Source organism: Pseudorca crassidens, chromosome 4, assembly GCF_039906515.1.
Source record: "Pseudorca crassidens isolate mPseCra1 chromosome 4, mPseCra1.hap1, whole genome shotgun sequence".
Lineage (NCBI taxonomy): Eukaryota > Metazoa > Chordata > Mammalia > Artiodactyla > Delphinidae > Pseudorca > Pseudorca crassidens.
In genome coordinates, this window is record NC_090299.1 from 31871418 (window position 1) to 32159775 (window position 288358).

Consider the following 288358-nt stretch of genomic DNA (forward strand, 5'->3'; position numbering starts at 1 on the left):
AGTTCCTCCTGTCCTTCCACTGGCCCTACCCAGGACTGTACTCTGCAGTAAATCACTTCTCTTGTCGTCAAGGGCTTTGAAGTTAATAGATATTGTTTAATAATCATTAGGACCAGTGGCTTCTATGCTATCTTAGTCCCCAGACAATGATGAAGACCTTTGTTGACATATTCCCAGTGCCCAGGAGACTACTTACCCATCCATAAACCTTGACTTAGGAATGCACTTCCTGTTTCTAAGCACTACTCCAATACCCTAGGTTAGCTATACAACTGTCCCAATGTCCCCTCAGCAGTGCGGATGCAGCTGTAAATGCTTCTGGATCACAGTCCTCCATGATCTCACCCTGTAAGTTACTGTATAATAAACAGATCCATTGATTACATGGAGCCACCTGCTTCATTTTCTCAGTCTCGAGATACCTTCTTAGTTTGGTGGGCATTTTTCATTCCCTCTTGTCCTCCAGCAAAGAGGCAGTAATGTCAGGTCTTTGGGATTGGTGTGTATTTGTAGGGTAGGGCTTTGGGTTATGGAGGAGAAGCACTTCAAACAACTATCTTGGTGCCAGGGACAAGCTATGGAAAGTCCCTTAGGGTACTGGGGGTGGAAGGGGAGATAACTCCTAGAGCAGGCTCCCCTCCATCCCCAGCCCATCCTCCCGTGAAGTAGCTGTGGTATACTTCGGTGAATTTGAAAATGTCCTTCACACATGGACATTCTACTCTGTGGTAACCAAGGGCCCTCCTGCAGCCTGGATTTCATTCCTCTAAGGATTTCCTGAGAAGCTAATAAAATAGAGGTCTTTTTCTGGCTTACCGGGTGAGAAGTATCCGACAGAAATCTCCTGAAGAGACATCTGCAAGTGGGGAAGGAGGCACCTTGCAGATAACCACTAAAACCTGAGAGATATTAATTACTGATGTCCCGGGATGGGGTACTGACTTTTTTTTTTTTTGAAACTGTGCGTTGAGCAGAATTTTAAAGCTAAGTGGAACGTGTGGAGAATGAGCTGTTTAGCACATCTTCCCTCCGCGAAGCTGGAAAATTCCTTTTTAAATGTGGCCAGGGAGAGGAGGGCACAGATATGGAGGATAGGAAACTGGTGGACGGGTTTACGGAGTAAAAACCAGAGGGCCGGGAGACCACCTCAATGTCTTCTGCCATCTAGTAAACAGCAGCACACACCCAAACCCGCAAAGAGGTGGGGAGCTAGTATCTTCCTTGTCCTTCCAAGCCGAGGCCTGGGACGCGTTTCCAGCCTCTGCGCATGCGCAGCGCAAGGCGGCGAGCGGGGGAGGGACCCTGGAAGTTCCACGACTACCTTCTCAGGCCCCGCCCCTACTTCAGAATCAAGAGGGAGGAGCGTCGTGCGCGCTCGCGTCGGTGCGCGCCCTGAAGGCCCGCTCCCACCCCCTGCGTCCAGTTCTCGTCCGGTGCTTCGCCCCACCCCACACACCTCTGTCCCGGACCCATTTAGGAGGCGGGGCCGAGGCGCCGCTCAGTCGGAGCCGCGAGCACGAGCGCGTGCCTACGACAGCGCGTGCCAGCCCGGTCGCGAGGAGACCCCGCCCTCCCGTCCCGCCCACGCCGGCCTCCAGTCCTCCGACTACTCACTGGGCGCTGAGAACGCGGGCACCCGCGCGCTGAGCAGCCATGGAGGTTCCCGGTAGCCTGTGCAAGAAAGTCAAGCTGAGCAATAACGCGCAGAACTGGGTGAGTCGGAGTAGAGGTGCGGAGGAGGCTCTGGGAGGCTCCGGCTGCAGCTTATTTCGTAGCCGCTACCTCCCTTCCGTCTCCTCTGTATCCTCCCTGGAGAATTGGGGGTGGTACCCGAGGCCGCGGCGCCTTCCACCTGGGGCGGTGGGTTGTGCCGGGTGGAGTGGCGCGGCGGGGGCGGGGGTCCGATCCAGGGTCCGTGGGAAGAACTCCCCCTTCTCCAGCTCCTCGCCTCAGAGGAGACCTTGAGGACGCTCTTTCGGCAGTGAGCTGGCGGCTGCTGAAACCTGCATCCCTCGAGGGGGAGCTGCCCGCATCCCCCTCCAGTTGCCTGAAGGTCTGCGGAGGAGGCAGAGGCAGGCGTCTTTGGTACGTTTCCTGGTTTTTCTTGGCTTTGCCAGTGCAGTGAGCCCAGGTTTGGGTCCATCTCCACGTCTTTCCATTTCTGACTTTCAGCGTGAAGGGAGAGTACTCAACAATGCGGCCATTCATGAGCTGAGACTGCCCTGAACTGAGGTTCTTTGTGATTCGGTGCTAAATCGGAATATCCAGCAAATAACATGGAAACAGTGAAGTGTGGGGAAACTAATGGTTTATAACGTTTAGCAAGGACTGCCAGTTTGCTTTGATGGTTAAGCAACCTCGGAAGGTTGCTTGCTTCCTTAATTATTCTTGGTAAGAAACAGCCTTAAGCTAAGATTTTGTAAGTGTAGAGGGGGTGGGGTGGAGCAGGTGATGTCCAGCTCTGGAGGCCGGAAAGATACTGGTTTTAAGTTTGGGTGGAAATTTTTATTTCACAGTACAGCAAGATCATGAGGTTTAAATGCAGCCTTGTAAATCGTCATTACCCTTGGTGAGTCAAAGAAAAAAAAAGCCATTTCAGACAAATGTTCAAGTCATTAATTTACCACATCTGTTGTTACCAAGTATTCTCACCCGATTCCTTTCCCCTCTTAGTTATTTAACTCTTCCTTAGGTGATAAGGACGGAGAAGAGATAAAAGGGGAATTAGACCATTGGAAAGAGCGCTGGACTAGCGGCCTGGTCTCTGGTTCCAGCTTTGCCGTATAGTAGTTGTGTGATCCTGAGTAAAAACCCTCGACTTCTTTAAACCTCAGCTGACTTAAAGGTATAGTAGTGGTACTTCACTGGAGAGTTTTGAGGAGTAAAGATGATAATGACTTGGAGGGTGCAGTGATAACACTGCTCTGAAACTATTGATACTGCTCCTGTTACCTTGAGGTGTTTCCTGGTTAGGGAAATACGGTTGGCTGAATTAGGGTATTTACATGTCATTTCAGCTACACTGTAACTCATTTACTGTTCCATTTGCCACATAAGTGCGTGTTCTTTGTAGAGGCATGTGCTACTCACGGGGAAGGTGAGAAATGAGGGACTCAGTGCTTGCCTTCCAGTTGCTCAGGGCCTGGTTGGGGTTGTGATTGGCATTTGCCGGATGATGAATATATCATTATAGACCCCAGTGAGTGGGGTAAGACAGCTGTTTTATCACAGTTTAGAGGGGAGATTAGTTTAGTCTGGGCGTGATGGAGGTGAAGTGTGCTCAGATTTTTGAGGCAGAGGGGAACTGTATGAATAAGGTCTAATATTAATAATAATTTATATTATTTATAATAATATATAATATTATTATTATAAATAATATAAATAATAATAATAATAATTACCATTATTTACTCCAGGAACAATGAAGAGACCTGTTTAACCACTCTGGAGGGCTTTTGTTGACTGGAGATAAGATTGAATGAGCGGGATGGGGCTAGGTTGTATAGTTGTTAATGTTTGGTTGCTGAGTTGAGACTAGATTCTGTGAGAGATTTTGGATGAGGCTAGAATTTTTAATTTTCAGGGCCTTGTAAATCTTTCTTTGCCCCAGTAGGGAACACCCATCATCTTTTCCTCTCACATACATCAACTGATAGGGACACATGTAGCGAATCCAGACACCTTTAAAGTTCCCATCATATGATGAAATTGGTATTCCAGGAAGACAGGTCTGCTAAAGAAATTAGACACTGTTAGAGCCCAGGTATAGAAGTCCTGGAGAACAAACAGGGTTATAGTAAGGTTTAAATGAATTAATAGACTTGAGGAATGCCTGGTACGTGAGCACCAGTTAAGGTCTTTGTCTTGTTACTGCTATTAATTCATACAGTTGTGAGGGTGCAGAGTACTGGGCTAAGGTGGTAGTGGAAAAGCAGCATAGATCCGTTAAGAGCGTTCAAGGTTGAGTAAGAAGGACCTGACAAGAGTTAGGGAATGAAAGAGGGAGACGTATTAAAAGAGGATCCTGAGGTTTTAATCCTGGGAAATGAGGAGAAAAGTCGCGGCATGCAGGGAATTTGGGAAGTAGGTTGAGGGCTGGAGTGATGGTGATAATAGTTAAACACTGAAGGAAAGTTTACTATGTGCTGGAGACAGTTTGAAATTTTTTACCTAAATTAACTTATTGAATTTCTGTACCATTTTTGAGGTGGGTATCATGAGAGACAGTGGTTTAAAGCAAGGACCCTGGAACTGACTGCCTGGACTCGAACCTGGGCTTCACTATTTACTAACCGTGTAACCTTTAGGTAGTCACTTAATTTCTCTGTGCCAGTTTGCTCATCTGTAAAATGGGGGTGATGGCCTCACAGGGATATTGTGAAGATTAAAGGAGTTAATATATGAAAAATGCTTAGAACAGTGTCTGGCATATTGTAAGTGTTGTGTGTGTGTTAGCTGTTACAGTCTGAGTATTATGTGTGTTAGCTGTTATTGTTAGTTATCCTCTTTATTCCAATTAGTATCTCCATTTTATTGATGAAGAAGCTGAGGCACAGAGATGTCATAGAGCTTGTAAAAGGTGGACCCGATATTAAGTATGCTGCACGTAAGGGACAGATGGCCTTAGTAGAGATAGTCTGTAGAAGAAGGCTATCCAGTAGAAATATAACGTGAGCCACATAATGCAATTTAAATTTTTCTAGAGGTCATAGTAAAAAAAAAAGTAAAAGGAACAGGTTGAAATAAATTTTAGTATTTATTTAACCCAGTATAGCTAAAGTACTGTCATCTCAATATAAAAATGAGTTTAATACTATCATAATCAATATCAAATTATTAAAAGATATACATAAGTATATATTTTAACTTAGCACACGTCTCACTTCAGACTAACCACATTTTATTTATTTTTAATTAACAACTTTATTGTAGTATAATTGCTTTAAATGTTGTGTTTCTGCTGTATAACAGTGAATCAGCTGTATGTATACATATATCCCCATGTCCCCTCCCTCTTGCGTCTCCCTCCCACCCTCCCTATCCCACCCCTCTAGGTGGTCACAAAGCACCGAGCTGATCTCCTTGTGCTATGCAGCTGCTTCCCACTAGCTATCTATTTTACATTTACTAACCACATTTTAAAAACTCAGTCGGGACCTGTGGACAGCACAACTATAGGGATTGAGTTAGGTTAAGGTCGAAAATAAAGATTTGATGGTTAAATTCGAGTTAGAGAATATACTAGAGAGAAGGGAGGTGTCTCCATGTACCTACAAGAATAGTAAAGAAAATCAAGAATGAGCATGCCCCTTTAGCCTCCTCTTGTCTCAGTCTGACGAAGTATTAGGTGTAATGAGTATCATTTAACATCTGATTGAACCTTTCTCTATTGGGACCGGTTTTCATCTGCCTTCCATAAAACATTTCAAACTGTGTGTTAGCTGGCCCTCAGTTCAGACCCAGGTGTCACTCCCTATTTTGTAGACTCAGGTTGGGCCAAATCCCTTGCTTGGACCCGCTTTACAGTGGAGCTGGACCCTACTACCCACAGAGTAGTCTGAGATCTAGCATTGCCGTTTGGAAGCACATACGACAATCTCGTTCTGGTTTGCCGTTCCATTCCCCTCTCTCCTCCATGCCCTAAATTCCCATAGCTCCATATCTCCAGCACCAACTCTCTTTCTTTCTTTCTTTTTTTTTTTTTTTTGCGGTACGCGGGCCTCTCACTGTTGTGGCCTCTCCCGTTGCGGAGCACAGGCTCCGGACGCACAGGCTCAGCGGCCATGGCTCACGAGCCTAGCCACTCCGCGGCATGTATGTGGGATCTTCCCGGACTGGGGCACGAACCCGTGTCCCCTGCATCGGCAGGCGGACTCTCAACCACTGCGCCACCAGGGAAGCCCCAACTCTCTTTCTATACCTTGCATCCTCAGGGTTTTACACAAGCCTTTCCTTCTGCCCTGATGCGTGTTGACCTTTATCACTTGTGGAAATCTTAAGAGCCTCGGGCTCCTGTACTGAAACTGTGGCCTCCTGTGTCCACACACTGTTGCACATAGGCTGAATTCTTTGTGCACCTCTGTGTTATGTTGCAGTCTGCTATTATCGTGTATCATGTAATCATATTTCGTTATAGAGGTTTTGCGTCTACACGGAGCTTTTCCTTATATAACAGGATGGGGATAAGGGTTAGGGTGCCGAGTAGGCCTCGGTACTTCTGTTATTAAAAGTCTTAGATAACTTACTAGTAACTTAGCACAGCTTAAGTAAGAGAATAAGCTCCATACGTGGTAGAATTAAAATTATAGCTTTGTCACTTACTACCCGTGTGATCTTGGGCATGTTGCCTAACTCCTCTGTGCCTCAATGTCTTCAAATGTAATAATGTGGATAATGAAACACAGCTTGTAGTGGAGCTAATAGGGCATATCTCATAGGGTTATAATGAGGTTTCAGTTATTTAATACATTTAGAGCACTCTAGTGCTGGCACATGGGCACTGTTTAAGGTGTTCTTATTTATTAAGTCATCGAATATTTGACACCTGCTTTGTGTGTGCCTGTGTTCCAGGTGCTGGGGCTGCAGTGGTAAAAAGACAGTCAACGGTCCTGCTCTCATGGATATTACATTCTACCTGGGAGAGGGTTAATCGAAAAGCAAATAAATGAATAAGATATTTTTCCTTTTTATCAGTTCTACCTTTTCTGAACAATGTGTCCCTCATACTGTTCGATGCCTTTCATAGAAGGCCAGCAGCCCGTTCTGGATTTGGGGGAAGACTGAGGTGGTCCAAAAATGAAGCAAGCATGGAAATGGAACACACAGCATACGGAAAGCCATATATTCCTCCTTCAGAGCATTGGCCTGGCTGTGTGCAGGGGCAGCTACTGAGTTTCCTTCCCTGGAAGTAGGGAGATACTGCTGGAAGAGTTGCCTAAAGGAGAAGGAGAACTGGACTTTACCAAGAATGCCCTCCGTGTTGACTGAAAACAAGAACGGGAAGAATGACAGCAGGGTCTGGATCCGCATGGTCCAATCTGGTAGCCACTAGCCACCTGTGGCAACTTAAATTTAGTTAAACTAAGATGAAACGTTCCATGTTTCAAGTGCTACATTTCCATAGGAAGCTCGTGGCCACTGTATTGGACTGTGCCGTGTAGAGCATTTTCATCATCTCAGAAAGTTATACTGGACAGTTCTAGATCGTAACTTTGGGATGGCTGCTAACATTTTTTCCTACTTATGTGTGTATTTCTGTACTCGTGTATTTGTTCTTACTTTCTTCCCTGGGGAAGGAAATTTCGAGAGATGGTAGCAACTTTGGAATCACGGTTTTGGGCAATTCTGTAGTCCTGGCTGCAGCAGGGTACCCAGCTGTCAGTTAGCCTCCCCTTTAGCATAGTGGCTTCTCTAAAGTTGAAATATGAAATAAGCTTCCCCAGCTTGGCTCTATTACATTGACCTTTGAGGAGTAGTTTTCTTCTCCAGTGATTTTCAACCAGGTAAAAATTTACTTCCCCCCAGGGGGTGTGTTTGGAAAATATCTGGAGACATTTTTGGTTGTTATATTTGTGTGTGTGTGTAGGGGGGTGTTGCTTCTGACATCTGTTGGGTAGAGGCCAGGGATGCTGCTACAAACCCTGCAGTGCACAGGACAGTCCCCACAGCAAAGCATTATCATTAATGCTGAGGCCCAAAAGTCACTAATGCTGAGGTTGAGAAACCCTGTTCTATTCTTCGCTTTGAGTAAGAAAAAGGGGAAATAAATTAGGTAACTCTGAAATGCAAAACTAGTAATTTAAAATAAAATCCAATACTAGCATTTTCTCCTCCACCAGCTAGGATGTTACCATCTTTTGCTCTGAGATGGATCAATTACTCATAGCATACCAACAGCAAAACAGTAAAATCCAGCCCTGAATTGTTTTGAAAGCGAATTACTAAGTAATTAGTTCAAATGAAGAGACTGGGTTTTTTTTTGGTTTTGTTTTTGCTTGTTGTTTTTATTTTGGTATTTACCTAAGTGGTAATTATTTCCGTGAAATATCCTTTCCTAAGGACACAGTTCTCTACCAAGTAAGTTTTAGCTGAGTAAACAGTGGAAAAATTGGACAGTACATATAGAAATCCCGTTAGATGACTGCAGCCATTGTTCTTATTCTTCTCTGTAGTTTCTTTGATGGTTGCATCCCTTCCCTCTGTCTTTATCTCTCATATGTTTAAGTGTTCAGTTCATTGTTTTTTTAGTATATTTACAGTTTTATAACCATCACCAATATCTACTTTTAACATTTTCATCACCCCAAAAAGAAACCCTGTACCCATTAGCAATCATTCCCTATCCTTCCCCTTTCCCTCTCTGTAGCACCTGCCAACCAATAATCTACTTTTTGTCTCTGGATTTCTTTATGCTAGACTCTCCTATGAATGTAATGATATAATATATGGCCTTTAGTGTCTAACTTCTTTAACTTAGAATAATGTTTTCAAGGTTCATCCATGTTGTAGCATGTATCAATACTTCATTCCTTTACATGCTTGAATAATATTATGTTTTATGGATGTATCACATTTTGCTTTTCCTTTCATTAGTTGATGAACATTTGAGTTGTTTCTCCTCTTCAGTTGCTATGAATAAGGCTGCTGTGAACATTCATGTACAGTAAGTCTCCTACATATGAATGAGTTCCGTTCCGAGAGAGAATTTATAAGTCCAATTTGTTCGTAAGTCCAACAAAGTTAGCCTAGGTACCCAACTAACACAGCCGGCTATATGGTACTGTACCGTAATAGGTTTATACACTTTTCACAAAAATAATAAATAAAAAACAAACAAACACAAAAAATAAAACATTTTCAATCTTACAATACATACCTTGAAAAGTACAGTGCGGTACTGGCTACATCACTGCTGCTTTTATGCTTGCTTCTGGACATCCTGGGCTTGAAATAAAGATACTGTACTACTGTACTCTATACAGTATTGTGCAGTAAAGTACACGAAAGCACAACCACCTGTAGAGGACACATCCCCATCATGTATGTAGGGAAAGCCCCGCTGTCACCGTAGTGGGAGGCAGGGGCCTGTCATAGTGTAAAGGTGTCTTTCTCTCTTTATTGTTTGTCTCCTCCCCTGAAATGTTTTTGATCCGTTTTACTCCCCGTATCTAGGAGGGATCCATCAACAAATGATGAATGAACAGGTCGTCTCAGGCTCATTTCTGACTTCTAAGAATCTCTTCTGGCTGGACTTCCCACCTGGAGGCCATTCAGGGCCCCTTCCATTAAAAGTATTGACAGTTTAAAATATCCATTAAGTAAATATTTAAGTGTTCTTTAATCTTTAAAACAGAATAGTCGGAGAGCCATAATGGATATGCGGAGTGTATGCGTGACAATCGGTGATCGAATAGGCATGCCAGTATCTTAGCTCTGATTCGGGAGATCTGGGGTAGGGCCTGAGATTCACTTTCTGAGAAGCAACTGGGTCATTGCCAGTGTTGCTGTGCCCCGTGCTTTGTAGCAGCAGGGTTTTAAGTGTAGCCTTTTCAAGTTGTTTTCTTAACCTCCAGGAATGCATGAGCCTCGGTTTTGCTGTTTGTCTTTGGCTTGTTAACGTTAATGTTCAAAAGATTAACTTCAGTTATCAATAACTCAGTGAACGAAAGCTTTCTTCTCACTGTATTCTTTTCAATTTTATCCACATGGTACTCTACCATCTCTCCAGTTTACTCACAGTATGTCTTGGGTTATAAAAGACACATCCGTGTTACCATTTCAGGTATTCTCTTTGGAAGAATATACTGTTTGGCAGTCAGTTTAAGATGGGTGGTGGGGTGAGTGATCGATGTTGAAGTCCAGAATTATGCTTCATATTGGGTATATTTTCTGTGCCTTTACAAATTTCACTGAAAAATGCAGAGTTCTTCATAAAATCATCATAAACTCACAGACCATGAAATTCTCTAAGTAGCATCATAGGAGAAGTTAATTTGTCCCATACGGAAGCGGATAAAATAACAAAACAGCCCATGTGGAAGTTAAGGTGGGTCAGAAAGGGACACAGGGCCACTCGTGTGGGTGCTGAGGACAGCAGTTTGTAGAATGTGTAGGAAATGTACACCACACATAATGAGAGGCCACCTGGCGTTAGCTTAGTAGCAGGACTGGTAGTCATTTAGTCCCAATCGTAGAAAGAGAAGGAATTCTTTTGAAATGAATTGTCCCAGTTCCGCTATTCTTAAGACTTCTGAATGTCAATCATCATTTCATTTGCAGGTTATACAGAGAACACAAATCACGCTTTAAAATAAATGCCTTATATCTAACTTTTACTGAGCACTGACAAGGCACAAGAAAAGAGGTTGGGTGTTGTGAAAAACACAAAGAACTATAACTCATAGTGCTTGACCTATTCTCCCAAGGAAGTAAAAATTATACACAAAAAGACACCGTATGAAACGGTCCATAAATAACAGACAAATCCTATGGGCAGTAAATGTTACAGGGACTGCCTTGGGTATATGTACAACAAGCCAAATATTACTATCAACCACCCAGACTCTTAGAAAAGAATAAGCCTGATTTCATTGTTCTGTGAATAGAAACTAGGGCATTGAAGACTCTGAGAACAGGAATGGAGAGTTGGAAGGAAATAACTCACTGATGCACCCACTAATGTCATGTTTTCCTGGCGGGATTATAGGAAGGCTTTGGCTAGAGTGGGTGGAAAAGGAAAAGAGGGGAAGGGGAACTAGAAGATTACGTATGGAAGTGAGCTTTAGATTTTTAGTAAAGTTCGGGCATACACCCACCACCTTGCAATTCTAAGAGTTTTAAAAAGTGCTCTTTGATTTATTCTGAAAAACCAGGAGGTAGGAGATTGTGGCAGATCTTTTTTTAAGTTTGTGTTTTAATATGGAAAATATCAAGCATACATAAACAGTAAGCCTCCTTGTACCCAGGCTGCCATATTTACTGCCAGAATTCTTTTAAATGTAGGAGGCAGGAAGCCCGGAGGGAGCATACTTTTCTAGTGATTAAAACAATCTCTTATCCTATATTTGCTCTCAACCACAGCCTCAGCATTTTGTAGCTTCTCAGTTTTTATACATTCTACTCAGTTTAAAAAGAAAAGCGGAAGATATTTTATGGTGCCAAAATGAATTAAAACTCATTAAATACATGTTTCTTCTTGCCCCAAAGCAAAGTAACTTGGAAAAAAATCGCGAAACAAAATGACGAAGTCAAACAGGTTCTGCCAGTGTAGGCAGCTAATGTGTATAGCACCCTCCTTGTCCCCCTATCCCTGTCCTGTCCCCTTCCAGCAGACCCAGCTCCTGTCTCCTCTCCTCCCAGGCTGCTTGCCTGGGAGCTAAAACTGGATACCTCAGGAAAGAGGGGCCGCTGCTTCCCAGGAGACACAGATGTCTGGGTCAGACACCCCAGGTTTTGTTTAAAATCCTGAAAATGCAGAGCTGGAAAGTTATGTTTGCTTCATCAGTTTAATTGAAAGGAAATGGTTTGGGAGACCCATAGGAGAATTCTTTGTGATTATTGGAACTATGGATACATCTGCTAATGAGATGGTTAGTGGGGGAGGGGTGCAGCTTTTGTGGTGGGCCTATTAAAAGAATTGTCCAATTGTCCCTTTGGCTCCCGAGGACACCCCCAGGGCAGTGAGTGAGAGTAAGATGCAGATGGGCAGAGATGCTTTCTCCTGTACACTAGGGGAATTGTGCAGGGAGAGGGGGAAAGAGATCCTGAACCTCAGGCACCTTCTCAGGCCAACCAGTTTTAGAAAAGAACACATCTGGAAGTTGAAGATCTGGATAGAAATGGTCCCTTGACAAAGTCCATGTTCATGTACCTAGCAGGGTGTTTGTTCCCCATTTTGAAGACCTCTGGGTCAAGGGTGAATCAGTCTATTTCGTGCCTCAACCTGAGCCATGCACGTGGCTGCAGAAAACATGGTCATGGCCACTGCTCTTGTTTTAGATGTACGACTGTTGCCTCCAGACGGCTTCTTTGGACTGCCCAGGAATCATTCTGAATTTCCCCAGTTACTTTTTCACTTTTCTTTGCACTTGCTGTTCCCTGTCTGGAAGGTGCTTCCCTCAGAGGTCATCAGAGATCTTAAATATCCTCTTTTTGCTGAAGCCTTCTCTGGCCACCCTGTCTAAATATCATACTTTGTATGATATTTCTTCACTTTTTTTGCTTTATTTACTTTTTCCCCCTCTTTGATACTTATTTCTAACTTACATAATTTCCTTCTTTATCTTGGTGTTTTCTTTTCTCGCCTCTATTTTTCCTCTTAGTCCAGTGGTTCTCAAACTTGAACTGGCATCCGAGTCACTTGGAGGCTTTGAAATGCAGATTGTCAGGCCCCACGCCAGAGTTTCTGACTTAGTCTGTTTGGGGCAGGTCCTGATAATTTGCATTTCTAGCAGTTCCCAGGAGATGCCAAAGCTGCTGGTTAGGGACCACGCTTTGAGAACCGCTTCCCTGGGAGGGAAGACTAGAGAAGCCCCAGGAGGATGGTGATTTTATTAGTATTGTGCACTTCTGTTTCATCAGCAGCTAGAAGAATGTCAAGCATGTAGTGTGCATTCAGTAGATATCTTTGAGTGAATGATGAATAAAACTGTCTTAAAAAAAATAAGAGCTATACGCAGTATGAAATACAGACACCTTATTAAAAGAATGCTGACACTTACCTATTTTATAAAGGCATAACTTGTTGAAAAGAATCTAAATTATGTTTTTGCTCCATAGGAGGAGAAAATAGAGGCTGTGTGATTCATTTTTTTAATTTTAGAAAACAGCTTTATTGAGATAATTTGCCTACCGTTCAATTTACCCACTTAAAAATGTACAATTTGATAGTTTTGATTATATTTACACAGTTTTGCAACCATCAGCACAGTCAATTTTAGAGCATTTTAATTACCCCAGAAAAGAACCCCATATCCATCGGAAGTCACTCCACATTCCTCTCCCAACATCCCAGCCTGAGGTAACTGCTAATCTGCTTTCTGTCTCTTTAGATTTTCCTATTCTGGATGGTTCATATAAATGGAATTATGCAATATGTGGTCTTTGTGACTGGCATCTTTCACTTAGCATAATTTTTTTTGTTTGTTTTGTTTTGTTTGTTTGTTTTTGTGGTACGCGGGCCTCTCACTGTTGTGGCCTCTCCCGTTGCGGAGCACAGGCTCCGGACGCGCAGGCCCAGCGGCCATGGCTCACGGGCCCAGCCGCTCCACGGCATGTGGGATCTTCCCGGACGGGGTCACGAACCCGTGTCCCCTGCATCGGCAGGCGGACTCTCAACCACTGCGCCACCAGGGAAGCCCAGCATAATGTTTTTGAGGTTTGTCTGTATTGTAGGTTGTATTAGTACTTCATTCCTTTTTATTACCAAATAATATTCCACTGTATGTATATACCATACAATTAAACAGTTTTGTTTATCTGATTATTAATTGATGGACAGATGGGATGTTTTCACCTTTTGGCTTTTATGAATCATGCTGCTAGAACATATGTGTACAGGTTTTGTGTGGACATGTTTTCATTTCTTGTGAGCATCAATGAGCATGAATCTAGGAGGGGGAATCATTTGGACACATGATAATTATAATTAATGTTTTGTAGAACTTCTCTTTTCCAGAGTGACTGTACACTCCCATCAGCAAATGTATGAGGATTCTAATTTCTCCATATCCTCACTAGCACTTGTTATTTCCTGTCTTTTTGATTATAGCCGTCGAGTGAGTGTGCAGTGGTATCTCGTGGTTTTGATTTGCATTTCTTGGATGGCTAATGATGTCGAGCATCTTTTAATGTGCTTATTCACCATTTGTATTGTTTTCTTTGGAGAAACGTCTATTAAGAGCCTTTGAGAACTATGTAATTTTATGCCCTTTTTGTTTAAGGAGAAGAAAATTTGAGAGAACAACAATTACCTTCCAATTTTTTCATCATGCATTTCATGATACCTGCAGACATCCCTTCCACACTTCATTCAGGAATCTGCTCAGATGCCACCTTCTCAGAGGTTTTTCCTGATCATCCTGCCTAAAGAGGCACTCATCCCCTATCTCTCTTTCCATTCTTACCCTGTTTTATTTTCAGAGTGCACTTGTCACTCTCTGATTTAATAATTGTTATTGGTCTGTCTCCTGCCAGTGGAATGAGCTCAGTGAGAGTAGGGACCCTGTTTTGTTCACTTGGTGTACTAATAGGACCTCAGGAAACAATGGTTGAACGAATGAATGAGTGAGAAGACTGGGCTCTGGAGTCTGCCACTTACCAGTTAGGGGAACTGGGGCAAGTTATTTAACTTTTCTCAGGTTTAACACCTTCATCTGGAAAACCACAGTAGTAGGAGTTTGTGCATCCTTGAGGGGCTTTGCAGACTAATTAATTGGTGTTTGTAAGGAACTGAACACCGTGCCAGGTACTCTAAAGAAAGAAAAAGCTGTTAGTTTTCCTCTTTTTCCTTTCTTTTGGCATGTTACATAGGGCAGTTACTGTATGTTTGCAAGGAATATATGTTTACCTTTTAAGGGACTCAGGTAAACCAGAATTCTTTCTTTTTTTTCTTTTTTCCAGGGGATGCAGAGGGCCACTAATGTCACCTATCAAGCTCACCACGTCAGCAGGAACAAGAGAGGTCAGGTGGTGGGGACCAGAGGTGGCTTTCGTGGTTGCACGGTTTGGCTAACAGGTATGGTCTGGAGAGACAAGCCAGTCTGTTTCGAAAGCAGTGGTATAGACAGCCTTGAGCCAGGAGTAAGGATACTTACATTTTGAGCTCTGTTCTTGTATCTGGAGCACCGTAATATGTAACTGACAAAGCTGCTTAATAATAACATATTTTCTTTTGGTGATTCCTTTTGTTCTTTACAAAATTGCTGTTAAAGAGGAAAAATCAGAATGCAGCTTAAAACTACTTTCTAGTTGGTAACTACCGTACATTCTATAAAATTCTGCATGCAAATAGGACCTGGATTCTGCCTTCAAGATGCTAATAATGTAGACCATATGAAGAGAAAGAATGAGTGGTAAAGCATTTCACACAATCAGTTTCTAATGATTCTTCTTTTGCTTTGGCTTCTGATTGATTCTTGTGTTGATTTTCCCAGAATCTCTCTTTGAGAGGGTAAATTGATCCAGGTTTTGGAGGTGGTTTTAAAAATGATGGATCTTTTTTCACTTCTAGGAGTTTTAAATAAAATTTTGTTGCATCTCGCCAATTTACCCATGCTGGAGGACAGAGGGAATGAAAAGTGCCCACTGAATTGAGAAGGAATCTTGAGACTGAAAAGCAAGGCAGGCAGCTCCGTATAATCAGTGAATCAGTTTATGTTACAGGGTAACTTATTCACAGGGTGGGATCTGGCAAACAGTGATCTGGAAACACTCACAGCTGCACTCTGCGCTGCTGAGGGGCCACTGGGACAATTTCATAGTTAACCTAGGGTACGGGGGTACGTGCTCGGAAACAGGAAGTGTATTCCCAAGTGAGGATTTATGAATGGGTAACTAGTCTTCTGGGCACCAGGAATATATTAGCAAAGGTCTTCATCATTGTTTGGGGACTAACAGAGCATAGAGGCCACCTGGACCTAACGAACATTAATCTGTTAACTACAAAGCCTTGATGACAGAGAAGCGCCAAGTTGGCATCAGTTATGCCGACAGCCATACAACCCACTAAAATTTATACCTATTTATTTTCCAAAGGTGGATGAGGGTCCATTTTCCAATGTCTTTGTCAACATGGATATTACCCATCCTTAAAACTTTTGCTGATTGCCAAAAAAACAGCATTCCCATTTTCTGTTTTTATAAATTGAAAATTTCAACTGTAGATAGGTCTGTGTGTTTCTGTATGAAAGAAGAGAGCATTTTTGAGTTCTTCCCATCTCCTCATTCTTAAGTCTAGATTGATGTTAAATTGTTACATTTATATTGTCTAGGCTTGTGACACATTCTGTTCCAAATCTTAAATTTCCATAGGTGTTTGTATTTGAGTTCTGTAAGTCAATTGATTCAACCTTATCACCTTCCCATCAGTTCTTTTATTATGGCATGCCCACTCATGAGCTCTTCCTTTGAGTCAAGTTTTTATGGTCTGTATTTTTTTGTTCAGTGGTTTTTATAAGATGGCTTTCCGTTGGATTCTGAATTCCCTGGGTTTTTATGTTGGAGTAATGTTTTAAGAATTCCAGGACAAAGAAAGTATGAACGAAATATATATTTTACCCAGCCAAGTTGTCATAAGAGGCAGACATTTCTCCTATTAAATGTTGTGACTAATCCAATTTTTTTTTCTTCTTCTAAGGAGCTTTCCTTTTTTCATCTGCATGCCTGAAGAATTACTTCTTTTCGTATATTTTCTTTCGGAAGTTTTGCTTTTCTCATTTAGGCCCTTTTCCTTCTGCAGTTGATTTTTGTGTGTAGTGTGAGGGGCGGATCCATTTTCTTTTCTTTCCATATGGATAATCAGTTGTCCCAAGATGAGGGTATCCTTTTTCTCTGATCTGCTGTGCCAGCTGTCATAGATCAGGTTTCCACTTATGTGTGGATTTGTTTCTGGGAGCTCTGATCTATTCCACTGGTGTACTTGTCTATTGCTCTATTACTGCCACACTGTCTTAATTACTATATATTTGTAGAGTCTTGAAATCTAGTGGAGTAAACCCTCTTACCTTCTTCATTAGGAATGTCTTGAGTGTTTTTTTTTTTTTTTTTTTTTTTTTTGGCTCTTTGTATTGTATAAATTTTGTGATAGGTTTAACTAATTCCACCAAAATCCAATTGGGATTTGATTTGGGATTACATTGTATCTAAAGGTCAATTTGGGAGGAAATTGATCTTTAGAATATTGGGTACTCCTTTTCTTAAACATGGTATATTCCATTTATTTTACCACTAATGATGCTTATAAATACTTTTATCAGATTTTTTTGGTACTTGCTTTACAGTGTAGGATGTAATCAGTTTCATAAATGTGTATTTGTGAAGAAAATGTGTTCCCCTGATGTGGGCAATATTCTATATACGTTCATCAGATCAAGGTTGTTAATTATGTTGTCAAATTTATAGCCTTCACTTTTTTTTTTTGGATATTGTTGGAAACGGAAGTCATGATTTCTTTCTTTTTCTTGCAATTCAGTAGCTTAACCAGATCTGTCCAGGTATGGAGTGGTTTGTATGTCATTTTCTTGGGACACTGTTTTTTCTTACATCTTATTTCGGATAAACTTTCTGGTTTTGTATTTTTACATTGATTGGTATATGAGTTTCCCAGGGCCACTGTAACAAATCACTACAAACCGAGTGGCTTCAAACAACAGAAGTTTATTCTCTCACAGTTTGGGAACCTGAAATCAAGGATGGTTCCTTGTGTCAGCTCTGGGGAAGAGTCTGTTCCATGCCTCTCTCCTAGCGTCTGGTTCTGCTGGCAATCCTTAGCGTTCCTTGGCTTGTATGGGTACCACTCCAGTCTCTGCTTTCGCCTTCAGATGGCCTTGTTATAAAGATATCAGTCACTGGATTTAGTGCCCACCGGAGTCCTGTGTGACCTCATTTTAATTGAACTAATTACATGCACAGAGACCCTGTTTCCAAATAAGGTCACATTCTGAGGTTCCAGCTGTATGTGAATTTTGGGGAGGACGCTCTTCAACCTAGTACATTTGGTTTCTCTTTGGTATACCAGTTTTCTTTATCTTAGTTTTGGATTTTCTGTCTTGCGTTATCTATTAATTTTCTCTAACCACTTTGATATCCTAGCCTTTTTGTCTACGTTCACTATAATCATCTCAGTGAAATTTTCTGTGTCATTAGTTCAGTTTTCAGCAGTGTCTGTTCTTTGTTTCAAATTAAATATATACATAAAATACGTACATGTACACACGTATGTATAAACAGACACTTTAATTGTAGTTTAGGTTATCTTTGTGATGTTTTCAGTTTTTTTTCCCCCTGATTCCTAGTGTTCAACTGGTAGTTAAAAACAACAATAACAAAGAACAGAAAAACCTGGTCCCCCCAACATCCATCTCTTTGTTCAGTCATTGTTGCTATGTAACAAATTACCCAAACCCTAGTGGTGTGAAACAGCCATTTTAACTTGCTCACTGTTTTGTGGGTAAGGAATTCAGGAGTGCTCTGCTGGGCGGTTCCCCCCTGGGTCTTGCTTGGTTGCAGTCATGCTGGCTTGGGCTCCAGTCATCTAAAGCCACAACTGGCTGGGTGTCCGCAATGACTCCCCAGTGGACGCTGCTGGTCAGCTGGGAGCTTAGCTGGCTAAGGCTATCGACAGGAACACCTACTTGTGATTTCTCTAGCACGGTGGTCTCAGAGTATTTGACAGCTGGCTTCTCCCCAATTAGATATCCAAAGAGAAGCTGAATAGCCTTTTCTGACAGTCTTGGAAGTCATGTTCATCATTTTCACTATATTGTTTTGGCTACAGGCGACTCCTAAGTCCAGCCCAGATTCAAGGGCTGAGAAATACTCTGCCTCTGGGTGTGACAGTGGCAGTGTCACATTGTAAACAAGCTTTCAGTCAATCTTTGGAAAATACTACCTGCTGTACTCATGTTAATATACATTTTTAATGTAGAAACCATATAACACTATATTGATCCTCTTAACATATCATCCTTTTTAAAATTGATTTTTCAGTTAGCCCTCTATACTAGCATGTCAAAGTATCAGTACATTAGATTTCAGTGTTTTATCTCTTGTCTCATAACTATCTTAATTTTTTTTTTGAAATACCTATCTGTGTATTTATATATCTGGCTGCGTTGGGTCTTAGTTGCGGCACGCGGGATCTTCGTCGTGGCATGTGGGATCTTTAGTTGCGGCATGCGAACTCTTAGTTGTGGCATGTGGGATCTAGTTCCCTGACCAGGGATTGAACCTGGGCCCCCTGCATTGGGAGTGCAGAGTTTTAGCCACTGGACCACCAGGGAAGTACCTGTCTTAGTTGTGAATTCTGATACACTCACCAAGGTGGCAAGTATTAGTGCATAAATGTACTCTTTCCTTTTCCTTTATTCCTCATCGTTTAGTGACTAAACATTGGTAGAGGAAGGTGAAATGAGGATATTCTTTTAAGGTTAATTATATTATAAATTGGATTCCCAGGTGCTTTTATCATGGTTGCCTTTGGGAGGTGTTGATCCTGGGATATAGAGGTAACTTTCTAGTATTTATTTCACTTACTTTTGTCCTTTCTTTTTCTTCCCTCACCAGAAATAATTTGGTCATACAACTTTCTTTTAAAATTGGCATGCAGCTTTAGAATAGTGGTAACAAGAGGACAAAGTGAATATCTACCCAACCATGTGTAATATTAAAATTGGTTAAGCCTTTGTAGCTCGGTGATTTCTAGGATACCTTTGGGGTTAGACAGAAGTTACTAAAAAGATAAATGCTTATTATATTTAAACTACAGATGTTTTTTCTAGCTAAGATGTAGTAAAATTTTACAGAGAAATATTAGACAAGAATGTTGCTAAGAGACTGCTCTGAATAACGAATATAATTAAGCCTGTGGTTAAAATTCTTTATTATTTATCCCCCTAACTTTATGTATGGAATCTGTTTGGACTGTTCACTTCTAGGCTTATCGGGAGCAGGAAAGACCACAGTAAGCATGGCTTTGGAGGAGTACTTGGTTTGCCATGGTATTCCATGCTACACTTTGGATGGTGACAACATTCGTCAAGGTCTCAATAAAAATCTTGGCTTTAGTCCTGAAGACAGAGAAGAGAATGTTCGACGCATCGCAGAAGTTGCTAAGTTGTTTGCAGATGCTGGCTTAGTATGCATCACAAGTTTTATATCACCTTATACTCAGGTATGTGGCTTTTGCGCCATTGCTGTTCTAATTACATGTATTGAGAGTATGGTGTCAGGCAAAGTGAATAATTTAAACACTGACATGTACTTTGAGGCTAAGTCCAAATTAAAACAATTAACCTACAACATTTTTGTGCCGCAACTTCCTGAGTAAATTCATTTTTGAAAAGCTTGCTATAACCCACACACCCACCGCCCCCCTCAAAAGTATAATCAAAGTTGTTGAACAAGTCAATGGCCAAATTATTTCAAGTTTGACTTTTCAGTTCAAAAATCCTATAATAAATACTCAACATGTGTCAAACACCAGGGAGAATCTTAGGTTTCTTAACACGTGTCCTGTCGTGGCTTCTTTGCTCACAATCCTTGAGTTTCATCTTTCATCACACTCTTTCTTATTTTAGAGACCATAGAGCACTAATTCACTTTTTTGTATTTCTCTGAAAAAAATCACATTGTTTCTTACCACGAGAATTTTGTTTCCCTCTGCCTCGAAGGCCCTCTTCTCCTTCCTCTTAGCCTCCCCTCAGCATCAGTTGACACCTGTTCATGCTCTGAGACTCAGGTTGGGTATTTCTTCCTCCTAAGTCTCTCAGGCTTTGTTGGGTACCTGTCTTTGGTGCCCTTGTTATTGTACCATAGCACATTGTTTTATTATAAATACCGGTTCTTTGGTTGGTGGTGCTGATAGCAGCAGTAATAATAATAATAATGATAATAATAGCAGCTAACGTTGATTGAACACTTTACTGTGTACTGGTAACGGTTTTAAAGTGCTTTTATGTGAATTAGCTCACTTAGTTCTCATCACCCAGTGAGGAGGGTGGAGGTGAGGAAACAGGTGTCAATCACCCCACCTCACACACTCTACGTGGCAGAGCAAGGATTTGCACCCAGACAGTGTCAGTGGAACCTGTGCTCTTGCCCACTGTGCTCTGCTGTCTCTAAACCCCACTGGCTCTTTGAAGGCTGGGACTACCTCTGATTTATCCTTATAATCTTGATACCAAGCCCAGATCCTGGAACACGGTAGATATTTAGTGTTTGTTAAATGGTAGCATAGCCCTTAGGAAGCCCAGATATGAAAGAACAGGTGAGTTAGTGTAGTAGTTAAACACAGCGGCTTTGAAGCCAGAAACAGGAGACTGAAATCTCGGCTCTGCCAGTTACTGTTAGGACCTTGGCCGATTTGCTTAACCTTCCAAGCTCAGATAATACCTACCTCGTAGGGTTGCTCTGAGGATTAGGTAAATCGTGCATTCACAGCTTTCAGCATAGTGCCTGATGTGTAATAAATATTCAGTAAGTGTAGTAAATAATAGTGCAATTCTAGTACTGTATCATAAATCTGTCTGGTTACTTAGACTTTTTTTTAAAACAAAAACTAAATTTGAGCGGTAAGGGTTATAGTTAAGTGTGAGACTGACTGTTAATCATACAGGTTCACTCATGGCAGGAGTCCTAAAAGTTTCTTTGAGGACTAGGTACTTTTCATTTTCCTGAAACCCTGGGATCGGTGTCAATATGTCAGTTTAAGGTATCCTGAATAATGAAGTGTATGAGAGTTGTTAGAGTTCCTGAATTCTAGGATATAAACAGTTTTCATAGTAATATAGTAACAGTGATTTTCTTGCACTTTCTGGGAAGCTCTGCAACTCTTGGAAAAAGAGAAAGTTAGTAACACCTAATTTGGAGAGCGACCAGCTGAGACCTGGGTATCGAAAAGTATACGCTGATCTGTTTTTTTGGCTCCCTTGTTTCCATAACACGGAGCAACACTTTTCTTGATCTCACCCCCAAAAGCACTAAGAATGAAAATGAGGTTCGGACTATGCTTAGGTCATGTCAAAATTCATGATAGGGCTTCCCTGCTGGCGCAGTGGTTGAGAGTCTGCCTGCTGATGCAGGGGACACAGGTTCGTGCCCCAGTCTGGGAAGATCCCACATGCCGCAGAGTGGCTGGACCCATGAGCCATGGCCGCTGAGCCTGCGCTTCCGGAGCCTGTGCTCCGCAACGGGAGAGGCCACAACAGTGAGAGGCCTGCGTACCGCAAAAAAAAAAAAAAAAAAAAAAAAAATGCATGATAATATTTGGACCAAATCATATATTATAGGATATGTGTATTCTCTGTCACCACTAACCTTGGGCATCTTGGTTGTAAAAATAAACCTGATAGTTCTTATCCTTGAGGAGTCAGTAGGTAGTGGGAGCATAGAGATGCGAACAGTTGCAGTATCGTGAGGCAAGTGATTAGGTACATGTATATAAAGGTGCTGTGGAAGATTCGCAGAGGAAGTGCTGCTTGAAATGCGTCATGAAAGATGAGTCAGTTTTCTCGCAGGAGAAAACTGTTTCACAGAGGAGATGCTACAGGATTTGCAAAAGCATGGAAATGTGAGGGACTTAGGTCTTTGGGGAACTGTAGGTTGTTTTGGCTGCTCTGCCGGATGAACGTGAGGGGAGATGAAGCTCGAGCGATTAGCAGAGGTCTGACGGTGAACTCCGGACTGCTCGGGACTTTGCCCCACAGGTGGTCGAGAGTTTGAGATTGCACTGGGGAATAGTGTCTCTGGTGCCTTTGTATTTTAGTGAGGTCACCCTTAAGGCCTGGAATGGGGAGGGTCTGGAGGTAGGAGACTAGTCAGGAGGCTTTTGGAGTGAATTGAGGTATCGGCCATGGGAATAGAAAAGATGGGGCATATTTGAGGGCTCTTGAGCCTGTAGCATCAGTGGAACGTGGTGTCCGGGTTGATTGCTGAATTTGGGGGTGAACATGAAGGATGGTGCTTTCAGAAGAGAAGATGGTATGATTGAGTTAGAAAATATAGGGTAGGAAGGGAGAAGATGACTGTTTGATTTTAGCTGGGTTAGGTTTGAAATGCTGGTGGCATATCTAGGTGAAGATGACCACTGGGTCATTGGGAAATTGGTTCTGGAGCTCAGGAACGTTGTGTAGAATTAAGATAAAGATTTGGGAATCAAGGGCTTCCCTGCTGGTGCAGTGGTTAAAGAATCCGCCTGCCAGTGCAGAGGACACGGGTTCGAACCCTGGTCGGGGAAGATCCCACATGCGGCGGAGCAACTAAGCCCATGCGCCACAACTACTGAGCCTGTGCTCTAGAGCCTGCAAGCCACAACTACTGAGCCCATGTGCCACAACTGCTGAAGCCTGTGCACCTAGAGCCCATGCTCCGCAACAAGAGAAGCTACCACAATGACAAGCCCGCGCACCGCAACGAAGAGTAGCCCTCGCTCGCCCCAGCTAGAGAAAGCCCACGCACAGCAACAAAGACCCAGTGCAGCCAAAAATAAATTTAAAAAAAAAATTGGGGAATCATTAACTTTATTGTTGAAACCTTGATGAAGTTGAGTGTACAAAAGAGTATATAGAATGAGAAGCGAGTCACAGATGGAAACTTGGGGAACACCTTCATTTAAAAGGACAGTTGGAATAGTAGGATCACGACTTAATCACTCTGCCAGATACTAAGGCTATAAAGCTACTGAAATTATTTCAGTATATTGGGATGAGATCTGTGACAGAGGTATATGGTGGGTACTCTGAGAACCCAGCAGAAGTGAGGCCTCAGTCAGCCTGGACATGAGGGTAGGCTTCCTGGAGGACTTAGCATGGAGCTGTGCTGTGAGGGGACACATTGCTGTAGCCAGAGGAGAGAGGTGGAGTGTTTTTGGCAGGGGGGATGGCAAAGGCATTAGGCCCAAACAGCCTGGTAGACCAGGCAGGTGTTAATTATCAATAGAACATCAGGTGCAAGACTGAGAATGGTGGGGCCAGGTGGAGAAGGCCTGACGATTCACACTGAGAAGCTTGGGTTTTACCCTGATGGTGCTGGGCAGTCTCTGAAGAGTTTAGTGACGTGGTTGAATTTGCATCCTCTGTCATCCTGGGGACAGTGTAGAGTGTGGCTTTGAGCAGGTCAAAGCTGGAAGCCAGCAGACGTATTAAAAGGGTGTTGTCCAGGCAGGAAAAATGAGGTTGAACCAGGAGCTAGGGAAGAAGTGCAGACTGGGTTAGTGTAATGTCTAGAGGTAAAATCTGAAGGACTTTGTGACAAAATGCAGGGGGTGGGACGGCAAAGGGAAGAAACCAGAACAACTCTGGGGATTCTGGGTGAGTAGTGTCGTCATCCCTTGATTTGGGCAGTATAGGTGGGAATGCAAGCTTGGGAGAAAAGAGAGTGGGTTCAGTTTTGGACGTGTTAAGTTTGAGGTACCTGGGAGATCTCCAGGTGGGTGTATTTTGGAGGAAGTTGGAAAGGTGTGTTTAATTTCGGGAGAGGTCAGAGTTCAGACTTGAGTGTTGGTTTATATGCTGTAGTTTACACAGTGAAAGCAGTTGAGAAAAGTGCTCAAGGACTGTGCAGTGTGAGCAGTGGTCTCCTGGTAGAATGTGGGCAACACCAGTGCCGCAGGGGAGCATAGGAACGACTGGGGAGTAGCATGACTGCAGTACACAGGGTTAGTAGTATGACATGTGGCAGAATGGCTTGGAAAGTGCCAGGATTGAGGGAATTTTTGTATGATTTGTTAGCTCATCTCTTTTTAATGGAAGAGAGTGACTTTTACTTGTTTGTTGCCAGTGGAGAAGGAGGAGGTTGAAAATTCCAGATGCAGCAGCAATAATGGATTGAGCAAGGTTCATTAGCAGGAAGGGGATTTTTTTTTCTTATGTACAATTTTTAAAAGTTACTTTCCATTTACAGTTATTACAAAATATTGGCTCTACTCGCCATGTTGTACACTACATCCTTTAGCTCATCTTACACCTAATAGTTTGTACCTCTGACTCCCCACCCCTATGTTGCCCCTTCCCCCCTCCTACTGGTAACCACTAGTTTGTTCTCCATCTCTGTGAGTCTGCTTCTTTTTTGTTATATTCACTAGTTTGTTGTATTTTTTTAAAATTTATTTATTTATTATTTTTGGCTGCATTGGGTCTTCATGGCTGCGTGTGGGCTTTCTCTAGTTGCAGCGAGCAGGGGCTACTCTTCGTTGCTGTGTGCGGGCTTCTCATTGCAGAGGCTTCTCTTGTTGCAGAGCACAGGCTCTAGGCTCGCGGGCTCTAGAGCGCAGGCTCAGTAGTAGTGGCGCACAGGCTTAGTTGCTCCACGGCATGTGGGATCTTCCCGGACCAGGGCTCGAACACGTGTCCCCTACATTGGCAGGCGGATTCTTAACCACTGCACCACCAGGGAAGTCCTGTTGTATTTGTTTAGATTCCACATACAAGTGATATCATACAGTATTTGCCTTTCTCTGTCAAACTTATTTCACTTAGTATAATGCCCTCCAAGCCCATCCGTGTTACTACAAATGGCAAAAATCTCATTCTTTTTTATGGCTGAATAGTATTCCATTGCAGAGTAGGGGATTTTGAATCCGTGAAGGGAGGAGCGGTAGGAGGGAAGGAGATAAAGGTGGGGGATATAGGTAAATTATATGGCAGAGGGGAGATTGAGAGCGTTCGTGTCTGGGGATTTCCTTTTCTTTTCTTTCTTTCTTTTTTTTGGCCATGCTACACGGCATGTGGGATCTTAGTTCCCTGACCAGGGATTGAACCCACGCCCCCTGCATTGGAAGCACGGAGTCCTAACCACTGGACGGTCAGGGAAGTCCCTGGGGATTTTCTTTTTGAAATTAGAAGTGTGGCCATCTGATAAGAGTGGAAGTAGGCATGGGTTGAGGGGCCGTAAGAAAGGTGGTAAATGGTAACATGAGCCATGTGGGGATAGGATGGAGGAAGGTGCAGGGGCTGGCTTTGAAAATGGTGGCGCTGCCTTGTCTATAGAATATGAACGTGGAGCCTGCGTTTGAGAACAGGAAGATGAGTGAATCCTCAAGGGAGAACTTGGTTTCAGTTAAGACCAGAAAGAAGAAGAGTTTCACTTACAAAGGAAGCAGTGTTCCAGAGAGAGTTGAGGCCGAGCAGTGAAGGTGTTAGCAGAGTTGGGGGTTAGGAGCCATGCAGAAAAATGAAGTTTTGGGAATGCTAGAGATGTGTAGCGCCTGCAGGGGTTTGTGTTTGGCAAGTGAATAAACTAGCCTCGGGGTTCTGAATGGATCCCTTGTGAAGTTACTTTCACGCTAGCTCAGGCTGAGGTGGAGCCTGTTGTTAAGAGAGAGGCCTGATGACTGACATCTGCATTTAAGCTGGACTTTGGCTCAGCTTCCTCGTAAAATTTAGGTGAAAGTTTTAATGGGGCATCCATTGTTCTCCTTCCTGGAACTTGCCAGTATCTCAGAATAGCAGGCCTTTTGAGGATCCGGGGAGGGGGAAGGGTAAGCTGGGACAAAGCGAGAGAGTGGCATGGACATATATACACTACCAAACGTAAAGTAGATAGCTAGTGGGAAGCAGCCGCATAGCACAGGGAGATCAGCTCGGTGCTTTGTGACCCCCTAGAGGGGTGGGATAGGGAGGGTGGGAGGGAGGGAGACGCAAGAGGGAGGGGATATGGGTACATATGTATATGTATAACTGATTCACTTTGTTATAAAGCAGAAACTAACACACCATTGTAAAGCAATTATACTCCAATAAAGATGTAAAAAAAATAAATTAAAAAAATCCTTAATGAAGAATGGGTGTGTTAATCTAATAATTTCTTGGGTTTACTTTTTTTCAGTTTATATTTTCAAAATATAAATTAAACTTTGTCTGTTTTCCACTAACACAGCTGAAAAGCACTTTTACTTGTCCTTGACATTAATACAGTACCCTTGATTCACATGAGCACTCTTCATTACGTTTCTGTATGTGCCTTTTTTCTAAGGATCGCAACAATGCAAGGCAAATTCATGAGGGTGCAAGTTTACCTTTTTTTGAAGTGTTTGTTGATGCTCCCCTGCATGTTTGTGAACAGAGGGATGTCAAAGGACTCTACAAAAAAGCACGGGCTGGAGAAATTAAAGGTAAGCAATATTGTTTTCCCAGTTTGTCTTTCCTTAGATGTTTCATCTTACCGTATCTGAGACTGGTAATCTTTTCTAAGAGATGGAAGTTTTCAAACAACTTGGAGCTACTTGAGAAGAGAAAGCAGGTCTTGTTACACTGTTGTATCTCTCAGGCCTACCAGTAGTACCTGGCACCGTGTACCCTCAGTATCATCGATCAGGTTGAAATCCTACTCACAAGGCAGTTTTAGAGGATTGGGACTTTGGGAAGCCTATTTGGTATAATTAGGTACCTAGCATTAGATTGGCTATTAGTCGGATAGTTGCTGCCACTTCTGTTCTCTTTGTTCCAGTGAAGATGTAGGACATTCCATAGCTGCTGGGAAAAATGCCTGAATTACAAGCATCTTGAGAGCAAGGAAAATGTCTCATTCTTATTTACATCATAGTGCCTGGAATGGTCTGAAATTCATTCTATGTATGATTGTTGCAGTAGATTAAATTAACATGTCTGTGATTTTATCAAAGTACATACAGCTTGTATTTTCGATTTTATGGTCTGCTCCCAGAGTTTCAACTATGATGAAAATTTGGACATAGAAAGAGACATTTAGAACCCGTTCTGCTGTCGCCCTTGATACCAGTCATTCTGTTTATCTTTTAGACATCCTTTGACATTAGCCCTGGTCTGTTACCGGTATTATTATTAACAGTAACAGAGGGCACGTAGGTTCAGCATTGTTTGGGATCAATTCATGCCCCTAACTTTTGTTTGCCTTCCCAGCAGGGAGTGTGATAGCCTCGGACTCCAGGAGCTCCCAGGAGCTCTAGGAAGTGTAGATTTTAGCACCAGCTTCTGGCCCTAGAAAGGAAAAGGTGGAACAGGAAGGAAAATGCTTGTTATTCTGGGCTCTTCTGTTTGGACCTGGGAGCCCATTAGCAGTTGGGGCAAGTTCCACTGGCCGTGATGAATCTGGTTCCTTGGGCAGGGCTCGTATCCAGTCTTGCCATCATGGAGACTCAAGTTTCACCCATTAAGCCTGTACTTTCTTGACTCAGTGAGAATAGGCTGCCTGACCTGAATAATATATGACAACAGGAGGGAAAACAGTTTATCCATTTAATTTCTAGGTCACCCTCTCTCTGTTGACGGCCAGTGTGCACTTCTGCAAAGAGAAGCAGAACAGTGTGTCCAGGATCCTGAAGTCTGAATCTTTTACTTATTTTAACTGTAGTTGCTTTTGTTGTTTTTGCAAGGATGGATTGGTGAGGGAGGTAGATTTGTTTGCTCAGCTGGAGTAAGCACCCTGTGAGCCAGGACAACATCTTTACCATTTTTGTATTTTTAGAATTTAGCACAGAGCGTGGCCCAAAGCATAATACTTGGTACACACACACAGTAAATGCTTCTCGAATGGATTAGAAGGTGGAGTGGAAATTGGATGTTCAACACTTTGATCAATGCTTTCTATTTGCAAGGTTTATATCTGGTGCTGGGGATGCAAAGATGAATAATAAGACTGAATCCAAAATACCTTGAGTCACTTACAGTTTGCATTCTGTATCTGGGAATGTGCTTGTATTAGTTCAGTTTTCTATGTTTTACTTGTTTACCAGGTGTTTCGTAACTCCTTTGAATAGACATTGTTAAAATGTTCTTAGGTTAATGTATACTTGTGTGCATGTGTGTACACACGTTTATTTATTTTAGGTTTGCCATGGTTCTAGAGTTCCTGACTGGACAGTTTTCAAAATCATTTACTCATTGTAAGAATGGTGCTTAAAAAGTTTCCTACCAATGCTATTTCAGAGCCTTGATGGTAAACATTTCAGGGACAGGTGAGATTGCATACATTCAGCAGACTTCAGGCTTTTATAGGCCTTTATATGACATTTACTAAACTGTAAATATATGCCTGTGTCAGCTACTCTTAAATACCTAGATTATTTTCATGAGTAACGCTCAAGTAGTTATTATTTACTTAAATATAAACGTTTTTCTCACAGTATACATTTACTGTAATCACTTATGGGCTAAATTAACTAGGAAGAGACTTCCTGGGCTTTTAAAATGTTAAACCAAGTCTTCTAACACAGTGATCCTCAAAGCTTTGCTGCGCATAAGCATTATCTGGTGGGACTTAAAAAATCTAGTGCCAAGGCTGTACCGCAGACCATTGAAATCAGAATCTCTTAAGGGTGGGACCCAGTGATTCCAGCGTGTAGCCACATTTGAGAATCAGAGCTTAAGAACTTGTGTTTTAACCAGGTTTGTTTTTTCCCCACGTATTTTACTGTGACTCACCACTAATACTGTTGGGAACATTGGTAATGCAAAAATTTCTTCTTGGGTTCAGAACTTCATGTGATACTTAAAAGTATGAAATAGAAAAAAAAAAAAGAAATAGATGGGCTATAGACTGGTAGTGTTTATTTTAAAGCTTTTTAGTAATGATTTTAAGTTCATGTTGACCATTCTAACCCAAGAATGACTTGGCATTCCAAGGCAGACAGATCTCGAATGACTTAGGTATGGAATAATATGAAAGATAGGAATAGCATATCTTCAGCTCAGCCAGCCCATTCTGTGGTTAACATCATGTGTTCTTTCTCTTCTAGGCAGTTACACGGTAGCACATGTACAGATAGGGAAAATCTAAATAGTGGTTAATATCTAAATGGGTTACATTTGATTGTGGAACATTTTTGGTGATATAACAGGATTCCTTACTTATGTTCTGCTTAAGCTAATAGTAGTTAATCTGTCTTGCCTGAACACTTCATGTGATGGCAGAAGAACCCTGCAGAGCTTCAATTCGGCTGTAGATAATCCTGGTGAATATAATGGACAGATTGGCTTGGCGTTGGTTTTTGCACTGAGAGGGAAAAAAATCTTGTCGAGTTTGGTTTTCTGCCCAGGGTTTCGGCACTATATCCTGTGTTCCCGTGGAGAAATGGGATGCTCTGGATTACTTGGTATTCATTCCTGTTTTCTTCACAGGCAATGTAGGCATTTACTTAACAGAAAAAAGGAAGGGTGATAGAAATATCATCAATCTTCATTATTGGAAGATTCCAGATTTGCAAGTGTGCCTACTCACTAAAATTTGTTACCCCACATCCATATACCCACAGTACTTTGGCTGTCACTTGTAGACACACACAGAGCAGCAGAATTTTAGTCACCCGGAATATACATTCCCAGCTGAAGTTGAACAAAGCTTTTGTGTATCAGCTCTCATACTGTAAAGAAGTGTCCTTTTCTGTTTTGTTTTTTTGGTACGCAGGCCTCTCACTGTTGTGGCCTCTCCCGTTGCGGAGCACATGCTCCGGACGCGCAGGCTCAGCGGCCATGGCTTACGGGCCCAGCCGCTCTGCGGCATGTGGGATCTTCCCGGACCGGGGCATGAACCCATGTCCCCTGCATGGGCAGGCGGACTCTCAACAACTGCGCCACGAGGGAAGCCCAAGAAGTGTCCTTTTGATGGCCTGTTTAGTGCCATGTGTTTTACTTTTTTTTTTTTTCTTTTTGTTGGTGATTTTGCTGTTTAAAATGACCCCCTGGCACAATGCTGAAGTACTGTCCAGTGTTCCCAAGGGCAGGAAGACTGACCTGCCTTGTGGAGAAAATACATGTGTTAGATAAGCTTTGTTCAGACATGAGTTCTGGTGCTGTTGGCCATGAGTTCGGTGTTAATGAATCAGCACTATATATGAAATAAGGTGTCTTTAAGCAGAAACACTCATAAAACAAATATATTAATTGGTTGACAAAAATTTGGTGACTAGAGGCCCACAGGAAACCAAACCCACATTTCTCCTAGAAGCAGTGGTTCAGTATTCACTAATTTTGTGTGTGTGGCAACTTATTGAAGAGAACTACTGCGAATAAGAAGGATCGACTGTTTGTGTTCAAAGAAGAAACAAAAGTTTAATTAGAAATCTTCTCCCAGGGAAGAAGTTTCAATATTATAACCCCGTAACTTAGAAGGGGCAGCATAAATATGAACTTCAGCATAGCAGAGACTTGCACTGAGGAAACAAACCTATTTTAATTTCCACTCCCTCTATTATCTTTTACCTTTTATAGGTTTCACTGGGATTGATTCTGAATATGAAAAACCAGAGGCCCCGGAATTGGTGCTGAAAACAGACTCCTGTGATGTAAATGACTGTGTCCAGCAGGTTGTGGAACTTCTACAGGAACGGGTAAGAGGAGGTCCAAGAGGGAATCCCTAGAGAATAATTATATCCATCTCATAACATTCCCCCTCCAAAAAAAGGGTGCTGGTAATGTGGAGTAACATTTGTATTTTATATTCTTTTTTTCTTCCAATTTTATTGAGATATAATTGACATACAGCATTGTATAAGTTTACAGTGTACAGCATAATGATTTGACTTATGTACATCACGAAATGATAATCACAATAAGTTTAGTGAACATCCATCATCTCACATAGGTACAGAATTTAAGAAATAGAAAAAATTTTTTTGTGTGTGTGATAAGAACTCTTAGGATTTACTTTCTTAGAAACTTTCATATATGGCATACAGCACTGTTAATTATATTTATAATGTTGTACCTTACATCCCTAGTACTTATTTACCTTATAACTGGAAGATTGTACCTTTTGACTGCCTTCATCCAGTTCCCTCTCCCCCCACCCCCTGCCTCTGGTAACTACAAATCTGATCTCTTTTTTTGTGAGTTTGTTTGTATGTTCATTTGTTTTTGAAGTATAATTTATAACACTGTGTTAGTTTCTGTTACACAACATACTGATGTTTTATATACATTTCAAAATGATTACCATAATAAGTCTAGTTACGTTGCCACAAAGATATTACTTAGTTATTAACTGTATTTCCCACACTATATATTTCATACTCATGACTCATTTATTTTGCAACTGTAAGGTTGTACCTCTTAATCACCCTCACCTATTTCTTTCTTCCTCCCCCAGTCCCCTCTCTTCTGGTAATCTTTTTGCTCTCTATCAATAACTCTGTTTCTGTTTTGTTAAGTTTGTTCATTTGTTTTGTTCTTTAGATTCCACATAAAAGTGAAATCACACAATATTTGTCTTTCTCTGTCTGACTTATTTCACTTAGTATAGTATCCTGTGGGTCCATCCATATTGTCATAAATGGCAAGATTTCATTCTCTTTTATGGCTGAGTAATATTTCATTATATACATGTACCACAACTTTATCCATTCATCTATTGATGGGTACTTGGGTTGCATCCATTTCTTGGCTGTTGTAAATAATGCTGCATAGGGGTGTGTATAGCTTTTCTAATTAGTGTTTTCTAATACCTAGGAGAGGTATTGCTGGATCATATGATAGTTCTATTTGTAATTTTTTGAGGAATCTCCATACTGTTTTCCATAGTGGCTGCACCAATTTATATTTCCACCAATAGTGTATGAGGGTTCCCTTTTCCACACATCGTCGACGATACTTGTTATTTGTTGTGACAGATGTGAGGTGTTATCTCTATAGTGGTTTTGATTTGTATTTCCCTGATCATTAGTGATGTTGAGCATCTTTTCATGTGCTTGTTCACCAATTGCATGTCTTCTTTAGAAAAACAGATCCTCAGATCCTCTGCTCATTTTTTAATCAGATTGTTTGGTTTTTGTTTTTTTTTTTTCGGTACGCAGGCCTCTCACTGCTGTGGCCTCTCCCATTGTCGAGCACAGGCTCTGGACGTGCAGGCTCAGCAGCCATGGCTCACGGGCCTAGCCGCTCCGCGGCATGTGGGATCCTCCCTGACCGGGGCATGAACCCGTGTCCCCTGCATCGGCAGGCAGACTCTCAACCACTGTGCCACCAGGGAAGCCCTGTTTGGTTTTTTTGATCTTGGTTGTGTGAGTTCTTTGTATATTTTGGATATAAACCCCTTACCAGCTATATCATTTGCGAATATCTTCTCCCATTCAGTAGGTGGCCTTTTTGTTTTGTTGATAGTTTCCTTTGCTGTGCAAAAGCTTTTTAGTTTGATGTAGTCCCATTTGTTTACTTTTGCATTTGTTTCCCTTGCCTGAGGAGACATAGCCAAAAAAAAAATACTATTAAGACCAAAGAGCATACTGCCCATGTTTTCTTGTAGAAGTTTTATGGTTTCAGGCCTTACATTTAAGTCTTTAACCCATTTTGAATTTATTTTTGTGTATGGCGTGAGAAAGTAGTCCCAGTGTGATTCTTTTTTTAAAATAATTATTTTTTCACCCCCACACACACCCACACACAGACACACACACGATGTATTTTATTTTTACAAGAGATAGACTGACACCAAGCATTGTAAATGGATGACCACAACAAAAGCAACAATGAATGTAATTACCAAACACGAAACACACTCATACTATGTCATAATATTGACATTCAGTCCAGTAATCCTCCACTGTAACAGCTCCTTTACTTTGCAGTGAAAATTGATTTGTATATTTTTTGCCTCTGAGTCCTTGTGGGATTTTTTTTTTTTAATTCAGACAGAAAGTCACAAAAACTATAATCATCCTCATCAGTTCACTCAGTCCCATGTAATTAATTTTTTTTTCATGTTGATCTTTTGTTAGCACTTTTATGAGTTCATCAGTTTTCCATTAGAGTTCTGAAAATGCTTATTCATTGTTCAGCAGTATAGTCAGTTACCAGAAACCTGTACTTGTCAGAGTCTTTTCCATGAATTCCTTGAAGATGAAACCCTTTTATAGGAACATTTTTGCAAAAGCCTCAGAGTACACCCAGAACTGTCTGTGAATGACAAAAGACTTAAGAATGACCATGGTTAAAGATTTGATGAAAGTTCATAATAATGCAAGTGACAAGGAAATTTAGTTATTTTTGAGATATACATTTTAAAGTAATAACTAGAATTATGGCTTATAACATTATACCAGAACATACAAGATTTTTAGAAATTTCATGTAATGTCTGAAACATTTATATTAACATATTTCCATACAAATAACCCAATGAAAGTTTAGTATTAGTTGTTTTGTTTGTTTTTTTATACTGCAGGTTCTTATTAATCATCAATTTTATACACATCAGTGTATACATGTCAATCCCAATTCAACACACCACCATCCCCACCCCAATGCAGTTTTCCCCCATTGGTGTCCATATGTCTGTTCTCTATATCTGTGTCTCAACTTCTGCCCTGCAAACCGGCTCATCTGTACCATTTTTCTAGGTTCCACCTACATGCGTTAATATATGATATTTGTTTTTCTCTTCCTGACTTACTTCACTCTGTATGACAGTCTGTAGATCCATCCACGTCTCAACAAATGACTCAATTTCGTTCCTTTTTATGTCTGAGTAATATCCCATTGTATATATATATATACCACAACTTTTTTATCCATTCGTCTGTCATTGGGCATTTAGGTTGCTTCCATGACCTGGCTATTGTAAATAGTGCTGCCATGAACATTGGGGTGCATGTGTCTTTTTGAAATATGGTTTTCTCTGGGTATATGCCCAGTAGTGGGATGCTGGATCATATGGTAAATCTGTTTTTAGTTTTTTAAGGAACCTCCCTACTGTTCTCCATAGTGGCCATATCAGTTTACATTCCCATCAACAGTGCAAGAGGTTTCCCTTTTCTCTGCACCCTCTCCAGCATTCGTTGTTTGTACATTTTCTGATGATGCTCATTCTAACTGGTGTGAGGTGATACCCCATTGTAGTTTTTTTTTTTTTTTTCTGTGGTACGCGGGCCTCTCACTGTCGTGGCCTCTCCTGCTGCGGAGCACAGGCTCCGGACGCACAGGCTCAGCGGCCATGGTTCATGGGCCTGGCTGCACCATGGCATGTGGGATCTTCCCGGACCAGGGCACGAACCCACGTCCCCTGCATCGGCAGGTGGACTCTCAACCACTGCGCCACCGGGGAAGCCCCTCATTGTAGTTTTGATTTGCATTTCTCTAATAATTAGTGATGTTGAGCAGCTTTTCATGTGCTTCTTTGCCATCTGTATTTCTTCTTCTTCTTTCTTCTTTGGTCTTCTGCCCATTTTTGGATTGGGTTGTTTGTTTCTTTAATATTGAGCTGCATGAGCTGTTTATATATTTTGGAGATTAATCCTTTGTCCGTTGATTCGTTTGCAAATATTTTCTCCCATTCTGAGGGTTGTCTTTTCATCTTGTTTGTGGTTTCCTTTGCTGTGCAAAAGCTTTGAAGTTTCATTAGGTCCCATTTGTTTATTTTTGTTTTTATTTCCATTACTCTAGGAGGTGGATCAAAAAAGATCTTCCTGTAATTTATGTCAAAGAGTGTTCTTGCTATGTTTTCCTCTAAGAGTTTTATAGTGTCTGGTCTTACATTTAGGTCTCGAATCCATTTTGACTTTATTTTTGTGTATGGTGTTAGGGAGTGTTCTAATTTCATTCTTTTACATGTAGCTGTCCAGTTTTCCCAGCACCACTTACTGAACAGACTGTCTTTTCTCCATTGTATATCTTTGCCTCCTTTGTCATAGATTCGTTGACCATAGGTGTGTGGGTTTATCTCTGGGCTTTCTTTCTTGTTCCATTGATCTCTGTTTCTGTTTTTGTGCCAGTACCATATTGTCTTGATTACTGTAGCTTTGTAGTATAGTCTGAAGTCAGGGAGTCTGATTCCTCCAGCTCCGTTGTTTTCCCTCAAGACTGCTTTGGCTACTTGGGGTCTTCTGTGTCTCCATACAAATTTTAAGATGATTTGTTCTAGTTCCATAAAAAATGCCATTGGTAATTTGATAGGGATTGCATTGAATCTGTAGATTGCTTTGGGTAGTACAGTCATTGTCACAATATTGATTCTTCCAATCCAATAGCATGGTATATCTCTCCATCTGTTGGTATCATCTTTAATTTCTTTCATCAGTGTCTTATAGTTTTCTGCATACAGATCTTTTGTCTCCCTAGGTAGGTTTATTCCTAGGTATTTTATTCTTTTTGTTGCAATGGTAAATGGGAGTGTTTCCATAATTTCTCTTTCAGATTTTTCATCATTAGTGTATAGGAATGCAAGAGATTTCTGTGCATTTTGTATCCTGCAAGTTTACCAAATTCATTGATTAGCTCTAGTAGTTTTCTGGTGGCATATATAGGATTCTCTATGTATACTAACATGTCATCTGCAAACAGTGACAGTTTTACTTATTCTTTTCCAATTTGTATTCCTTTTATTTCTTTTTCTTCTCTGATTGCTGTGGCTAGGACTTCCAAAACTGTGTTGAATAATAGTGGTGAGAGTGGACATCCTTGTCTCATTCCTGATCTTAGAGAAAATGCTTTCAGTTTTTCACCGTTGAGAATGATGTTTGCTGTGGGTTTGTCATATATGGCCTTTATTATGTTGAGGTAGCTTCCCTGTATGCCCACTTTCTGGAGAGTTTTTATCATAAATGGGTGTTGAATTTTGTCAGAACCTTTTTCTGCATCTATTGAGATGATCATGTGGTTTTTATTCTTCAATTTGTTAATATGGTGTATCACATTGATTGATTTGCATATATTGAAGAATCCTTGCATCCCTGGGATAATTCCCACTTGATCATGGTGTATGATCCTTTTAATGTGTTGTTGGATTCTGTTTGCTAGTATTTTGTCGAGGATTTTTGCATCTATGTTCATCAGTGATATTGGTCTGTAATTTTCTTTTTTTGTAGTATCTTTGTCTGGTTTTGGTATCAGGGTGATGGTGACCTCATCAAATGAGTTCGGGAGTGTTCCTTCCTCTGAAACTTTTTGGAAGAGTTTGAGAAGGATGGGTGTTAGCTCTTCTCTAAATGTTCTATAGAATTCACCTGTGAAGCCATCTGGTCCTGGACTTTTGTTTGTTGGAAGATTTTTTTTTTTTGGTACACGGGCCTCTCACTGTTGTGGCCTCTCCCGTTGCAGAGCACAGTCTCCAGATGCGCAGGCTCAGTGACCATGACTCACGGGCCCAGCTGCTCCGTGGCATGTGGGATCTTCCTGAACCGGGGCACGATCCCGTGTCCGCTGCATCGGCAGGCGTACTCTCAACCACTGCGCCACCAGGGAAGCCCTGTTGGAAGATTTTTAATCACAGTCTCAATTTCATTACTTGTGATTGGTCTGTTCATATTTTCTGTTTCTTCCTGGTTCAGTCTTCGAAGGTTATACCTTTCTAAGAATTTGTCCATTTCTTCCAGGTTGTCCATTTTATTGGCATAGAGTTGCTTGTAGTAGTCTCTTAGGATGCTTTGTATTTCTGTGGTGTCTGTTGTAACTTCTTTTTCATTTCTAATTTTATTGATTTGAGTCCTCTCCCTCTTTTTCTTGATGATTCTGGCTAATGGTTTATCAATTTTGTTTGTCTTCTCAAAGAACCAGCTTTTAGTTTTATTGAACTTTGCTATTGTTTTCTTTGTTTCTATTTCATTTATTTCTACTCTGATCTTTATGATTTCTTTCCTTCTGCTAACTTTGGGTTTTGTTTGTTCTTCTTTCTCTAGTTGCTTTAGGTGTAATGTTAGATTGTTTACTTGAGATTTTTCTTGTTTCTTGAGGTAGGCTTGTATAGCTATAAACTTCCCTCTTAGAACTGCTTTTGCTGCATCCCATAGGTTTGAGATCGTTGTGTTTTCATTGTCATTTGTCTCTAGGTATTTTTTGATTTCCTCTTTGATTTCTTTAGTGATCTTTTGGTTAGTTAGTAACGTATTGTTTAGCCTCCATGTCTTTGTGTTTTTTACATTTTTTTCCCTGTAATTCATTTCTAATCTCATAGCGTTGTGGTCCAAAAAGATGCTTGATATGATTCCAATTTTCTTAAATTTACTGAGGCTTGATTTGTGACCCAAGATGTGATCTATCCTGGAGAATAATCCGTGCACACTTGAGAAGAAAATGTAATCTGCTGTTTTTGGATGGAATGTCCTATAAATATCAGTTAAATCTATCTGGTCTATTGTGTCATTTAAAGCTTATGTTTACTTATTTATTTTCATTTTGGATGATCTGTCCATTGGTGTAAGTGAGGTGTTAAAGTCCCTCACTATTATTGTGTTACTGTCGATTTCATCTTTTATAGCTGTTAGCAGTTGCCTTATGTATTGAGGTGCTCCTATGTTGGGTGCACATATATTTATAATTGTTATATCTTCTTCTTGGATTGATCCCTTGATCATTATGTAGTGTCCTTCCTTGTCTCTTGTAACATTCTTTATTTTAAAGTCTATTTTATCTTATATGAGTATTGCTACTCCAGCTTTCTTTTGATTTCCATTTGCATGGAATATCTTTTTTCATCCCCTCACTTTCAGTCTGTATGTGTCCCTAGGTCTGAAGTGGGTCTCTTGTAGACAGCATATATATGGGTCTTGTTTTTGTATGCATTCATCAAGCCTGTGTCTTTTGGTTTGAGCATTTAATCCATTCATGTTTAAGGTAATTATTGATATGTATGTTCCTATGACCATTTTCTTAATTGTTTTGGGTTTGTTTTTGTAGGTTGTTTTATTCTTTTGTGTTTCCCACTTAGAGAAGTTCCTTTAGCATTTGTTTTAGAGCTGGTGTGGTGGTGCTGAGTTCTCTTAGCGTTAGCTTGTCTGTAAAGCTTTTGATTTCTCCATTGAATCTGAACGAGATCCTTGCTGGGTAGCGTAATCTTGGTTGTAGGTTCTTCCCTTTCATCACTTTAAGTATATCATGCCACTCCCTTCTGGCTTATACAGTTTCTGCTGAGAAATCAGCTGTTAACCTTATGGGAGTTCCCTTGTGTATTATTTGTCTTTTTTCCCTTGCTGCTTTCAATAATTTTTCTTTAATTTTTGCCCATTTGATTACTGTGTGTCTCGGCGTGTTTCTCCTTGGGTTTATCCTGTATGGGACTCGCTGCGCTTCCTGGACTTGGGTGGCTATTTTTCCCATGTTAGGGAAGTTTTCGACTATAATCTCTTCAAATATTTTCTGGGGTCCTTTCTCTCTCTTCTCCTTCTGGGACCCCTATAATGCGAATGTTGTGTTTAACCTTGTCCCAGAGGTCTCTTAGGCTGTCTTCATTTGTTTTTATTCTTTTTTCTTTAGTCTGTTCCGCAGCAGTGGATTCTACCATTCTGTCTTCCAGGTCACTTATCCGTTCTTCTGCCTCAGTTATTCTGCTATTGATTCCTTCTGGTGTAGTTTTTATTTCAGTTATTGTTCATCTCTGTTTGTTTGTTCTTTAATTCTTCTAGTTCTTCGTTAAACATTTATTGCATCTTCTTGATCTTTGCCTTCATTCTTTTTCCGAGGTCCTGGATCATCACTATCATTATTCTGAATTCTTTTTCTGGAAGGTTCCCTCTCTCCACTTCATTTAGTTGTTTTTCTGGGGTTTTATCTTGTTCCTTCATCTGGTATATAGCCCTCTGCCTTTTCATCTTGTCTGTCTTTCTGTGAATGTGGTTTTTGTTCCACAGGCTGCAGGATTGTAGTTCTTCTTGCTTCTGCTCCGGTTTGATGCTTTTGCAAGTAGCTGTCCACTTTTCCCAAAATCATTTATTGAAGAGGCTGTCTTTTTTCCCATTGTATATTCTTGGCTCCTTTGTCATTGATTAATTGCCCATATAAGTGTGGGTTCATTTCTGGGCTGTCTGTTCTGTTCCTTTGATCTATGTCTGTTTTTGTACCAGTACCATACTGTTTAGATGACAGTAGCTTTATAGTGTAGTTTGAAATCAGGGAGCATGATACCTCCAGCTTTGTTCTTCTTTCTCAAGATTGTTTTGGGTGTTTGGGGTCTTTTGTGTTTCCATACAAATTTTACAATTATTTTTTCCAGTTCTGTAAAAAATGCCATTAGTATTTTGTTAGGAATTGAAGTGAATTTGTAGATTGCCTTGGGTAGTGTGGTCATTTTAACACTATTAATTCTTCTAGTCCATGACCAAGGTATATCTTTGCATGTTTGTGTCATCTTCAGTTTCTTTCATCAGTGTCTTATAGTTTTCTGAGAAGAAGTCTTTTACTTCCTTAGTTAGATTTATTCCTATTTTATTCTTTTTGATGTGATTGTAAATGGAATTATCTTCTTAATTTCTCTTTCTTATAGCTCATTTTTACTGTATAGAAATGCAACAGATTTCTATATATTAATTTTGTGTCCTCCACCTTTACGAGATTCGTTGATTAGCTATAGTAGTTTTTGGTAGTGTCTTGAGGATTTTCTGTGTAAAGTATCATGTTACCTGCAATGACAGTGTTACTTCTTCCTTTCCAGTTTGGTTGCCTTTTATATATTTTTCTTGTCTGATTGCTGTGACTAAGACTTCCATTACTATGTTGAATAAAAATGGTGAGAGTAGACAACTTTGTCTTGTTCCTGATCTTAGAGGAAATGCTTTAACCATTGAGTATGCTGTTAGCTGTGGGCTTATCATATATGGCCTTTATCATATTGAGGTGTGTTCTCTCTATAACCACTTTGTTGAGAGTTTTTACCGTAAATGGATGTTGAACTTTGTCAGAAGCTTTTTCTGCCTCTATCCAGATGATCATATAATTTTTATTGTTCATCTTGGTAATGTGGCATATCACATCGATTGATTTGTGGATATCGAACCATCCTTGCATCCTGGGATTAATCCCACTTGATCAAGGTTTATGATCCTTTTAATGTGTTGTTGAATACATTAAGTGCTGAATACGTGCATTTTAAATTCTTTATAGCACTGACGGTTTTCTGTGCATGTGTGTCACTGTGTTAGGTGCTGTGGGGGGCACCATATATGTATCACATGTGAAATATTCCAGTCAGTCTAAACCACAGGAGGCTTGAGAGACAAACAATCTTTTATTTTACCTGTAATTTTAACACACAAATGCCTTATAGAGGAAATTCAGCCTTGGTTATTCAGCTCTACAACTTGGCATCAGTATATTTTTAAGTTGAGTTACATAATGTATTTAAGTTTTCCTAAACATTTAGAGAGTCCAGATTTCCCCTGTGATAACTTGATGACATCTTATGGTTGAATTTTAGGTAGGTGAAGGTTCCAGGACGTAACGACCTTTGTCTCGTTCCTGAACATATGGAAACGTAAAGAGGTTTGATGTTATCAGGCCCACTAGGTGCGTGATTCTCTGAGTTTAGTTTAATCTCAGTTTTTAGAAGTTATTTTTCTTCCCTTCTCTGCTCCTTTCTCCATACTTCCCCTTTCCTAGTGGAGGGTCACAGTTCATTTAGCTGAAGAGGATCCGGCCTTCATGTGGGCGTCAGTAGTTCCTTTCTCCCCAGTCATGGGGTTCCTGCCTTTGCTGTTCAGTGCTGCACAGGAACTCCTGATAATGGTGGTACACAGTCGGCGTTGTATCATTGCTCCTCATTCTGTCCTAACTGTGGCTTGTGATTTCTCAACCCACTGTTGACTTTTAAAATCCTATTACCATAAAACTCTTTCATCTAGTATTTCTTACTGGATATACTAGGCATACAACTTTTAAATAAAAATTACCTATATCTGAATATACTATGAATGTTTAGCCTTTGAATTTTTCCATATTATAAAATGTTTACCAGATGATTAGTCTGGGACTTGCTTTCCTAATTTATTTCCCTTACATAAGCATTTTAGCTGAATAGATAGAAATAAAATGAATTGCTAACTGCCCTGCTCTGATGTTTTTCTTCATATGTATTGGTGTACTCTCTGCAGGTCAATGAGACCTAATCCCAGAAGGTTTCGTACTTCATCTTTCTGCTCTTCTTCATTTTTCTGTTGGTTAACCAACTTCTGAGCTCTTGAGCTAGTCCTGTTGCTCTGCTTCTGGCTTCCCTCTCATCCCTTCATTATTCATTCTTTCATTATCCATCATCAATCCGATATCTGTTAAAAGCCCGCTACTGTAGTTAGTCACATTCTAGGGCACTGGCACTACAGAGCTTAACCAGCTGTGTTTCTGTCCTTGAGGAATTTACATTGTAGGTGATAGAAATTAGAGTATATAACTCCTAGAAAGTGTCCTAGAAACCATAGTTTCAATGTATACATAGCATACTGGGAGGCACAGATGACTGCGTTTGGAAAGGCTTTATATCAGATCTTTCTCATCTGTTTGTTCATTTTAAAAAGATGTTTGGGGGAGGGCATAGGATACATTTTAAAAAATTTTATTGAAGTATAGTTGATTTACAATGTTGTGTTTAATTTCTGCTCTGCAGCAAAGTGACTCAGTTATACATATATATGTTCTTTTTCATATTCTTTTCCATTGTGGTTTATCACAGGATATTGAATATAGTTCCCTGTGCTATACAATAGGACCTTGTTATTTATCCATCCTATATATAATAGTTTGCATTTGCTAATCCCAAACTCCCAGTCCTTTCCTCCCCCACCCCCCTCCCCCTTGGCAACCACAAGTCTGTTCTCTATATCTGTAAATCTGTTTTTGTTTCATAGATATGTTCATTTGTGTCGTATTTTAGATTCCACATATAAGTGATGTAAGGTGGTATTTGTCTTTCTCTTTCGGACTTAACTTTGCTTAGTATGATAATCTCTAGGTCCATCCATGTTGCTGCAAATGGCATTATTCCATTCCTTTTTATGGCTGAGTAATATTCCATTGTATGTATATACCATATCTTGTTTATCCATTCATCTGTCGATGGACATTTAGGTTGTTTCCATGTCTTGGCTATTGCAGATAGTGGTGCTGTGAACATTGGGCTGCGTATATCTTTTTGAATTATAGTTTTGTCTGGGTGTATGCCCAGGAGTGGGATTGCTGGATCGTATGGCAACTCTATTTTTAGTTTTTGGAGGAACCTCTATACTATTTTCCATAGTGGTTGCACCAGTTTACATTCCCACCAACAGCATAAGAGGGTTCCTTTTCCTCCACATCCTCTCCAGCGTTTTATTATTTGTAGACTTTTTAATAAAGGGCATTCCATCTGGTGTGAGGTGGTACCTCACTGTAGTTTTGATTTGTATTTTTCTAATAATTAGTGATGATGAACATCTTTTCATGTGTTTGTTGGGCAGAGTTCTGGGTTGACAGGTGTTTTTCTTTTAGTACTTTAAAGATGTTGTTCCATGGTCCTCTTGTTTGCATTGTTTCTGATGAAAGTCTGATGTGATTCTTTTCTTTTTTCCCCCTCTCTTTATAATGTTTCTGTTTTTTTCTGCCTAAATTCAACATTTGCTCTTAATCTTTTTGGTTTTCAGCAGTTTTAGTATGAGGTTTATAGGTCTTTCAGTATATTTAGGTCGATTTCTCTCAGTTCAGAGTTCTTTTACTTTCTTGGGTTGGTAGTTTATTCTTTTATTGGTTTTTGAAAACTCTTGACCATTATGTCTTCAAATATTTCTCTTGCCCTATTCTCTCTCCTCCTTCTGGGACTCCAGTTACGCATATGTTGGACAATATAATATTTTCCCGCAGCCTAAAGATGCTCTGTTCTTTCACCCTTTTTTGTCTTAACTTTTCAGCTTTATTAATTTCTATTCACTTATTTTCAAGGTTACTGATTCCTTAGCTGTATCCAATATATTGATTTGCCCATAGGAGGAATTTTTAAACTCTGATTATTAAAAAATCCTATCATCATTTGGTTATCTTTTTTGTTTTTAGTATAGTGTACATCTCTCTGTTGAAATCCTTTATCTTTTTAGGCATGCTGTCCGCTTTTGCACTAGATCTTTTAACATAGTAATTTTAATTATTTTAAAGTCCTGCCTGGTGGTTCTAACCTCTGGGTCATTTCTGGATCTTGCTGTATTTCTTAACAGTGGGTGTTTTTTCTTGCTCTTTTTGATGTGTCCTAATTTTTTATTGAATGCTGGGCGTTGTGTCTGGAAGAACCGTAGAGATTGAGGTAAGTGGTATTTATGCTTTGGGCATTTATGCTTCTTCTGTCACACTGTTAGTGTAGTGAGTTGAGTTAGTTTAATAAGTAGTTCAGCTGGGTTAGGGTTTCCTTATTCTATAGTTATTCTTCATGCAGCACCCGCTTCACATTTCTCCAGGGGTGAGCTGTTTTCCTTGTGCTTAGTGTGGGATCTGGCCTGCTGGAGGGTTTTCCCCAGTGTTTCTGCTCCGTCCTCAGCTTTTAGCATTCCCTATATGCCTGTACCACAGAAGGGGTCCCCTTCCAGGCTCTTGCTCCTCTCTCACAGCAGTAAACTACTCTTGCTTATTACTTAGTGCTAAGCTCATGGTGGAGGAGCAGTGGTGGTTTTCAGTTCTGCTGGTCCAGATTCAGCTTTAAGCAGGACCTCTGCTTCTGGATCTTGGAGTGGGTCTTCCTCAGTGTTGCTTCCCCTCTCTGCATGGTAGCCAGCCTCTCTTTGAACCTGGGAGGTCTTGGAGGGTGAGTTTTCTGCTCTCACGTGCAGATCCCTGGTTTGTATCGGTTCAGGATCCTGGGCCAAGAGAGTTTCTTCCACCTCCTTTTGGCAGACCATACTTGCTTCTACCCCTCCCCCAAAACAGCAGACCCTGGGAGGCAAGGGATCGGGTGGGGAGCGGTTTCCTGCCCTCCCCCATCAGCCTGAGGCTTTTGTCTTGGATGAGACAGTGCTGCAGGTAGTGGGCAGAGCTTTGTGCTGCGCGCCACCGAGGGAGCGCGCTCTGGTCTCCAGACCTGCTCTTCGCGTTCCTTCTGCATACCTCCCGTAGGCCTGCTTGTGAGTGAGCGCAGAGCTCCTCACGTCTGGATTCCCAGGGATACTCACCTGTCACACTAGTCCACACTCAGCCTTGAAGAATTTTCAAAACTTTAAAGCTGTTTTCTTCTTCCTGCTTTTCTTGCAGCCATCTCTTCCTCCCAGGCTTTACTAAAGGGAGATAATTCACGGGTCTTGACTTTTCTTGGTGGGACTTGTCACTCTTTGGAAGCAGCTCATGTTACTGCTTTAGGACCTCAGCTCTGTGATGAACTCAAGAAAGTTTGATTTTATAGATTAGCTGGCCTTTCTGCTTGTTCGGTGGTGGTCTATTGTGTAATCTCTGTTTCGTTTTCAGTGAATTGTCTATCCTTACTCTACTTTTACTCTGTTGGGGTTGTTTATAGTTTTCTTATAAATTTGTATGAAATCAATAAATATTAATTCTGTGCCATTTTCATTGAAACTATGTTTTCAGTATTTTTCCTTTATATTTAGATTGTAGTTTTGCTTGCATTTTTTATATGTTGAACCTATCTTTTTTTTTAACTTGAGATTTGTCATATCAATGTTAGAAAGTTATACTTAGTTCCATTTTCTTTTTTATTTTTCTACTTTTGGCCACGCCATGCGGCTTGCAGGATCTTAGTTCCCTGACCAGGGATCAAACCCTGGCCCATGGCAGTGAAAGTGCAGAGTCCCAACCACTGGACTGCCAGGGAATTCCCGATAGTTCTATTTTCTGTTAGTTTGGATTGTCTGTTTTTTATATCTAATTACTGATTCTTAAGTGTTTTACAAAACTTCAGAAAAATACACATAGATATTCTCATAAAATTTTAGGGGGCTCATGCATCTCAGAAGCCATTTTATGGGCTATAGATAATTCCAGATAGTTCAGACACTTAAGGGATTATTAAACTTAGAGTGTGATGGCTACCCTCCTTCCATTCTTTCCTTCCTTCAATTCCTGAATACTTCTTTGGGGCCCTACTCAGAGTTGTGTCCTTTGAGTTTGACACTTTTACCTACATAGAGGCTTTTTTCTTTCTTTCTTTTTTTGTAGTGGGAAGATGATTTGCTGTTTTTCAAGAAAAATTTATCTTGAGAAAATTTGGCAATTCTTCTGTAAAAAGAAAAACTCTAAAAATATTACAGAGTGTTCTTGTATATCCTTCACCCAGCTTCCTCTTAGGTTAATAACTTACATGATCATAGACCATTTCTCAAAACTGAGAAATTAAGCTTGGTACTTTGTACTAAAGCACAAACTTATTTGGATTTCACAAGCTTTTCCACTATTATCCTTTCCTATCCTTGGATTCAATCCAAGATCCCTCACTGTATTTAGACTTAAATTATTTTTAACCATGATTCTGTAAAATGAAAATGCAGGCTCATGTGGTGTCTGTTATGCACAGGACTTTGCCTTTTTTTTCCACCTGTAACGGTAAAAAATTGAGTGTTGACTGCCACTGTACAATTGGTCACCCCACCTCCAGTCCTGTCTGCCTTTTATTCCATTTTATATTGTTGGCAGAATCATCTTTCTAAAGTGTGGTCTAATCCCTTCCGTTTTTTACTCTAAAATATATATTGATTTTTTTCCCCATTGTTTATAGAATTAAGATAATTTGTGTTCAAGCTTCTCCATAGTTTGGTTCCAAGCTGCTTTTTTAAAAATTATTGTCCTTATGCCTTTCACCACAGTGTTTACTTTTTTTCTTTTTTTGATGCCATTGCTTGCCTTAGTCTCTGTGGCCTTAATGCCTTGCTCCCAATGTGTTTGTTCCTAATTAATGATTATACCTATTATTCTTCCTTTTATACAGATATTAGTCTATATTATTCTTGCTAGACAATCTGATAATTGGACAGTTTCACTCAAGGTTTTGAAAAAGAGGGATAGATAAACTAACATCTAGTGAATACTTATTGTAAGGGACATGTATGTCGGGCTTTGTGTCTTTTAAAATATTTGCTTTGATTGTTAGAATCTCAGGGGAAGTGGTCTTTTGTCCTACTTTAGCTTCTAACCACCTCTCCCTTGAATTACTTTGGTGGTTTCCTACTTGGTCTTTGCACTGAGTACTTTGTGTATGTTGTCTAATTTTATTCACAGAGTAAACCTATGAAGTATTTCAGAGATATTAATTAACTTGTTCATGAACTTATTAGACTCCATACCTAGGATTCCAGGTACATGAATTCCTAGAATTCATTTTCATATGCCTCTGGCTTTTACTTTCAAGAGTGTTCTTATTACAACTCAAGTACAATATAATTAAATTTATGGCCAGAAAGGTATTCTGGTTATATTAGTTTAAGACAGGGAAATTTTCTTTTGAAAATTACTCATTTTTATTCTAAAGCTGGGTGGTGACAAAAGAATAAATGTAAATGCCTCCTTAATGCAATTGCTTTTTTGGGAACCACCTTCTTTTGGGGAAAAGATTTCAGTTGTGTGCTTTCCTAAGTAAATGACTTCACTTCCCGTTGAAAGTATGTATTTCTGTTTGTACTGGTTGATCCTGTGAGTTAATTTAACAAATACCTAGTGCCATACATGCTAGGCACTGTTGTAAACCACTGTGGATGTGGCAGTGAATTAGACAGTACAGATTCCTGCCCCATGGACCTTAATTTTTGGTCCTTGCTACCATTATTTATAAACTAGAATGACTATATAAATTCTTTTTTTTCTTTTATACCATGATATAGAATTTAAAAGTACAATTGAAGGAAGAAATATGCACACATACCAACTACTTCTGTTCTGGCATATTCTCCTTTGATTTTCTCACAAAGTTGAATCTCAGATGAACATTAGGATACATGGAGAAACCGGTTCATACCTGACGTTCAGCTCAGACTTTATGGTCAGTTGGTGATACAAGGAGTTTCTTTGCCTGCTGCACCCTTATCGCAAGGTGACTTAGCGTAATGTGCTTTTCCTAACAAGCTCCTTCTCCCGGGTGGTCCAGGGGTAGCCAGTGCAATTCAACTTCATTGTCATCACAAAGACATTAAAAAAATATTTTATTTATTTATTTATTTTGGTTGTGGCGGCTCTTAGTTGTGGCAGGCAGGCTCGTTTAGTTGCGGCTCGTAGGCTCCTTAGTTGCGGCATGCGAACTCTTGGTTGTGGCATGCATGGGGCATCTAGCTCCCTGAGCAGGGATTGAACCCGGGCCCCCTGCATTGGGAGCTTGGAGTCCTAACCACTGCACCACCAGGGAAGTTCCTCAAAGATATCTGTTAGGTTTTCCAAGGGTGGGTTATGTGAGCTCACATGGTAGAGCTAATATCACAAATACAGATTGCGGGTGGAGGGGATGAAGATGTCAAGTGCAATGGTGTTTTCAGGGAATAGTAACTAAATCTCCATAGCTTTCTAGTGTGTGCTTTGAATGGGGATGTGAAGATTAGAGGTTCTTCATTGACTAGCATTATAAGAATATAATTGTGAGTGCTGGCAGGGAATGGCACAGGTAGAGATGGAAGAGCAGAACTCTTAGCATGTGCAAAGCCTTTGGTAGTCCCTTCAGTAGCATTATTGCATTTAATTTTTGTTAAAACTCTGAGAAGTAGTTATAATTTTCCTCATTTTACTGATGAGGAAACAGATTCAAGGAGGTGAAGTTGTTTGTCTCAGGATAGTTCAGGTGTTTGACAAGTGCTGCCTCCTCTGGTGATAAGTGGAATTTTTTCTGTCTGATGCTCCGTATTACTTTGGAGAGACTCTTCTGAAATGAATTCTACCAGGTATTGTTTCTTTAACATTCTTTACCGTCGAGAAAAAATTAATCCATCTAAGAAAGAAATGGAAGGCTTTATTCGAGTCAAATAGAGGATTTTAACCCAGGAACAGGCCCTCAGCAAGCTGAGGACTGTTCTGCCCTTAAAGGTCAAAGCACAGTTATACAGGTTTTTGAGACAGAGGGCTGTACATTAAATGACGTAGATAGTTTGCACAATCCAGATCTGTGAGTACAAAGTGGGGGTCATTGTGGCCCCTTACAAGATCATGAAGGAATGTTATCTTCTTTTTTAAATTAATTAATATATTTATTTTTGGCTGCATTGGGTCTTCGTTGCTGCGCGTGGGCTTTCTCTCTTTGCGGCGAGTGGGGGCTACTCTTCGTTGTGATGCACAGACTTCTCATTGTGGTGGCTTTTCTTGTTGCGGAGCACAGGCTATAGGCGCGCGGGCTTCAGCAGTTGTGGCTCGCGGGCTCTAGAGCGCAGGCTCAGTAGTTGTGGCACATGGGCTTAGTTGCTCAGTGGCATGTGGGATCTTCCCAGACCAGGGCTCGAACCCGTGTCCCCTGCATTGCAGGCGGATTCTTAACCACTGCGCCAACCAGGGAAGTCCCCAAGAAGGAATATTATCTTTTAAGGAGTTGTCTTGTTGGTGCTAGGAGAACATTGCTCTTTATGAGTGAACATGAATTTCTGCCAGTGGGGTAGGTTAGGCCAATGCATAATGCGGATACACAATGCACAGTAGAGGGGAGCGAGGTCAAAGGGCAGTGAAAAATTTTCATGTTTAAATTTTCCTTGATTTGCCTTAGAATATGAAATTTTATCATTATTAAGATATGGAATTGATTTTCACTGTCCAAGAAAAAAATTTTTTTTTTTTGCGGTACACGAGCCTGTCACTGCTGTGGCCTCTCCCGTTGCGGAGCACAGGCTCCGGACACGCAGGCTCAGCGGCCATGGCTCACGGGCCCAGCCGCTCCGCAACATGTGGGATCTTCCCGGACTGGAGCACGAACCCGTGTCCCGTGCATCGGCAGGCGGACTCTCAACCACTGCGCCACCAGGGAAGCCCAAGAAAAAATATTTTTAGTGTGGTCTACAGTGGGTATTTTAGGATGGTGGGTATTTTGGTTCTGTCCTCTCTGGATTGTCTTATTTCTCTTTTGATCTGGCTTACGTAGTATAATTGGTATAGGCAGTGTGGTCATTTAAATAAATACCTAATTTCTCAGTATTTTGTCAGAGCATCTTTATTTCCTCAGTATGCTTCAGTTGGCACATTTTTATCCAAGAAGTTAGAAGACACTGGAAAATACTGAGGGTTTTTTATTTAAGTTTTTTCCTAACCCTTGAATGGTCACTAGATGGCCTGCTGGTATTGCATTTTAACTTGGCGGGTTATGACATAAAGAAGTAGGCTTCTTGCTGATGGTTTTAATCTAAAGTGATATTTTAAATACTGTTTTTAAATCTACTAGGAACTCTAGATTTAGTAGTGCTATAAATTATTTAAGGGTTTATCTTCCTATGAAATGGTGGTTTAGTGCTCTAAATGGGTTTTATACTGCATGTAAAACCAGACTTTGCAGCTCAGTTTTAAAGTGATGCCAGTATGCCGTTGGTGTTCATGCTTTGGAGGCATGTAGCTTAGATAATAGAAATTTAATAGTTTCATAAAAAGATGATTGAGCTCTCGTGTTCAAATCTGTTGAGATTTGGCTCAAGAAAAAGTTCAGAAAGTACCTAAAGGAAAAATTTTAAATGTGAAGTCACTGTCTTTATTAACTTATTCACAGTTCTTTAGGAAGATTAAAAAGAGAAGGCAAGAACTACTCTTTTCAGGTAGTGAATGTTGTTTGTTCTGCTGGCCAGTGTCCAGGAAAAAAACAATTTTCTCTTTGAACAAAGATACGGATACAACATATGTTAGGTCTTAGATTGTATTTAGTCAGTCAAGCAAAAAAAAAAAAAAAGAAAAAATTTTGAGTATCCATGTTACATTTTAAAATTAAATTTTAAAGTATTTCTAGACCTCCCTCATTAACGGTAGCATGTGAATTGTTTACTGACCCCCTACTCAGGAGAACTCCTAGGAGCACCCCTGTTTCCTCTCTACCCTTAAATACTTGGCGACTCTGGCGCTCTTAAAACTGGAAGTAAGGGGTTAGGTACATGAACACTTGTTCCTGACCTGGCTTGTGATCTATTTCTGTTTTAAAGGAAATTTCCTGAAATAAAGGGTTTCATTTGTACAGGTGTCAGAAGAACACATGATTTTCTAACAGCTGACTGTTTCTCTGGGAATCCGAATGAATCCCAACTAAAATGGGTAGCTCATGTGGCAGGGACTTCATGTTCTGTTGTCCAGATCTCTTGTCTCACTTTGAGGTGGTTTTGACTCTTTTAGATGTTCAGTAGTGGTTTTGGAAACGAAAACTATTTGTCAGTAGAATGTGCTAGGAACTGACTGTGTCTGCATTTTAAAACCTTTTTGTCTTCCTGATAGTTGTCCAGTCCACAGAGAACTCGCTTCCTCTGAGTATGTGTTCCATGTTCCTGTTGGCTCCTGCTATGTTTGTGTTAATTCCAAAAGTGCTCACTTTATGTACCTTTTTAGAAGAGAAAAACAGTAGCAACCTCTTGAACCTTTATTTTGCCATTGGTTAGATATCAGAAGAATTTTCTAAGTTGTGAGGTTAAAATTCAGTTTAAAATAATTGCAGGGTGTGAATTTTGAAAATGGAAGAATTTTGTGACATGCTTGTAATGAAAACAGTTTTATACTTAAATTTTTTTTTTTTTTTGCGGTACGCGGGCTTCTCACTGTTGTGGCCTCTCCCGTTGCGGAGCACAGGCTCCAAACGCGCAGGCTCAGCGGCCATGGCTCACGGGCCCAGCCGCTCCGCGGCATGTGGGATCTTCCCGGACCGGGGCACGAACCCGTGTCCCCTGCATCGGCAGGCGGACTCTCAACCACTGTGCCACCAGGGAAGCCCTTTAAATAATTTTAATTATAAATATTAAGCAATAAAATTTTATGTAATTTAAAATTATTTTCTCGAACGACTTCCCTCCTTTTTGAAAAGCAAGTGATTATAGGGGAATTCCCTGGTGGTCCAGTTGTTTGGACTCCACACTTCCACTGCAGGGGGCACGGGTTTGAACCCTGGTTGGGGAACAAAGATCCTGCAAGCCATGTGGCATGGCCAATAAAAATTAAAAAAAAAAAAGTGATTATAGCCTCTAAGTTCATGCCTACAAAGCAGCACATTACTAACATGCATTACTAAAGCTGTGGCATTGTTAGCGTACAGAACGTAAAAAAATAATTTGGTAGGATTTATAATATAGATACCACTCTTTCGTGTTCAAACTAGTTCTCTTGGATTTGCTCACAAACTGTAATTTGTTTTTTAACTTAGGGTGTGGTTGGAAGGAAATAGACACGACATATAGAAAGAAACATTTGTTGGTTCTCAGTTCTTACTTTGAACAGAGTCTCTTCAGAGGGAGCAGATTCACATACCTGAGTGTACACTCCAGTGTCCTGGCGTTCTACAGAAGGGGGGATTCCAGGGTGGAGGCAAGGCGGAGACACACCCAGCCTCGTGCTGGGAGCATTACAGTGGGCAGTGTGCACTGCTGCTATTCATTAGTATTTGTGAGCTGACTCTGGTGATGATGGCTTAGGAAACCAGCTAAAAATGCCCTGTTGCGTCCAACAGAGATGAAAAGATTTAGTCTATTGGATGCGCTCCTCTGACCCTCCAAGATTGTTGACAGCTATTAGTGGTAAATGGGGGGTGGGGGAGAGTAGTCAACACACATCGCAAAAAAGGCATCTCATCCTTACAAAATAATATAGGCTTCAGAGATGGCAAAGAAAGCTTTACGTAGAGTTGTTTGTATCAGTGAAATTCTTCTCTTCCCTGGAGTTCCTGTGTCATTTATTCCCAGACTGTGATTCTGGTTTTCAAAGTTCTAAGGGGTCTCAAGTGGTGGAAGTGGAGGTTTTCAATTTATTCACAGTGATGGAGTTTGAGAAAGTTGGTTGAACATCGTTCACTTGTTATTAATAGAAATGTTTAGATGTAACTGAAATGTTGAATATCTTTACTTTTTGTCTAGGACTTTATTAACACAGAAAGATCACACACTGACCAGAAACCCTGGGAACTGTAAATGTTTAATAAAATCATGAAAGTAAACTAAGAACAATTTATGTGGCAAAATGTTTCATAACTTAGTTTTATGGGAAAAACAGTAAAGGTTTTTCTTTTAATTTTTATTTTTTAAAATTTGTTTTCTTATCTGGAGGAGAATAGTGTTGGGACCTGAGTTGGAATCCCAGTTCCAACACTTATCAATTAACTGTACGACCTTGGAAAAAATAACCTGATTTCTCTGGCTTCAATTCTCTCATCTGTGAAATGGGAAATAAAAATAGTACCTGTCTCAGAATTGTACTGAGGATTCTATTAATAAATGTAGAGTGCTTAGGACAGTTCCTGGCATGTAGCAAGCACACTATAACTATTATTTATTGAGTATTTATTTGTGTGGTAAGCACGTTGGAACACAGTACAACAGGGATTTGGGGCACGTTAATAAACGTCTCCTGAGCCTTAATTTCCTCATCTGTAAAAGGAGGATAGCAATAGCTTCTTCTATTTTCATAGGTAGGATTGCATGAAAATTAAATGAATTAGTTCACGTGAAGCCCTTAGAACATTGCTGGTATTGTTGTTAGCATCCAGTAAATGTGAGCCCCGCAGTTTACATACTTTAAGTCATTTGTCACAGCAGCCCTGTAACTACACACACACACACACACACACACACACACACACACACAGTTTTTGGTGGCAGTGTTGTTAAACAGCTGAGACGGAGACAAGGTGAGAAATGTTAGATAACCTGCTCAAGGTTGCACTGTTAGAATCTGAACTCAGGTCTTAAGTACAAAAATCAGAAATAACTGACCTATAGACCTGTGTTGCGTTCTTGTAGCTCTTTTTGGTTTTGAAAATGTGGTGTGTCTAATGTTTTGTGATTAATGCAGATATTTAATTTCAAGTGTGTTTTGTGAAACTACCATACTCTTTCTCACAAAAGCCCTAATGAATGCCTGACTTTTTGTGTAATTTAATTTAGCATTTGTTCCTAGTGTGGAGGACTTAAATTCTTTATTTTACAAAAATGTGTGTTCCTCAAGGTACCTTTCAGAGCTTTACATGTCCAAGAAGCTAATTGAACATATAGGGAGTGTGTGCAGTTCCCTTAATGCACATCATACTGTTCTGGGAAAAGTTGATTCTGAATTTTTGTTTTCTGGTTGAGGGAGTAATAGCCTTTGTAGAAAATGCTGAAACTACCAGTTGCCCTGTAATGCCCATGGGTGAAAAACGCTTGGCGGGGAACATATATAGGGTGATGGGTTTTTCTCCTTTCCACATTCTCTTTATTGCTGTTTTATAATTTAAAATAAATGTATTAAAAATAATTCCTGGAGTTAGAAGGTACAGAATGGACTACCTTAAGCTATTTCTCTCGCTAGATTTAAAAAAGAGTCTTTACAAGGTTGTACGGTATTTACATCTACAAAGAGAAAATTGAGGCTGTCTCTCTTCTTCATCATTATTCTTTGATGCCCTCATGTCGTGTTTACCTTTAGTAAATACAATAAGTAGCCGTCTGCTGTGGGTACCTGCTGCAGGCTTAATTGCAGAAGGCGGTCTGGAAGGTTTATGAAGTGCCCTGTGCTGTGCGGAGTTTGTGCTTAACACACACTTTCTACTTTGCCGTGAGTGGTGGGATGCTCAAAGGACACAGGGCTTCCAGAGACCTAGCTGAACGTGGTGTGGTAGTAAGCAGTGCTTCTTTATTTATGTCTTTTAATTTTATTCTTTCTTTCTTTTTTCCTTCATGTTTACTCTTCTTATTCATTCTTGGGTTTTTCATGAGAAAGATCAGAGGCCTTGAATTTACTGGTAGGAGGAGCTTGATTTTGGTACATGATTTAGCCAGTGCTCTTCCATCTTTGAGGGAACAGAATATCAGAAAAATGTAGTAGAATAATTCTTTCTAGATTCTCAGAACCCATACGGACTGCTTGAGTGGTAGCACTCAGGCTTTCATGAGATCGTCTATCTGACTCTGCTTTTTTCTACTACTGAAGATATTAATGAAAGTCCAAATGTAAGTTGAAGTTTCTTCCCAAACATTTTCTTTCTAAAAGTAGTAGGTATTGTCCTTAAACACCTGGTTCTTCCATTAATATTCATTTTGAATTACTTTTTCTGTTGTTATGCATTTTTTAAAATGGGTTTTATTTTTTAGAGCAGTTTCAGGTTCACAGCAGAACTTGAGTGGAAAGTATAGAGAATGAACTCCCATGGCTCCCCTCCCTGCCACACACAGCTTATCCTGCTACCAGTATCCCTCACCAGAGTGGTACCTTTGTTATAATTGAAGAACCTACATTGACACATTGTTATCATCCATAGTTCATAGTTTACATTAGCATTGAACCTTCTGTGGGTTTTGACAAATGTGTAATGACATTTATACACCATTGTAGTATCATAGAGAATAGTTGCACTGCCCTAGAAAATCCCCTGTGTTCTTCCTATTCGTCCCTTCTCCCCTCCCCTGTAACCCTGGGCAACCACTGATGTTTTTACTCTCTCCATAGTTTTGCCTTTTCAGAATGTCACATAGTTGAAATCATACAATATGTAGCCTTTTCAGACGGGCTTCTTTCACTTAATAGTCTGCATTTAAGTTTTCTCCATGTCTTTTCATGGCTTGATAGCTCATTTCTTCTTAGTGCTGAATAATTAATATTCCATTGTCTGGATGTACCACAGTTTATCCATTCATCTACCAAAGGACTTCTTGGTTGTTTTCAAGTTTTGGCAAATATGAGTAAGGCTGCTATAAACATCTGTGTGCAGGTGGATGTAAGTTTTCACCTCATTTGGATAAATACCAGGGGGCATGATGGCTGGATTATTTGGTGAGAGTATGTTTAGCTTTGTAAGAAGTCACCAGATTGTCTTCTAAAGCAGCTGTACCATTTTGCATTCACACCACCAGGGAATGAGTGTTCCTGTTGCTCCGCATCCTTGTCAGCATTCGATGTGGTCAGTGTTTTGGATTTTGGTCATTCTGATAAGTATATTCTAATGGTGGTATCTCATTGTTGTTTTAAATTGCATTTCCTTGATGATATATGATGTAGAGTATCGTTTCATATACTTATTTGTCATCTGTATATCTTTTCTGTGAGTTGTCTGTTCAGGTCTCTGGCCCATTTTCTAATAGGATTCTTTTCTTACTGTTGAGTTTTAAGAGTTCTTTGTATATTTTGGGTAACAGTCCTTTTTCAGATATGCCTTTTCCAGCTATTTTGTCTCAGTCTGTGGCTTGTCTTCTCATTCTCTTGAGAATTAATTTATTTTGCATAAGAAATTATTGCTTGGATACATATGGAAAACCCTTAGTCAGTGCCAGTTTTGGATGCTTATAGAGATTACTTGATTGATTTGACTGGAAAGTTTTAAAGTAATTAAACACATTTGGTAGGATTTCCCAGGTGGTCCAGTGGTTAAGACTCTGCCCTTCATATGTATAGCTGCTTCACTTTGTTATACAGCAGAAACTAACACACCATTGTAAAGCAATTATATCCCAATAAAGATGTTAAAAAAAGAAGAAAAAAGAAAAGACTCTGCTCTTCCCTGCAGGGGGCGCCGCTTTGATTCCTGGTCAGGGAACTAAGATCCTGCATGCTGTGCAGTGTGGCCAAAAAAGAAAAAAGGGAAAAAAAGGAAAACCCCCCAAAACACATTTACTAATTATTCCTAGGTATATGACAAGTGTGAATAGGCCTTGTAAAGGTCACTGGATGAGCCGTGTATAAGAGCAGTATATAAGTTTGTGGTAATTACAGACAGGAACTTGTGGGACAGATGAGATAGAGCACTGTCCCAATGTGATATAAATGAATACTAGGACGTTTTGTTAAAATTTCCGGACTACATTTCGTAAGACATCAGAGACTGCTGTTTCTCAAACTGCAGTGGTGGGAGTAGAGCTGACGTGCTCTGGAATACTGTGTTACATGACTAAGAAGGTGGCTTTAGTGACAATGGTGACAAAGATGCATGTGGAAGCTGGAATGAAATGGTTTTATAATATGTTACAGAAAATAATGATTATGTTTAGAGTGCTTTTTTTGTTTATTTCTTTGTTTCCAAATTATTTTTATCATTACCCCTTACTTGAGGTTACCTCTTCTTTGCCGTTGCATGATCTTGACTTATATGGCATATTCCAGGAATTTCTGTCTCACTAGATAGTGGGAGATTAGATTAATGAAGTCTTGCATGTGGGATGTTACCGGCTTGCAAGTAGACCAGCTGTCACTAGGAAAATTGATTGGGAGGTACAGCATTAAATCCCTGTCTTACACGTCGTTTTTTAAGTCTCATTTTGAAATGTTAATTTTCTTCATTAAGATACCCTTTGGGGAAAGCTAAATTGTTGAATCAAACATTTAACTGTACTTTTGTGTATGTATAGGATATTGTACCTGTGGATGCCTCTTATGAAGTGAAAGAACTCTATGTGCCAGAAAATAAACTTCATTTGGCAAAAACAGATGCAGAAACATTACCAGCATTGAAAATTAATAAAGTGAGTGCTTTGTTCCTTTTCCTACTGAGTGATTTAACCTTATGTATAGTGGTTAGTCTATAGAATTTGTGATTTTATTTTTGTGTTTGAGGGTGTGAGTGATAGTGGTAGTTGTGTATATCACAATTCCCCAGGGATGGGAAATATGTTTAATTTGTAAAACCATATTTCTAAATTACCATGGCTTTGATTTCATTTTAGTCATAACATTTATTTATTATGAAATATCAAAAAACAAAGATTATGTAAGATTTTTAGGCTTATCAGAAGGAATGGGTTCTAAAAGTTTAAAAACCTTTAATAATTAAATAATTAAAATGAACATTTTTTCCCTTTAAACATGTTTCCTAATCCCTTGTCAAAACCCTGACTTTCCCTTTCTTATATCGTGAAGAATAATTCTGTTGTGTATGTTAGCTCTAATAATAGCATTAGGTGTTTTTCCCAATAGAAAACTGCTTAGTTAAACTAGATATGACAATGGTGACTATAATTTATCACTTTCAAATCTTAGGGAATTTTAAATTGTGTCATTCAGATATACTTTAAAAATGGAGAGATTTAGGAATAAGAACGTAGACCGGGACTAGAATTTCCCTGCCTTTCTTTTAATATAGTTAAAATCCCGGACACCCAGGGAGGTGCCAAATGTGCAAGTAGGAGAAAGAAAAATAACCCCCAAGCCTTCTGAGGTCGGAGGAAGACTCTTCAAAGACTTACTCTCATTCTTGATAGGAGTATATTATCTAGGTGATTTGTGTGATTGGGTTTCTGACCAGAAGCTAAGACATGCTGCAGGGGAGCAGAGAGAGGGAGAGTTGGAGAGCAGAGGCACTCAAAGCTGACTTTGCAAAGGCACAATAGATTTTGTCACTGACAGACTGTGCATCAAATGAACGAACACACACACACACACACACACACACACACACACACACACACAGGGCAGGGAGGAGGGAAGAGGAGAGAGAGAGAGAACAAAACTGAGAATGAATGCATATGAATCCAGGTCAGTTAGACTCAATAACCCAGAAAAACAGCTGCCTTTTCTAAATGTGATCTTTTTTTCAATACGGTAGTTTGTTCTTTGCACAGCAGTATGCAAAGTAATTAATTAAAAAAATTAGGTTGCATCATATAATGTATGCTAGGCTGCCATAACAAATACCATACCCTGGATGGCTTAAACAACAGAAATTTATTTTCCCATAGTTCAGTAAGTTAGAAAGTCCAAGATCCAGGTGCTGGCTGATTTGTTTCCTGGCGAGGCTCCCTTGCTGACTTGCTGTCAGACGCCTTCTCACCTTATCCTCACAGTGTGTCCGTGGGAGCTCTGGTGTCTCTTTCTCTTATGAGGGCACCAGACCTGTTGGGTTGGGACCCACCCTTTAGACCTCATTTATTCTTTATCACCTCTTCAGGGCCCTATCTTCAAATACATTCACATTGGGGGTTAGGGCTTCAACATATTTTCAGGGGGACATAAACATTCAGTCCATAATAGATACCATCTAGAATTAGATTCCAATAGAGAAGAATAGTGGCCATTGTCAAAGGTTTAGGAAAAATTAGTAAGAGGAGAACTTGAAAGTGAAACAATTTGGTGCACGAATACAATTTTTTCCTGTGAATTGAAGGAGGGGAATGCTTTACCATTATTTGATTTTTCAGTGGAACATGCCAACCTAATACTTTGGGTATACATGGTAAGTCACATCATAATGCACACCTCTTGGCCAGGTGCTTTATCTTTTCTCATATGAGAATCACTGCTCCGTGTGTATATATATACACACACACACAGTTAAAAAATGAGCATATCCAGCTTGCGTTAATTCATCAATTCTTTAATATTCTGATGGGATCTACTAGAAATCTTAAAGTTCAAGAAATAATATAGTGTTTGTAAAATGAAGGGTACTCTGTCATTGGTGAGGGATTTTGTTTTGGTAAATATTTTATCTAAAGTTTGTTTTAGTTCAGGACAGTGGTTGTTAGAGTGTAGTTTCCAGACCATCATTGTTAGCATTTTCTGGGCACCTGTTAAAAATACAAATCCTTGTGCCACAGCAAACTAGCTAAATCAGAAACTGGGGGGTGGAGCAGTCTTCATTTAACAAGCCTTCCAGAGGTTTCTTAATACATATTAAAGTTTGAGGACCACTGGTTTAGGAGATGCTATTCTTATGGGAAGCCTAATGTTAGTCAGATTTATTAAGAAAAATACATACTTTCCTAGTGACCTTATTGTTTATTAGATTTGTAAAATCTATAAACATTCTCGAGAAGTTCGTTTCCATTGCTTTCAAAATTAAACTCCAAAAAGCCATTAATGCTTTTGTTCATAAGTACATGAAATAAAGCATTTTTCTTTACTGTCTCGTTTACTAGGTGGATATGCAGTGGGTGCAGGTTTTGGCAGAAGGTTGGGCAACCCCGCTGAATGGCTTTATGAGAGAGAGGGAGTACTTGCAGTGTCTTCATTTCGATTGTCTTCTGGATGGTAAGACATTTAAAAATATTCAAGTACATTGAGTATGGAAAAGAAAGCACACAGTTGCAGGGATTCATCACTATTTATAGAGAGTACTGGTAACATCTTAACGGAGATAGCACTTAAAGACTAAATTATATCAGTACTGAATATTTTAAACGTATCATGAGATCTTTCCATTTTTAGTTTTCTTGATTGTGACTTATTGCAGGGGGAGAAGGACAACCTGGGGATTAAGGCTGAAAATGGATTTAAAAAACAAATACAGTTTCCCTATGCCATATCTACCTGATCATGGTAAAAAGCCTCTCCCCAGAAAGTGTACATACTTACTAATTGTGCTGTGCTGAAGCCCATGCTTGCTTAAGCCGGGTGTTCTAACAAGGAATCAGGGAGTCCCAAGTTAAGGAGTCCTGAAATAGGTGGTTAAAAGGATGGTTCTTCCTACTCTTTTAAAACACTAAAAAAAAAAAAAATTGCCAAAGAAATTGATATTTAGGGTATTGTAATTACATTCCAGCTACCTTAAACTTTGTATATTGTTGGTAAGATTAATGTACTACAATAAAGAAAATATTGCTGAATGTTAAAGAACTATGCCGTATGATCCAGCAATTCCACTTCTGGGTATTTATGTGAAGAAAACAAAAACACTAACTAGAGAAGATAGATGTTCACATATGTTCATTGCAACATTATTTACAATTGCCAAGATATGGAAGCAACCTAAGTGCCCATCAGTAGGTGAATGGATAAAAAAGATGTGGTGTATGTATGTGTGTATATATATATATATATATATATATATATATACATACACGCACACACACACACACACAATGGAATACTATGCAGCCATAAAAAACAATGAACTTTTGCCATTTGCTGCAACATGGATGGACCTGAAGAGTATTATGCTAAGTGGAATAAGTCAAACAGAGAAAGATAGATACCATATGATTTCACTTATATGTGGAATTTAAAAAACAAAACAAAAGAACAAACAAAACAAAAACAGACTTGTAGATACAGGGAACAAACTGGTGGTTGCCAGAAGGGGGTGGGGGTAGGCTAAATAGGTGAAGGGGGTTAAGAGGTGTATAAACTTCCAGTTATAAAATAAATAAATAAGTCACAGGTATATAATATACAGCATGAGGAATAATATGGTAATAATTTTGTATGGTGACAGATGGTTACTAGACTTATTATGGTGATCATTTCTTAATATGTTTAAATGTTGAATCACTATGCTGTACATCTGAAATGAACATAATATTGTACGTCCACTATAATACTTAACTTTTAAAAAAAAGTCATAGAACCCTGCAAAGTTGCGACCACGTTCTTCTGTGTTATAACTTCTTTTGACTGGGGAGTAAAATAGATACTAGAAGATGTAATTCCTACTCATTGTTCTCAAGAACCTTTAACATAAGAATTAAATTATACTTCTTGATTTTCTTCCTTGGAAATAATGGTAAAGTCTTTGTGAACTGCCTTCTTAGTTATGACTTAGTCTTGGGTGTGGTGTAAATCTACCTATTAATTTTCCATTTTGAACTCCACCTTACGGTGGTAATTTTAAAACAACCAAACTGTTATCATGGATTTTGTTGACGTCTTTTGCCCAAAGAAGGCATGCCATGATTTCCCAAAAAGTGTGGTTTCTCTTTGATAACGTAAATAATATCCACATATGAATCTGAGAGTGTATTTTATTTTTCTAACTTGCGCATAACGAATAGGAAAGAAAAAAACACTTTCAGAGCTTGAAAGGTTGGGAACTGAGAATGTGCTTTTGGGCTCACTGGCAACATATTTTGGTTTAAATGGAGCCACTGATTATTTACTGCCTTTGTTTCCTGACCAGTATAGCTGGCATCAGTTCCATTCTGATTAAAAAACAAAAAACTTTTTGAGTGTTTTCGTCTTCCTCTCTCAAGGATATCCAGGTATACCAAGTATACTCAAGTTACTTAACCAACTTGCCACTCAAAATGTAGTTGTCAGCGGTATCAGTTATAATATTTTTCCTGTAAAGGCCCTGAAGCATAATTCTTTGTCTTACTCATGTATTTTTGGTGATGTTAGGCTTAACCCGCTGATTCTTCCTTACTCAACAGTTGCTTAAACTTCTGCGCTTCTTCCCCCTAAAGACAGTTTCATGAGTGGTTGTGAGGAGTATTGCTGCACACAGTGTTGATGTTCTTAATTTTTGCTGTTTTGTTTTGTTTTCAACTCTGGGTTTGTTGCTTGTTCTCTCCCTGCTTTTCTGTGCCAGGTACCAGTGGAACACTGTCACTGGAGCAATAAATCTTTTATTATTTGAAGAGTGTCTACTGAAGTGTGAAAGGTAGATGTCAGGCCCGCTGAGTAATGCAAGCTGTGTGCTTTATGTTCTTTTGTGCCCTGCAGGGGGTGTCATTAACTTGTCAGTACCGATAGTTCTGACAGCTACTCAGGAAGATAAAGAGAGGCTGGACGGCTGCACGGCTTTTGCTCTGATGTACGAGGGCCGCCGCGTGGCTATTCTTCGCAATCCAGAGTTTTTTGAGCACAGGAAGGAGGAGCGCTGTGCCAGGCAGTGGGGAACAACATGCAAGAACCACCCCTACATCAAGGTCCTGAGTAAACCTTGCCGCATTTTATCTTGATTTGCCAGTAATGTTTGTGCTGAAATGTGAGGCATTACCTCTATATCAACTATGCCATTGGAACTGGTAATATTTTGCAGAATCAAGGCTGGAACTTAGTGTGAACTTTTAAAGAAACTAAGCGAAGGAGTTCCCTGGCAGTCCAGTAGTTAGACTCAGCGCTTTCACTGCCAGGGCCCTGATTGGACCCCTGGTCGGGGAACTAAGATCCTTCAAGCTGCATGGTGCAACCAAAAAAAAAAAAGAAAAGAAACTAAGTGAAATTTTAGTAGCTTTACCTAGAAACTTTATATAGCAGCTGTTTAGATCATGGAAGTGTGTTCAATTTCATTTCATTGTCTTATGTAGGACAAAAAAGCGATAAACTTAAAAACAGGCAAATATATTGTTTTATAAAATAAAGAGGTTGAACTAACGGTGTCAGACATTCCTTCAGCATTAAAATTCTACAGTTATTAATAACAAATAACATAGTTTACAAACCATGCTTATGTAAATTTTTTGAACCACGTAGCAGACCTATAGGATGGGTGGCATTTCCATCTTACACATGGAGAAATTGAGACTTTATGGGGGATATATGTTCTTGGCCAAAGTTAGGCAGCTTATGGTTGGGATGAGGGTCTGATTTGAATCCAGGACCTTGGGCTTTAAAGCCATCTTCCATAATCCTTAGCAGAACGTCATTATTGGCTTATGTAGAGCTTCCCGTACTCTGTAATCCCTACCACTAGAGAGTACTTTTTGTGTGAATTCATTGGAGGAGACATTTTTTAATCACTGAACATATGTGAATGCTGTTTATATTGTGTGCCACTTTTATTTAGAGCAGTCTGTAAGACTTCTTAGGTTAGTTAGGACTTGGTGTGCAGCCTTGAGGAGCCAATAGGATTTGGAGAGGAGGGAGCTGTAAGAAACGGCTTCCCAGGTTTCTGCGGCAGGGCGAGCAAAGACTCGGTGTGTTTGAGAGAGGGTTGGTGGTTCGAGTGGGAGAGAGGACCTTGGGCTTCAGTTTCTACTCCAAGGTGTTAAAATTTTGTTCAGTCATAATAACAGTTTACATGTATTTATGCTTTTCAGCCACGTTTCTGCTTTTCAGTCCTTACAGTGACCCTTAGAAGTAGACAGGGTTATTTTCTTTATTCTGAGGAGTCTTAGAGTGGGTTCAACTTGCCCAGAGCTGCAGAGGTACCTGTGAGGTGTCAGGATTAGAGTCTGTCTTAGGTCTTCTGTGCTCTTTCCCCTATGCTGCTCTGCCTTCCTAGGAACAGAGAGGTGGCAGGCAGATTTGACAGGGTCACAAACGACGTGGTGATTTGGGAAGCCAGCTGGGTGGTCTAGAGCAGGGTGTCCCTCTTCCAGCCCCATGCCCCCCGGTACCAGCCATGCCCTCCCGGTCTCCTGGCTGGAGTCCAGCTTCCTGTCATACTCATTGAAATCCATTCTCCTTAGTGCAGCCAGAGTGAGTCTTTTAAAATATAGATCTGAACATATCACTGCTCCCTTTAAAACTCTCCAGTGGCCGCTCATTGTAATCAGAATAAAACCTGTGAGGCCCTGTGGGACCCGGCCCTGGCCTTCTTCCACCATCTCTTCCACTACCGCTGCCCCTCTCCTTGCTTTGGCCTTTCTGACCTTCTAGCCACATTAGCTTTCTTTCTGTTCCTCAAAGACAGAAATGTGTTTCTCGCCAGGACTTTGCAGTTGGTGTCCCTCTGCATGAACTACTTTACCTCTGTGACGAGTTCCTTTTCATCATCTCCGGTTAAATGTCACCTTCCTCAGAGAGGCATTTACTAACTCCTTTCTCTTAAATGCCATTCACTCTACTCCCTGGACACTGTGTTCCAGTGCCCTGTTTGTTTTCTCTGCAACATTTATTTATCACTAGCTGATAGTTCTCTGGTTTCTCCTCTGTCTTGCCCACTAAAATATAAGCTCCATTGGAGTAAGATCTTTCTCTCTCGTTTTCTGCTGTATTTCCCAGTGCCTAGCACAGGCCCTGACACATACCAGTGCTCAGTGAATATTTGTTGAATGAGTGGTTTGGTGGATGGGTAGAGACCTACTAGTGAGGGAGACCACGCAGGAAGTGACTACGCAGTTGAGGTGCATTGTTAGCAGGTAAGTTGAAGCCGTGGGGGAAGAGCTTGAGCTGCATTGCAAAAATGGTTGGGTCCTAGAGGGTATATCTTCTCCTCTCAGATGCAGAGAAAGGACACGAGTGGAGCCGAAAGAAATTTGAGGTGGTGTGGAGATTGGAAGGCAAGAATTTGTGTTCAGCCCCATCATCAATACTTTAATTGCTCAAAAGTTTAGGATTGGAGAACACAAGAGGGCGGGATGACCCAGGCTCACACACTTTTCTGTTAATCGACATACAACAGCAATGAAAAGAATGTTTAGGTTGCTTAAAAAAGTCGTAATTATTCATTTTGATTTTGTTTGCGTTTCATATGCAAATATAATAGCTGCGTCACAAATCCTTTGCAAAATTATAGAATATATTCTAATTCTACAGCATCTCTAATGCCAGTTCAGTTGATAAACCAAACAGATTTACCATTGACCTTAAGATGAGAGTAGTTTACAGGTATATTTAGCTTGTATGAGAGAAATGTTCTTACTTATTTTGATATTGGTTCCTGTTAAAAAAAATTATCTCCTTTCTCTTGCCATTAGATGGTTATGGAACAAGGAGATTGGCTGATTGGAGGAGATCTTCAAGTCTTGGACCGAATTTATTGGAATGATGGTCTTGATCAGTACCGTCTTACTCCTACTGAGCTAAAGCAGAAGTTTAAAGATATGAATGCAGGTAAGACATGGACCTAATTATCTAACATGGGATTACTTGGAGTTTCTCCTTGATGGGGAGGTTCTCGAAGATTTTTTCCAATGCTTGCTAAAATGTAAGGCAGAATGAGGAGTAAAGATAAATTTAGCAATGGAATATGTAAGGAAAGGTAGTCAATCTGAATCACCCTACGTAGTTCACTCATATCAATGTGCTTTATATCCCAGAATGTCTTATTGGAGTGGAATGTACCACTGCAGAAAATAATAGAACAACAGTATCACATTTGCTATTCATTCAGCAAGTGTCTGTTTTGCATCTTGATATGCCAGAGTACCAAGTGCTGAGGATTCATAAATAAATAAGACAGGAGTTTATGGTGTAAAAGAGAGAGACTGTCAACAAATAACAGAAAAAGTTGTTGAAGAGTAGGTTAATAATGATTTCAGATTTCTGGATTAGGAGGAAATGGAGCAGTAAATATAGAGAGTTTGTAGAAACTGTTCTTTATAGTACTGTCTTAGAAAGTGCCCCAGGACAGGGATTTTTATATTAGACATCTGTGATTAGCAGATGTTTTACACAGAAGTAGGTAAATGATGTGTTTACACGGGTGCGCCCACACTTGCAAATTCCGGGGGCCTGCCACAGCATTCGCTGTAGATTTTAGGAGGCTGTTTTTTAAGGTCTGAAGAATTTGAAGCCTCCTACAATCATGCTGCTAGTGAATTCTCACCCACTACAGAAATGGTTAAACACTAAGCCTTGGTGCTGCTTTTTAAAATACCTTCTGTGTACAAATTGAGGAGATGTGGCCGAGAAAAGTCAGGTGGGTATGGATGCCTTTTAAGGGACTACCCGGCCACCCAGCCGTATTTATTAAGCAGAAGCCCGCCTTCCCAAGTGACTCCAGAATCTGGGCAAGAGCTCCCATTTCATCAGTTGTGTTTAGGTCCTGTGACCTCTCAGATCCTTGGTAGTCATTCAGAGTCCTGTGTGCACACTGCCCCCTACTTTACCACTTAGAAGTTACGTGGTTGTGGGGAAAGGGGTTTCCTCTCTACGGCTCAGTTCCCTAGTTGTACAAATGAGGACAGTGATGGTACCCGACACATAGGTTTTTATTTTTAAAAAGTGAAATGAGCTAAGATGCTTAGGCACCGTAACAGTACCTGGCACACAGCAAGAGGTTAAGGTGTCATTATTTCTGTTACGTGAGTTGGAAGCTAGTTTTACCAGTAAGTAAAGGGCATACAAGTAAAGGGAAGAGAAAGAGTATCTGTTTTTTCTTAAGCTGTGTCGTAATTAGCTGATACTTGAAATGATGTGAAAGGGATCAAGCACTGGAGGCCCGAGATGGACACACACTCTTCAGACCTCCACAGTCCCCACCAGCCTGCCTCGTTCATGCACATCTTTTGCTTGGTCCCCTTACGGTATTTGATCGTGTGGTGCCCCGTTCTTCCTTCCGAATTTTATTCCTCTCCTCTGAATTTGAAGCACATATTTGGCTTAAACTACTTGTGCAGGAATTTCTCCGAATATTACACTCGGCGCTTGCTAATACAGCAGCTTGTTTTCTTCTCTTGCTAACACGTTTTGGGCCCAGTCGTAGAGGACTGTGTCATGAACTGTATCATGACTGCTGTAAGTCAGTGATGGTGCCATATTCTCTTTTGTCACTGTGTGACTTAAAGGTCCGTGTGTAAGTCAGTTTTGACCTTTGAGATGTAAGCAAGTGGGGCTTCTGGGAAAGGTTTTCCTTCCTGAAAAGAAACTGGCTTAGGACAAAAGTTATCCTTTCCCATCCTTCCTCTTCCTCCTGCTTTGGATGCTGTCATGTAAGGGTGCAGTGTTTGGAGCTCTGGTAGCCATTTTGTACCGTGAGGATCCATAAGAATCTTATACTGTTTGAGTTTCTGATCCAGCCCTTGGGTCATCTGTATCCAGATTTGTTATTCAAAGACCTAATGCATGTTTGAGTTGTATAAGACACTTCTAGTTGGGTCTTTGTTTATTTCCATCCAGAAGCATCTGATAGTTTAATATGTGTAGACTTCTCTTTTTTTTCTGGTGAACAGGACATGTTTCACTGAGGACTTGCTGAGACCGCCTTGCTTACTTTAATTTGTTTTCAAAATAATTTATATCTGGAATTCGTGTTACTAAATAAATTTTTAGCACTGTTGAGGGGTCTTATCAAGAAATTATCATTCATAATCCAAGACTTTATATTACGTCTGTTTTACATTCTTCCTTGTGTACCAAACATTTTAAATCATTTGGAGGATTTGTTGCATAATGAGTGATTGCAACTTTGTTTAAAGTAGCTGAGAGCTGGTTATTAGCCTTAAATCCAGCAAAAAAGATGATGGAGTGTTATTTTGTTTACTTTTCCATTTTAGACTAAGGCAAATAAGCAACAGACTGAGGAGGTCCCTTTATAGTTCTTATTCAACTCTTTCTGGAAGCCAATAACAAGTCATCTACTCTTGTGTACAAATCATAGTTCAAGGGAGGGAAAACGGGGAATATTTTTTTTTCTTTTACTTAGGGTTTCTATTCTTACCTCTCCCTCCTTCTCCTTCCCTCGTCTTAGGGAATATTAGGTAATCTTTGATTACCCTGTGTGGGTTGTTATCCTGTGCACATTGATATGATCAGTTTTGCTGTTTCTAGACCATTCTGTAGCTGGAAGGATTGAGAGGTCTTTAATACCCACGTCAGTGATTGCAAGGTGACACGGTTCCAGATGGCAAGTTCTTTGAACCACCGATGGTTGACCACTATCCTGGGAAGAAAGACTGAATTTCACTTAAGCCAAGTAAGAGCCAGTCAGTGTTTATTACCCACAGGGTACTGGTGTCCTGCTGGGTTACAAAGGGAAACGCTGGCATCATTTCTCTCAAGCTAGTGTGTGGTAGCACAGTGTTGAATACATCTGAGAAAGCTTTGTCAAGTTGTTGAACCACAGACTGTATTTTAAATGAATGGATAGAGACGGTAGATGGATATATTAGGCTAAGTGGGGAACAACAGATGCCTGAGAAAGCTGAGGTGGAAGCAGATAGTTTGCCTCTGAAGGCACTGGGCTTTCTTGCCTGTATGTGGCAGTGGGCTGGAGATGCTGTAATCTGAGATTGGGTGACGGAGCCTCTTGTCAGTCAGGTCAAGGCCCACTCAGATGAGGCTGTGAACATTATCTGACAACGTGAGTGTTTAAAGATGGGCGGTCAGGGCTGAGGGAACCACCAAAGAATGATGAGGCATCCGGGGACTAGCAATTTGGGGTAGTATGACCATTCCTGCAGGGCATCGGAAGGCAGCATTGTTTCTGAAGTGGGATAAGAGGAGCTGGAGCTGTGGCAAGGGGCTGCCGGGCAGGAGCTAGTTGTCCGGGGTGTAGACCCCACTGGGATCCCAGCGCTGAAGCAGGATGCTACTGGAGCGAGACTTCTGTCCTCCGTCCTCTGGTTGCCTACTGGTGTCTCCCGTATGGAGGCAGGAGTACAGCACTCCCACCCCCAAACACGCACACACATGCACATGTACACACATGCACATGTGCACACGCGCACAGAGGCACGAGACAGGACTGGACAGGAAGGGGAGTGGAGAACAGGCAGTACAGTGTCCAGCTGGCAAAAAAGCTTTATTTCCAACATTATTTTTCACTCTAATTTGAAAGCATTTCTAGTCCTGAGAAAGAGAAACAACTTGCTGCCGTATTAAGCGGTATGAGAGTGCCTGTTGGTGAAAAATTCTAGTCTATTCATATTTACTCAAGTAGCCTAGCCCTGTCGTGTTGATTTCTTTTCTCCCCTCATGAGCAGTTTAAGTAAAAGAAATGACAGTCCTGAGGGAGGAGGGGGATCAAACTCTTTCTCATTTCCAGCTCTCTTCAAAAAACTCCCACAGAAACATAGCGTGCGTGCACCCCAGCCTGCCTCCCAGCAACGCTGGAGTGATTGTCAGGACCCTCTTGTTCAGCTACTGTATTGATTTGGGGAAAATCAGAAATGCCTGTACTTAGAGCTTTGGGGTAAAGTGGCAGATAATAGAGCTTGCATAGGACTGCAAGAGAAGACTTATCAATTACTGCTGTATGCAGGCCAGTTTTCAGAGAAGTTGAAAGGAAGACAGCAGGCGGATGTTGTAATTCTGGGTCTAGTGGTTGGGATGCAGGCCGGGGCTCTGCCTGTGGGCTGGGCAGCGAAGCGCAGGTCTGAGAAATCTGGGGGAAGGAGTTAGCAGCGCTCCCCTGCTGACCAGCTCATTCGTTGCCCACAGCTGCCCTGCTGGGGAGCTGCAGTTGTCCCCGGACCGCTCGCTGAGAAAGTGCAGCACAGGGGTCCAGCCCAGTGTTTGTACTGTGCCACATCAAGGTTCCGTGGCCGTGGCGCTAGATTAGGCAGCCTGTGTCCTGCACGTATTCTGGGGGTCAGGGCTCAGCCCCCTCCCACCACCAGAAAACACTCACGGTTGCTGTTCTTCCCCTGTCAGAAATCAGCGCATCCTGAGAAGAACCTTCTTCACTGTCTTCTTCCCCTTCCGTCTGCTGGAGGGAAAGGGATCAGACTGTACTTGTTAACATGGTGTGTTGGCTCCTGGACTGGATGGTGTCGAATCCGGAGGAGAGGGAGAGAAACTGTAGTCCGGGGCTCTTCCTTTACTTAGACATGAGGTATAGGAGAAGGTGCAGGTTTCAGCAGCTGGACCTGCTTTTGGCTTGAGATGTGAGGGTGGTAAGTGAAGGTGAAGGAATTGAGGGGTGGGGTGGTAATGAGCAGCGTCTATTGAAACATTGTTAGTAAGTCTCTGTAACTCATGAGTTGGAAGCTCAGGACTTAGGGATGCAGCTAACAGAAGCCATCTGTATGCACGTGGTAATTGAATCCAGGCGAAGTGGGGTAAGTTTCCTGAATGAGTACGTAAAGAAAGAATTTCCTAGGACCCAGCAATGAACTCTGTGGCTCTGAGAGGACTACAGGATGTCAGAAACAGGTGACTAGACCAAAATGGGCCAGGCAGAATATAAAATGTCATGCACATTTGATCACATCTATGTAAAAACGTGTGCGTAAGGAGAAAAACTAGGAGGCTATGCAAAACCCCAAAAACAGTTATATTAAGATAGTGCATTTGGGGTGGTTTTTCCCCTCCAAGTTTTCTTCAGTGTTTCATGGTTTTTACTAAAGAAAAAGCATAAAGAGGCAGATGAAATAGAAAAGGTTGGTGCCACGGTTAACAGGCCTTGAGGCTATGAAGACAGTGGCATAGTCTTTTTTTTTTTTTTTTATGTCAGAGGCAGCAGAGAGGTCAGGACTTTAAAACAGGAAAGTACCTTTTGGGTTTGCCAGGGGTTTCATACTCACCGTGTGGCAGAGCAGGAAGGAATTAGTTGAAGGAGTGACTCCATTCCCGTTCTTTTCTTCCATCACTTTATCCTTCACATTGTCACCAGACTTAGCTTCTGAAAACAAAGATCTAATCATGTCCTCTTGGAGCTGAAGGAAGTATATTCCTACTAACATGGATTTATTCTCTGATAAGTGAATGTTTGCTTTTCCTCCGCTGACTAGATTGTAAGCTCCTGGGGGCAGGACCAGTTTCACTGTCCCCCCAGGACAGCGTATCTAAAACAGAATTTTCATCCTGTCCCAACTCCTTTCTTCCCTGCCCCCCTGCCTGCTTTGGCTCTGGATGGAGGCTAGATGGGGTTGCGGGGGGGACCAGTTGCCTCATGAAGCAGGGATGAAGGGCTGATGTGGGCACGGGGAGTGAAGAAAGCAGGGTTTAGTGAGGTTTAGGGAGCAGAGCGATGCGGTGCGTGTGGAGGATGGCAGTGGTCCTCCAGAGTCTGAGGCTCTGCAGTGGGTAGTGGTGCCTGCGCTCAGAGGTCGTGGAGGAGGACCAGAGGTTCAGGAGGAGGCTGGCGGGAGTGCTATGAGGCAGGTGGAGAGACGGTCTGGAGCTTAGAGGAGTTTCGGTCAGATGACGTAGACCTGTGAGTCAGTAACACGTAGAGCGCTGCTCAGTGACCTCAGCACCGGGGAGGGGTTTGAGGGAGCGGGCAGCGCCAGTCTCTGCCGTTGTGACCCCATTCCCACTGTGTAGGTTGTCATTGGTCAGACGAGCCTGTCTGTATCCTGGGGGAGGAATAGATTGAGTGAGTGGGGAGAATGAAAGAGTTGGTGGATGGTTTATTTTATATGGAAAATATGGGAGCACGTTTCTGCGCCACAGTCTTCTGATTTTGCTGTCTCCCCACTCCACCCACTGACCCTCCCCCAGCTCAGTCCCGCACAGTCTACTAGCCTAATTTTCTGGGCAACATTACTGATTAACTCACAGTCTCTGTTTGGAACACAGTATCCCTCCTAACCTATCATTCAAAATTCTGCGCGATCTCACGTGCTAGGCTTCGTATCCATGTTTGACAAGATGGACGATTCTGTGTCCTCAGACGCATCTGCTTTCCTGCCTCCACACTTCTGCTCACACCAGGCGTCTTGGTCGCAGTGCTCTTACTTCCATCACCCGAATTTCATTTGTCTTTCAGAGGTTGGTAAACCACAGCCTGCACGCCAAATCTGGCCCACTGCCAGTTCTTGTAAATAAAGTTTTACTGGAAAATATCCACAGTCGCTTATGCATCGTCTGTGGCTGGTTTTGCACTGCTCGGCAGGGTTGAGTAGTTGCAGCAGAAGCCGCATAGCCTGCAAAGCTTAAAATATTCACTCTAGCTCTTGAAGGAAAAAGTTTGTTTTTGTGCACGGCACCAGCAGCTTCACAGTGTAATTTCTGTAAATCACAATTATGGAATTCCTGGTCCTTTCCCAGGGACGGCGGCAGAAGGCTAGAAAGAAATGGAAATCATAAATGTTAATATTAAATTCCAGTCATTTTGAAGATAATGTCCCATTTTCAAACACGGTTGAAACCCTGATCTTAGGTAAAGCAGTCTTAAACTAATCCGTAAAGAGTTATAAGCGAAAAGACAAGTATTTTCTACCAGTTATGGTGTGACAACGGGGAATTCGCTTGTCCTTTAGAAAATGGGGATGAGAATGTGAAGAATTACTGAAAGTTGCTCTAAGTATCAGTGGCCCCAGGTCCATAGTGGCCCATTATTCTTTTTCCATCCTTGATGGAAAATTGTTGGAGGAAAATGTAATGGTGATGCATACTGGGTTATGTTAGTTGGGACAATACCTTGGGAATGTAAGCTTCCAGTGGATCAGGTGCTTCCATTACATTGTTCATCCACATAAGTTCTCTAGTGGGGAAACCAGATGGTAGGGATGAAAATGCAGTCTGGAGCTACAGGCAGTTAAAGCCATTTGTGTAATTCATTGATAAATAGTTACAAGGGATTGAAAAGGCTGGAAGTTTAGGAAAGACCTGTTAATATTGGCAAGAAAAAATGGGCAGACAGAGCAAATGATCATTGGATTTCTGAATGGAACTGATAATAAGGAAATAATTCTACCTGGAAGAAATTTTGGCAGCAAAATCCTTTATATGCTGCTAATGTAAACTTTTAATAAGTCATTCATCTTAACTTTATCTGTTAAATGTCCAGTGTGGAGCTAGATTAATTCTTTTTGGAAAGGAAACCTAGGTAGATGAATTATTAGAATCTGTGAAATACGTATATTTGAGACAGAATTTATTTATGTTTCCTTTTGCACATGCTGTTCATATAAATAATCTTGCTAAATGGCAGTTTTACAAAATCAGGTTTGACCTGATTGGAGTCTAGGAATGTAGTCATCATACACCTGAGATGTATTACCCAGGGGTCCTATTCACAGTTAGGCACCTGTTCCTGATTAAGGAAGGCGAAGGCTGCATATTGCAGCACAGAGCTAATGCACCCTCCTCTTGGAAACACTCACTGGAGTGTTGGTTTGTACTAGAGTAGACCTTGAGTCACCAGTAGAACAGTGGGTTCAATTTCCTGCCAGGAACTTTTAGATATGGTGTTTTTTTGGTTTTTTTTAAATGAATTGGCACTGTACATCTCACCGTGCTGGGTACTTTATATTATTTTATCTTCATAACAGTAACCTTAGTATCATCCCCACTACGAAGATGTCAAAAGTGAAATTAAGTCCTTAAAGACCACAGTCCATGGTTAAAAATTGTTAGACCTGTAATTTGAACCCGTAAATATCATGTTCCAAAGCAGTGCTGCTTCTACATGTATCTTCTCTTTTAAAAATTATTAGGGAAAATTTGAGACATATGATACTTAATCTGTAAGTAGATACAATAGTGTGAATGAATCCCTATATACCTCTAACCCAAATTCAGTGGTACCAACTCTTGGCTACTCTTGTTTCACCTGTACCCCTACCTACCCCACTGCATCCCTGCATATTATTCTGAAGCAAATCTCAAACCCTATGTCATTACCATCTAAATATTTCAGAAAGTATTTCTTAAAGGTAAGGACTTTAAAAGGTAAGGACAACCATGATATCACTGTTGCACCTAAATAATAATAATATCAATAGTTTCTTAATACTATCAAATATCTAGTCAGTGTTTATATTTCTGATAATTTCATAGTAGTCACATTTCTTTTTTTATAGTTTGTTTGAATCAGGATCTAAATAAAATCTACATGTTATAACCAGTTCATATGTCTCCTGTCATAATTTTTTACTTTGTTTTTTAACTTTTTATTTTGAAATAATTTTAAATTTACAGAAAAATTACAAGAATAGTACCAAGAACTCCTATATATTCTTCACCCAGTTTCCATAATTAACACTATATTTCTTTGCTTTCTCATTCTCACTTTCTTTGAAAGTTGCAGACATGATGCCTCATTACTTAGTTATTTCCATATGTATTTCTTGAAGATAAGGACAGTCTCCTACCTAACCTCAGTGTGCTCATCAAACTCAGGAGAATACCATTGATAAAATACTGTCTAATCTGTGCACTTCACTCACATCACGCCACTGTCCCAATAATGTCTTTTATCACAAAACCAACAATGACAACTAAAATCTTCTCTTTGCCACCTTTCCTTCCTGGTTCGGGATGTCAGTCATGTCTCTTTCGTCTACTTCATTCGGAACAGTCGCTGAGTCTTTGTCGTGTCTTTTACAACTTCGGCATTTTTGAATAGTCATGTCGTTTACTTTCTTGACTGTCTCTCAGTTTGGGTTTATCTGCTCTTACCTCATGATTAGGTTCCGGTTACACGTTTTTGTCAGGAATCCTGCAGGAAACAATGCTGAATTCTTGGGGCGTCATATTTGGTGGCTCACAATTTTGATTTTGTCCTATTACAGATGAGGCTAACTTTTTCAAAGTTAACTTTTATCATTTAAGATCACGTTTACCAGGTTTTTGTGCTGTGAAGTTAACAAATTATTTTGTATGTACTAATAGGTGTTTTGGGGGAGAGATCTTGAGACTCCATAAATATCCCCTTGTCATCAAACTTTTATCCGCTAGTTTTAGCCTGCTGCACATGCTACCAAATGGTGATTTTTCTAATTCCATCATTCCATCTACGTTTATTAGTTGACTTTCTACTGTAAGTTAACGTTTCCACTTCTCCATTCGTTTTTTTTCATTTATTTTATTCTTTCTGGATTTACAGGTTCCTATTTTACTCGGTGATTTACAATCCATTAATATTATTATTTACTTGATATTTAGCTTGTCCTAGGTTGGCCTTTGGGACCGTGTCAGACTGGTTGCTGTATCCTTTTGACAAGTCCTCGTTATTCTCTGAGCACTTCCTTTCCTTATGACACAAAAGACGTTCCAGCTCATGTTGTACTTTCCGTGCCCTAGCCCTAGAATTGGCCATTTTGCCAAGGAACCCTGCTTTAAGTGAGGAATAGTATTTAGAAGGTAAGATTTGGGCTTTAGTTTTGCTCATTGCCACTGGGTAGTCATTGCTCGTAGGACCTTTCAGCAGACAGAACCAAGAAATGTGCATAAGCACGTACACTCACACACATTTATATCTGTTCCTGTATATATCTGTCTATGTAGCTGAAAACCATGAGGTCACGCTGCCATTTTCAACCCTAATCCAATACCACGCGGTCTTTTCTAGCCTTCCTTCTTTTTGGTATTTTTGCCTCCTCCCCTACAGTGAGAATCCTGGCTGCCATTCTACTCAATCTATTTACTTATTTGCTCTTATTTGCTCTGTTTACGCTCCCAGGCAAATGAGCTGTCTTCTCAGCCCTGGCCCTGTTTGCCCCTACCACGCAGGCATCTCCTCGGCCCTGGTGCTACAGGCTTGTGCTGGGCCAGAGTCCTCTTACTCTCTTTCCTCCCCGTGGTGCGAGCCTGGAGCCACTCGCCCCCAACCTCTCCATCAGTGCAGTAACTCACATTAGCCCAGTAGTAGGATTTATTAATGCTTAGTAAGTGTCTCTGTTGTGCTTCAAGGCTGTTTACAAAGAATGGGCAGTACAAAGGGAAGGGAAGAGAGGGGAGAGCACTAAACTTGCTGATGAGACTTAGGCCGGAATCAGAATGCAGGTTCAGTTCAGGCAGTAATCGCCCCTGAATGGAGCAGCCTTAGTGCTCATATGCAGGAGACAGTCTTCGTCTGTTCTTTTTTGGAAGGACTGGAGTATAATAGAGTCAGGAAGTAAAATTCCTTCTTGGTCTTGGGGAAGGGGAGTTCTGGAGTTCTACTTAATGGCTAAAAGGGATGTTTTGAAATCTTTTGAAATCCATATACCATCTCCAAAATTTGAAGTGATTTCAGAAGGATAGAAAAACTTTCCGGTCTGTACCCCTCCTCCCATTTCCTTAAAGCAGCATAATTTTAAATACTCACATATTTGTATCAAGACTTCTTTTTTGTACCTTATGTCATATAAGGAGGAGAAGTGGAAACTCTAACTTATAGTAGAAATTCAACTAATAAATGTGGATGGAATGATGGAATTAGAAAAAAATCATCATTTGACAGTATTGGCAGCATGCTAAAAATAGCAGATAAAAGCTAGCAGCTATTTCTTTGGTGAAAACCAGCCTTGTTTCTCAAGAAGAGGTAACTTGAGAACTTCAAAGCATAGTGAAAATGCTCTAAATCTTGGAATATCACAGGATGTGTCCCCAAAACTCTCCTGGTCAAGTAGGGCGCCATAGTTTTCTTTCTGTGCCTTTTGTCACGGTGATAGAAGAGGGTCAGAACTGAGACTAGATTGGGGATGTTGTACTATTCGGCTTAAAATTATGCAGGAAGAGGAAGTGGTTCCTCTCTGAGTCAAGATTGGGTCAACACAGCGTGATGATGTATCAGATATTGTGAGGGCATCAAATACAGAGCTCCTCTAACTGCGTTGTTAACTCTGTTCTGTGAAATTACTCTATGACTCCAAGGAACCGTGCCTTCTAAGAAAGGTCTTCTGATAGCAAGAGCCCCATGTAGGAGCGGAGCCAGGGTTGTAATCAGATGTTACATAGTTAACCAGTTTAATTAATCCAGCAGTTTTCAACATTTGAGTAATAGCAATGGTCCTTGTAAGGGATACTGTTGTTGCTAAACTATAATCCAAAATCGAGACCTGGCATCACAAAACAACATTGGGTTCCAGTCAAGCAGAGTAATCAGTAGAAATGAGCTTATTTGGGTAGTAAGTAAATTTTTTAAACTCTACATATCTCTGTCTTTCTGTCTTCCTTCAATAAAGGAGTATCTTAGATCCAACGGCAGGATTGACTTGATGGGTAATTAAGGCGTAGACCAAGAATTTATATCCACTGCAAGCAGTTGAACCGAGATGTTAGGGCCAGAAAGTCTGATTATCATTCTCAGGTTGCCCATGAATTCAGAAAGTAATTGTTATAAATCCATCACTACTATGTGACACATGCTCAGGCTTGTAAGATTTGTAAAGTAATAATTACTGTATCGTGTTGCCTTGGAGTAAATGGTCAGTGCGGTACATGGTTTTCACCGGTTTCTGATTCTGAGGCATGCGTGTTTGCTTAATCCTAAGTACCGAGCTTCAAGAAGCATTGCTTATCCTTTGGAAGGTAATCTGTTAGAAAAGGACTATTATTAACTCTGAATATTCTCTTTCAGATGCTGTCTTTGCATTTCAGTTACGCAACCCGGTGCACAATGGCCATGCTCTATTAATGCAGGATACCCATAAGCAACTTCTAGAGAGGGGCTACCGGCGCCCTGTCCTTCTCCTTCACCCTCTTGGTGGCTGGACAAAGGACGATGATGTTCCTCTGATGTGGCGTATGAAGCAGCATGCTGCAGTGCTGGAGGAAGGAATCCTGAATCCTGAAACCACAGTGGTGGCCATCTTCCCGTCTCCCATGATGTATGCCGGACCAACTGAGGTATTCACGGCAGCAGTGCTGAACCACTGTTACTGACACAGCAAGTGTCAACAACAGACCTGACTTTTGATTTTTCTCTCATCTGTAGGTCTACTCTAAACACAAGGCATACTCGCATGGGCGAGCTTGGGAAGGTGTGACACAGGCTCTTGTCTGACCATGTTATGCAGATCTGATAACACTCATCTTATCCCTTTAGCAAAGTCCAGAGTAACTCTTCCCAGGGGACAGATTTGGTCTGACTTTTGCTTCTCGTATTTCAGTGGGAAGGAAAGCATGGTATCTTTTCAAAAAACATTCAGAAGACATTTTTCATCTGTTCTTTATTGAAGGACTAATAGGGTTAGGAAGTAAAATTGCTTCTTGTTATGGGGTGGAAGAGAGTTTTCGAGTTCTACTTAGTGGTCAAAAGGGAGGTTTTGAGATCTTTTTATAACCATATGTAAGGAAGAGGAGTTAATTAGGTTTTTGCTTCAAAGTAGAGTTGGCTTTCCAAAAATATTTGTTTGAATAAATGAATAAATCAATAAATGACCTAAAAAACACTGTGTGGGAAATTCCTAGCCAGCTTCTTGTTGAGTGTTTAAGATAGAGAATGGAATGCATGTTATTATTGCATTCTTTTTCATCCCTGCCTTGAAGGGAGATGAATTTACTTAGATTTATCTGAGAGGCAAACCCTTTTAGAAAGAATTAAATAATTTAGTTGTATATACTCTGAGATATCTTCCTTCAAAAAAAAAAAGTTTAAAAGGAAATACAAGTGTGTTTGGCTATTCTTTGGGATCAAGCCTAAAATTTTGTGTTTTTTTTAACATCTTTATTGAAGTATAATTGCTTTACATTGCTGTGTTAGTTTCTGCTGTACAACAAAGTGAATCAGCTATACGTATACATATATCCCCATATCCCCTTCCTGTTGCATCTCTCTCCCACCCTCCCTATCCCACCCTTCTAGGTGGTCACAAAGCACGGAGCTGATCTCCCTGTGCTATGCAAGCCTAAAAATTTTTATTTGACCTTAGTTGTGGGGCTGTGCAACTCTTTAAGAAATACTGACAGAAAACTACAATAACAACAAGCTAAAAGATTACAATGTATTTGACTCTTCTCTTGGATCCAGCCTAAATAATGCATTAGAACTTCCATATGAGGTAAAACTCCTCATATTCTTCCCTGGTTGTTGGTATAAAATGTTCATGAGAATTGGGCACCAAAAGCCCTTTTAGTTTCCCAGAGACCACCATGGTCTTTAGTTCTTACATCTCAATGAACTAAATTATTTTGGAAATAAAGTAACAATTTTGTTCCAATAGTTTCTCAACTTTTTTGGTGCTGTCTTCATCATCATTATTTTAAGGGAATCATTTGGACTAAAGTTTTCCAGAATTATAGGGTGGGTGCTTTTCACTGTGGGAATGATGTAGGTGAATTTAGGGTCAGGAATGAGTTTATCAATAATCTCATTAAGAGCCAGTGAAGAAAATGAAGGAATTTATCTTCCCTATTGAGGACATATTTTGTCCTATTTGTGTTTTTTATTCCCTATGTAAAAGGGGAAGATGTGACATTTTATTACCTAAATAAACTAAAAGCTGCTTTTGAGAAGGAGGCAATGAGGGGATAGATAAATAATAAAAGCAGCCAGATGGGACTTCCCTGGTGGCTCAGTGGTTAAGAATCCGCCTGCCAATGCAGGGGACACGGGTTCGAGCCCTGGTCTGGGAAGATCCCACATGCCGCGGAGCAACTAAGCCCATGTGCCACAACTACTGAGTCTGCGCTCTAGAGCCTGCGAGCCACAACTACGAGCCCCTGTGCCGCAAACTACTGAAGCCCGCACGCCTAGAGCCCGTGTTCCGCAACAAGAGAAGCCACCACAATGAGAAGCCCGTGCCCACAACGAAGACTAGCCCCCGCTTGCCGCAACTGGAGAAAGTCTGAGCGCAGCAACAAAGACCCAACGCAGCCAAAAATTAATTAATTAAAAAACAAAACAAAACAGCTATTGTAAGAGAGAAAGGCCTTTCTTGAGATAACACCACAAAGGGTCAAGCATGCTGTTTTGTCTACACTAGAAACATTTTTAAACATTTTGATTTCAGAGCCAGGTGTGTTTCTCAAGATTCAAAGGTGAAGGTGCCTGAAGGTGCCTTTGGAGTGCTTGCATTTCGGCTAACCTCAGAGTCTCCCTCCTTGCAAGGCAAAGCTGACAGCGAGGTGAGCAGGCTGCAGCAGGCCTTTCCCCGGCCTCGGATTTGACTCCTGTTGCTACCCACAAGAGTGTGGTCTGGTCAAGGCAACACAGGCTGTTGTCGAAGCCTGGGCCTGTTCTTGGCCTGGTTTGTCACCAGCTGGTCTGTAATAGCAGGTTAGACTTTGCTGAGCTATGTTTAAGTGCACAGAAAAGGGTTATTTAAGGGATGCACAAGGAGGTGAGACTAAATATTCTTTAAGGTTCTGTCCCATTCTCATCATTTTCTTATTTGCCTTATTTTCTTTTAACTTTGTATTGAAGTATAATATACGTAGGAAGAAGTGCATATTTCATAGGTTTACAATTAAATGAATTTTTCCCATTTGAACAGTCACAGGACCAGCACCCAGATAGGTAAAAAGCCTTTTACCAGCACCCTAGATGGTCTCCTTCCTGCCGTCTCCTGTCATTACCTGCTCTCCCCACGGTAGTCGTCACTGTTCTTGCTTCTCGCATCATAGATCTCATCTGCTTGTTGGATACTTCGGGAGGCAGACTCTAAGAGTGAGAGATTAGCGTTCAGGAAATGTATCAGGGATGGCTCTTGGGATCAACGCTTGTGGAAGAGAAGAGATACGAAGGGAGCAAGATTGGGCAGGGGGAGAAGTTGAGCTGCAGTTCAGTCTCAGTGGAAGCCTCAGTTGACCCCATGTGGAATTCTGGAAAGGCCCTTCAGAGATGTTCTGAGTTGCACAAGAAGGGCATGATGCCTTTGGGCACTGCTGCTCTTTTCCACGGAGGCAGTTTCTAAGGAGGGCTGACAGCTGCTGGGTGTTGTGTTGGCAACTCCTAAAGCTGGGGGAATAATCCTTCCTTCCTGGGGGGACCAGGGCGTTGCATCACAGCATCTAGTCCAGCCTGTCCTAGTGCTTTTCATAACCGAAATTATACAGTGTATATACTCTTTGGCGTCCGGCTTCTTTCGCTTTACATTATGTTGGTGAAACTCACCCTTAGTGTTGTGTGTAGTTAGTTGTAATTGGTCACTCAGTACTGTGGAGTGCCCCATCGTGTGACTGCACCCAGTACTGTGGATGGGCGTTTGTGCAGTTTTCAGTTGTTTGCTATTAAGAATAGTGCTGGTACGAAGATTTTAATGCATGACTTTTTGTGGGCATTTATGTTGGTTATATACCTAGGAATTCTAGACAATTTAGGGGTATGCCTTTGTTCACCTTTAGTAGATGTTGCCAGTCAATTTTCCAATGTGGTTGTACCATTTTATATTCTCGTCAGCAGTGTATTTCTTCATCTAAACTTGATGACTGTTTTCATTTTAGCCATTTGGGCCCTCTAGCCCTATTTAACCAAAAGTTCTGTAATACTTTTACTATTTCTTAACGAACCTCAAAATTTTTTTCATTGAAACAGTTTCACTGAAGAGGAAATGGAGAAGTAAATTATATACCATGATTGAGAATATAAGAATAGCCTATTTTTATTGCGCTCTTACTGTATTTGCCAGGCAATGTTCCAAGTGCTTTACATGTATTAGCTAACTTCATCCTTAGGACGACACCAAGAGAATAGGTACTATTATTATTATTCTCACTTCAGAGATGAGGAAACGGAGGTAGAGGGGTTAAATAACCTGTTCAGGATCACACAGTAGTGTCGAGATAGTCTGGCTCCAGAGCCAGGTACTATAACTGCCACAGAATATTTTTTATCTTATCGTATAATATTAAAATATGTGGCCGCAGATTTTTGGAAAACAGACTGGAAATAAATTCTTAAAATATCCTGTAGGAGTTCCAGAACGCTGAATTAGGATGGCCTTGGCTGACATTCATTAGAGGTGGAATCTCTAGTACAGGGCCTTTCAAACGTACTTTTTGTTTATCATAGCCTAGAGTTGTGGGTTGTGATCTTTGTTTAGCCTGTATTCATCCCCACAACAGCTCAGTGAGATAGGTTTTATGTCAATTTTATAGCTGAGGTTACTGAAGCTCAGAGAGACCAAGTAACATAACTTTGGTCTGTCCAAGCAAACCAGAGCTGGATAGTAGTTAAAGCAATAAAAACAGATTTTCATTCAGGAACTACTGAGCAGGGGAAAAGAGACCTCAGCAGAGAACTGGGCTCAGTTGAATACATCATGGTCAAGTGGGGATTTATAGCCAAGGAGCAGAGTGGGAGTCAGTGGATGGAAAATTACTAAGAGGAAACATCAGAAACAGTGGGCATGGGATAATTCTAGTTAAACAGACCTAGCAGGATCCTTGCGGAAGGCAGGACAGCCTCATCAGATATCACTTGGGGTGTGGGGAGGATGAAGAATTTGATCAGATATCGAGGATGGAGGGTTTCAAGACTGACTTAGATTTTTGCTGCAACTGGGTGGTACAGGCCCTACAAGGATAGACACTGAAGGTCGAGGCATAGAGGGCTTGGAGGAACCTGACCAGAGTTAGGTCAGGGAGAGAGTCTTGGTCAGATCTTACAGCCAGCAAGACACAGAGCTGGAACTGAAACTCAAGCCTTTCTGACTCCAAGGCCTGTGTGTTCTTTGCACAAGGCTCCTTGCTGCCTGGAGGCCTCAGAGGGGCCTTAGCAGTCGGTGGGAGGGCAAAGAAGTTAAGGATCCCCTGAGCCTACACAGAGCTCCCAGGTTTCCTAGAAGGGTATAAAGGTGTGTTAGAGTAGTTTCTGTCCGTAGATCTCTGTTTGGAGTGTCAGTTACATGCTAAGAGGTGTAGCTCTTCTCAGGAAGCACTGCATCTGGTGCTTGAGCAAAGGCCATTTTTAACTTCTGAACTTTTATAGAACAAACTTTAGAAATTCTGATAAACGGCTTCCTTTTTTTTTTTTTTTTTTGCGGTACGCGGGCTTCTCACTGTTGTGGTCTCTCCCGTTGCGGAGCACAGGCTCTGGATGCGCAGGCTCAGCGGCCATGGCTCACGGGCCCAGCCGCTCCGCGGCATGTGGGATCTTCCCGGACCGGGGCACGAACCCGTGTCCCCTGCATCGGCAGGTGGACTCTCAACCACTGCGCCACCAGGGAAGCCCACGGCTTCATATTTTTAAACCATTAAATATATTAATGTTTATGAACTGGCAGGATTTAAACTGTTAGATTGAGTGGATTTTGAAAACTATCCATTTCTTCTTCTCAAGTGCCTCACTTGTGTGTTTGACTTATTTGGCTTATTCACAGCCTCAAGTGAAGAATTTTTTATAGTTCAAAAAAAAAAAAACCAAAACACAACACTCATTTTGTAGCTGACCCAGTGACATCAGGAAAAAGTCTGCCAGTAATGCTCATTTGCCAACTAATAATAATAAAATAAAAAACAGTGACTCTTCCTTTAATCGTTTTCTGTAGGTCGTTTAGAAGGCATTGGTACTAGATTTGCTTCCGCAGCACAAATGCTTCTCAGAACAACGAGCAGCTGTTAGTCTGTTTGGTTATCAACAGGATGTCCCTGATTTTTCAGACTGTAAAGATTTAATGGCTTGATTCCTAAATTCCGTTTTAGGAATTGGATAGGTGGGGTGCAGGGCAGCATGTGGGAGAGCTACTTTTCTAATGCTAAAAATGTGTCATACGTGTACTTTTTTTTGAGGCATTAATCTACTATGTAGAAAATTGTCCCATCTCACTAAATGCTAAATCCATTTCTGCAAAGGACAAATAATACTTTTTAAGACATGTTACATGAAAGTGCTGAAAGTAAGATATATCTTGGAATGTGGATATGTACAAATAATAAGTTCTGTCTTGGGCTTAAGGCATTTGAGTGAAAATTACTGAATTTTGGAGAAAATGCATTGTTAGAAGCTGGGATTTTTCTTTGCCATGAAAGTTATCCGTGCACTTGGTAAATGACTCCTTAATAGCAACTGATTGTATTTAAGTGAGCAGATGCCCGTAAACAGCTACAGTAGGAACATATTGCCACATGATGCCAGTATATTTAATTAGTTCCTGCTTTACACCAGTATTTGGAGTAGTAAATAGGATGTCTGTTAGGGTATAAACCCTGTTCTTCCCCTTAAACACTTCCAAGAGCTTTAACAACCTAAAGGGACACTCTTAGGGTCTGAGCCTAATTATAGGAGCCATAAACTCCCAAGTTTTAATTGTAACCTTTGACTCTCTTTGAGGTTTTTGATAATTTTGTCTTCTGCTCATTTATTTTATTGATGTATCTGGAATAGCGTAACACAGATTCACAGTCTCTTATCCAAAATACTTGGGGTCATGTATTACTACTTAATTCTCCTGATGGTTCTGAGACATAAAACACATTAATATTTCCGTAGCAAAGTGAATGACTTTCCACAGTAACTGGGATCAGCAAAGGCCATAGATAACTTCATGTCAGTTTTGATCAGGTTCTGCTAAATTAGTTAAAAAACTGGGCCTTTGGATTTCAGATGGATGTGTTGAGTAGTCTTCTTATGGTAACCACTTGGTAGTATGTACCTATATCAGATCATCATGTTGTATACTTTACACTTACATAAAGTTGTATGTCAATTATATCTCAACAAAGCTGGAAAAAAATTGAACTTGAGATTTTCTGGTAAGCAGTTGTAGATCTTTATCACCAAAACATTTAGAGTCTGTTGATTTATTTAAAAAATAATTTGGGGATTCCTATAGTCTGTTTTATGTACTTTTAGCTTATATGTGTCTTAAGAACTGAAATTACTAACTTAATTCAGAAACATTAGATTTTACAGGTGTTTTAGGATGCTTTTCCTGGGGGAGTGGGAAACCCTGTTTTTCTCCTGACTTTTCTGTAGATTTCCAACTCAGAATCTCTTTCTGCCTGTTTCTTACTCAGGCAGCATCAAGTTCAGATACTGTGTTTTAGTTTGGCTTTTCACTTTTTTTTTGCAATTGTAATCTATGCTGTTTCTTCCTTACATGTAGTACTAACTTGTGTTTCCTGTCCTGCTCTGATGTCCTGTGTTGTAGGGCGTGATGCAGTGTAAGTAGCTCAATAAGAGTAGGTATGCATGGACTTTGGGGTCGGAAAGACCCAGTTCAAATATTCCGTCTCTTAGTCGTTCGTTTTGCAGCTTTGAATGTGTTATTGAAAGTTTTCTTATTTGTGAAACAGAGATATTATCTTACTGATTTGCTCTAAACATTAAATGAGGTATTTATAAAACACTTTGTTTTCATATTAGGAAGAACTCAATAACTGGTACCTATTTTTTTCTTCTCTTACCCCTGTAAGGGATATCATGAAATGCTTTCCAATGACACACCACCATGGTTGCCTTCCTTTGCTTCTTTAATAATCAGTGAGGGGGTGGAGAGACAGAAGATTATCAAGGACTTTTGGCTTTTTTTTTTTTTTTTTTTGCGGTACGCGGGCTTCTCACTGTTGTGGCCTCTCCCGTTGCAGAGCACAGGCTCCGGACATGCAGGCTCAGCGGCCATGGCTCACGGGCCCAGCCACTCTGCGGCATGTGGGATCTTCCCGGACCGGGGCATGAACCCGCGTCCCCTGCATCGGCTCAACCACTGTGCCACCAGGGCAGCTCTGGCTTTTTTTTTTTTTTTTAATTTATTTTTGGCCGCGTTGGGTCTTCGTTGCTTCTCACGGGCTTTCTCTAGTTACGGCGAGCGAGGGCTACTCTTCATTGCAGTGCACAGGCTTCTCATTGTGGTGGCTTCTCTTGTTGCAGAGCACAGGCTCTAGGCATGCGGGCTTCAGTAGTTGTGGCACGCAGGCTCAGTAGTTGTGGCTCGATGGCTCTAGAGCGCAGGCTCAGTAGTTGTGGCGCACAGGCTTAGTTGCTCCGGGGCATGTGGGATCTTCCCGGGGCATGTGGGATCTTCCCGGACCAGGGCTCGAACACGTGTCCCCTGCATTGGCAGGTGGACTCTCAACCACTGCACCACCAGGGAAGCCCCTTTGCTTTTATCAAAAGCAAATTTTGTGGTCGCTGTGCTTGGGAGGCAGGAAGAGGGAGGAAGATACTGGATTTGCTCTCTATTCCATGACCCTCTCTCTTCACACCTGCTGGGGGCCTGGGCTCAGCCAGGGCAAGGTAATTTACAAGAATAAAATCAGTTTGGTTGCTGATGGTTCTGAGCAAATACTTCTCTTACATTTGAATTGTGTTATTTTGAATCCTGAGACAGCTGAGGTTTATCCTTGAAGGTAAAGGAAATCTTTGGGAAAGTCTGTATTTTGTGAGGAATCAGGCCTCAGATTCCTGGCGTGCAGACTGAAGAGTTTGGATTCCACAATCTAAATTCCCTTTCAACTCTTAAAATTCTCTGATGGGAGTAATTATAAGGTGTGTCTAATTCTCTCCTACAAGCTGGAGAATGGAATGTCTAAGTAGATTTCATAATTTTTGCAAATCAGAAATGTGACTCTCATGACGACTGAATACTGTTCAGTGCCTGTACAGAGGGATGGAAATTCTAGAAGCATTTAGAATACTTAGTTGTACAAAGATTGAAAGTCATAAGTACCCAGAATCTACATGATGGGAAGGATGAACCTTGTCTTTCATTTGCCTCTCTTGATTTTCCCAGTCAACTTGAAGAGTTTAAAATGGTTCCTACCATTGAGAAATCAAGAGGCAGACCATTAAGATTTGGGAATTTCAAGAAAATAGGTTAATACTAAAGTGATGTGATAATGTACAACCAAGTATTTTAATGTGAAATTCATGAGATGAAGATACAGATTATTTTACCCAACAAAAATAGATAATTGATATGACCTTCTAAAGAATTTTCATACATTAAAACAAGTACATTTTTGATGATTTAGAAAAAAAAATTTGCACATTTACAAAAAAAAAAAAAAGTCCCTGTGCCTGAAGTTCTTTCATAAACCAGTTGATATATGAGTTTGGGTTTATGGAATGTTGACTTTAATAAAATTCATTACACTTGAAGAAAATTTTGATGTGAAATGTATAAAGAAATAGGTTATTTAAATGGGGACTTAAATAACTGTTCTATTTATTATCTTCAGTATTTTTAATTAAACAAAATTGAAAATATTACATACTTAACCAGGCTTCTAGGACAGTGGAATTTCTCCATTGTGGGGTACGAAGAAGATGGTGTAGTACTAGTGGTGTTGTATGTAAGTGTATAGTCCAGTTTTATAATTTTATAATGTAATATTTTAAATTTGGAAAGTAATTTGTTTATTTTTCTCTTGGAAACTACTGAAAATAAAATTTACCAAAATCCTTGCTAGGTTTGCAAGTAGAGAGGTAAATGATAGGTACTGTTTTCTAATGGAGTCAGGGAGCAAATGAGACTTTTATGTTTATAAAAAGGGGCGTGAATTAAAAATGGGGGAGAGACACACTCCGAGGTAATATGCCATAGTGGGATGATTCAGGAACAGTTCTAATTCTAAAGCATTTACATTATAAATATTATATGTATGGAGATGGGTAATTTAGGTTTCTATATATCAATGATTTTTGGTTTGTTAGTCGCACAGTATCTTTTTTTTTAAAGAATATTTATTTTTAATTAATTAATTTTATTTATTTATTTTTGGCTGCGTTGGGTCTTCGTTGCTGTGCGCGGGCTTTTCTCTAGTTGCAGCGAGTGGGGGCTACTCTCCATTGCGGTGCGCAGGCTTCTCATTGCGGTGGCTTCTCTTGTTGTGGAGCACGGGCTCTAGGCACGCGGCCTTCAGTAGTTGTGGCACATAGGCTCAGTAGTTGTGGCTCGTGGGCTCTAGAGTGCAGGCTCAGTAGTTGTGGCGCACGGGCTTAGTTGCTCTGCGACATGTGGGATCTTCCCAGACCAGGGCTTGAACCCGTGTGCCCTGCACTGGCGGGCGGATTCTTAACCACTGCGCCCCCAGGGAAGTCCTGCACAATATCTTAATCTATGATGGCTGGTAGGGAGAAGCCATTATAGGATTTGCATAGATCAGTCTCATTTCTTTAAGAGTTGATTATAATTTTAATCATGAACTACTCCCCTGTTAGCACTACTGGGTAGCAGAACTTAATTCTTACTTCTATTACATTGTGGAAGTTAAGTAAAGAGTCAAGTAAGCATTAGCTGCAAAAATGTATTTGGGGAGGAAATTCTGAAACAAATATTGATTTATTTCTATGACTTATTCTGAGTAGTCATTATTCTGGCATCCATTTTATTTTATTTTACTATAGTTGATTTGCAATATTGTGTTAATTTCAGGTGTTCAGCTTCAGATTCTTTTCCATTATAGGTTATTACAAGATATTGAATATAGTTCCCTGTGCTATGCCGTAAATCCTTGTTGTTTATTTTATACGTAGTCATGTGTATCTGTTAATCCCATACAGTACTCCTAATTTATCCCTCTCCCTCCCTTTTCCTCTTTGGTAACCATAAGTTTATTTTCTGTGTCTGTGAGTCTGTTTCTGTTTTGTAAATAAGTTTATTTGTATCATTTTTTTAGGTTCCACATATAAGTGATATAAAATATTTGTCTTTCTCTGACTTCACTTAGTATGATAATCTCTAAGTCCATCCATGTTGCTACAAATGGCAGTATTTCGTTTTTTTGTCATTGAGTAATATTCCATTGTATAAATATACCTGTTGAGCTGAGAAGGCAGAGATTGGCTTTTAGGGCTGCTGGAGGAGCTGAGACTTGCAGTATAGAGCTAAGGCAGCAGAAGACTGTGAGGGTGTTCCCCATGGTTCCTTGGACTGCAATGGTGCAGGGCAAGACTCTGAGGCCTGGTAGAGAGTGGCTGCAGTAAGTTTGAGAGTGGATTGAAGACACCAGAGGTTATTCATTGTTGGAAGATGACATTCCAGCTCAGCTAGAGTGGAGAAACCTTGCTAACACCCTTGGCATTCAACTAAGACATCAGAAACACATGCTTTAGGAACAAAGACCACACCCTAGAGAAACAGTGTATCAATTTGGGTACAGTCAGGAGGTGGGAAATCACACAGAATTGGACAGGGGAAGTTTAAAGAATTGTTAAGCTTTAATAGAGAAGTAACTATAAAAATGCAGAGTGAACTCTAAAGGGTGTCCTGGGGCTGAGGGAGATTACCAAAGGAAAAATAGATACACTTGGAAAAGGGATCCTCTCCCCAAAGCTGGGCTTCAGATCTCATTGGAAAAGGTATGGTTTCATCCCACTGGATGGTGAAGTTCAGTGGATTGCCTGGACCGCACTGGTTCACAGGTGCCACATAGCAGGGAACAACCCTCTGGTTCACAAGCTAGCTGGGGCTAATAGACTGGGCTCAGTGTGGGTCAGGGCATTGGAAGCTGGCTTGCTGCCGGATTGGTGCACGGTGTGATACCCATGTTGGAATTAATGCAAGAAACAACCCTCTGAGGCACAGGTGAGCACAGGGTGGTGAGTGAGTGAGCAGAGGGAGTCTGGGAGCTGCTGGTGGTAGGCTTGGAGTGCACTGGTGTTTGCATTAGGAGGGCTGCAGCAAGGTGGCCACTGGACTCAGGCTAGGGCGCTGAGGTTGTTGAAGGATTGTGCACTTTGAGTTTGCTGCTGGACCAGACTGCCACCAACTATCCCCATACTCAGGTACCACTACACACCCTTCCTTCTACAATGTCCCTCTACTGATAAAACTTAACATTTTGCTCACTGTGAAGGGGAAAGGCTTAGTTTTCAATCCGTTATCTCAGAGCAAATACTGAGGGTGAATTTGGATTTGAAAGGCAGTGGGTTGATAATTGGCCCCAAAAGCTAGACTGGACCTGCCCAACAAGGTTTAAAACTGAGCCTCAAAAAGATAAGGAGAGGTGCCAGTAAATTACCTGCCTGCTAGAATCAGGCTCTTAACATTCTAAAGGAAAAAAGCACCATTCAGACTCCTTAAAACAAGTCATTCGGGCTTCCCTGGTGGCGCAGTGGTTGAGAGTCCTCCTGCCGATGCAGGGGACACGGGTTCGTGCCCCGGTCCGGGAAGATCCCACATGCCACGGAGCGGCTGGGCCCGTGAGCCATGGCCGCTGAGCCTGTGCGTCCGGAGCCTGTGCTCCGCAACGGGAGAGGCCACAACAGTGGGAGACCCGCGTACCGCAAAAAAAAAAAAAAAAAAAAAAAATTCAAAGGAAAGCACAATTAAGCACATAGTAGTCAATCTGCTGAAAATTTATGATAAAGAGAGGAACCTTAAAAGTAGAGGGATGGGGAAGGTGAGAGGAAGAGGGAACAATAGGGAAATAATAGGAATGATGGCTGACTTCTCAAGAGCATTATGAACTAGAAGCAACGGAGTAACACTTTTAAGCGAGAAAAGAAGTAAAAACAAGTCTGTAATCTAGAATTCTGTATTCAAGCAAAAATAAAGGTGAAGTAAAGACATTTCAGATAAATGAAAGTTGCGAATTTTATTAGGGAGGAAAAGTTTTTCAGAACCCGCCAGCAGACTTCCCAAGAGATTCTATTATTTGCTTAGATGCTCATGCTGTAGGGCTGTATGTCAGGGAAGGCTGAAAAAGCAAGGACCCGACATTTTCATCATTTAGGGTGCTGTTTCTGTCATCAAGGAATAGGGAGATCAGGGCAAAGAGAAATCAGTTGTTGTGGAGGCAACTAGCAGTCTTTGCCACCTTTGAATTAAATTACTTTTATAATCAGAAAAAGAATGACAAAGCTATTTGTTATTTGCTACACAGGTGCAAGTAAAGCCAAAAATAAGTCATTTGTTGTTCAGTTGGCCATTTACAGATTCTTAGAGGGGCTTATAGGAAACTTATAGGTATCATCTTGTGTTCCTTCTTCACTGTGCATTCAGTTTCCCGATAATGATGCTAGCCACTGGGCATGAAAAGATAAATAATACATCCTGACCTCAGTCTGCTGGGTAGATAGATAGCTCTTACTGATTTTTAGCAGCCGTCTTCTGGGTAGTATGTCACCTTTAGAGAGTGAATGAATTTTCTTTAGAAACACTGGTTAGGAAGCAATTAATTCAACTGTGATTGTCAGAAAATACTTTACAGAATAATACTGACAGCAGCAATATTTGTGACTGTCCTCTATTGAGGGCCGGGTGGTGTCCTGAATTTTTTCAAAACTCCCAGCAATCTTTTGCATTAAGTATTATCATTCTCATTTTTATAAACTGGGAAACTGAGGCTTATATAAGGAAGTTGCCTCTAAGGGCATTCCATCACCAAGGGGCAAAGCTAGGATTCAAAGCTAGGACAACCTGACTCTAAATAAAGCCTCTTTCTTAACCAGATACTGATGGCTGTGGGCTGACTTGCATTCTCTGGATGAAAACATATTACCTGTTCAGTAGGTTGTAATGACTCACACTAGGCATTCTTGGAAGAGTTACATGTGATTTGCCTGTTCATGGCTGTTAAAATTTAAAAAGTATTCTCATAAGGGAACCATTCACTAAAATGCATACTGAAATCATTCAGGTCACCTGCAGGAGAATGCTGACTCCATGTTTGTTGTATTTACATTTAATTTACTCATATACCTTCTAAAAGAAGTCAGAGAAGCAGTTTAAATTTCTGGCAATTTTACAAGACAGAATTAGCACTGGCCCCTGTCACCAATATGCTTTTGAAAAATATTCCTAGTTTAATGGCCATTTGGCCCTTGAATGATTTAAGCATCCAGACATAAATACTTAATGAGAAAAGTAAGTTCACCTAAATTCAGAAAACTTAGACTGCCCTTTTAATTTAACTCTGTAAGCAGTAGCTATTTTTCCTGAGGCAGAAAAGATTTTCCATTTAAGTGGAGTTGCAGAGTTAGTTAATTGATGATTTGGTTCTGACTGACCCCTCGATAAAAATTCTGAGTGTGAACTAGCAAAGGTCTTCTGTGGGTCTGTTGTGAAGGGGCAGGGGGGAATGAGCTGAAATTTCATGAAGAGCTGAATCTGGGATGGGTGGGTGTATGTGGGGAACAGAGCATCATGCTTTGCCATCTTGTTCATACAGAACTGCTGCAGCTCAATGCAAGCAGAAGTAATACTGTAGTAGGAAAATAGGTAGTTTATTATAGGGCCTTAGGGTCCTTTCTATTTAGTTGGCTTGTGGGGAAAGCAAACTAGGATAGCGCTCTGGAGGCTCTTGAATGGTCTGTGTTTGGAAGTGGCACACGTCACTTGGGCTCTCATTCCTTCCGCCAGAACTCAGCCATATGGCCACGCTGCAAGGGAGACTGAGAATTGTATTAAACTGTGTGTTCAGGAAGAAGAAGGATGGTACAAGGTACATAGAAACAGAGGTATACGGAAAACTAAGCAAGTGGAAGAAAATCAAGACAATTATTAACTCTAGGAAAAGCAAACAGTTGTACAAGGAGAGGAATAAAATAAAGATGATAACAGCTAACATTTGTTGTGTACTTACTTGATACCAGGTACTGTTCAAAGTCCTCACGTTTCACGTGTTAAATTTCTTAAAAATTGAATGCGATAAATATTATTGTAATTCCCATTTTACAAGATGAATGTTTATTTCACCAAAGTATTGGTATCACTGTATTTCTTGGATAAATTGGATAGGGAATGAGACAGTGGCGTAAGAGCCAAATATCTTCTTCTCTTTTTTTAAAAAATGTATTTATTTTTTTATTTATGGCTATGTTGGGTCTTCATTGCTGCCCGCAGGCTTTCTCTAGTTGCAGCAAGCAGGGGCTACTCTTCTTTGCGGTGCGTGTGCTTCTCATTGCAGTGGCTTCTCTTGTTGCAGAGAACGGGCTCTAGGTATGCCGGCCTCAGTAGTTGTGGCTCGTGGGCTCTAGAGCACAGGCCTCAGTAGTTGTGACGCACGGGCATAGTTGCTCCATGGCATGTGGGATCTTTCCGGACCAGGGCTCGAACCCACGTCCCCTGCATTGGCAGGCGGATTCTTAACCACTGCGCCATCAGGGAAGTCCCATATCTTCTTTTACAGTAGGAAATATAAGTCATGTGGGAATAATGGCTATGTTACAGTTGATCCTTGAACAATGCAAATTTGAACTGTGCGGGTCCACTGATACACAGGTTTTTTCAGTAAATACCTGCGGTACTACATAGTTTTTGGTTGATTGAATCCATGGATGCAGAACCTTGGGTGCAGAGGGCTGACTGTGAGACATGAGCATCCACAGATATCGAGGATGACAGTATATAGTATCTAAAATTAAACAGTCGAGATGCAGCAGTGTACACATGCTGCTTAGAAATATAGAGGTAAGGACTTCCCTGGTGGTCCAGTGGTTAAGACTCCGCACTCTCAATGCATGGGGCCTGGGTTCAATCCCTGGTCAGGGAACTAGAGCCTGCGTGCCCCAACTGAAGATCCCGCGTGCCGCAGCTAAGACCCGGTGCACCCAAATAAATAAATAAATATTTAAAAGAAAAAGAAATACAGAGGTAAATATCTGTAGAAACAACTAAAAAAGTTGAAACTCCTCAGGGTGACCAATTCAAGCGTAGGGTATGGGATTGCCCCTGTGCTCTTGCACTTTCTGAACTATGTTAATAAAAATAAAGTACTTGGTAGAAGAGAAACTATCAAGAGAGATAAAATGAAAGTGATGTGTAGTGGTCATCATTTATACCTCTTTTCACACAGAACCGAGATGGTTTTGTAAATCACTAAATAATGGAGCCACACACTGAAAGGGAGCTAAGACCAAGTTTGTAGACCTGGGTTTGTCCTACACTCTCTTGGCCGAGTCACTTAACCTTTGAGGGTTTACTTCCTTGGAGTTTTAATGAGAACGATGGCCTCTTAGTTACCTTAACTTCTAAAGTTCTATAGTTCTAGGTGTCAGACTGACTAATTTTTGTTTTTAAACAGTATTAATGTGAAAGTATAGGCTACAGAGGTAGCTCTGGATGCAGCCTGGCTATTAGTCACAACCAACACCTTGTTTTATTCTTACCTGTATCTTAGGTAGTAATCATTTAGGTGACAGGATTTTCTCAGTACCGGTTTATGTAAATATTCATATAACTTAAATAATTTTCATCCAGTTTTTTTTAACCTATTAAAGTATAACATAGAGAAGAGTACATACATCACAGTGTACACACAGCTCAGTGAACTCTTACAGTGAGCATGCTCTGATTACCAGCACCCGGATTGGATCCTGGGTCAAGAAACAACATTACCAGGGACTCCTAGAACTAACATCGAAGTGGTTTAGGTACAAACTTTTATTTCCAAGGTTGGTCAAAGTAGTCAAACTTTCAGTTATAAGATGAGCAAGTTCTGAGGATCTGTTGTACAGCATGGTGTTTGCGGTTAATAATACTGTATTGCATACTTGAGATTTGCTAAGAGAGTAGATCTTAAGTGCTCTCACCATAGGCACAAAAAGGTAACTGTGCCGTAGTGAATGTGTTCATTAACTTGATTGTGGTATTTCACGATGTATATGTGTATCAAATCATTGCGTTGTAGGCTTTAAATATAAACAGGTTTATTTGTCAATTATACTCAATAAAGCTGCGGAGAAAAAAAGAACATTATCGTTACCCCAGAAGCCCCTTTCAGTTGCCTGTCTTAGAGGATCAACCACTAGCCTGATTTCTAACCAACATATTAGATTTTGAACTATATATAAATGACATCTAGTAGTTGTATGAAATCCTACACATAGACACAGATGTACATTCACATATCTCTTACCAGTAAAACAAATATATAGATACGTATACATAAACATCCATACCACATATACTTTTAGATTTTTTGGAAGGCGAGGGGTTGCCAGTTTTGTTTCTCGCTTCCCAAAGTGAACATTTTAATCTGTTGAGATTTCCTACTGATACTGACTGTATAAGAAGTATATGCATTTATTATCCACTTATTACTCCTAAGTGCTGGTCATAAAATCATGGTTATCTAATAGGAAAATTTTTGTTCTAGGTCCAGTGGCATTGCAGAGCACGGATGGTTGCAGGAGCCAACTTTTACATCGTTGGACGAGACCCTGCTGGCATGCCTCACCCAGAAACAGGGAAGGGTCTCTATGAGCCAACTCATGGCGCCAAAGTGCTGACCATGGCCCCTGGCCTAATCACCTTGGAAATAGTTCCCTTTCGAGTCGCGGCTTATAACAAGAAGAAGAAGCGGATGGACTACTATGACTCTGAGCAGTAAGCTTTACAGTCTCTGCACGAATCTGTGAAACACTTTGTGCTCTAAGCTGCTCCGAGGGCTTTAACGCATTGTCTCATCTTTATTATAACTTATCAGTGACAAGCTTTGTTGTACCCATTTCAGAGAAAGGCAAACCAGGGAAACGAATTTCTCAATATTTCAGAAGTTAGAAGTAGAAATAAAAATTGAATCTGGTTTCATGGTTCATGATCTCAGGAATTTTGTTGTGAAGTGTTTAAGGGCAGTAATGACATTTCTGTCTGCCATGTTACTGAGCATATAGAAGTGCTTAGGACTTAGTACCAAGGCCTAGTGATGATTTTGCTGGTAAGCCCAGGGGATCTATGTAATGAGAGTGAGTTTAACTAATGTTTGTATAATCGTTGGGTGAACAGGCACTGTCATAATTGCTTTACAGGTATTAATACCTGTAATTAATACCCCATAATAATCCTGTGCAGTAGGTGCAATTATTATCTTCCTTTTGTAGGTTGGTAGTAAGCTGAGGGCTACAAAGTTCAAATAACTTGCATAAGGTCACAGAGCCAGTAAATGGCAGCTCAGCACTTGAACTCAAGCAGTATGGCTCCAGAGCCTGTGCTCTTGACCACTAAGAGTGCAACTTCTTTCTTCAAAGATCTTAGAAGGAGCAAAAAAATAACAACCTTTTAATACGAATTATTGGTCGTATTGAGCATGCATCTATCTTCCTTTGACTGACAAACTTTTATTGCTCTCTATAGATAATATCGGTACGGACATACCTCAGAGATACTGTGGGTTCGGTTTCAGACCACTGTAATTAAAGCAAGTATCTCAAACAAGCAAGTCAGACAAATATATTGATTTCCTAGTACATATACAAGTTGTGTTTACACTATACTGTAGTATATTAAGAACGCAATAGCCGTATTTCTAAAAAAGCAATTTACATACCTCAATTAAAAAATAATTTATTGCTAAAAAATAAACTTCATTATCTGAGCCTTCAGTGAGTTGTAATGTTTTTGCTGGTGGAGAGTCTTGCCTAGGTGTTGAGGGCTGCTGACTGATCGGATGGTGGCTGCTGAAGTGGGGCGGGGCTGTGGTGATTTCTTAAAGCAGAACAGCAGTGAACTTTCTTCCTTCCACAAATGGTCTCTCGATAGCGCACAACGCTGCTTAATAGCATTTGACCACAAGAGAGCTTCTTTCAAAATTGGAGTCAGTCCTCGCAGACCCTGCCGCTGCTTTTTATCAACTAAAGTTTATGTAATATTCTAAATTCTTCGTTGTCATTTAAAAATCTGTACAGCATCTTACTGGGAGTAGATTCCACCTCTGGAGACCACTTTCTTTGCTCATCCGTTAGAAGCAACTCTTCATCTGTTTAAGTTTTATTGTGAGATTGCAGCAATTCAGTCACATCTTCAGGCTCCACTTCTGATTCTAGTTCTCTTGCTATTTCTACCATATCTACAGTTTTTTCCTCCACTGAAGCCTTGAACCCCTCCAGTCATCCATGTGTGTTGGAATCAGCTTCTTCCAAACTCCTGTGAATGTTGGTATTTTGACCTCTTCCCAGGAGTCACAAATGTTCTTAATGGCATCTAGACTGACGAATCCTTTTTAGAAGGTTTTCAGTTGACTTTGCCCATGTCCATCAGAGGAATCACTATCGATGGCAGCTATAGCCTTATGAAATGTATTTCTTAAATAAGAAGACTTGAAAGTGGAAATTAGTCCTTTATCCACAGGCTACAGAATGGATGTTGTGGTAGCAGGCATGAAAATAGCATTACTCTCGTTGTACATCTTAATCAGAGCTCTTCGGTGACCAGGTGCTTTGTCAGTGAGTCGTCACATTTTGAAAAGAACCTTTTTTTCTGAGCAGTATGTCTCAACAGTGGGCTTAAAATATTCAGTAAACCATGTTGTAAACAGATGTGCTGTCATCCAGGCTTTGTTGTTCCATTTATAGAGCACAGGCAGAGTAGATTTAGCATCATTCTTGAAGACAGTAGGATTTTGGGAATGGTAAATGAACATTGGCTTCAACTTAAAGTCACCAGCTGCAGTAGAGAGGCCAAAGGACAAGAGAGCCTGTCCTTTGAAGCTTTGAAGCCAGGCATTGACTTCTCTTTAGCTGTGAAGGTCCTAGGTGGCATCATCTTCCAAGAGGAGGCTGTTCATCTACATGGAAAATCCGTTGTTTAGTGTAGCCACCTTCATTAATGATCTGAACTGGTTCTTCTGGATAATTTACTGCAGCTTCTACCCCAGCACTTGCTGCTTCACCTTGCACTTGTATGCTATGGAGGTGGCTTTCCCTTAAATCTCATGAACCAGCCTCTGCTGGCTTCAGACTTTTCTTCTTAAACTTCCTCACGTCTCTCAGCCTTCATAGAATTGAAGAGAGTTAGGGCCTTGCTCTGGGTTAGGCTTTGGCTTAAAGGAATGTCGTAGCTGGTTTGATCATCTGTGCAGACCAGTAAAACTTTCTCCATATCAGCAATAAGGCTTGTTTTGCTTTCCTGTCATTCATGCGTTCACTGGAGCAGCACTTTTAATTTCCTTCAAGAACTTCTCCTTTGCACTCACAGCTCGGCTGTTTGGCACAAGAAGCCTAGCTTTCAGCCTGTCTTGCTTTTCAACATGCCTTCCTCACTAATAAGCTTAATCATTTCTAGCTTTTGATTTAAAGTGAGACACGTGCAATTCTTCCTTTGATTTGAAAACTTAGAGGCCATTGTAGGGTTATTCACAGACCTAGTTTCAATATTGTTGTGTCTCAGGGAATAGAATAGGGAGGCCCAAGGAGAGGGCAAGAGACTGGGGAACTGCCAGTTGGTGGAGCAGTCAGAACACACACATTTATCGATCAAGTTCACCATCTTATACGGGCGTGGTTCACGGCGCTCCAAAACCATTGCAGTAGTAACATCCAAGATTATAGATCACCAAATATAATAATAATGAAAAAGTTCGAAATATTGTGAGAATTACCAAACTGTGACACAGAGACACGAAGTGAGCAAATGCTGTTGGAAAAATGACGCTAACAGACTTGCTTGATGCAGGGTTGCCACAAACCTTCAATATGTGAAAAGCGCTACAAAGTGAAGTGCAATAAATGAGATAGGCCTGCAGTTAGTACACTCTGTAAATTTATAGTGGCAGTGTGAGGCTCTAGAATCAGAAGGTGTGAGTGCTAGCCCTGTGCTTCCTGCGTGACTTGAGATTCCTGTGTCACCTCTGGCCTTGTTTCTTCCTCTCTACAGTGATGGCAGTGGATGAGCTGATTCCCTTCCAGCTCAAAACCTGTAGTCATTTCCGGGAATCGTAGCTCCTAGTTATTTTTACATTAGTAGGTGCTTCATGCTTTGTTGATTGATGCTTATTTAGTACAAATTACATCTGCTTATTTAGTACCCCTGCTTTTTTAGTATAAATTGCAATTCATGTTCAGTAAGTAGTTGCCTCTCAGTATCTGGGGCGGGGGGATCGGTTCCAGGACCCCCCGCAGGTAACAAAATCTGCAGCTGCTCAAGTCCCTTATATAAAATGGTGTATAGTATTTGTATGTAACCTACACACATCCTCCTCTCTACTTTAAATTACCTCTAGAGTACTTACAATATCTAATACAATATAAATGCTGTGTAAATAGTTGTAAATGCTATGTAAGTAGTTGCCTGCCCATGATAAATTCAAGTTTTATTTTTGGCCTTTTGTGTTTTTGTGGCATCAGTTGTTATTTCTCCTCATTCATTTCTTATTTTGTTTATTTGGGTCCTCTCTCTTTTCTTCTTGGTGAGCCCGGCTAGAGGTTTGTTGATTTTGTTTACCCTTTCAAAAAACCCGCTCTTGGTTTTACAGGTTTATATTTTGGAACTTTCTGGAATTCTCCCCTTACCTCCAGATGTTTTCAATCAGAGGTTGTTTGAATCCTTGGATGTGGAAACCATGGATATAGAGGGTTGGCTCTATTTTTAATTTATGTTTTATCAGTTCACCTCTACTGGCAGGTGCTAATTAAAAACTGACTGAGTCTAATAACTTCTAATCTGAGAGCGCTCATCTTTTTTCCCTTGATACTGTGCAGTTGACTGCGATTCAGGAATAACGCTGATCCTAACCCTGTGTCCTCATTTGTTGTAGCCTTTTTTGTAATGGTGCAGACAAGAAGGAAAAAGAAACTTTTTAAAAACAACACATTCTCTTGTTTCTGAAAGGGGCATAAAATTTGGTGTCATTTAATTAAATGATAAGTTATCTGGATAAAGAAATACTACTGTTAACAATGGAGTTTGAGGGATTTGTTGGCTTCTCGTTTAAGGATAATAATTCTGGAGAAAATGCATAATTTTAGATGACAGCAGTCTTCTCTGAGTGATGGACTGTAGCAATATACAGGAAAACCTTATGAGTCAATGAACAGAAAAGGCTTATTGGATAGCTGGTTTGGGGAAATATGAAAGAACTCCTGACTGTTCCCAATAGCCTTGGTGTGGCCACTCGAGACTATTATTTTCTGAAGATCCAAGTTGTGGCCCAGGTTATAGTATACTTCAGAACCACACCATGAGAAGAATTTGCAATAAACCAGAATATTTTTACCCTTGTACAAAATCAGGGTTTGCCAATACCTAGAAACAGCTCTAAATCGTGGCGTGTTTTGTTTTGCCCTAAAAATAAATGTGTTTATGTATGTCTATATATATATACTTATATACACACATTCTACAATTTCACTGTCTAAAAAAAAGTGCAGCTATAAAAGTGATGTGCTGAGAACTGTAAATGGACCAAAGAGATGCCTTACAAGCTTAAAGAAAATTTCTTTAAAGAAAAAGTAATTAGAGTAAACCTTGAACTATATTACTGCAAAAGGTGATTGAAAGTACAAATTAAATGTTAAGGAAAATAAAAAAGTTTCAAATATAGGTCTGTCCTTCTGTGGTTCAAAATATGTAGGGCCACCATCAGAGATTTTAATTTCCTTAGACTGGAGAGAGGATTACCCGTTGACAGTTCTTTTGAAAGCCCCCCCCGCCCCCCCCCCCCCGCCCCACAGAGGGTAGCCTTGCCTTCCTACAAATCTGTAGACTGTGTAGTGTCAGAGATGGAATCCTGGGCAGGGCAGCCCTTCACTTCTCACCCAGCATGCAATTTATTTGTATACTTTGTGTACAAGATGTTTGAGCATAACCTTGTTCTGAAAGTAACAATTAATCACTTATAGAGTGAGGGGTGAGAAATAGAATTGTTCTGCTAGTGGCCAAATGCTTAAAACTTAGGTGAGTTTCCATTTTGATGAGTTAAGGAAGCAAAACTAAATAGAGTTGAGCTTTTCTTTTACACTTCTTGTGCCGCTGTGTTTCCTTCCTGTGGTTTCTTTGCGTGATCAGCTGATTTAATCACACACAGGATCCTAGAACCCATCTGTATGTAGCTGAATGATGTGCTGGGAAACCCTTGATAACTTTCATGTTTTGTTAAATCTGTGTAATATTTCTTTAAGTCTCTCTTTTAATCATTCAAAAGCTAAATAATTACATCAGTTCTCATAAGATTTTCCAGTGATGAATTCTATATTAGTTGCATAACTGGCTCATTTTCTTGGAATTTTTTTTGAGTTACCAAATGTTTATAAATTGTAACTTGGGAAGCTTTAAAACTGCCTTAGTTTTCTAATTTTTTTATATTTATGTTCAAATATAATTAAGTTGATGGGGTGTGTTGGAAAGTGATTAAAATTTTGTGGAAAGGCGATAGTCTTTGATGTAGTGAGAAAACACAGTTATTAATTATGCACATATGAGGTTGTCTTATGTTTGATTAATGGATGTTATTCAATGCTAGATTTTATGTAATTAATGATTTTGTAGCTTTTGATTTGATTAAATAGCAGTGTAAGGCAAGGCTTAGGGAGAAAGAAACAAACTTCATCAAGATTACAGGCAAGATATTATTGATAAGAATTATGATAAAAATCATCTGTTTATACTTAGGAAGTTAAGTAGGTTCATATTAGCTGTAATAATGACTCAAGGAAATATAGTTTTAGGAGTACAAGATTAAAGCCCATTCTTTCAGATATTACAAACTTTTAGAGATAATTCAGCTATTTCTATTTTTTTCTCCTTTATGCAGTAAATCTTCTTTGTATTTGGATAGATAAATGCAAAATTTAGGTTGAGATTATTGAAGTAGCAACTCACCAAAAAGAGAGTGCACATGAGTGAGAGTGCCTGGTGGAAATGGGTCAGTGAAGGGACAGGTGGACATAAATGTTTGCTGTCTGGTTATTTCCATGTTATCAGTAGAGTACTTCTTTCATACTTTTTAATGCTAGAGTATACCTTAAATCATGTACTATTAGTGTCTTTTTTTTTTTTTTTTTGTGGCGTGTGGGCCTCTCACTGTTGTGGCCTCTCCCGTTGCGGAGCACAGGCTCCGGACGCGCAGGCTCAGCGGCCATGGCTTACGGGCCCAGCCGCTCCGTGGCATGTGGGATCTTCCCGGACCGGGGCACGAACCCGTGTCCCCTGCATCGGCAGGCGGACTCTCAACCACTGCGCCACCAGGGAAGCCCTATTAGTGTCATTTTTTAAAAGCATTCTACTTAGAGGCGTCCTTCAAGGCTTTTCTCGTGTATTCTTAACTTCTTTTATTTACTTTCTACAGGAAAGCTCATCTGTTCTAGTGGTTTCTGTGTGGTGACTCTTAAAGCTATTCCTCAGTGTTTCCAAGTTGCTAATTATGTTAGTTTTCTATTGCTGTGTAACAAAGTGACACAAATTTAGTGGCTTAAAACATGACTCATTTCTTACCTCACAGTTCCTTAGGTCAGAAGTCTGGGTGGGCCAAGCTGGACTCTGGCCAGGCTGGGCTCTTATCTGAAGGCTCTGAAAAGAATCAACTTCCAAGATGACCCTTGTTGGCAGAATTCAGTTCCTTACGGGTTTAGGACTGAGCTCCCCATCTTCTTACTGGCTATCACAGTGCGGGGGAATTGCTCTCTGCAGCTAGAAGCCACGTTGAGAGTCTTCCTTGTGGACCCCCTCATCTCAGCAGTAGAACCTCCCTCAGGTCAAATCCCTCTCAGGCTTCAAATCTCTGACTACTGCTGTCATCTGAGAATATTTGCTTTTAGAGAGCTTTAGTGATTAGGTTAGGCCCACTCAGATAATTTCAGTATTTTAGATCAATTGATTAGCAACTTTAATGGCATCTGCAAAATTCGTTTTGCCATATAAGGACATATCATGGTAGTAACACCATGGGGTGAAGGTCATGAAGGCCATCTTAGAATTCTATCTACCACGCCAATGGGTGTTTTCTGCTTAGATTTCTTGTTATTATTTAAAATGCCCAGAAGCAACTTTACCTTTCCCCTCATCTATCTCCAAGTCCTAAATTTCCTTAGTTACTTGTTCTCCCCGTTGTGTAGAATCTTGAAGTCCTTTATCCTTCCACCTCACTCTTCACATCCAGGTCTTGTCATATTGACCCCTGAAATATTTCTTGTGTGAGTTCTTTTCTTTTTCTTTCTTGCTATGTAGTCTTTGCCATACATAAATATTTCTGTTAGAGTACTGGGGAACTGTCTTTTCCATTCATTTATAACGTGCTTTGTTTTTATTAATTTTGATGTTCCTTTTAAAAACTTGTAGAAGTCTGACTGTAACTGCATGAACTTGCCAATGAATCTTGTCCTGTGTTTGTAGATTTTGCACATATTTTATTGCAGGGGGTTATTGCATAACCATTAACTGATAAGGTCTAATTTAAAATCTATTGCATTGTCTTTTCTTACTATACATTTTAATCATAATTAGGGACATAATACTATGTATATTTTTGAAAGTCAAATTATATATTTTATATATGCTGTGTCTTGTTTTAAAGTCAACATGTTACATTGAAATTAGTGTAAAACTTTCCAACTTTGCTATGCTTTATTCATTTATTAACTATTTGTTGAGTCTTTACTACGTACATGTCATTGCTAAATGTGGGCACTGTGGTTGGAAACAAGCAGATATTGTTGTTGCCTTCATAGGACTTACATTCTAGAGAAGACAGACAGTAAACCACTTAAGGATGGCATGTGCTTTGCGGAAGACTTGTGGGAAGCTCTGCTAGCACTTGTGTGACCAAGTCTGGGTTATCAGGGATGGGTTCCTGGAGCAAGAGACATTTGAGCTGAGCTCCAAAAGATGAGTTAGGCATTCCCTTGGTAAAGAAGGAGGTAATAGCATTCTGGACAGAGGGATAAGTGCATGCAAAGGTGCTGAGGTGAGATAGACTCAGAGGGTTTGGGAAGAAGGCCAGGGTGGGCCGGAAAAGAGAGTGAAAGGAGGAGGATGAGACGGGGACTAGATAAGGCAGTTCTTTGAAAGGTACACACTGGAATAGATTTTGAAAAGATAGTGTGTTGTTACCATGTACATTAAATATTGGGAAGTTCAGGTTTTTGGTAATTAGGTAAGTTGGATTATACAGGTTGATTCTCCTGAGAAATGAACTAAAAATTCTGGATAAAGGAAAACGTTTTCATGAAAGTATTGTGGTGCTGCTAAGATGGTAAGAACGGTGAGGCTAAGCCACTAAATGAAGGTTAGAACTTCAGGTAAGTTGAGTGTTGAAGTTGCTTCTGTCCTGGTTGACCTAGCAAACTTGAGTGTTGATTTCCATGGTCTTGACCGAGGTGGGGAGTCCCAACAGGAGACACTCCCATTAAGCTGATGCTCCCTCCCACCTTAGGTAGTTAAGAGAGAATCTGAAGGGAACCCCACCCATTCCCCTACCCCAGGAGACTGAGCACAGCCCTGAGCTTTAGACTTCAAAGCTCAGAACTGTTCACATGGGCCAAACTCATACTACCCGGGTTGTATCAAAACAAAACAGATAAACAACCCAAAAGCCCTCAAGCCATGAAATTAGTTTTTGGTGGTTCTTAACTGGGCATGCTTCTAAATATTCAGCAGAAGCAAATGTAGACTGTCGCTAGAGCATTACTCCTGTGTCCTAGACCTCAATTTATTCCCACAAATAATTATACAAGCGTAATGAACAGCTTAAGTAAAAAATGATAAAGTATACAAGGAAACATAGCACCAAAGCAAGGAAAAAAAAAAAAAGGGAAACTACAGTTGGCACAAGCAGACCTGCAGAGACTTCACATACTAGAATTACCAGACATGGATTACAAAGTAACTATACTTGCCGTGTTTATTAAAACAAAAACAAGTTTGAAACTACTACACGGCACATAAAAGTATAGAAATGACCTAGCAGTATAGAAAAGAGAAAGATAGGAGGGAAGCCAGCGTGAAGGTGTGCATTAGTGCAGGCAAGAATGAATGAAATGATGGTTTAGGTTTAGGTAGCTTGCAACAGGGGGGTTGGAAGAAAGATGAGTAGGCTTCCCTGGAAACTTCTTGTTTGACTGAATGTCTGATAGGAGCTGTTCTCTAGCTTTTATTTATAAGATTTTTGAGGGGAGGAAAACATGATGAATTAAGGATTTTGATAAATTAGTTCGAGACAATTAAATTTTTCATGTATTTCAGTTGGTCTTTGGTTTGGAAAGAAAAATTGTTAAATTTGTCATGCATGATGCCATGCTTTTTGGCTCCTGGAAAGAAAGCCATAAATAACTAATTATCTGGTTTTGAACAGATGATTTGTATTTGAAGAGAATTCTTAGTGTTTTTATGTATACTGTATTATATATGAGTTTCTTTCGAGTTAAATGAAAGGTAGTTAGCCCCCAAATAGTTAATTAGATTCACTTATAAGTTACTACCATTATTTTTAGTTCTATCAGAGAAGCTCCCCTTTGCGTCTCTGATTGCTTATCATCTAATTAGTATTTTTTAAAAAGCTGGTCTAATTGAATATGAACTTTTGAGAGATAAAATTGAAGGCCCCTGGGCTGACCCCAGCTTCTTGTCTGACAGCTTGTGCTGGTGGCTCTGATGGCCACATATGTGAACCGAGAGACAGCAGATATTTGTAAAGAATTAAAATCTTCAACAAGTGGCCAAGAGCTGTTGTACTTTGCAGTTGGTCAAGATGCTGGCCATATGTAGTTGTGTGTCCCACATGGGACAAGATGCTGGACCCACAGGGGTGTGCTTTTTCTGTCCTTGCGTTCTAACACCTTCCCCTTCAGTTGTTTTTGTTTTGTTTTGTTTTTTGGTGTGTGTGTGTGTTTTGAGAGGAGGTGTTCTGTCAGCTGTGGATTGTAAGAATCTGTGACCAAGTGGTTTTGAAAAGGGAAGAAAAAAAAGCAGACTTGCATTTCCTTTTTCAGGTGCCATGGAGATGGGTTAACGAGTGTAATTGATGGACTAGCTAGGATTGCTTTGTAGTGAAAGCCTAAGCTTTAGTAGCCTTTTCTGCTTCTGCCAGATTCCCGATTACTCACAGGTAAAGAAGTTCAGAGCTCGTTTTAGAGCATTCCCCCAAAGCCTCAGTTTTTAACTTGATTTATTTTTTTCTGTAAAATGCTATCCATTTGAAGATGTAATTGTGAAAACTGTGATTGGATTACAGATAGTGACTCTAGTGTCAAGTCCTTGCACCTGACTTCTGGTAAAAAAATAAAATCCTCATGTGAGGGATAGAAATACAAGTCTGAGGCAGAGGGAAATAAATGTTTTCCGTAGCCAGGGTGGAGTGGAACCACCAGCATGTGGCAGCAGAAACTCCCGTTTCATGCGATGAAGAAATGCTTGTGGCATGCGGGGCAGATAGAGTGTGAAATAGCATCAGGAAAAGAGGTACCCAGGGACTTTGGTTTTAAAATTCAATTTCAGAAGGAATGCAAGCCGACTTCTGGATTTCAGACTGTTTGGCATTGTGAGGAAAGAAAGGACTTTAATTGGTCTGGCTTTTTCCTTTTAATCACAAAGTCAGGACAGAGTCATTCTACAAGCTGCTCCCTCATTTCTTTTTCATTGCCCCATCAGGAACAGGTACTTTATGCATGGGACACAGGGTTTCCTTTCTGAATTCAAAATTTTAAATTGACATGGCCAGAAAGATCTACGGTCATAATTTTCCTTAATGACACTTATTTAGGGAATTGATAAGTGACCCTCCTAAGGAACTAAAACATTCAAGCAATATTTGTCAAATGATTCTCAGCTGAACTAACCAGTTTTACATCAGGTTGGAATGAGGGTTTTTTAGATGCAATTGGAGAGATCTGGACCCCTCCACACCCTTGACTTCCTCTCCAGATGCTGCTTTGCCGAGCCCTGCCCTGAGGGGTAACCTCTCTAGCCTAGAGATAGTCACCAAACTGTGTTGATGGATCCTATTATCAGTTCATTCCCACACAGGTTCTGTTTACCCACAGGAGACAACCTTGCATTTTTATTGAGAAGGTTGAGACCATCTTGCATTAACCGCCTCATCTTTTTCTAACTCCACGTCATCACTATTTCTTCTTTTCTTCATTTTTCACCCTCCTTGTCAGAGCTCCTTTCTGTGTGTTCTTCATCCCAGACTTCTCCGTCTTTCATTTCTTTCCTGTTACCCTCTCCTGGCTTTTCATCCTCCTCCCTTGTCTCATTCTATGCCACTATTTTCTTCTGCCTATACACATGCTAAGACCTCCCTTTTCTTGTAAAAAAAAAAGAAAATCTTTTCTCCACTGTGTGTCTCTGCCACTTTACCACTCCATCTCTTTCCTTCATCATCCACTGAAACTCCTTGATTAAAGAAAATTTAAATTCTGATGCGTTTATCCAGTGGATTTTTCCGCCCCCCCCCCCATGGTCATCTTCCTTAGCCCCTCTGTGGCCTTCACATTAAAATTTTATCTTTTTCCATGACCTGCATATAATCATCTTGGTTTTCTTCTTACTCTTTCGACAAATGCTTTCCCTTTTGGCAAGTCTTCTTTCTTGGAGAGCTTATCCATTTTCTCAAACTGGGTTTTCATTTTAGTGTTGATAAATTTAAAAATTTATCAACCTTTCCTGAATTTTTTGGAAATCTCCTCTTATAGTCTTGCTTTCTTCCTAGGCCCATCTCACATGCAGTCAATTCTTTTTCTCCCCTTAAGTTTGTAGTCATTTATGTAAGAGAAAGATGATAGCTTACTTCATATTTGAACTATTGTAACCAACACATCTGCATGGGCCAGTTTATTATAGTAGATTTGACTTTCCTTGCACATTGAACACATGATAGAAGTGGGAAATACTCCCTAGATTTAAACTACTTGAATCCATCTTGCTTTGGAGCAATATCTGTTAAACTTTCCTTTTCTTCGGTCATCTTTGAAAATGTGAGCAGACATTTAAAAGATGTTTTACCTAAGAAGATGAGAGCTGTTGAAATATCGAGTTGAATGTATATCTTCCTGTCTTTCTGGTAGTGCAGGGAATAGAAGAGCGGACAGGTGACTAGGGGAAGGTGTCACATGCCTGAGTTAAAGAAGTACTGACTTCTGCTTAATAGCAAGAGATGGGATTATAAAGCATTAACGTTGATTTTCCTGTGGCTGATTAAATGAGTTACACTTTTTTTTTTTTTTTTTTTTTTCTGTACGCGGGCTTCCCACTGTTGTGGCCTCTCCCGTTGCGGAGCACAGGCTCCAGATGCGCAGGCTCAGCGGCCATGGCTCACGGGCCCAGCCGCTCAGCGGCATGTGGGATCTTCCCTGACTGGGGCACGAACCCGTGTCCCCTGCATCGGCAGGCGGACTCCCAACCACTGTGCCACCACGGAAGCCCACTTTTTAATATTCTTATCCTGTATGTGTAGCATTCCAGAATAAAACTCTCAGACTCTTAGGTGTTTCAGAGTGGGGTAGGACATTCATTAAAGTCTGGGTACCTCACTGGGGAGTTGGAAAGGCCAGAGTTAGGGACAGCAGCAAATATGAGAGGGAAACCTAGATCCAGGACCAAGAGTCAAGTTGATCTTAGGAACTAAAAGTAGTGGGCAGGCCTAAGGACAGGCCAGATGCAAGATACGTAGAGGCTGGTGATAATATAACCAAGTCCAATGTTCAGAAGACCAGTGAGCAGTCGGGTCATTGAGCACACAGACAGTGCAAATTAGAAAAGCAGGAGAGGCCAGAAACTGGGGCACACTGGATCATGAGGAAATCACAATAATTCTTCCTTGGTCTGGAGCTCAGTCCTACCAAGTGGACAACCCAAGAGCTCATAGATAGACTAAGTGAACCAGGTTCCCCCAATAAAGTGGAGGTGAGCAAGGTCAAGAGAGAAGCTAGATCGGAAGATGACTATTGAAGAGGTCATGAAGGGCATGTAGAAACCTCTAGTGTGAATAGTCCAGATTTAGAGGAAAGGGAATATATAAGGAGCTCAGATGAACCACAGCAATCAGAAACCCCTTCTTACCCGTTTTTAGTGACTTGTATAAGACTCTAAATGGTTCTATATTGAATAAAAATTTTCTGTACATATACCTTTTCATTCTTTCATATTTCACCAAATATTTACTGAGTTCCTAGTTAGAAAGCTAATAAAGTACTTGATCACTGGTCATTATTTACTGAATATGCTGTATGTCCCAGCACTGTTCAGATATACTGTTTACTGCTGATGTCTGTCATTTAGGGGTGAATCAATAGCCATTGTAACTCCTGTTGGGCCAGAATAGGGAGTGTAATGCTATGTCAGCATCCTGTTTATCTGCTCTCATCAGGGCAGTGTTCTAAATGATTGAGGTTTCAGATCAGTTAAAGGTCACATTATTTAAAATTTGTAAATCACTTTTGGATAGAGATTTTAAAAATAAGCTCTTATTGATAATAATATATTATTTAAAATTTTATTTTGATATTGATAATATAAATCATCATTGTAGAAAACTGCAGAAAACATCATGACAAAACTAAAAGCACCTGTGATACCACTTCATAGAAATAACCACTATTAACGTTTGGGTGTATTTCTTTATGATCTTCTCCTCCCCGCACCCCCTTATTTTAACAAAATTGCATTGGTATTGTATATAAAGTTTTGCGTCCTGATTATTTCACTTCCCATTATTACATCGTGAACATTTTATCCAATCTTTAACTATACTTTAATGACTATGTAATTCTGCTCAGGACTGTACCACAGTTTACTTAGACCTTCAACTGTTAGATTATTTACAACATTTTAACTATCATAAAACAGTTTTCAGACAGCTACCTTTATGCATAATGTTTGTTGGCATCTCTGATTATTTCCTTTACGTAGATTCCTAGAAGTGTGATTATTAGTTAAAACATACCTGGCTTACCTCTAGAAACAAGGGGCATTTGCAGTTTATGGTTTCACTCAATTCTCAGATTAACTCCACAAATAGCAAAGTGGGGATGGAACATACAGTCGCTGACTAGGAGTAAACAGGGGATGTGATCTGGTGACTTGAGTGACCCAGAACTCTTGCTCTGTTCTTGGGTCTGCTATCTAGTCGGTTCCCTTGTTTGAGGGAAGAGGTTGAAATTACCAGTAGACAGTATGTGTCATAGCCATAGGTGCTCTGTGCTTAATGGTCTAAGGGCTTTTGTGTGTTTTTGTAGGTGTGAAGGTGAAAAGAACTAACACTACCTTTGTGTAATAGCTTATCAATGGAATAATATTAATTACTGCTACTTACGTGCTGTTGTTATTTTTTAAGTTCCAGTTTTTCTCTTAATGTTCCAAAATGCATTTAGCTTTCCAGATTCAGACTTCCTAAAAAGTTTTCAATATGTGCATCTAAATTAGATGTTTTTCTAAAAAATGTCTAAATTATTAGTTGCCAGGGGTTGGGGAGGAGGGAGGGAAATGGGTATGTCTATAAAAGGGCAACCTGAGGGATCATTATTGTTTTTTTGTTGGTTTTTTTTGTAAGTTTTGATAGTGTGGTGTTTTTTGCTCAATGACAAACTTAAAATCAGGTTGATATTCATAAGTAGTACATTTCATCCAGATATTTTTTTCATTAAGCTTGTCTTCCATGAACAGAAGGAACGAATGTTTTTTTAAAATTTCACTATAACTAAGTTTTTTAAAATGTGAAATATTTTTCTTTTTTCTCTCCCTTTCAGCCATGAAGACTTTGAATTTATTTCAGGAACACGAATGCGCAAACTTGCCCGAGAAGGCCAGAAACCTCCTGAAGGTTTCATGGCTCCCAAGGCCTGGACCGTGCTGATGGAATACTACAAATCCTTGGAGAAAGCTTAAGCTGTTAACCCAGTCATTTCACCTTTGACACCTCACTGAGTAACAAAAGGGGACCATGTAGTTACTGTTGGCATTTCTTTGTGGTGGTATCTGTATGGACATGCTTCCTAAAAACAGACCCTTTTCCTTAACTAGCATCAGTTTTGGTCTGCCTTATGAGTTCTGTTCTGAACTAGTGTAACACACTCCTGGTTTTAATGTATCTTTTCCACTTACTATAGTTAAATATTCCTACAATACAGTCTTTTTGTATTATATTTATGCTTCTGTCTCATTATTTTTCAAGCTGTTATATCAATTGTAACCAATAGTATACACATTGAATCTCACTTTTCATCTCTTGAAAAAAGAAAAAAAATCCACTAAACAATAAACTTGGCTAGACCTTGTTTTGGGAATTTTACAAGACGTCTGTAGCATTTAGATTTTTTTTTTCTACATTGAAAGTACAAACTGCTTTCTTCCTTCCTTTCCATCAGCTATTGATCTCTCAACTGTTATAATCTAAAGTATATTAATATCTATGTAAGCCCTGAATGAACTTTATTCAATAAAATTAAACTTTTTGGCTTATTTATGTGACTTTTTAAAAATATTGTTTTGTTTACACATACCTTATCCTTCTTGTGAAGAAGTTTCTCATGGGGAAGGGAAAATACAGGCGTCAGGCATCTTTCATTACTGGAATCTGTTGATAATAATTAGTTCCAAGCACTGTTTCAGAGTGAATTTTTAAGTGGGAAAATAATAATGCATTCTCATTCCATCCAAAAGCTCAACCTGTTTCCCCAAATATCTCTCTAATATTCTTAAATACCTAAGATGGTGGTACTAGTAATAGAGACATGATAGAGGGAGGTTAGTTCATGGCAGGGGGCGGGCAGCATATCAAGTTTGCTTTTGTAGTATATCCTCAAGTACAATATTCAAGAGGAGATGCTTATTTAGGGGCTGGATATTTAATTTTGGTTGAGATGCCAGCATTTTTGATTTGCAGTCGTATTTCCTATGATGAAATAATCTTGCGTGATCTGGCCTTGAAAATTCAGCATTACAAAGACATGGCAGATTATACACAGAGAGAGTGTATTGTCATTAATGCAAATGGGAATAAAATACCACTAGGAAAAGAAATAGAAGGAAAAACGAAAACAAAGTAAAAGCAGATCACTGAGGGAATCAATTAGAAAGTTGATAAATAGAAAAAAAATGGAGAATATGAGTAAAAATTTCTAGTGGATGGATTTATTCACTAGTGGATACTGAATGAAAATATTCATTAGTGGATAATGTAAAAAGTATATGAATGCGTATGTTGATTGGAAGAATTAGAGGTGATAGTTGATATGAATTTTTTGGTTACACATTATCTAGATCTCTTTTAGGGAGATCTCCTTTATATAAATCTTGTATACATCTTCAATTTTTATGTATATATAGAGGTTGAAAGATTGCAGAGCGGCTCTCCAACCACAGACAGCTAAGGTGTGACATAGCGCTTCAGCTCAGCTAATTCAGAAACTCCAACCTGAAGTGCTGAATGTGTAGGAATGATGCAAAGTTGTAAGGACAGAATGAGTCGTGGTTTCATGGTGGCAGCGACACTCAAGATTCTGGGCGCAGTGGTGGTGGTGCTCATGGCAGTGGGGGTCTCCTGTGCAAAAGTAGTACCCTATCTTGAATATTCCAGGGCATGATTTTGGCTGAGTCCTCTGCCACTCACCTCCTTTCGTTCCTGACCATTTTCCAAGCCTCATTCTTTTGCATTTTCTGTCAATTCTGTAAGAGACCCAACAGCCTCCCCATATATTCCTTTGCTGCCTAAATTATCTAGAGTTTCTCTTGTTTGCCAAGAACCTGATTGTAACAGGTGATGTGAAAAAAATGTATACTTCACATTAAAATCTTGATACTGCTAAATTCAAGGTGATTTTTACTGTTAGCATATTTTATTTATTTTAAAATTTATTTATTTATTTATTTTTGGCTGCGTTGGGTCTTCGTTGCTGCGCGAGGGCTTTCTCTAGTTGCCGTGAGCGGGGGCTACTCTTCATTGCGCGGGCTTCTCATTGCGGTGGCTTCTCTTGTTGTGGAGCACGGGCTCTAGGCACGTGGGCTTCAGTAGTTGTGGCACGTGGGCTCAGTAGTTGTGGCTCGCAGGCTCTAGAGCGCAGGCTCAGTAGTTGTGGCTCACGGGCTTAGTTGCTCCGCGGCATGTGGGATCTTCCCGGACCGGGGCTCGAACCCGTGTCCCCTCATTGGCAGGCGGATTCTTAACCACTGTGCCACCAGGGAAGTCCCTGTTAGCATATTTTAAAAGTTTAAGTATAGAGAAAAAATTTTAATACTTAGCACTCAGAAAACTTATCCTTCTAAAATTACAAAAATATACTCATAAAATCAAGCTGAGAACGTTTACAACAGAAATCAGCAGCATCAGGGTGAAATGTGATCGAAAAAGGAGCTTTGTGTTCTGTCACGTAATTTTCCTTTCTTAGTCCCATAGTGCCCCTTGTCCTCAACCCACCGGAGTGGGACATGATAAGAACATGATTCTAAGCCCCTCTGCTCTTGGGATTGGCCACCCACTTGTGTGTTTTAGAGAGACAGAGAAGAAAATAAAAGTACCCAGTGATTTCTACCAGTCCACAGGTTGGTATGTGTGTCTTTAATCTACAAATAGGAAATATGTAGAAATTTTATTTTTCTTTCCCAGCTCATAAAAATGACCCCAAACCAATCTTTATAAACCTTTACCCCTTACACCAAACCTCTACTGCCAAGTGGTGTTGGAAATCTGAATGCCATTTTTATCTATCCATCAGCTGGAAAAATGAATGGAAAAAGAATTATTTTTTAAAAAAAGGAGGAAAAGAAAGTGCAGAAATGTTTTGGCAGAAATATAATGTTTTAAATCTGTCAATTCTGTATTCCACTCTGATAAGACCACGTATTTAAGTTTCATTTCCATCCAAGAGGGGAACAATTATGTCCATATCTTGGAAGTTAGCATTTAAATACCTTATCAGGAAAAATTCAGAAGTCATGCTTCCCACATATGGTAGATTTTTATTAGCACGTATGTATCCAGGGGTGAGTTGGCTCACAAGGTAAGGAAGTATGTGCCGACCGGGCTGCTTTTATGTGTGGGCTCTATTTCTTAGAGGGCCTATAAGCCTCTTTGTATTTCTGCGGATTCCATTTCCTCCTCCACACAGTCTTGTCCTGAATATAATTATATGTAAGTTGTGCAAAACACATTCTGCCCTCCTAACTCTCAGTCAGTCTTTTCTGGACTAAGGTAAAAGCTGGCCTCCCTAAAGGTAAGTACTTGAGGACTATAATTGAGCCAGGGGTGTGTTGAGATTGGAACCTCTTTTTCCTAACTTCCTGTTTCAACAGATCCTCAGGAAAATGGCACTAGAGTTTAGGGCCTAGATTTGAAGAACTGAAATTAGAAACGTGAAAAATCTCATCATGGACCTTTATTTCCCAGACCTGCATCAGCACTGAGCATCTATAATGATCTGCCTTTGTTAGGAAAAGAAATTACGGTTACCAAAGAGGAAGGGGGGGGGAATAAATTGGGAATCTGGAATTAACAGATACACTCTCCTATATATAAAATAGGTAAACAGCAAGGACCTATTGTATAGCACAGGGAACTACATTCAATATCTTATAATAATCTCTAATGGAAAAGAATCTGGAAAATTGAAAAAAAAATACAGATATAGGTGTGTAAAACTGAATTACTTTGCTGTACACCTGAAAATTGTAAATCAACTATACTTCAATTTAAAAAAGGAAAAGAACAGGAAAACCTCTCCACTGAAATGAATTAGAACACCGACTCCCTCTCTGCTTTTCTTCCAACAGCTCTGGCTTGTCCTCTTTGAAAAGTGTCTGTTCTCTCGGAGAGCATAACCACTTCTATTGCCCAAGAGAAAGTAATTATCTGTTAAAAGTAAACTGGGGCCTTGCTACACAATCAGGTCCTCAAGAAAAAAAAGCCAAGCGAAGGAGAGACTGAGTTCTGTCTGACCCATGACTGGTTCACCACCTGGCTGCCCAGAGCCTGCACCAAATGACTTTGAACCTCAGTGTGTGGCTAGTGCTATTTTGTGTGATCTATATGTCGTACATAGGTGCAGTTATAGCAATATGACTTTTGATACGTTGTGGGCAATTCTAGTGGGTATTTGCAATCAGAGAGTTTTGAATAAAAAAAGTTTATTTAGGAGCCATTTAGACTTAAACAGAAGCACAAGCGTAAAAGAGAGAGTATAGTTTTGTGGTTAAGAATTCAGGCTCTGAAGTCAAACTTGACCAATTTCTTGTTGATTATGTGACCTTCAGCTTCATGAGGCCTTGATTTCCTTATCTGTGGACGAAAGGTTGTAGTCAGGAATTATATGAGGTAATGCTTGTAAAGCACTGCTCCTTTATTATTATTACTTTATTTAAAGATGTAGTCTTTTGGCCAGGAAACACAGTGATATCAATATTTATGAGACTATACCTTGTAATCTTTGCTTCAAAAAACCATTCTCTAGCCCACTGAGCAAAGTGACTAAATACAGATATATGTTAGATACAAATCTAAAGGCAGACACAGTATCCCTGTTTCAGCCATACTTTCCCCTCAGTTTTTCCCTGTGTCCAACTTCTCCTGTGTTTTCTAGATTAAGAAAACTAGTACATTTTTGCAAAGAGAAAAAGCAGAAAAATATACACATTTGCCTAAAGCAAGCATAGACTAATCCTGTGAAAAAATGATAGTCCTTTGGGAAAGCATCATCGAGAGGAAGATCAAGATTAGAAAGGTAGTTTATTCTCAACATTAAGTTTACTGAAGAAGGCCTGCCTTAATTAATGTGGTCATTACCTATATTAAAGCTGCATTTTACAAGTGTTAACACTTTTCATTTAAAAGTTCAGCTTGTTGACACCTCTGATCAAAGCATAAAATCTTAAATATATTTAACTTTTAGAATTGAACTGTAAGTGGTGTTTCATGTACTAGAAAATTATTTGTATCTTCTATGGACATAGCAGGAATTAAAGGTATTAGGAATATGAAATACAAAATAGTATACTGTTTCCCAGAGTTTTCCACACAGGGATTTTTTTTTCCTGTTTATATAGTCAAAAGATCTCATAGCTAAGAGTAGGATAATGAGTAAAGAATAGCATAAAATTTAAATTTATCTTGAATAATCAAAACCATCATAATAGCTAACATTTGCTAAGTGCTTACTATTTTATTTGCCAGACACTGTGCTAAGTGCTTTACATGTATTATTTTGGTTAATGCTTATAACAGTAACTGGCATAGTAAGAAATATTAAGAAAGGAGAAGAAAAATTTTTTTCAAAGAATTGCAGTAGAAATTAACAATATAATTTTGTTAGAAGAGAAATTAACATTAAAAGTTAACTTTGATAGAGGTTGAGTATAAGAGAAACGTGCAAAAACCAAAGTCACATAAATGTGCAAAAATCAAACTCTGTATTAACAATCATTGACTACAAGTGAAAATGTCTGTTGCAGGGGTCATCAAAAGGACATGACTGCCAGTTGACCTGCGAACTGGACGCAGGCAATCAGAGATTCCTCATCCCTCTCCATCCTTGGAATGTACATTCCGCTCACCATTCCCACAGCCAGAGCCATTTTAAGGATGCAGCCTTGAGAGATAATGTGTTGTTGAGACCATCTGGATGGTACGCGGGGCTGAACCCTGTTAAGGCTGCTATACACGCTCAAGATTCTGACGGGTGGGTGTGGAGATGTACTCATTTTGCAGCCTTGGGAGACAAGCCTTGTAAGTTTCCCTTGCTTATTAAAACTGCCGCCTAGGCATCTGGAGTGGCTGCTTCTTTCTTTGCTCCCTGCCCTCTGTGTTCAGGAGCTGTTTTCAGATTTCACTGGGGAAATTCCTAAGTTTGTAAACCAGCAATGTCCCAACAATGACAGTCACACAACCTGTCAAATACTTAGGAACAGAATTAAGAAGAAAAGAAACGGTCTACTTGAGTAAAACTATAAAATTTTATGAAAAGACATAAAAGCAAGATCTAAAAAAGTGGAACAGTATACCTTGGTCCCAGGTGAAAAGGCTTAATAGCATAAAAATGTCAGTTTTCCTAAAATTCATGATTTTGAGTCCATTAAAAGCTCAATGAATCTTTTAGGGGGGGAATTACAATTTTATCAATTCATTTGGAATAACAAGTACTAAAAAGGCAAGATAATTATATGACCCAAAGACTCAGGAAAAATAATAGTAGTTGTTTTTAAGCCACTGAGTTTTGGGGTGCTTTGTTATACAGCAATAACTAATTAATACAGGCATTACAGCCCATGTATCAATTGTACTCACCAGCTGATAATGGCTGGGGAAATTTGGGTTGTGGTAAAGGTAAAAAAAGGAAGGGAAACTGGAGTAGCCCCTAGAAGCTTTATGATTAGAAAGATAAATGGTAGAACCAATTAAAACAGCAATGGCAAGATAAAACAGAATTAGGCAACACTGTATATAAAAAAAAGTGTTGAGTTACAGAGCTATAAAATAGAATATATCCTTGATAAAATAAGAAAAAAACAGAGAAGCAGAGTTCTCTAGACCAGGAGTTGGCAAACAGTGATCTGGCTTGCTGTCCGTTTTTGTAAATAAAGTTGTGTTGGAACATAGCTACACACGTTTAAGTATTGTCTGAGGCTGCTCTGTGCTCCAGCAGCAGAGGTGAGTAGTTGAGACAGGCACCCTATGGCCTGAAAAGCTAAAAATGCTTTTCATCTGGCCCTTCACAGGAAGAGTTTGCCGACCCCTGCTCTAAGCTGACAATTACTTCTACAGCAGGGTTCCTACTAAAAGAAGGGGACAGACTTGGGGAATGGAGCAATACACTCAATATTTAGTCTGTATAGCTCACCCTTCTATTCCCTTCTTCATCTTGGATGGGAGTGAGATGGCAACGGGGAAGAGACCCAGACCCTCAGCAGGTTTAACCTGCAAAGTCAGAGAAATCAGAGTGGTACATGCTCAACTGCCTCCTATCATGGGAGTGAGATTGGATGCTTCTGATAGTAACATGTCCAAATAATTCAATTCAGTGTCAGACTTGCAGTCTGACTCGATTTGGAGCTATGTTGATTGAATTGTTTACTGAATAAAACAGTGTTTATTTTATTTTACTTATTTCTTTTTTTTTAAATTAATTTTTATTGGAGTATAGTTGCTTTACAATGTTGTGTTAGTTTCTACTGTACAGCAAAGTGAATCAGCTATATGTATACATATATCTCCTCTTTTTTTGGATTTCCTTCCCATTTAGGTCACCACAGAGCATTGAGTAGAGTTCCCTGGGCTGTACAGTAGGTTCTCATTAGTTACTTATTTTATACCTAGTATCAATAGTGTATATATGTTTTTTGCTTAAAACAACACACATTTATTATCTTATAGTTTTGGAGGTTGGAAGTCCAAAATTAGTCTCATGGGCTAAAATCAAGGCATCCAGCAGGACTGCATTTTTTCTGAAGACTTTAGGTGAGAATATGTTTCCTTGCTTTTTCCACCTTCTGGAGGCCACCGGCATTCCTCAGCTAGTGGCCTCCTCTTCCTTCTTCAAAGCCAGCGGTGTAGCATCTTCTGATCTCTCTCTCTCTTTGACTGTGATTCTCCTGCCTCCCTCTTATAGGAATTCTGTGATTACTAGAACAGAGTTTTTAGCATCATGTTGATCCAAAAACATTTCTTCTTCTTCTTCTTCTTTTTTTTTTTTTAACTTTTTTGCCGCACCGCGCAGCATGTGGGGTCTTAGTTCCCCAACTAGAACCCTCGCTCCCTGCAGTGGAAGTGCAGAGTCTTCACCACTGGACCACCAGGGAAGTCCCCCAGCAGTATTTCTTCTGGTGATGGGAACTAAAAATTTGTGAATCCAAATAGGTATATTTTTAAAATACATACAAGGCAGAGAATAAAAATAAATGCAAATTTTAATAAGCAGTGGTTCCAATAGTAGTTCTTTCACTTTTATACTTACAATGACTGTCCAGGCAATTACAGATTCACAATGATTGGTGACAGGAACATCAGGTTTATCAGCAGAAACACACAATGTGTAGTGCTGACAGATCATCATGCGTGTGTTCAGGGCATATGAGCTGAGGTTCCTATGAGAACATTCACCTTTGCATTTCCTGACTTCCATGTTTTAATTTGTATCCTGTGCATTGTATTAACATTTTTCTTTGCATTTAGTTTCCTTTTAAAAAATGAGAACAAAAGAAAAATTTTAATATCCCAATCTCTCAGGACAATCACCATATACCACAAAATAGCTGCTTCGAGAGTCTTAGGTTTGAACATTGGGAAGGGATTTGATTCCTTTTATTCATATCTCTAATGGATTAAAAGTATTGTCCTCAAAGCTTGCATAAAAATTTTTCTTTTACTGCCAGAAATAAACAAAAGAGAACAAAGGACCTCAATCAAGAAAAGAAAATGTAATACAGCTTAGAGACAAACTTGGAAACTCAGTTTTGAGTGATTAAAATATATTAAATGGAAACTTTTAAAAGGCCGTCTTTTTAGAAAAGGGACTGGGGTGATGACACTGTCTACTGTGATAACTCTGAAAGAGAGCAGAGGTGATGTGAAAGCAAGGGACTTTGGGGTATTATGTTAACTGGGATTTTTAAAAAATGTGAAAGTACTTGATCCAGACCTTTCCATACAATAGGTATTCAACATATGTTTGTTTCCTCCCCTTTTGAAGTAGACACTACATGTTTTCCAGACTCTCTCGTAACTATCATTGGTCATGGGACCAATTTGGGCCAAGAAGACATAAGAGGAATTCTGTTAGGGTGGGGGCTTTGCTTTTCTTATAGAGAGGACACAGCTAGCCACATGGTATTTCCTTCCTTCCTGTCTGGTAGGCAGACTTAAGAATGCTTCATTGGCGAACTCGGTAACAAGATATGGTGCACGGTATTTAGCAATTTCTGCTGTATTTGAAAAAGTCTAAAGAAATGTTTTTCAAATTGTGGCCTTGACCCATCTATTAAAGATACCTGGGTTGATATCGCTGGGTGAAACCAGGAATATACATTTAAATATGTGCTTTGTGTCATTCTTATGCACCCTAAAGTATGATATTTGGTGGCATAAAAGCTCAGGTAGATAGTTCTTTTTAATCGGTTTGTTTAAAAGTTATAACATGTTTTGATTTGCATATACATTCCAATTAAAGATTTTAATAAGCTTCGGTCTTGGCTATCAGCTCCAGAAAGTGAGGTTTACGGAGACGTTATTGTTGAGAACCACTTAGTAAAGCCCTAGTCCTTTGAACATTTTGAGAAATATGTTGAGAATTTGCAACTAGAGACAGAGGTGGATCAAGGATGGTCCTCACCTGACTATGGCTTTGATAAGTCTTTTTCCCTTTGCTAAAAGGTTAAAACCTATTTGCTCTCCCCTAAATAATTCTCAGGGATTCCTGATACTAAAAGTCCATATAATCTTTTTAAGGAATATAACGAGACCACCGCTAAAAATAGAACATTAAAAAAATTTCTTTTTTTCTCGGATCCTAGATTACCTCTTCAGGTGATTGTGGTTTGCTTGGTTCAAGACTCCATCCAGGAAAGGCAGAGGGGGAATCAGAGAAATCAAATGCAGTAAAATGTTAACATGTAGAGACTCTGAGTATTTGGAAATTATTTGGACGACTTTTCTGTACACCCAGAATAATTTTAAAAAAAATTTTATTGGAGTATAGTTGCTTTACAATATTGTGTTAGTTTCTACTGTACAGCAAAGTGAATCAGCTGTAAGTATACATATATCCCCTCTTTTTTGGATTTCCTTCCCATTTAGGTCACCACAGAGCATTGAGTAGAGTTCCCTGTGCTATACAGTAGGTTCTCATTAGTTATCTGTTTTATATATAGTAGTGTATATATGTCAATCCCAATCTCCCAGTTCATCTCATCCCCCCTTCCCCCTTGGTATCCATACATTTGTTCTCTACTTCTGCTTTGTAAATAAGATCGCCTATGCCCATTTTTTTTAGATTCTACATATATGCGTTAATATACGATATTTGTTTTTCTCTTTCTGATTTATTTCACTCTGTATGACAGTCTCTAGGTCCATCCATGTCTCTACAAATGACCCAATTTCGTTCCTTTTAATGGCTAATATCCCACTGTATATATGTACCACATCTTCTTTATCCATTCCTCTGTTGATGGACATTTAGGTTGCTTCAAAATAAAAAAAGTTAATACAGAAAAAAACAAAAAATGAAAAAACACACACACACAAAAAACAAGACTCCATCCAGGAAATGACAAAATACTCCCTAGATAGCCCAGCGTCCTTACTTGAAAAACTTATAATCAATTAAATGGAATTTTAACTTTTTATTTATTTATTTATTTTTGGCTGCGTCAGGTCTTAGTTGTGGCACGCTGGATCTTCGTTGAGGTATGCGGGATCTGTCATCGCGGTGCATGGGCTCTTCATTGTGGGGTGCGGGCTTCTCTCTAGTTGTGACATGCAGGTTCTCTCTTTCCCAGTTGTGGCGTGGAGGCTCCAGGGAGCGTAGGCTCTGTAGTTTGCAGCACGTGGGCTCCAGCTGAGGTGTGCGAGCTCAGTAGTTGTGACGCGTGGGCTTAGTTGCCCCATGGCATGTGAGATCTTAGTTCCCTGACCAGGGATGGAACCCGCATCCCCTGCATTATAAGGAGGATTCTTTACCACTGGACCACCAAGGAAGTCCCGGATTTTAACTTTTAAGAAGGAAAAGTTAACAGGCATATGGAGTACCTATAGACATCTCCAGATTCCTCCAAATCAATCCTGCTTTAGAAGACCCTCCAACACTAGGGAAATAAGCAGATGTAGCCCCACATGGGGTAAGGCTTCCCGTTGCCCTTTCAGGAACTCAATACAGGCCTTTTTCTCTTCAGGGCCAAGCTAGTCTCCCAGTCTCTCAGCATTTCCACCTCTCTTTCTTCATGACAATCCTGCACACTGGAAAGGTTTTTAATATGAGAAGAAAGAACACTTCAGTCTCAGAAAAATGCTTAGCACCAAAGTCCTCTAGGCAAGCTCTTTAATATTTACAGGTTTTGTTTTTTTTTTAAGTTTGCTTAATACTCTGAGGAATACAAGGCAACTCTCTCACACCTCACTCAGTCTGGGCATCCCCTTCCCATGAGAGACATCTCACTACTGCTTCAACTGCCAAGAGTCACTTGTGGAAGATTCCCACCCTCCAGTCCTGAAGTAAGCCACAGGACAGGCTTATGAAAGGACGACTTATGTGACATGATTATAGGAGATTCCTACAGTGTGTCTAAGCAAGTGACTTTTTATGATAACCAGGGCTTCCAGTTCCAGGAACTTAAAAATGAAATCAATTGAAAAGTGTTAGAGAAAATTTTGTCCAAAAAAAATAAGAATAAAATATAACCAGTGGAAAAATACAAAAATGGGAAAATCTTCAGCTATACTAGATGTTTTTAAATTGCTTCCTGAAGTTTGTTTTGTTTTGTTTTGTTTTTGGCCACGCCTCGCAGCATGTGGGATCTTAGTTCCCCAGCCAGGGATGGAATACGTGCCCCCTTCAGTGGAAGTGTGGAGTCCTAACCACTGAACTGCCAAGGAAGTCCCTAGGATTTTCTTTTTAAAAAGTTGTTCCTTCTAGTTTTATTGAGATATAGTTGACATACTGCACTGTGTAAGTTTCAGGTGTACAACATAATGATTTGACTTACATACATAATGAAATGATTACCACAATTTAGTGAACGTCATCTCATATAGATACAAAATTAAAAAACTAGAAAAATAATTTTTTTTCCTTGTGATGTGAACTCTTAGGATTTACTCTTAACAACTTTCATATATAACATACAACAGTGTTAATTATATTTATCGTGCTGTATATTATATCTCCAGAACTTATTTTATCTTATAACTGGAAGTTTGTACATTTCGACCACCTTCATCCAGTTCCCTTTCCCCCTATTCCCTACCTCTGGTAACTATAAATCTGATCTCTTTTTCTATGAATTTGTTTGCTTTTTAAGTATAATTGCCCTACAACACTGTGTTAGCCCCTGTTACACAACATAGTAATTCGATATTTCTATACATTTCAGAATGATCAGCACGGTAAGTCTAGTTTCCATCTGCCACCACACAAAGGTACTACATAATTACTAACAGTATTCCCACACTGTACGTTTCATACCCCTGATTAGATTTCTTATTAATGCAAATTAAAACAAACTAAAGCGTCTTGTTTTATCCTGGCTAGGATGCACTGAAATGAGGTATAAGGTGTGAGGGCCTGGGGGAATTTTGACGACTCCAAACCACGTAACTAGGCCCCAGTTGGAGGATGACTTATGTTCCTAATGAGAAGAATTTCATGCGTGTGGAGGGGTGAAGCTGATTGCAGTAAGAATGAAGCATTTCCGTTGAACCCAACAGGATCAGCCACTGTAGGTTTTTACCCAGGAGTGTGACATGAGGCAAGCAGGGTTTCAAGTTTCAAGTAGATAACTCTGGCCACAGTGTGCTGAGTGGAGAGGAGGAACTGCAGAGGGATCAGTTAAAAAGGGCTGTGTTTTTTCAGACAAGGGGCTAGGAGGGCCTGTGTTGGAAGAAACAGTGGAGAAGAGAGGATGCCTTTACATCTTCCCAAATGACTCCTGGGCCTCGCAGCTCTGTCTGACCTGTTCTTTGGTGGCCACATACGCTTTAACATCACCTGTTCACTCACAGGTGAGCTTTTGACAGTATCATTCAAATTTATTCCTGTTGTGGCAGCTGCAAATACCAGATGTGTCTGCTTTTAGGTTCTGTGCCTCAGGAAAACCTCTAGTGGCCTCTCCCTCTTCTCGGGTGGCCCTCCCTCTGATCGCTCCAGCAATATTGTCATGTTACAGGATACTCCCTGTATATACTAAGAACACCTGTGATGATGCGACCTTACCACTGAGTTTCTAGATTGTTTCTTGTAAAAATGCAGGTGTCTTTTCCTAACTGGAGTTTCAGGATGTATGAGAAAGAGCCCTGGGACTTCCCTGGTGGTCCAGTAGTAAAGAATCCGTCTTCCAATGCAGGGGACACGGGTTCGATCCCTGGTTGGGGAACTAAGATCCCACATGCTGAGGGGCAACTAAGCCCACACACCACAACTACAGAGCCCGTGCGCCACAAATTCAGAGCCCATGCGCCCCAACTAGAGAGCCCTTGTGCCGCAACTACAGAGCCCACGTGCTCTGGAGCCTGCACGCCACAACGAGAGAGAAGACCACATGCTGCAACAAAGAGCCCGCACACCACAACAAAAGATCCCACATGCCTCAACAAAGATTCTGCATGCCACAACTAAGGGCTGACACAGCCATTAAAATAAAAAAGAGCCCTGAGGAAATAATCCTAATAGATAATACTTACTGTGGGTTACCATGTGCCAGGCGTTGGGCGAAGGGCTTTACATACATTAACTCTTCTAATCTTCACAACCTTATGGTATAAGGTAATACCTTTGTCCCTGTTTTACAGATGCAAAAACAGACTTATGTTAAGTCTCAAGGTCACATGCTAATAAGAGGTAGAGTTGGGGACAAGAACCAAAGTGTGACTGATTCCAGAGCCTGACTTGGTGTGAGACAGGGTTTTTGTTGAGGGATTTGGCATTGTCCAGAAATGCACATTAGCCCTTTGGGAGGAGTAGTTACTTAAAGAGGACAATATAATAATGAATCAAGGATAATAAACAGTTGAACATCTACTGTGACCCAGGTTCTGTGTTGAATGCTTATACAACTTATTTAATTTTTACAGAAGACTAAAGAGCTAGGTAAAATTCCCATTTTACAACTAAGTAAACTGAAACTCAGAGAGGTTAGGGGAATTAAGATCACAAATCTAGTAAAATGCAAAGTCGGGACTAGAGTCGAACCCAGGAATTCTGCAAAGGTGACACACATTTTAGACTATGAGTGAACACTAGTTCTTATGTATTTTCTGATTCTTATAATATGCTTAGAGTTGAGGCTGCTTCATAACCAAGACTCACAGGGTTTCTGAAGTGTTATCTGAAGATTTCCTGAGTCAGAATTGCTTCTGATGCTTGATAAAAATATAGACCTCCGGACCCAATAAATCAGAATCTCTGGGGAAAGGGCCTCAAGGATCTGTATTTCTAAGAAGCCCCTGCTTGATCACCTGGTGGCTGAATTTCAAGTGTAAGAGTAGGAGCATGAGATGCCTAGAGGCCCAGATTTGAAACTCGCATCCTGGTGTTCCTGCCACATTCCACTGGCTGAAACAAGTCACAGGGTTGCCCAGATTCAAGGGAGGGGAAATAGTCTATCTCTCAATGGAAGAAGCTGCAAAGTCAAATTGCAAGGTCACATTGCAAAGGATAGAAGGAGGGAGATAGTATTTTGTGGTCACTTTAGTACTTTGTTACCAATGGGAATCCCACCAAGCAGCGGGGCTTGACAACATCGCTCCCTCTTTCACTTACTACAATCCTATCCTGAAGTATTGCCTTTTCCACGATACAGAAGGTACTGATGCACTTAGTTTTACAGAAACAAAATAAAACAGTGGATTTTGTAATGAGATGGGAAGAGACTGTGGAAATCTTCTGTACTATAACAGTTTCACCACATTTCTCATGGCAAAGTACTAAAGGGTCGTTTAACTTAAAAATGTATTTTGCCTTTTTTAAACAAAAAGGCAAGTGTTCCAAATTTGGTATCTTCTCTGATGACAAGCGGCTGTCAGTAGTATGCTACACAGCAGGCATTTTTTGAAAATATAAACACAATCTATCCTTCAAGTTTAAAGTGATGTTTTAACAATGAAAGAGAAAGTAATTGCTTTTCAAAAGAAACGCCTGCTATGAACAAAGCATTTTGAACCTGGATGTTTGGAAATGTTCCATTGTTATTTTCTTGTCAAAAACAACATAAATGTGTCACATACACATTTTCTCATATCTAAACTGATAAAAAACATCCTTCAAATTGAGAGTTTTAGTGAGTTTTGAAACTATTTGATAATAATTAAAAAATTTAATACTTTCTGATTCATTTACAAGAAAACAGATGTATCAGAAAAAATGAAAAAATATCCCTAGTAGTGGTATTTTAACAGAAAAATTGGTAGATGAAATTGAAAATTAAACTCCTGGATTTACAACCAATGATACAGTTTTTCCCATGTGGCTCTAAATATCGGTGCAAGGAACTTTTTGCAGATGACAGCCATTAAAACTCAGTGACACCACAAAATGTTGAATTAAGGTTTAAACATATAACAAAGTATTGTTACCGACCTTCCCCAGACAGTCTCCAACAAGGGTCCTCCTGCCTGGTGTCATCTGAGCCAATAGAATGAGACCAAGTTCGGTTCAGGAGAAAAGGGAAGGAAGCTTTATTCTTTCATCAGAGAATTGGAGAGGTATGAGACCGAGCTCTAGAGCACAGGCCAGGGGAGGGGCTGCTTTACGGGAATCTGGGCGGGGGGAGGGGCGGGGTGCTTGGACGTGCCAGGCGCCGTGTCTCTGCGCACTGCCTGCTGCCGCCATCTTGAATTGCAGTGTCTTGCGATAGTGTTTCTGCAGGACGCCCGCGGAGCTGAAGTGTGGAGTGCCGCCGTTTACCCCAAGGGACTCTGCTCTGAAGTGTCGGGTGCGAGGCCTTTGTATGCGGCATCCTGTGAGCAAGTGAAACTAGACTAAGCCAAAGGAAAAAAAGGTTAGACTTTATTACCCAGATTCTATTTTTTTTCCCCAGGAATTATTAATGGGCTTTGCCTGTGACAGTATACTTAATCACTTTGTGTTCACTAAAATCATTAGTGTTGGGCTTCCCTGGTGGCGCAGTGGTTGAGAGTCCGCCTGCCGATGCAGGGGACACGGGTTCGTGCCCCGGTCCGGGAAGATCCCACCTGCCGCAGAGCGGCTGGGCCCGTGAGCCATGGCCGCTGAGCCTGCGCGTCCGGAGCCTGTGCTCCGCAACGGGAGAGGCCACGGCAGTGAGAGGCCCGCGTACTGCAAAAAAAAAAAAAAAAAAAAAAAAATCATTAGTGTTAAATTTTTAGTATAAAACAGTGTTCTGAGAAACATTAATAAAAGTTGAAATTTATTTAAAAATATAGATATTATCTATCTTTTTCAAATTTAATCTATTCTTACCTTTCATAATTAAGACTAATTACAGTGGACACATGTATAAAAATAAATATCACTTACATTACGTTGGCTATTATAAAAACAGAAAATAACAGGTGTTGGTGAGGATGTAGAGAAACTGCCACCCTGGTGCACTGTTCCTGGGAATGCAAAGTGGTGCAACAGCTGTGGAAAGTAGTATGGTGGTTCCTCAAAAAGTTAAACCTAGGATTACCATAGGATCCAGTACTCAACTTCTCGGTATATCTCCAAAAGAACTGAAAACAGGGTCTCAGATAATTGTGCATCAATGTTGGGAATTCTGCCTGCAACTGGAAACATTCCCTTGGGCTTAATGACCTATAAGTTTGTATACTTTGCTAGGGTTTCAAAAATTATTTTTTTCTACCTTTTGTTTCCCAGTCTTACAAGATAGAATAATATAAATTTTCTTACTATATAATCAGGATAAGCAATGCTAACTGCTATAAAAATAATATCTAAATCTCGATGGTTAAATACAAAAACAGTTTATTTTTTGCACTTATCACAATCTGCAGGTAGATGTAGATCATTCCATTTTTTGATATCATTACTTTCAATCTGTGGATTCCTTGATCACTGTGGAAGAACAGAGAGAGCAGAAATAATCATGCAAGGGTTTAGGGCCAGGCCTTGAAAGTGGTCTTTATCTCATCCTATCTTCATTCCACTGACCAGGATTGGTCACATAACTCCAAACTAACTGTGTGGGATACTGAGAAATGTAGTTTCCCTGAATTCTCAGGAAGCATTAAAGGAATTATTGAACATTTAGCTAGTCTCTGTCACAATTAAAAAAATAAAATCTTGATTTTTTTGTCCAGAAAGATATGAGCTATATTATGAGGATGCAAATGAGAAAACATGATACAATAATAATTGAATGAGGACAATGAAAAAATGAAGGTGAGATATTTTGTACTAAGCATTTATGTTTTATGAGCTTGAAACACTTTTCTTACTTAGGATACAACCATAGTTGCTATTCCTTTTCTCATTGTGCCAGCTCAGAATTTGTACTCCAAAACAATTTCCCTGTGCCTGGGTCAAACAAGACATCTACATGGACATTCTGTTTAATTAGCCACATCCACATAACTTATTTTTGCTCTTGATATGAGCTCAGGAAGTAGAAAACAGTCTGGTATTGCCTTCCCCATTTTATAAAAAACAGAAGCATAGAAGCCTTAGCTAAGACAAGCAATTGTCATGCTTACGTCCCCACGACAGTTGGTGGAGGATGGGTCTGGGAGAGATCCCTTAGTAAAGTTTTGTTGAGGGATTCTGAATTTAAGCTTATAAACAGATAGTGTCATTAATTGTGTGTCATGGTTGGCTGCGGTTAGAAAGCTGATTTCAGTAGGACTGTGAGCCAAATGCTCTATTTCTCTGAGCAAGGGTCAAGGGCAGGTGTGACCCTGGGAAAGTCACTTGACTTCTCTGAGCCTCTAGGTTTTTTCTTGCCTATAAAATGAGGATCTCACAGGGATTTGGGGTTTGGTAAGATAAAATATCTGAAAGCCGCTCACTCAAAGTTCCTGGCGCATAGTAAGGGGTTCATAAATGTTCATTCTGAACTTTATTGTAGGTGTCCCATATTTTCTAGTCAGAACCTGCATCCCCATCTGATGTGGCACTGGGGTCGGCAAGGAGGATATAGAGCATGGCTGCAGAGGGAACAAACATCAGTTTAAGCGCTACCACCTGGTCCTCCAACTCTGTGCTACAGCACGTGGTAGTCCGCTTGTTCTGTAACACATGAGATTCCAGATATTTCTATCTATAACCTTAAACATCACCATGCTTTGAGTCAGTTTTTTATTCTTGTGGGGTTGGGAGGGGAAAGAATGATGGGATGGGGGGAGGCAACATAAATAGGCTCATAGTCATAATCCAATGAGTCTGTTTTGGGATTTGGAGCTAGGATGAGAGAATATGGCTAAACACGTATGAATGATGATCTGGCCCAGTGTGATGTGCTGGGAGCTTCCTGGCAAGCACAGCATGGAGCATGTCAGGGCCCTGAGGGTCTCCTTTGTTCTCTCCTTCAAGTATCTCAGACGCACTTGCCAGGGAAGATCTGAGCAAGAAAGGTTGGTCTCATGCCTGGAGCTGTCTCATCAGCTTTGTATTGCTGTATTTCCATTTTTATCCATCTGGGTTCAGGACTATGTACAGGGAAGAATAATTGTGAAGAATTCTCTTTTATACAATATACAGAGGCAGTAGGGATTTATCATTGACCTTGAGGAGTTCCTTGCACGTTTTCTGGGTGTGGGAAGGAAAGGATAAGATCTGCCATCTTTGAAAACTTCACAGTGGACAACGAGTAGTGCTATTTCCACTGTCTTTGTCTTTTTTTGTGGGATTTTACTGAAGCTTGAGGAGAAAAAAAATGTTTGTCCTAAACACTCCTTTCGGCATAATTAAGCTGTATTTTTTCCAGCCATGTAGCTACTCAGTGCCAGTCTGTTGCTATCTAGAATTCATGTTCGTGTAGGCAGGGATTTAAAACCAGGGGTATATGGGTAGGCTTCATAGATTTTATGAATTAAATGTAAAAACAAACAAACAAACGCTATATGTGTGTGTGTTTTTTTTTCTGGCTTTCAGCACATTCTCAAAGGCATCTGTATCTTCCCCCAAAATGTTGAGAATCACTGTTAATATGTTATCTGTCTGGTAAGTGTGGATCTCACTGTTGGACATTGCTACTGTATTTTTTAGAGAGGATTAGTTACTGTTATTCTTATTTGTAACTAATCATATATGTGTAACCCTACATGTATGTATGGTATAATTTTGTGAATTTCAGAAGTTTGAATTAAGAAGAATGGGTTCAAATTCTGGCTCTCCTACTTCTTGATTGTGTGACTTAGGCCAAGTTACTTAAGCTCCGTGTGCCTCTATTTCTTCGACTGACCAAAGAATGATAATCCTTCTCTATAAGATTCCCAGGAGGCTTTGAAGAAGTAAGACACTTGAAACTCCAGCATATTGCACAGTCAGATATAAATAAGTCTTGTTAAGTCATAACCATATAAAAGGTCTCCCCAAACTGGACAGCAGTCTATTTTTAAAATATTTTAAATTCATAAGTGCTAATTAGAGGAAAATAGACAAATCACATCAAACATGAAGAAGAAATCAGCTGTACTCCTACTACTCAAACTCACTTTTAACATTTTATTGTATCTTTCAAGTCTTGTTTCCATGGATAGAATGTTTTTAAAAACATAGTCATAATTATACTACCTTTATAGTTAGATCATTTATAAACACAATTTAAGCCATTTTCTTTGTTGTTGGATTTTAGGTCATATTAATTTCCAAAGTAGTAATAATTTTTCAGTGAATATCATGAGGAATAAGACATTTTAAAGAGATTATGTCTATAAAGTAGATTTCCAAAGGTGGAATTTGAGGACCAGAAAGTATTAGCCTTTTCTTAAGACTCTTGAAATATAATTGGATTCCCAAGTTATGTCTTTTCCAGCTTTACATTATGCAGTGAAACACACTGATGGAAAAGTGCCTACACCCATAAGCACAGTTTATTTCTCACCTATTTACTGCAAAGCAAACACTAGTTTACTTATATTGTCACTGGTCCAGAAATACCCTTCATGCCCCTCTCAGTCATTATTTCTTAGTGTCTCCACAAAGGAAACCACAGTCTTTTTTGGGGATTTTGTTTCTTTGCTTTTATTTATAGTTTTATCATTGAAGTGTACATCCCTAAATATCAGAGCTTGGTTTTGCCTGCTTTAAAACTTGATGTATACGTCGTCATACAGTATGTATTCTTTCATCTGGATTCTAATGTTTGGTTTTATGTTTGTGAGAGTCATTATTGTTGTTACGTGTGACTGGTAAATTGTTCATTTTCTTTGCCATAAAGTCTCCCAATCTGGGTAATAATTATGAGCTGTGGTCTACCCTTATGACATTACAATACCTGAAGGGATTTTATGTTTTTATATTTCTTTATAAAGAAAGGAAAGAAACAAACATTGGAGAGTATCTAGTTTAGACACCACAAATCTGAATGTTTTTGGAAGAAGAAAGCGAGTGTGTTATGTGCATGTGCTTCAGTTTTTATACATGGAGTGTTCGATAAGAGAAATAACTAATACATAACATATGGAAGATAATTTACGTTCTATGTCGTTGCTCCTTAGCTTGAAAATATAAGATCATGCAGATGTGTGTGTGTGTGCGTGTGTGTGTGCGTGTGTGTGTGTGTGTTTGCCCGCATAACTATGAAAACTTCTTTTTTTTCCATGGGAAGAAAAAAATATTTCTTTTGGAGAGTAGATTGTCAGCCCCTTTTTAAAGTGTGATGAATGTTACCATATTTAGATATCTTAATTTTTTTTTTTGCGGTACGCGGGCCTCTCACTGTTGTGGCCTCTCCCGTTGCGGAGCACAGGCTCCGGACGCGCAGGCTCAGCGGCCAAGGCTTGTGGGCCTAGCCGCTCCGCGGCATGTGGGATCTTCCCGGACCGGGGCACGAACCCGTGTCCCCTGTATTGGCAGGCGGACTTTCAACCACTGCTCCACCAGGGAAGCCCAAGATATCTTAATGTTTTGATAGGACAAGTAGGAGTTTACTTTGCATTGTTACCAACTTAGACTAACAGTTGTAATCTTTCCTCCCCATGAGCAAAGATAATAGAAGATAAGATTTTTTAATAAAATCCATTAAATTATATATATTTGATTTGAAAAGAGAAACACAAAACTTTCATGTTTATAAAGTACAGAGATTTTGAAGCAGAAGCCTTCCTTATCCTCTACATGTCTTAAGCAGATTCATCTTCATGTACTGATTCTTTTAAAGTTAGACTGTACTTTAGCTCATCTGTTTGCAAATGAAGATGGGATGGATTTTAAGAAATAGTAGCACCTCCCCCATCATTCTCTCTTTGTCTAAGAGGAAGGATTTTTTTGTATCTTTGACAGCATCAAGGTCTAAATTAGGAGTGTCATCAGGCAAGGTCCCAGCAACTTTAAGCACATTTCCATGCTCGGAGTTCACAAAAGGGAACTTATTCATTCACAACGTGGTGAATATATAAAGAAGTTCTCGCAGGCTGCATCAAGGGACTTCATCCACTTCTGAAAAGCTGCCCCAGTCCATGTCCTCCTTTTTGTGTTCATTTTTGACTCCAAGGGAAGAGGAATCAGGACTTGCTGTGTATTACCTGTATTTAAACAATCAACATAATCCCAGTACAGTGATCACTCAGTAAATATTTAAAAGTTGTTACTCTAGGCTACTGAATCCTAGCAGTCAGCATCTGTGCAGACAACAGTTGTTTCAGGCTCCACAACCTTCCACAGGAGTTTGGCAACATCACAAAGGCCACAACCTTCCACAGGAGTTTGGCAACATCACAAAGGCCTTCCTGCCACCAAAAATCTTGCTCGCCACCACGGTGCGCGGTGTTTGCTGACAGGGAGAGGGAAACCGAACAATCTGCTGACTTTGTTAATCCATTGATGTTCATGATTCCAAGGGAATCAAGTCCCAGGGTGAGGTAGCAATGAAAGCTTCCTGATGTCCAGGGTGTGAGAAAGGAAATGGATACTTTGTATTCTTTTAAGATAGGGTGATCCTCGCTGCTACCTAAGTTATTGAAATAAGATTGCACATAACCTTCTTAATATCAGAAATTCATTTCTGAAACTCAGATGTTCTGTGCAACAAATGTTGACTTTCAGCTCGTTCCCCATTACTTTAAGTAGTAAATATGAGTATGATATACCATTCCCTTACCACCAATTTCCTTAAATAGAACTAAAACAGTTATTATGTATATTACTTACATACATAAGTAATCATTGTAAAATGCTTACAATATTGCTTCCTGATTCCCACACAGTAAAAATAGTGGTTATAAATAGTTGTTTTGCATACAGTAACATTGCACTTCCCCTCTGTTTGCACTCTTCAGCTTTTAAAAAAAGTCTGTAGAGTCTGACATTTTAGCAATTGCACTTGGAATTGTAGAATTTTCCTATACATCATTTTGTTTAATATGTTGTAATGAGTGTGGTGGTTAATTTTATCTGTCAACTTCAGTGAACTAATGGTTGCCCAGATGGCTGGTAAAACATGATTTCTGGGTGTGTCTGTGAGCATGTTTTTGGAAGAGATTAGCATTTGAATTGTCAGACTGAGTAAAGATGATCATTGTACCAATGCAAGTGGACATCATCTAATCTCTTGAGGGCCTCAATAGAACAAAAAGGCAGAGGAAAGGTGAATTTGCTCTGTTTGAGCTGAAACATCCATCTTCTCGTGCCGTCTGACATCAGCACTGCTGGTTCTCTGGCCTTTGGACTAATACCAGGGCTTACACCCTCAGCTCCCTAATTTTCGTGCCTTTGGACTTGGACTTATACCATCATCTTCCCTGGTTATCAGGCCTTCATATTTAGACTGAACACCACCAGATTTCCTGGGTCTCCAGTTTGCAGATAGCAGATCATGGGACTCCTTGGTTTCCATAATCACATGAGCTAATTCCTGTAATAGATCTCCTCTTATATATATCTGTATATATCAGCTACCAAGTCCAAAATTGTTCTGCTCACCACACAACAGGCCAGTAAATTGGGAGATGAGTTGTTGGGGCAAAGAAAGGCAGCAGACCTAGAAGATGGCAGACTAATGTCCTAGAGCAGCGGTCCCCAAACGTTTTAGCACCAGGGACCAGTTTCGTGGAAGACAGTTTCTCCACGGTCGGGGGTGGGGTGGGGGGATGGCACAGGCGGTAATGTGAGTGAAGGGGAGCGGCAGATGAAGCTTTGCTCGCTCGACCACTGCTCACCTCCTGCTGTGTGGACTGGTTCCTAACAGGCTGTGGACAGGTACTGGTCTGTGGCCCAGGGGTTGGGGAGCCCTGTCCTAGATAATGATCTTACCTGAGTTAGAATTCAGGCTTCTTTTATACTAAAAGGGAAGGGGGTGTGGTTGGTTGCTGAAAACTTCTTGGTGTCAGAATCCTTTGTTCTTGCAGCTGTCCAGCATAGGTCAGGTCATGATGTTCCTGTAACAAATGTTATTCTCTGTTCTGCAGCTTTTTATCTCTATCTGAATGGAAGAGTGTTATACTTTTAAAAGTCAGAGCCTTGAGAATGGGTCTATCCTGTATATTTCAGGCTATAGGCAACAATCTTTTACAAAAGGTGCAGAGGCAACATGACTAAGCACAGGCAACAGAGCACAAAGGTTAAAGTAAAAGAAACAGATCCAACATGGAGTCAGATTTGTTCTTCCTTATTACGTATCCTATTAATTCTGTTTCTCTGGAGAACCCTATTAACACAATGAGTTTTAGGGATATAAATATAGATTCGTTTTATGTAGACGTCAGCCAAAATAAGTTGTGCTGAAAGATACATATGTTCCATAAAGGTTGGGTATTGAAAACCAGAAGACATTCCGCCATAAAACATTATCCAGGGAGATGCTCTTTGCGGTGTGACTGTACAAGACTCTATTGTAATTGCACGGTCATTAATGGATTCAATTCTGGTGTCTGGGTGTTTACAGTCATCGAGCGGTCTGTAGAGAGAGCCATTTTTTATTGCAGGCATGCAGGTGCCGTTTTGTAATGGAGTTAGTTCCTTTTCTATTTCTCCCTAACCTCCTGAGTCTTCTAGCCTATCCACAGAATAGGGATAGTGCATCTTGAGATTTTGTTACTTTTACCAACATATGTGTATGCAGGGAGAGTTGAGCACATAACTATAAGGAGGAAGGATGGGACAAGGTACTGGCACTGACAGTGTTTCTCATAGGTTTTCAGGAGCAAACCTCTATTTGACTGATGTTACCAGGGCAAATGCCAATATTTCCCAGTGTGGGAAGATGAGAAAAACACAGTTTTTGGAGTCAAACAGATCTGATTTCAAATCCCAGTTTCCCCCACTTACCTGTGCAACCTTCAGCAAGTTACTGAACCTCTAGGATTCATTTTCCTCATCTATTAAATGATTAGTATGCTTACTTCAGAGGGTTATGATAAGGATTAAATGACAGTTAAATTTTATGGTTTTTTTATTGAAGAATTTAAGTATAGTTGAGTTACAAAGTAATTTGGTTTATATATAAATATGTATATATATATTAAATAAAGTATAATAAAAGTATACATATATACAGATATATACATACATATACACACACACTCACTCATATATTCTTTAAAAAAATTCTTTTCCATTATAGGTTATTACAAGATGTTGAGTATAGTTCCCTGTGCTATACAGTAAATCCTTGTTGTTTATCTATTTTATATATAGTAGTGTGTATCTGTTAATCCCATACTCCTAATTGATTCCTCCCCCCACCCCTTCCCCTTTGGTAACCATAAGTTTCTCTTCTAAGTCTGTGAGTCTGTTTCTGTTCTGTAAATGAGTTGATTTGTATTATTTTTTTAGGTCCCACATATAAGTGATATCATATAATATTTGTCTTTCTCTGTCTAACTTACTTAGTATGATAATCTCTAGGTCCACCCATGTTGCTGCAAATGGCATTATTTTATTCTTTTTTATGGCTGAGTAATATTCCATTATATTTACATATATATATATATGTATATATATACACACACACACACAAACATATATATGACACATCTTCTTTACCCATTGATCTGTTGAGGGACACTTAGGCTGCTTCCATGTCTTGGCTGTTGTAAGTAGTGCTGTTATGAACATTGGGGTGCATGTATGTTTCTGAATTAGAGTTTTCATCTTTTCTGGATATATGCCCAGGAGTGGAATTGCTGGATCATATGGTAACTCTATCTTTAGTTTTTTAAGGAACCTCTGTACTGTTCTCCATAATGGCTGCAAAAATTGACATTCCCACCAACAGTATAGGAAGGTTTTTTTTTCTCCACATGCTCTCCAGCAATTTTTTGGGTTTTTTTAAACATCTTTATTGGAGTATAATTGCTTTACAATGTTGTGTTAGTTTCTGCCATATAACAAAGTGAACCAGCTATATGTATACATATATACCCATATCCCCTCCCTCTTGCATCTCCCTCCCACCCTCCCTATCCCACCCCTCTAGGTGGTCACACAGCACTGAGCTGATCTCCCTGTGCAATGTGATTGCTTCCCACTAGCTATCTATTTTACATTTGGTGGTGTATATATGTCAGTGCACTCTCCCACTTCATCCCATCTTACCCTTCCCCCTCCCATGTCCTCAAGTCCATTCTCTATGTCTGCAACTTTATTCCTGTCCTGCCCCGAGGTTTGTCAGAGCAATTTTTTTTTTTTTTAGATTACATATATATGTTTTAGCATACAGCATTTGTTTTTCTCTTTCTGACTTACTTCACTCTGTATGACAGACTCTAAGTCCATCCACCTCACTACAAATAACTCAATTTCGTTTCTTTTTATGGCTGAGTAATAGTCCACTGTATGTATGTGCCACATCTTCTTTATCCATTTATCTTTCAATGGACACTTAGGCTGCTTCCATGTCCTGGCGAATGTAAATAGAGCTGCAATGAACATTGTGGTACATGACTCTTTTTGAATTATGGTTTTCTCAGGGTATATGCCCAGTAGTGTGATTGCTGGGTTGTATGGTAGTTCTATTTTTAGTTTTATAAGGAAACACCATACTATTCTCCATAGTGGCTGTATCAATTTACGTTCCCACCAGCAGTGCAAGAGGGTTCCCTTTTCTCCACACCCTCTCCAGCATTTACTGTTTGTAGATTTTTTGATGCTGGCCATTCTGACCGGTGTGAGGTGATACCTCACTGTAGTTTTGATTTGCATTTCTCTAATGATTAGTGATGTTGAGCATCCTTTCATGTGTTTGTTGTCAATCTGTATATCTTCTTTGGAGAAATGTCTTTTTAGGTCTTTTGCCCATTTTTGGATTGGGTTGTTTTCTGATATTGAGCTGCATGAGCTTCTTATATATTTTGGGGATTAATCCTTTGTCAGTTGCTTTGTTTGCAGATATTTTCTCCCATTCTGAGGGTTGTCCTTTTGTCTTGTTTGTGGTTTCCTTTGTTGTGCAAAAGCTTTGAAGTGTCATTAGGTCCCATTTGTTTAGTTTTGTTTTTATTTCCATTTTTCTAGGAGGTGGGTCAAAAGGGATCTTGCCGTGATTTATGTCATAGAGTGTTCTGCCTATGTTTTCCTCTAAGAGTTTGATAGTTTCTGGCCTTACATTTAGGTCTTCAATCCATTTTGACTTATTTTGTATACGGTGTTAGGGTGTGTTCTAATTTCATTCTTTTACATGTAGCTGTCCAGTTTTCCCAGCATCACTTATTGAAGAGGCTGTCTTTTCTCTATTGTATATTCTTGCCTCCTTTATATAAGGTGACCATATGTGTGAGGGTTTATCTGTGGGCTTTCTATCCTGTTCCATTGATCTATATTTCTGTTTTTGTGCCAGTACCATACTGTCTTGATTGCTGTAGCTTTGCAGTATAGTCTGAAGTCAGGGAGCCTGATTCCTCCAGCTCCGTTTTTCTTTCCAAGATTGCTTTGGCTATTCGGGGTCTTTTGTGTTTCCATACAAATTGTGGAATTTTTTGTTGTAGTTCTGTGAAAAATGCCATTGGTAGTTTGATAGAGATTGCATTGAATCTGTAGATTGCTTTGGGTAGTATAGTCATTTTCACAGTGTTGATTCTTCCAACCCAGGAACATGGTATATATCTCCATTTGTTTTTACTGTCTTTAATTTCCTTCATCAGTGTCTTATAGTTTTCTGCATTTAGGTTTTTTGTCTCCTTAGGTAGGCTTATTCCTAGGTATTTTATTTTTTTTGTTGCAGTGGTAAATGGGAGTGTTTCCTTAATTTCTCTTTCAGATTTTTCATCATTAGTGTATAGGAATGCGAGAGATTTCTGTGCATTAATTTTGTATCCTGCTACTCTACCAAATTCATTGATTAGCTCTAGTAGTCTTCTGGTAGCATCTTTAGGATTCTCTATGTATAGTATCATGTCATCTGCAACAGTGACAGTTTTACTTCTTCTTTTCTGATTTGGATTCCTTTTATTTCTTTTTCTTCTCTGATTGCTGTGGCTAAAACTTCCAAAACTATGTTGAGTAATAGCGGTGAGAGTGGGCAACCTTGTCTTGTTCCTGATCTTAGAGGAAATGGTTTCAGTTTTTCACCATTGAGAATGATGTTGGCCGTGGGTTTGTCATATATGGCCTGTATTATGTTGAGGTAAGTTCCCTCTATGCTTACTTTCTGGAGGGTTTTTTTAAATCATAAATGGGTGTTGAATTTTGTCAAAAGCTTTTTCTGCATCTATTGAGATGATCATATGGTTTTTCTCCTTCAATTTGTTAATATGGTGTATCACATTGATTGATTTGCGTATTTTGAAGAATCCTTGCATTCCTGGGCTATACCCCACTTGATCATGGTGTATAATCCTTCTAATGTGCTGTTGGATTCTGTTTGCTTGTATTTTGTTGAGGATTTTTGCATCTGTGTTCATCAGTGATATTGGCCTGTAGTTTTCCTTTTTTGTGACATCTTTGTCTGGTTTTGGTATTAGGGTGATGGTGGCCTCGTAGAATGAGTTTGGGAGTGTTCCTCCCTCTTCTATATTTTGGAAGAGTTTGAGAAGAATGGGTGTTAACTCTTCTCTAAATGTTTGATAGAATTCAGCTGTGAAGCCATCTGGTCCTGGGCTTTTGTTTGTTGGAAGATTTTTAATCACACTTTCAATTTCAGTGCTTGTGATTGGTCTGTTTGTATTTTCTATTTCTTGCTGGTTCAGTTATGCTTTCTTAGAATTTGTCCATTTCTTTTGTGCTTTTCTTAGAATTGTGCTTTTCTTAGAATTTGTCCATTTCTTCCAGGTTGTCCGTTTTATTGGCATATAGTTGTAATCTTGTAATAATCTCTTATGATCCTTTGTATTTCTGCAGTGTCATTTGTTATTTCTCGTTTTCATTTCTAATTCTGTTGATTGGATTCTTCTCAAATTGATTCTAATTCTGTTGATTTACTTTCTTGATGAGTCTGGCTAATGGTTTATCAATTTTATTTATGTTCTCAAAGAACCAGCTTTTAGTTTTATTGATCTTTTCAATTGTTTCCTTCATTTATTTTTCATTTATGTCTGATCTGATCTTTAATATTTCTTTCCTTCTGCTAACTTTGGGTTTTTTCTCTTCTTCTTTCTGTAATTGCTTTAGGTGTATGGTTATGTTGTTTATGTGAGATATTTCTTGTTTCTTGAGGTAGGATTGTATTGCTATAAACTTCCCTATTAGAACTGCTTTTGCTGCATCCCATAGGTTTTGGGTCATTGTCATTTGTTTCTAGGTAATTTTTGATTTCCCCTTTGATTTCTTCAGTGGTCTCTTGGTTATTTAGTAGTGTATTGTTTAGCCTCCATATGTTTGTATTTTTTACAGTTTTTTTCTGTAATTGATATCTATTCTTAAAGTGTTGTGGTTGGAAAAGGTACTTGATCCAATTTCAGTTTTCTTAAATTTACCAGGGCTTGATTTGTGACCCAAGATATGATCTATCCTGGAGAATGTTCCATGAGCACTTGAGAAGAAAGTATATTCTGTTGTTTTTGGATGGAATGTCCTATAAATATCAATTAACTCCATCTGGTCTAATGTGTCATTTAAAGCTTGTGTTTCCTTATTTATTTTCATTTTGGATGATCTGTCCATTGGTGAAAGTGGGGTGTTAAAGTCCCCTACTATTATTGTGTTACTGTTGATTTCCCCTTTTACGGCTGTTAGCATTTGCCTTATGTAGTGAGGTGCTCCTATGTTGGGTACATAGATCTTTACAATTGTTATGTCTTCTTCTTGGATTGATCCCTTGATCATTATGTAGTGTCCTTCTCTGTCTCTTGTAATAGTCTTTATTTTAAAGTCTATTTTGTCTGATACGAGAATTGCTACTCCAGGTTTCCTTTGATTTCCATTTGCATGGAATATCTTTTTCCATCCCCTCACTTTCAGTCTGTATGTGTCCCTAGGTCTGAAGTGGGTCTCTTGTAGACAGCATATATATGGGTCTTGTTTTTGTATCCATTCAGCCAGTCTGTGTCTTTGGTGGGAGCATTTAATACATTTACATTTAAAGTAATTATTGATATGTATGTTCCTCCTGCCATTTTCTTAATTGTTTTGGGTTTGTTTTTGTAGGTCTTTTCCTTCTCTTGTGTTTCCTGCCTACAGAAGATCCTTCAGCATTTGTTGTAAAGCTGGTTTGGTGATGCTGAATTCTCTTAACTTTTTCTTGTCTGTAAAGGTTGTAATTTCTCCATTGTATCTGAATGACATCCTTGCTGGGTAGAGTAATCTTGGTTGTAGGTTTTTCCCTTTCATCTCTTTAAATATGTCCTGCCACTCCCTCCTGCTTTGCAGAGGTTCTGCTGAAAGATCAGCTTTTAATGTTATGGGGATTCCCTTTTATGTTATTTGTTGCTTTTCCCTTGCTGCTTTTAATATTTTTTCTTTGTATTTAATTTTTGAGAGTTTGATTAATACGTGTCTTGGCGTGTTTCTCCTTTGATTTATTCTGTATGGGACTCTCTGTGCTTCCTGGACTTGATTGACTATTTCCTTTCCCATATTAGGGAAGTTTTCAACTATAATCTCTTTCAATATTTTCTCAGAGCCTCTCTTTTTCTCTTCTTCTTCTGGGACCCCTATAATTCAAGTGTTGGTGCCTTTAATGTTGTTCCAGAGGTCTGTGAGACTGTCCTCCATTCTTTTCATTCTTTTTTCTTTATTCTGCTCTGCGGTAATTATTTCCACTATTTTATCCTCCAGGTCACTTATCCATTCTTCTGCCTCAATTATTCTGCTTTTGATTTCTTCTGGAGCATTTTAAATTTCATTTATTGTATTGTTCATCATTGTTTGTATGCTCTTTAGTTCTTCTAGGTCCTTGTTAAACGTTTCTTGTATTTTCTGCATTCTATTTCCAAGATTTTGGATCATCTTTACTATCATTACTCTGAATTCTTTTTCAGTTAGGCTGCCTCTTTCCTCTTCATTTGTTTGGTCTGGTGGGTTTTTACCTTGCTCCTTCATCTGCTGCATATCTGTTTTCCCATTTTGCTTATCTTACTGTGTTTGAGATCTCCTTTTCGTAGGCTGCAGGTTTGTAGTTATGTAACTTGATCTTTACCTCAAAAAAATCATCCAGTTGCCCCAAAGGCATTTAAAAAGATGACATCTTAAGGATCCTCTTTCTGAAGACATACCCTTTTGTGTATATTTACATAGCTGCTTTGCGTGCCTAACTGTCTATTCTCTCTTTGTAGCTCTCCCATGTAGACATATACATATACATCCGTGTAGATTCAGAATTTTCCACAAGGAACAAAGGGTATCTCATAATGAAAAGCAACATTTTTTATGGATCCATGCCAAGGTACCAGATTCTTGTTCTTTTCCAGTTGATTTATCTTAATGATTCTCTGTCAGGCAAAAGCCTTTATGAATTCTGCATAATGTCCTATTCAATTATAGCAGCATGCTTGCCTTAGCTTTGCAAGGCTAAGCTTGAGATGATTTTTTCCTCTAAGAATCTACCCATATTCAGGGACAAAATGAGACCAGCTACTACTGGAGAAACGTGATTAACAAAATTTTCTTTTTTTAAGACTCTTGCTTACAAAAAAAAAAAAGGGCAGAAGACCTTAACAGACACACATGCGTACACACACATACATTAAAAAATATAAAAATAACTGGAGTAAAAGTTTTGCAAATTATTCTTAGCATTTTTATGTGTCATTCGGTGTAATAAAAACCTGTTGTTGAGCATGACTCTCAAATAAGAAATTTTAATGCAAGTAACTGTCAACCTGAAACAACTTTGTAAAAGAGATTTCATTTTTATCAAAAGAGTTACATTCCCTGCCTTTGGGTTCAATGCTTGCAATAAGGAGTAATCTTTGAAATACAATTTATAAATTCACAGTGGTGACACTGTCTGAGATATTTTTAGATAGTCTTAGTAACCCAGGTACAAAGAAGGTCATCAGTCAAAAGTGACAAAGAGAAAAGAACTCTTCTTTTGAAGGAAGCCTTGATTCTCATTTCACTTTGCTGGACTTTGCTGTGTGCACATTGTGCTTGGCCAACCCCAGATTTACATGAAAGGGCTTCATCAGCTTTTAAAACACCATATGGTAAAAACATCCACACATATTTCTTCTGATACCTTCAGGCACTGCTAAGCAGCTGGTATTAATGAATAAGAATGGCCAGTGAAATCATGGTGTGTTGTTGCTAGGAAGGAACAGTTTATAGCCAGGAGAATTATAGATTACTAGGCAAGAACACACAGGAATGGAAGGGATGTGTGATTTCTGCATTTCATCCAGATTTGGCCACCTCTACTGCTTAAGGCAATACAGTGCTGGGCTGATTAGCGAGTATTAATTCTATTCCTACTGATGGTGGTCCTGGGAGATGGGACCAATACCTTCAATACTTACCCAAAGTATTTCAGAGTCAATGTCCCTAACTGAAGCCACTGGGGGAGCTATGAAAAGAGACCGTGGTTAAACAACAACATTTTGTAAAGATAGATTTTTTATTTTTCCTTGCAGAAAGCATATTTATTTCCTTCCACTATATACATTAAAATTTTTATTATGTTGAGACACAATTCCTACTATAACCTTTTAAGAGATCCAATTCCTGCCATAACCCAGACGTAGGAATTGCCCTCTGTCTCCATGCAGTACTTTCCAGCTTCAAACAAACTTTGATGCAAAACCCCACCCTTTCACCAGTTCCACAAAATAATCCAAGCATACTTTTGGGTAGTTCTTGGTAGTTTTCATATTATTCTGCATTTCCCTTTGCAACCACCTTATTAGTATAACTCAAGTGTCTCCTTCAGAGCCCTGGCCTCCAGCTTCATCTTCTCCATCATCCTTTGCCCAGGCTGTGCTCAGTCTCTCTGACTGCTCTTTTTCTCCTCAATATTATTCACAGCAGGGCCCATTTTTAGCAGGAAACCTGGCTGACTTTGACCCATAGGCTTAAAAAAGCGTTTCTACAGCAAATGTTGTTGACCAACAATAGATATGACAAAAATTTCACTAAACTGTACACTGGAATATATTGGAGTTGGTGTCTCCTCTTCCTTTTCCTTTTTTGTTTCGTTTTTCCCCATCTCCTATTTGCTGACAATTTGATTTTTTTTTTAAAAAATTATTTGGCTTAGAGGATTTGACTCAGGTTTCAGAAATAGTAAAGTAAATTCTCTAAAGGGAATTTGACTTGGAAGCTTTTCCTTCTTAATACAGTTCTTTTCGTATAGTTGGAAAAAATTATAGTATAACGCAATTAAACTCAAAGTACTTAAGCTTGTTTTATACACAGATGGGTATGCGAGTGTTCCCCTCGTCCTTCCATACAGGTAGCAGTCAAGAGTTTCACCTTCTCCTTTGGAACTTAGACTGTTCTAGGATACTGCAAAAAGATTTTCCAAAATGGACAGGAAAGCCAGGAACCAAACATATTCTCAGAATTTGCACAGACATAAATTCCACTGGGCAGTTTGTTGTTGCAGGGAATTTCTTATCAGACGTGGATGGAAAGGACGGTTATCTTGGCTTTTGAATGGAGGCTATAAAAATTGCTAACAATGTCTTTGATTTTATTATTACTGTTATTATAAAATACAATAAAGGAATTTTTGGACACACAACCAAGGCAGAACCCAAAAGAGGTTCCAGAAAGTTAGAGGGGTGTGTGGAAGGTGAAATCAAGTTGGATGATGGAGTTACGGAAAGTAGGTAGAGCTCTGAATGCCTGGCGCCTAGGATTTTGATGTCTGCAGGGAAGAGAAGGCTATGTTGAAGGCCCTGTGGGGATGAGAGCTAGAGCCGAGTATCTTAAATATATGATAACAACAGCCAACGTTTATGAGTACCAACTAGGTACCAGGAAATGTTTGAAACACCATAACCTTTGTTTTTTGGTTTTTTTTTTGCGGTACGCGGGCCTCTCACTGTTATGGCCTCTCCCGTTGCGGAGCACAGGCTCCGGATGCGCAGGCTCAGCGGCCATGGCTCACGGGCCCAGCCGCTCCGTGACATGTGGGATCTTCCCGGACCGGGGCACGAACCCGTGTCCCCTGCATCGGCAGGCGGACTCTCAACCACTGCACCACCAGGGAAGCCCCACCATAACCTTTTAAAACTCTTAATACCTTAAAAATTATTTATTTAATTTATTCAACTATATTTACAATATTATGTTAGTTTTAGGTGTAGAGCTTCAGATTTTTTTCCATTATAGGTTATTATAAGATACTGAATATAGTTCCATGTACTATACAGTGAATCTTTGTTGTTTGTCTATCTTATAAAGAGTGGTATGTATCTGTTAGTCTCATATTCCTAATTTATCCCACTCCCTCCCCTTTTCCCTTTTGTAACCATAAATTTGTTTTCTGTGTCTCTGAGTTGTTTCTGTTTTGTAAATAAGTTGATTTGTATTATCTTTTTAGATTCCACATATAAGTGATATCATATAAAATTTGTCTTTCTCTGACTTTACTTAGTATGATCGTCTCTAGGTCCATCCATGTTGCTTCAAATGGCATTATTTCATTCTTTTTTTATGGCTGAGCAATATTCCATTGAATATACTTCTTTACCTATTCGTCTGTTGATGGACTTTTAGTTCACTTCCATGTCTTGGCTATTGTGAGTAGTGGTGTTATAAATGTTAGGGTGCATGTATCTTTTCAAATTAGAGTTTTTGTCTTTTCTGGATATATGCCCAGGAGTGGGATTGCTGGATCATATGATAACTATTTTTAGTTTTTTAAGGAACCTCCAGACTGTTTTCAATAGTGGCTTCACCAATTTACTTTCCCATTAACAGTGTAAGAGGGTTCCCTTTTCTCCATACCGTCTGCAGCATTAATTATTTGTAGACTTTTTGATTATGACCACTCTGACTGGTGTAAGGTGATACCTCAGTGTAGTTTTGATCTGCATTTCTCTAATAATTAGCGATGTTGAGCATCTTTTTTATGTGCCTGTTGGCCATCAGTATGTCTCCTTTGGAGAAATGTCTGTTAAGGTCTTCTGCCTTTTTTTTTTTTTTTGAATTTTATTTTTTTATACAGCACGTTCTTATTAGTTATCTATTTTATACATATTAGTCTATATATGTCAATCCTAATCTTGCAATTCATCCCACCACTCCCTGCCCCCCCCCACTTTCCCCCCTTGGTGTCCATACATTTGTTCTCTACTTCTGCCCATTTTTTTGATTTTTTTTTTTTAATTGATGTTGAGTTGCATGAGCTATCTGTATATTTTGGAAATTAATCCCGTGTTGGTCGCATCATTTGCAATAATTTCTCCCACTCTACAGGTCGTCTTTTTGTTTTGTTTATGATTTTCTTTGCTGTGCAAAAGCTTATAAGTTGGATTAGGTCCCATTTGTTTATTTTTGCTTGTATTTCTTTTGCGTTGGGAGACTGAACTAAGAAAATATTACTGCGATTTATGTGTGAGAATGTTTTGCCTCTCTTCTCTTCTAGGAGTTTTGTGGTGTCACAGCTTATATTTAAGTCTTTAAGCCATTTTGAGTTATTTTTGTGTATGGTATGAGGGAGTGTTCAACTTCATTGATCTCCATGTTGCTGTCCAGCTTTCCCAACATCCCTTGCTGAAGAGATTGTCTCTTCTCCATTGTATTTTTTTGCCTCCTTTGTTGAATATTAATTGACTGCCAGTGTGTGGGTTTATTTCTGGGCTCTCTACTGTGTTCCATTTATCTGTATGTCTGTAAAACTCTTAATACTCTTAAGTACATACCTATGAAGTATTAAGTACATACTCTTATTATCTTAGAAATCCAGGAGTCATGAAAGAATAATTTGGGAAGGAAATCTCCATGGGAGAGTTAAACATATAGAGTTGAAGGTAGAATTAATGAATTACAAGATTCTGAGAATATTATACAGCAGAAGCAAAGAGATAGAAAATAAAAATTAAAAATGATATAAAATTATGCAAATACAAATGAAAAATTAAGAGAGATATAAGGTAGAATGAGAGAGTCCAATACATGTATAATATGGGTTCTGAAAGGAGAGAGGAGAAAAATAAGAGGGAGGAAATGTTTAAAGAGATAAGGGAGAGTTTTCTTTGGCTCTAGGAAAATGATGGCCACCAAAATCCAGAGCTCTCTGCAAACCCTCCTACAAAACTATAAAATAAAAATGCAACACAAAGGAGCCATAAATGACCCATGTCTATAGTATTTCTAGGAGACAGAGAATATCACAAACTTCAAATTACCTAGAAGTAGAGAAATAAATACTAGTTTAAGTAGAGCTACCAATGGAGTACCCATTGCCACTGCTAGTCTGTACATACCCAAGGTGGGACAGAGGAGCATGAAGGACAAAGATGTAGCATAGATTTAAGAAATTTCCACCAAAAAGTTCTGATATTGTGAGCTAAAATGTCAAACTAAGGTCTTGGACTTAGTTTATAGCAGCAGCCACGAATAGGGGGCTTGAATGTGAGTGTAACTGGAGGTAAGAGCCTTACAGAAGCATTGCTTCTGGAGACTTAGTTTATAGCAGCAGCCACAAATAGGGGGCCTGAATGTGAGTGTAACTGGAGGTAAGAGCCTTACAGAAGCATTGCTTCTGGAGACTTAGTTTATAGCAGCAGCCACAAATAGGGGGCCTGAATGTGAGTGTAACTGGAGGTAAGAGCCTTACAGAAGCATTGCTTCTGGATATAAAGAGGTAAATAGAGAAAATGGGGTTTTCCCTGAAGAAGTAGGAGAGAAGGAAAAGAAGGAAGAAGAGGGAAGAATTAAGAATCACACAGAAATTAAAAGAAAAAGAGTACACCAACTCCTCCCTTTCACTCTACCAATATTGTCATCTACTAAAGTAACTGCAATTCACTCTACTGACAAATGAGGTTGATCTTGAAGAAGTAATCCTAATGCCTAACACAGGAAAAATCAAGTTTTAAGGTTTAAATGTAAAACCTTAAGTGTCAGATAAACCCAATACTACTCAAATTGTTTTAGAGTATAGAAAATAAAGAAAATGAGGAAAAATATCCAAATTCTTTAAGTGAATTTAGTGTAACATTGATACCTAAGCCTGATAAAGATAACGATACTATATGACTCATGAATATTAATGCAAAAATCCTTGATAAAATATTAGTGAACAGACTCCACCACCACATTAAAGAATCAATAAGCCATGACCAAGTGTGATTTTTTTTTTAATGAAGATGTTGGGGGTAGGAGTTTATTAATTAATTTATTTATTTTTGCTGTGTTGGGTCTTCGTTTCTGTGCGAGGGCTTTTTCTAGTTGTGGCAAGCGGGGGCCACTCTTCATCGCGGTGCGCGGGCCCCTCACTATCGCAGCCTCTCCTATTGCGGAGCACAGGCTCCAGACGCGCAGGCTCAGTAGTTGTGGCTCATGGGCCTAGTTGCTCCGTGGCATGTGGGATCCTCCCAGACCAGTGCTTGAACCTGTGTCCCCTGCATTAGCAGGCAGATTCTCAACCACTGTGCCACCACGGAAGCCCACCAAGTGTGATTTATATCAGTAATGGAAAGATGATTCAATATTAGAAAATCTATTAATATGAATCTCTATACAGTATATCTCAGGAGAAAACAAATTTATATAAATAGTTCCATAGCTGTTGAAAAAAGACTTTGACACAATTCCATCCTAATAAAAACACTTGAGAAAGTAGGAATAAATGGATACTTCCTTAATATGGTAAAAAATCTACACTTAAATTCAAAATTGGCACTCCCACAGAGGCCAGCAGCATGACAAGTAAGCTCGCCACTTCCAATATTATTTAACACTGGATGTATAAGCTGATGTGATTGGACAAAGGGAAACGATCAAGGACATAAGGATTGGAAAAGAAGAAGTGACTATTTGCAGATGGTTTACTTAAAAAACCTTAGAGAATCAATGATAAAACTAACTTAAGCATTGAAAAAATTTAATAAGGTGGCAAGATATAAAATTAAAAAGAAATAAAAGAAATAGCTTTCGTACACACAAATAACATTATTTAGGAATTATAATGGAATACATTTATAATACACCCCTCCCCACCAAAACTAAAAATGCTTAGGACTAACTTAAGAAATGTGCAAACCTTATATGGAGATTATGTAGTACCCCTAAATAAAATAAATGGGACATCCTTGGTCTCGGATAAGACATCTCAGTATCATTCTCCTTAAGTTAATTTATACATGGATGATCCCAACAAACATACCTCCAAGCTTTTTACCTGGAGGTAATCAAGTTGATACTAAAATATATATGAAAAAAACCCATAATCATGGCCAATAAACATTGAAAAGGAACTGCTATGGGTTGATGTGGGGAGGGACTACAATAACTCTCTATAAAAAAAGGTTTTCAATAACTAAGGTAATCAATAATAAAATAATGAGGTACTGGTGCATAAAAATTCAGATCAGTGAAATAGAATATAAAGTTCAAAATACCCAGGTACATACAGAAGTTTATCATAGGATAAAAATTATTTAAAATTGCTGGGGCAGGGATGAATTTTAAAATTGTTAGATTTATTCCTCATACCATACAAAAGAATAAACATCAAATGGATCAGAGATGTAAACATAAAACTGAAACTAGAAGAAAACATTGGTGAATTCATCTATAACCCATGTGTAGGAGAGAGTTTTCTAAATATGACTTAAAATCCTGATGCACTAAAAGAAACGATTTATAAATTTTACGGAATTACAAAATATCTTCATGGAAAAAAGCACCATTAACAAAATCAAAAGACAAGTGACAAGTTGTGAAAAAAATCTGCAATTTATATCACAGGTAAAGTGTTGACACCTCTAATATACTTAAAAATAACATTTGAGGAAAAAAGATAAAATAGTTGAAAAATAAGCAAAGAGACGTGAACTGACAATTCACAAAAATGATATAAAATGGCTCTTCAACATGTGAAAATATGTTCAACTTTATTCATAATAGGAGAAATGCAAATCGAAATTGTGCTGAGATAACATTTCTAACCTACCAGGTTGACAAATATTTAAAGGCTTAACAACATACACTGTTGGCCAGACTGTGAGGAAAGAGCCACTCTTATTTATTGCAGATGGGAATGCAAAAATGGTATATCTTCTATGGAGAAGAATTTGGCAATGTATAACAAATCTACATATGCATTTCCTCTTTGACCTAGAAACCCCACTTCTAGGACTTTACACTAAAGATATACCTCACCAAATTGAAAATATATATGTAAAAAATTATGCATTGAGGCATTATTTGTAATTTGCCCATACATTAGAGACTGGATGACTAAGTTATGGTACATTTATACAGTGGAGTACATATAGCTGTAAGAAAAGATAAAAAGCAAACCTATGAAACTCATAGAGTGTGCTTTTAAGATGTATAGTTAAATTTAAAAAATGAAAGCACAAAAAGTATGTGTATAATCTCTTGTGTAAGAGAAAGGGGAAATAAAAAAATATATGTATCTGCTTGTGTGTGCAAAAAGAAATATAGAAGAGATAAAGCAGAAACTAATAAATTGCTTACTTACAGGGTGTGAGGAATGTCATAAATAATAGACCAGCAATAAAAAATTTGATAACTATATATAGAAAATTTTAATGATATGCTTAACAAGTTCATTTAGATATGATAGAGCTCAGAGATTAGAGAACACACATGTTTTTCTAAGAACAACATGGAACATTAATAACAATTCCCCAACTAATTGATTTTGTAGAGACCACAGTCCCTGTCCAAAATACCCATAGATTATAAATCAACAATAAAATAAAAACTATTGTTATGCATTTGGAACCTAGAAACATAATTCTAAGTAAACTAAGGATTAAAAAGGAAATATAAATTGGAATTTTGAAACACATGACAATACAACTAGTGCATGTGAAAATTAGTGAGATGCAATTATAGCAGCACTCAGGAAGATTTATAGCCTAAAATGTATTTCTTTAAAAAAATAACATAAAAATATTAAGCATTTAACTCATAAAGTTAGGAAAAGAATACGGAAGAAACATGAAAACAATAGAAAAAAGAAATAATAAAGATGACATAAAAAGCAAGGAAACAAAGAAAAACCAACAGAGATGATCATCAAAACTGAAATCTGGTCCTTTGAAAATTTTAATAACAGTAGTAACTTCAATAACACAGACAAGTTTCTGGAAGGACTGACCATGAAAAGTAAGCAGAAGGAATAAATCCGTAATATAAGAACACCAACAGCAAGGTGGCTCTAACTGCCATCCAGGAAGGAATGATGATGGGGTTATGGAGCAGAGGTCATATTTAATATTCTCTCAAGTGCAGCCCAGATGCTGACTCTGCTTTCAAAATGGCTCCTGCATTTCTGTCTCCAGGTCTTTTAGGTCCAGCCTCTTAGCCTGGCCACTCTCCTCACTATTTACATATATTCCATTTGCTTACCCACAGCTGTAGAAACCCACATGTTCAAACTCTAACCCTCAAACCATTTTTCTTTTCTCTTGGTTCTCCTAAATTCATTGTTTTTGAAACACGAAGCCAAGTGGATCCTCCCTTTGAATCTCTTCTACTGTGCCCTTTCCCTTCCCTCTGCAATAAACCCAGGAAAGCATTGTTCTAAAATGTGCTTTGGGAGGGAAAAAAGTAAATCTCTAAGAAAACAAATCTTATTTAAGATCTAAATCTATTCTTTACCACATATGTTTTGTACATGTGGATCATCCACTAATGATAATACAATAGCTGTCTTAGGTGCCGAAGCTCAGCCACGGTCAGAAGGCAAATATTATCTATCTTATTAATTATTTATCTGAAACTCCTATTTCAGAATAAAATTTCTTTTTTATAATTATGCAATTGAGTGGTTAGCTTAAATACAATAAGGGAATGTAGTAGACCCTTGGCAGAAATAATAAATGCAGATACCTAGAGGTGATATTCACATTCTTAACATATAGATATGTACATATAGCTATGTAGGCATTCCAGTTAGAATGAAGTCAGATTGTTTTCCTCTATCCAGTGACTTTTTCTTTCAAACATTTCAATTTGGTAAACTCAATGTGTCTTATTAGACACTTTTGCCTGAAGTTCTTTAAAACCATGTGTGACTTAATCCATATGCTTTTCATTCATTTACAATCAAATCATCAAAATACAGATGCTATAAAGAGATATTTGATTTCAAAGAACATTTTTAATAAGCACTTAAAGCCCTTTGAGAATAAAAGTGGGATGCCGCATTTTTCCAAGAGTAAACACAGCGCAACCAAAAACACACTCATGCCCAGAGAAATCCAAGCTTCTGAATTTTAATTCTTTTCCATTCTTGACTAAATGAGCCATCTTCTGTCTCCCTTTAACTCCTGGTGAAGCATGAAGTGTTTGTATTTTTCAAATTACTATTTAGAAATCTGTTCAGCTACTATTTGGGCAGCTTCTGTTAAAAACTTCTGCCTCAGTTCTACAGCAGCAGTTCTGAAAGGGTAGTTCTTTTTTTTTTTTTAAAGAAGGTGTTGGGGGTAGGAGTTTAATTAACTAATTTATTTTTGCTGTGTTGGGTCTTCGTTTCTGTGCGAGGGCTTTTTCTGGTTGTGGCAAGCGAGGGCCACTCTTCATCGCTGTGCGTGGGCCTCTTACTATCGTGGCCTCTCGGTGCGGAGCACAGGCTCCAGACGCGCAGGCTCAGTAGTTGTGGCTCACGGGCCTAGTTGCTCCGCGGCATGTGGGATCCTCCCAGACCAGGGCTCAAACCTGTGTCCCCTGCATTAGCAGGCAGATTCTCAACCACTGCACCACCAGGGAAGTCCAGAAAGGGTAGTCTTAAAACCAGCAACATCTTGGAACTTTCTAGAAATGCACATTCTTCAGCCCCATAGCTGATGTACTGAATCAGTAATGGGGGCAGAGCCCAGCAGTCTGTTTAACTAGTTCTCCAGGTGATTCTGATAGACACTCAAGTTTGAAAACCACCGTTATAGGGCCCTGGTTTACTCTTCCACCTGAAGGACATGCCTTCAGGAAAGCTATGAGCTCCATCATTCACATCTTAGTTTGAATAATTTTATATATGTATATATATAACCTGTTTTGTAGCTAGATTAAGGATTAAAGAAATTTTAGGTATCATGAGGAGAAAGCTTTTTGCTATTAGTTCCCTTCTTTCTTTCCTTCTTTCCTTCCTTCCTTCTTTCCTTCCTTCCTTCCTTCCTTCCTTCCTTCTTTCCAGGATATATGTATTATCAGGCCACTCAAGATGGCTATTCTCTTGCTCTCTGTACATCCCTTACTCAACCAATGCCTGCTTCACCTATACCCTACATATCCTACATACTTGCTCTAGGCCCCAGCTAATCATTGTTCTAGCTTTAAATCAGAACATCTCCACAAGATAGCTAATCAGAGGTGTGGTAAGGGGTGTGTCCCTCTGCTGGTTTCCCTGGTAACTGATTAGCCAACCTGATGTCAATTCCCCCTATAACTAGTAACCACCCCTTTCTCCCTGGGAGTGGAGGCTGCCGCCGTGTCATGCCCACTGTCGGCCACACACAGTGGGGTGTTGTTCCAGGACCTTGCTTCAGACCTTAAGCTTCCCCATCCATTAAACCATTGATGTCTCTGTCACTGACTGCGCTCTTTCTTCAGTCTTGAAGCTGGGTGAGTACAGGGCTTGTAGGCCTGTGTGGTACAGCCCAACAATATAGATAATCTTTTTACTGTCTCTGAAACTCAGCCCCTTGGAATGATGATATCTCTTCTCTTAAAATCAGAAACATCCTCGAAGATTTTTTGGTCAAGAAGTCAGGAGCTACAAGCTTTTGTGTCAAATTAGGACCCATAGCTCATGGTTTCTGGATGCTAGTTTGTTGTATGTTGGTGGACGTTGTATTTTGAGCCCTTTAAACATTGCTATTTTGTGGCTAACACCTTTTTTTTCCCCATGATGGAATGTTAAGATGATGAGAAAGTATAAAAAGTGAGGCACAATATTGTAAGGTTTTACTAGATATTTGTTCCTTATATTAGATCTAATTGTGTTTAGAGGTAACTTTGAAACCAGTAACACCTGGGTGAAAATCTCACCTTTGCAATTTGTGCTAACTTGGGCAAGTTATGTAAGCTCTCTAAAACTTGGTTTCCATGTCCCTCATTTATGAAAAGAAGAGGAAAAGATTTACCTTCTGTGGAGTGCTGTGAGATTTTAAATGAGATACAATATGGTATTTAGCCTGGTGCTCAGTATATGATAGCGATTATTCTTTGGTAGAATAGGATAGCTGATGACTTAAGAAAATGTGTGTGTGGGTGGGTGGGGGAGTGGGGAATGGTGCTGGTTGTTCAGTACTTTAAAAAGAGAAACAAGATTTTGTTTAGAAAGGAACTTGCCAGGAATCCATTTTGCTCATAATCACCACCTTCCTTTAGGCCACGGTACATGTTTTTACTTCCTTTTACCTGAGCGATGCCTGGTATAGCTCCTGAAATAAATTCTCATTCCTCATACTTTTATTTCCTTACCCTTCAACAAAGAGTATCTGTGAGACTGGCAGGCCAGCTGATTGACTTAGTGTGTGTTTATAAAGTGAGCTGACTGGAAACCTGATACCTTATAAGATGACAAAAAATCCTTTTCCTCAGCTTCCTTACCCGTGTAAGGCTTCAGGGCCCTTTGGGCTCCAGCTTTTAAACTCCTCTGTGATTATTTATTATACAGTCGGTAATAACAGTGATGGGCTTAATTGTCAACCATTTGGTTGAATTAGTGGTTAAATTTAGTCATTGTGTATATAAGCAGAAAGTTCAGAGAGTTTATCAGAGTTAAAATAAAAAATAAGTGATACACCTGTTTTGAGTTTGTGTTGGGAGAAGAAAATAGCTTTGACTGGGTGTCTTCCAGATCGAGCCTTTTGTTGCCTTTCAGCTCATTTTCTGGATTGGTAGATCCTGAGGCTCCTTGAGAAGAGAGGCCTAAATTGGGCTAATCTGCCCACCTCTTCCTGAAGGCCTGCCTGTGGGAAACCACCCTGTCATTAGTTGTCTTGCATTCCAAGCTCGCCTTCAGAACGCTGTGGAGTCTCGCACTGTAAGGGGTTTAATCAAAAGAAAATTCTTCAAACAAGTAAGGCAGGAATAATGGAACAGAGTTATGATTCTGGGACTATTTTGGCAAGGAACTGGCTGATTGAGCACCCTGGTTATAGACGTCACAGTTTAGCTTAATTTTTCTTTCAATTTGTTTCAGGGGGTAGTGCCAATATTTTTTAAAACAGTTTTTTTTTTTTTTTAAATCCTATTGTTCATAATGACCTTTCAAAAGCTTGGAAATTCTCTTCGTACCAGTTTTGTCCTTTTCAATTTGGCAAAGAGAGCTATGTGCGTTTCTAATGGAAACTTTAATTATAATTTTAAAAAAGACTATATTGACCATCAGTAGCAATGGAGACCTAGCTTTCAGTTCACTGTTTATCTGCTAATTGCTGAGGACATGCCAATCCACTTTGCTAGTACTTAAGTGACAATTTTGTCTAATGGAGGGACGTAGTGGAAGGCTTGTGGTACTGATCAGAAAGCATGGTCCATTAAAATATGGCCAAAAATGAGGGCTCTCTGGGAATATGTATAAGCTTGAGACCAACCCTTAGATTTGAATCTTTGAATGTTTTCGAGAGGGAATGTCCAAAAAATTTAAAATAAACCCTAGGGGTATGCAGAGAGAAGCAGATTGTGAAGGTCTTTGAGGTCATATGATCAAAGTTTATTCCTTGCATCATACAGATGTATAAGAGTGCACTGACGAGAACTTCATTGAGCTCCCAGCCCTTTGAGCCTGCTATAATTTATGCCTTGGAATTTTTCAGATACTTCTGATGTCAAGTTAAAATAGAAAGTCCTATTAAGTACTGATGAGAAGTGAATACTCTTGTGTTGGAGGAGAGGAGAGATTGTTATCAAGACTAGTTGATAGAACTGGGATGTATTAAAATAGAAGTTTAGTTTAAGGGTTATAAGTCACACTAGGATGTGGTAAAAGGTCTTATGAAATACATTGGAAGTTGAGTTTTTTAATTTAGTTCGTGTTGAATTAATAAAAATAAACTATATTGGGCTTAGGATTTTGAGTGGAATAACACTTATACTATCATTTATCTTTAGCAGTAAGATAAATCTGGCCAATGAGATACAGAGAAAGGACTCGGCCCTGTTTCGGGTTACTTGTACCCTGGGAATGGGGTGTATGGATATTTGGGGTGCAACCAAGTTGGGTACAGATTTCTGCAAAGACTTAACTGTGCCTGCACTACTGAGTTGGCTTGGTAGGAGGGCATTTTCCTTACGTTAATCATATTATGAAGAGACAAGTCTTATGTAAATCAATAGATTAATATTTAGGAAAGATGTGAAACCTGATTAAGTTAGCTCCATCTTGAGAAAAATTCAGCGAAAGCAAGTCAGATGTCTACGTAGCAGAGGGTGATGAGGAATCATAGGGGGTAGGCCTGGGTTGTGCGTTCAAGGATTGATGGGGTCTGTGTGCTCAAGTGCTTCTGGATACCCTGCTTGCTTTTCATCTCACCTGCCACTGAGTTGCAACCAATATGCTAAACCAAGGGTCTGCAAGTCTGTGTTGCCTCAGTTGGTTTCCATTGTTCCCTGAGAGGGGCTTCACGTGGGAAAACAGTTCATTCTCCTGGTGGCCTATATAAAATTGGTGCGTGATTGAAGTCATTATAGCTGCGTACTGTTTAGATTGAGTTGCCTTTTCCTTGCATTACCCAGGACGGTTGGACCTAAATAGGAGTAATGGGAAGAGGAGCAAGTATCCGTCTGAAAGAAGCCGACACCTGGAAAATTAGAGAAATCTGATTAGAGCCCCAGTTATGCTTTTTAGCATCTGTGTGACCTTGGGCAAGTTAATTTAGTGAACCCAATTGCCTCACCTATAAAATAATAGAATCTAATACTTACATACTCTTATTTTGTTCCAGGCATTATGCTAAGCGCTTGACAGATATTTTTAATGTAAAGTAAGGATTATTGTTATTCCTTTTTACTGATGAGGAAGAAAATACTGGAGAAGTTAAATAACTTGTCCTTGGTCATGTTGCTAGTAGGTCTTAGAGCCCAGAGCCTAGATTTGAACCCAAGTGCTTGGACTCTGATGTGGATTCTCTTGACCACCACAATACACTTCATGGAATTGTTGTTTATGAGTTTATGTCTTACACTGTTAGTATAGCTATACATTTTAAGCCCAACTTATGGTGCACAGTAAACATGTAATAAATATTAGCCATTATTGCCATTACATATTAAGCACTACATATATTTAATTTATTTTATTATTTATTTTTTTAACATCTTTATTGGAGTAGAATTGCTTTACAATGGTGTGTTAGTTTCTGCTGTATAACAAAGTGAATCAGCTATACATGTACATACATCCCCATATCTCCTCCCTCTTGCATCTGCCTCCCACCCTCCCTGTCCCACCCCTCTAGGTGGTCACAAAGCACCGAGCTGATCTCCCTGTGCTATGTGGCTGCTTCCTACTAGCTATCTGTTTTACATTTGGTAGTGCATATATGTCCATGCCCCTCCCCGTGTCCTCAAGTCCATTCTCTATGTCTGCGTCTTTATTCCTGCCCTGCCTCTAGTTTCTTCAGAACCATTTTTTTTTTTTTTAGATTCCATATATATGTGTTAGCATATGGTATTTGTTTTTCTCTTTCTGACTTACTTCACTCTGTATGACAGACTCTAGGTCCATCCACCTCACTACAAATAACTCAATTTCGTTTCTTTTTATGGCTGAGTAATATTCCATTGTATATATGTGCCACATCTTCTTTATCCATTCATCTGTTGGTGAACACTTAGGTTGCTTCCATCTCCTGGCTATTGTAAATAGAGCTGCAATGAACATTGTGGTACATGACTCTTTTTGAATTATGGTTTTCTCAGGGTATATGCCCAGTAGTGGGATTGTTGGGTTGAATGGTAGTTCTAGTTTTAGTTTTTTAAGGAACCTCCATACTGTTCTCCATAGTGTCTGTATCAATTTACATTACCACCAATAGTGCAAGAGGGTTCCCTTTTCTCCACACCCTCTCCAGCATTTATTGTTTGTAGATTTGCACTACATATATTTTAATGTACACAGCCTTGATCCTAAACTTTATCAGATAAGGAAGCTGGGAGTCAAATAGGGTAAGTTCATGTAGATCGTAAGAGGAAGACCTGTGAGTTAAACCAGATTTTTCTGACGCGAGACCATGTCCTTTTTCCTCTATTAGGAGTTTGCGACATGTAGGGAGAGGATTTCCGGAGGGCCCAGAGTTAGTACGAAGGCTCTATAAATCCATGACTGTGCTAAGCTTGTCTGTAAATTAAATGTACGATGTATTTCACACACAAATGTACCATTTTCAGACGTATGCTGTGATTAACATACACAAACCTACTCTTGTAATTAAGAAAGCAAAGGTTCATTAATAGGACTTTATAATCCATAGTGTCTTCCTGGCATTTGTTTTCTCAGTGTTCAGAAACTAAAAGTGCAATTACCCTTAAGTGGAAATTCATGAGTATTTTTGAAGTTAAAAGGGCTTCCACACTTAAAAAGTATTAGACGTAACAAATCACACGAGTTCATGAGCCTCCATGATTAGTAGGATTATACCTACTATACGTGAGTTTACTACTGCACATTTCTTGTACCACGTAGAAGATTATTGGAAGAAACTATAGTGCTACGGACAGACACAGTGGGAGGAGGAAAGGGAAGCTGTACGCAGTGTCTTGTTCACGGATATGCATCATAAATATCTTACAGCGGTTTTAACGGGAAAATAAAACCCAGAGGAAATAAAAAGCAACAGCTTTGGCTGTGGAGATGTGAATCCCTAAGTTGCTAAAGCCCTTTGTAGGGTTTGAGAAGTGTGATTTCCATTAAGACGATGGGAATCACATGGCCCTCACCCTGAGCAAGTGTGAGAATTTCTCACTCAAGGGTCAGGTGAGTTATGAGCATTTGAAAAGAGGAAATTCAGAGTTAATTTTCCAGCTCGCCATTATACCGCGGACTATTGAAGAGGAGAAAACCCTATTATGGTACGGGGCCGTGTACAAGAAGCAAAACAAAGCAAGTGTTCACTTGTGTCTTCAATGATGTGGTGTGTCATGAATAAACAGGTTGAGATACCTGTCAACTCTCAATGCTGCTAATTTAATGTTAAGCCTTATTTCTAACTTGGATTATGCATTGTTTGTAATTTAATTTTCTCTATGGTTTTAGTGTTTAAATCAAATTTGGTGAAAAGGACTTTTAGAGAAAAGGTCTTGAGTGATTAGTGAGAGAATCACTGTAGCCTCTAACTGTTCATTTAGGGCAAGGATTTCAAATTTTCTTTTATCCTAAGAGTGTTTCTTCAAATGAGATCCAGTGTAGAGTCCAGTGTAAACACAGAAAGTGGAACTGCTCTGATCCAAGCAGCGTGAACTCCCATCCATCTCAAAACATCACCTCTCTTGTCCTGCCCGCCTTGTGGCCTTTGAGGCACCACTGAGGATCCCCTAGGTCTGAGAACTAGTTTAATAACTACCACTTGAGAGCCTTTCAAGACTTTTAAAAGGGTAAATATCCTATACAGTCATTTTCCAAAAAGATTTTCACTCTAGTAGAAAGTTTAATGTGCATATTTTTTCTGCCTCTTTGAAGGAATAATTAGTTATTACCCAAGAGATAATAACTTTCTTATGATCTGTCAGCTTCAACTGATTGTGGGAAACCACTTCCTAAGGACTGAATACCTTATATTGTTGTGCTTCTGTGCAATGAAAGAATATTGACGGAGAGTAGAAAATTTGTAGTAATGTAAATCAAAAGACATACCTCATTGTTATTAAAAATCAGTGCTTATGTTCTCTTCTAGAAGTTTTATGGTGTCATGTCTATGTTTAAGTCTTTAAGCCATTTCCTAGAAGAGAACATAGGCAAAACATTCTCTGACATAAGTCATACCAATGTTTTCTTAGGCCAGTCTCCCAAGGCAATAGAAATAAAAGCAAAAATAAACAAACGGGACATGATCAAAGATATAAGTTTTTGTACAGCAAAGGAAAGTATAAACAAAATGAAAAGATAACCTACAGAATGGGAGAAAATATTTGCAAGCGATGTGACTGACAAGGGCTTAATTTCCAAAATATACAAACAGCTCATGCAACTGAACAACAAAAAAAACAAAGAACACAATTGAAAAATGGGCAGAAGAACTAAATAGACATTTCTCCAAAGAAGATATACAGGTGGCCAAGAGGCACATGAAAAGATGCTCAACACTACTAATTATTAGAGAAATGCAAATCAAAACTACAATAAGGTACCACCTCACACCGTTCAGAATGGCCATCATCAAAATGTCTGCAAATAATAAATGCTGGAGAGGATGTGGTGAAAAGGGAGCCCTACTACACTGTTGGTGGGAATGTAAATTGGTGCAGCCACTGTGGAGAACAGTCTGGGCGTTCCTCAGAAGACTAAAAATAGAGTTACCATATGATCCAGGAATCCCACTCCTGGGCATATATCTGGAGAAAACCATAATTCAAAAAGATACATGCACCCCAATGTCCATAGCAGCACTGTTTACAATAGCCAGGACATGGAAGCAACCTAAATGCCCATTGACAGATGAATGGATCAAGAAGATGTGATACATACATACTATAGAACACTACTCACCCATAAAAAAGAATGAAATAATGCCATTTGTAGCAACAGGGATAGACCTAGAGATTATCGTACTAAGTGAAGTAAGTCAGAAAGAGAAAGACAAACATCATATGATATCACTTATTTGTGGAATCTAAAATATGACACAAATGAACTTATCTATGAAACAGAAACAGACTCAGACATAGAGAACAGACTTGTGGTTGCCAAGGAGGGGTGAGAGAGGGATGGATTGGGAATTTGGGGTTATCAGTACAAACTATTATATATAGAATGAATAAACAACAAGGTCCTACTATATAATGCATGCAACTATATTCAATATTCTATAAGCCACAATGGACAAGAATACATATAAAAATATGTATAACTGAATCACTTTGCTGTACAGCAGAAATTAACACAGCATTGTAAATCAACTATATTGCAATAAAAAAATCAATGCTACCATTTACTGAGCACACTGTCTGTATGCCAGGTACTTTCCCTACATTTTTTACTGATTTATTCGTTATCACATCCTGGTGAGCTGGACATCATTATCTCCACTTTACAAATGAGGGAAATGAGACTCAGGAGCCCAAGGTAACATGTTAGTAAGTGATGGAGCTGGGATGTCATTCCTAGTTTTCTCTGGTTTCAGTACTTTCACTCTTTCCAAAAATCCAGTTGTGTTTATGTACCGATTTATATATTCTGCCAGTGTCCTTCAAAATCTGTATGTGTTTACAGACATTATCTCCTCCAAAGTAGTGCTCAGGGTAAAAAAGTTATGTTAATATTGATTACACTCTGATAGAAACTCAAATTATAAAAGTGAACAGTCAAATGCAATTTGTGACTGAAATTATAACTTTTAACTTACTTTGGTGTGTTCCTCAAGATGGCATTTTTGGAGAGGGTGGGAGGGAGACACAAGGGGGAGGAGATATGGGGATATATGTATATGTATAGCCGATTCACTTTGTTATAAAACAGAAACTGACACACCATTGTAAAGCAATTATACTCCAATAAAGATGTTAAAAAATTACCTAATATAAAAAAAAGATGGCATTTTGAAAATTTCTGTAATAATTTATATTGTTCATGAATTTAGTGTCCCTGGGAAGTAAATTAACTCAATAGGTTAGGGTAAAGGGTAAAGACAAATATTGACAGAAAGTTAAAGATCTGACTTAGCATTGCTAAACAAGTTGGTGTTTGGGAATTTCAGTGTGTGTGTGTGCATTTGTGTATATGACATTTGCACATCAGTGCACTGCAATAAACGGTGCAAGATTTATCTTTGTTATTGTTGCTTGACTTGCATTGGCCATGTATTACATTTATAATGTTTCTCATCTTACAAAAACACCTCTCTTGATCCCATGTTCTCCTGTAGCCAGTACTCCATTTCTCTGCTGGAACAACTCTTGGAAAGGATCTCTTTTCCACTGAAACAAGTCCATTTGCCAAATCTCATGGTTCATTCTCAGTCCTCATTTTACTAAGTCTCTCAGTGTCATCTGACACAGTGTATTGGTTCTTCTCGAAACTGTTTCTTTTGGCTTCTGTGATGTCACACACTCCTATTTTCCTGACCTCTCCTTCCCCTCTTCTTTCTGAGAGGACATCATCCAGCTCCTGCCTGATTTTCCTGTTTCATTATTTACCTTTCTCTCTTTCTCTCACTCTCCTCCAATCACACTGACCTTGATGATTCTTGAACACACCATGCTTTTCCTGCCTTAGATCATCTGCATTGGGCTTCCCTGGTGGTGCAGTGGTTGAGAGTCCGCCTGCCGGTGCAGGGGACACGGGTTCGTGCCCCGGTCCGGGAAGATCCCACATGGCGTGGAGTGGCTGGGCCCGTGAGCCATGGCCGCTGAGCCTGCGCGTCCGGAGCCTGTGCTCCACGACGGGAGAGGCCACAACAGTGAGAGGCCCACGTACCGCAAAAAAAACCCAAAAAAACAAAACAAAATCATCTGCATTTGTTTTCCCTCCATCTGGTACACTTTCCCCTCATACATCTGCATGGTTAGCTCATTTCATTCAGATCTCTGCCCTCTCTCCTACCCCATAGTCATTATGAATTCCCTAACTCTGCTTTACTTTTCTTTAAAGAAATTATCATGATCTGAAATTACATAATTAGTTGTTTACCCATTTCATCTGTCTACGCTGCTTGACTGTTAGCCTCTTGAGAGCAGGGACTTGGTCCATCTTGTGCATCACTGTATCCCTAATGACCAGGACGGTGAGTGACGTTTAAGAAGAGCTCAAAAATATGGACTAATACATTTATGTGCTAAGCAGCTTCATGTGAAATGACAATGCTTTATATTACTTTTATGCAGATTCACCACTTTGATTTTCTAATTTTCATTTTGTTCTGTAGTGGCTACTTTAGACCTAATATGTGGGGTTTTTAAGCTCCATCTTGATTTTATAACCTTGTACATTGTCTCTTCAGGTTTCATTTCTTCCTATTTCTGTGTGTATATACTTTAATGTAACAGTTTTACTTTGAAATAATTTGGATGTATATTCATACATATGTGAATCCTCAGTGATACGTTTGGATTAGTTATGTATGCGTTTTACCCAAGCACAAGCACACACACACACCCATTGGGAAATGGAGCCCAAGAAGAAATTGAAACCAGATGATACACAAAGAACTCCGTAAAGGTAAAGCACCAAATCCTTCATTCAGAAGAAATAGTTCTCATCCCGAACAATGGATATATTTATTAGATCGTATAGTAGCTCAAAGATAGACTTTACTGTAGGAATCCACTCATATACTAAGTGTTTTCATTTAGGCAATTAACCAAATTAGGACTATCTTCTTAATAAGTACCACTGAACAAGATAGTCCTAATTTAATAAGTAGTTCCTTTTGTAACATAGTGGGCAACTTGCATGTATATATTTGTTTGTAGTAGGATAGCTAAAGTCAGTCATCATCAGATATTTTCTTGGAGCAAGGTCATAATTTGATTCCATTCCATTAGAGACTTCAATAAAGCAGTTGAATAAAAAATGCAAAAGGGGATATAAGAGAGAAAGAATGTCTTCACTATTTTGAAGTAGAGGATTTAGGTGTGGCCATATGTAAGCATTGCTCCAAATCAGACACGTTGATGCAGCTTCTCCAAAATATGGGTTTCCAAGTCATCCTTTGGACTCATCTACTTTGACATGGTGGTAGTAACCTCTTTTAAAAAGGTTAGATCACTTGTTTCAGTGTAATGGATGCAACTGATATTCCCTGTCATCCCCGATGCCGTCCCCATTTTCTTTTTATTTTATCTAATCCTGGAAATTCTTTATGCATTACTTTTGTAAATAGAAAAAAAACCCACTGAGAGCTGCTAGAAAATAGATTGAACATTTTCTGTGTAGAAAAATATCACAGTTCAAATACTCTCCCCTGTTTCAGTGTGCTATATATATGTATCCAATCAAATCAAGTTTGCATAATTAGGAAACGTCCGAACTCAGAGGTATCCACAATTGAGTTCTCTAGATGTTCAAATGTAAAACAGATGTAGTAGTATTTTTACACAGACAATTCTGTTTATTCATGAATGTAAAGGAGTATGCCCATTGTCAATTTAGCAGACTGTTTAAGATATAAATGAATTCTCAGAGAATGAGCAAGCACTTTGCTAAGAATGATGGATGGCCCTCTCTGAGATGAGTAAGTGTGGTAAACATATAACTTCTGGTCACATAGAGTTTGTCTGCCAGACGATACCTAACCTCACCCCATCCCTCATCTTCAACCCATCTCTGACCCCACCTTATTCCAGACCCCCACTTAATCCCTGCTTTCTACCCCAGGGGGTGGGTATCTACAACAGGGTGAGGTTCAAGGCTGTGGAGAGATTTTAGAATGGGAAGAATGTGCGTTTCACACATTACTTGTTAATAGAAACAGCTGAAAGTTTAAGTGTTTGTTTTGGGGGCTGTGTTTAAAAATCCTCCGCATGAAAACAGCTGCATCAGTGCACAGCTGTGTCAAAACCACCTTGTCAGAAATGTCATGCATGCACATATTTTTTTCTAACCTATTTTGGACAAATCATACTTCTCAACGTATTTCTTTTCTCCATGGGCCTATAGTGATGTGTATTTTATAGCATATGCCTGGTAAACAAGTTTATAAAATATAAGGATAAAAATATGATGCACACTTGATATACTGCTGTTCAAGTTAAATCATATTATCTCTTTTTGGACTCCGTCTACCTGGGATATCCAGGTGTGTTTCTGGGCTTTATAGCTTTAATATTTAGAATGTAGTACGCAAATCTTAGAAGAATTAAGTTTGCCTTAAAAGAGAATCCCTTTGAGTTTAGAAGATCAGAGAGCAATTGAATATGCCAGAGCAAAAAAAAAAAATCGTTTTATTTTGGACATAACCACAAATTCAATAATAAATAACCACCTTTCCCCTACCATTTGCAATATGATGAATTTCTAAATTCCTATTGCTTTTCTTTTAATGTTTTACATTTTAAAATGGAAATGAGTGCACTGCATTTTAAATCTCTTATATTTTAAAGTTGAAGTGAGTGAAAGATTTCTGGTGAAACAATTGTTTCATACCAAATTTTTTGAAGATTGGTCTTGGCCATGATTTAGATACTTATGATAAAATTGGAAGTTATGTTTAATGTTACTTCTAAAGTTTTGAATGCACGGAAGGCTACAGGGCACTTACTGATTGAGTGATGTTGGGTGAGTCACTTAACCTTTCTGAGGGTCAATCTGCTCATCTTCGAAATGAAAATAATATTTGCAACCCAGCACTGTGGGGAGGATTAAACTTGGTATGCATGTAAAGCACTTAGTACAGGGTGAATAATCAACCCTGGAAGCCACCTAATTCACCAGCCTGGAAGGTCCCTGGGGCCCTGCTTCTCTCATTTATGGCCTGAGTTGAGACTTCCTGTGTACCTGTTCCCATATTTAGTAGCTCTCAGTATTTATCCCTGGTTCGTCGTGGAGTGATCTGATTGCCAAAGGGGAGTGTTCCTGGGTAGATTTAAAAGAGACGCTCAGGGTCTTTCACGTTCCTTGTCCTCAGCTGATACAGGACCGCTGGGGAGCAGCGAACTGCAGCCATCCCCCCTTAACTCTGGGAAAGCTCAGACAATCACTTCATCCCTCCCTTCTCCAGGCATTTTTCCAACTCCCCTAAAAAGGTCTGACTTGAGACCTTGCTGCAGGCAGAAACTGAGTCTCACTAACACAATACCCTATAAATCTTGAGCCAAACCCAGGTTCTATTTGCAAGTATGCAGGGAGAGAGCCTATAGTTACACAATTAAAAATAAGAGCTTAAAATGCTGTTTAGGTAACACGTTGTGAATGAGATACAGATGGAAAAAAAAATTCAGAATTCTGCCTGTTCCCTTACAGATAGTAACTTAGGGAATGGGGTTGGGGCGGAGTGGGGTGGGAAGGTAGCATCTGAATTGATTTAGAGAAAGGCAGGAAAGACTGGACGTCCTTTACAAATTCTGTATCTTTACCATGATCAGCCCTGTTTATCTTCAACTAAAATATAGCCTGTGAGAGGGAGTTATTTCATATCATGCACAGGAAAATGAAACATTCGCTTGCTTACTCTTTACACTTGGAGATCTTTATAGCACATTTATTTCATACTAAATATTCTGGAATTTTTGACTGGCGCCTAACTCAGTGAAAGATCTACTGGAAGATTAATAGTTATTCTGTTTGATATATAAAATTGATGAATGTACTTCAGTTGAATAAATTTTCTCATTTTTGATGGTTTGTGTATCAGATGAGCCTATGTCAGTGTTCTCAACTATGACGGCCGATTGGGGAGCTTTCAAAAAAAAACACTGTTACCTGGATCTCAATGCTAGAGATTCTAACTTAATTTGTCCGAGTCATGGCTTGAGGAGCAAGAGTCTTAAAGCTCTCAGGTGATTCTAATATTTAGGTGACGTTTAGAACCACTGGTCTAGATCAAGGTTTAAGGTGCTTGGGCTAACCCTGTAATTTACATAACCCGGCAAAATTGTTTCTTCCACTTAGTTCAGTGAAGACTTACTGAGATCAAGGCCCTTTTAACCCTAAGTTTGCTGTTTTATGAATAGGTACCATTGGAAAGAAAATAAACAGAATCTGACAATTTTATTGTTTGAAGTGTGGTTATAGGCAATCTAATCCAAATCTGTTTTTCTACAGAGAAGTATCAATTCGTGAGAAAATTCAGAAATGTTAGTGCAAAACCACCTTTACAACTGAAAGAGAGAAGGAGAGAGAAACAAAAACTTATGAACTTTCCTCAGTAGGTCAGTAGATAACATTTATAAAAAATGTGGCAAAAAACACACAACATAAATTTACCATCTTAACATTTTTTAAGTGTGTAGTATAGTAGTGGTAACTGTGTACACATTGTTGTGCAGCAGATTGCTAGAACATTTTCATCTTGCATGACTGAAACTCCATACCCATTAAAAAACAGTTCCTCATTTCCCCCCCTTCCCAGTCCCTGGCAACCACAATTTTACTTTGTTTCTATGAGTTTGATTCCTTTAGGTGCCATGTGTAAGTGCAGTCATGCAGTATTTGTCCTTTTGTGATTGGCTTGTTTCATTTATTATGAGGCCCTCAAACTCTGTTCATGTTGTTGCGTATGATAGGGTTTCCTGCTTTTTAAAAGCCAGATAATATTCCGTTGTATGTATATACTACATTTTCTTTTTTCTTATTTATTTAATTAAAATATGGTTGATAGGGCTTCCCTGGTGGTGCAGTGGTTGAGAGTCCGCCTGCCGATGCAGGGGACACGGGTTCGTGCCCCGGTCCGGGAAGATCCCACATGCCGCGGAGCGGCTGGGCTTGTGAGCCATGGCCGCTGAGCCTGCGCGTCCGGAGCCTGTGCGTCCGGAGCCTGTGCTCCACAACGGGAGAGGCCACAACAGTGAGAGGCCCGCGTACAGCAAAAAAAAAAAAAAAAAAAAAAATATGGTTGATTTACCATATTATTAGTTTCAGGCTTACAATATAGTGATTCAATATTTTTATACATTATACTCCATTTAAAGTTATTATAAAACATTGGCTGTATTCCCTGTGTTGTACAATACATCTTTGTAGCTTATTTATTTTATACATAGTAGTTTGTACCTCTTAATTTCCTACCCCTATCTTACACTTCCCTCCTTCCCTCTCCCCACTGGTAACCAATAGTTTGTTTTCTATATCTGTGAGTTTGTTATATTCATTCATTTGTGTTTTTTGTTTGTTTTATTTATTAGATTCCACATCTAAGTGAACACATATGGTATTTGTCTTTCTCTGTCTAACTTATTTCACTAAGCAGAATACCCTTCAGGTCCACCCATGTTGTTTCAAATGGCAAAATTTCTTTTTTTTTTTTTTTTTTATGGCTGAGTAACTCCAGTCTCTGTGTGTGTATCACACCTTCTTAATCCATTCATTTGTTGATGGGCACTTGGGTTGCTTCCATATCCTCCCTATTGTAAATAATGCTGCATTGAACATGGAGGTATATGTATCTTTTCAAATTAGTGTTTTTGTTTTCTTCAGATATATATCCAAGAGTGGAATTGCTAGATCATATGGTAGTTCTATTTTTAGTTTTTTGAGGACCTCCATACTGTTTTCCATAGTGGCTGCACCAATTTACATTCCTATCAGTTTGTACTAGGGCTCTCTTTTCTCTATACCCTCACCAACATTTGTTATTTGTGGTCTTCTTGATGATAGCCATTTTGAAAGGTGTGAGGTGATGTTTCATTGTGGTTTTGATTTGCATTTATTTCTCTGATTAATGATGTTGAGCATCTTTTCATGGGCCTGTGGCCATTTGCATATCTTCTTTGAAAAAATGTCTATTCATGTCTTCTCTTTTTTTAATTTTTGGTATTAAAAAGTTTTATTGTCTTCAAAGATATGCATATACATAGTTCGAGGAGTCAAAGTTTTAAGACTTGAAACAAAAAACTAGCTGTCTTTTGTCCCAACCTTCTTTACCCACGATTCCCACAATCCAGGGTGGAAGTCTTTCCAGCTTCCAATTTTCTAGCTGAAGCCTTTGATTTTGCCTCCATGGTTCTAAATATAAAGCTTATCCTGCTTTGTCTTGATTTTTCAGATTTAAACATTATCCAATGAATTCCTACAATGAAAGATGAGGATTTAGCTCTCATGACAGCTGCATGCTTCCTGCCACCTCCAACACACATTTCACCTTTCTGTAGTCTTCTAGTATAGTTATATCCTAGTTTTTGGCATTGTAAATGTTTTAATCTGAGTAATGACATCTTCAGTTGTTAAAAATTTTTAAGTATCATCTTTGCTGACTTTTATATCATTTTGGCTTTTAAGTCCCTCTCTCACACAGTGGGCTCTTTTTATTCATTTTTTAAAAATTAAGATATTATTTATACAGAGTGAAATCCATACTTTTTAGTGTGCAGTTCTGTGAGTTTTGACAAAGGTATACGATTGTATAATTGCCACCACAACCAGGATACAGAACAGTTTTATCATTTCAAAAAATTCCCCCATACTGATTTATAGTCAACCCTTCCCCCACTCCCAGCCCCTGGCATCCAGTGAACAGTTTTCTGGTCCCATAGTTTTGCCTTTGCAAGATGGTCATATAAATGGAAATATCCAGAGACTTCCCTGGTGGTCCAGCGGTTGAGAATCTGCCCTCCAATGTGGGGGATGCAGGCTCGATCCTGGTTGGGGAACTAAGATTCCACATGCCATGGGACAGGTACTGAGCCCGTGCGCTGCAACAAAGACCCAGCACAGCCAAAATTAAAATAAATAAATAAACAAAAAAAACCACATCCAGTATGTAGTCTTTTATTTATTTATTTGGCTGTGCAGCAGGATTATGGGATCTTAGTTCCCTGACCAGGGATTGAACCCGGGCCCCCTGCAGTGGAAGCAGAGTCCCAACCACTGGACCTCCAGGGAATTACCCAGTATGTAGTCTTTTTTTTCTTTTTTAATTTAATTTAATTTTTTATACAGCAGGTTCTTATTAGTCATCAATTTTATACACATCAATCGCCCAATTCATCCCACCACCATCCCCAGCACCCTCGCGGCTTTCCCCCCTTGGTGTCCATACGTTTGTTCTCTACATCTGTGTCTCAACTTCTGCCCTGCAAACCAGTTCATCTGTACCATTTTTCTAGGTTCCACATACATGCGTTAATATATGATATTTGTTTTTCTCTTTCTGACTTACTTCACTCTGTACGACAGTCTCTAGTTCCATCCACGTCTCAACAAATGACCCAATTTCTTTCCTTTTTATGGCTGAGTAATATTCCATTGTATATATGTACCACATCTTCTTTATCCATTCGTCTGTCGATGGGCATTTAGGTTGCTTCCATGACCTGGCTATTGTAAATAGTGCTGCGATGAACATTGGGGTGCATGTATCTTTTTGCATTATGGTTTTCTCTGGGTATATGTCCAGTAGCGGGATTGCTGGATCATATGGTAATTCTATTTTTAGTTTTTTAAGGAACCTCCATACTGTTCTCCATAGTGACTGTATCAATTTACATTCACACCAACAGTGCAAGAGGGTTCCCTTTTATCCACACCCTCTCCAGCATTTGTTGTTTGTAGATTTTCTGCTGATGCCCATTCTAACTGGTGTGAGGTGATACCTCATTGTAGCTTTGATTTGCATATCTCTAATAATTAGTGATGTTGAGAAGCTTTTCATGTGCTTCTTGGCCATCTGTATGTCTTCTTTGGAGACATGTCTATTTAGGTCTTCTGCCCATTTTTGGATTGGGTTGTTTGTTTTTTAAATATTGAGCTGCATGAGCTGTTTATATATATTGGAGATTAATCCTTTGTCCGTTGATTCATTTGCAAATATTTTCTCCCATTCTGAGGCTTGTCTTTTTGTCTTGTTTATGATTTCCTTTGCTGTGCAAAAGCTTTGTAGTTTCATTAGGTCCCATTTGTTTATTTTTGTTTTTATTTCCATTACTCTAGGAGGTGGGTCAAAAAAGATCCTGCTGTGATCTATGTCAAAGAGTCTTCTTCCTATGTTTTCCTCTAAGAGTTTTATAGTGTCCGGTCTTACATTTAGGTCTCTAATCCATTTTGAGTTTATTTTTGTGTATAGTGTTAGGGAGTGTTCTAATTTAATTCTTTTACATGTAACTGTTCAGTTTTCCCAGCACCACTTATTGAAGAGTGTCTTCTCTCCATTGTATATCCTTGCCCCCTTTGTCATAGATTAGTTGATCATAGGTGCGTGGCTGAGCTTTCTATCTTGTTTCATGATCTATGTTTCTGTTTTTGTGCCAGTACCATATTGTCTTGATTACTGTAGCTTTGTAGTATAGTCTGAAGTCAGGAGTCTGATTCCTCCAGCTCCATTTTTCTTTCTCAAGATTGCTTTGGCTATTCGGGGTCTTTTGCTTCTCCATACAAATTTTAAGAGTTTTTGTTCTAGTTCTCTAAAAAATGCCATTGGTAATTTGATAGGGATTGCATTGAATCTGTAGATTGCTTTGGGTAGTATAGTCATTTTCACAGTATTGATTCTTCCAATCCAATAACATGGTATATCTCTCCATCTGTTGGTATCATCTTTAATTTCTTTCATCAGTGTCTTATAGTTTTCTGCATACAGGTCTTTTGTCTCCCTAGGTAGGTTTATTCCTAGGTATTTTATTCTTTTTGTTGCAATGGTAAATGGGAGTGTTTCCTTAATTTCTCTTTCAGATTTTTCATCATTAGTGTATAGGAATGCAAGAGATTTCTGTGCATTAATTTTGTATCCTGCTACTTTACCAAATTCATTGATTAGCTCTAGTAGTTTTCTGGTGGCATCTTTAGGATTCTCTATATATAGGGTCAGGTCATCTGCAAACAGTGACAGTTTTACTTCTTTTCCAGTTTGTATTCCTTTTATTTCTTTTTCTTCTCTGATTGCCATGGCTACAGCTTCCAAAACTATGTTGAATAATAGTGGTGAGAGTGGACATCTTTGTCTTGTTCCTGATCTTAGAGGAAATGCTTTCAGTTTTTCACCATTGAGAATGATGTTTGCTGTGGGTTTGTTGTATATGGTCTTTATTATGTTGAGGTAGGTTCCCTCTATGCCCACTTTCTGGAGAGTTTTTTTTTTTATCATAAATGGGTGTTGAATTTTGTCAAAAGCTTTTTCTGCATCTATTGAGATGATCATGTGGTTTTTATTCTTCTATTTGTTAATATGGTATATTACATTGATTGATTGCATGTATTGAAGAATCCTCGCATCCCTGGGATAAATCCCACTTGATCATGGTGTATGATCCTTTTAATGTGTTGTTGGATTCTGTTTGCTAGTATTTTGTTGAGGATTTTTGCATCTATATTCATCAGTGATATTGGTCTGTAATATTCTTTTTTTGTAGTATCTTTGTCTGGATTTGGTATCAGGGTGATGGTGGCATTATAGAATGTGTTTGGGAGTGTTCCTTCCTCTGCAGTTTTTTGGAAGAGTTTGAGAAGTATGGGTGTTAGCTCTTCTCTAAACGTTTGATAGAATTCATTTGTGAAGCCATCTGGTCCTGGACTTTTGTTTGCTGGAAGATTTTTAATAACAGTTTCAATTTCATTACTTGTGATCAGTCTGTTCATATTTTCTATTTCTTCCTGATTCAGTCTTGGAAGGTTATACCTTTCTAAGAATTTGTCCATTTCTTCCAGGTTGTCCATTTTATTAGCATAGAGTTGCTTGTAGTAATCTCTCTTGATCCTTTGTATTTTTGCAGTTTCAGTTGTTACTTCTCCTTTTTCATTTCTAGGTCTGTTGATTTGAGTCTTCTCCCTTTTTTTCTTGATGAGTCTGGCTAATGGTTTATCAATTTTGTTTATCTTCTCAAAGAACCAGCTTTTAGTTTTATTGATCTTTGCTATTGTTTTCTTTCTTTCTGTTTCATTTATTTGTGCCCTGATCTTTATGATTTCTTTCCTTCTGCTAACTTTGGGTTTTGTTTGTTCTTCTTTCTCTAGTTCCTTTAGGTGTAAGGTTAGATTGTTTATTTGAGATTTTTCTTGAGGTAGGCTTGTATAGCTATAAACTTCCCTCTTAGAACTGCTTTTGCTGCATCCCATAGGTTTTGGATCATCGTGTTTTCATTGTCATTTGTCTCTAGGCATTTTTTGATTTCCTCTTTGATTTCTTTAGTGATCTCTTGGTTAGTTAGTAACGTATTGTTTGGCCTCCATGTGTTTGTGTTTTTTACGTTTTTTCCCCTGTAGTTCATTTTTAATCTCATAGCGTTGTGGTCTGAAAAGATGCTTGATATGATTTCAGTTTTCTTAAATTTACTGAGGCTTGATTTGTGACCCAAGATGTGATCTATCCTGGAGAATGTTCCGTGCACACTTGAGAAGAAAGTGTAATCTGCTGTTTTTGGATGGAATGTCCTATAAATATCAATTAAATCTATCTGGTCTGTTGTGTCATTTAAAGCTTACGTTTCCTTATTTATTTTCATTTTGGATGATCTGTCCATTGGTGAAAGTGGTGTGTTAAAGTCCCCTACTCTGATTGTGTTACTGTCAGTTTCCCCTTTTATGGCTGTTAGCATTTGCCTTATGTATTGAAGTGCTCCTTTGTTGGGTGCATAAATATTTACAGTTGTTATAGCTCCTTCTTGGATTGATCCCTTGATCATTATGTAGTGTCCTTCTTTGTCTCTTGTAATAGACTTTATTTTAAAGTCTATTTTTTCTGATATGAGAATTGTTACTCCAGCTTTCTTTTGATTTCCATTTGCATGGAATATCTTTTTCCATCTCCACACTTTCAGTCTCTGTGTGTCCCATGGTTTGCAGTGGGTCTCTTGTAGACAGCATATATATGGGTCTTGTTTCTGTATCCATTCAGCCAGTCTGTGTCTTTTGATTGGTGCATTTAATTCATTTACACTTAAGGTAGTTATCAATATATATGTTCCTGTTACCATTTTCTTAATTGTTTTGGGTTTGTTATTGTAGGTGTTTTCCTTCTCTTGTGTTTCCTGCATTGAGAAGTTCCTTTGGCATTTGTTGTAAAGCTGGTTTGGTGATGCTGAATTCTCTTAGCTTTTGCTTGCCTGTAAAGGTTTTAATTTCTCGATCGAATCTGAATGAGATCCTTGCTGGGTAGAGTAATCTTGGTTGTAGGTTTTTCCCTTTCATCACTTTAAGTATGTCCTATCACTCCCTTCTAGAAGGCTTGCAGAGGTTCTGCTGAAAGATCAGCTTTTAACAGTATGGGGATTCCCTTGTATGTTATTTGTTGCTTTTCCCTTGCTGCTTTTAATATTTTTTCTTTGTATTTAATTTTTGATAGTTTGATTAATATGCGTCTTGGCATGTTTCTCCTGAGATTTATCCTGTATGGGACTCTCTGTGCTTCCTGGACTTGATTGACTATTTCCTTTCCCATATTAGGGAAGTTTGCAACTATAATCTCTTCAAATATTTTCTCAGTCCCTTTCTTTTTCTCTTCTTCTTCTGCGACCCCTATAATTCGAATGTTGGTGTGTTTAATGTCCCAGAGGTCTCTGAGACTGTCCTCAATTCTTTTCATTCTATTTTCTTTATTCTGCTCTGCATTAGTTATTTCCTCTGTTTTATCTCCCAGGTTCCTTATCCATTCTTCTGCCTCAGTTATTCTGCTATTGATTGCTTCTAGAGAATTTTTAGTTTCATTTATTGTGCTGTTCATCATTGTTTGTTTGCTCTTCAGTTCTTCTAGGTCCTTGTTAAAGGTTTCTTGTATTTTCTCCATTCTATTTCCAAATTTTAGATCATCTTTACTATCATTATTCTGAATTCTTTTTCAGGTAGACTGCCTATTTCCTCTTCGTTTGTTTGGTCTGGTGGGTTTTTACCTTGCTCCTTCATGTGCTGCATATTTCTCTGTCTTCTCATTATTTTTTAATTTACTGTGTTTGGGGTTTCCTTTTCACAGACTGCCCGTTCGTAGTTCTCATTGTTTTTGGTGTCTGCCCCCAGTGGGTAAGGTTGGTTCAGTGGGTTGTGCAGGCTTCCTGGTGAAGGGGACTAGTGCCTGTGTTCTGGTGGATGAGGCTGGATCTTGTCTTTCTGGTGTGCACGGTCATATCCGGTGGTGTGTTTTGGGGTATCTGTGAACTTAGTATGATTTTAGGCAGCCTCTGTCCTAAAGGGTGTGGTTGTGTTCCTGTCTTGCTGTTCTTTGGCATGGGGTGTCCAGCACTGTAGCTTGCTGGCCGTTGAGTTGGAGATCTTTTCCCATTTGAGCTTTTCCCATTTGATATTACATGGGGCTAGGAGGTCTCTGGTGGACCAGTGTCCTGATCCGGGCTCTCCCACCTCAGCGGCTCAGGCCTGACACCTGTTTGGAGCACCAAGACCCTGTCAGCCACACGGCTGCTAGTGTTGGCGTGTCTCCCGCAGAGGTGAGGGGTGGCTGTGGCTCACCGCGGGGACCGTGACACTGGCAGCAGAATTCTGGGAAGTACTCCTTGGCGTGAGTCCTCCCAGAGTCCGCCATTGGCCCCACCAAAGAGCCCTCTTTGCAGCTCTTAGTGTTATAAAATTTTGTGAGTCCCTGTGTTATCACAAATACCGAATAGGTAGTACTTTTAAAGCTTTTAAATAGTTTGGTCTTAAGCCAGGGATGTGTTTGTAAATCAAATAAATCAAATGTGTTTTCCTAGATAACAAGAGCAAGTTATCCAACCTAATGGCTATTTTTCTTTTTGTACTGAAGCTCCCTTGTGCACATAGTTTAACTCCTCAGTATACATGTGTGTGTGTGTGTGTGTGTGAGTGTATGTATGTGTATATAATTCTTTTTTAATTGAAAGAAGAGCTCGTTTATCTGAGCTCTCTGTCCGATTTACAAATTGTTTCCAGTGTTCTCCACATTCAGTAATTGAACATGTATTTTACATTCCAGTCTTTCCAGAGAGAAAAGGCCTTTCTTTTTTTTTTTTTTTTTTTTTTTTTTGTGGTACGTGGGCCTCTCACTGTTGTGGCCTCTCCTGTCGCGGAGCACAGGCTCCGGACGCGCAGGCTCAGCAGCCATGGCTCACGGGCCCAGCCGCTCCGCGGCATGTGGGATCCTCCCGGACCAGGGCACGAACCCGCGTCCCCTGCATCGGCAGGTGGACTCTCAACCGCTGCGCCACCAGGGAAGCCCGGGCCTTTCATTTTGAGTTGGAGTTGAAAGCTGATATCCCTTTGGGCAAGCCTATATGCTACTTGACAACTGTTTTTAAAACATAAAATATATTTTCCTGCATTTTATTGCTAATATTGAATCAATTTATTTTATAGGATTCAGAGTAATTAAAGAGGTCTAGCATCACATGCTAAATGAAATAGATTTGATTTGTATAGTACTCGAGATTTCTTTAGGAAATCACCTTTGGTAAAATGGACTTTGGTAGTCAAATATCCAAATATGTGATGAAAACGATGTGTGTAGTACGATAAAAACAAAAGTTCTAATACTCTAAGGGTTATTTGAAATCTCGAAACTGACATTGAAGTAAGGATGAGCAAGTTAATCATTTTTGTGTCTTTTCAACAACAGCAATTTGGAAATTCTTCTCTGCATGTTTTTATTTCTTGGTCATTCTCCTGAGACCTACCCCCTGCCCGTAGACTGCTTAGCATTGCAGCTGGTAACAGCATTTCTGAAGGCCATAGAATGTAATTTCTTCAGCTCATAATGACAGAACAGATTCAGCGGTAGAATTTCCTCTGGATATTAATATGTGTATGACACATTACTTTACCTATTTCTTATATCCCCTGTGTCTTTAAAGTGTTATTTTTTTCTGGGTGCAGATTAAAATTTCTTGATGTTCAGTATTTAGCTGGGGTGTGTGTGTGTGTGTGTGTGTGTGTGTGTGTGTGTGTGTGTGTGATGTATAAAGGACTGTGTAGCTAGAGATCAAGCTGAAGTTTTCCCCCCCCTCTGAGTTTTTCCTCCTTCTCTGAGTAGCACTTCTTTGAAGTAATTTTGTCCTCTCAGAGGGGAGGGAATCATTATGTGTACTTCATGTTGAATATGGCCTTGTGTGTCTGCAAATTGGACTACTGGGAAGCATTAGAATGAAGAAAATACGGGCTGCTTTTACCTTGTGTGTATTTAACAACTTTCACATGAGGGGAGAACCTCACATTAGACGAAACATGATTAAAGGCAGCAGTTGAGTAGAGAGGATTACACTAATGCCCTCCAGAAAGTGGCATAGAGAGTCTTATTTGTTGGGTCTGAGGGTTGCCTTTTTTCTTAAGTTCTTTTTGGTTTAACGTGTGTTTTCCTTTCTTTTTAATTCTTCAAATTGAGACATATTCAGTAAATTTTGTCCAGCGAAAAAGACACTCACTTGTGTATGGTAGTGTAATGGAAAGAAACCGGAATGGAAAGCCTGTTTTCAGGATTAACCTAGAGGATCTTCCACTTTCTTAGACTGGGTAAAATAGCATGCAGAAATAATAGAAACACAGGAGAAAATGGGAAGCTTATTACTTGTAAGCTAAGAACTACATTAAGTGAGACATGTATGAGAGCTTAGTCTGGTGGAAACATGTAGAACTGGAGCTTATGGGTGCTCATGCTGGGACGTTTCTGTGGGGACTGTATATATGAAGGCAGAAAGTGGCAGCAAAACCACAATATGCCTGCTGACTCGTCTTGTTGTAAAGTCAGATTCGGGCTTCAAAGCCCTGCCTTATCTTCCTGCTTGGCCCAGGTATCGGTAAATTCCTGAGAGGTTGTATTAAATTTTGCCTTCTTCTGAGGAATGTAGGTGGCTTTGCTTGCTTGTTTTTTAAAAAACAAAACAAAAAAATACCTGAGGGTTTGTAGAGAGTGTTTGCAGTAAGGACCAGCAAGGAAGCAGGGTATTGCATCATAAGGATGCTTTTTGTTGCACATAATCGAAGATGGCAGTAGGTTCCATGTGAACTCTGGGACAAGGTAGACTTCCTGATCTGGGGAAGGAGAGGAAGCAGCAGGTAGAAGCTGAAGGAGGCACAGCTGAGCTTTCCTTGCCAGGCTGTGGAATCCACCTGACCATGCATCATCCAATTAGATGTCTGAGTCAGAAGAACACAGAAATCTTCCTCAATGGTGATTATGTCCTATTTTGATTAATTTACTTTTGCTGGAAGAAGTCTCTAAGTAAGGTTTCAAAGAAGTTTTTTTTTTTTTTTTTTTTTTGTGGTACGTGGGCCTCTCACTGCTGTGGCCTCCCCTGTTGTGGAGCACAGGCTCTGGACGTGCAGGCTCAGCGGCCATGGCTCACGGGCCCAGCCGATCCGCGGCATGTGGGATCTTCCCGGACTGGGACACGAACCTGTGTCCCTTGCATCGGCAGGCGGACTCTCAACCACTGCGCCACCAGGGAAGCCCTCTTATATCCATTTACTGGGTGAGGAAACTAAGGGACAGAAAAGTGAAATAATTTGTCCAAGTTCATGCCGTTGGTATGTGACAGAGTTGAGATTTGAACTCTGTTTAGTCTGACTTCAGGGTCCAGAAGCTTAACGGTTACACCACATGCTCCTCACACATCGCCTACCCCTCTTCTCCCAGTTAAGTCTTATGTTAGTCTTTTCCACTCACATCCTTCAACTCCTCATTATGTCTTGCCTGGGTTATTGTGTAATTTGGTAACCAGTCTTCCAGCCTTCAGTAGAGCTTCTATCAGATTGGTGAGCCTTAATACTATTGGAGTTATTCTTGGGTAACTTGAATAATTGAGAGAGAGCTGATTTCATTTCTCCCTAGCCCACATGCATGGTTTGACCGAGTTAAGCACTCTTTACTCCAGGCGTTTAAAGATGAAAAAGAGACCTATCTGTTGGATTCAGAAATACATAAATGGGAAAATGTTGAATTGGTATTAATCATCATCTTCTTCTAGCATCCCCATTCTTTCATGTGTGATTCCAGGCTAAAAATCTTTTTGGTATATGTGTTCTTCCCTACAGACATGTTCATAGGTGGGATGGGCTTAAAGTTTCCTTCCAGTTGGCTTCACTGTGCAGGTTCCCATATTTCCTGTCCAGGGGAAGCAAGAGGAGTGGGTTTTGGTTTGGACCATCACCCCAGCAGGTTGCCAGTATATCCTTCACAGGAATCCCATTCTTTTCCCAGGGCCAGTTCCCATAGGTGGCTCCCTAACTTTAGATCCATTCTAAGAGTCCAAGGCTAGTCTCTTACTGGATTATCTGTTCTGAAGCTGAACATTAGAAGGAAGTAAGTCTCTTCTTTTTCATTGGCTTATTTAACCCAGGACCCACACAGAGGAATCAGAAGATAGTCATATAGGGAGATAACTTTAGTGACGGATGATATAAAAACATTTCTCTGGCTAGGTCATGTTGACCTAAAATTTTAATCCATTGTGCGTTTCTAACCCCAAACATATTTACTCTCCGAATCTCACTAGGTCATTGTGACTTTGTTTTCTTTGCTCAGGGTGAGAAAAAAATATAATATTCTTTGTAGAAAATGCTCAAACCTAGTCTATATTCCCAAACTTGCCTCTTATTTTCATCTCAACCCCCCACATTAATCATGTACAGGACTTTAAGAAATGTCCTATAAAATTACCTTGCTAAATTGAAAATTGGATTGTAATAGTCACAGCCAGTATTTATTGAGTGATTTCTTTGTGCCAGGCACTGTTCTCAGCACTTTGTGTGCAGTAACTCACACAAATTTTCACCACAGCCCTATGAGATGGGCGCTATTATTATCCCAAGTCTACAGATGAGGAAACTGAGGCACAGAATGGTAAAGTGTCTCCGCAAATGACCAAAATGACAAGTGACAGAGCCAGGATTAGGTCAGAGCAGTCTGGCTTCGGAGGCCGTGCTCTTGCCCACTCTGCTAAATAAGTCCTATTGGTGATATGATAAAGTCAATCTTCCTTAGCACAGAACACATTCCTCTCTAGCTCCTTAAGTGTTAGATTTATCAGAACCAAACAGCTTATTGCTAATTACGTGTACCATGATAATCCACACTTATGTGCCTCTAAGCCTTCCTTCCTATTGGCTCTGCCTCCTCTCTGTTGTCCAGCTGGTGTCTCTCTGTCTCTCTCTGTCTCCCTCTCTGCCTCTCCCGCTCCCAACAAATTATTTCTATCCTGGGCTAGTTCTTTGGCTTCCTTTTTCTTTCTTTCTTTCCCATCCCCTTTCTCCACTCCTAAGAGAAGAGAAGTACACTCATCCCTGAGTATCGCAGGGGATTATTTCTGAACCGAAATCCATGGATACTCAAGTCCCTTATATAAAATAGCATAGTACAGTCAGCCCTCTATATCTGTGGGTTTCACATCGGTGGGTACAGAGAGCCAACTGTATTATTTTAGGGGTGTATGGTGTTTCCTTAAAAAGTGAAGATTGTGTTCAGTATCTAATAAAAAAGTAAGAATAGTGACTTAAAACCCAGTCACCTTGAATAATCCTTGAATAGCCTTCTCCAGCTATCCTTGAATATGATTTTGATTTTTAGAACCTAAACCATCCCTGGAATTATCTAATTATCTAATAATTTTCTAGTTATTTTATTTTAAGTAGAAGGAAACTCAGTCCCAGGGAAGTTGACTTGGCCAGGATCACACAGTTAATTCCAGCTTTTCTGATTCAGAAGAGTATTCTCTCCTCTGTACCTTTTAAGCCTAGTTGGAAAAGGGAGAGAAAATGGAAAATATTCTTCCGTTACTTCCTGTTCCACATTTTTTTTCTTATTCTGCCAGCAATTAGTTTTTCCCCTTTGGCCTAAGTTTGTGATAGGTAAATGTCTGCTGCTCTTTTTTGAGAGGGTGCCAGGCAGACTCTCTTAGCTCTCTTCTTTCTTTTCCCCTAATCTTCCCCTCAGGCTAACCCTTTCTCTTGTCGTATCTCAAGTTCATGGCTCTGATTGCCCATAAGAAAACATCATGCACATCATCATCTTTATTAATCTCTGAAGTATTTAATAATACTAGTACATAAATGCAGAAATCATGTGCTTGTCATATGGATGGCATGTGTACTTTCATTGCCCATGATTACAAAGAAAATGTTGCTCAAGGTTTTATTTGTGTGTACGTAGTAGATAGAACAGCTTGACCCTTTGAGGAAATAGAAATGTAGATTGAGTCGGTATCATGGATATGCTTCCTTTCTCATTAAGATTAAGCAGTAAAAGCATCTAACAAGCACCGTATGTGTGGACCAGAGTCCACAGACACGTACATGTGTATGTGGCCTCAACGAGAGGTACCATAGGTAAAGGTCACAGGAAAGAAAGCAGCTTCACAGACATCAAGGAAATAGCAGCTACTTACTGACAGCCAGACATTTCAAATAATATCATGGGTCCCAGAACCACTTCAAAGGCAACCGGCCAGGAAACAGACAAATCATGAATTTGAATACTTCTGAGATTCCGGCAATTCAAAAGCAGAGCCTTCAGATATTTGCATTGAGGTAGATTATGAGCAATTATTTTATTTCTCAAAATTGCTCAAAGCCTTTTGTGGAAACAGAAGACTAAGACCATTTTCTGCCTTTGAATGATGCCTGTATACTGTTAGAAATTTGAGGAATGTTTAAAGAAATAAATCCTGAAATCCTGAAAAATGTGTTTTGTGCCTAAAACATAAGATTTTTCTTTCAAAAAGTAGTACTCTGTGAAATGTACTTTCTCTACCGGGTAAATGAGGATTGATCTTCTGGGTGTTTCTCAAACTGGTTGTACCATTTCAACTTGCAGAAGTGCATATGATTTTTTTTTTTTTTAGGTTTGTGAAGCTCTACTTCAGGAGAAATATATAGGCAGGGAACAATTATTAATTTTGATGACTATACTGATTTTTTGATCATTATAATTAAATATTTTAAAAACTAAGAAAAAACGTTACGTTTGGTACATAGCAAATGGAAGGCCTGCCTTTCACAATTTTTGATTTTTAGGGACATGATCTTATGATCATATTTTCCTCATAAGTAAACTAAACAGTTGAGACCTTTAAAGTATAATTACTCAAAGTAGTAAAAACAAAACAATTAGATTGTGATTATTTCATTTCTTGGTCTCGATATTTCCAAAAATTGTTCCCAGGACTACTTATTTTTAAATGAACAAAAATGTTTCTATTCCAAATCCATGAAAGTAGGCATCACTCTTTCAGAAAACAAGTCACCCCACTTTGCATCATTCATAACCTAGTACTTGGGAGTAGACTTTTGGTATAAACAGACATAATATCTAGCTACAACCCCTCTACAATTGTGTAGAGGCTTTGCTTTTCTTTAGGCACATCCTTGCCCAGAAAACCTCCCACAGGGAGGCAGTATGGTCTAGAGAATAAAACGCCCATCTTACCTTCCTTCTAGCTTTGCCTCTGACTTCTATATTACCTCCAAAGCTTTAGTTACTTTTATACTCTACTTTTGCCATTCTAGTCACAAAGGCACCCTTTTCTTTTATGTAAAACTCAACTCTTCTGGTTAACTAGATTTGTCTTTTAATTAGAAATATGCTTGTATGAGAGATGAGGGAAAAATTCCTTATCCATGTTTAAATGAGTGATTGACAGAACCTCAATTAGGACCATGCCAGTAGTTACACAGCAGTTGATACTTTGTGCCATGTACCTTACTGCCCCTCAAACAGTCATAGCTCCCTACATCACAGGCTTATTACAGGTGAGTAAGGAACTCTGGACATTCTTTTGAGAGCCTGCTAGTCTCCTGGCATTGTGTTGGATTTTGGGGATATGCAGGTGAAAGACATAGTTTCTGATTTCAAGGAGTTTGCAATATCAAAGTTCAGAAATACAGCTCTGAGGAAGAGAATGCAGCATGCTGCTAAAGCTGATTGTAGTGCTATGCTGGTCCAGAGAAGGAGTACTCGAGAAGGTGAGCAGGAAGAGAAGGCTGGAAGAGTCTTCTGGAGGCACAGAAAAAGCACGTGCAAAAGCACTGTGGTTTGAGTGTTGTGTGCCTAGGGAAATGCGTACAGGTTAGTGTTGGTGCTGTGTGAGAAGTATAAGAGGTACTGTCTGGAAACACTGGAACTTTTTGTGAGGATAGTTGATAGTCATCAAAAGATTTTAGCAAGTGAAGGACATGATTATATTCGCGTTTTGGATAACTTGGCTGAATCCACAATGAGAGGGAGGGAGGAGAGCTGAGGTTGCTACGTAAACCATGTGGAACATGATAAGGGCCCGAATGATGGCACTGGAGGTGAAGGTATAGAAAAAGGATCATAATCTAAAATATTTTTGAGGTAGAATCTGAAATGTCTTCCAATCTGAAATGTCTTCCAATGTGTGGTGAAGTGAGAGCGAGGAGTCTAGGTTGACTCTTCTTCAGTTTCTAGTTTTGGTGGTTGGGTGGAAGGAAGGTGGAGCCATGCAAGACATGATGCATATGTAAGAGGAGGTGGAGTTTGGGGGTAAAGAGCGAGAGTGAGGTGAGTCTGAGGTGTTGGAGCTTTGTGGACCCCCAACAATGCTTGTTCATTCTTTTCTCCTGTTTCTTTTCCCCGTGGAATATTTGTAGATGCCTAGTAGGCATTAGACATCTGAGTCTGGGCTGGAAATAGGTCTGCAGTTAATCAGCATTTAGATGGTAGTTATAGCTATGGAAATAGATGAAATTGCCCAGAGACATGTATCTAGAGTGAAAAGCAAAGGATCAATCTCTGGAGCAAATCAGTATCAAAAGGATAGAGAGCTGTGCCGTTATTAAAATATGTTGTTTTCCATGTTACATTTCTAACTATATATTCCAAGTGGATAGAAGATCGGGTGTTTTGAATTTGACTTGAGAAACATTTCAAGAGTTTTGTGAAAATCAGTGAAAACAACTAGTTTCACTCTGTGGAGTCCAGTAGTGACATAATGTTGAGATCCTTTTTTATGGTAACAATACAAAGAAAAGGGCAACTAAAGTGCTGATTATTATTGGCTCTAAAAGTGTGCTTACTGATAAGCCCAAATTCATGCATCTGAATTGATGCAACTCACAGAGTGTGGTTATGAGCTTTACGGCCGAGAATACATTTACTTGATATACTGTGAATACCTGGATGGATTCTCTACCATATCCAGGGAGATTAGATCACGTTTTTGTTGTTGTTCTTCTGCTTTTATCCTTTGTTCAATTTAGTACTCTACACAGAAAAACTAGTCTTAAGACCTTTTTTCCCCCCTCTCCTGGTTGTCTTCATTTTCAAACCAAGAAGGTCATCTCTAGCCAAATTTTTCTCTGAAAGGCTTCCTTCTCTTCCCCCCTCCCTCCAAATAAAAAGCTATGGTCTAAGTATAAACAAATACACTAGAAGGAACTACACATACCTGCTGGGTTTTCAAAAAATATTCATTCATTTATTTATTTGTTTGGCTGCACCGGGTCTTGGTAGCGGCAGGCGGGATCTTTCATTGCAGCATGTGGGATCCAGTTCCCTGACCAGGGATCGAACCTGGGCCCCCTGCATTGGGAGCACGGAGTCTTAACCACTGGACCACCAGGGAAGTCCCACCTGCTGGGTTTTTTGAGGTGTTTTGATGGTGGGCAATGGGACTCTGTGTGGCTATAAACTAGGCAGACAGCTGGGCCCTTAGAGAAGAGGAACGGGAGACAGAAGAGGCAGCTGGGCAGTGAGTAAGAAAGGTTCACTAATGCAAGTTAAATTGGAAATGGGATTTACTTAGTATATAGAAAAAAACAAAACAGTGATTATCAGCCTTGGGAAATGTAAACAGATTTTGTCCCTTTTGATTTTTATCCTTGAGATCAAATCAAGGAGCCTGCTGTGTGCACTCTTGGGTCCTCATGCTGTCTTCATACTGCCTTCTGAGCTGCCCAGGATTTGGTTAGTGTGAATCTCATGATGAGTCCTGGATACATGAAGACACCTCTCTGGCTTGCTTCTTTCTCTCCCTCTTTTCCCTATGGAAACACAATTTTCCACCTTACCTCCATCTCCAACCCCAAGTCATTCTGTGTCCAAGCAGGCATCCAGGTTGTTGACTCTTAGCTAATCTGAAAAACAAAACTTGTGCTAAGATGTTCATGGCTAGGAACTAGAACTCCAGGGTTCTCTATGCATATCAAGAGAACAAGTTACTGGAGATAGCAGCCACCGAGACACAGTGAGTTCTTTTGTCTTTCTTACCTAATAGGATGACTTTATAGGTAGAGATGTCAGGGAAAGCGTTTAAAACCTCGGCAGTAGGGTTATGTAGACAACTAACTGATGGATTTAAGCAAAAACTTGGATTTTTCTCAAGTCACCTTCCTATTTAGGAAATTAAATCAGAACTTCACAGACCAAGCCTGCTATGGGTCGAAACACAGGAAATTAAATGTAACCTATAAATGCATGTTGAGGAAATAAAGCTTAAGGAGTGAAGAGAGTAAGACCCACTGTAATAAGCTAACTCACTGTAGCAGTATTGCCCCAACCACAGTAGCTTCCTTCTCTTCCTTGTATACAGAACACACACTTGTTTCCTCAAAGCTTTCCACTTGCTGTTCTCTCAGCCTGGATGCTCTCTTTAGATACTACATGCTTTGCTCCCTCATTTCCCTTCTCAGATCTGACCACCCTATGTAAAATAACATCACTCCCATCACTCTTCATCCCCAACTCTGTTTTTCTTCAGCGCACTTGCGTATCACGGAACGATACGTATCTATTTGTTATTGTCTCTCTCACAAGCCCACTGAGGTCAGGGATTTGCCTACTGCTGTATCCCTAGAGCCCAGTTCAGTGTTTGCTGCACATTTTGAATAAACGATCGCGTGGCGGAGATGCGCGCTGAACCCAGGTCTTTGGAATTCTAATCCAGTTTTCTTTTCATGTGGTTTAGTTCTCATCTCATGAAGTCATTCTGTCCTCTTTTCTTGACCTCCACATAAACCCTTTACACCTACACAGGCATAAACGCACTTAATAATCTCTTCTTAGGGGAATTGCCTTGGCTGGCGGTTTCCATTGTTTAGGCACAGGAGAAACAACTGGGAATGGTAAGACTGCAGATTTCCAGGCCTCAAGCCTGTGCTCTTGATTCAGTAGGCTTGAGATGGAGCCTGAGAAGCAGCATTTTAAACAACACTGTAGGAGATTTGGAAACTGGTGGTCATGTGACCATCTTTTCAGATATACCTTTGTGACATCCGATTCCTTCAGGCTCTGTTAAACCCCTTCTTTTAGATTTTTACCATGGGCCAATTAGACCACAAACAATCAGCAAATTCTATGCTAATTCCACCATAAAATCCATTTAGCAGTGCTACTGCTCTGGGCCATAGGTAGGATAAAACAGAACAGAAGTGACTGGGGGGAGGAAAGGATGAAATTTAAATTGACAGTATGTCTGACATGTGTGTCAGTATGTCTGAGGGCAACATGGAGGTCGTAGCAAAGTCCCCTCAAGCCTGGAGCTGTTTCTACCTTCAACTCTATCTACTGAAGAATGGAGACGTTTTGTAGATCCATAATCACCTTGGGTTATATTTCTAGGATTGAGATGGTCATTTCAGTGGTTAACTGCAAGAGAGGAAGAATAGGAGAAGACATAGAGGGACAGTAAGAGAGCGGTTACAAAGTCTTCCATATCCTTGGCCATTTATCTGGGGAGGGCATGGGGTTCTCAGGAAAGCAGGTAAATTGCTGACTTCAGTGAAAGTCAACCTTTTATGGCTGTTATATAGATCAAGGGAGATCCTGGGTATAAAACACTTAGCAAAGTGCCTGAAAAATAATCATCACAGTGAATGATAGTTATTGTTATTAATACATGTGGTATGGTTATCTCCATGCTTCATTCTACCTCATGAATTTCCCAAATTTGTCTAGCTTATGGTGAAAAAAAAGGTTAGCATGTATGCAGTGTGTCGAGCTTTTCTAAAGCAACCAAACAACACTTACTTAAATGATGGTATACTTATTTTTATCAGCACTGTGATCCTTAAGTTCACTGTGTACTTCCAACCATTTTCCTAAAGACTTAAACTCAGTAAAGTCCAAAATACATTTGGCCAAATGCTTTTGTCCTTCATTTTTGAAGCTGAGTGCTTGGAAGAAAACTTATTCACATGCTATTAATTATTTGACACGTAATTAAGCACTTCCAAACAGTTCAAAAACATTTCCAAGATTTATTTTCCTTGAGAAATTGGAGTTGCCTTTGATTTTGTTTTGGATGGAAACACTAACCATGTGAGCTCTCTTTAGGCAGGAACAACTCTTTGCTTACCCATGTGTTCACAGTAATTAGCACAGGGCCTGACAAATAATAGGTGCTCACTATTTATTGAACGAATAAACCATCAGGTGACTCTAATTTTGTGATCCCAGTAAGTATTTGCGTTCAAGAGTCTCAACTGGAGTGTTTTCATCCTAAATAAGCTCTATGTAATCATAATAGGTCTATTAGTTTCCTAGGACTGCTGTAACAAACTGTCACAAAGTGGGTGGCTTAAAACAGCAGGAATTTATTCGCTCACAGTTCTGGAGGCCAGAAATCCAAAATCAAGGTGTTGGCAGGGCTGTGTCCATTCTGAAGGCTCTAGGAGAGAATTCTTTCTGCCCCTCCAGCTTTTCATGACTCCAGGCATTTCTTGGCTTGTGACTGCATAGCTCTAATCTTTGCCTCCCTCTTCACAGGGTCTTGTTCTTTGTGTGTCTTCTATCTCTTATAAGGAAACTTGCCATTGGACTTAGAGCTCACCTGGATAATCTCAGATGATCTCATCTTGAAATCCGTAACTTGATTACATCTGCAAAGTTGCTTTTTCCAAATGAAATCAAATTCACAGATTCTGGGACATGGACATATCTTTTAGGGCAGAGGTCCCCAACCCCCGGGGCCACGGGTTGGTACTGGTCTGTGGCCTGTTAGGAACTGAGTGGCACAGCAGGAGGTGAGCAGCAGGTGAGTGAGAGAAGCTTCATCTGTATTTACAGCCGCTCCCCATCGCTCGCATTACTGCCTGAGCTCTGCCTCCTGTCAGATCAGTGGTGGTATTAGATTCTCATAAGAGCAGGAACCCTACTGTGAACTGCACATGCGAGGGATCTAGGTTGTGCTCTTCTTACGAGAATCTAATACCTGATGATCTGAGGTGGAGCTGAGGTGATGATGCTAGTGCTGGGGAGCGGCTGCAAATACAGATTATCATTAGCAGAGAGGTTTGACTGCAAAGACACCATAATAAATCAATTTCTTGCAGACTCATCAAAATCATATCAGTGAGTGGCAAGTGAATACAAGCTCAGGGCTCCCACTGATTCTGCATTATGGTGAGTTGTATAATTATTTCGTTATATATTACAATGTAATAATAATAGAAATAAAGTGCACAATAAATGTAATGCACTTGAGTCATCCCATAACCATCCACCCCCTCCCCGGTCTGTGGAAAAATTGTCTTCCATGACACCAGTCCCTGGTGCCAAAAAGGTTGGGGACTGCTGTTTTAGAGGGCCACCATTCAACCAATACAATGAGTTAATGGAAATTTTTGACATTTATAGTGGGGTTATCTTTCCCCTGATGTTTTTCTCACTATATCACTGTATATAGGTTTTTGAAGTTTTTGTAGCTGAGCAGGTTGGGGACATGGTTTTTGTTTTGGCCTAATTAAGGATAGAAAATTGGGGGAAAAAATCAGCATTTCACCTACAGATGGGAAAAATACGGTGAATGTTGGTAACTGGTGGATAGAGAGAGGAAGTTAAGTAAGTGCTCTAAGAAGTAATGTTACACCCAACCTGATGAGGTCTGCATGATGTATTAGGGATGGGTATTTGAAACATAGTGATTTGAGTGATAACAAATGTAAAAGAATAGTGGTTATGGTGGTATAAGAGGGTCATTTTATAAATATCTCAGCGTTTTACCCTTTGAGAGGGAAAGTAGTTTGTGTAGAGAATTGACAAGTCATAGAGACAAGGCCAGAGACTCTTGGGATCAACAGTTTGAAATGAAAGTCCTAAGAAGAATTCTGATCAGGAAAGAGACCTGGGGCAGATGTGGCTTCGACACTGAAACCATCTGCATTCGATTTGGCAGTAGTGAAATGCAGTTGTAGAATGTATGTTATCAAAAGAAGTAGTACATCGGTGGTAAATTATTCCAACGTTAAACAAAGAACCAGTGAGAACACTTTCAGAATTATTGTAATTCTGGTCAGCATTTTATTGAGAGGAAACTTTGGAAATTGAAAATGGTTAACAGGTGGCAACTGCAGTAATTTTTTTTTTTTTTTAGCCTGGTGAGGATAAAATTTTTGCTAAAAAATGAGCCAGTATTGTTTAAGTGAAAGAATTCTTGAGAGAAGGGAGATGTCATGGAGTAAAAAATATCCTGAGAGGAGAAGAGTACACTGAATAGGTTAGAAATAGAACTTTAGCACCACAGAAGAGCTTGATGAATAAAACACTTGGTGAAGAACCCAGTAGTAATTGGAACAGAGTTCCTTTTGTTCTAAGGCTTAATCGCTGAAGTGGGATTTTAATGCATGGCCTTTTATAAAAAATGAAATAACTAAAATTTATAACATCCAGTGGTGGACAGGTCATACAAAAATGTATTTGTAAAAATGGAAAGCACCTGCAACTTTGAGGGTTAAGAAAAACTGAATTTATATTTGATATCTCAAGGGAAAATTGTAAATCTATCTTTTCCTGTTACCGGAAATTTCTTTTGGTGAATTCATTATCAAACTCAGGCAGTGGAAGTCAAATAGTAAGGATATTATTGAAGATATTGGGGATTTATGCAGAAATGAAGGTGTATACTTGTCATCTGAATGTCCTTTTCTATATGCAAATAAAATAGATTCTTCCCATTTAATTTATGTCATCTCAGAATGGCTGAGATAATGATATTCCTATAGCTTCGGTTTCTGCTTATGCCATTCAGATTCCCTTTTCTTTTGGTCTTATGTAACCGGTATTCCCTCTCCCCATTTTCTCACCTCTGGCTATATAGGCATGGGGGTATCCACCCTTTTCTCCATTCTGACAGCATCTACATTGTAGGTCAAATTGTCCCAAGTATTTTTTTCTAAGTTTGTTTGGAATTTAGTATTAAAAAGAAATAAATGTTATATACGGTACATATAATTCAAGAAACCCATCCTTGATTGCTAAAAAATATAATCATCCCATCAATTCAATGACTTGTTTTTTTCAGTTTTAATTCACAGGGTGAGAATGAGTTGCTGATCATGTCCCCATGGAGGCTAAATCAACCTGTCCATCTAATGTTCTCTTCTCTCTCAAATATCCTGCCACTTATTTTCTGATGTATAAATAAATCTTGAAGATTTATTTTTGAATTTTCAAACTCCCAGAGCAATGGTCCACTATAAGGGCACCATGGAGGTTTGGGATAGTACATGATAATTGAGAAATAGAAAAAAAGGAATCTATTTGCATGTTTTTATGTTAAAAAAAATCAAGAAGGAAATTAAGTTTTACTAATATTCTATTGTCTAGGTAGGTAGCACATATATATACTTTACAAATAAATATACGTATTATATGTATGTATTTCAGAAAATCCCATTGGTATTTTAAAGCATTTTTTTCTTTATGTTTTTTAGCATTAAACTTTAGCCTTCAAAATAATTTTTTAAAATAAGAGACTTATTCAATAATACCTCAGAACTTTGAACTTAGGTTCCTCTGACATGCATTTTTCTTTCTGAAAGTCTTCCCTTTCTGACATATAAGCAAGCATACTACATTTCTGGGTCTCCGAAGCTCTGTCAGGATTTCTTCCTGCTGCAGTACCTGGGCCGTGAGCAGCAGTGCCTGAAAGCCTTATAAGGGGACCCCTGCAACATTGCTGGTCCTAACAGGCTGAAACAATGACTGTTTTTCACTTTTACGTGGTCTGTTATATTCCTTTCTCTCTCCTTTATGTTTTCTTCCCCCCTGCCTAATTACTACATTAAATCACAGAATCATTTGAAATTTCTTTTTTGAGTACTGTGGTCTAGCCTAGCTCAAATCCAGTAATCTTGACAAATCTTAGTTTTAGCAGGAGGTTCCAGGGCTGTGGAGTGTTTCTGGGGTTCCTAGAGCTTCAGGTGGCAACATATGAGTAGGTCAGCTTCAGCATAGGTGTGTTCTCTTCCCTGCTCAATGTCACTGGTAGTTCTGCTATTGCGGTTTGTCTTCTGCAACAGTTAGTCTCTGCTTACAATATACATTTTACATTTTTATCCCACTGAAAATAAGACTTACAGCAGTAAGAGTGGTGATACGGTCACAGTGTTAGAATTTTTTTCTTACTGTCTTTTCTGCATTTATGACTTTCTTCTTAGTCTTTCTTAGAGAAAGAAATCCCTTTTTCTAAAATGTTTGAATACTCAATTTGTCCTTACTTCAATTAAGAATAAATATTGAGCATATACTATATTCCAGGCATTGTGCTAAGGCATAGCGCATGGAACACTCATTAAACAGAATCTTTCCCCCTCAAGGAATTTATAGTCTATCAAGCAATTCAGACAATAAAGAAGTCATTGCATATGTAATGAATGCTGTAAAAGAAGAACTAAAAGGTGCTACGAGAATGCCTTTTTTTTTTAAAGACACTCTTCAATCAGATTTCCAGCAGAATGAGATCAAGAAGCTCTCTGGGTCCTATTTTTCCTGCTCTCCTTCAGCCCACATGCTCCTACTTTCAAGACCTAGATAAGGAGGACGATGAAAGTACTGCTCACTTTCCTGCGTTTCTTTGAATGTGATTTGTATCCAGTTATAAAAGTGGGATCAATTTTAGATTATTTTAAAGCAATTTTTGTGGGTGTAGCTAGTTGTTTTCCCTGGGAATGTGGGAACTTTTGATGACTTTCCTCAAAAGTTTCATTGATCCAGTCTCCTTTTACCCATTGTCTTAGGCCAAGTACGGTGATGAATGGAAGGAGACTGGGATGTGGAACTCCTAGATATGACCTTGCATTTTAGCAAACAAATAGAAAGTTAAAATTTGACAATATCTAGAACTACACAGTGTTTACAGTTGTATTTAAAGCGAACTATTTCTCAGGGATTCTTAAGGTGTGTAATGATCTGCCTGTACTCTTCCTTTATGCATGGATCAGTTAGCTTATGTAATCAATTTGGATGACTTGAGAGCTCTTACAACAGAATTTCTTCATTTTAACTCACTTCATTACACACACACCCCTAACCCACACTTCCCCGTGTCAGTGCTCAGAGAAAAGCCCACTTGAGGACTACAACAAGAAGGCAGCCGTCTATAAACCAGAACCAAACCCTGCTGGAATCTGATCTTGGACTTTCTACCTGCAGAACTGCGAGAAAATAAATTTCTGTTGTTTAAGCCACCCAGTTTATGGCAATCTGAGTAGACTAAGACAGGCTTTTTTTTTTAAGTGAATCATATGTGTTTTTTTAAAAAATTCCATCGGTATTTTTATTTATTTATTGGCTGCGTTGGGTCTTTGTTGCCACGCGTGGGCTTTCTCTAGTTGCCATGAGCGGGGGCTACTCTTCGTTGCAGTGCACGGGCTTCTCATTGCAGTGGCTTCTCTTGTTGTGGAGCATGGGCTCTAGGAGCGTGGGCTTCAGTAGGTGTGGCATGTGGGCTCAGTCGTTGTGGCTCGTGGGCTCTAGAGCGCAGGCTCAGTAGTTGTGGCACACAGGCTTAGTTGCTCCACGGCATGTGGGATCTTCTCAGACCAGGGCTCGAACCCGTGTCCCCTGCATTGGCAGACGGATTCTTAACCACTGCGCCACCAGGGAAGTCCCAAGACAGGCTTTAAGACTAAAAGATCACTATAAGACTTTCAGATTTTGTTTGAAGCAAATGGGAAAAATTACTCTTGCTATAATTATTGTCAGGTGAGGTTCCCAAGGTAGAAAGGGACAGGAGGTTGCCCTCAGACATGGAAGAAACAGAAGTGAGGGGAAGCGTGAAAATCCTCAAAAAAGGCTTCATATTTGTGGTCTCAAGATATATTCTCCTTATCTTTTAATACCAAGTCATTAAGTCTCAAGGATTGAGTGGCAATGTGGTGATGGAAGAGCAATGATGGTAAAGTGGCATGAGCAGCATGAAGGCAGCATGTACTGAACAAGGAGCTGTCCCCTCACATCAAGGTAGCCTTTGGTGAGCCCTGCTCTCTGGCCAATTGAAAATTAGAATTCTAGACCTCAGATTCAACCTCATTAATTCCTGCTTCTTGAACGATGATGTCAATGGTTGAGCTCTCTGAATGTTCACAGTGATTGAGGTCCCAGCCTGGCCCCAGCTCGCATCTGGTATTCCTCTCTAAGGTGGTCAGGATACAAGATCAGAAAAAAGAAAGTAGTTTCAAAGCTCAGTTCTTTTCTGTTTTTTTGTTTTGGAATTTAACGACATATGTGGGAGAGATCTCACAACCACCCACCTTGCAAAAGACTTAGAAAACTTAAACAGAAAAGAACCGCAGTTTTTACACTACTCTTCAAAGGCAAATGGGTACGTGTGTGAGTGTGTGTGTGCATGCACACATGCAAGGGATCCACTTATTACTGATTTTAAGGGATCCACTTATACTGATTCAGTTGTAGAAATTTAAAATTTCATGCTTTTAGATTATATTTTATGAATCACATCAAAATATCTAACAGGAACTAGTGGTTTTAAAAGTATTCCTCATAAAACACAAATGTGCAGGCATGAAAAGAATCATTTGGCTTCTGATATGATATGCCAGATGATTTCTTCAGGTGAACAAGAATGGACATCTGAGTGAGGCTCAGAAGAGGCCAGAGTCTGTGGAAGGATTGCTTTGACTCTCAAACACTGCACAGACCTGTCTTCACATTGGAGATCTAAAACAGTGCATGAAAGCAGAGACACAGGTGTTGACCAGGCCCGTGAACCAAGCCCGCTTTGTTTGTATTGCACACAGTGACCTCTTCTCCTGGGAGATCAGATTGCGAATGGAAACTGGGAACAGCACTTGGGAAACTAACAAGTGCTGATCTCTAGGTGATGCCCTTTTCTTTTTGGACGTGAGCTTGCTGCATTTCATGAGAACATCTTATCAGTGAGTCAAGGACATTCCGAGTCTCTTTCTTGCATTGGTGCCCTGACTTGTGTACTTAAATAAAACCCAGCAAATGAAAGCACTCTAAAGCAATTAAGTATGCATCTCATTTTAGGAAATTCTTGTCACGTTCTAGTCACATTTTGATGATTCTATCTGATGTTACTTTTGTCCTGTAAGTCACCACTTTATTCATCTTGGGGAAACCATACTATAGCCTAGAATCTTCTTCAGAACTGCCTTGAAATCAGAAGCATCCAGATAAGGTGAACATGAACAAGGGTACCCCGTTTGGAGCTGGTAGTTTCACTTCCTTTTTGCTTCACTCTATCAATGTCACGAAAGTGGAAAGTAATTACTTGACATACACATATTCAAATCAAAACACTGGATTTCTTTCTCTGGAAGAATTGCCCTAAGAAAGAGAACCTTTGGACATAGATCAAGCTGCTGCCCTGAAGGAACAAAACTGAAGACCAGTGAGAGGTTAGCACCAGTGAAAAGATTCTCGCCATCTGCTAAATACGCTATTCCATCGTGGTGATTTAAGAAAGCGAGAATGTCCTTAAAATCTGCTTTGGAAATCTTTTCCTCTCAAATCCTCTTAGCAGCCGACATGTATGACAGTGCAATGTGACTACAAAAACTCATGTATCCAGGTGAGAGAGAAACTTGTAACACAGTTCAGTCCTAGAGGCTGAAATCACTTGAGTCTCAGGAGAGGGGCTGTGAGGGTAGAAGCTCGTCCAGGTTTTTTGTGGAAGGCTAACAGTGCCCCTAGTCTGCCTCCCTTCATTGTTTTTCGTTGAAAGTTGTTCCTTGAGAAGTGGAGGCGACTGGACTTAGTGTTGGTGGGAGCTTGGCATATGGAAAGCTGTCTCTGGCAGGAGAAAGAGCCAGCAGCAGTCAGGTTTCATTCTTGCTATAAAATGCAGCAGTATGACACACACATGGTTTAGTGAGCTGAAGAGGTTGTGATAGTAATCTCCATGAGTACTTTTCCAAACATTCCAAGCTCCTTCAGGTAAATTCCATCCCCTCTTCTTTGATGTTTGTTTTGGTGATCTCACAGGAAACCAGTCTCGGGGGATTTTTCTAGAGGCCAAATTGATATTTCAGCAGGGTTGAAATAGAATCTCATCTACCAGGGTAAAAATGTCTTCCTTACACGTTCAGGTCCCTTCTGTAGAGACCTGAGCTTTGAGAAGAATGGAGCAGGGGACTCACCTAGCCAGGATTTGCCTACTTACGGAAGCTGCTAAAGCAATCCATCTTTAATTCAGAGATTCCTGTGTACACTGAAAATGTCAACACATTAATCTTCTCACCGCCCTTAAATGATGATTCTATCTCTTTTCCACACATGAACAGAGTAGTAGCCAAAATAGAGAGCTTATATGCTTTGCGTGGTACTGCAAAAAATGCTTAAGTTCCACATTTGGGCCCCAAGCAAAATTTAAAATAAGTATTCTTTCAATTCTCAACATCACCCCATTCTATTTAATCCCACCTACCCCCAAAAAGTCTACCTCCCAATCTCTTTACAACTGTAATTTCAGATTATTTGGGAAGTAGGCTTCAGAAAGTGAACATCTCTCTTAGAGGTGGAATAAAGGATCAAGACGAGAACTCAGGCTCTCCCTCGATCTCTGAGAAGGATGAAACTGCAAACATAAGTTGCTGGAGAGAATACAAATATCACCCAGGCTGGGGAGCAGTGATCTGGACTGTGGTGGCTGGAAACAAGGAAAATTCGGAAAGGGAAAAGCCGTGGGTGGAAGTTGCATTTCTTTTGTTCTCTAAGATGTTCTTAGACAAGAGGAGATGAAGGGCAGGGGCACAGGAAGTGGGTTCTTGTAGTAGAGTGGAGCGGTGAAGATGTTACGACTAGGAAGAATTTTAGGTGCCCCAGTGGTGGTGGTTTGTGCTGGCAGTGGCCGTGCTGGCAGGGATGGCCGTGGAGGAAGAGGACCACAAAGGTGAGGCGGTGCCTGTAGCTGCTCAGCACAATGCTGGGCACATAGTCTGCTGGATGGTTTGTACCGTGAAGGCAAGGAGAAGGCAACCTGAGGCTTATGTTGTAGAAACAAGTCACAGCGTCACAGTTCTCTACTTTCAAGCTTGTGCAATATAAATGGAAGGCAATATATTCCTAGCTTTTGAGAAAATCTCAAAATCTTGACAATCTCTTGGTAGAGCCAAAGAGAGACAATTGGTAGAGTTACTCTGTACCAAGTAAGGAACAAGAATTTGCAGAGCTCCCCCTCCCTCTTGTTTTTTCCTATTAGATGCAATGTATTATTTGAATTTCATTGCATAATTAACCATGCATTTCCACATATTCTTATTTAATCCTCATAAAAATCCTGTGACATAGGTTTACCATTATTTTTATTTCACAGATGAATGAGGTTCGGAGAATTGCATGTGAGTTACCTAAGATCAGCAAGTGCTGGACTCAGTCCCTCTAGCCACCGTGCTGTATGCCAAAGTCCTGGCGACTGTTCTAGTACCTTTCATCAGCCACCATATTACCCTCTACTGTTGCCCAAAAGTTAGAACTGTTTTCAGAGCTGCTTGAACATTGGTGCCCTGAACCTTATTCTGAGCTTAGATGACAAAATGACAGATTTGTAAATTTAGCACTGCAGAGTTTTGAATCAAGTCATATGGAAAACTCAACAGACAATATTCTTGCTCCACAAATGTACTTGAATTTTTTTCACAAGTACATATTTTGGTCATTAAATGCCATTAAGAGAAACTGGACTTGCTGAAATGTAAGGTGGGGCACGTTTGGTAGACAACGTCTTATGGAATAGTTTCACATGGATGTTATTTTAGAAAAAGCAAGAGGCAAGTAAAATGGAAAGAAAAACGAGGGGTTCACACATTTTAACGTGTGAAATAGATTGCATTAAACTGATACAGCTTTTAAGTTCGACTGTATTTGGCAACATTTGGAACTTAAAATCTCTTAGAGAACGTGACTGTAAGTGGGGGCTCCTTTAAATGTATGGAGAAGCAGCAGTCTTAGATTAACAGACACTCGGGAAAGCTCGTTCTCTCAATGATGGGGGTGTTTAATACACATCAGTCTTTGCTCTGCACAGCACTCACTTTTTCCCAGAGCAAAGCAGTTTATCGCACGGGCCAGAATCTGCTAGAATTTCAGCCTGCCATTCTGGGCACTGGCGAGGTCCTGACCATATGTACAAAAATAAAGATCAAAGAGCTAATAAGTAGCGGTCAACATGCCTCTAGTCAGTACAAAAGAAGAAAAACAGGGCAGCAGCCTTCTTTTCAGCGACTGTGCTAGAAGGAGCCCCAAATCACTACCACACCAGGAACTGCAAGTAATGCTGGGAACAGAGGCTATAAAACATGCAATATGTCTGTTTCAAAACACAAACAGCAAAAAAAAACCCCAAAAATACACCCTAAATAAAATCAGTGTTCTTCGGCACACCCTAAGCAACACTTCAGCAACATTTTATTTATTTTTCAGTTTTTTTACTAAGCTTAAAGAGCTTTCACAGATCGTTTATTTTGAACTCATGCAAATGGGGCAAATCATTGGAGCTCTAAGACATAGAGAGCCACAGGACTTTGGTCCACCTTGTTTCATAGGAACAGAAAGAGTGTTGACAATTAAACACAGTATTTTATTTTCTGGGTCCCACTCTCTTAACATCTGCCTGAAGTCTGCCACCTATATATAACTAGATGCATAGCTTCTTTGTGCTGCTCTGTCACTCTCATAATCAGGCCTCTAGGGAGTGATGACTGAATGCCAAAGAACAGGCTATCCAAATCCATCATTTTCTTTGTCTCTCTTGTGCTTTCTGAGAATACAACTGAGAGTGAGTGATTACAAAGGAGCACCACAATGATGTAATAACTGACGTGACAAGGAGCTAGCAGTGGAAAAGTTAAACAGAACAGAGTATGAGTTGGGCAGAATGTAAAACTGCATTTGGTTACTCTGATAAGATTCCTCAGCTGCCCAATCTTGAAGGACCAATATTAAAAACAGTTAAAAGAGTGACCTGGGGGTTCCTGGAGAAGAAATAGGGCAAGAGGGGCAGATTTTCATGCATGTGTGGATCTGGAGTCAATTTGACAGGCAGAAAAGGTGGTGAGCGCCAGAGCTCTCTGCCCACCCACCTTGATTTGGAAGGAAGTCAGGGAGCTATATGGTTTTGTGAAATTTCTCAAGTGTCCTTGGAGATAATAGGTCTTTTAGGCATAGTGACTTGTTACAGATGTGTGCTTCTATTCCACAACTGTCCACAAGAACTTAGCATCACAGGGGAAAGGATCGTAACAAACTCATACCAAATTGCGGCTTGTAGGCTTTTAGGGGCAGAGCTGCAGCCATTGCTGCATTTATTAATTCATTTCCCTTTACTGATCTCTTGATAAGCGAAGGCACTGAATCTGGTTTTGGGAGGATAAAGACAGCCCAGACACCTTCTTGTCTCTGCTTACTAGATAGTGTCAGCCTGAGGCCACCTCCTCCTGTGAGACACACTCATAGTTCTTTCCACCAGGTTCTAGTAGCAACTCTTCTCTAGATGCTGCAGTTTCATGCACCTCCACTCCATCACATAGACTCTCTACCTCTTGAAAAATGAGGGATGAGAAAATAAGGCCTCATAGGTGCTAGCTCAAACCACCAATTTCCAAAACACAAATTCATATCCTCAGAAACTTTTTAAGGATTCACATGCAGCAGTGTGGAGAGGGGAAGAGCGTTAATTAGTGACCTCTGATATTGAGGCCTAGACGCAGGTACTTTTTTTCCAGAAAGGTGGTGACAGTGGGAATAATTTTATTCTCTTGTTCTTGGGGTTCTTAGTCTATAAAATACCTATCACTGGCTCCTGAATTAGAGAGGTCACAAAAGTCCCCCCAAAATAGCAAAATGACAGATTTTGAGGGGCTCCAAATTCACTGAAGGTGATAAATGGAATGTTCATTCCACCTTTAGAATTGAAATTTGTTTCAGGAAAGCATGCATACCCACATTTAAGATGATCGAACAATGTTTTCTGGGATACTGGCTAAAAGTTTGTTGTTTGTTGGTGGAATACCTCACTCTTCTTGTTAGTTTATCTTAATTCTAGTCTCCGTCTCTTGGCTTACCAGGCCCTTCCCACCTGGGATGCCCTAACGTGTTCTCCTTCTGCATGTCTCAGCACTGCTCCCCCAGGATAGCTCCCCAAGGCCCTTTTACTGTAGGCACATTGGTCTCTCCCCTCTCTGAGCTTCTGGAACCGTGCTGCCCATTATGGCAGCCACTGGCCACATGTGGTCACTGGATGTGTGAAATATAGCACATTCACATTAAGATATGCTGTACGTGTAAATACACACTGGATTTTGAAGACTTACTACAAAAAAAGAATGTAAAATGTCTAGATTATTTTTCATTGATTACAGGTTGAAACGATCCTATTTTGAATCTATTGGCTTAAATAATATATATTAAATTAATTCCATCTATGCCTTCTTTTTAAAGTGTGGCTACTAGAAAATTTAAAATAACATATGTGGCTTACATTGCAGGCTATTAGATGGTACTGTCCTAGAGGACTTGGAGTCTGAAATAATGTACCATTGAATTATTTTTTGGTCAGGAGTCAGGATTCTGGGGTTGTAACAGAAACCACTCACATTTGGTCATGCCCATATAAGGGATTTATTGTGAAAACATGGAGATAGAAGAACGAGTTGCAGTCAGGCCTTATGAGAACAGAAACAAAATGGGAAAACGTCAAGGACCCAGGCAGCTGCCCTCTCTCTGTCTTTCTCTCTCCCCCACATCTTTCCCTCCCTCCCTTCCTCCCTTTGCTTTTATGGTTTTTGATCTCTGCTTCTGCCTGCATATCTGCTCTGTCCTCTGCTGTATAAACAAGCTTGTTCACTGATTCTATTTCTCCATTATTGCAGTTTGCAGGGGCTTTTGCCTATGATGGTACAAACTTGGGATCTGATTCTCCATGACCTTTTAGTTCATCTCCTCACAGCTGGCTGGCTTGGGCTTATCAGAATCTCAGTTGCAAAATTGCAGGGGAACGGGATTGACCCCATTTTTTTCAGATTTCTCTGTGACTCTTGGGGGACATGGTCACCGGGATAGGGATAGTACATTCTGGGACCATGGATAAGGTTAAACTAGAAGTAGTTGAGTAAGACTGATAAATTGAAATATTGGACATTTATGTATTTCCTGGCATTGTTTGTTTACTCCTTTGATGATATAGGCAAAATGGGAGATAACCAATCCTTCTCCTTCTACTGGATCATTTCCATCAGCAAACAATCCTGCTCTAATCTCTTCTCTTTAACCAACTAGTCTTGTCATTGCCCTTTTCACCCTGCTGTAACTCGGACTTGGATATTATCTTCAAGAGACTTCTGTTTGATTCAATTCAACAAACATTTATTACACTTCTGTTGGTTGCATGGCATTGTGGAGGATGCTGGGGGTATCTGAGGGTATTAGAACAAAGCAGATGAGAGCCCTCAAGGGACCCATTCAGGAAAGCTCTGACTCCAAGGACAAATACACATTGTCTTCTTCACATGGTGCAGGAAGTTCTGTAGATTTTCAAATAAGCCTGTTTCATTTTGCTGTGTTCTAAGTTTTTGGTTGATTCTTAGAAATAGTTATGGTTTTGTCTTTTCATTTCAAGTATTTATAACTTTATTCTTTTTTTCTGGCTTATTCCATTGATAACAAATCAATATGGACTTAAATATTAGTGGAATCATGGCATCCTTGCCTTATTTCTGTCTTTATTGAGATGTTTGTTATAGGTTGTTGGTATATACCCTTTACAAAGTTAAGAGTTGTTCCCTTTTGTTGTAACTGTGGATTACATTATTAAAAGTTCCAGTGAATGTTCCCTGCTTCTTTGCATTAAAACTATTTTTCATAATGTATTATTCTTTTGAAATTGGTCAATATTTATTATTTTTCATCTAGGTTTGTAAGTGAAATTTTACTTTTCATGTTTGATGCTGGTTTTGTTATGTATTACAGACAAAATAAGTTTGAACAGAGGTCTGTGGAAGATAACCGAAGTGTGTACTGGGAAGTAATGTGTGTGTGTACATCTCTGTCTCTAGGGGAGGTGGATTTAAAGAGGTTGGGGAGAAAGGTTGGAATTTGTATTCTGGAGGGGTTTAAACACATTTTAAGGAAGTTTATTCTTTGTTCTGTGAGGAAGTTATTAGGGTTTATGTACAATAGAGGCATAATTTGATTTGTGCTTTGCAAATTGGAGATGATAAAAGTATTGCCTTAGGCAGAGAGATTGAATATGAAAAACACAAAAAAGAGCAATTGGATTGAGAGCCACTGGATATCATGACCTTTTACGAGAACAGTATGAGAAGAGGGTCATGGGCATGAGAATGAACAAGACAGCTATTAAGTCATTAGGAAATTTTGAAAAGAAGCTTCACAAAACATGTCTCATAGCATTGTCACACTGTTCAAGAAGTGTTGCTTTCCTAGGTAGGCACTGATAAAAATCTAGCTATAAAGAAAATGGAGGTGCTTATTAAGCGGGATTGTACTTAATTTTACTGACATGCAGTAAAATGTGGGGGAGGGTTACAAATATAATTTGTCCATCAAATGTCATCACACAGCAAGAAGGTAGATTTTTTTTCACTCTATACAAACGATTGATGCACCTGGGACTTATCACTAGAGTGAGGCCAAGGACATAAGCCTAAGGTCATCGATTACAGAGAAGTACTCCCCAAGGACCTACTATATAGCACAGGGACCTGTACTCAATATTTTGTGATAACCTATAAGGGAAAAGAATCTGAAAAAAAATAGATATATATGTATGTATAATTGAATCGATTGCTATACACCTGAAACTAACACAACATTGTAAATCAACTACACTTCAATTAAAAAAAAAAAGTTTCAAAATGCAAAAGGGGAAAAAAAGAGAAGTACTTCCTTACTTCCCCCCGGGGGTGGTTTGTTTGCTCTGTACAGTTGCATTCCTTAAAAGCCTTTTTTTATGAACTATAACAGATAAAGTACACAAAACAAATGCATATCTTAATCATCACAAAGTGTAAACTTGTGTAACATTCATTTTGAACAAGAAATAGAACATTGTCAGCACCTCAGAAGTTTTCCCTCCACCCAATTACTATCCTGTTTCTGCCCCAAAGGGGACCACTATCCTTCCTTTTATGGGAATCATTTCTTTGATTTTATTTGTAGTATGTTAAATGCATTTCTAAACAATACAGTTAATTTTCCCTTTTTTGAACTTCACTTAAGTGGAAATATACATTATATATTATTTTGTATCTGGCTTCTTTCACTAAATATTACATTTTAAAGATTACTCCACATTGTTGAGTGTAGTTGTATGTTGTTTACCATAGTATTACATTTATGAACATACCAAAATCTGTCGTTCATTCTATAGTTGATGGACACAGTGATGCTGTGGTCCTTGTCTCTTGGATCGTGTATGCATGCACTTCGGTTAGGTAGGAGTAAAATCAGCCTGTGGAGGATGCATATTTTCAACTGTGGTAGTTGATAAATGGTTTTTCAAGGCAGTTGAACTACCTTCCCAAGAGCACCATAAAAGAGTTTCTGTTGATCTGCATGCTTGCCAAAACTTGCAATTGTCAATTGTCTACATTTTAGCCACCTGGAGGCTGTGCAGTGATAGCTCATGTCATTTTAGTTTTCATTTTCCTGATTATGATGAAGTTGTGCATCTGCTTACATGGTTATTTGCTGTTTGAATATCCTCTTTCCAAAAATATCTGTTCAGTTCTCTTGCCTATTTTTCTGTTGGGTTGTCTGTCTATGTCTTTTTCCCATTAGTTTCAAGGAATTCCTTTTATATTAACTTACTAGCTGTTTGTTGTATATGTTAAAAACATATATTTTTTTCACCCCGTGGTTAACCTTTTAATTGCTTAGGGTTGTATTTTAATAAATAAATATTCTTAATTTTAGTGTTAATATGGGCCAGTATATCAATCTTTACCTTTACAATTAGTGATTTTTTGTTTTGTATTTTATTTTGTGTATTTTATTTTTCCAGCTTTGAGATATAATTCACGCATAACATTATGTAAGTTTAAGGTGTACAATGTGTTGTTTTGATGAACTTATGTTTTGTGAAATGATTACCACAAAAGCATTAGCTAACACCTCCATCTCATCACATAATTACCATTTTTTGTGATGAGAACATTTAAGATCTACTCTTTTAGCCACATTCAACTCTATAATACAGTGTTATTAGCTATAATCACCATGCTGTACATTAGACCCCCAGAACTTTTTAAATTAGTGATTTTTTCATTACCAATCTTTCCCTTTCCTGATGTTATGAACTTATATTCCTATTCTAAATGCTTTGTTTGCCCTCCTTCTCTGAATCACTCCCCTCGTCTTTCACTACTGTACATTGGAACTGTACATGATTTTTTGCCTCAGTTCTGTTTTCTGGGGAAATCAGGCAAAGAAAATGTGTTTTTTACTGAGCACACAGATAAATTTTCCTTTCTGGTCTGTCTCTGTCTGGTGCTTTAGGCCTTTTACACTTAGTGTGATTACTGATCTATGTAAGTTTAAATCTAACAATTTACATGTTCTTTTTTTTGTTTATTTACAAATTTTTTCTTGTCTAGTGTTCCTTTTATTTTCTTACTGCCCTGATTAAATTATATTTTATAATAATTTAGTTTGCAAGATATACTACATTCTTTTTTCCCAAACTTTATTTTTTTTTTAAATTGAAGTATAGTTAATTTAAAATGTTATGTTAGTTTTTGGTATACAGCAAGATGATTCAGTTATATATATGTATATATATATTTTTTCATATTCTTTTTATATTTATAATTTATAAGATATTGAATATAGTTCCCTGTGCTGTAAGTAGGACCTTGTTGTTCACCTGCTTTATATATAGTAGTTTGTATCTACTAATCCCAAACTCCTAATTTATCCCTCACCCCCCTTTCCCCTTGGGTAACCATAAATTTTCTATGTCTGTGAGTCTGTTTCTGTTTTATAAATAAGTTCATTTGTATAATATTTTAGATTTCACACATAAGTGATATCATATGATATTAGTCTTGCTCTGTCTGAATTACTTAATTTCATATGATGATCTCTAAGTCCATCCATGTTGCTGCAAGTGGCATTATTTCATTCTTTTTTATGGCTGAGTAATATTCCATTGTGTGTGCGCGCGCGCGTGTGTGTGTGTATACCACATCTTATTTATCCATTCATCTGTCAATGGACATTTAGGTTGCTTCCATGTCTTGGTTATTGTAAATAGTGCTGCTACAAACATAGGTGTGCGTGTATCTTTTTGAATTAGAGTTTTCTCTGGATATATGTGCAGGAGTGGGATTGCTGGATCATAAGGTAGTTCTATTTTTTACTTTTTTACAGAAGCTCCATATTGTTCTCCATAGTGGCTGCACCAATTTACATTCCTACCAGCAGTGTAGGAGGGTTCCCTTTTCTCCACACCCTCTCCAGCATTTATTATCTGTAGACTTTCTGATGATGGCCATTCTGACTGGTGTGAGGTGATACCTCATTGTTTTAACTTGCATTTCTCTGATAATTAGCAATGTTGAGCAGCTTTTCATGTGCCTATTGGCCATCTGTATGTCTTCTTTGGAGAAATGTCTATTTAGGTCTTCCTTCCAGTTTTTGATTGGGTTGTTTGTTTTTTTGTTATTGAGTTGTATGAGCTGTTTGTGTATACTCTAAATTAATCCCTTGTCAGTTGCGTCATTTGCAAATATGTTCTCCCAGTCTGTAGGTTGTCTTTTCATTTTCTTTATGGTTTCCTTTGCTGTGCAAAAGGTTATAAGTTTGATTAGGTCCCATTTGTTTATTTTTGCTTTCATTTCTATTGCCTTAGGAGACTGACCTAATAAAACATTGTTATGATTTATGTCAGAGAATGTTTTACCTATGTTCTCTTCTAGGAATTGGTAATGTCCTGATTTATATTTAAGTCTTTAAGTGATTTTGAGTTTATTTTTGTGTATGGTGTGAGGGAGTGTTCTAACTCCATTGATTTACATGCGGCTGTTCAGACTTTCCAGCACCTCTTGCTGAAGAAACTGCCTTTTCTCTGTTGTATATTCTTGCTTCCTTTGTCGAAGATTAATTGACTGTAGCTTTGTGGGTTTATTTCTTGGCTCTCTGTTCCATTGATCCATATGTCTGTTTTTGTGCCAATACCACACTGTTTAGATTACCGTGGCTTTGTAGTATTGTCTGAAGTCTGGGAGGGTTATGCTTCCAGCTCTGTTCTTTTTCCTCAGGATTGCTTTGGCAATACTGGGTACTTTGTGGTTCTATATAAATTTTAGGATTATTTGTTCTAGTTCTGTGAAATATGTCAATGTAATTTTATAGGGATCACATTAAATCTGTAGATTTCTTTGGGTAATATGGCCATTGTAACATTAATTCTTCCAATCCAAGAGCATGGGTTATCTTGCATTTCTTTAAATCTTCTTCAGTTTACTTTATCAGTGTCTTATAGTATTTAACATGTAAGTTTTTCACTTCCTTGGTCAGGTTTATTCCTAAAATAACCTTAATTTTATATTTATATCTTAATTTTAGTGTTAATATGGGCCAGTATATCAATCTTTACAATTAGTGATTTTTTGTATTTTAGTGATTTTTTGTATATTATTTGTATATCAAAATATAATTTTGATGTGATTTTAAAAGGCATTGCTTTTTTATTTTTCCTTTCTGATATTTCATTGTTAGTGTAAAGAAATGCAACATATTTCTGTATGTCAATCTTGTATCCTGCTACCTTGCTGAATTTGTTTATCAGTTCTAGTAGTTTTTGTGTGGAGTCCTTAGGGTGTTCTATATGTAGTATAGAATGCATGTAATGACACTTTTACCTCTTCCCTTCCAATTTGGATACCTTTTATTTCGTTTTCTTGTCTGATTGCTGTGGCTAGGACTTCCAATACTATGTTGAGTAGAAGTGGGGTGAGTGAACATATTTGTCTTGTTCCAGATTTTAGTGGGAAGGCTTTCAACTATTCACCATTGAGTATTATGTTGGCTGTAGGTTTGTCATAAATAGCTTTTTGTTATGTTGATATATGTTCCCTCTATAATCTTGGTAAGAGTTTTTTTTTTTCCTAATCATGAATGGACATTGAATTTTGTCAAATGTTTTTTCTGCATCTATTGAGATGATCATGTGGTTTTTCTCTTTCCTTTTGTTGATGTGGTGTATCATATTGATTGTTTTGCATATGTTGAACCATCCTTGTGACCCTGGGATGAATCCAAATCCAACTTGGTCATGGTGTATGATCTTTTTTATGTGTTGTTGGATTTGGTTTGCTAATATTTTATTGAGAATTTTTGCATCTGTATTAATCAAAGATATTAGCCTGTTATTTTCTGTTTTGGTAGTGTCTTTGTCTGGTTTTGGTATCAGGGTGATGGTGGCTTTATAGAATGACTTTGGGAGTGTTCCTTCCTCTTCAGTCTTTTGGAAGAGTTTGGGCAGGATTGCTATAAGTTCTTCTTTGTATGTTTGGTAGAATTCCCCAGGGAAGCCATCTGGTCTTGGACCTTTGCAGGGAGATTTTTTTTTTTTAATTACTGTTACTATTTCACTTGTAGTGATCGGTCCTTCAAATTTCTTTCTTTCTATTTCTTCTTGATTCACTTTTGATGGGCTGTATGTTTCTAGAAACTTGTCCATTTCTTCTAGGTTGTCCAGTTTGTTGGCATATAATTGTTTATATTATTTATTTATTTTTGTATTTCTACAGTATTGATTGTTATTTCTACTCTTTATTTTCTTATTTTGTTTATCTGGATCCTCTCTTTTCTTCTTGCTGAGACTGACCAGAGGTTTGTTGATCTTGTTTACTCTTTCAAAAAAACCAGCTTTTGGTTTTATTGATTCTTTTTCTTTTTTTAAAAAAATCTCTATTTTATTTATTTCCTTTCTGTTCTTTATTATTTCCTTCCTTCTGATGATTTTAGGTTTTGTTCTTCTTTTTCTAATTCTTTTAGGTGGTAGGTTATGTTTTTCAAATTTATTTAATCTATTTATTTTTATTTTTGTCTGCATTAGGTCTTCATTCCTGTGCACGGGCTTTCTCTAGTTGTGGTGAGTGGGGGCTACTCTTTGTTGCGGTGCGCGGGCTTCTCATTGCGGTGGCTTCTCTTGTTGCAGAGCATGGGCTCTAGGCACACTTGCTTCAGTAGTTGTGGCATGTGGGACCTGTAGTTGTGGCTCACAGGCTCTAGAACGCAGGCTCAGTAGTTGTGGTGCACAGGCTTAGTTGCTCCGTGGCATGTGGGATCTTCCTGGACTAGGGCTCAAACCCGTGTCCCCTGCATTGGCAGGTGGATTCTTAACCACTGCACCACCAGGGAAACCCCAGGTTATGTTGTTTACTTGAGATTTTTTTTTCTTGTTTTTTGAGGAAGGCCTATATAGTTATGACCTTCTCTAACAGGACTACTTTTGCTGCATCCCATAGATTTTTTTATGGTTGTGTTTTCAGTTTCATTTGTCTCAAGGTATTTTTTAATTTCCTCATTGATTTCATCACTGACCCATTGGTTTTTTAGTAGCATGTTGTTCAGTCTCCGTGGAATCATTTTTTTCTCATTTCTCTTTCTGTGGTTGATTTCTAGTTTCATGCCACTGTGGTCAGAAAAGATGCTTGAAATAATATCTATCCTCTAAAATTTGTTGAGGCTTCTTCTGTGTCCTAATATGTGGTATATCCTAGAGAGTGTTCCCTGTGCCCTTGAAAATAATGTATTTTCGGGGTTTTTTTTGTTTTGGATATAATGTCCTGAAAATACCAATTATGTCTAACTGTTCTATTGTGTCACTTAGGATCTCTGTTGCCTTACTGATTTTCTGTCTGGAATATCTGTCCATTGTTGTCAGTGAGATGTTAAAATCTCCTCCTATTATTGTATTCCTGTTAATTTCTCCCTTTATGTCTGCTAGTATTTGTTTTATTTATTTAGTTGCTCCTATATTGGATACATATATGTTAACCAGTGTGATATCCTCTTCTTGTGTGATCCTGTTATCATTATATAGTGTCCTTTTTTATCTTTCTTGATGGCCTTTGTTTTCAAGTCTATTTTGTCTGATATGAGTATTGCTACACCCACTTTCTTGTCACTTCCATTTGCATGAATTGTCTTTTTCCATCCCTTCACTTTCAATCTATGTGTGTCCTTTGCCCTAAAGTGGGTCTCTTAATACTGTAGACTCTTGTTTTATTATCCAGTGTGCCACTTTATGTCTTTTCATTGGAGCATTTAGTCCATTGACATTTAAGGTAATTATTGGTAGATATGTATTTATTGCCATTTTAAACCTTGTTTTCCAGTTGATTTTGTATTTCTTCTTTGTTCCTTTTTGTTTTTCCTTTTGTAGTTTGATGATTTTCTTTTTATTATGCTTGTTTTCTTTTTGATATACGTGAATCAATGGAATGTTTTTCATTTATTGTTACCATGTTTTTCAAGCATGTTAACCCCTTTATCTATTGCTTTAGACTGGTAGTCATATAGGCTCAAAGACATTCAAAAAAAAATCTACTTTTTCTTACTCCCGTCCCCCACATTTTATGATTTTGATGTCCTCTTTTACATCTTCATGTTTATCCTTTTGCTGTTCATTGTAGTTTTCATCACTTACACAAAATTTTTTTGATTTTTTAAAATCTATGTACTGCCTTAATTTAAGTGATTTACTTTCCATTTGTAACTTTATCTTTTCTATAGATTCTTTCTTCTTTTCTATTTAGATAAGACCTTTCAATATTTCTTTTAGGATTGGTTTAGTATTGCCGTATTCCTTTAGTTTTTGCTTATTTGAGAAATTCTTCCTCTCCTTCTGTTCTAAATGATAATCTTGCTGAGTAGAGTGTACTAGGTTGCAGGGTTTTCCCTTTCAGGACTTTGAATATATCTTGCCACTCCCTTCTGGCCTGCAACATTTCTATAGAGAAATCAGCTGATGGCCTTATGGGGGTTCCCTTGTAACTAAATCTTTGTTTTCCTATTGCTGCTTTTAGAATCCTGTCTTTAACTTTCACCATTATAATTATAACATGTCTTGGTGTAGGTCTGCTTGGGTTCATCTTGTTTGGGACCCTCTGTGCTTCCTGCACCTGAATATGTTTCCTTCTTTAGTTCTGGGAAGTCTTTAGTCATAATTTCTTCAAATACATTTTTGATCCCTTTTGCTTTTTCTTCTCCTTCTGGGATCCCTATGGCTTGCCTTTTATTATCCCATAGGTCTCGTCTATTGCTTCATTTTTAAAATTTGTCTTTTTATCTGCTGTTCTGATTGGGTGATTTCCATTATTCTACCTTCCAGATCATGTATTCATTTTTCTGCATTATTTAGCTTGCTGTTTATTGCTTTTAGCTTGGATTTCATCTCAGCAAATGTGTTTTCTAATTTTAATTGGCTTCTCTTTATGGTTTCTGGTTCCTTGTTACAGTGATCTGCATTTCTATTGATAGACTTTCTAATTCCTTCAGTATTTTTATTACCTCCCTTTTGAATTTGGGATCTGGTAGACTGGAGAGGTCTGTTTCATTGTTTGTTCTTTCAGGGGATTTCTCTTCTTCTTTTAATTTGGAGTGGTTCTTCTCCTTCATTTTACTTATATTCCTCTGACTCAATGAATTTAGGAGAAACAGTTATCTACTGAGGTCTTGAAGGGCTGTTTTTGTGTGGCAGCATCCCTGTGTAGCCAGTGTGAGTCTAATATTTTTGGTGCTATGACTGTTTTTAGTATGGATGCCTGCCTTTTGTTTCCTTAGTGTGTGCTGGCCATTATCCCCTTGACAGTGGGTGTGATTGGTGGTGTGGTGACCAGAGCCTGTGCTGGATGTTGAGTGGGGCCTCCTCTTTGCTCTGTGGTTGTCACAACCCTCTCAGGGGCAGGGTCTGCTCCCCAGTTGTCAGAGTAGAAGCTCCCAGATCAGTTTCTGAGCTGTGGTATGAGGTAGGTGGGACTGGAGTGCTTCTGCTGGGAGAGGAGACACTGAGTATTCCTCTGCGGGAGCTGTCCACTGGGAAGTGCACTCCGTGGTGTCACCTGTCACCCATGTACACTGTGTTGGCACTGCCCTTGGCCCTGCCTTGGCCTTGCAAATACAGGCAGTCATCTCAGATGTCCCTCAGGCACTTTGCTCACAAATCGGGCAGTGCAGATCTGCTGGCACGAATCTGCTGAAGCCAAGCACCAGGATCCAGCATAACTGCAAGAAGTTGCGCACCTGGACCTGCAGTGGGAGCTGCAGGGTCAGCCCAGACCTCAGCCTTGCCTGTCTGTGCACAGGCCCACAAAGCTCACAGCTGCTCATGCCAGATCCGCCCAGCCAGGTAATCTGCTCAGATGTCCCGCAGGTGCTGAGCTCACAGAGGTGCTGGTTGCATAAATCCTCCAAAGCCACGGAGACATGGCTCAAACTTTAGCCCCACTTCCAAAGTCCCTGGGGAATTGGCTCGGCTTTCAGCCCTGCCTCTGTGTGTGGGCAGCCTGTGGAGCTTGTGCGTTCCCAGAGCTCAGGTGGAGCTGCATCCACTGTGAGCACACTGAGAAAGAGGCTATGAAGGGAAGGGCAGAGCATGCATTGATATTGGGGTTTCAGTGGCACAGCTGGGCTCTGTCCTGCTTCCCCCAGAGTTGTGGCCCAGGCCACACTCCAGCTCCTTTGGGCTGTCTTTGAGCAGCCAGCCCCAGTTCTCTCCCCAGGTCTTTCCACTGAAGCCCAAGTTTCAGCACTCAGCCTCTGCATGCACCAGCAGACACTCATCTTGGGCTGGCTTCAGTGAGGTGATCTGGCCTCTCTTCTGCCTGCCACAAGCCTGCTGTACTGTCCTGAGCCTCTGAAGCTCCCTATCTGTCCAGGCTGATCTCCTAGCCGTTGAAGGGAGTTTCCAGGGTGAGGGAACCTTTCCTGTTTCACAGCTCCCTCCCAGGGGCACAGGTCCTATCCCAATTCCTTTTTTTCTCCCTTTCAGCCTATCCAGTTACCTGGTGATCTTTCTTGAAATTTTGGTCGTATGAGATCTTCTGCCAGCGTTCAGTAGGTAATCTGTGAGAATTGTTCCACATGTAGATATATTTTTGATGTATTTTTGGAAGGAGGTGAGCTCCACGTCCTTCTGTTCCACCATCTTGATTTCTGTCCTCTATACTACATTCTTTTATTAAATTTTAGTGATCATTTTAAAGATTATAACATGTATGTTGGTTGGTAATTTTACACTCTTCTTAGTAAAAATCATAGAACGTTTCATTTATCAATCCATGGACGTTTATGTTATTGTTGCTCTGTATCTTATTTCTATCTATATTTTAACTTATACAAGGCATTGTTATTATTATTGCTTTAAACCATCAATATTGTGTTAGGTTGTATTCTTTCAAAAGTAGACCTAGGACGAGAATTTGGTGATCCTTTATAGAGATCCCTTATAAGGTGATCCCTTATAGAGATCACCTCTAGAAGGGAGGTGATCTCAGGAAGGATGATAGGAAATAAGAAAAGGGAGAAAAGTTAATAAAGGATGCATCAATGAGTGGGTTACTGTGGTAGGCAATTGTGGCTCAATACTGTTCAATGAAGAAACCATGTAGATCACATCTCAGTCATTCCATGAATGATGGGGAATGACTGCTGGTGATTCAACAGCCCAGGATCTTTACCGTTGAGAGTTGCCTCTGGGGTGTTGACGCTCCCATACTTGCAGGTTGCACCTGCTTGTAGTTGAGTGAGCTTCCAAGGTGCTAGAGAAAACACTTAGGCAGAGAGGAAAAGAGAATAGGCACCTGGGAAGGGAAGCTATCAGCATGTTTTAAATTCTCTTCCATTGCTTTTGCTGTGGGGGAAATGGTTTAGAGAATCAACAGTGCCTGTGACAGAGCATCTGTTGTGTTACCCAGATACATTCATACCCCATATGTTGTTTTCCACTCTGTTATTGACACTCAAGGGTGGTAGCTGGCCATAATTTCTTAAAGATAAAATAAAGCAAACAGAAACCAAAACAACCCACCCCCCCAACCAAAAAACAACCCTTTTAATGGGAGTGTTAGTGCAATAAGCCACCGTACTCATTGTTGAAGCTGATCCCAAGGTGATGGACCCATATGTCACCTCCATCCCTGACACCATGGACACTCTATTTATGAACCCATTGTGCTAACCCTGGGGTGGCTAAGGACAAAATCTGGCTTACCTACTGGATGAGTTATCTTGGTCCTCAGGATCTTCAGTGTCTCCTCTGCTATAGATGTTCTCTGGTGGGCATGAATGTGAGGCAGAGATCTGTACAGTTTGTCCCCACTTCCGTACGTTGTCCACGTGCCTCAGACATACTTGTCTCTCATCCTCTAAAGGTCTACAATCACGTATCCTTTTATTCCCTCTCTTTTGGAAAGGATATATTGGTTCTCTGAATGGGGGCATAAAAGGAAGCAAAACCTTGAATCTTTTGACTCTGAGGATAGCAGTAGTATCCAAAATTCCAAACAGAGATGTGGTATTGCTTTTGATATACTATATTGGATGTTGGGGACAGTATTAGGGGCTTCACTTGACCCTTTCCACTCTGATGGCTGTTACGCCACATGTCAGAAAATAATGTGAGAGTTCTAAAAGTTGCTAAACATACCCATTCTGATTATGCACTCAGGGACAGGGGAACTTGCCAGGAGTGGACCCATAGACTCTTTGAACCAATTACACTCAGTTTAATAGAGGAGTTCGTACGGCATTTTGTTTCCGCTAGTATATCAGTGTCTGCTATGACTCTATATCTAATAATTTTCAAAAGATCTGGAGATTTCCTTTTTTCCTATGTAGTTATCCTGAAACATGGCTGTAGGTCCCTTTGGAGCATAATGTAATACACATTATATATAATTCTTTTGGCTTGTAGCTGAGTGAGCTTCCAAGTGGAGTCCTTTCTCAGGGCAATTTGACTTCCTTTCAGTTGACTGGCTCTGAATTAGTTTAGAACCAGAGATGGGTGAGGAACCAAAGAACAAATAAGTTGGTTGACTTTGGCCTTTGCTCACCAGCTCTTGATCTCGTATGTTTTCATAGGTCTAGAAACACTCTCATTGGCTGCGCATCTGTCTTGCCTCTGGGAACAGGATGGTCTTTTAGTCGTTGCTATAGGTTCCAATGGTCAAGGGATCCTGCTTTTTACTCTGGTCTTCCTACCTATTACAGTAATTTATATCCATGTTGCTTCTAATTATTGAATGCTGAAATCTGGCCTTTGTTATTCTGGAATCATGTCATACATATTGACATTAGAGAGTCCCATGGAAGTCCCATGGAAGCATACCCTACTCTTACTCTTGGCCCTCAGAAAACAGCCTCTCTGAGTTTACCAGTGTAGCCTCAGTGAAGGGAAGGTCCTTTAGTCCCTCCTGGGAATACAGTCAACCGGTAAATTCTTTGGTCTCATATAATTCATCTACTGTAATCTTTCTACTTCTTTGAAGTTCCTAGCCCTTTCTTCAGTATTCTTCTATGGCAGACTGGCACAGTGGGTCTAAAACTTTGACTATGAACAAGATCAGTTTAAAAAATTCTGGTTAATAAATGTAAGCACTTCAAAATTAATTGAAAAGTTGTTGACAGTCATGTTCAGCTTCCTCACATACATGATAAATTTCTGTCTTGTAAAATAAAAGAGGCTCATGCTCACTGAAATGTGCTCAATAATCATTCAAAGACGTAAAATACATGATGGCATTTCTCTCTGTCTGCCTTTTTGTCTCATTTTTCCTCAATAAAGTCAAGTTTTTCTTTCTATCCCTTCATTCCCAGTCATTCTTGTCCTTAAAGAAACATTTTTTTTTTAAAAAGACACATTTGAATGAGAATGCAATCATCCTATATTCCCTACTCAATAAAGCAAGAGATTTCTAGATGAAAATGATAGAGGCTGTTGACCCAGCAGATGAGATGTCAGTGAGGGTGATGCAGAGAAGTGGTGATGGCACTGATGTTCCTACCTCCTCAAGTTTTCTTAACTCCTGCCCACCCTGGGCAACACGGCTGAAAAGGTGGAACAAGCTGCAAGAAGCTACATGACTTCAAAAGCAACTATACCTTCTCTTTTCTTTCCAGTCTTGTGATATTTGCTTCTCTTTCTGTAGCATGGAAATGCACCAGTCAAGATCACCTGCTGTGGGGCTCCAGATACTACCCTCTGGATTCACCACCACATTTGTGTCAGGAATATGATTCTTTCAGACTGCTCTCAGCCAGTGACTGACCATTGTCATGGTCCTAAGGCAGGATCATTCTGGCAAGAAGTGGGCCTCTTCCAATGGGCAACTTTGCCTAGGACTATACCATAGTACTGGACTCTTGCAGCCCCATTCTCCCTCCTTCTCTCTATCCTTTATTAGATGTCAGACCCAAATCATAGTTAGAATGCTCTTCTTGCCTTTTTTTGCTTCCTTCCCCAATACATGACCTGCAGATTGTATTAGTCATCTGCTGCATAACAAATTATTCCCAAACTTACTGTCTTACAGCAACACACATTATCTCATAGTTACTGTGGGTCAAGAATATGAGTGTGGCTTAGCCAGGTCCTCTGCTCCAGGATCTCTCACATGACTGCAATCAGGTGCCAGCCAATCCTGGAGTCTTATCTGAGGTTTGATTACAGAAAGGTCTGCGGGATTTAGTTTCTGTGGACTGTTCTGCTGAGGGCCTCAGTTTCCTGCTGACTGCTGCCTGGAAGCCTCCCCTAGTCCTTTGCCATATGCGAGTTCTCACCGTGATGGCTTGTTTCATCAAATCCAGCAAGAGGAAGAGAGAGAGAGAGACTTCTAGCAAGATGGAAGTCAAATATTTTGTAGCTTAATCACAGAAATAACATCTTATTACCTTTCCAATTCTATTGGTGAACCACAAGTCACTTGGCCAGCTCACACTTAAGGCTTACACAGCACGAACACCAGGTGGTGGCAATCATTGTGGGCCATCTTAGAGGCTGCCTACCTTACACATCTCATACCATCTTGATGCACGCTTCCCAGAGGACCCGTGCTCCTCTGAGGACCCAAATTAACACATCTCTAAAAACAAAATTTTAAAAATCAGCTCTACTTCCTAGGACATTTGAGTCTAACTATGGGATAATCTCTCATCAAAAATGGAATTTTTTTGTTGCTATTTTACAATATTGCTTCTGTTTTATGTTTTGGTTTTTTTGGCCCTGAGGCATGTGGAATCTTAGCTCCCCGACCAGGGATCAAACCTGCACCCCCTGCATTGGAAGGTGAAGTCTTAACCACTGGACCACCAGGGAAGTCCCTGTTGCTATTTTAATGTGTCTGGATAACAAGGATTTAAGATAGATTGTTTTGTGTAAGATATGACGTTTTGTTACATTCACTGGAATAACGTTTTCTTCCTCAGTAACTGCAAATTTTAGTAGACATTTCATTTCTAGGACTGGTAAGGAAAGATTATTTATGCATTATAAATTGATAGATTTTTGTTCCATAACTAACTGCAAATGGAGTGGAACTCAAACTGAAACCACTATAGGCAGCAATACTATTTCCTTGGTGTGGGTCAGCCTATAAGCATTGTCCATCTGTCTTTCTATGAGTCAGATGATTTGTTTCACATCAGTTGCTCAAACAATTGCATCAGAGCATTTCCTGCCATTGATAGCAAATTCTTCAAGATTGGTGCATGGGAATATGGGTTGGTGGGGTTAAAGACAGTATAAAGGTGAAAATATACTATTACTTCATTTGTCATGACAAAGTACAATGTTGTGAAACTAGCAACAAATTAGTTTGAATCCTCACAATACCAGATTAATAGGAAATCATTTTTGTTTGGGAGAAAATCCAGTGTTACAAGAGGCAGGTAGAAACCACAAAGTCTTATTTTAGGTTTTATGAATAGGAAAACTGAGACATATAGCACCAAGTCATTTCTTTTCTCTTAATAAACATGTGAATAGTAGTATAGAGAGCAAGTTGCTCCCTGACCAATCAGCTGTTCTTTCTATTATAATACATCTATTTTGGATTTTAGAATTACCTGAGGGAATTTGACAAGCTGGCCAGGTTTCAGATAAAAGTGACCAGTGTATCAAAGGAGCAAAGGCAAGAGCTGCAAAAGGGTAAGAGCTAAGTAAGAAAATCTAGGTATAATTCCACAGGGAGATGGGATTTTTTTTTTTCAGTTTTGTCTGAAATAAGGAAAGAATGAAGAACTAAAATTGGGAAAAGATAAATCCAGACTGACTATCCAGTCCAAAGCAGGGGGTTGAGGATTATTAAAGGAAATAGTGCAAGTTCATTATATGAGACAATGAAAACCTAGACCAGCTGTGGGGTTCCAGAATGCACCCAGAGTAATCCTATCTGAGCTCCAGGGAGTAGCCTGACCTGGGTAGCAATTTCCAGCTTTACTTAGAATCTCTATTATTGCATTAGTTTTGTGGATTGGCTCCAGGCATAAAATAGTTTACAGTGGTGACTGTCTATTATTTCCTGTAGTTGAATCCATATTTTTGTGGGCTGCCTCGTGTTCAGGGCTGCTGAAATCTTCTACCTGCTTCATGGCTCTGGGGAATCTAATAGAGGTTTTCACGCGGCAGTTTGGACAGCTTGCAAAATAAAAAGCTTGCAATGGGGTATGTGGTGTTCATGCCAAGGATATTCATCACTCATTGTTACCTGTGGGTTCAGACTGATCCAGGAATGTCCTTGTTCAGAAACTCTTCCATGTGCCCGAAACTCTCATATAGAATACAGCCTTTTATTGTGAAGTGGCAGATTTAGTGCTAAAGTGATAGGGAAATAGCTCATAAGTTTGAATGAAAGTTTTGGTCAGCAGTGTATATGAATGATAGATAGGAGGTGGGATTACTTTCCTTCCATGAGGGTTTATGCAGCCAGTTTATTATTCTTATGCAAAAATTTCCCTTTTTTTTATTTTGGAGTTTGAACTCAAGCCTTAATTCCTTAAAGCTCTGTTTTCCTCTCCTCCATAGTAGAACAACTGGAGAGAATGGGTTATAGATATACAACCTACTGTTGGTCTTAGCCCTCAGGGTGGCTCAGGGCAGCTGGAGCCCCTGGGACAGTGACCTTGGGCTGGAGATGACTTGTTCATTTACCTCATGTTTGCCATACAACCATTGTCATGTAAGCATATTGCACCACATGCAAGTTTGAGAAACACTGCTCCTTCCTGTGTATAATTCTTCTAGATTCCTTTGATGCCCTGAAACATACAAAGAGAGGTCAAGGGTCATATATGTTATGCCTCCCTTTATTGACTATTTCTCACAGTCTGCTTTCTGCCATCAAAGATTTCCCTTGCATCTGTCCAGACATAAAAATATATACATGTCCACTTCTGAGTTCTGAACATTTCGAATGATAATAAGTCTCCAATTTGACTTTATTTCAAAAAGTCTTCTTTAGCCAAAATGACTTACATTCTTGTTTAGGATGTAGTAGGAAAATAAAATGTTAGATAGGAAATTTTGAGATCTAGCTAGACTTGTTGCTATTGGGTAAATCACCTAACCTCTCTGGGCCACATCTGTGGGAAAAAAAAAAAATTGATGATCTCCAATGTCCTTTTAAGAATTATGAATCTACGGAAATGATCATTTTTGTCATGCTACCATCTGGTGTTTACTGTTATTGTACGTGATTCATGGTCATAGAACATATGAAAACACTGTAAATATTAAAATAAATAATTGCAGACAATGTAAGTGTCCATATATTCAACACTTGAGTAGATACTTCATCTCCGGCACCGTGCTTGTGCTGGGGATGCACAGGTGACTAATTCATAGCCTTTGCCCCCCAAAAGTTCATCTTCTAGTGGTTAAAAAATCTGGGCTCTTTACCCATACCCTTCCTGGGCTGTCATCTGGGATTTACCGCTTACTGTTCGAGCTAAGCCAATTTGTTTAACCTTTTAACCTCTTTCTCTCTCAGTTTTTCATCTGTGAAGGTGCAGCTTTATAATAGAACATATCTAACATCTAAAAGGATTAAAGGAAACATCTATATAAAGCACTTGGACAAGTGCTCGGCTTTCGAAAGCACTCAGTAAACCTTAGCTTTATTATTCTCCATTGTGAAGCCCTTTCCTCAATGCACTTTCACATCTAGCATCTCATCTGACCTAATTTCACTGCAAAATATTAAGTGGCTTTCACTAATAAAGGCCTAGAAAGGTTAAGTGGTTTGTCCAAGGAGAAGCAGCTGATGAAGTACAGATTCATTGTTCTTCCTCTTAGGCCACAGCAATCTCACAATAAAAGAGACTACAAATTATGGCTTGCTGATTCTTCTAGGCCTGGCTAAATCTTCGCTTTTCCTGGTCAAGTCTCAGTCTAGAGAGATGTTTTCATTCATTTCTCATAGCTGTCACTTACCGTCAGCTCTAGTGTAGCATCTTACTGGACTCATTCTGGCTGGGTTGTGAGCTCCTCGAGGTCAGGATTGTGGGTAGTTTTTTACTGTTTTTGTCATTTACTGTGCTCAGCTAGGTAGGGTTCAGTCCCAGTCGATCAGACTCCAACGGCTGTGATTTTAAGCACAGCTGAGTCTGTGATTGGTGAATAACAGAATAATGTCAGATTAAAGTGAAAGCCGGGTTACAATTTTCCTATGGCAAAAGGAGCCAGAACAGTGGAAGTAGAATGAGAACTTTCAGCAGGAAAGGACATCCTTCAACTGAGCTTCTGCAGACTGGAGCCCTTTCCGCTCTATTTCATGAAAGTTCAAAATGAGCTGTTGTACTGTGGGCTCCCTCCTCAGAGAGGGGCACCTTCAGTTTTGCAGGACCCTGAGCTCCCAGCCAGTCGCTGTTCCCCATGTTCTCAGAGCTCCCCCTGTTCTGTATCCTCACTCGATGTTTTTGTGCACTTTCAGCATCCCCTGAGGAAGCCTGCAGCCTACTGAGATCATAAGATATTTATGTTTATTATTAGTTGTTTATTATTTTTGCGATTACCTCATAAGGTAACAGTGTTTCCTTCTATTACTCTTCTGTTCACTAACTTGCATAGAATTTGCATGACGGGTTGCACTTTATTTTCCCACGAGCAATTTTGCGGGATATAAAGTTTGTCAGGAGTGCATACAGGTGCTATGGAAGAAGAGCCTGTAAAGTCACTCTCAGTTTTCAATACAGTTCCATCTCTCTTATCTGAAGCCATTGGGGCCAGGTGTATTTTGAGATTTGTGCGTATTTCTAGATTTTCGAAAGGCTGTGTATCATCTGTATGTCACGTATAGCCAGCACGGTGTAATCAGACACATTGCAGTAAGTGGATAAATGATATACATTATAAGTAGCGTTGTATTAGCTTAGTCATATCTTGCCATCAGATGAGTTCGGAAAGCACTTTTGGTTTTCGGAGCCTTTTGGAACTGGCTGCCTAGACACCTCTTGGAGCTACTTCCTTTCTGCTGCTCTGACTCGATTGTCACATGGTGCCTTGTGAAGGCTGGCCTCTCAGAGAGGGTGCAGGTCATGAGCTGCTAACCTTGGGCTTTCCACCAAGCGCATTTGGGTGATTTGACCACACGTTTCCACCAGAGGTGCACGCCTGTCTGAGTAAGGGAAAACTAGGACACTGCATCTAACTTTCTGTCCCTTTCCATCTATTCCTAGTGGCTCTTTTCTCCTACGTGCCCAGCAAAGACTCCTCTGTGTCCTGTTGTCTTCCCGTGCTACCCTGTGACTTAAGATCTGAGTCCAGATGTGCTATAAGGGAGACAGCTGTTTGAGTAAAACAAACTAAGCCTTAAAATTGACTTAGTCTGTTTGGCTGCTATGACAAAATACCACAGATTGGGTAGCTTATAAACAAACAACATTTATTTCTCACAGTTCTGGAGGCTGAACGTCCAAGAGCAAGGTGCAAGCACTATAATCTCATATGGGGGAAGGGGCTAGGGAGCTCTGTAGGGTCCCTCTTTCAAGTGCACTAATTCCATTCACGAGGACCCAGCCTTCACAACCTAATCACCTCCACCACCAACCCAAACACCATCACCTTGGTGGTTGTTTTCCACACATGAACTCTGGGGGCGGGGGGACAAGCATTCAATGTATAACTTCTCTCTTTGAGGCTGAATTTCACTTTCCCCAAGAACTGGAGATAATCAGGAATAAAATATTCAGTTTAATATTAAATATTCAGTTTAATATTAAAACTATTAAGCCCATTTTATTAGCGTGACAGTGTTTAAAAAGTGAATCACATGACTATATGTATATGTTTTATATATGCATATACGTGTATTTCCTGTATGTATATATACATATACAAACATATTTATGTTTTGGCATAGAATGTTTCTAGATTACATAGAAGTTCATGACAGAGCGGAGCCTTATATTTTAGCACCTTTTAGTGTAAGAGCCATTTTACTCATCAACCACTTAAAAACTTTTATGGGAATCCCAGTTTTAGGCGTACTCTAGCTGCAAGAGTAGTAAACTGCAAATATCTTATTTAGTGGTAAGATAGTGTTCTCTATCGCCTCAGCCTGGTATCTCCTTTAATCTAATCTATTATTTAATGAATTCTAGAGTTAATGTGTTTTTGAAGTGGAGGGATTAGCTTAGGTATCTCATGCTCAGTACTTCAAAAATCAGTGCTGTCATCTCTCTCTCTCTCTCCCTCACAAACACACACACACACACACACACACACACACACTGGCAAACTAAAAGTGACCCACTCAGCCACTTTTTGGCAGGGTTGGTAGTTGAGTAGTTTATGATAGAGATGAAACATTGATTTAAATTTTGGAGAAGGGGATAGAAAGGTGCTGAGGGAGTGCCTATGCTGCAATAGAAAAGTTCAAGTAACATAGAACTTACAGGAACAAGTCCCTTCAGTACCTGTGGACTGTTTGTGTAAGGAGGAAGCAATGTCTACTCATCATCAGTGTGATTGCTTCAATAAACATATCTGTGAGTGGCAAGCTGAACTCACTGCCAACACTTGCAAGATGAAATATGTGGCCTGACAACCACAGGGAGAAGAACTATTTCGCCAAGTGTTCTCCTCTAGCCATAATAATATTACAGGGATCAGAGATTTTGAGCCCTGCTTCCTGTTAATATGAAGGGAGGATATGATGAGCCCTGACAAATATACCCACATGTTTTCAATATAGTATGTTTGAACCTTGGAATAGGGACATCCTAATAAATACTACTTCATAGTTTTAAGAATGAAAAGCAAGAATCTGAAGAAAGGAGAATGCTTAGATTTATTCACTTGCCACTGTGCTCTGTGCTGATGGGGGATTTATATTTTTATTTTAAAACGTGTTGGAGACTCTTTATTGGGCTCTTGGCTTCAAAGCAAATCAAGATAAAGTAGGTCTATTTTCACTCTTTTAAAGAAAGGATTACTTAGTGAAGTCCATAGAATCTCATCATAAAGCACATTCCGTAGAACCTGGTACCAAAGCCTGGGCATCAGGTTTGGCATCCCATAGTATTTCTCTTATTTGTTAGAAGTCATTTCTTCTACATACATTTTAAGCATGGATTCGTACTAGTTGACATATAAACTAGTATAACTTTCCCTGTACTAAGTCTTTGAATCTACTCCTTTCTTGATGGACACTTGGATTGCTTCCATATCTTGGCTATTGTAAGTGGTGCTGCTATGAACATTGTGGGGTGCATGTATTTTTCCCAATTCGTGTTCTCGTTTTTTCTGGATATATACCCAGGAGTGCAATTGCTGGGTCATATGTTAGTTCTATCAATATTTTTAGTTTTTTAAGGAACCTCCATCCTATTTTCCATAGTGGCTGTACCAGTTTACATTCCCACCAACACGGTATGAGGTTTCCCTTTTCTCCACATTCTCTCCAGCATTTATTTTTAGACTTTTTGATGATAGCCATTCTGACCAGTTTGAGGTGATACCTCATTGTGGTCTTGATTTACATTTCTCTAATAGTTAGTGATGTTGGGTGTCTTCATGTGCCGGTTAGCCAACTGTATGTCTTCTTTGGAAAAAACTATTCAAGTCTTCTGCTCATTTTTTGATTGGATTGTTTGTTTTTTGGATACTGAGTTGTATGAGCTGTTTACATAGTTTGGATAGTAACACCTTGTCGGTCGCATCATCATTTGCAAATATTTTCTCCCATTCCATAGGTTTTCATTTTGTTCATGGTTTCCTTTGCTGTGCAAAAGCTTTTAAGTTTAATTAGGCCCTATTTGTTTATTTTTCTAAGCAGGCAGTTTTTTTGCCTGGCTCAGGGCATGGTGGTTAAGAGAACAGGGCTGTAGAGGCAGAGTCCCTGTGTGGAAATTCCAGCGCTACATTCAACAGCTACATGAGCCTGAGCAAGTTACTGAACCTCTCTGTGCTGCCATTCTTTATGTGTAAAGTCAGGATAATAATAGTGCTAACATAGTAGTATTTTTTAAGAGACTGGTGATATATGAGGATTAAATGAGTTAATCCATTTAAAACACTTAAAACTGTACCCTAAACGAAAATGAAGCAGACACTAAAATTACGTACTACTTCCACTAAGTTTAGAATTGTCTATTTGCACTCACGTTCTTTTCACTTTTTGACAGTTTTGCAATTTCCCTTTTTGCCCCATCTCTTTTCCTGTGTTTTGATTTTATAACTGGGCCTTGCAGGTGATGAAGAGTGGGAGTGACAGAGTTCCAGCTCTAGGGAAGGGAATAGTGAATAAGACTGGCTACTCATCGAGCCTACATGGTAAGGGGAGCACACAACAGAAATGAACACGGTAAATTCACAGTGATGGGAATGGGATTCACGAGGGTGAAATGAGTGCAGTTACTTTAGATGACGTGACTAGAGATCTAAATGTTGAGAAGAAGGCAGGCATGCAAAGTTTTGGTAGAAGAACATTCCAGAGAGAGGAAGAAGGATTAGCAAGTTAAAGAGTTCTGAGGTACAGACTGGCTTGGGGTGTCCAAGGAATACAAAGTATATCCTGCATGGCGGGAGCATCAGGAGCCATGGAGAGTGAGACCAGAGGGAAGGCAAAAGAGAGAGAGGCTGGAGCAAGGCTACGTGAGCTTGCAAATCAGGGGAAGGAATTTGGATTTAGAGCAGAGTTTCTCAACTGCGGCATTATTAACATTTGGACCAGGTACTTTTCTGCCACGGGGACTGAGCTGTGCACTGTAGAATGTTTAGCAGCATTAAGACTCTACCCACTAAATGCCAGTAACATTTACCCCTAATTGTGACAATTAAACGTCTCCACATGTTGTCAAATACCCCTGGAGGGACAAAATTGTCCATGGCTGAGACCTACTGATTTAGAGTATTTTCAACAGGAAATAATATGATCTGATTTACGTTTGAGAAATATAATTTTGGTCAATTTGTAGAGAACAGAGTGTAGAGAATAAGAAATGGAAGTAAGGAGATTGGTTCTAGGAAGGAGATGGTAGTGTTTGCAGTTGTGTGATGTCAGTGGAGATATCGATATTAACAGCTAGTATTTCTTCTTAATAAGATGTGAATAAAAATGTAAAAAGCAACAGCACAACACCTGGTACAAGAGTAGACACTCAGTAATTACGTATGTTGAATGAGTAAATGAATGAATGAATTATGGTTATCTCAGGATATAAAGTCTATGTTCAATATAATGGTGGCTTTGGCTTAATTTTGAATAATGAGCTGATAGATGAGAATGTTATGGTTGTTGAAGATTGACTCTGTCAATAGTGTAGGGCCCTTAAATACAGACTGAATCATTAGAGGGAAGTCCTAAGCCTAGAAAAGACTCAATTTTGCAGTCTCACCCTAAACTTGATTACAGAAAAAAACATTAAGGTAGTTGAACTATTGTCAGGGAAAACATATAGTGATTATTTGCAGCAATGGATAAAAGCCATCTTCCTTTTGCATTTTGCATTCTAAAACATGCTCTGTCTGAGAATCAAAACCTTTTAACCTAAGCTGACAAAATTGCCTTGGATCTGCACTGAATTTTTTAAATCAGTTTTTGGTTGGGATGATTCTTGAGGCTATTTATTGTGGAATATCCATCTGCCCATTAATACAAAAGTGTACAAAATGACAGAGGACACTGTCCCATAGTGAGGGATGGATGACAAAAGGTTTGGAGGCTCCAGTTTAAATGTTTCTTTGGATTTTTCTGGAGGATGCAAAGCTGTGCTGGAAATCTCATAAGAATAAATTTTCCTGTGATGTGTCTTTACTTTCTCCTGCCAACTGGATTGGAAATATCACAAATAAAAGTGTTTCTTGTGGTATTTTCACATATCTTATTCTAGTTCCAGGAAAAACAATATATGTGAAATACATAACTATAAAAGACTTCATCTGAAAAATGATCAATCTTCAGGGATGTTTAATTCATTTCAGGATTTAGGTAAAAGCCAGTGTCTTCCAGTTCTGTTAAATCTAAATTTACAGTTGGCTTCAGGTGGTTGCCCTTGGTTTGCCAAAAGATTACCGTAGCAAGGGTACCTCCTAGTTCATGAGATCTGGGTACTTGGTGAATTCTACAAAACTTGCATAAAGTGCTGTTTTGAAAAAATTTTTAAGGCATTGATTCTCGTTAGGGATTTGAAGGGCAAAAACCTGGGAAAGGAAGTAAAAACATTAAATGTGATCAAGTGCCTTAAAATGAGGTGTGAAAACTCGAATGGGATTTCCAGGAAACACTGAGAAATGGTGGTACTCTTTATCAGTGACTGGAGGGCAGTCTGGAGGAGAATGACAAGTCTTTGACAATTATTTAGTAATGCTTAGTGGACTGGGCAGCTGTTAAAATAATGTGCCTCTACCTTCTTTATCATTTAAAAATTATAGAGAGATAATTTCCTACATAATCTACTTTATCCCAGGTTTAAGTAAGACATTGAATCAAGGACTATGAATCCCCGTAGTACTAGAAAGAAAATATATTTTGCTATTAATACTCTTAGTTTGGGAAACAAGTAGAGACATTTAGCATAGGTCATTTGCACTTTCTACCCCTTCATCCCATGCCTATTAAGATGACTATACAAACAAATAACTATTGAATGTGCCAGACTGAAGCAACATCAAATAGGACATCATTATTGGGGTTCCTAGTCATAGCCAAAAGAATGTTTTGCAATGTTTATAGTTTTTTTTTTTGCAATCACTTTTCTTTCTTTCACTGACAGGAAAGTATTATCCTTTGTTCATGCTAGGGCCCAAGTATCATTATCCAGTTTAATAAAATATATATTTACATAGGCAAATTCCAACCAAATTAACAGCCTTGGAGCATAAAATGTGATAGGTGTGACCTATTTACACAAAGGCCACTTGTTCTTTCTTGGGGTTTTATGCTCTTTATCATGGGTAGTCAGGGAAAAGCTCATAGGTGAGCACTCATCACCAGGAAAAAGAAGAACTTTTGCATATGGGGGTATTGTGATCTTCTCAGGCAGTAGGGGCTAAATTGTCTCGGGGGTTGGTGAGGAAGGGGTGGCAAAAACAACATAAACGGGGAAATGAGTTGTACCCACCACAGGGAGAAGAAGGAAGTTGAACAATTTAAAGTCTTTCAAGATAAATTAATCACCATGGCATGAATGCTAAAGACTGAACAGGTTATATTTTTAGTTAATATATGTGACCAATGGGAAAACATGCTGATGAAATTAACAGACTAGTAGTTTCTTTTCTGTGGTCATGGTTTTTGAATAATTACTTTCACTGTGCCTCCAAAATAAGTCCTGATCTGGGGATGCTGTTTAAACTGTTCCTTTGTCAGTGTATCACGAAGTTGCTGGAGAATGTATGCCCTCACTTTCCATCCCCTTTTATCCAGTTAGCTGCTTCCCTTCCCATTTAAGACTTCCTCAGAGAAGCCCACACTGTCTATCTCTGTACCACCCCCTCTCCAGCCCAACTAGGCCAGATTCTCCCTTTGTATCTTCTCACAGGTCCCTAAACATTTTTTTACATTGTTTTAGTTATATTTAAATATTTATTGGGGAGGTATTTAGATGGCGGAATAGAAAGTCATAGAATTCTCCTGTCCACACAAGTACATCAAGAATACGTCTACAGGGCTTCCCTGGTGGCGCAGTGGTTGAGAGTCTACCTGCCGATGCAGGGGACACGGGTTCGTGCCCCGGTCTGGGAGGATCCCACATGTCGTGGAGCGGCTGGGCCCGAGAGCCATGGCCGTTGAGCCTGCGCGTCCGGAGCCTGTGCTCCGCAACGGGAGAGGCCACAACAGTGAGAGGCCCACGTACCGCAAAAAAAAAAAAAAAAGAATACATCTACAAATGGAACAATTCTCATAAATATTTATTTTGTGATTTTTTAATCTCTATCTTCATTAACTATCAGAATGAGAATGTTTGTCATTTTTGTCACAACTGTCCCCATTTCTTGGTTCAATCTTTGACACATATGGACCTAAAGTTTTCCATGTACAGGCATACCTTGTTTTATTGTGCTTTGCTTTACTGCGCTTTGTAGATACTGCATTTTCTTTTCTTCTCTTTTTAACAAATGGAAGGTTTGTGGCAACCCTGCCTTGAGCAAGTCTGTCAGCACAGTTTTTCCAACAGCAGTTGCTCACTTCATGATTCTGTGTCACATTTTGGTAATTCTTGCAATATTTCAAACTTTTTCATTATCATTATATCTGTTATGGTGATCTTTGATCAGAGATATTTGATGTTACTTTATAATTGTTTTGGGCACCACTAACCGTGCCCATATAAGATTGTGAACTTAATGGATAAATGTTGTGTGTGTTCTGACTGTTCCACCCACTAGCCATTTCCCCATCTCTGTCTCTCCTTGGGCCTATCTATTACATGAGACACAACAGCATTAAAATTAGGCCAATAAATAACCCTACAGTGGCTTCTAAGTGTTCAAGTGAAGGGCAGAGTCTCACGTCTCTCACTTTAAATCAAAAGCCAGAAATGATTCAGCTTAGTGAGGAGGACGTGTTGAAAGCTGAGATAGGCCAAAAGCTAGACCTCTTGCCCCAGTCAGCCAAGATGTGAATATAAAAGAAAAGTTCTGAAGGAAATTAAAAATACTACTACAGTGAACACACAAATGATAAGAAAGCAAAACAGCCTTATTGCTGACCTGGAGAAAGTTTTAATTGTCTAGATAGAAAATCAAACCAGCCACAACATTCCCCTGAGCCAAAGCCTAATCCAGAGCGAGGCCCTAATTCTTCTCAATTCTATGAAGGTGGAGAGAGGTAGGGAAGTTCAGGAAGAAAAGTTTGGAGTTTGGTCCATGAGGTTGAAGGAAAGAAGCCATCTCTATAACATAAAAGTGCAAGGTGAAGCAGCAATTACTGATGTAGAAATTGCAGCAAGTTATCCAGAAGACCTAGGTAAAATCATTAATGAAGGTGGCTGCATGAAACAAGAGATTTCAGTGTAGATTAAACAGCCTTCTATTGGAAAAAGACGCCATCTAGGATTTTCATAGCTGGAGAGAAGTCTATGCCTGTCTTCAAAGTTTCAAAGGACAGGCTGAGGGCTTCCCTGGTGGCGCAGTGGTTGAGAGTCCGCCTGCCAATGCAGGGGACGCGGGTTCGTGCCCCGGTCTGGAAAGATCCCACATGCTGCGGAGCCTGTGCGTCTGGAGCCTGTGTTCCGCAACGGGAGAGGCCACGGAAAAAAAAAAAAAAAGGACAGGCTGACTCTTATTAGGGGCTAGTGCTGCTGGTGACTTGAAATTGAAGCCAGTGTTCATTTACCATTCTGAAAATACTAGGGCCCTTAAGAATTATGATAAATCCACTCTTCCTGTGCTCTATAAATGGAAAAACAAAGACTGGATGACAGCACATCTGTTTACAGCATAGTTTACTGAATATTTTAAGCCCACTGTTGAGAACTTGTGCTCAGGAAAAAAAAAAAAAATTCCTGTCAAATATGACTGCTCACTGACAATCCACCTGGTCACCCAAGAGCTCTGATGAAGATATACAACAAAATTAATATTGTTTTCATGCCTGTTAACACACCATCCATGGATTAAAGAGTAATTTCGAGTTTCAAATCTTCTTATTTAAGAAATACATTTCATTAGGCTATAGCTGCCATGGAAGGTGATTCCTCTGATGGATCTGGGACAAGTCAATTGAAAACCTTCTTGAAAGGATTCGTCAGTCTAGATGCCATTAAGAACATTTGTGATTCCTGGGAAGAGGTCAAAATACCAACATTCACAGGAGTTTTGAAGAAATTAATTCCAACCCTCATGGATGACTTTTAGGGGTTAAAGTTTTCAGTGGAAGAAGTAACTGCAGATGTGGTAGAAATAGCAAGAGAGCTAGAATTAGAAGTGGAGTCTGAAGATGTGAGTGAACTGTTTCAATCTCATGATAAAACTTAAACAGGTGAAAAGTTGCTTCTAATGGATGAGCAAAGAAAGTGGTTTCTTGAGATGGAATTCTACTCCTGGTAAGATGCTATGAAAATGATTGAAATGACAACAAAGGATTTAGAATATTACATAAACTTAGTTGATAAAGCAGCGGCAGGGTTTGAGAGGATTAAGTCTAATTTTGAAAGAAATTCTGTTGTGGGTAAGATGCTATCAAACAGTTTTGCAATATGCAACAGTATTGCATATTGATTTTATGAAATCATTCATAAAAGGAAGAGTCAATTGTTGTAACAAATTTCATCATTGCCTTATTTTAAGAATTTACCATGGCCACCCCAGCCTTCAGGAACCACCACCCTCATCAGTCAGCAGCCCTCAACATTGAGGCAAGACCCTCCACCAGCAAAACGATTACGACTCACCGAAGGCTCAGATGATGATAAGCATTTTTATTAATAAGGTATTTCTCACATTGTGTTTTTTTTTTTTTTGCGGTACATGGGCCTCTCACTGTTGTGGCCTCTCCCGTTGCGGAGCACAGGCTCTGGACGCGCAGGCTCAGCGGCCATGGCTCACGGGGCCTAGCTGCTCCACGGCATGTGGGATCTTCCCAGACCGGGGCATGAACCCCTGTCCCCTGCATCGGCAGGCGGACTCTCAACCACTGCGCCACTAGGGAAGCCCCTTAATGGTCTTTTATATTAATGCTCTGAACTCATTTTTCCCCTCCTATAACAAAACCAAAGTATTATTCTATGACCTAGGATTGACTTCTTGTAAATGTACATTTTACTGATAAGTTATAAATGGTTTATGATGATTTTAAATTAAAACCAGAAGTTAAATTTGGAAATTGGAAGAGATAAATAATTCAACTCTCAAAAATGTAGTGTCTTAAAACTGCCATATCATATATCAAATCAAAAACTTTCCAGGGACTCTCTCTGGCTGTGATCAGACCTATTCTTAGCAGGGCCAGTGTCTACTCTCGTCGTTGGAATCTATGAGTTTTGCTTTGGTAATTTTATAGTCACTGGGGTTGTTTACATTGAAACATCCACTCTGACTCTCACATTAATAATTGTTAATGATATAATAGTTAAAAGTGGGAACTCAAGTCCCTGGGCATTTGGGGATATTTCAATAGACTCAAACAGTCCAAAGCATAGGTAATTATGTATCGGGGCTGTTTATAATGATCACAGGGGACAAATAATTACCTCTAAAGTACTGGGAATAAGATGAAGTGTAGGAATAAATAATGTGCTAATGACTGGATGAATAAGGCGTTGGTGAGGAGGGGTGAGCTCCTCGAATATACAGTATTGGTGCCTCTGTCCCTTTCAGAGACATGGTGGCATGGGAGAAACTACGTAACTGACCTTCCTTAATCTCAGTTGCCATATCTATCAAATGGGGTTACTAAAGTTTATTTTGTAGGGTGAGTATTAAAAGATGCAATGTAGTACATGACTGATGCTCTATAAGTAGGTGCTTAATAAATGATCTATATTATTTAAGAGGTGGTGTAATGGAATGATTTGGCGTCCTTGCTTTACTACTTACAGCTTTGTGATAAGATCATTAATTTCTTAAGGCTTTTCCTGTCATCTTTAAAATAGGAAAAATAACACCCAAATTGCAGAACTATTTGAGGAGTAAAATGAGTTAACATCTGTAACATTCTTAGCATATTAGCTGGCATGTGGTTAGCTCTAAATAATGGCAGCTTTAACTGTCATTGTTAACATAATAACCATAACAGTGAATAGTGATATACATCATTCTTGATATGCCTGAGTTTTTTTAATCTCTAGAATTAAATTTCCCTAGAGCAAAAGTGCTCTTTGCATCAGGTGACAATACTATAAAGAAAAATCTAGCCATTACCACTATGCAGTAAACAAGGAGCAATGACTTTGGAAACTGGAAAGACTGCCCAGTGGGAATTTGGCCTTTGTGTTTTATAGAAAGTAGGGATAATAAGCATTGTTGTCTTCAAATATATATTTTATACTTTCTTGTTTTCAGTGTGCTTTGAGGCAAAGAGATGCCAGACTGTAAGTCCTAAAGACCTAACAATATTTTTTTTTTTTAAGAAAGGTCTTGCTATTTCAGTCATTTCTGTCACATATTCATTGTTTTCAGGAAGTGGCTTTAGTTTTCATTTAATTTATATACAAACTGGATTAGGTGTGTGCTATGCCCATCATGACCCCAGAAGCGGTAGGTGGTAGCTAATTACCATCCTAATGTTTAGTGACCAGTTTTCCAAAATATAAAACAGGACCTACTAGAGAATATAAGAAGCATTAACAAATTAGCTAACTAGTCCGAAACACTGCTATGCATACAAGCAAATACTTTCAACATTACCTTTGGCTACTTGAGTCTTCAAGGTAAACATTACATTAAGAGAAACACTCTTGGGGCTTCCCTGGTGGCACAGTGGTTGAGAGTCCGCCTGACGATGCAGGGGACGCAGGTTCGTGCCCTGGTCTGGGAAGATCCCACAGGCCGCGGAGCGGCTAGGCCCTGTGAGTCATGGCCGCTGAGCCTGCGTGTCCGGAGCCTGTGCTCCGCAACTGGAGAGGCCACAACAGTGAGAAGAGAAACACTCTTTTGCATTCAAGTCTTTACACTGTTACACTCATTTGTATCCATTTAGTAGTCTGATTCATGCTAATATAACTATAAGGAGAATTCTTATCTATGCATATTTTTATTTTCATTGCTAGAGCTCTCCAAATGGAAAAGTAAGATAACCAATCAATAGGTAATATTCTTAATTTTAGAGTTGTTACTCTGTATGATCTAAAGTATACACGTACAATCTGTCCACATTAAACACCAAAAAAGAAAAAAAAATGTTGGGAGTGGAGTGGGGCAATGACAAAAATTTTTACTTTTTCAGACTTTCAGTGTCAATTATGATCCTGAACTCTGAGTGGCCAACGAACTGTATTCCCTCCCAGGGAGAGAGAGTTTCCTTTCTAAACTATGAACTCTTTCTGGGATCTAGGTCACTGTTTAACACCATATACCTTTGGTAGTGGGACAAGTTGGTGTTCTTTAAAGACTGTACAAGGCAAAGAATTTCTGGCAGACTGCTCCAGTATTACAATTACGGCTAATGTGGGGATGACAGGCATGTAAATGGGCTTCAAGGAGAGGTTTTGTTTTCATTTCCCTACGTTAGATTGTTAGGGGTAAAAAATGTTCAGATATCAGCAACTTCACATGCCTAATAGTTTGTGAACCAATAGTGTGTTAGGTTTTGCTTTACTCCTGGGAGGATCTCTGAATGAAATAGGAGGATCTCTGAATGAAAATGTAACATGCTGAGAATACACTTAGGAAGGTTATTTTCTTAGTTGATAGAACGTTTAATCACTGTGTTTACTGGTCTTTTATTCCAATTGTGAGGATCTTGAACATAGAAACTGACTTATCTTTTGGGTCTTGTCTCAGCTCAAATTTAACTTCTACAGAGAAGGATTCTCAGACTCTCCACCTCCATCTCTATTTTGTCTCAGAATAATGCTCATCACAGTTTTAAAATTCTGTAGAATATTATTTGAGTGCAGTTGCAGTAACCTTTACAAACTGCTCCTTTCTTCCCTCAGGCTACTGGACAGAATCCATAATTTTACAGACTCCTCAGTCCTAGGTCGACTCTTAGACGTTTGTGATGCAAAATCTGAGAGAAAGTGGGGGAATTTGCTGGAGGTTAAAGCAATCTGCACAGTAAGGAAGTGAGAGAGAGTGAAGGGAGTGAGGATATGGTGTAAAAGACAAAAGGAACGAGGGTACAGAGCAGCTGCTTTAAAGTGAGTCTATTAATATTTGCCACTAAACATATGTATATAAATATATTTGTATATTACTATTATTATTAAAGAAATGACCAGTACTTTGAAAATATATTTTATTTCTAGAGGAAAAAAATAGTAAAATCTGAAACTTAAAAAAGATGTAATATTATAGTTCAAATCTCACACCATAAAATATCCATATAAACTAGACACCCATTAAATTGAGAAGTAAGAAGTAAGTAAAAAGTAAGAGTGTTTTGCTTCTATAGTATATTTGGCTGTAAGTAATAGCCCATAAGAGAACTTTGTAGTTGTGGCAAGTCTTTGGCAAGATACCTTTATTCTTCTCAGATAATAATTTGCTGGCAAAATGCAGCCATTCTAGCTAAAAATAATATAAAAAATTTAAAATTATGTGCAGAAAATTACTTATATAATCCAAATTGTCCACAGGGAAACAGAGTTAATGAGCTTGGAGAAAAACGTTTTGAAGAGATAACTATTTAAACATATAGAAATAAAATCTAAAATTAACCATAAAAATACTGTGCTTGAAAAGTGTAAAAGTTTGAGTGGCTCAGGTCCCCTCAAGGAATTTGAATTCATATGGAAGTTGGATTGGGTCCAACTGCTTGAGATGTATCTTTATTTTAAGGGAAGGTTTTCCCAAAGTCAGAATGCCTCCCTAATTCTGCCTTCTTAAAAATAAAAAGTGTTACCATTTACTGTCAGAGCACGGACTCAGACTCCAAGCAAAAATAGAAAGTCAAAGGAATTGAAGGTCACATTAAACCTAATGCCACCACTGGACCATTCATCAGTTCATCATCTTTTGGGCCGTTTGATTTGAAAAGATCTGTCCTGCAGCTGGCTGTTTTGGGAGCCTAAAAGCATTGAGGAGGGCATAATTGTATTCCAATGACATTTAGACTTGCTGGTGATAGTTTAATTAATATTTTATATTCTCAAATCTTTCATCAAAGGAGAGATTTAGAAGAGTTCGAAGGAAGGTTTTTATTATACTAGCTATGAGAGGTAAAAGCATTCATTGATCTTAGAGGAAAAAGTAAGCTGTGCAAAAAAAATTTTTTTCCTAAGTTAAATGTGAAGGCAGGGCAAGGGTTGATAGTCAAATCTTTTGAACAGTTCATTAGTCTATACTGGGGTCTTAACTTGTAATTTCATAAGGGAAATTATTTGTAAGGGAAACCTATCTCAGACTTCAGAATTTTCTTCAAAATGCTTTCTCTGAAGGCTATATCAAAGCAGAAATTGTTTGACATGGCTCAGTATTAATTTATTATACTAAGTGAGAGGCTTGGGGCTAGCAAACCTAAGTTCAGTTACAAATCTTGGTTCAAATGCCATATTGAAAGGAGAGGGAGGTTGGACCAGCTGCTCAAGGTAGAGCTCCCACTCAGTATGAGAGTTCAGGAAGTGAAGCTGCTTCCTCATTCATAATGCTAATGAAAGGAAAATCCTAGGACTTGGTTTAAATAGATTAATGGGCTGCTATATTTTAAAATTGCTGACAGTTTGTTTTGGCGCTTCAAGAAGCACTGTAGCATTCACGCACAATAAATTATGAGCGATTAGTGATCATCCAATTTAGAATGAGATAATGGTGTGTTTATGTCAGAGAACTTAATTTAGGCAATCATGTTCCCGGCACTAAGCAAACATGCCAGGCTTGGGAAACTATGAAATGGCCATACGAGAACCCAGGGGGGTGAACATGGTGGTAATCAAGGCCATAAAGACATGGACTACCTTTCATGTTTTAATTTGCATCAGTGCATTTGAGGTCTAAGAGCAGAAGCTGTTCTCCAGCATCTGTCAGACAAACCCATGTGTTTCATTTTGTTTGTTTGTTTTTTAGAAGATAAAAAAGTTGTAAAACATGAGGACTTGCCTAAACAGCTGGACTACAGTCTTCGCTGGGCTAAGCCTCTTCCTAATTCCGTATTCGTGACTGTAGATTTGCAGGAATCAAATTCTCATGTTTTGTGACTTCAGTCTCTAGAAGACATTATAGGATGAAAATTGGGTCATTCTTCAGAAATAAATATCTAGTAAGGGCATTATTTAATTCCAAACCACGATGACACTACATTTGGCTTTCTCTTCCAAGGAAATGCTACTCAGAGAATTTGGCATGGTCCTACTTCTGTAAGACTAAGTCTTTTCTATCTTATGAGATTGAGGTTCTAGGAGTCTTTTATCACTGGTCTTTGGATGTCCAGCACGAATCCCCTTTTTGATTCACCTTTTCTGCTCCCTTGAAGGTTTCATTCTATGTAGCACTGGCATCAGATAGGATACTTTATTTAATCATTTATTTATTCAGTAATATTTATTCAATATTGACTATGTGCCAGACATTGCTGTATGCCCGTGCTTTCCAATAGGGAAGCCACTCACATGTGCCTACAGAGCCCTTGAGATATGGATAGTCTGAATTGCCATGCAAAGTATGCACTAGATTTTACAGATATACCACACAACAAAGAAGGTAAAATATCATATGAATATTTTTATATTGATTATGATTTAACATGTAATCAGTATAAACCTTGCTTTTATTACAATAAAAGCGGTAAATTTGTTTTACCTGAAAATGTCTACAAAGCAAAGGCTCTGAGTGTCTTGGAGCTAGTCTGTCATTGGCACAAGGTGAAAACCGCAGGGTTCCCTCATGGTCAGAAACCACCTTATCTAGATGCAAAGATCTGAAGAGGAAAGATGTTGACCCGCGGATGTCCACTGTCTTGGGTTGAATGGTGGACTCCCCATAAGATAGGTCCGCATCTAAATCCCTGGGAGTTGTGTATACGACCTTATTTGGAATAAGGGTCTTTGCAGATGTAATTAAGTTAAGGATCTCAAGATGAGATCATCCTGCATTGCCTGAGTGGGTCCTAAGCCCAATGACAAGTGTGCTTACAAGAGATGAAGAAAAGACAGAAATCCAGAAAACAAAGCTATGTGAAGAAGGAAGGAGAGATTGGAGTGATAAAGCCAGGAGCCAAGGACAGCTTGGAGCCACCAGAATCTGGAAGAAGCAAGGGAGGATTCTCCCCTTAGGGCCTGCAGAGGGAGAGCCTTCAGTGGCTGCTAACACTTTGATTTTGGGCTTCTGATCTCCAGAACTGTGAGGGAATAAATTTCTGGTTTTTTTAAGCCACTACATTTGTGGTAATTTGTTGTGGCAGTCCTAGGAAACTAACACACATGCTCTTCTTTTTTCCCCCCTAAAACTCACGGACTAGGTAAATCACTCCACTTTACATTGAGAAAAACTGAAAGAATTAATCTAAGGTCCTTCATATATAAACAAAGATATTCCTTCCTATAAAAGGATGGTCTCTTTGTACTTTACCCTGTAGTTCAGTTTCAGCCTTTACTCACATTATTTCGCCCACGTTCTTATCCTTAGTTTGTGACAAACCCTATCCAACTTCTTCTTAAATCCTACCCCAAGATCAAAACAACTCCTTCACACATTGCTCTACATTTTACTACTGTTTATTTCATTTACTCAACAAATATTTTGAGAATCATTTCTATATGACAATAAATTGAAATATTTTTCTTGGGATACATTGTGAACAAAACGAAGATCTCTGCCCTCTGGGATCTTAATTTCTAGTAGAGGCAGAGACGATATATAACAACAATAAATAATAGAACATATTACGGATTAGGAAGTGTTGTGGAGCACAGAAGAAGTCGAGCAGGGTAAGTGGACCCAGGAGTACTGGGGGTGGGAGACTGGTTGCAGTATTGATTAAGGTGGTCAGGGTGGGCGTCGTTGAGAAGATGACATTTGAGCAAAGACTTGGAGGGGAGGAGTGAGCCAAGCAGATATCATTGGGAAGAACATTCCAGGTAGAACAGCTACTGAAAAGACCTTAAGGCTGGAGTATCCCTGGTGTGTGTGAGACAGAGGCCAATAGGGTGGGAGCAGAGTGAGCAAGGGACAAAGGTAGGAGAAGAGGTAATGCTGGGCAGCGTGTAGGACCCATGAGGCCATTGTAGGGAGCTGGCATTTTCTTTGGATAAAAGGGGGAGAGCTTTAGAGGGCTTTGCACAGGGAGAAAATACTCTGACAAATTTTTAAAAGTTATTTTGACTAGTGTTGAGAATGGGCCACGGAGGTGGCAGGGGTGGGAGCAAGGATAGAAGCCGAGAGGCCTGTTAAGAGGATGTCGCCGTTGAGAAATAATGTTGGCTCAGACCGGGGTGGTCAATGGAATTGGTGAGAAGAAGTGGTCTTATGTATATCATTTGAAGGTACAGTCAGCAGGAATTTTGATAGATGAGATGCAAGGTGTGAAAGACAAAGAGGAATCAAGGTTGATTCTATAAGTTTGGCCTGAACATCTGGAAGAATGGAGATAATTTCAATGACAGAGGAAAGACTGTAAGGAGAGTAAATTGGGGGGTTATTATTCATTTCCAAGTGAATTTTCTCATAATTAGCCTGAGTTAGTGGCTCCATCAGCAGGGAAATTAAGAGTGATGCATGCATAGTTCATTCTCATTGAACTCTAGGGTGTTCTTGGCTCACCCCATTATGGTAACGGCAAAGATCCAAGCTTTCTGTGGTTTACCTCTTGTGAGTCTGACTCTCTGTGAAATCCTGAGGACCTGCAAATGGTCTCTTGAAATTATTGACTTCATAGTTAGAATTTCTTTTGGCTAATCTTCATTCCTTTCCTTCTCTAACATGATAGATTCTCTTTTTAATTAATAATAGCTGCCTTTCACATTTTTCTGAAGAGCGTTCCAATTTTCTTTCAAGGACTCCTCTCCCCTGTTATTTCCTGCATTGTTGGTTATCATCTTAGTGAAAGTTAGAACCTGCTTCTTCAGCTTCCCATTTATTCTCTTCTCCTACACTATTCCAATAAATTCCCTTTCCTAAGACAGTCAAAGTTGGTTTTCATGATTACAGTGAAGAACACTGGCAGATAGATATATCTTTATTTAAATGAGGGAAGGGATACAATTTACTTTTTAACATTAGAATTCCATGTTACAAAGGTTGTTGAATGCTCATTTCAGAACGTTAATTTACATATCTTATGCGGTTTTATGTGCAACAGAACCCATGAGTTTTAATCCTATGACATCGTCAACGAATATTATCAGAGTTAAATGTGATGGCTTCTGGTCAGCTCCCTAGGCTGAGTTTTCTTTGCCCAGACTAAGCTCAATTGTGTTCATGAGCTAAGTTGTCTCTACAAAGACAGTTCTGAAAGGGATTTTACACGGGATCATAATTTAGTCACCACTGGCATATATTCAGTCATTTAATAATTCTTCAGCTTTGTCTCTGAACTTATGATTTATTCTTCTTTTTGTCGTAACTTAGGTTTATGTTTAGTACTTTCTTCAGCTCTTCAAGTTGTTCAATACAGTGAAAACAGCAATACAATGAACCCTAAGGAGAAAATGTTTCTATTTTCTTTTAGATTCTGAGTCTACTCATTTTTAGATCCTGAGTTTAATCCTGAGTCATTATTATTTATCTTCTGGGTCCAATGGACCCCTTTTATTAAAAAGACACTTTTAGGCCATTTAACAAAGAAATTATAGAAGTAAGAATAAGGGGGATAGTGAAAAATAGCTATATTAAGATTTTTATTTTTTATTATTAATTTTTTTGGCTGTGCTGTGTGGCTTGTGGGATCTTAGTTTCCCACACCAGGGATCGAACCTGGGCCCAAGGCAATGAAAGCACTGAGTCCTAACCACTGGACCACCAAGGAATTCCCTATATTAAAAATTTTAATAAGAATTTAAACAGCAATTGCATTGCCAGATACAATACTTTTGAAAACTTTGATGACTTTTAATTTTGTTGAAGAGAGGATTTCCATCTTCTTTCCTCCATAATTATAAAACATTTTTATTTTTATAAACACCAATTAGAATGATTATTTCAGTGAATTTTTTTGTTTATACATTATATATTTCCTTCCAATTATCTTTGTATACAGAGCTGCCTTAGTAATTTTTCATTTATGAATCATATCAAGTAAATTTTGGTACACGAACCCCCCTAAATGAGAATACTCATCTTTTTAGAATACCAGTATGGTCTAGGTTCTTGTTGTGAGTTGCAAGATGAAGTTTCTCCTGTTAAAGGATTAGCTGGTTAAGAATGCCATATTTTCTTATTGTCAAGCACTGTTATGAGCACTTCAAATATATTAACTCCTTTAATCATTTAATCTTCCCAGCAACCACATGCAGTAAGCACGATCAGTATCCCATTTTATAAAAGAGGAGACTGAGGTACATAGAAGATCAGTAACTTGTCCAAGGTCACACACTTAGTGAGTCGCAGAGCCGTATTCAAACCCAGGCAATCTCCTCTTAACCACTACCCTTACTCTCTATAAGAATAAACAGCCTGGCCATATATGCTCACAAATCCTGTAACAGTCTGGAAACAACGTATTCAAAATGGAGGGCAAGCCTTAAAGGAGGGCTATGTGAAACTTCCCAACCTGTGCATTACAAGTGGTTAGCAGGTCTTTTTGTACACTGACTCTATCAGCCTATCAGAAGTTTCCTCTTAGCGCATGAACAGGTGCCTCTCTTTACCCACAAATGCTGCATTATTTTCTATGTAATATGACCTGAAAATGGTTGAGAATTTCTGTTTTTCTCTACTTATATCAACTCTCAGTATACCATCAGGGCCCATTGGATCCAATATTAGTTTTTAAGCTTCATTTTTGGTCACTGTGTTTGTAAATATTGATATTTCATGAATTTTATCCTTTCTTAAAGATCTTGCACAGAGCAAAGAGAAGACCTAACAAAAAGAGGGAGACTGGATATATGAGAGAGAAGGGTAAAAGGTCAGGTTCACTCACAGAGTAGGAAGTGAGGACGAGGGGAGTTCAAATGGAGGCAATACTTTGGGTTAATGTATTATTTGACTTATTCATTCAACAAATATTTACTGATCACCTACTATTTACTGGGCCCTTGTCAGGCTCAGAATAAAGCAGTGACTATTATATACATGGATCCCAATCCTCATGAAGCTTAGAGTGTAGCAGGAAATATGGACATGAAACCAGTAATTACAAGTGTGATAAATGTTATGAAAGGAGAAGCATGTTTCTGGATCTCCTTCCCTAAATCCTTTTCTTCCACATTAAGCATCTGTGAGCCCTAGGGCTTTCTCCTGTGTCTTCTTAACGTTTTCATTCAAAACCTCTCTTAGGACTCTCATCTAAATCCAAAGTCACTTAGCCAGCATACGTGATTGTTTTCCAAATATGCGTCTCTTGCTCTCTCTCCTGAGATTTAGACGGATATATTCAGCTGCCTGTTCTCCCTTTACCCACTGAGGTCTAGCTGGCATTTCAGACTCAGCTTGACTGAAAATGAACTCATTATTCTTTCCTCAAAAGCTGTTTCTCCTAACATACTGTACCTGAGGTTAATGAATGGCAATGTGATCCACCCATTTCCCAACTGAAAAGCCTGGAAGTTTCTAAAGGCACCTCTATCTTCTTCAGCTCCCATCTCTGATGGCCACATAGTTCTATCAGTTCATTGTTTTTCCTTTCTCATTGTCTTATTTCAGGCCATCATAGCTTTTTGCCTGCGTCACTGCCATTGTATTTTATGCTAAATTACACTGCAGGCAAGTGGTAGAGGTCCTCATTTACTTACGTGTTTTTAAAATTGCTTTTGATCAGAGACTCAACTTCACTATTCCTACTTCTTGGAATTTATTAAAGTTTTCTTTGTGGCATAATATATAGTTAATTTTTGACAATGTGCTGCTAGCATCGATAAAAAGTGCATTCTTTGGTTTTAGGTTATAAAGTTGGATACCTATCAATTGAATAACAACTATATTACCTTAGTAATTATGTTATTTAGGTCATTCCTATCTATACTTATCTTTATTTGTCTACTTGATCCTCGATGGACAGAGATAGGTAAAATAAAATTTTGACTATTAATAATTAGCCTGTTCTTGTATGTTGCATATGAGTGTCAATGCGTATTCAGTTTCCTTGTGATTCACGTAGTTTCTGTGATTTCTTTCTGCCTTTTCTCTCCAGCCAACAAAGATCAACCTTTGCAATACTGCTTGCTATGCAGAAGCCATCTATTTGACTCTGCTTCACCAATAGATCATTCTTGGGAGAGTAGAGTGTGTGATTTCTCCTTCTTCCTTGTTTTTGTTCCTTTTTTGGCCGGGGGGTGGTCCAGGGAAAGTCCTTCTGCTAGTCCGTGCACATACCTGACATGGTTGTAAATAAGGTCTTGTTAGTGTTTCCCTTAGCGAGTATCACCTGTTTTGGGAGAATATCACTCTGTGGCCTTGTTCGAGGTACAGCTGCAGACATGTATCTCCCCTGGAGTGTCCCTCATCGCGACATTCACTGCATCTGGGACCTTTGTCTAATAGTGCGGTCAAAGTTATATACAGTTTTGTTGAAATGGTGTCTATATTTCTGTTTCTCTTTGTGGTTCAGGAGCAGTTTTTGAAAGGAGAAAGGAGTAGCATCTTTTCTGTTTCACTGTTTAGAACCCCTCTTCTATTTCACTATTTAAATACCATTGCTGTCAAGCTGGCTTCTCAGTCTGCAGACTTGTTCTCCCATTGAACCTCGAAGCTGCTTTCAGAGTATCTTCTCTCAGTGAAATATCTGATCAGGGCATGTTCTTGCTTAAGGCCCTTCAATGACTCTCTACCACCTGCAAGTTACAATTCAAACTCCTTAGCATGACACAGATGCTCTTTATGATCTGACTCTTGTCAAAATCTTTAGCCTAATTTCCTCCCTCCCTCTGTCCTTCACAACACACACATCGTACTGAACTGTTTTCAGTTTCCCAATGGCTATGCCTTTTTATATTCTATTTGCTTGGCCAGGAATGGAAGCTTATCTTCAGACCCCGCCGAAGCATTGCATTCCTTGGTTTCTTTCTCATTGTGAGGTCTCATGCACAAGCCTTGACTCTGATAGCATCCATGTCCAAATGCCACTTTACTCCTTTATTTATTGAATTTTTATTATGTACCAGGTGCTATTAAATCTTGGATGTAGAGTAGTGAACAAAACAGACAAAAGTCCTGCCCTCAAGTTTTCTAAGATGAATGTGGGATTATCGTTTTCTTCACTAGCATGTGAAATCCTTGAACGCAGGGATTGCATTTTTAATCTTTTTGTCCAAAGTGCATGGACTATAGTAGATCCTCAACAGCTGTTTATCAATCGAGCAAATAACTAGGAGGGAGTCCAAGTAGTTTGTAATAATCCGTGTGAGGGGGTATTGGTTGCTGATTCCAAAGCAAGGAAAAGTTGTACAAATGTTTACACTTCTGAGGTGTAAGCATTAAGTTTTGGCAATGGAAGGGCTTTTAGCATAGCTGAGCTTTCTAGATTGGGCCACTAATTGAGGGAACATGGTAGGGTGAGCAAGTTGGGAGTTGAGTTTAGCTTTGTACTCTGAAGCACATTCTGAACTTTGAGCTGAAGCGTCATGATAGAGCACGTGCTGCATTCCAAAAGGGGTACTGGACCATATGCCGAAACTTCAAAGGTATGAAAAGATTCCGCGAGTGAAAACAAAGGATTTTTATGAGAAGGGTTTGGGGAAACGCTGTGATGTCAATTTCCCCTCCTTGCTCCTCCCCTCCTTACCCAGGGTTGTAGAGGTGGGGTTGGAAGCTACTTCTCAGCTCAATACACAGTGAGAGGGGCTTCACTGGGACCCCATGGTGAGCTTCCTGTATGTGCCTTGAAAATGGGGAACGTAGGGACTTGGTGATTGACATGAACTTGAGAAAGCTGGCACAGCTATTGTCAGCCAGCCGACCATCTGGGCACTGCACTCCCCTCTGATGGAGGGTCAGAGGTGTTCCAGGGGCTATAACACATGTAACCTTTGGTAGGAAAAGGGAGCCTTGGGTGTTTTGCAAAGAAATCCTGACCAAGAGAGAAGGCCCTTGGACTAATGGCTTCCTAGTAAGAGGCTCTGGAGACTGAAGCTGAGGCTGTCAGGGGCAGCCATGTGAAGGACAGTTATTGCCTATCATTACGGGAGTTGCAGTTTGCAAGACCCAACAGGGGAATCTTGGAAGAACCCACCAAAGTACATGTGAGAGAAAGTGTCAACTGCAAGCATCTGCTAGGTCCGGGGGTTAAGAATAAACTTTATACAGTGACAGATATCATCGTGTTTCCTATCCCTCTTACCCCTGCCAGGACATACTCAGCAGGGAAAGGACCAAAAAAGCCAGGCCCTGTTCTCCTAGGGCAAATGACTGATTTATAGCGGTCCCCAGGTGGGCAAAGAGGAAGAGTTGTAAAGTGAGATCAAATTTGGAGTTGTGAATTCGATTGGTCTGAGATTCTTAATTTCTGAATCTCGATCATGTGATCTAAGACACCTTGAGGGCTTGAAGCTTCCATCATCAGAGGCAGGGTAAGTGTTATCACCATCCACAGAGAAGGTTTAAAGGGACACGGAACGCCAACATAAAGCTGTCATGTGATTATACTCCAGGAGTGCTGCTTGTTAAATGTACCAAGTACATGTACATTTAGGAGCCATTAGCTTACAGAGGACAGTTGAAATAATAGCAAGAGTTGGAAGCAACTCTTTTTTTGTTCAGAACCCTGGCGGTTACCAATATTAATAGGGTGGGCAGAGGGAGAAGAATGTAGAGAGTAAGAAGGCATTGCCGGAGAGGTAGAAGAAGGCAAAAAGAATGATATCATGGAAGTAGGAAACCTGGAAGATCCAGGTTCCGAGGAGCCTGAAACTTATTCAGTTATAACTAATCGAAGCTTATTTAATTACTAATACAAATTAGGTACAAGTAGATATTTATAAAGAGAAAATAAGTACCAAGAACAACATAATATCTAGAAAAAACAGTATGACATTTTTATTAGTAAATTATTAACACCTCTACGTAGTATTTTCCTTATGCTTTTTGACTGCATAATATTTGATTACCTCCTCTCTCTAGAAAGACAAGAAAGAATTCAGTCTTCCCCTTAGGATGGTTGATAAAAGCTCAGTTTTTATTATCAATGATTTATTTAAAATTAATTTATTTTTTGGCTGTGTTGGGTCTTTGTTGCTGCGTGTGGGCTTTCTGTAGCTGCAGCAAGCGGGGGGCTACTCATCGTGGTGCGTAGGCTTCTCACTGCGGTGGCTTCTCTTGTTGCAGAGCACCGGCTCTAGGCACATGGGCTTCCGTAGTTGCACAGCCTGCACACAGGCTCAGTAGTTGTGGCTTGCGGGCTCTAGAGCTCAGGCTCAGTAGTTGTGGCGCACGGGCTTAGTTGCTCCGCAGTGTGTGGGATCTTCCTGGACCAGGGCTCGAACCCGTGTCCCCTGCATTGGCAGGTGGATTCTTTTTTATTTTTTTTAATGATATAATGCATTGTTAATTATAATATACAATATAATGCAATGTGTATTACACTTCAACACAATACAGTATAGGGCTTCCCTGGTGGCGCAGTGGTTGAGAGTCCGCCTGTCATTGCAGGGGACACGAGTTCGTGCCCCGGTCCAGGAAGATCCCACATGCCGCGGAGCAGCTGGGCCTGTGAGCCATGGCTGCTGAGCCTGTGCGTCCGGAGCCTGTGCTCCACAATGGGAGAGGCCACAACAGTGAGAGGCCCGTGTACCGGAAAAAAAAAAAAAAAAAAAAGACACCGTTAGAAAATGAAACGGTAAGCAACAAACTCAGAAAATATTCACAATACATACATTAATCTGTAAAAGACATGTATATTCAGCATATATAAAATAAGCCTTACATTTGAATATTAAAATGACAAACCATAACAAATGGGCAAACAGCCCCTTCATTTAAAAAATGATATATGAATAGTCAGCAAGCACATGAGAAGATGTTCAATATCATTTGTCATCAAGGAAATGTAATGTAAAACCAGAAAGAGATACCACTGCACTCACTAGCATTGCTAAAACAAAAAAGACAGGTGATACCAAATGTTGGTGATGATGTGGAGAAAGTCAACTCTCAATTTCTAGTGGAACTGTAAAGTGGTACAACCATTTAGAAAAACAGTTTAGTAGATCCTAATAAAGTTAAACATATGCCTCTGAGCATATGTTTAACATATGCATACTAAGCCTATACAAAGGAGCAATTCCACTCCTTTGTATTTGCCCAAGATATATGAGAAAATGTATCCAATAAAAGCTTGTACATGCATGCCCATAGTAGCTTTATTTATAAAAACAAATAACTGGAAACACGTGTCCATCAATAAGAAAATAGATATCAACTAGTGCTATATTCATTTGATGGAAAAACAACAATAAAAATGATGATACGTTCAACATTATGAATGAACCACAAAAATATTATACTGAGCTGAAGACAACATCACAAAAGAATACATACAGTGTAATTGTATTTAGAGGAAAGTCAGGTGCAAGCAAAACTAGTCTATAGTGATAAAAACTTTAAAAAAGAAAGTTCCAGGGAGGGGTGAAGATGGGAGGTTGGTATTGACTGGAAAGGGATCTTTCAACGGGTAAAGAAAATCTTCTATATCTTAATTGGGTGATGGTTACAAAGGTGTGTCATTTGTCAAAATTCATCCAACTCTACTCATGTAAGCTCTGCACATTCTACTGTGTAAAATATATAAAATAAAAACAAAAATAAATTTACTAGTAAAATGCGTTGAGCAATAAGAGGGAAATGCGAAAAAAAGGGAATAATTATGCCTCAGAGTCTGACTGAATGTAAAAGGGTCAGGTGTGAAGTCTGTAATTTAACCTGACTTATTTGGGAACGCTTGTTGGGCCCAGACAGAGGATTGGACTCACTTGACAGTAGTATTTCACTCTACCAGGCACATGGACGAAGCTCAGTGGCTGGATACCTCTTCCTTTTCCTCTTACCTTTTAAGTAAAAACAAACACTGTAATAACTACCAGGAGATTCTGACCTAAAGAAGAATGTAGATTGAGATTTATGATGAGATATGAATCCTCCCATTAGTAGAATCCATCAGCTTTGTCAGGTCCTGAGTTTGAACTCTGCTGGAAGGGTGGAGAATCTTCCACTTTGGAGCTTGTTTCTGTTGTTTTTCTGTTGCAGCCTGAAGAATGCTAACTTCCAGGGCACAGAGCAAGCCTCATCTGTTTAGCCTCATTATTTATTTATTTGTTTATTTTGAATAATGATATTTATTTATTTATTTTTTAACATCTCTATTGGAGTATAATTGCTTTACAGTGGTGTCTTAGTTTGGCAGGCAGATTCTTAACCACAGTGCCACCAGGGAAGTCCAAATGACTTATTAATAAATTTACTTTTCGAGATTTTTATTATGTATTTTAGCTTTATTATTCATATTGGTTATGGCAAATAAATTTTTAGGATTATTATCAAATTTGGGAAGAATTCTATAAAACTTCTTTCACATGCAAACACTAAGATTTCAGGGCATTTAAAGTATTCCCATGTAGTTGCTGTGGCAATTTTAAAACATAGTCACAAGTTCTTTGACTCTTCTCCCATTTAGAGGTAGAGTTATATGTCCCTTCCTGTTGAATCAGGGTGGGCTTTTGTGTTTGTTTTATTCAATAGCATACAGTGGAAATGAAGCTATGACACTTCTGCCGCTGGGTCAAAAAAAGGTCATGCACTTCCCTGCTTGGTTACAGGAATACTTGATATTGTAGTCCTGTGCCTCAGTGTTAGGAATCTGATTACACATTGGCCACCGTGCTGTGGGGAAGCTCAAGACACGTGGTGAAGCTATGTGTAGGCTCTTTGATTGACAGTCTCAGATGGGTCCAGTCTTGAAATCATCCCATATTAGGTGCTAGACATAAAAATAAAGGAAACCTACAGATAATTCTAGGTCCTGCCATTTGAATCTTTCCATCTGAGCTCCCAGGTATGGTGAAACAGAGATCAGCCATTCTTCCTGTGCAAGTCCATATTCCTAATCCACATTAAAAAACTGTTTTACACTAGTTAGTTTTAAGATGATCTATTACACAGCAGTAAATAACATGAAGACATACTAATCTTAAACTGCTAGAATTAACATACATTAACCTGTTAGTTGTCAATGTTTTCCTCATTGTAGTGGCAGATTATTTAATGTTATTTTAATTGAAATTAATTTTTCCTGTCAAATCAGTAGGAAGTTAAGAAAAATGAGTACAGATGTGACTGAACAAGGCCATTTCAGGCTGCGGTAAGGACATGAGCAAAGATATGGTCTAGCAAACAGAGAGAATGGTTTTGGATACAGTGCAGTGAACACATAGCATGGCAGTGGGTGATAAAACCAGACAATTTTGTTGAAGCCTGGAAAAGAGGAGTGAAATGGTGCCAAACTGTAGCATGTGCCTGAGACTAGACTATCCAATTCTGATGAGAGGCTGAGGACAGACTAAGTTAAGGAATCGGGGGCCTAAGGATGGATCACTAAACAATTGAAAAGCAGTATAGGGGGGCTAATGGTGGACTCCGGCAGGGCTCATACCAAGGAGTACTTCACAGAAATTCTGCTGCCAGTGTCCTTGTCCCGGTGGTGAGATGCAGCCACCACCCACCTCTGCAGGAGACTCTCCAACACTAGCAGGTATTTGAAAAGAGGATGTATCTTTTCTTGAAGGACACAAACTAGATTCATTACTGCTGTGTGGATGAAAGGCACTTGGTACTGCTGCCAGGAGTCAATGCTGTGCCTCTGAGGTGGGAGAGCCAACTTCAGGACACTGGTCCACAGGAGACCTCACAGCTCCACGAAATATCAAATGGGGAAAATCTCCTAGAGATCTCCATCTCAACACCAACACCCAGCTTCACTCAACAACCAGCAAACTACCATGCTGGACACCCTATGCCAAACAACTAGAAAGACAGGAACACAACCCCACCCATTAGCAGAGAGGCTGCCTAAAATCATAATAAGGCCACAGACACCCCAAAACACACTGCCAGACGTGGACCTGCCCACCAGAAAGACAAGATCCAGCCTCATCCACCACAACACAGGCAGTGGTCCCCTCCACCAGGAAGCCTACACAACCCACTGAACCAACTTTAGCCACTGGGGGACAGACACCCAAAACAATGGGAACTATGAACCTGCAGCCTGCAAAAAGGAGACCCCAAACACAGTAAGATAAACAAAATGAGAAGACAGAAAAACACAAAGCAAATGAAGGAGCAAGATAAAAACCCACCAGACCTAACAAATGAAGAGGAAATAGGCAGTCTACCTGAAAAAGAATTCAGAATAATGATAGTAAAGATATTCCAAAATCTTGGAAATAGAATAGAGAAAATGCAAGAAACATTTAACATGGACCTAGAAGAACTAAAGAAACAAGCAACGATGAACAACACAATAAATGAAATGAAAAATACTCTAGAAGGGATCAATAGCAGAATAACTGAGGCAGAAGAAGGGATAAGTGACCTGGAAGATAAAATAGTGGAAATAACTACAGCAGAGCAGAGTAAAGGAAGAACAATGAAAAGAATTGAGGACAGTCTCAGAGACCTCTGGGACAAAATTAAATGCAACAACATTCGAATTATAGGGGTCCCAGAAGAAGAAGAGAAAAAGAAAGGGACTGAGAAAATATTTGAAGAGATTAGAGTTGAAAACTTCCCTAATACGGAAAAGGAAATAATCAAGTCCAGGAAGCACAGAGAGTCCCACACAGGATAAATCCAAGGAGAAACACGCCAAGACACATATTAATCAAACTCACAAATATTAAATACAAAGAAAACATATGAAAAGCAGTAAGGGAAAAACAACAAATGTGACACACAAGGGAATCCCCATAAGGTTAACAGCTGATCTTTCAGCAGAAACTCTGCAAGCCAGAAAGGACTGGCAGGACATATTTAAAGCGATGAAGGAGAAAAACCTACAACCAAGATTACTCTACCCAGCAAAGATCTCATTCAGATTTGATGGAGAAATGAAAACCCTTACAAACAAGCAAAAGCTGAGAGAGTTCAGCACCACCAAACCAGCTTTACAACAAATGCTAAAGGAACTTCACCAGGCAAGAAACACAAGAGAAGGAAAAGACCTACAATAACGAACCCAAAACAATTAAGAAAATGGGAATAGGAACATACATATCGATAATTACCTTAAATGTAAATGGATTAAATGCTCCCACCAAAAGACACAGACTGGATGAATGGATACAAAAACAAGCCCCATATATTTGCTGTCTACAAGAGACCCACTTCAGACCTAGGGACACATACAGACTGAAAGTGAGGGGATGGAAAAAGATATTCCATGCAAATGAAAACCAAAAGAAAGCTGGAGTAGTAATTCTCATATCAGACAAAATAGACTTTAAAATAAAGACTATTAGAAGAGACAAAGAAGGACACTACATAATGATCAAGGGATCGATCCAAGAAGAAGATATAACAATTGTAAATATTTATGCACCCAACATAGGAGCACCTCAATACATAAGGCAAATACTAGCAGCCATAAAAGGGGAAATCGACAGTAACACATTCATAGTAGGGGACTTTAACACCCCACTTTCACTAATGGGCAGATCATCCAAAATGAAAATAAATAAGGAAACACAAGCTTTAAATGATACGTGAAACAAGATGGACTTAATTAATATTTATAGGACATTCCATCCAAAAATAACAGAATACACATTTTTCTCAAGTGCTCATGGAACATTCTCCAGGATAGATCATATCTTGCATCACAAATCAAACCTTGGTAAATTTAAGAAAACTGAAATCGTATCAAGTATCTTTTCTGACCACAATGCCATTAGACTAGATATCAATTACAGGAAAAGATCTGTAAAAAAATACAAACACGTGGAGGCTAAACAATACACTACTTAATAACGAAGTGACGCTGAAGAAATCAAAGAGGAAATTAAAAAATACCTAGAAACAAATGACAATGGAGACACGACGACCCAAAACTTACGGGATGCAGCAAAAGCAGTTCTAAGAGGGAAATTTATAGCAATACAATCCTACCTTAAAAAACAGGAAACATGTCGAATAAACAACCTAACCTTGCACCTAAAGCAATTAGAGAAAGAAGAACAAAAAACCCCCAAAGTTAGCAGAAGGAAAGAAATCATAAAGATCAGATCAGTAATAAATGAAAAAGAAATGAAGGAAACAATAGCAAAGATCTATAAAACTAAAAGCTGGTTCTTTGAGAAGATAAACAAAATTGATAAACCATTAGCCAGACTCATCAAGAAAAAAAGGGAGAAGACTCAAATCAATAGAATTAGAAATGAAAAAGGAGAAGTAACAACTGACACTGCAGAAACACAAAAGATCATGAGAGATTACTACAAGCAACTATGCCAATAAAATGGACAACCTGGAAGAAATGGACAAATTCTTAGAAATGCACAACCTGCCAAGACTGAATCAGGAAGAAATAGAAAATATGAACAGACCAATCACAAGCACTGAAATTGAAACTGTGATTTAAAATCTTCCAACAAACAAAAGCCCAGGACCAGATGGCTTCACAGCCAAATTTTATAAACATTTAGAGAAGAGCTAACACCCATCCTTCTCAAACTCTTACAAAAATAGCAGAAGGAGGAACACTCCCAAACTCATTCTACGAGGGCACCATCACCCTGATACCAAAACCAGACAAGGATGTCACAAAGAAAGAAAACTGCAGGCCAATATCTCTGATGAACATAGATGCAAATATCCTCAACAAAATACTAGCAAACAGAATCCAACAGCACGTGAAAAGGATCATACACCATGATCAAGTGGGGTTTATTCCAGGAATGCAAGGATTCTTCAATATACGCAAATCAATCAACGTGATAAGCCATATTAACAAACTGAAGGAGAAAAACCATATGATCATCTCAGTAGATGCAGAGAAAGCTTTAGGCAAAATTCAACACCCATTTATGATAAGAACCCTGCAGAAAGTAGGCATAGAGGGAACTTCCCTGAACATAATAATAAAGGCCACATATGACAAACCCACAGCCAACATCGTCCTCAATGGTGAAAAACTGAAAGCATTTCCACTAAGATCAGGAACAAGACAAGGTTTCCCACTCTCACCACTCTAATTCATCATAGTTTTGGAAGTTTTAGCCACAGCAATCAGAGAAGAAAAGGAAATAAAAGGAATCCACATAGGAAAAGAAGAAGTAAAGCTGTCACTGTTTGCAGATGACATGATACTCTACATAGAGAATCCTAAAGATGCTACCAGAAAACTACTAGAGCTAATCAATGAATTTGGTAAAGTAGCAGGATACAAAATTAATGCACAGAAATCTCTCGCATTCCTATACACTAATGATGAAAAATCTGAAAGAGAAATTAAGGAAACACTCCCATTTACCATTGCAACAAAAAGAATAAAATATCTAGGAATAAACCTACCTAAGGAGACAAAAGACCTGTATGCAGAAAATTATAAGACACCGATGAAAGAAATTAAAGATGATACAAATAGATGGAGAGATATACTATGTTCTTGGATTGGAAGAATCAACATTTTGAAAATGACTCTACTACCCAAAGCAATCTACAGATTCAGTGCAATCCTGATCAAACTACCACTGGCATTTTTCACAGAACTAGAACAAAAAATTTCACAATTTGTATGGAAACACAAAAGACCCCGAATAGCCAAAGCAATCTTGAGAAGGAAAAATGGAGCTGGAGGAACCAGGCTCCCTGACTTCAGACTATACTACAAAGCTACAGTAAACAAGACAGTATGGTACTGGCACAAAAACAGAAATATAGATCAGTGGAACAGGATAGAAAGCCCAGAGATAAACCCACGCACATATGGTCACCTTATCTTTGATAAAGGGGGCAGGAATGTACAGTGGAGAAAGGACAGCCTCTTCAATAAGTGGTGCTGGGAAACCTGGACAGGTACATGTAAAAGTATGAGAATATAACACTCCCTAACACCATACACAAAAATAATCTCAAAATGGATTAAAGACCTAAATGTAAGGCCAGAAACTATCAAACTCTTAGAGGAAAACATAGGCAGAACACTCTATGAGATAAGTCACAGCAAGATCCTTTTTGACCCACCTCCTAGAGAAATGGAAATAAAAACACAAATAAACAAATGGGACCTAATGAAACTTAAAAGCTTTTGCACAGCAACGGAGGAAACCATAAACAAGACCAAAAGACAACCCTCAGAATGGGAGAAAATATTTTCAAATGAAGCAACCAACAAAGGATTAATCTCCAAAATTTACAAGCAGCTCATGCAGCTCAATAACTAAAATACAACCCAATCCAAAAATGGGCAGAAGACCTAAATAGACATTTCTCCAAAGAAGATATACAGATTGCCAACAAACACATGAAAGAATGCTCAACATCATTAATCATTAGAGAAATGCAAATCAAAACTACAGTGAGATATCATCTCACACCAGTCAGAATGAGCATCATCAAAAAATCTAGAAATAGGGCTTCCCTGGTGGCGCAGTGGTTAAGAGTCCGCCTGCCGATGCAGGGGACGCAGGTTCGTGCCCCGGTCTGGGAAGATCCCACATGCCGCGGAGCGGCTGGGCCCGTGAGCCATGGCCACGGAGCCTGTGCTCCGTAAGGGGAGAGGCCACGACAGTGAGAGGCCCGCGTACCGCAAAAAAAAAAAAAAAAAAAAAAAAAAATCTAGAAATAATAAATGCTGGAGAGGGTGTGGAGGAAAGGGAACCCTCTTGCACTGCCGGTGGGAATGTGAATTGGTACAGCCACTATGGATAACAGTATGGAGGTTCCTTAAAAAACTACAAATAGAACTACCATATGATCCAGCAATCCCACTACTGGGCATATGCCCTGACAAAACCATAATTCAAAAAGAGTCACGTACCAAAATATTCATTGCAGTCCTATTTACAATAGCCAGGAGATGGAATCAACCTAAGTGTCCATCATCGGATGAATGGATAGAGAAGACGTGGCACATATATACAATGGAATATTACTCATCCATAAAGAGAAACGAAATTGAGTTATTTGTAGTGGGGTGCATGGACCTAGAGTGTGTCATACAGAATGAAGTAAGTCAGAAAGAGAAAGACAAATACCGTATGCTAACACATATATATGGAATCTAAGAAAAAAAAATGTCATGAAGAACCTAGGCGGCTTCCCTGGTGGCACAGTGGTTGAGAGTCCGCCTGCCGATGCAGGGGACGCGGGTTCATGCCCCAGTCTGTGAAGATCCCACGTGCCGCGGAGCGGCTGGACCCGTGAGCCATGGCCGCTGAGCCTGCACTTCCAGAGCTGTGATCCGCAAAGGGAGAGGCCACAACAGTGAGAGGCCCGTGTACTGCAAAAAAAAAAAAAAAAAAAAGAACCTAGGAGTAAGACGGGAGTAAAGACACAGACCTACTAGAGAATGGACTTGAGAATATGGGGAGGGGGAAGGGTAAGCTGTGACAAAGAGAGTGGTGTGGACATATATACACTACCAAACGTAAAATAGATAGCTAGTGGGAAGTAGCCGCATAGCACAGGGAGATCTGCTTGGTGCTTTATGAACACCTGGAGGGGTGGGATAGGGAGGGTGGGAGGGAGGGAGACGCAAGAGGGAAGAGATATGGGAACATATGTATATGTATAACTGATTCACTTTGTTATAAAGCAGAAGGTAACATACCATTGTAAAGCAATTATACTGCAATAAAAATGTAAAAAAAAAAAGAAATATATTGTTTTGTTAAGTTGTCAATATTAGAGTCAGACGATCTTTGTTTTGAATCCTACCTCTACCATTTCCTCGCTTATGAAATCTTGTTAGTAATTAATTGTATATTAAACTGATTCCCAGCCATACAAATACATCCTTCTAAATTTAAACTAAATGTGTTTCCAACTGAATTTCTCCGTAGCTGTTTGTCAAAATGCCTGTGGTTATTCAAATGCCACCTACTATGAGGGTTATGTGCTGGAGGGGGTGTCAGGGGTGGATAGAGACAGTAATTTTAGTTAAGTGAGGTTAAATAGCTCATTTTTTCAAGTAGGAAAATATATGATCATGTGAAAAAATTATTCCTAGGGCTCCTCCCAACATGTTAATCCTCTGTATTGTGAAGGGCATTGAAGCTTAAACTTCATTATCTTTGTGATCAGTCTACCTCTGCTAATGGAGATGTGTGTTTTTAGAATTAGATGGTGTCAGAATTATAAAAGGGGTATAAAAGGGGTGTAGTAGCATGAAGACTGAAAACTGTTTAACTGCTAACTGTTTTTAGCAGTTAAGTGTCCACTACTGAAATATGAAAATGATTTTCATGAAAATTAGTTGGGGTGCGAGCATGGAAATCATTTTGGTGAAGGTCCAAAAGTGAAGAGTTTAGCTGAATGAAATCCTGGAAACGTCCTTCTGGACCTGGGGTTTAATTATTTTCCTGGTTCAATTCCCAGGTATGAAATTCCCGGATATGGAAATTCCTTAGATCATCCCCTAAGGAACAATCAGTAAAGCTTCTAGAGCTAAAATTGTAATCAAATGGTCAGTTGTTATGGTTATGTAAGTGCTCACTTAAATTTTGAACAAAGGAGAGTGAACCAGCTGGGCACCTCTGCAGCTAATAGGAACCAGAGTTAGCCTCATCAGAAGGAAAGTGCTTTGTCCCTCTCAGCAACTGATGCTGCAAGAACACTTGCTGTTGCTACAACTGCTGGGTATCTGATGGAAGGGTTTGCTTTTGTCTGAATAGCAAAAGATGATCCAGGCCCTAGGGGACCTCCAGAAGTCCTAGACTACTCTACTCTTTAAGAAAACTTGATTATGAAGATGACCCAGGCCCTAGGGGACTTCCAGAAGTCCTAGACTTCTCTACACTTTAAGAAAACTTGATTATGAAGAGGCAGGAAGGATAAAGGGCCCCAGATAGTTAAGAAAGTAGGGTCAAAGAAGAAAAGTTTATTTTAGGATGGAAAAGTCCTGAACTTGTTTTTGACTCAAGGGGAAGGAAAGAGGTAAACTAGTAATGGAAGAAACAGGACAGTGGGGAGATAACTAGTAAAGCAAGGGAGATGGCAGAAGAGGATAGAGTAAATGTCATGTCAGAAAGTTGCAAATGAAGGTAGCTGTCATTTGTACCTTTACTGATTTTCTGTTTGTTTTATGAAGTGTTATATCTTCTAGATGAATTGGCTTCTTTATCATAATATTGATAATAAAATGTTCCTCCTTATCCCTGGTAATATTCCTTGTTGTGAAGTCTGTTTTGTCTGATATTAATATAGCTACTCTAGTTTTCTTATGAGTAGCATAGCATTTTGTATCCTTTTCCATTCTTTTTATTTTTAGACTGGATGTATTTTTATATTTAAAGTGGGTTTCTTGGAGACAGCACACAGCCAAGTCTTGCTTTTTTATCTAATCTGACAATCTTTGCCTTTTAATTAGAAGGTTTAGATTATTTAGATTATTTACATTTAATGTAATTTTTAATATAATTTGTCTTAAATTATCCATCTTGCTATTTGTTTTCTATATATCTCATCTCCATATGTTCTTTATTACTTTCCCCCTTTTCTGATTATTCCATATTGTTAGTGCTCCATTTATTTACTTTAATTTCCATTATTTTCGTATTAACTATATCTTTATTTTTAGCAATTTCTTTAGGGTTTATACTATGCATCTTTAACTTGTCACAGTTTACCTTAAAAAATACTGAGTCAATTTACATATGATGCAGGAAGCTTATAACTGTAGATGGGCAAACCTCATTTTATTTCACCTTGCTTTATTGTACTTTGTAGATAATGCCCCCCCCCGCTTTTTAAAAACAGATTGAAGGTTTGTGATAACCCTGCTTTAAGCAAGTGTATTGGTGCAGTTTTTCCAACAGCATTTGCTCACTTTATATCTCTGTATCATATTTTGGTAATTCTCAGAATATTTCAAGCTTTTTCATTATTATTATATTTGTTATGATGATGTGTGACCAGTGATCTTTGACGTTATTATTCCAAAAAGATTATGACTCACTGAAGGCTCAGATGATGGTTAGCATCTTTTAACACTAAAACATTTTAAAATTAAGCCATGTACATTCTTTTTTTAAGAGATAATGCTTTTGCACACTTAAAAGACTACGGTATAGCGTAGACATAACATTTATGTGTACTGGGAAACTAAAAAATTCATGTGACTCACTTTATTGCAATATCTGCTTTATTCCAGTGGTCTGGAACTGAGCCTGCAATATCTCCAAGTATTTTATATCCCTTCCCATCCTTTGTGCAGTTACTGCTCTAATCATTTTACTTCTATATATGTTATAAACAACACATACATTTTTTTCATTGAATAATCACTTAACTTTTAAAGAAATTTTTTAAAATGAGAAATATTTACCCACATATTTATCATTTCTGGTATCCTTCATTCATTTGCACAGATCCAAGTTTCCATCTGATATTTTCCTTGTGCCTGAAGAACTTCAATTAAAAATTACTTGCAATAAGAGTTTACTAGCAACACATTCTCTCAAATGTCTTTGCAGAGTATAGAATTCCAGGTTGAATCCACAACCCTACCCTTGTCCTGCACTTTAAAGATCCCATTCTGTTGTCTTCTAGCTTGCATAGGTTGCAATAGGAATTCTGTAATTATTTTAATTTTTGATTCTCTGTATGTAACATGCCTTTTTTTTCCCCTGCTGCTTTTAACATTGTCTCTTTATGTCTGCTTTTCAACAATTTGATTATGTGCCTTGGTATAGTTTTCTTTGTGCTTATCCTGTTTAGGAGTCACTGAGTTCTAGAAATTGTGCATTTGTAGTTTTCATTAAATTAGAAAAAAATTTTAGATGTTCTTCAACTATTCTGTCCCTCTCCTACTTTTCTGTATAATTGTGTTTCCAATTATGCATAGGTTAGAACACTTGATATTGTCCCTCAGTTAACTATGGCTCTTTTCTCTTCTTTTCCAGTCTTTTTTCCTCTCTGGATTTCATTTGGATAATTTCTATTGTTTTGTCTTCAAGTTCATTCATCTTTTGTTCAGCTGTGTCTATTTTAATTTTAGATACTGTATTTTTTATATCTGCAAGTTCTATTCATGTTTCATTAGTCTGCTTATTGTATCCATAATTTCTTTTAAATCTTTGAGTATATTGAAACTAGACATTTTAACTGTGTTGTTTGCTAATTCTGTCATCTCTGTCATGTCTGCTTCTGTTTCTGTTGATTGATTTTATTTCATATGTCTAGAAATTCTTTTTGCATGTCTATAAATGTTTCTTTTTTTTTGGATGCCAGACATTGTGAAGGTCTTGTTGACTGCTTAATTTTGTTGGTGGTCTTTAAATATTTTTGTTATTGAAGTATAGTTGATTAACAATGTTGTGTTAATTTCTTCTGTACAGCAAAATGACTGTTATACATATATATTTTTTCATATTCTTTTCCATTATGGTTTGTCATAGGATATTGAATATAGTTCCCTGTGTTATACAATAGGACCTTGTTGTTTACCCGCCTATGTATAATATTGGGTTGACCAGAAAGTTCATTTGGGTTTACCCATAACGTCCTATGGAAAAACCCAAGCGAATATTATGGCCAGCCCAACAGTTTGCCTCTGCTAATCCCAAACTCACAATCCTTCCCTCCCCCACCCTCCCCCCCTCTTGGCAATCACAAGTCTGTTCTCTATATCTGTGAGTCTGTTTTTATTTCGTAGATATGTTTATCTGTGTCATATTTTAGATTCCACCTATAAGTGATATCATATGGTATTTGTCTTTCTCTTTCTGACTTACTTTGCTTATGATAATCTCTAGGCCCACCCGTGTTGCTGCAAATGGCATTATTCCATTCTTTTTGATGACTAAGTAATACTCCCCTGTATATATATTCCACATCTTCTTTATCCATTCATCCGTCAGTGGACATTTAGGTTGTTTCCATGTCTTGGCTATTGTAAATAGTGCTGCTATGAACATAGGGGTGCATGTATCTTTTCGAACTATAATTTTGTCTGGGTATATGCCCAGGAGTGGGATTGCTAGATCATATGGCAACTCTATTTTTAGTTTTTTGAGGAACCTCTATACTGTTTTCCATAGCGGCTGCACCAATTTACATTCCCACCAACAGTGTAAGAGAGTTCTTTTTTCTCCGCACCCTCTCCAGCATTTGTTATTTGTAGACATTTTAATGATGGCCATTCTGTGGTCTTTAAATATTGTTAGATTTTGTTCTGGCAGGCAGTTAGGGTACCTGTGGATTACATAGATCCTTTCAAGGATTGTTTTTAAAATCTTTAGGGCAGGTATAGAGTAACCCTTACTTTATGGCTAGTTAAGCCCTTCTACTGAGGTATAACCTTCTGGGGCTATCTACTCAATTCCCATGTATGTAATGAGGTCTCTTCACTCTGAATTGTGGAATTCTTCATGATGACTATCAGTCGTGTGTGCTCTGAAAATTGTTTAGCTTACAGCTCTCTGGCAATTATTCTCTTCCCAGACTCATGGTATTTTATTCTGTGCATGAAAATGTGTTACTCAGCTAAAGTCTTAGGGAACCCTTAATTAGATCTCTAGAACTTTTAAATTTCTCTTCTCTACTCTGCCCCCTACAGTTTAGAGATTTTAGCTTCTCTGGACTCTGATTTGTCTCCTTAATTCAGCTAGGCTTCAAGGCACTATTTGCATTCTGCCTTCCTAGTCTGTGGTCTGAAAACTGTCCTCAGTCAAAATCTGGGACAATTGTAAGATCACCTCATTTGTTTCCCTTTTCTAAGGGATCAGAGTCCTGCATTGTTGCTTCACTATTTTGTCTAGCTTTCTAGTTATTTATGATGAGGGTGTAATTCTTGACCCTGTTACTCCCTAAAGACTATAAATGGAGAAAGATGCAGTGATTTTATCAAGTGATTAAAGGTGGTGGCAATTGGTGAAAGTAAAATTAAATATGGGATTATTTATGAAAATATATGTGTAGCTTTATGCATTGAATGGCCTGATCTTATAAATGTATACCCAGTGATTAAAATAAAATTATTATAAAGAAATGGTGATATTTTATAATACAGTGTAATTATAATATTTTAAATTCCTCATAATAGGGCTAGAATCTTTATAAGGTAATATTTAGTATAGCATTTCTCTACAGACTTGTTTCTTCCTAATAGTGCTGAATTTCTAGCAAATAATTGAACAAAACAAAGGCATTAAGGACATTTATTTTTCAGAAATTTGATTTTTCAAGGGAAGCATCAAAATTATAGTAGTAAAAAAATCAGATTTTGTGGCATTTCTTTACATTTAGTACTGTGTGTGTGTGTGTGTGTCTGTCTGTCTGTCTGTCTGTCTGTGTAATCATATGAGTTTGCAGGCTTTTCAGGATCCTTTCTGTAATTAGGGGTTCTAAAGGTCTTAATCTCTTAACCTAATATTTAAAAATAGTAGATGATAAATCTAACTATAAATTTACTATCAAATATCTTACTCCTGATAGTCTCATGCAAAATTTGAATATTAAAAGTAGAGATTACTCATATTTTGATGTTATTATAGTCCACTGCTTTGTCATTCTTTATTAATCTCTTTGGATATTTATAAAAACATGTAGAATTATTTAACGATCAGTTAATTGGGATCTTGTGTTTCCAGCTATACATTCTTCCTTCAACGAATTTAGGTTTCTAACTCAGGGCATACTTTTGTTTTATGGACCTGAACAAGCCCATAGACATAATTTTTCAACTTGTGCATGGTTGGCACATACAGTGTTTTTTTCCACTCCCAGAGCAATCCTGACTTGCAACAATGTTTTAGAGCTACCCACTTCAGATGGGACATAATTTCTCCACATTGTCATTCTCATAATAACTCCCCATTCTAGCCATTAACGTTCACTTAATTCACTCAGCAGTTATTTATTTGTGGCCTTAGACCTGGCCTCTTCATGCATTTATGTTACATGCTTGATCCCTGGTCTAGAGTGAGAGAGAGAGAGATAGAAGTAGGGAGAGTGAGACGTATTTCAAAGGACTGAAAAGTAGTCCTTTTATAGGTTTATACATGGTTTATATAGTTTTCATTTCAGATTGTGGATTTAAGGTCCTTAATTCTTAAAGAAGAAGAACCAAGCCTTTGTATTCATCTTAACTCAGTGCTCATTTGCCCAAGTGATTGGAAGTGAATAAGGGGACAGATAAACCCGCATTCTTCAACTACAGAAAATGGAAGAAAGATTGGATCAAGTCAGAAGTTAGTAAAAGACAACTTTCTATGGAAAAAGGCTGGAGGGTAGAGAATACCTATTTCCTTTTTTTCTTCCATCAGTCAGGGACACAAACTTTCTGCTCCCTTAATTTAAACCTTTGTCATGGCAAGACATTTGCTTAGAGAAAAACCTGCTAGTACTGTAGCTGGTGATTCAATGTGTATGAAAATTACTATGTAGAACATAGATTCCCTTTTAATGTATATATATGGGAAATATGTAAAAGGAAAGTATGTGAAAAGATATAAAGCTATTTTATTTTACATTTACCTTGGAATAGAAAGAAACCAGGAAGGCTCAGAAAAATTTTGTTCTTAGAGTGGTCATTTCTTTCTCCATTAATTTGTATTTCCTTTGAGAAACATGGATAACTCTGCATTGTGAAACATATTGTGTTTGGAGAAGCAGTACTATAGGTTGGCCCATCTGGTGGGAGAACTTGTTCCCTTTTGTAAAAAACCATGCCTGTGTGTTATGACATCATTCCTTATAAAGGTAGAGATAGATTATTGTGCACATATAACATAATGAATTTATATGAGATATAGTGACTATCCCATGAGTGAGGGAACAAGACATAATTTGGAGTTGGAGCCTAGAGTGATTTATGAAGGTCATTGTCTTACAAGTTCAGATGCTTTCCATATGGCGTTGGAGAAACCCCCTTATGTACTGTATGTATAAAACATATGTAGCAAATTAGTTTCACTTACATTTTTTTCCCGAAATATGTTTTGGTTTAAAAATGATGGTGTCTTTTGTTTATCTTTTTTTTTCTAAGAGAGGGGTTATTTGTTAATAACAACTGAAAGTTTTTAAGTGAGTCTGACAGTACTGAGTGTGAGCCCTTTGACACTGGGCCTTGCTGTGGCTTGGGTGCCAAAGTCTCCCATCTCATTGGATTTATGGCTTAACTTCTGTATCACGCTTAACTTGAGTGTGCTCAGCAGTGTGACCTTGTCTGGGAAGAGGAAAAATGGATTGTTCATTTTCCAGCTGTAGTGTATCATATTTCCATCTAATTGCATTTTCAAGTAGATGTGAAGATGCAACTACTTCCACTTGAAAGGAAATTGCTCTACTTAAAGAAAAATGGAGAATGGATTAGGAGTAATAATCAAAGTGGAAAGTATTTTATACCTAAAAGAATAAATTTTTGTTTGGCTTAAGCAGCAATCCCCCTGATGGATTTGTGTGCGTGTGTTTTTTTTCATCACTGTTTTAGTTGTGAAGACTTAAAGGGTACATGCCCTCAGACTCCAGTCCAGTTTTTCTAAAGCTTTATGAATTGTCTGACTTTATAAAACTTTCCCCTGCTAAAATCTGTAGTGTACATATTCCATTTGAACACTAAAAAGCATGAGTGGTTTTCCAAATTTGATTTCATATTTTATTTGAAAAAAAATTGTAACATAATTTAAAAATCTGGAAACTCACTGCGATGTGACAAAAATAAGACTGGAAATCATTGGAGCTTTAACCCCAATCAAGAGACTACCTAAACATTTTTGTTGGAGAAGAGTTTCTTATGTTATTAAACATGTCTGGCTGGATGTATGCAGTTGATCTGTATCTCATTTATGGTATCTATCAAAACTGAAATATTCAGCTAGAATTATAGAATTTTCACAGTTGTATATAGTCTAAGTCACACATTACAGTAGTGTAACAATTACTTTTTGGTTTGAAAACCCTGATAATGCGTGTTTGAAAAATATTCTTAGAAGATAAAAATAAAATCTAGGAATATATGACTTTCATTTTAGTTGGGCCAGAGCAAAGTACCTAGAAAATCATTAACTAGAGTGAGGGGGGCAATTAGAATTTGAACACAAAGTTTTTTAGTTTTCATCTCCAAATTTAACTTAAAATGGATGTGTATTTGTGCATGCATGTATACTTGTATATGTGCACACATTCAAAATTCAGCAATAATATTAAATTATCATTAAGTGATTAAAATATGTCAGTAGTCCATCTTGTCAAGGTGACTCCAATCCAGTGCCACCACAGCCTGATAACTGTACCTTAATTTCTATGAAACATTTAGTGTCTGTGCACCAGAATGTGTGAGCTATCTACTTATCTTTGGAGAAAGAAAGAATTGTTCCAGTGAAGTTTTAACAATTGTTTTGACAAGTAGCTTCATAGATAATGCTTTTCTTGCAGATAAAGATTGGGTGCTGGTCTTTACAACTGTCAATTTAGCTCTTTCAGAATCACTATGATTCATTTGCTATAATGAAATTTTCCCTTCATGTAAGCAGGCAAATTTTGATCTCAGTATAAATCTTTCTCTCTTTCTTCATTCTTCTTCTAGCAGACAGCTCATGCAGCTGTGCACTGTATCTCCATAGCAAAGTCATTTGCAGCTACAGTAGTATGATTTTGGGTGTGAGGAAGCAGTACAGTAGCAGGTCCTCTGGATGTTTTTCTCCTTGTTCTCTGTTTTAAAGATGTGTGTGTGCCACATTCCTTAACAGATTTCCATGGGATCCTGGTTGGCTTTGGAGACTGAAGAAGAAGGATACAACTCTGTGAAGTCTGAACATCTGCTAGAGTCATGAATGGCTTTGGGGATGAGCTCATCAGCGGGTAGGTCAACTAACTACTCATCCCAGCTATCATCAGCCAGATTCACTACCGTTGCCCCATTGAGAATCCCTAATGTGTCTCAGTGGACATGAGATTGGATAGTCAGCCAAAGAGCTAATTTCCTCCTGTCTTGGGATGGGGGTGGGGAAGAAGAGGGAATATGAAAAGCCATTTCTGGAGATGTATTTGAGTTGCTCACACCATGATGTGTAAAACAAAACAAAACAAAGAACAACAAAAAGTAGAGATCAACAAGCCTTAACTCTGGTTTGTCGTCCAGAGGTAGGACTTACTAGGTCTTGAGGGGGGATGTCAACCTAGATTCTGTTTCTGTCTTTGACCATTATTTCTCAAGCTGTGCTCACTGAGAATGCTGGTGGCTCACTCAATATGGTTTATCACTAAAAGTTAAGAAAGGTGCTTTTCTTTAATTCACAAGTTAACAAAAAAAAGTAACAGAAGGAAAATATGTGAAACGAACTGATATCATGGCAAGAATCTTCTCAATATTACTGTTTTACCCCTTAAATTTATCCTAAATGTTTCTAATTAAGTCCAATTTATTAAACACTACTATTTGGTAGGCAGAGTGCTAGGTTGGAAATATGCATGTGAATGATACACATATCCTGTCCTTAATGATCTTCCAGTCCAATGGAACAGACACACAGATAATTTCATTTTGTTGAGGAGCAGTAGCAGATGAATCATAAACAAATGACTATGAATTGAATAATTTTGAAATTAGATTTCTTAAATGTTTTTGAAGATGCCGTGATTTACATACATGTAGCATATATGTATTTTCCATTAACCTAGTTTTTGTGATGACACTATAAATGATGATATGGGGAAACTGTACCAGCTTTAAAGCTGGGCTTACATCTCTGCTCATGAGCAGAGTGAATTTTTGAGCTTCAGCTTCTTCATCTGCATTAATGGGATGATAAAGCTTTTGCACAGGATTGTTGAGAGAGAGAGAGAGAGAGAGAGAGAGAGTGTGTGTGTGTGTGTGTGTGTGTGTGTGTGTGTGTGTGTAAGTGCCAGCACCTGTCTGCAGATGTAGGAATCTTCTTTGCTACATCTCAACTTGGTGGTGATATAACACACTTCTGGATACTCTAGTGATGGCGAATAAATTTTCTGGTGACAATATAGTAATGGCTAGAAATAAATAGGGACTCAAATGCTAACAATTCCCCAAGAATTATAGGTTGAGACATAATATGGGGCTATGTTATTGCTGGAGAATTTACCAACTTTCAACTAAAAAGTTCTCCAACCTTTGGTGGTTGGTATATCATTCTTTCATCCTCATAATTACTTCTTCTGTGTATTTTCTCATAATATTGCAGAATGGGTTATAAAGCACCATATGGGTCACCTAGTGCTGCTTCCTCCATTTTGGAATTGAGAAATGGAGGCCCCAGTCTGTTAATTAGTGATAGACCTGGGAGAACTCAGATGTGTTGAGATCAGAGATCTTTTCTTTATCCCATCAGTTCTCTTAACTGTGCTTCCTGCAGGTGACCTACTGTTGTTTGTGTGCACACAAACATATTTTGCAGTGTGCACGTGGTGCCTTACACATCAGGCTTCCAGGTGGCATTGATAATTACTATTACTATGGTTGGTTACTGTCTTTATATTACCTTTTACCAGAACTTATTTTCTTAATTTTTCAAATCAGTGTCAAATATTGCTTACTTAGACTGAAAACGTTAATGCTTGAAATAAAACTGTGTTCATTTTTTCAGTAGACTCATCCCCACCCCCCAACAGCTGGCTTTGTTTCTTCTAAGTCCTAAACTTTTAAAAGCATGTTCCTTTTCACTTGTTTTGTGTTGATAATAATTTTTCAGAAATGTTCATTAAACGGATAAATTTTTCCACCCCTTTCAACACTAGAAAACAAAACAAGTTGAATCATGTCAAAAGCAAGTAGTCCACAGGGATAATATAAGCATAATGTTCTTTCTGGATACAATTTAAAACTCTGAGGGCCATATCATTTTGTGAATTCTATAGGGGCTAGTTAAATACCACTAGGGAAGCAAAGTTTGTTATATAGAAAAGCAAATACATTTTTTATAGCTTTGAATCCCTCAGCTTTGAAGAATTTATTATGAAAGTGACCCAGTGATCCATAGACTGGAGATTTTATACTAGGTTGTCATGTTATGAATAGAATACCCCATTATATAATACAAAAATATTTTAAGATGTATTGCTTTTAAAATACATAATAAACTTATACCAATATATGACACAGATTCCCTCACAACATATATTATTGCTAAATAATTAAACATATTTTGGTGTGTGGAATGTTTGTAACCTCAGTATTTCAAGATACCTCATGGTCCAGATGTAGCTGTTAATTAAGCATTGCTTGAGGGACAAATACTTGTCTAGGAATTGCCTCAGAAATCGTTCAAGAGGGTTTTGGATCAAGATGGTAGAGTGAGAGGGTGTGGGGCTTACCTTCCCCCACGAACGCATCTAAAATACATCTACATGTGGAACAGTTGTCACTGAAAACTAACTGGAAACTGGCAGAAAGACTCCTGTATAACCAAGGCTGTAAGAAAGATACACAAATAATTGGGAAGAAAATCAATTGGGTTAGGACCTGTGCCCCAGGGAGGGGACTCGGAGGAAAAGGGAGAATACTTGGGCAGACACCAGCCCTGGGGAGTGACAGGTTCAAGCCACAGATTGGGTGCCCCAGTCCTGGGGTCCTGCCCAGGGGAGACAGGCCCCCTTGCCGGACTGCTAAGACTAACAAAAGGGCCGTGGGAAGCCTGGACTCCACTTGTGAGGAGCACGTGTGCACTGGCTTGCCCCCAAAGTAGGGCAGAGTGAGGCCTGCTCTAGTGCTTTCGGGTTTCTCCCAGTGGCCTCACCATAAGCCCAAGCCAAGCCAGGGCTACGGCCCCACTCACTCCATGTCACAGCAAGGCACTGGATCTGAGGCAGACATATAACTGGGGAAAAAAAACATGGGACGCAGGGATTACCTGGTCCAGGGGCAGAGCCTGGGTGAGGGGGTGATGGCCATTTACCAACAACTTAATCAAGCAGTCTCAGAAGCAGCCCAGATCTCTGACAGCAGCTGCCCCACCACGGCTCACCCCTGGCACGTGCTGAGAGACCGTGGGGCCCCACCTGCCCTGAAGAGTGATTCCACAACAGGGCGGGGTGACAGAGGCTGGAGGCAGTGGTCAGCTGTGAGGAGCAAAGGGGACTTGCACCCAAGGCTGCGACTGAGTGGAGCCACCAGCACCTGCACAGGCAGCACAACGAACCTCTGTCTGTGGCCAGCACAACCTGAAAGCCCATAATGGTTCCCCTTGCTTCAGCACTCACTCACCTCTGGGGCAAGAGTCCCAGTGCGGAGAGAGGGAAAAACACACAGTTAAAGAGAACAGAGCCAGCTCAGGCTGGCCCTCAGGACTTTCGGCTCCAGCAACTTGGGATCAGACCACACACCTGATAGAACTGTGATGGCCACCAAGCAGAGAGGAAGTCCTGCCTCACCCAGTGCCAGCTCTGGCCTTTCCATTTTCAGCTCCACCCCCTCCAAGGTGATAGCTGCCGGCACACCCTGAGGAAAGACGTAACTTGAATCAACATCAAATCCAGCTCTCCCACCAAGGCATGGGCACACGCAGTCTGTATAGGGATGCTCCCACATGAAATCACCTGTTCAAGACTGCAATAGGTGACTGTTTCACCTGAATTCATAAAGGCAGAGAATGTTAAGCAAAATGAAAAGGCAAAGGAACTATCTCAATTGAAAGAGCTAGAGGAAACGTGAAAAAAAATAATGAAACAAAAATAAACAGTTTACCAGATAAAGAATTCAAAGCATCTGTAATAAAAATGTTAACTGAATTAGGGAAAATAATTGATGTACATAGTGAACACTTTAACAAGGAATTAGAAAACATAAAAAAGACTCAATCAGAAATAATTCAGTAGCTGAAATAACACAGTAGAAGGAATGAATAGCAGACTAAGTTATACAGAGGAATGCATAAGTGATCTGGAAGATAGAATAATGAAAATCACTCAATTGGAACAGCAGTCAGAAAGAAAAATGAAAGGAAAAAAAAAGAGCAACATACAAGCTCTCTGGGATACCATGAAATGTGCCAGTGTTCATGTTACAGGGGCTCCGGCAGGCGAAGAGAGAGATGGGTATTGAAAATGTATTTGAAGAAATTATGGCTGAAAACTTCCCAAACCTAAAAAAGAAAGCAAATATCCAGGTACAGAAGTCACAGAGGGACCCAAGAGACCCACAGCAAGACATATCATAATTAAAATGGCAAAAGTTAAGATAGAGACTTCTAAAGGCAGCAAGAGAAAAAAAGTCATATACAAGGAAATCTCCGTAAAGCTATCAGCTGATTTCTCTGAAGAAGCTCTGCAGGACAAGGGAGTGACATATGTTCAAAGTGCTGAATGGGAAACCCTGCAACCTAGGATGCTCTACCCAGCAACCTAGGATGTTCTACCCAGCAAAGAATGAGAGAGAAAGAACTCAGACAAGCAAAAACTGAGTTCATCAATACTAAACCTACCCTAAAAGAAATGTTAAAGGGTCTTTAAGTGGAAAAGAAGTGAGAGCCTATAGAAAAGGGAAAATCCCACTAGGAAAGGCAAATAGATAGTAAGCACTGAGGATCAACCACTTAAATAAGCCAGTACAAAGGTTAACAGACAAAAAATTGTAAAAAAAAAAAAAAACAACTATAATTACAATAAACAGTAAAGGGATACACATGAAGACGTGAAATATGACATCAAAAACCACAATGTGGGGGAGGGGATTAAAAATGTAGGTCTTTCAGAATGTGTTTGAACTTAAATGACTACCAGTTTGAAACAAGTAGATATAGTTATAAGTCAACATATATGAACCCCATGGTAACCACAAATCAAAAACCTACAATAGATGCACAAAAACTAACAAGAAAGGAACACAAGCACATTACTGAAAAAAAATAAACCACAAGGGAAGAAATGAACAGAGAAAAACTACAAAAACAACTGGAAAACAAGTAATAAAATGGCAGTAAGTACATACCTATCAATAATTACTTTAAATGTCAATGGATTAAATGCCCCAACCAAAAGACATAGGATGGCTGATTGGATAAAATAACAGTACCCTTCTGTATGCTGCCTACAAGAGACTTCAGAGCAAAAGACACAGGCTGGAAGTGAGGGGCTGAAAAAAATATTTCTTGCACAGAAATAATAAGAAAGAAGTGGTAGCAATATTCATATCAGATAAAATAGACTTCAAAACAAGGGCTGTAACAGAACAAAGAAGGGCATTATATAATGAAAAATGGATCAATACAAGTAGAAGATATTATGCTCATTAACATATATGCACCAGATACAGGAGCACCTACATATGTAAAGCAAATACTAACAAATACAAAGGGAGAAATTGACAATAATACAATAATAGTAGGGAACTTTAACACCCCACTTACATCAGTGGACATATCATCCAGAGAAAAATCAGTAAGGCAACAGTGGTCTTAAATGACACAGTAGACCAGTTGGACTTAGGTATCTATAGGACATTCTATCCCAAAATGGCAGAATACACATTCTTTTCAAGTGCAAATGGGAAGTCCTCCAGGATAGATCACGCACTAGGTCACAAGATAAGTCTCAACAAATTTAAGAGGATAGAAATTATATCAAGCATTTTTTTCTGACGGCAACAGTATAAAACTAGAAATCAATTACAGTGTACAGAAAAAAAAACTGGGAAAAGAACTAACACATGGATAGTAAACAACATGCTACTGAAAACCAGTGGATCAATAAAGAAATCACAAAGGGGAAATCTGAAAATACCCTGAGACAAATGAAAATGGAAACACTACAAAAATCTATGGGATTCAGTAAAAGCAGTTCTAAGAGGGAAGTTTATAGCCATACAGGCATTCCTCAAGAAACAAGAAAAATCTCAGAAAAACAACTTAACATACCATCTAATGAATTAGAGAAAGGAGAACAAACAAAGCCCAAAGTCAGCAGAAGGAAGAAAATAATAAAGGTCAGAAAGGAAATACATGAAATAGAGATTAAAAAAACAATAGAAAAGATCAATAAAACCAAGAGCTGTGTTTTTGAAAAGAAAAGAGAAGACCCAAATAAACAAAATAAGAAATGAAAGCAGAGAAATAACAAGCGATATGACAGAGATTTAAAAAAATCACAAGAGAATACTATGAATAGTTTTATGCCACCCAATTGGACAATCTAGAAGAAATGGACAAATTTCTAGAAACATACAACATGCCAAGGCTGAATCAAGAAGAAACAGACAATTTGAAGACGCCAATAACTAGTAATGAAATTGAACTTGTAGTAAAAAAAAAAACTCCCAGCAAACAGAAGTCCAGGACTAGATGGCTTCAAAGGGGAATTCTACCAAACATATAAAGAAAAACTAATACCTATCCTTCTCAAACTATGCCAAAATATTGAAGAGTTTAGAACACTCCCAAATTCATTCTATGCAGCCACCATTACCCTGATACCAAAACCAAAGACATTACAAAAAAAGAAAGAAAATTACATGCCAATATCTAATGAATATAGATGCAAAAATCCTCAACAAAATATTAGCAAACCAAATCCAACAGTATATAAAGAGGATTATACACCATGATCAAGTTGGTTTTATTCCAGGGACCCAAGGATGCTTCAATATTCACAATGTGATGCACCACTTTAAAAAAAAAAAATCACATGATCATCTCAATAGATACAGAAAAATCATTTGATAAAACTGAACAATGATTCATGATAAAAACTCTCATCAAAGTGGGTATAGAGGGAAATATCAATATAATAAAGGCCTTTTATGACAAACCCACATCAGACTAATGGTGAAAAGCTGAAAGCCTTTCCTCTAAATTCAAGAGCAAGACAAGGATGCCCACTCTCATTACTTCTATTTAACATAGCATTGGAAGTCCTAGCCACGACAATCAGACAAGATAAAAAAAGGCATCCAAATTGGAAGTGAAGAAGTAAAACTCACTATTTGCAGATGACATGATACTTTATATAGAAAACCCTGAAGTCTCCAATCAAAAACTATTAGAACTAATAAATGAATTCAGCGAAGTTGTAGGATACAAGATTAATATACAGAAATCTATTGCTTCTCTATACACTAATAATGAACTATCAGAAAGAGAAAGTAAAAAACAATCCTGTTTAAAACTGCATCAAAAGAATAAAGTACCTAGGAAGAAATTTAGGAGGAGGTGAAAGACCTATACTCTGAAAATCATAAAACATTGATGAAGGGATTTGAAGATGATATGGAGAAATAGATATCCCATGCTCTTGGATTGGAAGAATTAGTGTTGTTAAAATGGCCTTGCTACCCAAAGCAATCTACAGATTAAATGCAATCCTTATTAAAATATCTATGACATTTTTCACAGAACTAGAACAAATAATCCTAAAATTCATATGGAACCATGAAAGACCCACAGTTGCCAAAGCAGTCTTGAGAAAAAAAGAACAAAGCAGGAGGTATCATGCTCCTAGCTTCAGACTATACTACAAAGCTACAGTAATCAAAACAGCATCATTGTACTGGCACAAAAACAGACACATAGAGAGCGCAGAAATAAACCCACGCATCAATGGTCAATTAATCTATGACAAAATAGGTAAGAATATACAATTAAAAAATGACAGTCTCTTTCTTCAATAAATGGTGCTGGGAAAACTGGATAGCTACATGTAAAACAATGAGATTAGCACATTTCCTCACACCATATAAACAAATAAAGTCAAAATGGATTAAAGACCTAAGCGTAAGACCAGAAACCATAAAAATCCTAGAAGTGAACATAGGCAGGACATTTTATGACATAAATCATAGCAATACTTTTTTGGATCTGTTTCCTAAGGCAAAATAAATAAAACCAAAAATACATAAATGGGATCTAATTAAACTTAAAAGCTTTTGCACAGCAAAGGAAACAATTGACAAAATGAAAAGAGAATCTATGATATGGGAAAAATATTTGCAAATGATATGACAGACAATGGGGGTAATATCTAAAATATATAAACAGCTCATACAACTCAATGTCAGAAACCATCCAATCAAAAAAATAGGTAGAAGACTGGAATAGACAGTTTTCCAAAGAAGACAAACAGATGGCTAAGAGGCATGTGAAAAGAAGCTCAGCGTCACTAATTATTAGAGAAATGGAAATCAAAACAATGAGATATACCTTACACTCATCAGAAAGGCTATCATTAAAGTCAAAAAATAACAAAAGTAGGCAAGAGTGTGAGAAACGAGTGTGAGAAAAGTACACTGTTGGTAGAAAGTAAATTGGTGCAGCCAATATGGAAAACAGTATGGAGGTTCCTCAAAAAACTAAAAATGAAACTATCACATTATCCAGCAGTCTCACTCCTGGGTGGATATCCAGAAAAAACAACACTAATCAAAAAGATACATGCACCCCAATGTTCATAGCAGCACCATTTATAATAGGCAAGATATGGAAACCACCCAAGGGCTCATCCACAGATAATGGATAAAGAAGATGTGGTGTATATATATATATACACACACACACACACACACACAATGGAATATTACTCAACCAGAAAAAAAGAATGAAATTCTGCCATTTGCAACAACAGGAATGGACCTAGGGAATATTATGCTTAGTGAAATGAGTCAGAGAAAATCAAATACTGTATGATTTGATACATATACACATACATCATTTAGATGTGGCATCTAAAAAATAAAATGAATGTATATAGCAAAACAGAAACAGACTCAAAGATACAGAAAACAAATTAGTGGTTACCAGTAAGGAATGAGAAAGAGAGGGTCATGTTAGGAGTATGGGATAAAGAGAAACAAACTACCTTGTATAAAATAGATAAGCAAAAAGGATATATTGCATAGCACAGGGAATTATGGTCCTTATCTTGTAATAGCTTTTAATGGAGGATAAGCTGTAAAAATACTACCCTGTGCTGTGCATCTGAAACTAATATAATATTGTAAATCAACTATACTTCAAAAAAAAATTTTTTTAAGAAATCATCCAAGAGCACTCTAGGAAAGGAGTCACAGTACTCGATGATAAAGGTTCTTTTGATTCATTGAAAACTGTTTATGGTTTCTGGTATTTCCTTTTATATATAATATTCAGTTAATAATAAACTTAGTAGACTTATTTGCTACAGATCCATTATTCTGATAATTTCAGGCTCGTTACTCACAGAGTTCTATTCTTTTTGAGGAAAATGTAAAAGAAAACGGAGAACAATCAGGAACAAGAGAGAGAGTTATTGTCAGCAGCCTTTCTCAACAGTTATTTCCGAAGTTTCCTAAGAGTTGCAAGACAATCGGAGACTTGGCTGGATGAGTTAAGACTACTTTTGAATTTAAGTTACAGTTCTAAGTTTCAAATTTATGCTACTAAAGTGATGTAGAATTTCCTTTTTCATGTTTGTTGAGGTCATAGACCTCATCAAGTCAGGTGGGCAAGGTTTACCATATCATTTTCTCAAGGGCATGTCTGTACTTGAATCACCAAACACCATGACCCTGCCTGGTGCCCTGAGCAGATGAGTGGAAGACTTCCTTGAGTGTGTTGTCTTAGGATTTGGTTAGGTACTATGATTTAATAGGAGGAACAAGGGACTAGGACATAGGATCTGCATTTTATCCTGGGTTGTGTGGTTTTGGCAGAGTGGTCTAACCTCCTTGAATCTTGATTCCCATCTCTAAGACGGGGATAATACCTTCTTAGCCTTCCTCACAGAGTGGCTATAAGGATCAGGTGAAACACTGTGGGTTCTTTATAGGCTCTGCCATACTAAAACGTCAGCTGCTGTCATTGGTAATATAAAATTGCAAGCCTGGCTTCTTTCTTTGAGTTCCTTTTATTTACCTTAGCATTCTGTCTGCTCTGCTGTTGCTACAGTGGCTGCTTTGATCGGAGGAGCTGAGTTTTTTTTATAGGTTCCAGGCCTCCTTCATGGCATGTTCTTTGTCGTAGTGGGTATCAGTGTAACCTTTCCTTCATGTGAATTGAGGTAATCCTTGAAATAGGTCCTTAGCCTCTGAGTTGAAAAGTTTTTCCAGGGGTCTACTCTTTAAGCCATTTAAAGACAGCTATAGTGATGTCCCCCACTGTCTTCCATTTCATATAGGATGAAGCCCAAACTACCTTCTGTGGCCCACAAGGTCCCTGCATGATGTCCCTGGCCTCTGCCTGCTGTTCTGGTCAATTTGTACCACTCTCCCTCTTGCTCTTTTTGCTCTGGCCACACTGGCTTTTCTAGTCCTCCAATAAACCTAATGCATTCCTGTCCAGTGCATTGGCACGGATGGTTTCCTCTGCTTAGACAGCTTTCCTCTCTTCTTCCTCCCCTGCAGATCTTCTCATAGATCGTTACTTCTTGTTATTCTGTTCTCAGCTCAAATGACCCTATTCTCAGACAACCATTTTTGAGGCTCCAGTCTCAAGAAGGTCCCTTACCTGACACTCTTTCACATGACCCTGCTTTATTTTTCAGTACCTAAAATTCTTTTGTTCATTTATCTGTTCACTTAGTTATTATCTGCATTTCCTGCCATTCACTAGAATGTAAGTTGCGTTATGAGGGCAGGGACCTCTCTTGTATTGCTCCAAGCTGGGTACCCAGGCATCTTAGAAGGGTGTCTAATGTATTGTAACACTTCATTATTCTTGTAGAATGGGTGAATTAATGAATACCAGTATCTCCATTTAAAAAAGAAAATAACATTAAATTTTAAACCAGCATGCAAGTAAGTGACTCTCAATGCAATTATGCTTATTCTTCTTTTGTGAAAACATCTTATTTTTAACCCAGCTTTTAGATCATAGGTTGTCTTAGTTATCTTTTATTTTGTCACAGACCACCCTAAAATTTAGTGGCTCTTCTGCTGGGACCTTGGAGTGGGTAGAGCTGGAGCATCCAGGCTAGCTTCAGGCATTGCCTCATGTTGCCTTCTCTTTCTGTCTGAGAATTGGACTTCTTACCTAATGGCTCCCTTCTAAGAGAGGGCAATCCTAGCAGACGAAAGCACAAACTGAGATCTCTTAAAGCGTAGCATTTCTCCTGCTACATCCTATTGATCCGAGCAGTCATAGAGCGAACCTAGATTCAAGAGGGGGAGAAATAGATGAGAAGAGTGGCAGGAAAGGTGGAGCCGTCTGTACTTCACCTCAAAAGTGGTGTTTTCCTAACAGAAAATAAATAAAAAGTAATGTTTTCTTGCATATTCACTGCAGTATGCTAGACACTGGGAATAGAAGAGATTTCCAGTCTGTGGGGAGGTGTAGTATGTAACTCAGGGTTTGAAGTAAAGAGACTTGGTCTTTCATTGATGGCCAGTGTGTTTTCTGAGGCTTGACAGTTCCTGAGAAGTTTATCTCCTACTTTGCATTTCTTGGCTGAAAGGAATTGGTATCTAGTCTGCTTCAATCTACAGTGATCATGTAGTATGTTATGAAAATGAGAATAATCCCTTCTTCCATTCTGGGAAATTAGGAATTGGGGTATCTTTATAGGATTTTAATGAATCTTTAAAAAAATTTTCTATATAAGTCTGAATTATCCATGTAAGTATAATTGTATCCCTACAGTTCACTGATTCACGTGATTTTAATCAACAACTTCAGTGTTTCTCTCGTATCAAATCCTTTATCAGAGCTGCTAAGTATTCCCAAGAGGACTGATTCAGTTTTTCTCCTGTTCCTGCCTATTATCTGGTATAGGTGCAAAGGCACAGTGTGAGGACAGGTAGGCAGATAGCAGGAGAAAGGAGAGGGGCCAGGGGCCCAGGTAAGTAAGTACTTGCAACCCAAAGTATCAAACTACCAGCTCTTATCTAATGTCCCAGAAAAGTTTTATCTACCTCTTTGATACCTGCTTTTATCCAGTCTCCAGAAGGGTCTCAGATTCTTCCTTGAATTCCACTGTACTGCTGGATCCCAAATCTTTTGCTCCTGCCATATCTGTTGAGCTCTGGGTGCTCATTTCCAAATATCTAAGAGACATCTCTGCTGGCATGCCATATAGTCACCTTAACTTCTTCCAAATGAATCTTTTTATTTGCCACCTTCAAGCCTGTTTCCTTTCAATATTCTACACCTCAATTAATGCCACTATCATCCACCAGTCATCAAAGTCAGAAATATTGAGTCTTCCTTGCTTCTTCTACTCATATTCAGTTTTTATTTAAAATGGACTCTTCCAACCTCCTGAATATGTCTTGAATATTTTTCTTCTTCTCTACTCCCACCACCACTGATTTAATTAAGGCATTCATCTTCTCTTGCCCACAAAATAGCAATAAAGTGGTCTCCTTGCCTCCAGTCTCACTTTCTTCTAGATTATCTTATACGGATTTGTCAGATTTACTTTTAGAAAAGCTAGTTATCTGCTTAAAATCCCTCATGAATCTCTGTTGCCCACTGGTTAGAGAACCAACATATCTTGGTAGTTTACAAATCACCCAAGGTAGTTTGTAATCTTACCAGTCTTTGACTTTTCAGTTTCCAACTCTTGCCACTGCTATTCACTATCTCATTTAATCCTTGTAATTCCAGAAAATGTAAGGCTTTCATGTGTCCATGCCTCAACATATGTTGTTTCAACTGCGTGGGATCCCTTTCTTTATCATATCTGTGTGGTATACCCAATTCATCCCATAAAACTTAGTAGCTTATAATGGACTCTTGAAACCATTTGAGAGCTCCCACCACTATTCTATCACTATTTTAATGAGGAAATAAAAAGGTATCTCCTCATTCATGTTCTGATAGTACTTTTGTAATTAATTGGCTTGACATTTGAATCCCCATTATTCCTCTTCTGCCAGTGTTCTGCAGAATTTGAGTTGAGCAGTATCATTAAATGTCTAAGTTTAAATAAAGTATAGTGACCTATACTTTAGGTCAATTAATAGTACCTAGAATAGTGTCTGGTATTCACCATGCCTTCCGCTCACTGTGGTTAGCATTTTCTCCTCCACCAAGCAACTGTAAATTCAGATCTACAGGAATCACAGTCAAGCTGTTTCTGAACAACTGATAGAGTCCCATATAATTGCTTTCCATAAATGCTAATTCCATAAATCCTGCTTTAATCTGGTTTGAATCTGGTTAACCATATGCAGTTATCAAGGAAACCATCTTCCATTTTGAGACCCTCCCTCCGTTTCTTCCCATATATATCAGGAGTTAATTCAGCCACCCACATTTGTCTTACCCATGGCGGATTGAACAAAAGCAGTATTGTTTATCGAAGTCATTATAAGTGACTTTGGCTTTGGTATTTAAAATATTTTAAGTCTACTTCAGTAACTCATAGAGGATAAAAAAAATTAGTTTGTACAAGTTTTCTAAACTACAAATTATTTCCTTTATTTCCTATTGTAACATAAGGCAATTTAACATCCCCAATTTTCCAAGTTATAAGATTTCGAGTTAATATGAACTACTATGTATTTTAACTAATAGGTCGATTTTACTTAATTTAAACTTAGACGTTTAAAAGTACTGCCCGACTCAAACTGTGTAGAGCACAGGCAGAATGATAAATACCGGATGTCAGTGTTAAATGATTTCCTGATAAAAGAGACAGATTACTGACATCACACCTTCTCCCCATTCCTTCCATGAGTGTGGAGATTCTTCACAGGACAAAGCAAAAGACTCACAGAGGTGCTACCCTTGACATACCTGAATCGCTCAAACCAAGAATAAGCAGCTGTGTATTTAATAACTTTTGCCATGTGAGAAAAAAACCTAACTTGTATGTGTTCGTAAGGGTATTGAAGAGAAGGGTGTTCCCACAAAACAAAACTGAAAGAAGGAAAGGAGGCTATTTCAGGTGAAAGAGGGTTTGTTAAAGCAGCTTGAGTTAATTAAATCTCGTGTTGGCCTTATTTATTTGCTGTCTTGTCTGCATGCCTCTCTCCCTCTCTCAGCTCAGTGTTGGCCACCTTGAAGTTGACTGGCTTGAATAGGAGGACCACACCCTTAATTTGATCTTTCCCCCGAGTCATTTTCATTCAGCAAAGAAATTTTACTGGGATTTTTTTCTTCAAAGTCTCTTTTAAATGCCACATCTACTGTGTCTAGGAAATAACTTGGGGTGTGGTTACTGGTATACAGAACATAGAACTTACTGGAAGCAAAATGATCAGAAGTCTACTGAATATTTGAGGGCATTAATTCCCCCCCACCAAAATTCAACACTAGTTTAGAAAGCCTTTGACTGATCATGACAATGTAAACACTGGAACCCAAAATTTTCATGAGTGTAATATAGCTTCAGTTATTTAAGAGCCTTCACAGAGGGCATGCTCCTCAGTACCCACTTTATATGGGAATCCTCCCAGAGGGCAGAGCCAAGGGCCAAGGAGGACTGTGGGTGAGGGAGTTCCTCACAGAGAACAGAACTGGTATTAAATCAAGGAGCTCTTCCCCACCCCAGAACAGGGGATCAGTACGATGTCTGCCCATTGACAACTATATGTATCCCATTCTTCCTCTTTCTGGATGGGGTATTTATTGAAGTTATCCTGTCCCTGTTTCACCATTGAATATATTGAGTGTTGAGTATATGTGGGGAAAGGGGGAGCAGAAAACACATCATTTTAGTGGAATGAAGGAATCTTTCACAGACTGATGTAGTGGATTGAGCTGACCTGAAATCTATGACTGGAGAGGATTTGGGGTTGTACTTCTGGGGAGTGGATAGATATGGTCTATATGTGGGAGGAAGATCAAAATGGATATTTGGTGACCAGAGGGTGGAGTATGGAAGAGCCTGGAAAGATACCAACTTGCTTTCAGCTTCTTAGACAGACAAGAAAATTAGATTTTTCAGTTTCCCTTGTATTTAGAAGTTGGAGGCATGAGTCATGTGACTAGGTATCATATAAACAATGGAATATGGGTGGAAATGGTTTTTGCCAATTCCAGGCTTGGCACAGCATCTTGTCTCTTAAACTTGCTGATTGGTTGGGTGAAGTGGTGGATTCCAAGAAGACTCTGGGGGATAGTGGATCCACCTGGCGGAAGAGGTCAGCTCAAGAGTATGTTATTCAGGACTTCCCTGGTTGCGCAGTGGTTGAGAGTCCGCCTGCCGATGCAGGGGACACGGGTTCGTGCCCCGGTCTGGGAAGATCCCACATGCAGCGGAGCGGCTGGGCCCGTGAGCCATGGCCGCTGAGCCTGCGCATCCAGAGCCTGTGCTCCGCAAGGGGAGAGGCCACAGCAGTGAGAGTCCCGCGTACCGCAAAAAAAAAAAAAAAAAAAAAAAGAGTATGTTATTCAAGTGGAGCAGTTTTACAGTATTAAGGTGATTATATAATTTACTTTCCAAACCAGAGCAGTTTTAAGAGTAAAAGGGGGTGCTATTAGTAATTGTGCTGAGACAGGCATATTCCATGACTGCCCAGGGCTGATTTGATGTATGACTGTTCTGTGTAATGTAGGCGTCTCGGGTGTGGGCTAGGTGAGGCTAGAGTCCCTAAGAAAGAACTGGACAAGAGAAAGAGGCAGCAGTTGAATGTCTGCCCTGACAAAGGGCATTTCACTACCAGGAGGAACCTCAGACAGGACTAGCTAAGAAAAATGGCTTTCCCCCTTTATCTCTAATTCTCCCTCCTGACCCTGACCCTGGAGATTCTAGAAGCAAAGTATCGAATAGGAAAAGAATATTGAAGAGGAAGTTAGAAAAACATTAAAAAGCATTAATCATGTCTGATTTCCTCATTGCTGGTTTGCAAAAGCCCAGATCAGTTCCATACTTTGAATTGGATGGATAACTGGACTTTTAAAGATCAGAAAATGAGGGTCGTTTTCTTCTTAAAGTAGCTGAAAAAATTATAGGATCTACTTGAAATCATAGTAATAATAGATAGCATTTATATGGAACTTTTTATACATTATTCTTTATACATTATAGTACTTTTTAATACATCTCAAATGCTGTTCTAATATTTATATTAGTTCAAATATGCATATTAGTTTAATATGTTACATTAACTAAAATGTATATTAATTATACTTAATTGTGGGAGCTAGGAGCTGGGATTGAGACTCTGATGGTCTAGTTCTCCTGGGTCTGAGCTTTCTACTACTAAGTACTGCTTCCTTCAGCTGAACTGCCTCTGCAGAGAGCAATCAAAGATAGTAGTGGAGAGAAAGAAAACTGCTTTCCAACTGCACCTCACTGAGTCCAGCCTATTTAATTAAACTGTTAGACATGCATAAGAATGCAGTGTCAGTCTTCAGGAATCAGTGATAACCAGAAAACGGAAGAGAAAATAGTGATGCTAGAAATGTAGATCTGGTATAATATCCCCAAACTATCAAAACTCAGAGAACAAATGAATTTCTTACGGTGTGGATACAAAGCATTCAAGTGTGAGTCTGTTGAAATATTTCCTGTCAATCAGCATGCCATCTCTATAGAACAGGGAGAGGCAAAGGGGATGTTATGAGAATGAAGAGCTTGAGAAGAGAAACAAGAGAAGCTGAACAGTGTGTCCCTGGAGACAAGACTTCCAAGGAGAAGAGTCATCAGTGTTATAAAAAACAAAAAGGATACTAGTGCAAATAATCATGAATAGAGCTTTTGTTAGTTCTTTTTTATTTCTTAAAGGAAACAAATTTTGCCTTGTTAAAATCAATTTCCTGCCTACAGAATTTGAGTTTCTTTAACTTCAAGTACAAAATGAGAGTCAAATTCAAATGAAATATCCTTTTTTTTTCGATTCTACCTAGACTCTGCTGAACATGTGGCTGGACCTTAGCTGGACCATGTCCAGCAACGTTAAATAATCCTGATAGATGTGGTACTCTCTTGCTTTATCACAAATAATTTGCCTAACTTTTATGATTCACGACTGTGGGCTACGCCAAAGAAGCAACAGGGTATCTGAGGCTTTTCCTGATAAGGATAAACACAATTGAGAACAAATTAAGATGTTCTTTTTCTCAGTGAAATAAATTCAGTGTCACAAGTCTGGGTCGGAAACTAGGTTTATGACAGGGCGTCCGGATGTCTCTGCAGTTTCCTCTTTGCATCAGACGCCAGAATCTAGTCAACTTGGTCCAGATGGTTGCCAATCGGTGCAGCTGCTCCCCCCACTACTTCTCCCCCTGGACAGCCATCAGTTGAGTTGTACTGAGCCTTTATGAGGTCTCCAAGAATGTTTGCAAACCATGCACTGCATCCTCATAGACCAGGGAGAAAAAAGCAAGATGGAGGCATTACTCTATATAGTTGAAACTGCCACAACTTGAGATTAAACTGATGGAATACATTTATAATTTGTTGGGAGTGTGAAATGACAAACTAGAGCAAACAGGCACTAACCAAGCATATTGCCCCTACTCTTTTTTTTTCTTTTTGTGTTTACTCCTCAAACATCAGGTTCACTTTGTCTCTTACCACTTTGAAGGAGCTAGCCTCCTTTCTGGGTACCTTTAAGGTAATGGCTTTTAAGCTCTTTACTTTTATTTCTTAAATTACAGATTTAGTCAACAGGGTTTTGCTTTATTGCTTTGTTATTCTCCATTTGGAATAAGGAAGGCAAAATGTTTCTTTTAAGTCCTTTTTTCGTATTTATTTTAAAGCTGCAGACTGACTGTGAACGTTTTTCTGTACTGCAACTCCACCGTTGAGAGAGAGGCGGCAGTAAAAGAAGTGGCGGAAAGTGGGCTATAGCCATTTCTCATTACCTTAGGACTGTCCTGGTTTAGAGGCACCCCGTTCACACCCTGAAACGTAATTGATTTAGCTTCCACAGTCTGGCTCCCTAATTCTCTGCCTTAGAACCGTTAGTTCACTAGATTGTTGTGATGGGTAAACTCTCAGATGAAATAAGTGCTTAACTTTTACAATTATTAGAAGACATTATCTGAGGAAATAATGAACTTAATTCTTCTAGTGCCTGAATTGCTCACCCGTCTTTTATATTCTTCTACATATCCTCAAGAGTTTTATCTTACATGCACTATTTTGGTATCTTATTTGAATAGTCTGAGGAAGGTACCTGAAGAAGAGTCCAAGTTAGCCAGGCCTAATTGTAAAGATCCTAAGGGTATTCTAAAGAAATAAATCGACTTAGCAAATTTGACCACAAGAATTCTACTCATTCTTTTATTCTTAATGATTGGACAAATTCATGCTTTTCTGCATACAGAGACAAAATCTATGCAGAGATTGTAAGTCGTGAGATCTGATTAATTTATCCGCAGTATTGGCTCTTCAAAATGCCACATTCTTAAGGAGAATCCTGAAGGAGGATCATGAAGAGAAACAAAAGATATCTTGGACATCCTTTTAAAAATTTTAACATTTTATAATGATTTAAGTGTAAGCATATCAGAGACACATGGATTACATTTCCCTTGGAATACACATGGGTTTGAAAAATTAAGAGAAAACAGGCTTAGCACATTGTGGTTGGGTATTACTGAACGTAAAACATTTGGGGAAAATATTTAGTTTTTTTTGACAAGTGCCAAAAGTGACTGGACTCACTCATCTGCTTTCCCTCTCCTTTGCCTCTAACATCAGCCTGAAGTTGGAGGGCTTTCGAGGTGAGAGGATGTAGGTTTTGTATTTCTTTGTCGGGAAATGAACCTTGCCTTATCTCTCTATTCCTCCATCTTCTTTTCCATATCTCCCACTACATAGGGGGATGAATAATTTCTCACTGAAAAGAGTGATATAGTTTTGGAACAGTGTGTTTCAGAGCTGAGCGAATTCACATAGTACTGAACTCTGTAGAGGCCAAGTTAATAAATCCTTACTGAGTCAAATTGCCTGAATAACTTAAAAGAATTATCTGCCTCGTAGCTGTATTGTGCAATTGTTAGCTGCATCGTGCCTTGCTGCAAACTCACTCCTTCCTTACTCCTTCCCTCTTCCACAGATATTTATTGAGCACCTATTATGTACAAGGCAATGTTCTAAATACTGCCAGGAGCTGAAGATTTGATCTTTAGGTATTTCTGGGAGGCGACAACCTTAGTATAAACATGTAGTAGATAAGTGCCAGGTTGAATGTTTTGAGGTTTCATTTCTCTTTCAGGCATTTGAGGTGATTATGAATAACCCGTTATTTGTTCTCTTGTTATTCGTCAAATCGGCATCTATTATATGTGGTGTTTCTGGCAGATATGCCTCTTTGATACTGATTCTATAGTAGAAGAAACAAATGTAATTCACTCGTAAATGGATGGTCTGATTCTGCGTACTAGAATGGTGTTCTAAATGTGGGTCTGCAGACAGGAAGCCATCTCAGGGTGATGTCACAATGGACAACACATGGCCTTGGCCGAACCTCTCCTTGGAGCTTGGCTTTTAAAGCTCTCTACTTACAGCAACCCGCCGCCTCCACCACGAACTCCACCCACTTCCCTGTTACCAGGGTTCATTGGGATTATACCTTTTAAAAAGTGACGAGTATCAGCAAGTTAAAGAAATAAGAGACTATATGTAACTCATAATAGGCAAGATATTTATAGGCAGTCTATTCTTCCAAATTAAGGGAAATTTATCTTTGACATAAACAGTTGAGTCTACTTTTCTGCCCTTCACTATTGTATACATGGAGTCTAGAAACAAAGGCCAAACCTGGAAGTGCAAAGATTCATTTTTCGAGGTTTTGGGGAAGGGATCTTACAAGTCTCCAAGTTTATTAGGCCTGTAGAAATAAAATTCAGTCAGGTTTAAAGCCTGAGTCCACTGGGGTATGAAGCCTGAAAACTGACCTTTGATCTACTTAGTCTTACTGTAAGCACACCAGGATGGGCTACTTGAACTTGGTGGGTGAGCAGGCATGCAGTCAAAACTTTCAGAACAAGAGGACATCAAGATCCTGTGAAAACGTCAAAGGGAACTTCTCAAAGGACCTGGCATTCCTACCATCTATACCTATGTCTCAGTCTTTGCTTTTTTCTTCTATTTTAAACAGATGGTTGCCATTGAACAAATATCTCTTTGCTTAACAGTCTATTCAAATTTTGCAATATGTGAAAGGTACTGCCAATCACTTTAATGGAGAGATAGATTCTTGAAAAATCATTTGCTTCCCCTTTCCCTGTCTCAGAAGAACTTCATTTCCATGACTCTCTAAGATGTTTTGTTTGCTTTTGTGGTCTCCCTCTATTTTAATTCATTAAAAGTCACCAACTAGATTTGGAGTCTGTATCTATTATATGCTTCTCAAACTTTCAGTTAAGCCAAGATGAGTTAATTTTTATCTATGTTTTAAGGTTTTTAAGGCTTTAAATATTAAATCCAAATCTCACTAGAAAAGTTTATCAAAAGTTTCTAGATAACATAGCAACCAGTACCTTGGCAATATCTCATATAATCACCTGTATGCATCTCTCCTCACTTTTGCATCTCATTCATCTACAGGGCATTAGTAGGCACATCCCTTTATGGCAAAAAAGAAAATTAAAAAAATGAGTCTATAAATATTTATCTGTTCTTTGGCAAGATAGTAGACTTGAAAAAATGACTAGAGTTGACGAATTTTTCCAATTGCTAAATTGGAGTTAAAACACACACACACACACACACACACACACACACACACACACACACACACACACACACACACACACACACACACACACACACACACACACACACACACACACACCACTGTCTATTGTGACCTCCACAGAGGTTTTACATCCATCACTTACATACTATTAAGTAGTGACAAACTATATTTTTCTTAAGACCTTTAGTCTTCTCTCAGATATTGATATTAATAAAAAGTCTCCAGAGTATGTCCATGGTGTTTAAATCTGAGTTCTTAGTCTAGTGAAACGTGTGTATCCAAAAACAGATAATGTATGCGAAACTCCAGATATATGTGACAAACAATTAACATTTCTGAGGAAGATGGATGTGTGCAATTTCATGTTAAAAACTCAAGCCAGATTCATTGAACATGTAGGTGTTCAATAGGATTTGAATGAGTCCTAGATGTATGTGTGTGTATCAGTTATCTACTGCTGTGTAGCAACTAACACCAAAACGTAATCACTTAAAACAACAGTCACTGATTATCTCACAGTATCTGTGGAGCAGGAATTGGGTGTGGTTGAGCTGAGTGGTTCTGGCTTGATCATGAGATCAAGCTATGAGCCTGAACTGCCTTCAGTGTACTCTGAAGATTCAAGGATCCTAGCCCTGGCTCTTGGCAGCAAGAAACTATACATCTTTTTTTTCATTTCATTTTTCCAGCTTTATTGAGATAAAATTGACATACAACATTTTGTAAGTTTAAGGTGTCCAGTGTGATGATTTGATGCACTTATATATTTTAAGAGGATTACCACAGTAATGTTAACATTTCCATCACCTCACATAATTACCATTTCTTTTTTGTGGTGAGAACATTTAAAATCTAATCTGTTAGCAACTTTCAAGTATATAATATTGTTAACTATAATCACCATGCTGTAGATTAGGTCCCCAGAGCTTAATCATTTTATAACTGGAAATATGTACCTTGGACCAACATCTCCCAATTTCCCCCATCCCCCAGACTCTGGCAACCACTATTCTACTCTCCGTTTCTATGAATTCTGCTTTTTTTAGATTCCACATATAAGTGATATCAGACAGTAGTTGTCATTCTGTTTGATTTATTCCACTTAGCATAATGCCCTCAAGGTCCACCCATGTTGTCACAAATGGCAAGATTTCCTTCTTTATCATGCTTAAATAATATTCGTATATCTATCTATCTATCTGTCTATCTATCTCTATGTATATATAGGGGTGTGTGTGTGTGTGTGTGTATATATATATATGTATATCTCACATCTTCTTTATCCATTTATCATCCGTAGGTGGACACTTAGGTTGATTCCATAACTTGACTAGTATGAATAATGCTACAATGAACATGGGAATGCAGATTTTTAAAATTTTTTCAAAATCCTGATTTCATTTCATTTGGACATACACACAGAAGTGGGATGGCTGGATAATACGGTAATTCCATTTTTAAATTTTTGAGTAATCTCTATACTGTTCTTCATAGTGGCTGCACCAATTTACATTCCCACCAAGAGTGCAAAAGGGTTCCCTTTTCTCTACCTCCTTGCCAACACTTACTGTCTCCTGTCTTTTTGATAAAATAGCCATTCTAAAGGTGTGAGGTGATATCTCATGGGGGTTTTGATTTGCATTTCCCTGATGATTGGTGATGCTAAGCATCTTTTTATGTATCTGTTGGCCATATGGGTGTCTTCTTTAGGAAAATGTCTATTCAGATCCTCTGTCCACCTTTTGATTGGATTGGTTTTCGCTATTGAGTTGTATGAGTTTCTTTATATTTTTGATAGTAATCCCTTATTTTTATTTATTTATTTATTTTTACTGTGCAGAAGGCTTTTTGTTTGATATAGTCCCACTTGTCACTTGTTTATTTTTGCTTTTGTTTCTTTTGCTTTTGGTATCATATCCAAAAATTAGTTGCCAATACTCATGTCAAGGAGCTTTTTCCTTATGTTTTCTTGGAATTTTATGGTTTCAGGCCTTTAATCCATTTCAAATTAATTTTTGTGAGTGATATAAGATAGGGATCCTATTTCATTCTTCTGCATGTGATTATCCAGTTTTCCCAGTACCATTTTTTGAGGAGAGTATCCTTTCCCCATTGTATATTCTTGACTAATTTGTCATAGATTAACTGATCATGTATACACACGTTTATTTCTGGGCTCTCAATTCTGTTCCATTGGTCTGTATGTCTCTTTTTATCTCAGTAGCCTACTGTTTCAATTACTGTAGTTTTGTAGTACGGTTTGAAACTAGGAGGTGTGATGCTTCCAGCTTTGTTCTTTCTTCTTAGGCCTGCTTTGCCTTTTCAGGGTCTTTTGTGGTTTCTTGTGAATTTTAGGATTGTTTTTTTATATTTCTCTGAAAAAAAATGCCATTGAAATTTTGATAGGGATTGCATTGAATCTATAGATGGCTTGGGTAGTATGGACATTTTAACAGCATTAATTGTGCTGATCCATGAACATGAGATATCTTTCCATTCATTTGTGTCTTCAATTTCTTTCATCAATGTCTTATATTTTTCAGTATATAGACCTTTCACTTCCTTGGCTAAATTTATTCCATAAGTACTTTACTGCTTTTGGCACTATTCTGAATGTGGTTGTTTTCTTTCTTTTTCAGATATTTCATTGTTAGAGTATAGAAATGCACCTGATACCTATATGTTAATTTTGTATCCTGCAACTATACTGAGTTCATGGATTAGTTCTAGCAGTTTTTTGTTAGAGTCTTTAGGAGTTTCTATATATAAGATCATATCATCTGCAAGGGCAATTTTACTTCTTCCTTTCTGATTTGGATGCTTTACTCTTTTGGCCTCTCCATGGGCTGCCTGAGTGTCCTCATGGCATGACATCTGGCTTCCCCTGAGGAAATGATCTGAAAGAGAGAAAGAGAAATGAAGAGAGAGAGAGAGCGTGAGAGTGTGGTGAGCTTGCCAGCCTAAGATGAAAGTCTCAGTTTTTTATACCCTAATCTGGGGAGTGACATGCCATCACTTCTGCTGGAAGCTATTGTTCTTAGTGACTGATCTTGGTACAATGTGGGAGGGACTACACAGGGTGTGAACATCAGCAGGTGGGACTCATTGGGGGACTTACTGAGGTTCTCGTGTGAGAACCCAAAGTAACAGGGTATTCTTTGGTGTTTTCACTCCAACCATGCAATTTTCATTGTTTATTTTCCTTTATCAACATTTTTTTCTAGGTCATTAATCTTTTACAAATAGTACAGTTTTTTTTGTTGTTGTTTAATTCTTCATTGGTCACAAACAAGAATTTCTAATTCTTTCACTCTTCCATTTCAAAAAGCCCTCAAGATTTTTCTACAGTTTAACCAGCAGATGGAGACTGAACACCTGACATTTTAATAAGTGCTTTTATTGGGTTGCATGTAATACTGTCTTATCGCTTTGAAAGGGGCCTTAGCACTGGTTTAATCCTCTCATCACAGATTTAAAAACAGTGTTCAGAGTCAGTACTAGAATCCAGGTCTTTGGATTTCCTGCATTTCCCCTGCACCATGTGTCTTGACTGGAATCACTTGATGTTGCCTCCTCAGAGCACTGAACTCAGTTCATGTCAATTATTCATTCAGTTCCTACTGTGTTGAATTCATTCAAAGATGAATAAAACAATTCCTGTTCCACAAGAGACTGCAGTTTGGTTGAATGCAATATACTAAGGACCACAATACCTTAGGATTTAGGGCCATGTTACATACAGGCCATGTCCTGGATGTTTGGATAAGGAGAGCCTGAGCACATATGTTAAAGAATCAGCAGGAATTATCTAGGTAGAGTTTGGGTGATAGAAGGACATTTCTGGAAGAGGGGACATAAGGAAAGGTAGAAAGGAGAGAAATAACCTGGTGTCTACGGAAAACTAAGCAGTTAAATATTTCTGGTGCATAAAAGCAAAATTAAGGTTAGAGTCACTCGAGTTCACTGAGTAATGATTATACTATCACAATTAATAGGAGAGCCAGTCCTATAATCACTTTGTAGTGACTTGGAGACTTTTCTTTGTCAGGTAGTCATTCAGTCAGCAAATTGTTTTTGAAAACCTACTATGAACCAAGCTCTGTTCTAGGTGCTGGGAATACAGTAATGAATAACACGGATGAAATCCATGTCTTACATGGAACTTACATAATAAATGAGAAATTATAGATCAAGAGAAGATAAGTGCTTTGAAGAAAAATAAAGCAAGGAAAGGGAGAGAGGAGAGAGAGAGAGTGATGTGGTGGGGAAGGTATAATTTTGAATGAAGTCATTAAGGTAAACCTTATGGAGAAGCAAAGACCTGAAGGAGGTCATTTGCGGGTTAATAGACTGGTTGAGAGGATCAGAGAAGTCTTTTAAGTCATAATGTGATGAAATGATTGTCACAAGTGGAGCACAAAGAAGGATTATGAATTGGAAATTTCACGAGACAATATATACCACTTATGCAACATGGCATACATATACTTATAGCTCACACATACATACTATAAAGAGTGAGTTTTCCAATACACTAATGACCAGGGGAAGCCAAAAGTCTGATGATACATATTTCCTAGAGTTCATCTTAATGGTACCAAAGTTGTGAAATGGATGCTTTGGAATTCCATGCCCATGTTTACTTAGTGCTTTATTGATTCATACTTTAGTTTATTCAACTTACATTTGAGTGTTGGTGAGTTCATAGCACTTCACTGGGTGTTCCTATGTGCGCTATCCGTGGCAAACTAGTGGACCAGCTGCGTTTGGATATATTTTAAGGCAGATTACAAAAAAAAATATTCAAGTCTTCTTACCTCCTTTACCTATGAAGATTGTATATCATATTAGAAATGAAAAATGCAGAGAATATCCTTTTAAACTTTGACCTGTTTGTTTATTGTTTCATCTAAATCTGTATCTATTTCTAGAAATGTTTTATTGCAAAAAGACATCTTGAAATTTTATATACATATGTGCATACATCTGTATAAAGATATATTGAGCACCTACTCTGTTCTTTCATAGTCCATGAAGAAGACAGAAAGACTTTTATTCATGCCTTTGAGGAGCTCACAATATAGAGCAGATCAGTAAATTGTAATAAATTTTCACATATTCTCTTTAAGTTAATATTAAAATTACTTTTACTTTTCTCTCCTCAAATCTTCATGAAAGGCAGAGACTTTATTTGTTCATTTCTGTGCTTCTAGTTCTTGCTAAATGTCTGGCACAAATATTTAGTGAATAAATAGTGGGCTCTTATCTGAGTTGTTTTCTTTGTTCACTGTCTGTATGAAAACCTCCACATAAATCAGTCTGGAGTGGTTTAGGTAAACCACTGTGTTATGTGCTGTGTGTGCTCAATCAAAGATGAGGAGGGTTATAAGTGTCCCAATTATCCCAATGCTGTGTTTCTACAATTGTCTTATTTGGGGGCAGGCTAGGCTTGCTAACTACTTTATACCCAAGTGGAAAATCATTAAAGGGCATGCCTCTGCAAAGCTGGGGGAGAGGGATTGAAAAGCTGACTTTCCGGGTTCCTCTTTGTCTTATGATTTATGAGTCTTTAACTGCCAATCTCTCTTGATATGTAAACACATGGTCCTTCTATGTTGATAAATCAAGTCAATTTTTTGTGTGTTTTATAGTGTAATATCCCCTTAGGACCCCATATTATAGTGACACTATGGGGATAACTTTGGACAGACTTAGAAAAGAGCCTGTTTTTTAATGACCTCTGTGGGATTTGCTGCTGATGTGGTTATTTGGAAAACTGAATTTTTTTTTTTTTTTTCTCCAGAAACACTGTCTTTACATTGAAATAGCAAAAAGAAAAAGGTCATCACCAGCTCCTTTCTTTCTGATTCCATCCCACAATTTGGGAGTCACAAAGGGTTTCAGAGTCAAAAGTAACTTCTGAATTAACTCTTCAGTGACTGACTTGAACTTAAACATGTATTTTGATTCTTAGTGTAGTCTTATGGGGGTATTATTGTCTAAAGAGGAAACTGGATGATAAAAATGGTTTAAAGCTACTGTTATCTTTCTAGTTTCTGGAACCAAAAAACAGACTTTCATTTTATTAATGAAACCGTAAAAAAGATGTATTTTATTCTTAGACTTGTCAGCCTTTTGCCTAGAAACCCTTTTGTGTGTGTGTGTGTGTGTGTGTGTGTGTGTGTAAGACAGAGGGGAAAGAGATGTATTAAAGGATTATCACGTTGTGACAATCATGGGTTAATTAGTAAAATGTCTGCATTTAAGTTACCCCTTTTCTTTTTCATTTAAACATTTTTTACACTACGTTGCTAAGGCAAGGTAACAGTAACTATCAATGCAACGACTATTCCTCAGTCTCTGTCTAGTTTTCTGGGTGAATGATTTCTGATTTCTCTACACAGGTAGATTTGACTTCCTTTCTAAGTCACAACACTGGGCTAGTGAAGGACTCAGATATACCGTGAAGTTTTAGTAAGCAGAAGCATATCTGCATCTTCTGAAATGATTTCCAAATTCTTGCTTTGGAATGGAAGTTATATTTACTCTTTAGTCGATTTACATTAATTTTCTTTGAGTGTCCCCTTTAACAGTGATCAGGCAATGTTTACTGGACAATGTAACTTTATGGAGGAAATAACACAATCGAATATAATTTTAGCTAAAAGGATTTTAGAGATCTTCTATTCCATTACCTCATTTTATGGAAGAAGATTGTCTTAGTGTAGGCTGCTATAACAAAATGCCACAGACTGGGTAGCATAAACAACAGACATTTATTTCTCACAGTTCCAGAGGCTGAGAAATGTAAGATGAAGGTGCCAGCCAACTCAGTTTCTGGTGACAACCCTCTTCCTGGTTTTAAGACTGCTGCCTTGCTGTGTCCCCACATGGTGGAGAGAGCAAGATCCTTCTCTCTCTTCCTCTTCTTGTAAAGCCACTAATCCCATGATAAGAGCCCCACCCTCATGACCTCATGTAACCCTAATTTCATCCAAAAGGACTGATATCCAAACACCATCACAATGGGGGTTAGGGCTTCAACATACGAATTTTGGTTGGGGGCAAGGAGGTGGGGGGGCACTAACATTCAGTACATAGAAAGGACCCTGAGGATCAGAGTGGTCAAATGATGGGTTTAAGGTCACACAGCAAGTTAATGGCTAAAGTAGACCCAAAAGTCATATCTTTTGAGTGTTCTATTATACTTTGAATTTCCCCTTTAAACTCACAGTGGGGACACACTGTCAGTGAATATCTAAGTTTTTATCCCATTCCCTGATGTTGAAAGAATGTGCACATCAGTGTTCTAATCTTTTGCTTAGATGGAGAAGTACAGGGTGCAAAGTTGCTCCTGAAAGTCATCATGATCCCTGCTGTTAAGCCTATAGAAGACATTTTCTGTTTGGGAGGCATTAATTGGGAGCTGTGACAAGACTGGAGAGTTCCTCCATTCCCTTCTCAAACCCCTTCCATTAATTATAATAAATGGCAGGAGTGAAGACAG

General features: G+C 39.2%; 1 protein-coding gene and 1 pseudogene across 3 annotated transcripts; both read left to right on the forward strand.

Moving 5' to 3' along the window:
• Nucleotides 1-1469: 1469 nt before the first annotated feature.
• On the forward strand, nt 1470-110280 carry PAPSS1 (3'-phosphoadenosine 5'-phosphosulfate synthase 1). 3 transcript variants are annotated; one of them, XM_067735390.1, is made up of 13 exons: nt 1470-1713; nt 1983-2085; nt 14623-14737; nt 19656-19891; nt 26689-26827; nt 30900-31018; nt 56785-56898; nt 59290-59401; nt 61811-62016; nt 64732-64867; nt 76929-77197; nt 94274-94503; nt 109569-110280. In XM_067735390.1, the coding sequence occupies exons 3-13, from the start codon at nt 14626-14628 to the stop codon at nt 109705-109707; spliced, it is 1812 nt and encodes a 603-aa protein (XP_067591491.1). In that variant the 5' UTR covers nt 1470-1713; nt 1983-2085; nt 14623-14625; the 3' UTR covers nt 109708-110280. The 3 variants fall into 3 exon arrangements, with proteins under 3 accessions (XP_067591491.1, XP_067591493.1, XP_067591490.1); XM_067735392.1 differs by lacking the exon at nt 1983-2085 and adding an exon at nt 2693-2845; XM_067735389.1 differs by lacking the exon at nt 1983-2085 and having other exon boundaries at nt 1480-1713.
• A 114631-nt stretch (nt 110281-224911) lies between these two features.
• Nucleotides 224912-226910, forward strand: LOC137222984 (tigger transposable element-derived protein 1-like; annotated as a pseudogene).
• The last annotated feature ends 61448 nt before the right edge of the window (nt 226911-288358 follow it).

Excerpts from the sequence above, each read along its gene's own strand:
- PAPSS1 (XM_067735389.1), top strand. The coding sequence starts at position 1,654 with ATGGAGGTTCCCGGTAGCCTGTGCAAGAAAGTCAAGCTGAGCAATAAC. Across the intron at positions 14,738-19,655 it reads TTGCACGGTTTGGCTAACAG|GCTTATCGGGAGCAGGAAAG; the intron begins GTATGGTCTGGA and ends GTTCACTTCTAG. Across the intron at positions 56,899-59,289 it reads CAGCATTGAAAATTAATAAA|GTGGATATGCAGTGGGTGCA; the intron begins GTGAGTGCTTTG and ends CTCGTTTACTAG.